Here is a 267329-nt window from a genome sequence, read left to right as displayed (position 1 = left end):
AAAGAATGGCCAAGAGAACGGAGTTTCATCCAGGATCAAGGAACATAACGCAGACCATTGATTGATCCTCGAAAATTCTGCTACCACCTCTTCATATCAAGCTTGGTCTCATGAAGCAGTTTGTCAAAGCTTTGATAAAGATAGTGACTGTTTTCAATACTTAGGAAGAAGTTTCCCGCGATAAGTGATGCGAAATTGAAAGAGGGTATCATTGATGGTCCTCAAATTCGAACTCTTTTTCGAGACGAAAATTTCATTACACAGATGAATGACACTGAAAAAGCAGCGTGGCAAAGTTTCAGGAATGTATCTCAGAACTTTTTAGGAAATGAGAGGAGTGAGGATTACCAGATTTTGGTTGAAGAGTTGTTGAAAAATTTTAAAAAGTTATGTTGCTTGATGAATCTCAAATTGCACTTCCTACATTCTCATCTTAACTACTTTCCTGAAAACCTTGAAGACTACAGTGAAGAACAAGGAGAACGATTCCATCAAGATATACGTGAAATGGAATTTCGATACCAAGGAAGATGGGATATCAACATGATGGCAGATTACTGTTGGACAAAAGAGAGAAACGAATCAGAATGGGAAGAAGAGAAAGAGAAACCCACTGCATAGGTCATTCGAAGAGAAAAGAGTTCGCTACAAAAGAAAAACAGTATAAGAAGAACATCAAAGTAAACCTGATTCCGTACAATTTGTTCTGAAGTAATTCATATCCATGACATTTTTTTCTGGATTTTTACTATTCACGATTTTCTTTTTTTTTAATTTGTGATTTTGCCAAATTTTTTTAGTAATGGAGCTCAACAGACTTCAGATTCGGAATCAGCGCATTAAAATACAAAAGAAACACACTTGATCCAGGTCAGAGAAATTTTTTCGAATTTTCTCGCACTCGTTAACGTGATTTTTCGCAATTTTTAGCTATTTTTTGCGATTTACTCGAAATTTTGAGGGTATTTGGGCTAAACGGACTTCAGATTCGGATTCAGCGCGTCAAAATACAAAAAAAAACACACTTGATCCAGGTCAGAAAAAATTTTTCCGAATTTTCTCGCACTCGTTAACGTGATTTTTCGTCATTTTTAGCTACTTTTTGCGATTTACTCGAAATTTTGAGGGTGTTTGGGCTAAACGGACTTCAGATTCGGATTCAGCGCGTCAAAATACAAAAGAAACACACTTGATCCAGGTCAGAAAAAAATTTTTCCGAATTTTCTCGCACTCGTTAACGTGATTTTTCGCCATTTTTAGCTACTTTTTGCGATTTACTCAAAATTTTGAGGGTGTTTGGGCTAAACGGATTTCAGATTCGGATTCAGCGCGTCAAAATACAAAAGAAACACACTTGATCCAGGTCAGAAAAAATTTTTCCGAATTTTCTCGCACTCGTTAACGTGATTTTTCGCCATTTTTAGCTATTTTTTGCGATTTACTCGAAATTTTGAGGGTGTTTGGGCTAAACGGACTTCAGATTCGGATTCAGCGCGTCAAAATACAAAAAAAACACACTTGATCAAGGTCAGAAAAAATTTTTCCGAATTTTCTCGCACTCGTTAACGTGATTTTTCGCCATTTTTAGCTACTTTTTGCGATTTACTCGAAATTTTGAGGGTGTTTGGGCTAAACGGACTTCAGATTCGGATTCAGCGCGTCAAAATACAAAAAAAAACACACTTGATCCAGGTCAGAAAAAATTTTTCCGAATTTTTTCGCATTTGTTAACGTGATTTTTCGCCATTTTTAGCTACTTTTTGCGATTTACTCAAAATTTTGAGGGTGTTTGGGCTAAACAGACTTCAGATTCGGATTCAGCGCGTCAAAATACAAAAGAAACACACTTGATCCAGGTCAGAAAAAATTTTTCCGAATTTTCTCGCACTCGTTAACGTGATTTTTCGCCATTTTTAGCTATTTTTTGCGATTTACTCGAAATTTTGAGGGTGTTTGGGCTAAACGGACTTCAGATTCGGATTCAGCGCGTCAAAACTACATAAAGATAGGTGGGTCTGGTCAAAGAACAGCCCACTTTTTTTATTTTGTGTGTTTGTGTAATTAATCTACCAATGTGTACTCTTCCGAAATTATTCGATTTCAAGTGGTTCTAGTAGGTTTCCAAAGACTGCACTATTAATTTAAATGTTAAAAATTGATCCAAACAGAGTTTCGAAGAGATATTGTTTAATTATTGTTCAGTAAGGTAAACAAAGTTTAATTGTGTATCTCACATATTAATAATAGTACTTTTTATAAGAATAGAGTTTCTGAGATTGTGTACTGTTTAGTTGTATTTTTCCTTGAAATATTTAGCAACAAAACAGAGATATGTCATACACACAAAAAGTTTGATAATACGTTCATGTTCACGTTTCTGGACAAGTACGAAATAAACGCGCTTATATTATTTCGGACCATAATATGAAGATTCAGTTTATATATAAGTTAGGAAATATATTCATTTCTTTTTATGTATTAGTCGCAATTTCGAAATTTGGAAGCCTTCGTCCCACTGTGCGACGTCGACTTGAAAAACGGCTCTGGCAGGTGCCACTCGTGCCGGAAAGCCGAACCGTGACCGCTTTTACCGTCCCCGGCAAAGGGCTGATGCAATTTAAGGTGATGCCGTTCGGATGCATTCAGCGTCGGCCACGTTCCAACGGTGCTCAACACCATATTAGGCCCCGAATTGGAATCGCACGTGTTTATGTACCTCGATGATGTAGTTATCAGCAGTGAAACGTTCGAGGAACATTTGCGTATTCTACGAGAGGTTTTCCGCCGGCTCCGCGAGGCAAACCCCCGCATTAACTCGAAAAATGCAGATTTTGTGCCAACCAAATTAAATATTTCGGCCACATAGTCGATCGCGACCGGAATTCGGACCGATCCCGAAAAAGTTAGCTCCGTCGCTAACTGGCCTGAGTAGTTATAGTAAGGGCGTTTCACCCCGGGGGCAATGAGAGGGGTTGAGGGAGGGGGGGTATCGGATTTCGTGGGGGGGAGGGTGAGGGGAAGGGGGAGGGGGCGGAATATCGTGTTACACAAGGGTATCGGATTTCGCGGGGGGTGAGGGGAGGGGGAGGGGGCGTGGTAATCGGGTTACACAAGGATATCGGATTACGCCGGGAGACTCACCGGGATGACTCATATCCGGGATGACTCACCGGGAGTACTCACCGGGATGACTCATATCCGGATGACTCACCGGGATGACTCACCGGGATGACTCACCCGCGCCGCGGGTCCGCGTTTTGCGGTCGCGCCGCGGGGTCGCGCGGGGGGTCCGCGTGGGGGTCCGCGGGGTCCGCGTGGGGGGTCCGCGTGGGGTGCGCGTCGCGCCGCAGGGTACGTTTGCAACGACGCCGCTAGGCGGCGCACAATGGGTAAGACTAACTCGATAGCGCCCTGCGTAGGAGCGTGTTTTGTCGATAACGCGTCGAACCTGTCGGAACATGTTCGTCGTAAACAACATTTTTCTAGGAAAAGGGGGTGTTATCGCGTAGACTAAACAATCTATCTACGCAGTACGTAAAACAATCTACGCAGTACGCGAGACAAAGGAAGAAATGACGTCATTGGGACGATGATCGACCCGATAACGCGTCGAACCTGTCGGAACATGTTCGTCGTAAACAACATTTTTCTAGGAAAAGGGGGTGTTATCGCGTAGACTAAACAATCTATTTACGCAGTACGCGAGACAAAGGAAAAGATCTTTCAAAAATCAGTCGGAGCGAGAGAGAGGGCAAAGGGTATATAACGAGGAATGAAGCGCGTCGAGCCGCAGTAGTATGATTTGAGAGCGATACATCGGTCGAAAAGTATTGCAGTTTATTTTATGATCGAACATTATCACGTGTACGTTGCTCTGTAAGAGAGACTCTGTGGAGCAATATAATAAAAGAACTGGTGCGAAAGTGATCAAACATGGATCAATTCAAGCAAACCGAACGTGATCTATTGGAGCTGTCCGACCAAGTAGCTACCTTGGGTGAATTTTTCACATGGGCGCTGCAATGCGCGGAATTCGTCGAGCAGCTCGAGACACGCAGCACTGCCAAACGTCCGCGGCTCTCGATCGGGCGGAGGCAAAAGTTAGTTGCCAGAATCGCGCGACTCGAGGGTGCGAAGACGCGATTGGAAAGACAATTTATCCGTAGCGGTGGCGATTATGCGAACACCGGTAACAGTGGCGACACGCGCGCGGCAGAACTCGTATGGCGAGAAATCGATGTCGCGTTCGAATCGCGGATAATGACCGGCGCGGTAATTAATACAGACCATATAGATCCGCGACAGTTTTTGGAAGACGCCTGCAGCGTAGTGTGCAAGCGAGTGCGAGACGTTATAAAAACACATAACTGTGACAAAGTGAACACCGCGTTCAACGGGGAGTTTGTGGCAGGTGATAAACGTGCCAATAAGAGTATAACTACAAATAACAAAGAACTCTGTCGTACATCGCACTTGCGCGAGTGGTACGAGCGGCAAGTTATCGAGCCCACATTAGCGTCCCTCGAGGAGTTCCAGGAACGCGACAGTGGGTGGGCGTTGACGCGAATCCTCAATTTGACGGTGAACGTCAACAGGTACAATCCTTTGCGCACGGGGTGTCACCTGAAATTGCCTCAAAACATTAAATTGAAGAACGTGGTAATCAATGTGCGATCAATGGACAATGCGTGTTTTGCGTGGTCAGTGGTCGCCGCCTTACATCCAGCTGAAAGACATTTAGAACGGGAATCTTCATACCCGCATTATTCAACGGTACTGAATTTACGAGACATTGTGTTCCCAATGACGTTGAGTCAGATTAAACAGTTTGAACGACTCAACGACGTGTCGATCAACGTGTATATCATCGAGGGACAGAAGACATCGAACGTTCTTCCAATACGGCTTACCGACCGCACGAGTGACAAACACGTGAATCTGCTGTACGTGCAGGATCCACAGGACAACAATGTCGGGCATTTCGCGTGGATTAAACATCTATCCCGCCTCGTGAGCTCACAATTGAGCAAGCACCATGGCTAGAAGTACATTTGTGATCGGTAAGTGTCTATACTTCTTTTAATAATAATAATATAGAATATTTTATATTTTGTGTATAAAAAAATTTATAATATTTGTGTTTCTTTTTTGCAGATGTCTACATTATTTTTTCTCTGGCGACAAGTTGCAGTCTCACACTGTGGACTGCCGAGAGGTAAACGACTGCGCTATCAGACTGCCGAGCGAGGACAACAAGTGGCTGAGCTTCAAGAACCACAGCAGGAAAGTACGACTTCCCTTCGTGGTGTATGCCGATCTGGAGTGCGTGCTGAAGAAAACAACCGGAGACGGAACACACGTCATACGCCTATCAACATCATCGGGTATGTAGTATAGGATACTACGTACAGTGCTCGTACGACGACTCGTTATCGGTATATCGATTTCGTCGCGATAATGACTGCGTCGCGTGGTTCGCCGAGGAACTCAAAGGATTGGCGCATCGCGTAAAAAACATCTTGTCAGACAATGTGTGCATGGTAGAGCTAACGCGAGACGAACGGGAGACATTTCACAGCGCGGCGCAATGTCACATTTGCGAAAAACCGTTCGCGCCGGATGATAATCGTGTACGCGATCATTGCCACCTGACCGGGCGTTATAGAGGTCCAGCACATTCGACGTGCAATCTGAATTATAAGGATTCTCACTTTATTCCAGTCATTTTTCACAATCTATCGGGCTATGACGCACACTTTATTATCAAGGAGATAGCTGCCGCGTTCGAAGGCTCGATCGATGTACTGCCTATAACAAAGGAAAAGTACATCTCATTCACGAAGCACGTGAAAAACACAGCCGAAAGATCAGATTCGCGGAGCGATATAAAATTAAGATTCATCGACTCATACAAATTTCTGAGCGCGAGTCTCGCAAAATTGGCATCCTTCCTCGATAAAGATAAATTAAAAATTATACGTTCCAAATTTTCCGCGTTATCCAACGACAATTTTGAATTATTGACGCGAAAAGGTGTCTTTCCATACGAATACGTGGACAGCGTCGAAAAGCTGGAGGATACGTGTTTACCGCCGCGCGATTCATTTTACAGTTCCTTGACCGGTGAAACCGTATCCGAGAGCGGTGGGACGGACGATACGGCGCGGAGGCAATGATCGCGCGACCGAATTTCCACAGCAGGAGCGTGTTTTCGGAAAATCTGGTAGCCGTCAAAACTGCGCAAACTCGAGGTGAAATTCGACAAACCGATCTACGACGGCATGTGCATCCTCGACCTGTCGAAGGTGTGCCTATACGAATTTCACCACGAGTACATGTCTCCCCTGTACCGCGACTTGTGTAGAATCATGTATACCGACACGGACAGTGAATTTATCATATCGAGTGCGACGACGCGTATGAGAACATGAAACGTGATATAGTCAGGTTCGACACGAGTGATTACGCGGTAGATAACGCTTATGGTATGCCTCTCGTGAATAAAAAAGTGCCGGGCCTGATGAAGGACGAAAACAACGGCGCGATCATGACCGAATTCGTTGGACTTAGGGCGAAAATGTACGCCTTGCGAGTCGATGGCAAAAAAGACTGTAAAAAAGCTAAAGGTGTCAAAAGCAACGTCATCGCGCGCACCATCACGTTCGACAACTACACGCGGTGTCTGAACGATGAGATCGAAATGACTCGACCGCAGTCGTGCATAAGATCGAAAATGCACGAAGTGTACACTATCAGCGAGACGAAAATCGCTCTGAGTCCGTACGTCAATAAGCGATATATCGTGCCGGATTCGACCGATACGTTGCCGTGGGGACATTACCGAATATAACGTAATGTATGTACGTATGTAATGTATGTAATATATAATGTATGCAATGTATGCAATGTATGTAGTATATGCACGTATGTAATGTATGCAATATATGTAATATAATGTATGCAATGTATGTACATATGTATGTATGTATGTATGTATGTATGTATGTATGTATGTATGTATGTACGTATGTATGTATGTATGTACGTATGTATGTATGTACGTATGTACGTATGTACGTATGTACGTATGTACGTATGTACGTATGTACGTATGTACGTATGTACGTATGTACGTATGTACGTATGTACGTATGTACGTATGTACGTATGTACGTATGTACGTATGTACGTATGTACGTATGTACGTATGTACGTATGTACGTATGTACGTATGTACGTATGTACGTATGTACGTATGTACACTCGCGGACAGAAAGGTTGTCCGACTTATACACCCGTATTCATACTATGAATACGGCTCAAAGTCGGACAACCTTTCGGACAACCTTTCTGTCCGCGAGCATACGTATGTACGTATGTACGTATGTACGTATGTACGTATGTACGTATGTACGTATGTACGTATGTACGTATGTACGTATGTACGTATGTACGTATGTACGTATGTACGTATGTATGTATGTATGTATGTATGTATGTATGTATGTATGTATGTATGTATGTATGTATGTATGTATGTATGTACAATGTAGGTACAATAGATGAAGGAATATTAATAAAGATATTCTACATATGCGTATTTAATATTTTTTATTATATACTTTATATGTAATACATATTTCAAACACTTTACATGTATCATTTTTATATTAAGAATAAAATACAGTTTGCACGAATTAAATGACATTGTCCTTGTGTATCCACGAGTTGTGCGATCCATCGAATTCCAGCCATTTCACGTAAACCTCGTCGCCCCTTCTGCGCAGTACTTTCTCCACAAGATACACGTCAGGATAAGTCGCGCGATGCAACTCGTGCTCGTAGAACGCTCCAGCGACGGATTTTCCACGATAGTCCTCGACTAGATAGGTTACGGGATTGGTATGCTGCACTCTAACAATCTTAAACACCTCGGTGGTCCAATTCGGCGTGTAACCCTTCTCGAAAATTGTCTTGTATTTGCTGACGCGTACCGAGTCGCCCGTTTTGAACTTTGCCGGGCCCGCGATCTTTATCGCGCTGTACACCGTAGCCAAGAGTCTTTCGGCGATCGCGGGGGTAACGTCGACGGGTCGCATGCCGGTCGTTCGATGCTTGCGCGCGTTGTAATCCGACACGAGTCGCGGCAAGGCGTCGACCCACTTGTAATTTCCATTGAGCGTAAACATCTTCCACATGTTGTTTTTTAACGTGCGATTGAATCGCTCGACGACCGATGCCTTCATCACCGAATACGTGGAATAATGATTGATGTCGTGTTTTCTCATGAGACGTTGCACGTCGGTGTTGTAAAATTCCTTCCCCATGTCGGTTTGTAGGTTACTAGGGCACCTCCCGCTATCTCGAATTATCTCAGCGATAGCGTCGGCTGTCTCGCTGCCGCCTTTACCCTTGAGCGGCACGGCCCACGCGTACTTGCTCAACACATCGATGACGGTGAGTATGTAGTGGTAGCCTACGTTGAAACGCGAGTACGGACGCATCTCGACGATATCAGCCTGCCGCAGGTCGTCGTACCCTCGCACTATGACATGTCTGCGGGGAAAATTTCTTCTCGCCGGTGCGTGCAATTCGTCCACCAACCGTCGCTTTTCGATATTTTTATCAACATCGGTCGATTTTAACTGTCTCATGTTTCGTTAGCGTTTCGTTGGCTGTTCGTCATCGTCCTTTAGCTGTACGTAGCCGTTTCTGTTTATGTTTCTGCGTCGTTCGTCGCTGTTTCTGAACCGCTCAGAAACGATTTCGAGCCGTTCTTGAACCGTTCGACGGCCGTCCGACAACCGTTCTCGAACCGTTCGTTGTCGTTCGTCGTCGTCGTTACTTAACCGTTTCTTGTCACTCATCGTCGTCGTCGTCGTCGACGTTCTTTAGCCGTTTGTAGCCCTTCCTGTCACCGCGTAGTTCGCAGCTGTTTCTAAACCGCTCGTAATCGTTTCTGAGCTGTTTTTGAACCGTTCGACAACCGTCCGACAACCGTTCTTGAACCGTTCGACAGCCGTCCGACAACCGTTCTCGAATCGTTCGTTGCTGTTCGTCGCCGTCGTTAATTAACCGTTGCCTCTCTTCACTTGTCGCCGTTCGATAGTCGTTTCTGCTGAACCGTTTCTTGTCACTCATCGTCGTTCGCGAGTCGTTCACGAGTCGTTTCTTAACCATTCGCGAGTCGTTTCTAATTGTAACGCTCGCACGTCCTTCTCGAACGCGGTAAGCTTCTCGTCTGACTCTTTCCGTTGATCTCGCAAACTTTTAACGCACTGATCCACGATAGTTTGTTAACCGCGTCACCGTCAGTCTCAGGTTGCGCTACGCGACGAATCTTTCGCGACCTTGCGTCAAAGTCCGTGGCGGTGCGACACAGAGCGTTGTCGCGCACGAAATTTCTCACTAATCCGCTCCACCGATGGTACGAAATGGCATTCGTCGCGTCTTCGCTCTGCTCGAACAATCCAAATTTGTTGATCGGCATTTCAACGCCGATTGAACGGATCGCTGTCGCGCCGTTTAATTTATAATAAGCCCAGCCTCGCGAAGTTCCTCGATGATCGACATGATCTCGTTGCCGTAGGCATTGTTGCCAGCTTGACGCGAAGCGTCGAGCAATCGCAAACGATCCACCAGCTCGTTGGGGTCGTCCCAGTGCACGTAGTCGATCTTATTGTCGGTTAGCGTCATCGCGCGAGGCGCGAATAATCCCTTTCCGGATTTTTTCTTCTTGGATTCGGTCGATATCAATGGTGAGATTACCCATAGATACTTGTATCCCCTGTTGCCCATTACTCGCTCGCGAGGATCGTGCTTGTATTTATGAGCACTCGTCGTCGAAACGAGAGCGATATCGTGAATTTGGACGATGCAGCGGGCCCCGGTACTCATTGGGTAGCGTACGCCAAGAGGGGAGATCGAGTCGTATATTTCGACAGTTTCGGCAATCTTCGACCACCGAAAGAACTGGTGCGATATTTCGGACCGAGCGTGACGAAGATTGAGTACAATCGCACGTCTTATCAGCGATACGATCAGAGCATCTGTGGACAATTGTGCTTGCAATTTCACCGGACGATCGTCGATCGTCCGGCGCTAACTTAAAACCTGACGACGCGCCGTGCGGAGACTCAGTGTTCGTCGACAGCTTCCGTCGACATGTCTATAACGTTCACGTTGACCGGAAAAAGCAGCATCCTCGCGGAGCACTATTTTCCCGCCGTGGATCTGAGCGACGACGGTGACTACGAGCTCGGTCTAACGTGTTTCGAGACTTATCACACGATTCCGAACGTGAATTCTTTGAATAATAAATTTTATTTCGACGAGGATGACACGGAAATTACGATTCCCGAGGGATCGTACAAGATACGGGCGATACACGAGTTTTTGAAACGTGAAATTTCACGGAAACGTCCGCGACGCGTTGTTCGTTCCAACGACGATCGTACGACGTTCGCCGCGGATATCGCGCGAGAGGAGACCGTTCGCGCGAACGGCTACGAAGACAAGGTCGCGGAGTACCTGATAGTGCTCCGCGCAAATTACAATACGATAAAGAGCGAGATCAAGTGCGCTTTCAGAGTGAACTTTAACAAACCGAACAACGTCGGATCGCTGCTGGGATTCTCGTCGACGCGTATATTGCAGCCGGGACAGTGGTACGAATCGGACGCGCCGATTAATATTATCAACGTAAACATTATCCGCGTGGAGTGTAACGTGACCGCGGGTGCGTACAGCAACGGCAAACGCGTTCATACGATACACGAATTTTCACCGAGCGTACCACCGGGATATAAGATATCGGAAACGCCGGCGCAGATCATTTACCTGCCGATCATCGCGCGGAGCGTTACTGATCTAACGATACGCGTCGCTGATCAAGACGGACGATTGCTCGATTTTCGCAGAGAAGAGATCACCGTCAGATTGCACGTACGACGGCGAGAGCGATAACGCACCAGTGTATGCGTGAGTGTGCGCGACATATGAGATGCTAGTGTTGAACGACTTGGAGCACGCGACAGATAACAACAATAATATCTTTACGGCTGCGCCGATCGACGATATCGTCAAGTCGACATTCGGTGGCGTTAAACAAGAGACGAGAAAGAAGCTCAACGCGTCGAACGTTAAATTTTTACAATCTCTGGGATTCGCGGTGCGAAACATCTGAACGATGACTGAAATTCTCAACATCGGAGGCGAGCCGGTCTTTGACGATCGCATCGTCAAGATCGAGACTCACACGTACAACCCGTACGCCAACACAACGTTCGACTATAGCGACGAGATACGAATACCCATACAACAGCAGGATCTGTATACGTTTCCGTGCGAAAGTTTTCTCTACGTCGAAGGAACATTGACGGTGACCAGAGTAGCCGACCAAGTCGGTAACGTGGTACTGGGGACTAATTGCGTCGCGTTCATGTTCGAAGAGATTCGATACGAGCTCGACGGCGTGGAGATTGATCGCTGCAGAAATGTAGGAATAACCAGCACGCTCAAGAACTACGTTACGGTATCGTCCGACAGAAGCGTGATCCTGAGAAACGCTGGCTGGGATCCACAGAATAACCCGAACGGACACTTCAATTTCTGCGTACCGCTCAATACGTTACTGGGATTTTGCGAGGATTACAAACGCGTGGTGGTCAACGCTCGTCACGAATTGGTCATGATACGATCGCGCAACGACAACAATTCCCTGGTGGGAAGTCTCGCGTTGGAGCCCACCATCAAAATACTCAAGATACAATGGCGAATGCCTCACGTGGTATTGAACGAGATCAAAAAGCTGTCGATGCTGCGCGCCTTGGAAGACGGACGATATCTAAGTATGGGTTTCCGTTCGTGAGGTCTGTACGAGTATCCCCTGTTGCAGAACACGACCAAGCACTCGTGGGCCATTAAGACCGCGACTTAGCTCGAGAAACCGCGATACGTCGTCTTCGCTCTGCAGACGGGTCGGAAGAACGTCATGTCCGCCGACACAAGCCGATTCGACGACTGCAACTTGACCAACGTAAAACTCTACCTAAACTCGGAAGTTTATCCGTACGATATGTACGCGCGTTTCTGCAAGAGCTACTACGGATACGAATATCTCGAGCCGAGTCTCACCGTTTTGACTTTTCTACGTAACGGCCCGTTTGTGATCATCGATTGCTCTCGCCAAAACGAATCCGTCAAAAACGCCATCGTGGATGTCAGAATAGAATTCGATTGCATGGAGAACGTACCGCCGAATACCTCCGCGTACTGTCTCATCATACACGACCGCGTGATTGAGTACAACCCGTTGACAAACGTGGTGCGCAGAATAGTCTGAGTGTTCGCGGCAACGTCGACGTGAATATCTTCTATCTCTCTCTCTCTTTCCATCACTCCCCGATACAATTATTTAGAGAGGGGCAATGGAGGGAGGGGAAAGTATAAATCAGAGTGTCGCGAGACGGCTTGCAGAGTTGCGCGTCATTCCTCTCGATTGACGCATCGACGAGAGAGAGATAAAGAAATCTCGTCATGTCCGTACCAACGTTTGTGGACCTGCTAGGATTTCTCGTCGGGATGAAATTTGTCGTGAAGGAGGTGGCGGTGCTGAGAAAAGGCTGCGTTCTGTCGCATCACATCTTTAAGTACCCCATGCCGTGGAATCTCCTCACAAAATCCGACAAATCGTGCGCTACCTGGTTGATTGCGAATCACCATGGATTACGATGGGAAGACGGAAACGTGCCGTACAGCACGGTGAAACGTCTGATTACCACGGCCGTGCTTGGTGTAGAAGAAGAAAACGATGAAGAAAATGATGATGACGACGAGATGCCGACTCTCGTGTACGTCAAGGGATGTCAGAAACGAGAATGGCTGGTGGATCTGCTGGAGAATTATGCGAGAAAAAAAACCTAATCGTCGAGACTCTGGATGCGCATTACGAAGATATCGAATCTTTGAATAAACTAGATGACACCAATACTGTGCGATGCGGAAAACATGTCAAGAATTGCGAATTACAAAATGTAATGAAACTATTTAACTGGTGGTCGCGCGCGACGCCAACGTCCATTTCCAATGAAATACATCGTTAACATATAACGATGGTCGCCAGAATTAAAAATAAATTATATATAACTTTTTATAATGTTTTATTTGTTACTCCCCCTCCCCTCCCCCATCATCACCGTTAGAGTAGGCTTTACTTCCCCCTCTCCTAAAAATAATCCGCTGCGCAGTTCTATAAACATTAATTCCCCCTCCCCCATTCCCCCACCACATTATTACTTTTGGAATTGCCGCGTATACTCGATTAATTTTACATGATCAGTCTTGTCGCGATCGCTTGTACTGACGGTCACAACTTCTCAGAGCCGAGAGGAAAAATGTTCTCCTTTGAAGGATGCAGCAGCAGCAGCAGCAACAGCAACAATGGTGTAAAACGCGTGAATGCCGTGAATTATTACGTGCCGATTCACGACGTTGAAACTCAGTCGTGTGAGAACAGATGTAATAGGTAAGTTTCGTTTAAGAAAAAAATAGAGCCTCCCTCAGTTTTTATATCTTTGCAAATTGTAATACTTACGAAAAAGAAAAACTAATTTCCTTTCTTTTATACAGCATTTCGTTGGAGCGTCGCGCGGTACGTATACTCGGCAGACGATACGCGTTGACAGCTACGGGATACAAATTCCTCGAAATTGGCATCAACGTGGGCCCACCGAGTTACGTGGAGATCGCCGTTGGAGATTATCGCGGAAAGGAACTGCTGTTATCTCTCGAAACGTGGAAGGCACTCTACGAGCAACGGCGAAACATTCAGAATTTCTTTCGCAATGACTACAAAGATATCCGTAGTTTTATAAACGTTGAACCGCTAACGGTGAGAGTTTGTACGTCGGTCAATAACGTCAAACTCATACGTCTCGAATCTGTAAACGTATGCTTGATAATGACCGAATCGACGTTGCGTCGTATGTTTGATCTCGATCGGTGAATCGATGCAAGATTCGATCGATTGGTCAGAATACTTGCGACAGTCGATGCAAAGTTTGCGCAGTTCTCCGATATCGCGTCCACTGTGACGGATCCCAAGGAAGTGTCGAATGTAATATACGCTAGCGATGCGTTCAATACAAATCAGCTCATCGATTGTGAGCTCGCAGCTTTAGTTTTTTAGTACGTAAGATATATTATGTAAAAAAAGAGTTAAATAAACAGGCTTTTTTACAACTAAACGAACGATGTAATTTCTTTGCGCGCATGTCCATCCCTACCTAATTTTATCATCGCTTCTATGCGGTCGATTATCGTCCCGATGACGTCATTTCTTCCTTTGTCTCGCGTACTGCGTAGATTGTTTTACGTACTGCGTAGATAGATTGTTTAGTCTACGCGATAATACCCCCTTTTCCTAGAAAAATGTTGTTTACGACTAGGGCTGCCATCTGTAATTTCACTAACCTAGGACTGAAAGGTTTAAAACACCGGACTTTTTCGACTAAAACCCGGACACCTATAATTTATAACGTGAAATTATTGCAATTGTTGATAAAGCGAATAAAAGTAAAAGAATCTTTTATTTTGAATTACAAAACATACAAATAACATACCATACATACAAAATAACGAATATATTGTAAAATAATCTAAAATTTAAATGACTTAGATCATCACAGAAAAGAAAATTAAAAATAATATTTTTACAATAAATAAAACTAAAAACAATTATGTTATTTATAAATGTATATATAAATTTTTCTCATATTTTTCACCCTTTCCAATTGCAATTAAAACTTCTTTTTTTGTTAGAAGAAACTTATAAAATTCAGAGCAACTAAATTGTTTAAAATTGTATTTTAACTTTATTAATGAAGAAACAGTATTTAATTCCAAAGCGTTACGTTCCTTAGTCCACTGAGACGTTATTAAAGAGAAAATTCTTTCAATGGAAGCGTTGTGAGCAGGAATGCTAAAAAAATACTGCGTGATTTTTATTAATTCAGTATAAATATTAGCATTAGGCGTTTTGAAAAATTTTAGCCATAATTCATTCATATTCAATTTTTTATCTTGTTCAGTTAGATCTTGACAGAATGTCTTTAAATTTATCCATTCATCAAACAGTTTGGAATCATCTATTGTAATATTTTTTTCATTTAAAAATGAAATGCAGGATTGAATACTGCTCCATGGAATATGTTCAGTTATCGTTGCTAAATCCATCCATTCAAATACAGTAAACTCATTTAAGGGTTCAATCCAGCTTTGGATATATTCTTTTATTTCTTTATAAAAAGATATAGAATTGTTTAGAAAATCTTTTTTTATATGTTTATCTGAGAACTTTTTCAAAATACTTTGAACTTTGAGCGGTATGAAATTATTTGTTATTCTGTCTTCCAAATTTTTAGTGATAGATAGCAGTATCTTTTTTGTTTCGATAATAGAATTATCATCTTTTTCTAATTTTTCGATTTTTGTATGGAATATATTCATAGTCGAGTGAATGAGGAACATGAAGGATTCTGATAGTTCATTGTCGAAGAATTTTTTTATCAGAACTGGTGGTTTCTCTACAGAGTCAAAGTAATCTTTTAAGGGCTCATAAAGTTGAAGAATTCGTTCAATCGCCGGAAACAAACTTAACCACCGAGTTTTTGAATGATACAATAACTGTCTATGTTGTATATCAGCCTCAGCACAGAATTCTTTCAAAGTTTCAGTCCGTACTGTGTAAATTGAAAAATAGTTATAAATCTTCATTATAATAGATTCCACATCCAGAGGTAAGATGTCACATCCATGTTGAACAGCATTGTTGATAATATGCGCTGAACAACCTACACCCATAATATTACTTTGCAATTGTGATTTTAATTTGGTGAAAACATTATTTGTTCCTGATCGTTGTCTTCCGCCGAAATTTGTGTTGCAGTTATCTCCGGAAAATGCAATACACTTAGATAAAATATTGAATTTTTTAAGTTGTTTTATAATCAAGCCAGTAATTGTATCAGATGTTTCATTTACGGCATTTTCTATTTCCAACAGCTTTGAGGTGATTCCATTTGCTCGATAATCGAAGTACTGAATAACAACCGGAATTAATTTGATGCTTCCGTGATTACTAGCATCAGTAGATACGCTTACAAATTCAACGTTTTGCAAGTCGTTCAGAAGTTCAGTGGTTGACAAAGGAGCCAGCACGTTGTTCACTATTGCAGTTGCCTTAGTGCGATTGCACGATATCTTCTTTGCCGTATTTGAGTCCGAAAACAATTCCTTGTTCAAGGAATTTGTACAGTCTAATGAATTGAAAGACATATGGTGACTAACTGTGTGAAATGCTATAGCACCTTCTGCTGCTCTAATACTGTCATCGGTTTCAAGCTTAGTAATATATGTTTCCATGACAGATCTTGAAGTTCCTGCTTGACTTTGGAGTCTCGTTTTATGTTTTAATGTGGCAATATGCTCATTTATATCAGCGACTCCCTTATTAGCAATTGAAATTTTTGAATTGCATATTGTACATAAAACTTCCCAATCAACTTTCTGTTTTTTGAACATCGGAAACTTTTGTTGTAATTCAGTATTGAATGTACATTTACGTTTTGGCATATTGATAAAAATATAATGTTTGCCCTAAAAATGTAAGTTAGAAAAGATTATCCACGAAACAAAAAACAGAATAACAAAAATTTATTGCTGTAGTACCCAAAAAAGCAAATTTCCTCGCTCGGCTCGCTCCACTGCCACCCTTCAACCGCTACAGCTACAGGCTAATGTATACAATACAATTATCAACAGACACAGAGCGTATTCAGCAGAACAAACCGCTTAGTAACAATCGAACGTGATTGGCTCTTAAGCTTAAGTCTTACTTTCAGAACTAACGAATCAACGTAAAGTGTTGATGCTGATACAAGATATACCACTGCGCATAATGGCGATTTTAGGGACAATCTCTGATTGGTCTGATTAGGCACATATAGTGTAAAGAAACAGTTTCGAAATGTGACGAGCGCCGTAACGCACCGCCTTATGTCACGCGCTCGAAAAACCCGGACTAATTTGAAAAATCCCCCCGGACGTCCCCGGACGCTCGCAAAACTAGGACAAATCCGGGGAAAACCGGACGGATGGCAGCCCTATAATTTACGACGAACATGTTCCGACAGGTTCGACTCGTTATCGGGTCGATCATCGTCCCGATGACGTCATTTCTTTCTTTGTCTCGCGTACTGCGTAGATTGTTTTACGTACTGCGTAGATAGATTGTTTAGTCTACGCGATAACACCCCAGACTAGAGTCAAGCTCAACAGGGTCTTCTTTCCCCGCTAATTTTTCCAAGCCCGTTCCCTTGGCAGTGGTTTCGCTAGATAGTAGATAGGGACAGTGGGAATCTCGTTAATCCATTCATGCGCGTCACTAATTAGATGACGAGGCATTTGGCTACCTTAAGAGAGTCATTTATCCCCCCCTTTTCCTAGAAAAATGTTGTTTACGACGAACATGTTCCGACATGTTCGACGCGTTATCGACAAAATACGCTCCTACGCAGTGCGCTATCGAGTTAGTCTTACCCATTGTGCGCCGCCTAGCGGCGTCGTTGCGAACGTACCCCGCGGCGCGACGCGCACCCCCCCGCGGCGCGACGCGCACCCCACGCGGACCCCCCACGCGGACCCCGCGGAGCGACCGCGACCGCGAACGCGGACCCCGCGGCGCGGGTGAGTCATCCCGGTGAGTCATTCCGGCGTAATCCGATACCCCGCCCCCTCCCCCTCACCCCCGCGTTATCTCCTTGTAACCCGATATCTTTGTGTAACCCGATACCCCGCCCCCTCCCCCTTCCCCTCCCCCTCACCCCCCGCGAAATCCGATACCCTTGTGTAACCCGATACCCCGCCCCCTCCCCCTCCCCCCCGCAAAATCCGATATCCACCCTCCCTCACACCCCTCATTGCCCACGGGGTGAAACGCCCTTACTATAACTACTGGCCTGCCCCGCAAAACGTCCGTCAGGTCCGGCAATTTCTAGGAGTCGCGTCCTGGTATCGACGGTTCATAAAAGACTTTGCCACCCTAGCCACGCCGCTCACCGCACTGACTCGTAAGCAAGCCCGGTGGACATGGGGGGATGCCGAGCAAACCGCGTTTGACACGCTAAAGACCGTACTAACGACCGCGTCAGTTCTCGCCTGTCCGGATTTTACGCGGCAATTTCATCTGCAGACGGACGCCAGCACCACAGGCCTGGGGGCCGTGCTAACACAATATTTCCCCGGGTGAGCGCGTGATCGCGTACGCAAGCCGAACGCTAAATAACGCCGAGCGGAATTATAGCGCAACCGAATTGGAGTGTCTGGCAGTCATATGGGGAATCAGACGAATGCGCGGATACCTCGAAGGGTACCGATTTACGGTGATCACGGATCACCAATCGTTGAAATGGCTCCAGAAATTAGAATCCCCGTCCGGTAGGTTAGGTCGATGGTCTTTTGAATTACAGCAATACGACTTCGAGGTCAAATATCGAAAGGGAACGCTTAACAAGGTGGCCGACGCGCTGTCCTGACAACCGGAGATCATCGGCGTCGCCAAGCCGAAATGTGCCTGGTATACACGCATGTGGCACGCGACTGACACCACGCCCCACGAAGCACCCGATTTCCGAATCAACCACGGCCGGCTGTGGAAGCACGTACTACATCATACAGCACAGATGGTTCCAGTAACATTGCAGTAACGTTACAATATTGTATATTGCAATGCAATATTGCAGAGACATTACAAAGATATTGCAATTGCAATATTTCACCGAAATATCAGGACTATATTGCAAAAATATTATAAAAATAATTGAAAATATATAATATTGTAACTTACTCTGTGTACGTATGTGCATATGTCGTAGTTTTTTTTCACGAAATCAGCCTTTTTGCAATAAGGCTAGCCTGTTTGCAAAACGGCGGTACACGCCTGAGGCGGAGCCTCTCCCCCGCATAAAAAAAGTAATCTAACTCCAAGCCTATTTCTAAAAACTTGAAATTAAAAATCAGGCTGATTGAGAAACGATCTATCTTTCGCAAAAAGGCCACCGTTTTGCAAACAGGCTAGCCTTATTGCAAAAGGCTGATTTCGCAAAGAAGCTGCGACACATACACATACACAGAGAAAAAGCTTTCTTTAGATTTGTTTCTTTAAATTTGATTTTTAATTGTTTCTTAACTTTGATTTAATTTATTAAATAAAATCTTCAACTTGTGTCCGAATAGCGCACCTTTAGGCGTTCTCATTATTAACGTTACTATATTTTTAATTTTAAAATATATTTAGATAATATTATATTATAATTATATTATAATTAAAATATATTTAATATTATATTATATTGTGTATTGATATACGAATCTTACATTAATATCCATTGTATATCAATTGCTGTTGCGTTGCTTTTAATCTTTACCAGTTAATATATTATTACAAGATTTTTTAACACTATAAAGATGTGTTATACACAAATATAAGCAAGAAGGAAGCGTTAGAATCAGAGGATCACTACTAGCCTGTTCGATCATCGAAGTCAAGCAACAAGGTGCGGGTTATTACTACTTGGATGGGTGATCAGCTGAGAGAGCGGATTTTTTCGGGACACCGCGCGGCTGTACACATGGCTTTGGGAACGTGTAATGTTTTGACCAACTTCCGATTTCCCGCAATCGTTCCCAACAAATTTTTTTTCTCTGTGCGTGCTTTCAGCAAGTAGCGCAGCAAAAGGAAATTTCTCCAACTTTAAAAATATATTGTGCTTAAAATATTTTTTTCTTGGTTTTAGAAGAATTCTTTTGAGGCCGTATATAAGAGCAACATCCTTTAACAATAAGTATGAGATTATACGACCGTGTAAGATATACAATCAAGCAAAGGGAAAAACGCCGTAATCGGTCAGAACTGAATCTTGCTTGTCCGAATAATATATTAATTCTTGAGTGACTCTTTACGTATGTACAATCCTTTGCCCTGGCAGACCACGCGCCGTTACTTTCACATAACGCAGTCTCAACCAAAGCCAGAACGATACAATCACATAATTAAATTGATATCAATTTAATTATATTAAACTACACACAAGAAATTCGGAATAAACAAATATGCGAAAATTACGGGATATATATATAGGATAGGATACTGAGAATATCAAGGAAATGTTGCGAAAAATAACATCCCAGCCAGGATTCGAACCTGGACTTCCCTCATTTCGTGACGGACGTCTCACCAATTCGACCACTGAGGTATGTGGTGATATTTATCGCAACATTAGTTAATAAGAAAGAACGTCTTTTACCGGCGACGTAAATAAGCAATAAGTATGAGATTATACGACCGTGTAAGATATATAATGAAGCAAAGGAAAAAACGCCGTAATCGGTCAGGACTGGGTCTTGCTTGTCCGAATAATACCTATATTAATTCTTGAGTGACTCTTTACGTACAATCGGTACAATCCTTTGCCCTGGCAGTGAATTTTAATATAATTAAATTGATATCAATTTAATTGTGTGATTGTATCGTTCTGGTTCTGGTTGAGACTGCGTTATGTCCGAAAGTAACGGCGCGTGGTCTGCCAGGGCAAAGGATTGTACCGATTGTACGTAAAGAGTCACTCAAGAATTAATATATTATTCGGACAAACAAGATCCAGTCCTGACCGATTACGGCGTTTTTCCCTTTGCTTGATTAAACATCCTTTAAGTTTCACAGATTTCCGCTGAAGATGAGATTATAATATTCTTTTGGGTGATATATTACACAAACTTGCTATAATACTATATTATAATGTTGCTGCAATATTGTACTGCAATATTTCTGAAAGCGGACATTTTATCGTTGCTGCAAACTTGCAGCATTCTTGCAGCAACATTTTACAACGTTTATGCAATGTTGCAATCTTGCGATGAAACATTGCTACAATGTTCCTGCAATCTTGCTTTGCTGTATAAGCGAGTTGGGCACGTGTGGCAATTGAATAACGAAAATTTCTTTCTAGTGCACTACCGAGCAACACTGGCGCTTATGCTACTATCTGGTAGAAATATTCTGCAGTTTTTGCATATGCCTCCAAAGTTTCTACGCGGTTAAGTTTTCGATCGTCAGTGAAGTTTTTAAAATTGTTCTAAAATTTGTCACGTCTAAAATTTCACGTCGTGAAAAATCCTGTTCACTCGTCGTTAGTCATACAAGAGTTTTTAGCCGAAAAACAAATTTCGGTACTAGGTACCCCCTTACGGTCCGGATTTAGCGCCCTGCGACTTTGTTTTTATTTTCTCGGATGAAGTCTCCGATAAAATGTCAGCGTTTTGATGACATTCAGGACATCGAAAGGCGCACAATGTTTTAACGAGATTGGTTGTCGTCATGTTGCGGGGTAGGCGGCGGGGCAGGGGAGAGCCTATAGGTGTGTTTCATTCCGTGAAATAAACGAGTTTTAGCAAATGAATATGTGGAATCCAATTAGCTGTTTTTTAAGGTTTTAAATCGTTGTTTGTACCATTGAAATCCAAATACGTTATTATCCATGTTGAAATGTGGCAATATGCTGTTTTATTTTTACAATTTTTTGATAACTATGTAGACAAATTATTTATTATTCAGTCTTCGTAAAAGTCCTTCCTAAATATGTAAAGAATTATTTGCACCTATTTTCATTAAATTTTTATTGCTTCTTCATAGAGGAAGCTTTGTTTGCGTAAACTTCGCATATGAACCTTTGATTGCGTATAAAGTTGGGTCTAATCAACCAAATTGGGTTGCGAGTTGTAGTCACTAATGCTAGACAGTGGATTCACGCTCTAGAGATCCGGGTTCGATCCCAGGCAGGTATCACAAATCCTGCGGGGGTTTTTCTCGGGGACCTGGGGCGGGGATCTGGTGGAAGGCGGCGGTGGCTACCGGGTGCACGTGTCCCCGGAATTTTCGGGGCACGTCACCAAGTCGAACCTCCCTCCCAATGGGGAACTCGCCCTCCAAGACCACCGCTTTTCCAGGTGGATGTGTGGAGGAAGAGGGGGTATCGGCGATACCGTGTGGGGTTGCTAGATCCTCCATCGGGCGCCTCCCCAGGTGGCGGATCGGGGAATGCCTCCCAGATATGGGTGGTACCGAGGAAATGAAATACTCGGGGCGGACCAAAAATCTAGCACTGATGAAAGGCAGCAGTTTCATCAGAATCAGGCTGTAGCGCGTGAGCGGTAGAGTACTAAACACCGGAAGGCGTTTAGCAATAGTGAGCGAACCCGGCTTCTGCACTGCGGTATAGAAAAGGAACGGAACCCTTACTACACTATTTTCTTCCAAAACATCTTAATGGCTGACAAAAACAATAAAAATTCGGCCCTCAGTCCGGGGCACCTCTTAAGTGAGGAGAGGGTGCTAAGAATCTCCCCGTCGTCTACCACTAAGAATAATGAAAGTAAATGCAAGATCAAAATATATAACACAAAAATACAAATTGCCACCTGAAACGTACGCAGCTTATACATGGCAGGAAAACTGGCAAATGTCGAAGCAGAAATGTCCAGATTGAACATCAATATATTAGGACTCAGCGAAGTTAGATGGCCTGGATCCGGTATGCAGAAAACAAGCAACGGTGTCATATACTACTCTGGAGGCTCAGATACCAACCATAGATATGGAACGGCCATCCTTGTAAATAATGTAGTTGCTAAATTAGTTGCAGAGTTTATACCTTTAAATGACCGAGTTATGATGCTGAAACTGCAAACCTCGCACCGAGCACTGAATGTCATACAAGTGTATGCGCCAACAAATGACGGATGCAGAGATGGAAGAATTCTACTCCAAAATAGAGGAAGCTATGCGGCTCACAAAGAGAGGTGAGCTAACCATAGTCATTGGTGACTTTAATGCAAAAGTCGGATCTGGTGCAGAAGAGGATACCGTAGGACAGTATGGCCTGGGTGAAAGAAATACTAGGGGAGATAGACTCGTCCAGTTTTGCGTCGAAAATAATCTCCTTATCGCTAATACGTTCTTCAAACAACATCCTAGAAGATTATACTTCCATCCTGGAAGTCTCCTGCTGATGCCAGGGGAAAAATCATAAGAAATCAAATTGATTTTATCCTAATAGGAACGGAGCTGAGGAAATATGTGCAAACAGTAAAAACATATCCTGGTGCAGATATTAACAGTGACCACAACCCAGTCGTCATGGACTTTCGGATGCGACGCCTTACAAAAGTCAGGAAGGCGAGAACACCGCAAAAAATAGATATCAGACAGTTGCAGAAACCAGACATGCGGACATACGTGAGTTCCAGACTCGAGGATGAACTGAAGGAAATTCAGAGACCGGAACAAACCACAGTGGAAATAGAAAGAACCTGGGATAAGATAAAGACCACCATAACGGAGATACAGGTTCAGGACATCGGATTCCCCGAGGTAGGAAGGAAAAAGGAGTGGATGACCACGGAAATTTTAGAACTCATGACCGAAAGAAAGGTACAAAAGCCAAATCCTCTGCTATACAAAGAAATCAATAGAAAGATCCGGAGAAAATGCCGAGAGGCAAAGGAACAGTGGATGTCTGAGAAGTGCAAGGAAATCGAAGTACTTCAAGAAAAACATGACGCGTTCAATGTGCACAAAAAAGTAAAGGAAATGACAAATCGTGCCCAAAAGCATCAAGTTCTAACCCTACGGGATGCTAACAACGAAATAATCACGGGAGTGGAAGCAAAACTGCAAGTATGGAAGAGATACGTGGAGGAGCTCTTTGATGACGATAGACCAAATATGCCGCCGCAAGTAGACAAAAACATAAATGAGAGCGGTCCAGAAATTACCAAGGACGAGGCTGTCCACGCAATAAAAGCTCAGAAGAACGGAAAAGCCACTGGCCCAGACAACGTATATGCTGAAGTCATCAAACTGATAGCCGACCGAAAAGGTAAGGGACTGGATCTACTGTCGCACTTTTCAATGCGATTTATAGATCAGGTAATATCCCTGCCGACTGGTTGAAATCGACATTTATTACTCTGCCAAAAAAAACTCAGGCCTCACGCTGTGATGACTATCGCATGATTAGTCTCATGTCTCATGTTCTAAAAATATTCCTTAGAATAATTCACACCCGGATCTTCAGGAAATGCGAATACCATACTGGATGAAACCCAATTCGGATTCAGGAATGGTCTTGGCACCCGCGAAGCGTTGTTCTCTTTGAACGTACTAACACAAAGATGCAGGGACATGAACATCAATGTATTTGTATGCTTCACTGACTATAGAAAAGCATTCGACTGCGTCAAACATCATAAGATGATAGAGATCCTCAGAGCGACTGGGATCGACAGTGAAGAAATACGTTTAATCTCAAACCTCTACTGGCAACAAACCGCAGAAGTTAGACTGGAATCAGCAACGTCGGAAACAACTCTCATCAAGAAAGGAGTGCGGCTCGCCGCAAAGGATCATTTGGACACAATCAATTAGACACCGTTTATTTGGACACGGTTCATTAGGACACCGTTCATTTGGACACGATCATTCGGACACGATCAATTGGACACGGTTCATTTGGACATGGTTCAATTGGACACGGTTTGTCTGAACACCGTGTGCTTGGACACGGTTTATTTGGACACGAATCATCTGAACATCGTAAAAAATACGACTTGTGCAGTTGGACACCGTAAAAAATGCGGCCTGTGCAGTTGGACACCAAAATGCGCGATCTGTGCAGATGGACACGAAAATGCGCGACTTGTGCAGTTGGACACCAAAATGCGCGACCTGGACACGAAAATGATAGACATGTTAATCATAAATTATGTTAATATTGTTGCATCCTTACTCGTCAATATATCCTATATAATATATCAAAGTACATGCGTGGGCGGGGGGGCCTCGTTCCCCCTGCATTCCCCATGCACGCGCATTTCGGTGTCCAACTGCACAGGCCGCGCATTTTCGTGTCCATCTGCACAGGTCGCGCATTTTGGTGTCCAACTGCACAGGCCGCGCATTCTGGTGTCCAACTGCACAGGTCGCGTATTTCGGTGTCCAACTGCACAGGCCGCGCATTCTGGTGTCCAACTGCACAGGTCGCGCATTTCGGTGTCCAACTGCACAGGCCGTATTTTTTACGGTGTCCAGATAATCCGTGTCCAAATAAACCGTGTCCAAATACACGGTGTCCAAACAAACCGTGTCCAAACAAACCGTGTCCAATTGAACCGTGTCCAAATGAACCGTGTCCAAATGAACCGTGTCCAAATGAACCGTGTCTAAATGAACGGTGTCCGAATGCCCTGTGTCCAAATGAACGGTGTCCAAATGAACCGTGTCCAAATGAACCGTGTCCAAATAAACGGTGTCCAATTGATCGTGTCCAAATGACCGTATTTAAATGAACGGTGTCCAAATGAACCGTGTCCAAATGAACCGTGTCCAAATGAACCGTGTCCAAATGAACCGTGTCCAAATGAACCGTGTCCAAATGAACGGTGTCCAAATGAACCGTGACCAAATAAACGGTGTCCGATTGATCGTGTTCAAATGACCGTGTCCAAATGTACCGTGTCCAAGTGCATCTCTCTCAAAAGATTATATAGTCACTGGCAAAACTGGCAAAAAATTGAGTAAGAGCTGAATAAAAAATTATATTAAATATTCAATATCAAAGGAAAAAGTAACAAGCGTAAGAAACCAATAAAAGTTAACAATAAAAATGCACTTACATGTTCACAAAACGACAGCGTACAACTCAGTTCTTTACACTTCAGACTTATGATCTAAAATGCTTGCTTTTCGGAATTATGACACAAGCAAATGATATTCAAATGCGTGAATTTGGTTGTTGATTTTGTTGTGCCGTAACCGGGATAGTATATCATTGTAGCGGTTAATGTGACGCACGTGTTCGTTCAGATTATGATTTGCGACTGCCCGCCCGATCTTACAATTTGTCGGAGTCGACATTCCGTTGCTAGTCTAGGACTCTCGAAATAGCGTTAACCTCTCGCTGTCAGTGCCTTGCGCTGGCCTTTGCATCAGCGCTTTCGGTCATCCCGGAGTTGAAATGGAAATTTTTAAGCGTACGGCGCAACTGAGCAGAAATAACGCAACACCTACCTACAGCGCGACGCCTATACCACATATCATCTCGTCTTGCCAAAAATCTAATAATGGTATCATAATAAAAATACACATGGATGTATTTGGCATTTGACGCTCTTAAATTTGCGTTGGAAAAATTGTTATATTTGGCAAAAATAATAGGTGGGGGTGGGGTTAAATTAAAAAATGTGACAAATTTGAAAAATCTGATTACGCCATTGTAAAGAGCACAAAAAGCCATAAACATTTCGTACAAATTTTTTGTCGTTACGCTTTATATTTTCGAAGATATTCGCAAAAAACTATAAAATCCGTTATTTTCGAGGGGTTGTTTTAACCCCTAAACGTCGAGATACGCAGCAAAAAAAAATACGTGTCTAATATTTTTTGATGCTCAACAACATATCCAAAGCGCATCCAAATTGGGTAGGGACACTTCCGACCGTTCCCTTTAAGTTGACCATTTTTTAATTCATAAAAAGGTTAAATTTGAAATGGAAAAAGTGTGCAAATTAGAAACTTGCACATTGTTATTTCGCTCATAAAGCTTCCTCTATGAGGAAGCCAAACTAATAAATACTAATAATTATGCATCAAATAAAATACAAGCTTCCTCATAAGAGCAACTTTGTGAGCGAAATAAAATAGGAGCAATGGTAGCGATCTGTAATGACGAGGAAGCAATGTGCAAGTTTCTAATTTCTTAATATGCTTTCAAAAGTTACATTACAGGTGTCGTAACATTTTTGCTATGTCGCCCGATAAGAAAGAGATAAGAGTATAACTTCAATAATATAATTAAGGTGCCATTTCACATTGACGCTCGACGCTCATTTTCAGCGCGCAAAAATCTTCAGAAATAATGTTTTTTATTTATATATAGGGGAGACCGGGGCGAAGTCGGCCCTATTTCTTCGGTGCCGATTTTTAACAACAAAATAAATCATTTTAGTGAAATATAGTATACCATTGTAAAGAGTGAGCCCTTAGCTACAAAATTTATATAGGCATTTTTGGTCTACGTCGCTTTGTTCAACCGGTATAGAGTAAAAACGACAAATGTGCAAAAATCGAAAAGTCAAAATTCCTGGGGCGGAGTCGTGTCTTCATTCTCGGACTGGATTTTAAATAAAGAAACCTAAGTCGTCTACAGACGATTCCGAGTCTCGACATCGAACTCGCGAAACTCATGTTCGACCGTTAGACGCCGTGCCGTCGTAAGCGGTGAGATCCCGACGACGGGCAGAGGCGCCGTACGGCAAACCGGGCTCGTGCGACGACCGGACCGCGAGGACCGGCCGCCTAGTAGTGTGTCACATTGTTTTGAGCCTTTCGACTCACGAGACTCCTAGAGATATCATTGCCACCTTTGACTAGAGAGGATACGGCCTTAGAGGCGTTCAGGCATAATCCCACGGATGGTAGCTTCGCACCACCGGCCGCTCGACCGAGTGCGTGAACCAAATGTCCGAACCTGCGGTTCCTCTCGTACTGAGCAGGATTACTATCGCAATGACTGGTCATCAGTAGGGTAAAACTAACCTGTCTCACGACGGTCTAATGCGTGCGTCTGCGTGTGTGTGCACGTGCATGCATGCATGCACACACACACACACATTCTGACTCCGCCGTTTTGAATTTTCATATTATTCATCATATCAGATTTGTTTTCAGTGACCCCAAAACCTACTATCACGTGCACAAGTTACGTGTCTTCCAAGTTTAATCAGCACTTCGATATTAATGAATTTTTATCTCGAAAAGGATGCGTTATATCGAAAAATTGCAAGAGGGCACTTATACTTCAAATTTGACGCAGAATATGACCATATTTTTTTCAATTACAAATTTTAAGTTATAACTTTTTATTATGTGACTCTCTGCATTCTGGCGCCATACTAAGGCCGCCATTTTGAATTTTTTCAAATGCGCACTCGGTATTCGAAAGCTTATATGTTTACATAAATTTTGCACCCTGGAAAAAATTTTTAAACCCTCTCAAATTTTGGACACGGCGCTGTTCCGGTTGACATGGAATGTCCCATATATATATATATATATATAAAACATTAACATAATTATTTTTTTAAAACCACGTTTAACTGCAATAATTAAATTGTTTATATTAAGCCAATTAATAATTTTTAAAATAAGTAATTTACCTGAGACTAATCATTCATTATTGAAAAGAATAATAATTATTTTTCATTAATTAATAATTTTCAATAAGTAGTAATTTATTTTTGACAAACTATTATTTATTTTAATAATATTTAAAAAATTTATTTGTACTAATTACTAATTTAAAAAAAATTAATTTATTTTTATCTAAATACTAAACTAATTTTCACTTAACTAGAAATTTTTCTTCGACAAATTACCAATTTTTTAGGTAACGTGTAATTCACTTTTACTTAAATATTATCAATTTTTACGTAATTAGTATTTTTTGTGACTAATTTGCTGATTTAATAAAAATTGAATTTGTTGTTATTTCTAATTTTGTGAATAATTAAAAAATAAAAAATGAAAAATTTTTATTGATCCCTACAAAATGCGTGATATTAGTACAAAATTACCTTTTTCAAAAAAGGTAAAAAAAGGCGCCAAGTACACGCGCAATGTTGTAAATCCAAAAATCCAACCTAAGTGGTAGTCAGGGAGTAAGATATAAGGAGACCGATCTCCATACTTGGCTACCCGCAAAAACCTGGCCTGATTTTGGGCGAAAGTTGAGTGTTAAATGTTACCACTCGCAGCGCTTGTGTTCCATTATTGGTGGGTCACGTGACGATCCGTTTCAATATTCAAGTGTCAACTTTGGCGACGACAGTACGTGCCGACACGTCACGGTAAAAATTTTTTTATATAAAACAATATTTAAATATATCTCTATATATATAAAAATGAATGTATGTATGTTTGTCCGCTATGCAAATCTACAGTTTTCAACCGAATCTTAAAGAATTATATATGAAACAGGGGTAGAATTTTCCGGGGAGTGCTATAGAGTGTATAGTTTTTCGTTACCGATCTTTTCGGGAACCGGTATCCGAAATTTTTCCAATTTTTCGGGAAATAATTGACCGAATCTTAAAGAATTGTATATGAAACAGGGGTAGAATTTCCCGGGGAGTGCTATAGAGTGTATAGGTTTTCGTTACCGATCTTTTCGGGAACCGGTATCCGAAATTTTTCCAATTTTTCGGGAAATAATTGACCGAATCTTAAAGAATTGTATATAAAACAGGGGTAGAATTTTACGGGGAGGGAGAAAGGGAGAGAGGGAGTGAAGGAGGGAGGGAGGGAGGGAGGGAGGGAGAGAGAAAGAGAGAGAGAGAGAGAGAGAGAGAGAGAGAGAGAGAGAGAGAGAGAGAGAGAGAGAGAGAGAGAGAGAGAGAGAGAGAGAGAGAGAGAGAGAGAGAGAGAGAGAGACTATTTGCGTGTCTTATTACATATGTCCTCCGGGGCGAAGCCCGGGTAACCAGCTAGTATAATTATATAATATTATATAAAATATTATATAAAATATGTCCATATAAGTTTTTTTTTCTCTTGTATAATCTCTGTTTGTATGTACAAGAAAAATAATAAGAAAAAGAATTAGAAAATAATTAAAAGAATAATTTTTGCATTGTCCATTTTTTGCCTATATATAATCATATATAATCATATATAAATGTAATAATGTATATAAATAAAATATGATTATACAATATATGAACAAATTTTTCACATTTGCAGACTTTATTTTTTTGAAAAAAATGCAAAAATTATCCTTTTAATTATTTTCGAATTTTTTTTCTTATTATTTGTCTTGTACATACGAACAGAGATTATACAAAAGAAAAAGAAACATAGTATGGACATATATGTATAGACATATTTTATATAATATATTATATAATATTATATGATTATATATATTTAGATATGTTTTTATATAAAAATTTTTTTAGTGCGTCGAAACGTTTACGTTTCATTCCTCGTTCTCTGCCATCAGCCATAAGACCGATCAGATTTACGTAATATTCGTATAATTCGTATAATTTATTGAAAGTGAAAAGTATTGAAATGTCTTGTTTTGTGCCGGGGTGCAAAACTGGCTATCGTTCGCAAAGAACAAAAAATTGGGAATGAAAAACCTAAGCCTATCAAGAATTAGCCTACCTAGAATTATTACATGATTATTATTATACCACAGCACAGTATTTCGTAGTTTCGATTAATAATGTTATTTACAAATCTATTTTTGTTCTATTGAACATAGCCATAATAATTCATTAAAATTCACTATTATAACTCACTTTCTCAATTATAACTCACTTTTTAACTCACTTTTCTTATACACTGAGAAAAAAAAGCTGTTGCTTCAATTAAAGTGCTATCACGGGGTGCCAAACACATAAGTAGTTTATTCAATTGTATTATTATTAGATCCAATATCTGGATTTATTAAATCAATAATTAAATTATTTTTTTTATAATTGGATCTAATAATAATAATTAAGTTATTGGTTTAATAATCCGGATATTTGGGTCTAATAATAATACAATTGAATTAATTACTTATGTTTTTGGCACCCCGTGATAGCACATATAATTGATTTTTTTCTCAGTGTACTTCAATGTAGTAAAATTCCAACCTTACGCATCGCGTAATTTTGTTCAGCCGCCTGTCACCAGCAGCGAGGGTACCGTTTTTGGAACACCAGCGCCACCAACTTTCGCCCAAAAATTGACCACTTTCATAGTACGGAGATCGGTCTCCTTATATCTTACTCCCTGGTGGTAGTATAGCTTTAATTTCTCCCAAAATTATTATATCACAAAATTGTGTTATCTAACTCAACCCAAGTGATATGTATTTCAAACAATGTGCAGGTTTCTACTTGCACACTTAAAAACTATGAGGAAGCAATGTACAAGTTTCTACTTGCACATTTAAAAACTATGAGGAAGCAATGTGCAAGTTTCTACTTGCACACTTAAAAACTATGAGGAAGCAATGTGCAAGTTTCTACTTGCACACTTTTTTTTATGGATAGAGTATCATTAAAGATAGATTGGTGTTGAATTTGGCAATGATCGGTGAAGGGGTTACCAATTTTTGCCTAAAAAGTGTACAAGTCATACATGTAATCTTATATATAAGGTATCATTAAAGGGAGGTTGTTTTGAATTTGGCGAAGATTAGTGAAAGGGTTACCGATTTCTGCCTAAAAAATGTATAGGGTAGACCGAGGCAAATCGGATTACTAATTAGCACGATAAAATAGCTCGTTTAAAATAAAACACTAACGAAAATTGTCTTAAAACTTATATTAATCCGATTCGCCTCAATCTACCCTATGTTATTTGATGGATAGAGTATCATTAAAGGAAGATTGTTATTTAATTTAGCGAGGATCGGTGAAGGGATTACCGATTTCTGCTTAAAAAGTGTATAAGATGTACATGTAATTTTATATAGAGTATTATTAAAAGAAGATTGTTTTGAATTTTGCGAGGTGAAAGGGTTACCGATTTCTGCTTAAAAAATTTGTAACGATTTCTGCTTAAAAAATGTGTAAGTTATTTGATGGATAAAGTATCATTTAAGAAAGGTATTGAATTTGGCAAGGATCGGTGAAGGAGTTACCGATTTTTGCTTAAAAAGTTACATGTATTAGTTATACATGTAATTTTTCATAGAGTATCATTAAAAAAAGGTTGGTATTGAATTTGGCGATAATCGGTAAAAAGGTTCTTTCTTTATATTGAATTTTTCAAAATTTTAAATGCCTTTAACTCAAGAACTGATCAACCAAATCTTAAAGAATTATATATGAAATAAGAGTAAAAAAGACTGAAGAATATAATAAAATTAAAAATAGTCCAATATTTCAAAATTTACAAAAGTTAGAGCAACCACGGGCATTTCTAAAAAAATTCAAAATTTTATAAAGAAAGAACCTTTTTACCGATTATCGCCAAATTCAATACCAACCTTCTTTTAATGATACTCTATATAAAATTACATGTACAACTTATACATGTAACTTTTTGAGCAGAAATCGGTAACTCCTTCACTGATTATCGCCAAATTCAATACCTTTCTTAAATAATATTCTATCTATCGAATAACTTACACATTTTTTAAGCAAAAATCGATAACCCTTTCACCGACCCTCGCAAAATTCAAAACAACTTTATTTTAATGATGCTCTATATAAAATTACATGTACATCTTATACACTTTTTAAGCAGAAATCGATAATCCCTTCACCGATCCTCAAAAAATTCAAAGTTTTATAAAGAAAGAACCCTTTTACCGATCATTAGATATACTGATAATATAATCAACCAAATCTTAAAGTATTATATATGAAATAGGGGTAGAAAAGACTGAAGAATATAATAAAATTAGAAATAGCCCAATATTTAAAAAAGAACTCCTTTACCGATCATCGCCAAATTCAATACCAACCTTCCTTAAATGATACTCTATCGATTAAAAAAAAATTCAGCCCGATATCTCAATATTTGCGGAAATTAGAGCAACCACGGACATTTCTAAAAAAAATTCAAAATTTTATAAAGAAAGAACTCCTTTACCGATCATCGCCAAATTCAATACCAACCTTCCTTAAATGATACTCTATCGATTAAAAAAAAATTAAGTCCGATATTTCAATATTTGCGGAAGTTAGAGCAACCACGGACATTTCTAAAAAAATTTAAAATTTTTTTAAAAAAGAAGCCCTTTACCGATCATCGCCAAATTCAATACCAATCTTCCTTGAATAATACTCTATCGATTAAAAAAAAAAACAGCCCGATATCTCAATATTTGCGAAAGTTAGAGCAACAACGGACATTTCTAAAAAATCCGCCACATACACACATACATACGGACACCTTTTTTTAATGCAATGTTTCGACATTTTAGAACACTCTGAACATATTAGCATCAAAAACTCAAAAAACAATCTTTTCTTTAGTTTCTTCTACCCCTATTTCATATATAATTCATTTAAATTTAGTTGATTAGACCCTACTTTATACGCAATCAAAGGTTCATATATGAAATTCACGAAAACAAAGCTTCCTCTATGAGGAAGCAAAAAAAGTGTCTTTAAATTGCGCCAATTGCAAAAAGAATATATATATTGCTTTAAAAAATAATAGTTGTGCAACTACTTTTAAAAAATAAAAATCAAGTGGTACGTATCTTTGTATTCCCATTCAAGGGTCTTCTCATTCCAACCCAAGCTTTAATTCTTTTTAACAAAATTATAATGTTACAAAGAATCATTATAATCACAAAGAATTAAAGAGATAACAGTACAAAATAAAAATATTTAATTAAATTAAGTATATAAATTTTTACTCCCGACTGCTGCCAACCGAAGGTTGGTGAAGACGAGGGAATATGCGTTTCACCGAGGCCGAATCTTTGTTACCTTAGTTCTCGATAACTACAACATACTTTGATATGTGCTTCCGTATATAAGTTTCTTATTGCTCAAGCAAGGTTTATAGCGTATAATTATCATTAATCATTGTGTTAATAAAAAAGCGAAAAAACGATATATTACATTTATATGTTCTCTTATTGGCTATCGACTGAGTTACAGAGGAAATTGATTAACCAATGACATTCATCCGCATGGGGAATTTTAGTGACTTCTAGTTGCCTCTATGGGCTCCGGAAGAACGTACAGCTTTTCTATTCATCGCTGTACGCTCATTCGATATCGCGCGTCGTGCACGACGTGATCGCGCGCGCTGGTCTGCTCTATTGCTCACATGTCATATTTGGCCGGTAGTTAGAGATTAAGTTTGTTTATACAGGTTTAATCTTTACAAAATTAAATAAAAATATAATAAATAGTGTAATAAACAGTAATACACTGCCTAATACAAGTTTGTTTATCGAATCATTTCCTTGGAAATACCATGTGGTATCAAGTATCTTTATATGTGTGTATACATACAGGGTGTCAAGTAACAAGCGGATCACTGCTCGTGGGCAGCTAGAGCGGGTAAAACTGAATCGAAAAGTCTTTTACTGTCTTGTAAGTATTTCAATAATTAATGAGAAAATAATTAATAAAGATAAGTGAATCAGGATGCGTTCGTGCGATTCGACGAGAAGGAGCAGCCCAATGTTATGACGGCTGGTCTAGTGGGTAGAGCGCCAGATTCGTAATCCGGAGAATTGGGTTCGAATCCCAAATCCCTTGGCCACTGAGAATTTCTCAGTAAAAATGCCGCACCCCCCATCTAACGGATAGAGGTAACCTCTAGATGGGAAAACTGGGCTCCGTCTTTTGGAAAGAGACGTTAAGCAGTTGATCCACTCATAGCCGTCGACCGCTATGAGCAGGTCTCCAAGGTAAAGAGCCTCTAGTCGATAGACTAATGTAGGTAAGGGAAGTCGGCAAATTGGATCCGTAACTTCGGAATAAGGATTGGCTCTGAGGAGCGGGGCGTGTCGGGCTTGGTCGGGAAGCGGGTTTGGCTGACGTGCCGGGCCTGGGCGAGGTGAACCGATCGGCGTTCTCGCGCCGGTCCCGGGGATCCGAGCTCGGTCCCGTGCCTTGGCCTCCCGCAGCCTATGAGGTACCTCAGGAAAAAGTCACCAACCCGTTCGATAAGCGTGATGACTTCTAGTTAGCGTAGGGCTGACAACCCACCTAATGAAACAAACCTGTCATGAACGCATTACTATAGTAATGCAGGCCAAGGCTTTCCCCGAGCTGTAGTGCCACTGGATTATTATTATTACTTTTATAAAATAAAACCCATGTGGTACATATCTTTGTGTTCCCATTCAAGGGTCTTCCTATTCCAACCCAAGTGGTAGTAACTTTAATTCTCCTTAACAAAATTATAATATTACAAAAAATCATTTTAATCACAAAGAATTAAAGAGGTAACAGAAAACAAGAGGTAAAATAAAATAAATTTTTCTTGTAAAAAAACTTGGCGCTGCTAGACCTCGAATAAAGTACTAAAATTTATGATTGAATAAAAAAACAATAAACATAATTTAGAGAAGAATGGGACGGGAGTAAAAAAACTTGGCGCTGCTTTTTTACTCCCGTCCCATTCTTCTCTAAATTATGTTTATTGTTTTTTTATTCAATCAAAAATTTTAGTACTTTATTAAATTTCGAGGTCTAGCAGCGCCAAGTTTTTTTACAAGAAAAATTGGTAATTATACAGTTTAGAGGCCTCACCTCAAATATCGATGAAATTATGCTCAATCGACGCGTTTTTGCACGAAACGAAAGAATCTGGCAGAAAAAAGTGTCGCTCTGCCCTGCGACGCGAGATATTAAACGTTAAAGTTGACAGGCGGAGCCCCTTCCCCCGCATAATAAAACTAAACAAACTCCCAGCGTGATACCTAACTGCTTGAATTAAGACGCAGCATAATCAATTGTTTTTTAAAAGGAAGCTGAAATATATGTCACTTGGGTTGAGTTAGGTAACACAATTTTGTGATATAATAATTTTGGGAGAAATTAAAGCTATACTACCACTTAGGTTGGATTTTTGGATTTACAACATTGCGCGTGTACTTGGCGCCTTTTTTTTTACCTTTTTTGAATTATTTGTTTATGTTCGAGCTAATGTCCTATACGGCGATTACCATCGCGACATCTGGTGTCCTGCGGCTCGGATGGGGTGGCGCCTCTGGAGTCTTGGCGCCACGTTCTCTAGGGAGTTTTTCTCTCCATTACTTTTTGCCGAACTATGTTCCCTACATATTCGCTGTTTGTTCTGCACACGCGTTCAGTTCTCGCTGTAACGTACTGAAATATACTTATCGTACATTTACTCAGTTTCTTTCCTTCTTCGATAGCCCTCACCGCGTATTCGACTATCCTCGCATCTCGTAACAGGTTATGGGCCCAGGCATACAGCCGTCGAAAGATTATAGTAAAGATCGCGAGTGATATACAGGGAAGAAAGCATGGCATCTTCGTCCGTGAGAATCGAATTGCTCAACAAAGAGAATTTCGACACATGGAAGATCCAAATAGAGGCACTCCTTATAAAGAACGACGCATGGAATTACGTTAGTGGAGATGCCGTAAAGCCTGAACTCATCGAAGGAGACGAACGATCTGTAGCGGAAGTAAAGAAATGGGAAACAGCAGATCAAAAGGCGAAATCCGACATAATTCTCTCGATAAGCCCGACTGAACTTAAACAGGTGAAAGGCTGTAATACGGCAAGGGAAGTATGAAATAAGCTTTCGTCGATTTATCAATCGAAAGGCCCCGCTAGAAAGGCCACTCTGCTGAAACAATTAACGCTGCAGCGAATGGAAGACGACGAAGACGTGCGCGAATATTTACGTAAATTCTTCGATACGGTGGACAAACTCAGTGACATGGAAGTGGACATAAATCCAGACTTATTAACAGTGATGCTCTTGTACAGCCGTGCTTTGAAAACTTTTGGTGCGCGATAGAGTCACGCAACGAATTGCCGACGCCGGAAGTGCTTCGCGTAAAAATCGTGGAAGAACATGATGCGAGAAAGAACGCGCGCGTCACGGGCCAAGGTGCCATGATCGCCAAGCGTTTCGAAAGACGTAAGAATCCAAAGGAGAAGAAAGGCAACGACACTTCTCAGAAGAAACCAGCTTTCAAGTACAAATGCCATCGCTATGGAAAGGTCGGACATAAAGCAGCCGAGTGTCATTCACGCACGGAAGATAGTCAAGCGTCCCCGAAGAGCCCCGAAAAGGTGAAGATGGCCGACGCCAACGACGTGTGCGTGTTCGCGTGTGCGCAGACGATGAATCCGGTTGAACAGGAAATGTTCCGAGCAAGGGTTGTAACGCATGCCGAGAGGTGATGTTTGGACAGTGGATGCACCGCTCATTTGTGCAGTGACTCGAATAAATTCGTGCATCTCGAGAATGTTACAGCTGACAGATTAAACCTCGCCAACAATACGTTAACTACGATTACCGCAAAAGGAACCGTACATCTCAACACGGAAGTTGAGGGAAAGTCTAAACAATTACGTCTGGAAGATGCTCTACACGTGCCCGACTGGCGGACAAATCTATTGTCGGTAAGCAAGATTACCGACAGAGGCTTCGAGGTAATTTTCGATGGTAAATCAGCGCATGTGATCGACCGAGACGGTCTTACGAAGCTTGAAGCGACTCGCGTTAACGGATTATACTATCTTAATGAGAACGGACACGAATGCAAGTCTGCCGCCGTAACCAAACTCGACAGAGGACCGACTAAAGAATCCATGGAGATCTGGCACCGTAGAATGGGTCATTTTAACTTTAAAGATCTTTCAACGTGTGACCGCAATGGAACCGTACACGGAATGAATATTAAAAATCCCGACCGTGATTTTAGGTGCGAGATTTGTATTCGCGGAAAAATGACAAGGTCTTCGTTCCCCAAGAAATCGGAAAGACAGACAGAACTTTTGGAATTAATCCACTCAGACGTGTGCGGACCTATGAGAGTCGAATCAATCGGGAAATCGCGATACTTCGTAACTTTTATCGACGATCATTCACGATGGTGCGTAGTGCGAATGATTAAGAGCAAAAACGAGGTGTTCAATGAGTTTAAACATTTTAAAGCTCTCGTCGAAAATCAGACTGGACGCAGAATAAAGTATCTCCAAACGGACAACGACAAAGAGTACGTCAATCGAGAATTCAACGATTTTCTAAAGAAGAGTGGGATTAAGCGAAGGTTGACAGTAACGCATACTCCGGAGCAGAATGGGATCGCCGAGAGGAAGAAACGGACTCTCGTGGAAATGGGTAGATGCCTTCTGATCCAATCTAATCTGCCTCCGTTGTTCTGGGGTGAGGCTATTAATACGGCAAGCTACATACGCAACCGGTGTCCGACCAGTGGCCTTGGCGGTAAAACCGTACGAAAAATGGATAGGAAGGCACCTAACGTCGAACATTTTCAAGAATTTGGTTGTCCAGTTTACTCGTTGGATAGAGAGCCGAATAAAGAAAAGTTCCAGTCACGATCCAAGAAAGGAATTTTCGTAGGATACGCCGAGAATTCCAAGGCCTACAGAGTACGGATTCCAAACGAGCGCAGAATAGATATATCAAGAGACGTGAAATTTATTGCCATACCGGAAGCGTCGTGCCAAGTACGAAAAGATTCTGAACCGAAAGAAGATGAAGTTACTGAGGATCGAAACGAAGTTGAATTCCCGATACTCGACGAACATGAAGATCAGGACGACGAACGTGAAGATCACATTGATCATCACATCACCGAAGATCAAGACGACGATCGAGTTGACGGACCGCATACCACACCGAAAAGAGGACGAGGAAGACCTCGAAAAATAATGACCGGACTCAGGGGAAGACCGAGAAAATTGTTTCAAGTTGCTGACAACATTGAAGAAGCTGAATTCGCTTGTTTCGCTGAAGTACCTATCAACGAATCCCTAAACGGACCTGATGCAGAAGAATGGATTCGCGCTATAGTGGCGGAGATGAAATCCATTATTAGTAACGATACATGGGAGGTGGTGGATCGCCCGGAAGGACGCGAGATTATCGGCAGTCGAATTGTTCTACGAAACAAGCTTAATCAAGATGGGACTTTGGAACGGAGAAAGGCACGTATTGTTCCGCGCGGTTATTCCCAACGTCCCGGTGTGGACTTTAACGAAACTTTTGCATCTGTGGCACGCCTCAGCTCTATACGCACAATAACGGCTCTGGCGACGCAGTACAACATGAAGATCCATCAGTTAGATGTCACAACCGCGTATTTAAACGGCGAACTCGAGGAACAAATCTACATGGTCCCCGAGTTTTCGGAACAGATTCTAGAAGAGATCGCCACCGAGAAGAAGGGGAAGATCGCCGAAAAAGCTGCAAGCATGCTACGAGAATTGAAGAGCGATGATAAAGTTTGTCTGTTACGAAAAGCCCTTTACGGACTCCGTCAAGCAGGTCGCCGCTGGCACGTGAAACTTAGTCGTGAGCTCAAGAAATCTGGACTCGAGCAATCTACGGCCGATCCGTGCGTTTTCTTCAAAGGAAAAGGCAAAAACTTGCTTGTTGTCGTGGTTTATGTCGACGACATTATTGTGGCATTACGCGATTTGTCAAAGATTACCAAATTAACTACACATCTCTCTAGTTGTTTTCAGATCAAGGATCTCGGCGAATTAAATTATTGTCTCGGCATCAAGTTTTCCAGGAACAAAGATGGTATGATAATGAGCCAGAAGGAGTACATCAACGATATTCTAAATCGATTTGGGATGAAGGATTCGAAACCTGTGAAGCTCATAATATACTTTTTTAAAACTACTAATTTTTCAAAAAATAAGAAATATTTTTTTCCGAATAAGTAATTTTTTTTAAAAACGACAGTATTTTAATATAATTGCCAATTTTTTAAATTATGAGCAATATAATTTTAATTATTTATTAATTTCTCAGACAAAGTATTATATTTCTAATTAATTGATAATTATTTTAAATTTAGAGCTTAGGGTTTTATTAATTACCAATTTTTTGTAAATTAAAATTAAAAACATTCAAACTTTTTATTTTTGATTAATTGAAAATAACCGCCGATATCATTTCTAAAAACAGAATTTTTGCCGATCACTGGTTACAGGAATCAAGCTTTCCTACGATCTTTGTGAATTCTTTATAGGCACAACGATCTGTCCATGGAAATAAGTCTTATTTTTAAAAGAAAAATAGAGGAGACAATGGATGATTATACGAATCAATTTAAAAAACTGCAACTATACAGCAGACTAAGATAACTACATTTTTCAAGCCATGTTAACTAAAATTAGTTAACATTATATATTTAATACATAAATTCATTATATACATTACATATTCTATTATTTTAAACAAAAATAATAGTCTTGCCTTAGATTTTTTGTTTAATTTAATTTTTCTTGGCACATATCCTATGTACTACCATACATTTAACTACTCCATATCCGCGGATTCCGTATTCGCGGCAGTTGTCAGGTACGTAACCCCCGCGAATAAGGAGTGTCAACTGTATTTATTTGAGCAAAAGTTTATAGTAGAAACAAACTATAACCCACTGATTTCGATTTTTAAAAAGCCACTGAATAAATGTCCTTCTAGACTGCAAAAAATGCGTATAAGTTTACAAAATTTTGATTTATAATTAAAATATGTACCTGGGAAGAAGTTAGTAGTAGCCGATCATCTGAGCAGATCGCATTTAAAAACGACCGATTCTTCGGAAGAAGAAAAAATTGAGGCATATGTATTCTTTGTAGAGCAAAGCTTTAATAAAACAGATGTAAGATTGCACGAGTTAAAAGAGGAAACGAGTAGAGATAAAGAAGTACAAGAAGTTGCAAAATATATTAAAAATAATTGGCCGGAAAATGAATATAAGCTGACAAAAATAGTAAAGCCGTATTTTTCGTCTAAAGAAGAACTCGCTGAAAGTAGTGGTTTAATATAAAAAAATACTTGTATAATAGTGCCGAAAGCTATGAGAAAATTTATGCTATCAAAGATACATTATGCTCACTTTAGGAAAGAAAAATGTAAAGCGATAGCTGCATGGATAGAAAGTCGTTATTTTTGCCAGAGATGTTCAAACAAATAGAGGAGGATAAGAAATTGTGATTTTTGTAAAAGCTATTAATGAAATAATAGTAAAGAACCAAAGATAGAGAAAGAAATTCCGAAAGAACCATGGGAGGTTCCGGTTACAGATATCTTCTATTTGTTGGAAAAGAAATTTATACGAGGCATGTCCGGAAAGTAAAGATACATTTCATGTAGGTCGATAGGAATATTTGTTATGCGTATTATGACTAAACTGGCGTTGACCTTGATCCTTTCGCTTTCTTCTCGCGTTTTTTAGGTAATGCTAAACAAAGTATTGTTCGAGTAACACGTCTTTGAAATAGCAGCGCCGATCTAGAATCCCGCCAAATGCGAGGTGCGTTGAGTGGGACTCAATTGACCACGTCCGTCAATTGACTAATTTAAAATAAAAATATCTGATTGACTGGTCCAGTGGAAAAACTCCAGGCACCGGGGGTTGTGTGTGACTGTGAGTGGCTATGGTCAATCGCAACGTGATCAAACGGGACGCTCCCAGCGTTCCGTAAAACGTTTTCCTAACGCAAAAGGTGAGCGCTCAGAGGAAGTGCATAAATTGTTGCTCATAAACAGCGACAATTTGTCTGTGAACTTCCGCTGAGCGTTCACCTTTTGTGTTGGGAAAACGTATGATGGAACGCACCTCGCATTTGGCGGGATTCTAGCTGCTATTTCAAAGACGTGTTACTCGAACAATACTTTGTTTAGCACTGCGAAACAAACGCGAGAAGAAAGTAGAAGGAACAAGGTCAACGCCAGTTTAGTCATAATACGCATAACAAATATCCCTATTGACCTACATGAGATGTATCTTTACTTTTCGGACATGCCTCGTACTAGTAGTGGATACGTACAGTAAGTTTGTAGAGATAAGTGATATGGAGGATCTGACTATATACAGAAACTACGATTGAATCCTTGAAAGGCATGTTTGGCAAGTTTGGAATACCAAAAATTTTGTACTCTGACGCAGGACCTCAATACACAAGTAGTAAATTTGCAGATATCGTAAAAGTGTGGGGTATCAAAAGACACGGTTGTGTTTCGCGCCAAGTACGCGAATCGAAACACTGTATATTTACGCGAATGGACGAATTTTTTAAGATTAAGAAATAAGAAATAAGAAATAAGAAATAAGAAATAAGAAATAAGAAATAAGAAATAAGAAATAAGAAATAAGAAATAAGAAATAAGAAATAAGAAATAAGAAATAAGAAATAAGAAATAAGAAATAAGAAATAAGAAATAAGAAATAAGAAATAAGAAATAAGAAATAAGAAATAAGAAATAAGAAATAAGAAATAAGAAATAAGAAATAAGAAATAAGAAATAAGAAATAAGAAATAAGAAATAAGAAATAAGAAATAAGAAATAAGAAATAAGAAATAAGAAATAAGAAATAAGAAATAAGAAATAAGAAATAAGAAATAAGAAATAAGAAATAAGAAATAAGAAATAAGAAATAAGAAATAAGAAATAAGAAATAAGAAATAAGAAATAAGAAATAAGAAATAAGAAATAAGAAATAAGAAATAAGAAATAAGAAATAAGAAATAAGAAATAAGAAATAAGAAATAAGAAATAAGAAATAAGAAATAAGAAATAAGAAATAAGAAATAAGAAATAAGAAATAAGAAATAAGAAATAAGAAATAAGAAATAAGAAATAAGAAATAAGAAATAAGAAATAAGAAATAAGAAATAAGAAATAAGAAATAAGAAATAAGAAATAAGAAATAAGAAATAAGAAATAAGAAATAAGAAATAAGAAATAAGAAATAAGAAATAAGAAATAAGAAATAAGAAATAAGAAATAAGAAATAAGAAATAAGAAATCCGGTTCATATTGACTTTAATATATCAGGTTACTCCCCTTATACTCCCCCAAGCACTCTTCACACTCTTACTGACCTCCAGTTACGTCATTTACCTGACCATCTCCCACCTCCTTCCACTTACCTAAATAAGAAATCCAGTTCATATTTTCGATAAATTGGTTTTATATTGCGTACACCCTCACATCCCCAAGCACCCTTCATACTCTTACTGACCTTCACTCACGCCATTCACCTAACCACCTCCCCCCTTCCACCCACCTAAATAAGAAATCCGGTTCAATTTTCGATAAATTAATTTTAATATTTGCGTACATCCTCACACACCCCCAAGCACCCTTCACACTCTTACTGACCTCTAGTTACGCCATTCACCTGGCCACCCCCATCCCCTTTCACTCACCTAAATAAGAAATCTGGTTCATATTTTTGATAAATTTATTTTAATATTCGCGTACATCCTCACACATCCCTAAACACCCTTCACACCCCACTCGGCATGTTATGTTGCTGAAATATTGAAATATTCGGAAATGGTGCAGAAATATTTCGTTAACATTTCATTTGTAACTATGCATCTGAAATATTTCAGAAATGTACCTGCATCATGTTTTTCATAATATTGCATTAACAATATTTCTGAAATCTTTTAGAAAGTTGTTTACAATATTTGTAAGTTTCTGTAATATTGCAACAAAAAAATGTAGCAGATCCAATATTTCAGAAATATTTCTGAAACATTATAAAAGTAATATTACGTTTGCATTACACGAATAATATTTCTGTAACATATCAAACGCAACATTGCATTTAAAATATTTCTGTAAAATTTCTGAAAGATTGCGTAATGAAAAATTGAATTGCAGGTAGTGAATTTCTACAATATTGCAGATGTAATGGTTTAGAAACATTTCTGATACATGATAAAACTATTATTACGTTTACATTGCACGCGTTATATTTTTGAATGTTTCACATACAACATTGCATTTGTAATATTTCCGAAAAGTTGCTGACAGACTTTAAAACTTATAAAAAATTAAATTTATTATTATATAATTATTGCATTTTATTGCATTTTTTCTTTTATTAAGAATTTTCTGATATTTCCAATTTTGTCATATGGCATTTTTAATATAAAATATGAAATATCTCGTAAAGTATTCACTTTTCGATGACTTTACCTGTACCAGAAAGTGAACTTTTCTTCGCCAGTGAATAAAGAATAACAAAGAAAATAATATTCGAAGCTGACTGGTAAAAAATATTTATTCGTATATCTGTATTGTTAATATTGTTATACGATAGCTTTGTCACCAAAATAAGCAAATATAAGAAAGAAAGAAGCGTCAGAGTCAGAGAATCACCACTACCCTGTTCGATCATCGATGTCAAGCAACAAGACGCCGGTATACTACTTGGATGGGTGACCGGCTGAGAGAGCGGATTTCTTCGGACAAACGCGCGGCGGCTATACGCATATAGGTTAATATATTTTTTTATTCCGGTAACAAAATATTTCATTTTTCACATATCAACAAATAGTTTTTGCGTCAGTAACAAAATTTTGTTTGCTAATACAAAACATTTTTCTCAGTGCAAAATGTATTTGAAATATCTCTGAAGTGTTTCTGCAATATTGTGTAGATATGTTTCAGAAATATTTCAGTAATATTATTGAAACCTTTCAGCAAGGTTGCATTTGAAATGATTGCGGACATTGAAACATTGCAGAAATGTTGGAGAAACGGTCGTGAAATATTTCTGAAATATTGATGAAAGGTGTAATATTTCAAATGGAATTTTGCAGAAATGTTTCTGAAATATTACATGCCGAGTGGGATTCTTACTGACCTCCACTTACACCATTCACCTGATTATCCCCACTCCCCTTCCAACCATCTAAAATACCTTAATATATCACGACACGTTTCAATATAACCTAATTTAATACACCCTTACTCACACCCTTACCCACACACATCACGACCCATTCCCACTCCCACCTCTACCCTCACATAAAAAACACCTTAATACAGAATCTTTCTATTCCGACCGAAGTGTACGCTTTAACAAAATTGAAAATTGTTATAATATAAAATTACGTTACCTTATTCAATTCAATCCAAGCAATGTATATTTTTCAAAAGATTCTTAACAAAACTATAATATTACAAAGTTCCGTTAATTTACTCGACCCAAGTAATATGTATTTTTTAAAACAAACAAATCTATGAAATCTTTACATTGTATCAATTAGGTAAAGAATGTATGATAACAATTTTAAAACATTCAAAATTTTTAAATCTAACAAGGGAATGTAAGGTATTTAAATACAAAGTTTATATACAGAGTGTAAAGCTAAAAGTTACAAACTATTATTTCTAATAGTCTAATATTATTTCTAATACTAAGCAAAATGTGAAATTTTTGTTTCGTAGAAATAATAGCCTGTAACACCTTTAGCTTTTACCATGTATATACTGTTTATAAGATTCGTAATACTACAAAATGCGTGATATCAGTACAAAGTTACCTTTTTCAAAAAAGGTAAAAAAAGGCGCCAAGTACACGCGCAATGTATGTTGTAAATCCAAAAATCCAACCTAAGTAGTAGTAGCTTTATTTCTTTTTAACAAAATTATTATATCATAAAATTGACGTTACCTAACTCAACCCAAGTGATATGTATTTTAAAAAATATATATATAAAATCTTTAAAAATTGCGCCAATTACATAGGGGAGACCGGGGCGAAGTCGTCACTATTTTTTCGGTGCCGATTTTTAACAACAAAACAAATAATTTTAGTAAAATGTGGTATACCGTTGTAAAGAGTGAACCCTTGGCTACAAAATTTATAAGAACATTTTTGGTCTACGTCGCTTTGTTCAACTGGTAGATAAAGTGAAAACGACAAAGGTGCAAAAATTGAAATGTCAAAATTGCCGGAGCGGAGTCGTCACTCCATTCTCGGACTGAATTTTAAATGAAAATTCATAATTCCGATCATGAAAAATGATAGGATACATTTTATTAATTATTTTTTAATAGAAAAATGGAAACATTAATTAAAAACACGATGGCGGAAAATAATTACAAGAAAAGTGCACATACTTATGTGCCCTACGCTCACACGAAATGCACTGTTTCTCGTTAGCTCTATTCTGTCATCTATGAGCACACGCAGCACATATTATCCAAGTCCTCGCCGGAATCCGACCACTGCTGCTTCTTTGACTTTGATTTTCATCCGAAACCTCCACGATATGGCTTGGTGACGACTTCGCCCCGGACACAGATTTTAAGTTTGATCGCTCATGAAATATTAGAAATCAACGAAAATAAAAAAATTTCACTAGATTCGTGTTCAGCATGCATACTCTTCAGAATCACTTATCTCGAGATTCGGAGAGAAAATAATATTTAAAATTTTTAAAATTTTCGACGCGCAAAAAATTTTACTTTTGACCTCCGAAAACACGTTTGCCTTAATGAAAATCACAACATGGCATATAATCTCACTAAACTCCGTTGGTCACATAAGCACCATAAGTAGTGTTTACAATATTAATGGCGAGTTCACGCAACATACAGATTTCGAGATAATTGTAGTGACGACTCCGCCCCGGTGACAACTCCGCCCCGGTGACAACTCCGCCCCGGTCTCCCCTATGTATTACCTCGAAAAATAACTTATGCACTTTTAAAAAATTACACCCAAGTGGTACGTATCTTTGTATTCCCATGTAAAAATCTTCAACCCAAGTGATATGTAAAAATGAATACAAAATTAACCCTTTAGGGGCCACACTTCGATCCCGTTGGAGTAAAATGTTATAATTTATAAGATAGTCTTAAAAGACGTCCCTGATGAAAGTTTTTTAGTTTTTTTAGTTTTTTAGTTTTTTTAAGTTTTTTTTTGAATGTACATAATTATGTACACAGGCCCCTAAAGGGTTAAACATTTATTTAAGGTAGTCCTTTCATGAGAATAAGTATTAGATAGGCACCTAAATTTGATATATGTTAAATATACAGTAATAAGGGGCATGTGTACGAAAAATCAGGTGAGGTTAACGAAAATTTACAAGAAATAAGTCATTCTAAATGTGCGTTCGCGGAGCGTGCTATTGTCATTCTATCCTTGTTTACATCTAATGAACGAGAAAGATAGAATGATGCAAATCGCCACGGCCGAGGTTTTCAACGAATAATACATGTACTTAGCGATTAGATGAATACATTATTAATGTCTTAAAATATTCCCTGAAGTTTCCGGATTTCGTACGTACCTTGAAAATAAGGGCTTAACGTATGTTTTGCTCTGATATATGAGGTTAAATAAGTAGTGGATCCAATCGCATATTGCTTTACTCGTGGCTGCGTTCGGAAACGTCACCCGAGCGCACACGAGCACACTCCCCTCTCCTTCTATCTCAGCAAGTTAGAAGGAGAAGGGAGCACACCTGTGCGCACCCGAGTGACGCTTCTGAACGCAGCCCGTACCGTCATGCCTGACCTAACCTAAATCGAGTCCAACCGCACTACTATTGTGATATTTTTTTAATTAGTAAATAATTAAATACGATTAAATCGTGCGTGTAAAATTATATTTTATATTATTATAATTATTGGGATGTTGCAATGTTTGTTTTCAATTACTTCATGACGGACTGTTACTTGACTATAATAGGTGCGTAGGTGAAAGGACTACCTTAAAAGAAATAAAAATTAAAAATACAAAATTTAAAATATTTTGAAAGTTTTAGTTAAAAAAACTTGGTGCTGCTAGATTTTTAAATATCTGAAAGTAATAAATAATTCTTAAAAAAAAGGTAAAGAAAGGCGCCAAGTACACGTATAGTAGTGTATATGTTGTTACCTCGAAAAAAAAGAAAGTGGTAGTATTATACCTCGAAAAAACCTAAGTAACAAGTGGTAGACGTACTCTTTGTATCTCGAAAAATCTCGAAAAAATCTAAGCAGTAGTATCTTTATTTCCAAAAAATTATAACCCAAGTGATACACATCACAAAATTATGTTACCTTATCAAAGAAGAGTCGCGCTTCAAGTGATCTATTACAATTACAAAAAAAAAATGATATCTCTTTAAATTACAGCGCCAATTACAGAGAGAACATTATATATTGCCTCAAAAAATAATTGTTGCACTACTTTGAAAAATCTTTACATGGTGTCAATTAGAAAAAGAATGTATGATAACAATTTTATAAGATTAAAAAATTTTATTTAAATTTAACAAGGGAATACAAGATATTTAAATACAAAGTTTACATGTGTATTTTTTAGTGGTCACAAAGAATTACAGAGGAACAGTACAAAAAAAAATATTTTATTAAAATATTTAATCCAACGAGGGAATACAAGGTATTTAAATACAAAGTTTATATATGTATTTTTCAATAGAATAAAAGATTTAATCACAAAGAATTACAGAGATAGTACAAAATAAAAATATTTTATTAAAATACATAAATTTTTCTTGTAAAAAAACTTGGCGCTGCTAGACCTCGAAATTTTAAATAAATAAATAAACTTATCCTATACTTAATTATAAGCCGCATTATTCGCCGTCGTCACGCACACCCATATCACTCGCTCGCACATACACACCACGCTGATAATCATTTTGTTACTCCCGTCGCATTCTTCTATGAATTATTTTTATTTATTGTTATCCTTATTTATTTAAAATTTCGAGGTCTAGCAGCGCCAAGTTTTTTTACAAGAAAAATTTATGTATTTTAATAAAATATTTTTATTTTGTACTATCTTTGTAATTCTTTGTGATTAAATCTTTTATTCTATTGAAAAATACATATATAAACTTTGTATTTAAATACCTTGTATTCCCTCGTTGGATTAAATATTTTAATAAAATATTTTTATTTTGTACTGTTCCTCTGTAATTCTTTGTGACCACTAAAAAATACACATGTAAACTTTGTATTTAAATATCTTGTATTCCCTTGTTAAATTTAAATAAAATTTTTTAATCTTATAAAATTGTTATCATACATTCTTTTTCTAATTGACACCATGTAAAGATTTTTCAAAGTAGTGCAACAATTATTTTTTGAGGCAATATATATGTTCTCTCTGTAATTGGCGCTGTAATTTAAAGAGATATCATTTTTTTTTTGTAATTGTAATAGATCACTTGAAGCGCGACTCTTCTTTGATAAGGTAACATAATTTTGTGATGTGTATCACTTGGGTTATAATTTTTTGGAAATAAAGATACTACTGCTTAGATTTTTTCGAGATTTTTCGAGATACAAAGAGTACGTCTACCACTTGTTACTTAGGTTTTTTCGAGGTATAATACTACCACTTTCTTTTTTTTCGAGGTAACAACATATACACTACTATACGTGTACTTGGCGCCTTTCTTTACCTTTTTTTTTAAGAAAGGTAATTTTGTACGGATATCACGCCTTTTTGTAGTATTACGCATTTTATAAACAGTATGTACAGGGTAAAGCTATTTGGAGGTATTATACTACCACTTTGTTTTTTTCGAGGTAACAACATAATACATATACACTACTATGCGTGTACTTGGCGCCTTTTTTTACCTTTTTTTTAAAAAAGGTAATTTTGTACGGATATCACGCCTTTTTGTAGTGTTACGCATCTTAATCTTATAAACAATATATCTTATAATCTTATAAACAGTATGTACACTCGTGGACAGAAAGGTTGTCCGACTTATACACCCGTATTCATACTATGAATACGGCTCAAAGTCGGACAACCTTTCGGACAACCTTTCTGTCCGCGACTATACAAGGTGTGAAGCTAAAGGTGTTACGGACTATTATTTCTAAAGAAAACAACAATTTAATATTTTGCTTAGTTTTTTAAAAATAATAATCTGTAACCTTTTTAGTTGTACACCTTGTTAATGCTATACATATGTATACCACAGAAAAAAATTACTACTTAAAAATAAAAATGTAATGTGTCTGAAGTTGTTAATAATAGTTAAAACGTTTGACACACACACACACACACACACACCACACACACACACACACACACACACACACACACACACACACACACACACACACACACACACACACACACACACACACACACACACACACACGCGCGCGCGCGCGCGCGCCTTAGGGTAGCAGAAGAGAGAACAAGAGAAAAGTATCTTCGCGAACAATGGAGCTAGTCTCATGACGATGAGTTAAGTATGTACAAGAGCGAGATCGCAATGACCGATATGCAAGTGGATTAACCTAGTCGCGAAACGTTCACCCGTTATACTGTTGAAGAACCGACCGCATAACATTCCGTCTTTTTCTAATCTCGCTGTGAATCGATTTTCCAGCTAACGTATATCTTATGTCTTCGCAAAGCGTAACTTTTAAATCCTTTAGGGAGATCAATCACTTCAAGACGACACATTTTTTTTAGAGCGATTGAAGAGAAAGACAGAGAGCTTGTAAATGTCGCGAATAACGTCTTGGACGAGTATAGTAGCGTATACGTCAAGTCGGGAGGCAAATAGAAGTTAAGCAATGGAGAAAAAAAAGACAGACCAAGATATGCGAGTTAATTCAGTTATGATATATTTTTATATATTTTACAGAAGACGTATAAAAGATGTAAGAGGACTTGCGGTAAAAATTCATGCAAGTCTTAATAACTTCAAGGATTAAACTGACGAATATACAAAAGCTACTAAATGTACTCAAAGCTACTTAATGATTAATACAATGCTAAATGAAGTGTTGTACAAAATTTGAATAGAGTCAAAGATTGCGCTCAGCTACATATTATATACACGAAAATTATTATATACACGAAAATGAATTACGAATGATTATTACGTAACGATGTTCATTGCGCTATATTTTCGCTTTGTTAAAAAATTATAATAAATTATAATAAATTGAGTTAATCGCAGCGCGCGACAAAGTTATGTACGTGAGCACTGTGAGCGATTTAATGATTGTAACCTTACTTGTATACATTTCCTAGAAAAATATTTCTATATTATGTTTAACAACAATATTAAATATTAACATTTCATAACTGCCAAACGTTTCCAGTTGAGCGCAATTGCACGAGTTACGAATCATTTATAGACTCTTTTTCTCAGTTAACAAGTTTCTACTGCATTGAAATCTTGCATAGAAAAAAATGTATTAGCATATCGCGCAAGAATCATCGATATCTAAGTAAACAATTAATCAAATATATACAGTATATATGCGTACATCTGGATTAATCCGAAAGCTTAGTCTCCATCTTTTGAAACATAAAATAATTTTATGCCACAACAGTGAAGTGCGGAATATTAAATAAAATGCGCCATTTAACAATAACTTCTAAGGTAACAAGTTTAATCTACGGTGACCTAAATTTAAACGTGAAAAGAAATTAAATTATTTCAATGAGTTCTCGAATCGTCCCCAATCAGAAATAGACATGAGTCACGTAGAAACGAATTTCCTAATTCGTCTGAGTTATTCGATACAATGTTCTAGTTTAAATGTGACACTACTTTGTAAAATGTTAAGTTTTATTGTTTTCTCTACTCTACGATCAATATAACAATCTTTATAAATTTCTTTCTAAATAAAAATATTCTGCACAATCGGAAAACTATTTTACAACATGAGTAAAGAACGAAGTCAAAAAGCGAAATAATCAATTTTGACGCGATTAAAGGGGATCATCAATGGCGATTGTATTAAACTCTAGTCCATACTGACTAAGAATCGCGGATTATGCGTGAAAATTGTAGAGTTTCTTGACAACTCTTATGTACAGATGGATTCAAGTGTTTCTGGCTTCATTCATCTGGTCCCATGCCTACTTGTTCAGCATGTCCGTTCATTACCAGTTCTTCAGTAAGGGAAATTAGCTTTAAAAAATCAATTAATTTCAATTAATTTGCGCATCTGCAAAGAGATTCTCGAAGATTGGATAATAATAACTACTTACCTCATAATTTTGTATCATAAAATAAATATTTGCATAAATATTAGTTTGAATGCGACCTTCAATCTGAGTTTGGGCAGCAACTCCCTTTGAGGAACAATTTTGTACCACATTGTAAGCTTCTGTCGACCATTTACCTGCAAAAGAGTAACATCAAAGTATAATTACATATCCAAAGATAAATAATTTTAAGTGTAGAGATGTATATATCTAAAATGTACTTACACGTAGGAGTTGATAATAATCTCGTTGATTGAAATGTGGCTTAGATCAGTCAACTCGCGAAACTGTAATATAATAATAAATCGATTAGAATTTTCGGAAACATTACTTCATACGATTCTTTCACACGATGACGGTTAATGTTAATTTTCGATTACCTTATTATTACGTTTCGCGTGTTCTATACTTGTCGTCATGACGAAACATCTGACCGAGACATTGCGCTTCTTGGCTATCTCAATATATCTCTTTCTCGAAGCTGGATCAGGATTGGTATTGTCTATAACTATACTTTTTCCTTGATTCAAGTATTGTTGGACTGCAGCAATGCACTTCTGCCAGCTGCCTAAAGTGTCTCTGACGAAACATCTGACCGAGACATTGCGCTTCTTGGCTATCTCAATATATCTCTTTCTCGAAGCTGGATCAGGATTGGTATTGTCTATAACTATACTTTTTCCTTGATTCAAGTATTGTTGGACTGCAGCAATGCACTTCTGCCAGCTGCCTAAAGTGTCTCTGTTGACGTATCCGTATTCCTTCAGATAAATCTTTGCAAAATGCGATTTTCCGGAGTCTGGACTGCCGACCATAAGTACCACCTGTTAATGGATATCTATAAGCACGAGGAAAGAGCGGGCCTCTGTTCACATTTGACGTTTACGATGATATTCGTGTTATGCACGATGCTTCTGTCGAAACCGAGGAATCACATGCCGGAAAAATTTTACTTAGGTATTTATCATTAAAAGAATACTTTGTATAATTCTCTTTTATGTTATTTCTCATTAGATCATGGTACGAGAGGAACAAACATTTTTCCAGCGAGTAGATGGGAACCTTTTGATCCAACGAAAAGTTATGACAAGTATATACAGTGTCGGATAAAAATAGGAAGAAAGATAAAATCTGATAAACTTAGATTCAACGAATTGTCCAATTTTGTTTAAAGTAATTTAGTAGAGCTACATAATCGAGTAAATGAATTAAATATTATCACATAACTGAATGAATTTGAATCTGAATCCTTTAAACGAAATTGGACAATTCGTTGAATCTAAGTTTATCAGATTTTATCTTTCTTCCTATTTTTATCCGACACTGTATACTTATCATAACTTTTCGTTGGATCAAAAGGTTCCCATCTACTCGCTGGAAAAATGTGTTTGTTCCTCTCGTACCATGATCTAGTGAGAAATAACATAAAAGAGAATTATACAAAGTATTCTTTTAATGATAAATACCTAAGTAAAATTTTTCCGGCATGTGATTCCTAAGTTTCGACAGAAGCATCGTGCATAACACGAATATCATCGTGAACGTCAAATCTGAACAGAGGTTCGCTTTTTCCTCGTGCCTAATCGCAATATTACATACATTAAAATAACATGCCAACATTGTGATATTGCTTCATAAGTTTTATCACTTAGTATATTTACCTTAGTTACAATAAAATCGTAAAACGTATAATGGGGCGGTAATATAAGAAAGATCCTCCTTGACATACATTAACTGATCTACCATTACTGTTTTAAGCTCGCTGAATTCACGCTTCAGAACTTCTAAACATCTCTGAAGAAGCTGATAGATAGAATTACCTGTATGTGAAAATTTAATTTATGCAGTAGATCATTATATATCACGCCAATGTTACTCCAAAAGTGACACTGGAGTATTTTAATAACTTAAAAATTCTCTAAATCACTGAGACATTCACCTTTCTTCATTATAACACTCCGACGATAGCCAGATCCATCCCAATAACTGAATGTGATCTCAATTTCTTCTTCCTTCAACGCGTTCTGCTTTCTAGCCCATTCTTGCCTCAATTCTTCCTTAAGTTTATTTTCCTCCTCCTTCCTTTCCCTATCTGGCAAGAAACTTGTATCTACATCTGGATTTTTCTTAATCTTCTTAATCGCGAGGCCATCAGATTGCTCATTTTCTGACTGCGGGGATTTTTCGGCATTGTCTTCATCCAGATTAAAAGACAAAGCTTGAATCTGTCTCTTCTGTTTGTTCTTTTCTTTTCCTGCTCTTTTTCACGTTCCTTGTATCAAAGCATGATATGTATGACTAAATGACATTCAGAGCACTGGGTGAAAATCACATAACATTCAGAGCACTGGGCAGAAATCACATGTGTATATATATATATATATATAATCACGGCAAACCGCATATATAACATCGTGTTATTTTTATTACATTTAGGAAAATTATTTCATATTAACTCAATAGGCGTTAGACTTGCATACATAGGGAGCTTTCCAGCAAGTGACACAAGCCGACACAAACGTCGTTCTATCTTTCTTTTTTGGCAATGAGTAACAAAGACAAACCGGTAATCTAACCTATACTACGTTTACGCGAGCGTTACTTAATTCTGTATAGTAACTTACGAAAACGATACGATAACTTACGATAATTCCTTCGCGTAAACGGGATCTCTTCGGCATCAGCTCCATGCCGTTAATATATCTAGGTTAACCTGTGTAAACACTCGCGTAATCGCGTAAACGTAGTATAGTAAGTAACAGTAATATATATAGAATAATAGATATATAATTACATATAAAACAATTACCTTGAATTAATCGTCGCGTCGCGTAAAGAGTCACGGTCGGTCTCGCTCCGACACTACCGTGTCTCTCGATAGGTTAACTGAACTGTCAGTGACAGCGCACTGAACGCACTATCTGCACTGCGCGCAGTACACACTTACACACACGTATTAACTGAACTGACTGTGACAGCGCGCTGGCGAAAGCGCCGCCAGTGTCGAAAAAGTGAAAGTGACATTACTCTGTTATATGTATGTTATAATCGCAGCGTTAGGAGGAGGAGGAGGAGGAGTATCTTAAATAAAATTTTTCACATTTGGACTTTGCGTCCCAATATCTCCGCTCGTAGGGCACGTAGCGGAAAATATTATAGGAGAAACCCCCCCCCCCCAAGTCGACCCCAAGCTATCGATCAAGCCTACTTAGAACTTGATCCGTTCACTCGTTATCGAGATCTCAACATCTCGAGTACTCGCAACCCGTCGCGTCGCGTAAAAGAGTCACGGTTGGTCTCGCTCCGCGTGTACTTGGCGCGAGACACTACCGTGTCTCTTGATTAATTTAGAATATTATATTAATAGATATGTATAAAAGCTCTATGCATAAAAAATTCAAACTAAACTCAGGCAATAAGAGCCAATCGTGATGTTTTAACGTTCAAATTTATTATCGCAAATACAGTCAATAAAATACGGTCAAATTACGTACGTTTCAACTCTTCTTATCTTCAGCGTAATATCTTAACATTAAGCTACATTATAAATATACGAAACCTGATTAAAACTCAAACATCAAGTCAAAATGATATCGTTATTTTCACAACCAAAGTTAAAACATCACGCTTGGCTCTTATTGCCTGAGTTTAGTTTGAATTTATTATATTAATAATTACAATGTAAATATAGAAATACTTTAACACATTACTTTAAAGTATTTTTTTCATTTATAGAAATTGTTTTATTAATATACAATTTTGTTAACAACGTTAAGTTTTTTTAACTAAAACTTTCAAAATATTTTGAATTTTGTATTTTTAATTCTTATTTCTTTCAAATAAATGTTTAATTTTGTATTCATTTTTACATATCACTTGATTTGAGTAAAGTAACACAATTTGATGATATTATTCTCTTAAGGAAAATTAAAGCTACCCATACAGCACAATCCATTGCACCAACATTGCAGCAATGTTGCAATATTGTACATTGCAGTGCAATATTGTACATTGCAGTGCAATGTTGCAGAAACATTGTATAGACATAAATTTGCAATATAGTTCGAGCAATGTTATAGTAACATTTCAAAAATGTTGTAAAAATAATGTGTCCTATTTGTGTGTGTATGTGTATTACTTAGAGTAAGCATACATGAAGTTATAAATTTTATTTAGTCATTATAACAGGGATTAATTTTATAATTTTCAACCTTATACGCATAAGATTGAAAATTGTGCATTGTAGGCCCTGTTCGTTTTAGCTGAACTTGCACAGTCATCTTTTCTCTTTTTCTATCCAACGTGAAAAGAAGAAGAAGAAAGATGAACCGTGCAAGAAGTTCAGCTAAAGCGAACAGTAGGCCTTGTGATTCGTACGTGCAGCGAGGTTGACGTAATGACGCATGCGCAGAAAGGTTTTGTGGGTAAGATACTTCACTTTTCTCGCAATTATTTTCGAGGTTAGCCGTGGCTGCGTTCCAAATGTTCCAACATTTATTAAGTCCCTTACACAATGCTAGGCGATAGCGATAGCGATAGCGACATAATTGCCGACAAAGCTACAACATTGATACACGGCTTCCGATGGGTTGAAAATTTTGTCGCTATCGCTACCGCTATCGCCTAGCATTATGTAAGGGCAGAGAGAAGCCATGGGCGCGATTTAGCTGTTACTTTATTTTGAAGCGCCTCTGTCATCAAAATGTTTCTAAATCATTGCATCTGCAATATTTCTTGTGCAATATTGTAGAAATTCACTGCCTGCAATTCAATTTTTCATTACCTACGCAATCTTTCAAAAAATTTTCAGAAATATACCCTAAGAGCACAGTTGACGGAAAGTCGACGGCAGGTCGACTTTTATACGTCGACTTCCAGTCGACTTCTAAAAATGACGGAAAGTCGACTAAAAGTCGACTTCTAAATAGTTGATTTGTAAAAGTCGACGGAAAGTCGACTTCTAAATAGTCGACTTATAGAAGTCAACGGAAAGTCGACTTCTAAATAGTCGACTTATAAAAAGGCAGAAAACAGTCTAGCAGTCATTTTTATTTTATATTAAGCGGCGCGTCATGAATCATCAATATGGCGGCGAATCTCGAGGAGAAGCAGAGCTTACGCGAGTGCGAAGAATACGTGCCTCGAGACAGGATACGAAAAGACGTCGTAAAGCGCCGCGCTATCGACCACCGCCACGAAACGTCGTCGTCGTCGTCATTCACAGTCCTCGTCATTGTCTTCCCGTTGACTTCCTCCGATACTTCCGATAGTTTCTCCAGCAGGGGATCGATTGTGTATCTTGAAATGATGAAGTAAAAATTACAAAAGTGAGAAAATTTATTAGCGTATCTACGATTTTATTTATCAAAATCTAGTAAAATCTGCTCACTTTTGTAATTTTCACCTCGTTTCAAGATACACAATCGACCTCCAGACGTACGCGGCGGTTTATTTTATCGACGTTAAAAGTTGGCGAGAAGTCGACTTTTCGTCATGACGGGAAGTCGACTTTTAATCGGCGGTTTTTGAGACATTCGCCGACTTCAAGTCGACTTGAAGTCGACTTTTGTCCTTAAAAAAGTCGACTTCTCTGCCAAGTCAGTTTCGGTAGAAGTCGACTTCAAGTCGACTTAAAGTCGACTTTTTGCGTAATAATAGTTTTATCATGTATCAGAAATGTTTCTAAACCATTACATCTGCAATATTTCTTCTGCAATATTGTAGAAATTCACTGCCTGCAATTCAATTTTTCATTACCTACGCAATATTTCAGAAATTTTTCAGAAATATTTTAAATGCAATATTGCGTTTGATATGTTACAGAAATATTATTCATGCAATGTAAACGTAATATTACTTTTATAATGTTTTAGAAATATTCCTGAAATAAGGCATTTGCTAAATTTTTTGCAATATTACAGAAACTTACAAATATTGTAAATATCTTTCTGAAAGATTTCAGAAATATTGTTAATGCAATATTGTAAAAAACATGATGCAGGTACATTTCTGAAATATTTCAGATGTACAGTAGGGTGATTCAAAAAAACCTTCTTTTTTTATTTTTTGCGATACACCCCAAAATATCAAAGCTTACCTAAAAAAAGAATTTTCCTCAAAAGGGGAGCAAAATCGAACAAGTTTTAGAAGTCGCTACCAGCGATTTTCAATATTTTCGATTAAAAAATCGGTTTTTTTTTCAAATATTCAAAATTGCATAACTTTTCGAGTTTTAATGATAGAGGCATGAAATTTTCAGGGAATCTTCGTCAATTTATGTAGTTTATGAATATTGAGTTAAAAATTTATTTTCGGAAACAATTTTTTTACGTTTCTTTTGTTTATAATAAAAAAATAATTGTCTATAACTAATAGGCGCCAGCGATCTGGGACTTGGTTTTGATTTTAAATTACATCTAGGTAATCCAAAAACACATTTCAATAATCAAATGCTTGAACATCGGTGAATTTGTTGCTAAAAATTTGTTTTAACAACAAATTCAAAAAACCACGTTACCCGTAATGTAGAAATAACGCATGTCATAATCTTTATTTAGGTGTCTGTATTGCATTCCAACTTTTGTTGTCAAATTTAAGTTGATAGAATAATAAATTATCCAAATGCTACATATTCAATAATTGTTTTTTTACTGCGACTCATATTTGTAAAATGGATAGATTAATAACAATGTTACTTTTTTTGTAATTTGTCATAATAATTTTATTTTCAAAGAACAATAAGTACATCTTACAGTTTCGATCAAAAAACTTATAGCACATTAATTGTTTCATGTTACACGGTTATAAGTTTTTCACATTTTAGGGAACGGGCCCTTACGCTTTAATTTTTCTCAATAGCATTAATAATTGTTTTTTTGTTTAAGTTTGGGATATTTTTTCGATGCTTTACGACTCCAAGTAAAGCAATAATACTTGGAGTCGTAAAGCATCGAAAAAATATCCCAAACTTAAACAAAAAAACAATTAATTATTAATGCTATTGAGAAAAATTAAAGCGTAAGGGCCCGTTCCCTAAAATGTGAAAAACTTATAACCGTGTAACATGAAACAATTAATGTGCTATAAGTTTTTTGATCGAAACTGTAAGATGTACTTATTGTTCTTTGAAAATAAAATTATTATGACAAATTACAAAAAAAGTAACATTGTTATTGATCTATCCATTTTACAAATATGAGTCGCAGTAAAAAAACAATTATTGAATATGTAGCATTTGGATAATTTATTATTCTATCAATTTAAATTTGACAACAAAAGTTGGAATGCAATACAGACACCTAAATAAAGATTATGACATGCGTTATTTCTACATTACGGGTAACGTGGTTTTTTGAATTTGTTGTTAAAACAAATTTTTAGCAACAAATTCACCGATGTTCAAGCATTTGATTATTGAAATGTGTTTTTGGATTACCTAGATGTAATTTAAAATCAAAACCAAGTCCCAGATCGCTGGCGCCTATTAGTTATAGACAATTATTTTTTTATTATAAACAAAAGAAACGTAAAAAAATTGTTTCCGAAAATAAATTTTTTAACTCAATATTCATAAACTACATAAATTGACGAAGATTCCCTGAAAATTTCATGCCTCTATCATTAAAACTCGAAAAGTTATGCAATTTTGAATATTTGAAAAAAAAACTGATTTTTTAATCGAAAATATTGAAAATCGCTGGTAGCGACCTCTAAAACTTGTTCGATTTTGCTCCCCTTTTGAGGAAAATTCTTTTTTTAGGTAAGCTTTGATATTTTGGGGTGTATCGCGAAAAATAAAAAAAGAAGGTTTTTTTGAATTACCCTAATGTACAGTTACATATAAAATGTTAATGAAATATTTCTGAACCATTTCCGAACATTTCAATATTTCAGCAACATAACATATGCCGTGTGAGTATATATATATACAAAATGAAATAGATCGGCATTAGAAACAACATGTAGGAAAAATATTGTGCAAACGGAATTAAAATTTAAAGTCTAGAAAACAAGATTTTCTCTAATAAAATTTTATTAATGCAGAGGAACATGCAGGTTGATAGGATGAGCACTATTGCGTGTAGCGAGAGACGGCGCAGCAATCGGACGAGGACAGATATGTCGTAGAGATATCTCGTTAGACAAAGACAGATACAGACCGTAACATAGAAAACGGGATTAGAAATGTCAGAATTATCGATATTTTTAATTCCGCTTAGACGAGGGCGCTTTCTCGTCGGAGTTCGCCCTTTGCTATAGGATCCCCTTAAATAATTAATGTGAACCTAGCGCTCTTCTCGTCTAACGGGCAACCCAATTAACAAAATCCAGCTTTTAAAGTGTAGCTAAGTGTTCCTAAGATATTGAGGGGTTCCATATTATCGGCAAGGTTCTATATTATCACTTTCTCTTCTATATTAATTATAGAGGAAAGTGCTGTACCTTGGGTACAGCTGTACGTTGGAACACTCTATCATAATCGAATGGTGTTCACATCTGGCGACAGCCAACTTATGGTGCCAATTGTTATTTGATAATCTTTTAATCTTTTTAAATCTGTAGTTTTGTATTGTTGCGATTATTTACACGTAAGTTATGTCGACTTTTATGACGTATTTTGTGACTTTTAAAGTAAATTTACTGAAATTTCTACTGTAATTTTTGTAATTTTTTATAATAAGGATATTATTATCAGCCAAGGATAGTAAGAATGTGTTAAATATGTAGAATAATGTAGTAAATTATTTCTAACCTCATTTCTAACCTATAAGCTGTCAACTAATTTTTTATTAGAAATTGGTTTCTATGGATTGGTACCTTGGAACATGAAGGTTGATGTACTTTGAAACGCTATTTCAAAAGTATATTAGCTGATTGTTATCTTTATATAACTTTTAGTTATTTGTTTAACTACAATTTTTTTCATTTTTACTGACAGTTAGAGTAATTGGAAGCTATTATTTGTTTTATAGCTTGCCACGTAGTAATTAAACATGGAATAAAAAGGCTAAAAGATGCCGAAACTGATATCTGCTGTAAATGCAGTTTTAGGAACTGAAACGACGAAATTATCTCACTGAGAAAAGCAACAAAAATATATAACGTAAAATTTTATTGTCCGTTAAAAGATGCTTAAATAATTTATTAGAATTAAACGTGATATTATTTTTTTTAATTTTTTTATTTCTATTTTTACCTTTTTGTTTTATTTTATTAATAAATATTTTATCAGAGAGAAAACTAAAAGCAATTAAGAAAAACACGCAAGGTTACTTATATCAAATTCATGAAATAAGAGAACGGCTGTTTTTATTTATGACGATAATGATTTATCTCGTTAGATTTAATTATTTTTTCAGTTTAATAATTTATTAAACTGTAATTAAATTGGTAATTCTATAGAATAAGGCCTTTTCCGAATTTTGATATTTTCTTGCGGTTTTCTTGGTAAAAACCTTTGTTGTGACTCCGACAGTGATAATCAATCGGGGGAGCCCGAAAAATATGCACCCTACCTATTTTTTTATTCCATCTATTTTGGTAATTGTATAGATGGGGGGGACCACCTTGGATGACCTTGATATTTTAGTATGTTGTCAAGGTCACCCTCCTGACCTTCAGAAGGTTTTAGCCCGCGCTCGTTATTCGTTAAAAAGTTATTAACAAAAAAAGTTTGGAAAATATAGCAGCTATTTTGAGTATTGAAAGGTATAAATGACTAATAAATATGTCGAAATAGTTCACGCATACACTTTCCATGCGAACCTAGGTTCACCCCCACCCCCTGCTTTCGGGGGAGGTGCGGTAGCCCCTTCCTCGCTTACGTGTGTACTGTTTATACACATGTACTATACACATGTATTATATATACACATATATTATACACATGTGTATAAACAGTACACAAATAGGCGGGGGAGGGCCTTCTCACTGATTTTAGGATACGCCTTCGGCATATAGATTAGTGACGCGCTTTAAAAGTATTTAAGTGTTTAAAGCGCGTCAACTAACCTATGTAGGTTAGTGACGCGTTTTAAAAGTATTTAAGTGTTTAAAGCGCGTCAACTAACCTATGTAGGTTAGTGACGCGCTTTAAAAGTATTTAACTGTTTAAAGCGCGTCACTAACCTACGTAGGTTGAGTACTAATAGACACTATGTAGGTTAGTTGACGCGCTTTAAACACTTAAATACTTTTAAAGCACGTCACTAATCTATACGCCGAAGGCGTGTCCTATAATCAGTGAGAAGGCCCTCCCCCGCCTATTTGTGTACTGTTTATACACATGTGTATATATAATACATGTGTATAGTACATGTGTATAAACAGTACACACGTAAGCGAGGGAGGGGCTACCGCACCTCCCCCGAAAGCAGGGGGGTGGGGGTGAACCTAGGTTCGCGTGGAAAGTGTATGCGTGAACTATTTCGACATATTTATTAGTCATTTATACCTTTCAATATTCAAAATAGCTGCTATATTTTCCAAACTTTTTTTGTTAATAACTTTTTAACGAATAACGAGCGCGGGCTGAAACCTTCTGAAGGTCACTCAGGAGGGTGACCTTGACAACATACTAAAATATCAAGGTCATCCAAGGTGGTCCCCCCATCTATACAATTACCAAAATAGGAAAAAAATAAAGTAAAAATAGGTAAAAAATAGGTATGATGCATATTTTTCGAGCTCCCCCGATTGATTATCACTGTCGGAGTCACAACAAAGGTTTTTACCAAGAAAACCGCAAGAAAATATCAAAATTCGGAAAAGGCCTTATTCTATAGAATTACCATTAAATTTAATAAAATATTATATTTCTTTGAAAAAATTTACTTTTTAAAAAAATTAAAATTTTTTAGTGTTCCAAGGTACAAATGAGAGTGTTCCAAGGTACATTAGGCTACTGTACCTTGAAACAAAATTTTCAATTGTAAAAAAATTGCTGTATTCTCTTACCAGATGGTAATAAAAATTTGGGTTCTTTTTGTATACTAAAATATATATTGTTTAATAATATATTTTTTCAAATTTTTTAAATTAAAACTAGCTCAGAAAAATAAAAAACTTAAAAGTGTTTCGAGGTACAGCACCTTTCCTTACATATATATGTATAAAAAGGATGACAATCGGATAAATTGCTAAAACTAACAAAAAGCAGCTGTTGTAATGAGTTTTTGTAATGAGTAAATAGAGTGAAAGAAAGAACTGGTTTTTAATTTGTAAAGATAATTTTCTTGAAAATAAAATCTTATACAAAAAAATTTTATTTTATATTTTTGATTAATTTTTATACGCGAAATTATTTTTTCTTGATTATGTTACAAGTTCCAACATAACTTCTAGGGAACAATTACATATTAATGTTTGTATTATAATTTTTATTCTAATACTATATATGATATACAGAGTGTTCGAGTTAACCTGTCCACGCCTAATCTCGAAAACTATCAAAGTTAGACGAAAAGTCGAAAAAGCCTTTTAAAGGGATTACTTTGAGATAATTTTCAGCGATAGAACTGTACCCTTCCGTACTGGATTTCAAGGATTGAAAATAGTCTACGAAGGGTATCGATGATCAAAAATTCACTGCGGTCATAATTTTCACGATAAACATATAAAAATAAAGGTCATTGGATTTGTCTTTTCAAGCCCTATCGATTGGTGTTATTTTTGTAGAGGGTTTCTATTTGAAAAATTTGACCCTTTTTACCTCCTTGAAACCCAGTACGGAAGGGTACAGTTCTATTGCGCTGAAAATCATCTAAACATAATCCCATTGAAGGACCTTTTTTGATTTTTCGTTTAACTTTGATAGTTTCCGAGATATCGGCGTGGACAGATTAAATCGAACACTCTGTATATTGAATTCTTAAAATATAACGCACTAACTATGTTAATCTTTTGATAACTATTTTTAGAACGAGGTTGTCCCGCAGCTGTGTTACGCATGTGGGACTCGTTAACGTCTGCTCCACGCGAACTTTGTGGCGTTAAAAATCCTGAGGATAAATGGAGTTATCTTTCGGATGATAATAATATGCGACTCAGGTTTGTATACGCTTTATATGAACAATGAGGCTTTCAGACAGGCGCTCTTAATATATTTTCGCATTATATTCACAGTTTTATATCAGCTGATAAAGCGGTAGGACAAAACGGTTTTCGAGCGGTGTGGACCGAAGTGAACACGAACACAGACTGCGAGAATAATCAGTTTCAATGCAAAAGTATAAAATACTGCATCAATGAGTCGCTGCGGTGCAATAACATTGATAATTGCGGGCCAGACGATTTGTCGGACGAGGAGAACTGTAAGTTTCGTTAACGTTAGAATGCAACGTGTATTAACAGGAGCAAGCATTTCGAAAAGCAATGTGATTCGGTGTTTTACTTTGCTTCTATTATGACTTATATTCTCTCTCTCTCTCTCTCTCTCTCTCTCTCTCTCTCTCTCTCTCTCTCTCTCTCTCTCTCTCTCTCTCTCTCTCTCTCTCCTCTCTCTCTCTCTCTCTCTCTCTCTCTCTCTCTCTCTCTCTCTCTCTCTCTCTTCTCTCTCTCTCTCCTCTCTCTCCTCTCTCCTCTCTCTCTCTTCTCTCTCTCTCTCTCTCTCTCTCTCTCTCTCCTCTCTCTCTCTCGTCTCTCTCTCTCTCTCTCTCTCTCTCTCTCTCTCTCTCTCTCTCTCTTCTCCTCTCCCTCACTCTCTCTCTCCTCACTCCCTATCTCCTCTCCCCTCCCCCCCCTCCTCTCTCTCTCTCTCTTCTCTCTCTCTACCTCTCCTCCTCTCTCTCTCTCTCTCTCTCTCTCTCTCTCTCTCTCTCTCTCTCTCTCTCTCTCTCTCTCTCTCTCTCTCTCTCTCTCTCTCTCTCTCTCTCTCTCTCTCTCTCTCTCTCTCTCTCTCTCTCTCTCTTTCTCCTCTCTCTCTCTCTCTCTCTCTCTCTCTCTCTCTCTCTCTCTCTCTCTCTCTCTCTCCCTCCCTCCCTCTCTCTCTCTCTATACGTGAACTATATTCTACTCTATTATTCAGTGTAATCTCCTATGGATTGTTCAATAGATATATTCTACAAAAATTTTCAGCTGTATTGTTTCTGTGTACCGTAATACCTTTTCAAAACAATCCTTTAACAATATCGATAATTTTTTATTCATCTCTACCACGATGCAGATTAACAGCATTAAAACTCGTTTACAATCAGCATGAATAACAAAGTACTTAATTTATATTAATCAAGTAAAATAACGTACGTTTTCAATTATTTAAATGTAATTATTGTTATACTTTTTTTTTCATCACATTTAGGAATAAATAATTTGATAGCTTAATATAAAATAAATATAAATTATGCAATATTAAAAAAAAATCATATCAATAATAAAATCTATTAAGAATATACAATATAGCGATGAGAGTATTTTTAAATATTATAGAATATATTTTGAATTATGTAAATTAATAGAACTATAAAATCTGTATTTTGTATATTACACGGATATATCCACATATGTGTAAAGACAGAATAATGTTGGAAATTACATCGATAAATGCAGCACGGAGTCATTTATTATTACGCTATTCATTTCACCAGGAAATATTACATACTCAGGAAAAAATACCTCTTATTTGTTCATATTAGTTCATATTAGTAGATATATAATTATATATGGTCATATAAGAAATGGAAATATAATCTTGAACAATATGTTATGTCCAACCCCAGGATTAGGATAAGAAAAACTGGATTAGGATAAGAAAAAAGTGAAGGAAAGGCTAACCAGAGGGGTAGGGGTAAGGAAGGACGCAAGCAGATACTTTACTCTGTTGCTCGTAGGTACTGAGGTAGGCACTGAGGCGCGTTGCGCGAGCCGAACGCACTTTCGATGGCTCAGGATGGGTCAACATCCGTAAGAACGTTAGGACACCTTCCGTGAGCAGTGCGATCGTCGGTCCTGTTTTGAGTCAGGGAATTTAATCTCTTTAACTCAGGATCGGACCTTGCGATTTCGAGAGCGCAATGAGTTGTTACGTCCTGTGGACTTCGTGATTTCCTTCTTTCATAAAAACCTTTCGTAAGATGTTTTTTTAACAGAATTATTTTTGGGATGACCGAATAATATTTGTCGATCGGAGGGCAGGTTACTAATAATAGTGAATCACCATTCTTCCTGACATCAAAATCAAACAAATAAGTATATTAATTGTGAAACCTGCGCCGCCGGTCAATTGTAACGTCGGGCCGTCATATGACTCCCAGAAAAAATTCGTGAAAAACACTTCACGTTAGACAATAACATATTAACGCGAGACAATAGAAATTTCGAAATCTAGCGTCTCGATCCGTGAGAAAAATGTGTTTTTCGATCGATAACTAACGAAAGTCATCATCGGAGTGTTGTGCCCGTAGCCGTGAAGGAGGGACTTTGTCGGAATGTAGGCGCCCAAAGGATTAGGATCCACGCACTAATAAACGACACTCCGTACTTTACAGTAAAAGAGGATGTATTTGCTCTCACTTTATTACAAGAGGTTTAAATAGTAACTTAAGTTAACACGCGTTAAGTAGGATGCGCGGTTACTCTCAGAAGCGATCTGTCTGATCCTGTCGCTATTGACATATATATCATTTCATTAAGGCGGAAGGAGTGCGGTGACCCCGATCGGAGCACGTACGCTGCTCCGTATCTGTTCCGCGCGACTCCGCCGCTGTCTCAGCATTCTGGGAACAGAACTGTGACTCGCTTTCTTCTCGTCACATTCCTTTTTAATAATTTAATAATTTAATTGTCTCATCTTATATTAATATTTTTCTTTTCTACTTTGATCACATATTGATTATTAAACTTGTTCTTATTCCCAAAAGCTGGTCGGGCTACGACAGGAGAAACAAGTTAATCACCAAAAGGTTGAGACATATTACTTGATAATCCATCCCTAAAAAATCATATATAAACCGCAACAGCGGGACACCGTATGCACTCCGAAATTATAGACAGTCTAGTCCGCGCAGAACGGCATTCATAATACAGTAGGGTAAATATGAGGATTCTAGGCGGGTGCTCTGGGGGGGGAGAGGGGCAGGGGGGGGTCCGCGGCGGGGGAGTAAGGGGGGTACCGCGTACGATCCGCGTAGAGGGGTCCGCGGGGGGTGAGGAGGGGTACCGCGTACGATCCGCGTAGAGTGGTCCGCGGGGGTGAGGGGGGTACCGCGTACGATCCGCGCAGAGGGGTCCGCGAGAAAGGAGGGGTACGGTCCGCGTTTTCGGGCGCCGCAGGGAGAGGAGGAACCGCGTTCGCGTTTTCGGGTGCCGCGGGGAGGAGGGGTCCGCGTGCAACGGCCGCGTCGGTCCGCGGTGAAGGCCTGAAGGGGGGTCCGCATGACGTCACAAGGCGCGTGCCCACTCGCGTTCTCTCTCCCTCGCGCGCGGTCTCTCTCGCTCCCGTCCCCCGTTCGCGTTATCTCTCCCTCGCGGATGTTCTCTCTCCCTCACTCGCGTTCTCTCTCCCGCCCGCATCTTCTCTCTCCCTCCCACTCGCGCGTTCTCGTTCTCTCTCGCTCGCAGTTGCATTCATACCAGATCTTCGTATTATTTCTCTCTCTCTCTCCCTCACACCGATGTTTACATTCTCTCAGGCTTACCCTTCCTATTCACCTTCTTACCTGTGTGTCATCCGTTCACGTCTTCTCTCACACTCGCCTATTTCTCTCGGGTGTCCTCTTCGCGTTCGCCTTCTCCATCATTTGCATCTCTATTCGCGTTCTCGCTCACGATCGCGTATCTTTTTTTCGCCAACGCGATATTTAATTTTTAATATTTTAATTATTTTATTACAATAACTACTTAATTTTAATGTTAAAAAAAGTTTTTTTTAATATTTTAATAACTTTAAAAAAATTTAATTTAACTTAATTATTATTATTTAAATTATTATAATAAAATATTGTACTTATTAAATAATATTAATACTAGTGAAGGAAGCGGGGAAAATGAATAATAAATAGTTATATATGGAATTACACATAAAAAATATTTATTCTTAAAATTGTGATAACAAACAAAACATTTTTGTTGAAATTAACCGGTGATGAGACATAGGATTTTATTTCAAAATCACCAGATTTCTTCTTCTTCCTCAAAATCCTCCATATCGAATAGTCGACGTAAAGCGAAGATATCTACGTCACCGGAATTTTTCATCATTCAGCTCCTGGTCTATAGTCCGGAATCAGCTGACCCAACGCTGGTGCTCAAAATTTAGAAACCCGCGAATCTGTATTTTATCACGATATATATAGCGCTAAAAACAGATTATACAAAAATTTAAAAAAAATGTTAAATTTGCCAAATTTCGAGCAAATAAAGGATGTTGAAAATAAATTTAATAACTTCAATAAAAATATACAATTATGTTAACGTTTCGAGCCTTACTTGGCCTTCTTTAGAACCATAAATAACGATGAATAACACATTATTTTCAACATCCTTTATTTGCTCGAAATTTTGCCGTTTTGATTATTTAGCTGTTTTGCTTAGTCGAGCGAGATCATATTGTTGTTTAAAAAATGTTAAATCTATGAAAATATTCATACATACCTGATCGTGAGGGATCCGAACCTTCACCTCATTCCTAATTCGTACCTCGTACACGGGTACGTTGTCCACCCATATCCACCCCACTCGGCATGTTACGTTGCTGAAATATTGAAATATTCGGAAAAGGTGCAGAAATATTTCGTTTACATTTCATTTGTAACTATGCATCTGAAATATTTCAGAAATGTACCTGCATCATGTTTTTTATAATATTGCATTAACAATATTTCTGAAATCTTTCAGAAAGTTGTTCACAATATTTGTAAGTTTCTGTAATATTGCAAAGAAATGTAGCAGATGCAATATTTCAGAAATATTTCTGAAACATTATAAAAGTAATGTGTTACGTTTGCATTGCACGCGTTATATTTTTTAATGTTTCACATACAACATTGGATTTGTAATATTTCCGAAAAGTTGCTGACAGACTTTAGAACTTATAAAAAATTAAATTTATTATTATATAATTATTGCATTTTATTGCTTTTTTCTCTTTATTAAGAATTTTCTGATATTCCAAATTTTGTCATATGGCATTTTTAATATAAAATATAAAATATTTAATAATATTTAATATAAAATATTATTCGACGCTGACTGGCAAAAAAGATTTATTCGTATATTTGTATTGTTAATATTGTTATGCGATAGCTATATGCTCACCAAAATAAGCAAGTATAAGCGTCAGAGTCAGAGAATAACCACTACCCTGTTCGATCATCGATGTCAAGCAACAAGGCGCCGGTAAGTATACCTAATTTCGAGCAAATAAAGGATGTTGAAAATAATGTGTTAATCATCGTAAGTATAGCCGCCGCGCGTTTGTCTGAAGAAATCCGCTCTCTCAGCCGGTCACCCATCCAAGTAACTTGGATGGGTGACCGGCTGAGAGAGCGGATTTCTTCGGACAAACGCGCGGCGGCTATACGCACATGGCTTAATATATTGTATTGTATTGTAGTATTTATTTCATATCCCCGTAGGGTTCGAAAGGCGTTTTTTAAAGGAACGTTCCCAAACCTATTAAAAAGTACATAATTCTCCTCCTCGCGTCCTGGCCATGTAGCGACCCTTCACATACTAGAACTCCCCACCCTCTCGAAACCCGCCCCCGCCCTCCTTCTCATCCTCCCCTCCCCCTCCCTCTTTCCCTCATCTTCCACGCCTCTCCCGTCTGTGTCTCTCCTCCTCCTCTTTGCTTTCTTTTCTCTCTCCTCCAAACTGCTCCCTCCTCCTGTCTTCACCTCCTTTCCGCGTCTGGTCCACCACAGGAGTCCGCCTTGTCGTCCCCGCTTCTCTTTCTGTAACACACCAGACTACCCTACCTCTCTCTCCCCCTTTTCTCCTCCTCCCTTACCCCTCCTCCTATTTCCCATCCTCCTCGTCCCACAAAATTTCCTTTCCCCTGCTCTCCCCTCTGCAGCCTATCCTGTTTAGCCCCTTCAACAGCTCCTCTGACCGCTCCATCCTTTTTCACGCCCCTCTTCCGCTTCCTTACAACGTCCCCGCATCCTCTCCTCCTGCTCACTCCTTTCCCCTTTCCTCGCTTCCTACCTCCTTGCCTTTGCCTTTACGCCGGGCGGCGGCCGAACACGTGCCTCCTTCTCCTTCCCCTCTCTATCTGTAACACAGTCACTTTTCAGCACTCACCGCCCGACCTTCCACTCTAGCCCTTCCAGCCTCTGCCGTGCTCACTCCATTCCTCCTTCTCTTCCTTCCCTTCTACTTACAGTCCCTCTTCCTTTCGCCTCTCTCCACTTTCCTTGCTACTTGCTTTCTGTCGCTCTCCGTAAACTCGTACGCACTCGTTCGCCTTGCTTATATAAAGGAATGCGTCGCGCGATATAAACCGCTTCTCACGCCACACTTGCTTACCTCTACCGGCCCGCTCTATTGATTCTCCTATCGACTCAGCGGATCCTCGCCTCTCCTCCTTATCGACTCGCTCGATCCTCGATCGAACTGAGCAGTCGATGCCTTGACTCTCCTCCTTACCGACACCCCTGCTCCCCGCTTTCTTCTCTCAGCCCGCCGTTCTCATCTTCCTCCTCGGCTGCTCCGGCACCTCCACGCCTGGTAAGTATACCTGGCCTCTTTTAGCACCGCACCATCGCCCTCTTCCCCTCTTCCCCTCCTCATCCCCCCAATCCTCGCCCTTCCTGTATCTGCTCCCCTCCTTGCTTCTTCGCCTTCTCTTCCCAAAAGCCCTCCGTCATCCTAACCTCCTCTTGCATCTTCTCTTCTCCTGCCAATTCCTGGCGCTCCTCCTCACTTTCACCCTCGCCTCCACTCACTCCGCTCCCTTTCGGCTACCTGCACACCCTCCTTTCTTCTTCCACCTTCTCCCTCGCCCTCAACACCCTTTTCCAACACTCAAATCTTCTCTTACTACTTTCCACCTGTTCCCCCGCCGAGGGCTACGGGGAAACTCCACATGGTTTAATATATTTTTTTTGTTCCGGTAACAAAATATTTCATTTTTCACATATCAACAAATAGTTTTTGCGTCAGTAACAAAATTTTGTTTGCTAATACAAAACATTTTTCTCAGTGTAAAATGTATTTGAAATATCTCTGAAGTGTTTCTGCAATATTTCGTAGATATATTTCAGAAATATTTCAGTAATAATACCGAAATATTGCCGAAATCTTTCAGTAAGGTTGCATTTGACATAATTGCGGACATTGAAACATTGCCGAAATGATGTAGAAGCGGTCGTGAAATATTTCTGAAATATTGATGAAAGGTGTAATATTTCAAATGGAATTTTGCAGAAATGTTTCTGAAATATTACTTGCCGAGTGGGACTGTAACAATAAAAGAATGGTTAATTTAAAAATCAAAAAGTAAGTGTTTGTTCCGCCAATAATGTTTAACCAAAAAGAATATATTTATCTCGACAACAATTGGCAAAAAATACTTAAAAGCTTCACAACGTTTTAACCCAGGATTCGGGTCCTTATCAAGTGATCTACGAAATATAGCATGGGGTCAATGTGGGACATTCTCTGTGTATTTTGAAATTTATTTCGCTCCTTAAAATTTTTGCGTTGACTAAAAAGGATTCAATTTCTGTTACACTTTTTAAATTCTAACTATTGACGATGTTATTTGACCCCATGTTATATTTCGTAGATTACTTGATAAGGACCCGAATCCTGGGTTGAAACGTTGTGAAGCTTTTATGTATTTTTTGCCAATTGTTGTCGAGATAAATATATTCTTTTTAATTTAAAAATATTTTTAATATACAATTATGTGTATTATACGTACTCCTGCGGCGGGATAAAGAATTTCGATGTAATCCTCAATTTGCTCTCTTTCCATTATTCTCGTATACTGCTTTACTTTTTATCGCGTTATTACCGGCTCAACTGACTGCAAAGGCTGAGCCAGAGTTCAATTTATAGGGAACGAAAAATGTAGAGAGAGGGTTGTACGTGATTTATCTGCGACATATTATATTGTAAAAAACTAGCTGTCATGAAAAATAATCTTCTACTTACCGTTGCATCTTGGAATCGCGGGTGATTACTCTGAACCGCTATCGAATAAAAATGTGAAGCGAGGATGTGCATGAATTATTTCAGGCATATTATATTATGTGAAAATAATACCTTTTTCAAAGACACATCGCAACGTGTCTCACGATGACTTCATCGAACACGTGCAAAACTGCTAATTTTGCAAATAGCACCGATGTATGGCTGCTGCAGTTATACAATTAACTGTTATTGAACAGCTATCAAACAGCTAAAACATCTTTAAAATAGCTATTGAACATCTATCAAACAACTCAAACATCTTTAAAACATCTTTAAAACATCTTCAAAACATCTTTAAAATAGCTTTTGAACATCTATCAAACAACTCAAACATCTTTAAAACAGGTATTGAACAACTATCAAACAACTAAAACATTTTTAAAACAGCTATTGAACAGCTTTCAAACAGCTATTGAACAACTATCAAACAGCTCAAACAGCTATATTATACTACAAACAATGTGGGAAAAGGAAATAAAACATTGTAACATTTATATATATATATATATATATATAGTTTATTTTTTTAGGCGGCAGTGTGGTCTAATGGTAGAGCGCCAGACTCGTAATCTGAGGAACCAGGTTCGAGTCCACTAGAGCCATGTAAACATGGAAAGTTTTTTCCGAAAGCTGCGCCCTCCGTGCAAGATAAGCTCTTGTGCGGAGCAAACTGGGCTCCGTCTTTCGGAAAGAAACGTTAAGCCGTTGGGCTAAAGGGTTACGTGAGAGGAGAAGGGTAGTATTGGATGAGAATTGAATAAAGGGTTGGAAACGTCCCTACAAAACGCCTTACAACCCTGAGGGGAGTCAATAAACGTATATATATAGTTTATTTCAAAAAATCACAATTTTTTCTGGCGTTGCGATCACCAGTTAAATATTTTTAATACATTTTGTAATGCGCAATTCTTAACATGTTTTCCGCATCGTATAGTATTAGTAACATCAAGAATATTTTAAGATTCGACATCTTCGTAATCTGCATCCAAAGTCTCAATGTCTAAGTTTTCTCTCGCATAATTCTCAAGCAGATCCACCAGCCATTCTCGTTTCTGGCATCCCTTGACGTATACAAGAGTCGACGTCTCGTTGCCCTCTCCAAGCATGGCTGATGTAATTAGGTGTTTCGCCATGCTGTACGGCACGTTACCGTCCTCCATCGTAGTCCATGATGATTTGCAATCAACCAGGAAGCGTGCATGACTTATCGGATTTTGTGAGGAGATTCCATGGCATGGGGCATGTAAAAATGTAATGCGCCAAAACGATCTCGTTTCTCAGAACCGCCACCTCCTTTACGACAAATTTCATCATGACGACGAATCCTTGCAGATCGATAAATGTTGGCACGATCATGACAAAACGACGGAGCAATCTGCATCTTATCGCGGTACATCTGTGCCTCTTACATTGCAATATCTGCTGATCAAGAGACACGGTAGTGTCTCGCGCCAAGTACACGCGGAGCGAGACCGACCGTGACTCTTTTACGCGACGCGACGATTTGCGAGTACTCGAGATGTTGAGATCTCGATAACGAGTGAACGGATCAAGTTCTAAGTAGGCTTGATCGATAGCTTGGGGTCGATTTGGTGGGGGGGGTACGTGTTTTTATTTTTCCGCTACGTGCCCTACGAGCGGAGATATTGTGACGGGCAGTATTTGATTACGCGATCATGCAAGATGAGACAATAGGCGGTAGTATTTGCCGGTACATTCTCTTTGCAGTCAAATTCTACTTGCACATTCACTGTGGCGCTCTTGACAGATTCGTTTTGTCGCGAGCAATCAATGACAACAAAAGGTCCTTTTGTCAGGAATGTAACCACGGTACAAAGCGTATCCAAGCAGTCGTATCCGTAATAAGCTTTACGAAAACGCGCATAGATATCAAAAAGGACGGCGTATCGATTTTTGCCAAAATCTAGATTCAAGTCATCGTACGGATAAAATTCAGAGTTTAGATAAAGTTGGTCAAGTTGCAGTCATCAAATACGCTAACATCTTGCGACATGATATTCTTGCGACCAGTCTGCAGGGCAAAGATAACGTACTGCGGCTTCTCTAGCTGAGTCGCAGTTTTGACGGCCCACGAATGCTTGGTCGTGCTCTGCAACATGGGGTACTCGTACAGATCCCACAAACCGAAACTGACACTAAAATATCGGCCGCATTCCAAGGCCCGTAGCATGGATAGTTTATTGACCTCGTTTAATGTGACGTGAGGCATTCGCCACTGTACTTTAAACAATTCAATTTCCGGCTCCGTCGCCGGATTTCCTACAATGCAATTGTTATCGCTACGCGCTCGTATCAAAATTAATTCGTGACGAGCGTTAACAACCACGCGTTTGTAATCCTCGCAAAAACCCAACAATGTGTTGAGCGGTACGCAAAAGTTGAAATATTCCTCCGGGTGAGAAGATGAAATGTCCCATCCAGCATTTTGCATAATCTTTGCTTTGTCTTTTGTCAACGATACATAGTTATTGATAGTACTGGTTATTCCAACGTTTCTGTTGCGATTAATCTCCACGCTGTTGAGCTCGTATCAAATTTCGTCAAATATGAACGCCACGCAATTATTCGCAAGCGTTGTCTCAGACTTGTCATTTTTTCTCTTTATCGTCAATCTTCCTTCAACGTAGAGAAAGCTTTCGCACGGCAACCTGTATAAATCCTGGTGTTGTATGGGTATTCTTATCTCATCGTTATGTCCAAACGTCGTATTGGCGTACGGATTGTACGTATGTGTCTCAATTTTGACGACACTGTCGTCAAAGATCGGTTCATCTCCAATGTTTAAGATATTAGCCATTTTGTACGACGAAACCCAATGATTTCAAAAATTCAACGTTCGACGCAGTGAGTTTTTTCTTCGGCGATCGTATTGTCTCTCTAATTTTGTTTCTCGTCTATTGCACCTGCTCAGCTTCGTTCAGTACGAGCATCTCACGTTACCGCTGTCGTCTTCGTACATGCAGTCTAACGGTGATCTCCTCTCCGCGAAAATCAATCAATTGACCGTCCTGATCCATGACGCGAAGCGTCAAGTCCGAAATGCTCCGTACGATGATCGGAAGGTAAATGATCTGTGTCGGCGTTTCCGATATCTTATATCCTGGAGGCACACTCGGTGAAAACTCGTGTATCGTGTGCACGTACTTGTCGTTGCTGTACGCACCCGCGATCACGTTGCACTCTATGCGAATAATGTTTACGTTGATGATATTTATCGGAACATCCGATTCGTGCCATTGTCGCGGCTCCAGCACGCGATTCGTTGAAAATCCCAGCAGCGATCCAATGTTGTTCGCTGATTTTACTCTATCTTCGTCACATTATCCTTTAGATACTGCGCCAATTCTCTCGGTGGTCGAAGATTGCCAAAACTGTCGAAATATATGGCACGATCTCCTCTCTTCGCCTACGCCACCCAGTGAGTACCCGGTCCCTCAGCATTATCCAAATTCACGATGCCACTCTCGTTTCGACGTATACCGACGTATTCGGTATCGTGTGATAGGTTTCAAAATCTGTCAGACCGAGCTCGTAATCGCCATCGCTCAAATCCACGGCGGGAAAGTAGCTTACCGCGAGGATGCTGCTCTTGCCGGTGAGCGTAAATGTCAGTGACATGTTTGAATGAATACTGAGATTAAACAGCGTAACGCCGGTCTTTAAATTGATTGTCAGCCGACTGTAGAAAACGCAGACACAGTTGTCCACAATTGCTCTGATCGTATCGCTGATATGGCGTGCGATTGTACTCTATTACATTGTTCTCTAGATACTGCGCCAATTCTCTCGGCGGTCGAAGATTGCCAAAACTGTCGAAATATATGGCACGATCTCCCCTCTTCGCGTACGCCACCCAGTGAGTACCCGGTCCCTCAGTATTATCCAAATTCACGATACCGCTCTTGTTTCGACGTACACCGCCGATCGGTAACGAGTCGCGCATAAAAATACCTCTAAAATATGGAATGCGCATACGTTTTGCCAATTGTTGCAGTTGTACGTTGGTAGTTACGCCCTTGGGGATTTTTAGCGTCTCTTCGACGTTTTTTTTTTTTCTCGAGACTCCCCGTCCGCGTTTGTACGGAGCGAGATAGAGTCCGTGACGTTGCATCTCTTCCAGCTGACGTCGCGCGGCTTTGTTATCGTTCACAGCCTTTGCGACTCCCGCCTCTCCGCCGACCAACGAACCGAGAACCCCTAATAACGGCAGGATCGGTAGGATATCGCCGCGTTTCGCTACCGGAAGTATTCGCTTGTTCTTCTTCTTTTTCTTCGTTTTCAAACCCATACCGAGTTTCGTTTTAGCCTTCATGGCCGCCCAGACGGCTGTAGCTGCAGCTCTCTCTCCGAGAGTCGAATCGTTCGCGGTGACACTTTTTCGCGCTTTCGCGGCGAGTATATTGTCTGCCACGTGTCGTTCTGCGAGATCGCTGCTACGCGAGTAGGCTATGTCGTGCTTGCGACACGCTGCGTCCAATGGATTAATACCCTGATCACCTCTTGCCAATCGTGTTTCTAAATGAGTTCCCGGACCGCAATATAATAACCAGGGATATGTACTAGGTGCGCAACTAAGTTTCCGGGTTTTTTTGATCAATAAAAAATGGAAAATTTCAAGAGAAATACAAAAAATGGTTTATTCAAAGTATCGTCCCTCGCTAGCTATACATTTTCGCCATCTCTCTGGCAATACATGAATACCGCGACAATAAAACGACGCGTCTTTGGACCGAAACCATTTATCCAACCAATTTTGCACTTCTTCGAAATTGGTCAAGTGTAGCCCAGCCAAGCCATGCGCCATCGACCGGAACAAGTGATAATCGGAAGGCGCCAGGTCTGGCGAATACGGCGGGTGCGGTAGCAGATCCCATTTCAGCGTTTTGATGGTGTCCTGGACGATGGAACTGCGATGGCACGGAGCGTTGTCGTGCTGCAATATCACTCGTTCGTGTCTCGTGTCCCATTCTGGCCGTTTTTCGAGCAATGTATGGTTTAAATTGATCAGTTGTTGTCGGTAGCGCCTATTGACAGTTTCGCCCGGTTTCAGCAGCTCATAGTACACGATTCCTTTCTGGTCCCACCAAACGCAGAGCATTGTCTTCTTTCCAAAACGATTTGGCCGTGCCGTCGATGTTGATTCTTCACCAGGTGAAAGCCACGATTTTTTGCGTTTGGGATTCTCTAAATATATCCACTTTTCATCGCCAGTAACAATTCGATGAAGAAAACTTTTTCTTTCATGCCGCAAAAGCAAAATTTCGGAAGTGGCTCTTCGATTTTCCATCTGTCTCTCAGTCAACTCATGCGGCACCCATTTTCCTTCCTTTTGAATTTTTCCCATGGCATGTAAACGTTTGGAAATACCTTGGTGAGTCATGTTTAATGCCTCCGCAAGTTGATCTTGTGTTTGCGTATCATCTTCATCCAATAACGCTTGCAGATCGGCGTCCTCAATTGTTTTTGGTCTTCCGGAGCGCTCCTTGTACTCAGTGTCGAAATCGCCACTTCTGAAACGTTTAAACCAATCTTCACAGGTAGTTTTTGATGGTGCATGTTCGCCGTAGGCCTCCTCAAGCAAACGACGTGCTTCAGCTGCATTTTTTTTTCAAGTTAAAGCAGAAAAGCAAAACTTCCCGCAAATGCTGTTTATTTGGCACAAAACTCGACATCTCCGTTGTTAGAAAAAATATTTTTGCGTTGCGATATGTGTTTATATAACGACTGGTTATTGTTAACAGATGTCCAAGCTATAACTTCAGACAACTTCAGACATGTAAGTCGAGTACATGTGTTATTGGTGCCATCTATGTGTGAAACCCGGAAACTTAGTTGCGCACCTAGTAATTCGATCGGAAGTGCGTTTATCGCACGGTTTAACAGACCTCGACCTATATTCGGTGACATTCGCCGCAGTTCTTTATCAACGGCGGCGGACCGTCGACATGCGTTTGATGACACGGCAAATTATAATGTATTAAACAGCGACGATATTGCTGAACCTCCGAATCTGCCTTGATATGTTCGGGAAGTTTATCCCACAAATAATCTATATAATTATAAAACTGTCGGAGTAGAATGACCTTTGGTATATACTTCAATTGCTCGGTGGTTAAATCGTAAATATCGCTGTTATCCGACATGAGCAAAAACATTTTAAAAACTTAGCATCGATCTCAGCTCTACGGTCCTCTATAAATAGGCCAGCTTTCTCGATACTGTTTTTCATTCGTTATGGAAAGGAGGTAAAATGCGGTTCGTACGACAATCGCGGACGATCAAAGTGACAAACTTTGATGATAGGATACAGTTAGTAAAAGAGGTACGCAAACATGGAGACATGCTACCGATTTCTATACGCGGTATCATCTTCGGTCTGTCGAATTGCGGCAAGACAAACGTCTTGATAAACTTGCTGGAAAGTCCGCACGGTGTACGTTTCGAGAACGTGTATGTACTCGAAATCGTTGCAACAACCGAAATATCGATATTTGGAGAATATACTAACCCCGATAGAAGAGATTGGCTACTTTACGTTCTCGAATAACAGTGACGTCATTCCACCGAGCGAGGCGCTCCCGAATTCTATTTTTATCTTTGATGACGTGGCGTGCGACAAGCAAGATACGATAAGAGAATACTTTGCAATGGGCCGACACGTGGACGTTGACTCCTTCTATCTTTGTCAGACGTATGCAAAGATACCGAAGCATCTTATAAGCGACAACGCGAATTTATTGATTATGTTTAAACAGGATAGTACCAATCTGAAACACGTATACAACGATCACGTAAACACCGATATGTCTTATGAGGATTTCTGTAAATTGTGTCATACTTGTTGGCAACAAAAGTATGGATTCGTGGTGATAGACAAAGACAGCGCGATTTCGAATGGTCGATACAGAAAAGGATTTAACGACTTTGCGATACCGTAACGTGGTTAGTTGTTGTCGATTGAACAACGTTATCGCAACATGGACTGCAGCGAGGAGATTAGAGAGCGCGAGAGGATAGCAAATCAAATTGCAAAGACGAGCGATTCGATTCGCAAAAAGTATTACGCCTTGAAAACCGGTAAAATGGCGGAAGATATCGCATTGAAGAGAAACTTTAACCCCATCATCGAGCCTTTAAGGCAGATTGCCGAAAACACCGTTGGCAAAGAATCTGATGTGTCAAAGATTGAGAATAAAACGGCATAGGAAGACGAAAAGCCAAAGCTCAAACGAAAACGACCAAACGCCTCATTTAACGACTCTGTAATGGGTTCAACTCCGGTTACGTTGAAACGATCGATAACTGTGCCATCTAATTTGAGCAAAATAACCAAAATTTTACAACCGCGTAAATCGAAACAATCGAAAGCTCCATTGGATGAACCACCGATAATCTCTGCGCCGTCCGCAAAAACCGTACAACCTACAATGCTCGAATCACTCGCAAACGAGGATCTTTTCAAAACCACGGATGACTCACTCGTGACGTCCGTTCGACAGCAGTTGCAAACATCTGAGGGTCGAGAAACGTTGCGAGATCACTTGGGTCCATTGAGCCAAAAGTACGTCGGGGCTGTTCTGAGCGGCGATCAAGAAAGCGGTATAGACACCGTGTACGACGTTTATTTCAGCAACAATGGAATGATGCTCGGTAATAAACGTTTTGACGTGGACAACGCGGACAACATAATTATCGACGGCATACGATACGTCGGCACACCCGGTCTTTACGAGTTGATCTTTAAGAAAATTCCCAATGACGAGATCTACACGGAGGACGATATGCAAAAGTACAAGAGCATGCTGTTGATGACGAATACTCATAAATGCAATCATGATGCGCACGCTCGATTAAATGGCAACAGGGGATACAAGTACAGATATATAATCGCACCGTTGATTTCGGGTAAAAAAGCTGGAAAAGGTATACCGCGTGCCATGACATTAAGCGACAACAAGATCGACCATATAATTGCATCGGCGATTTCGGGTAAAAAAGCTGAAAATGGTATACCGCGTGCCATGACATTAAACGACAACAAGATCGACTATGTTCATTGGGACGATCCCAACGAGCTTGTAGATCGTCTCCGATTGCTCGAAGCTTCGCGCCTAGCGGGTCACAACGGTCACGACAACGAGATCCTGTCGAACTTCGCGAGGTTGGACTTATTATAAATTAAACCGCGCGTCAACAAGTCATTCAATCAACATCGAAATGCCGATCAACAAGTTTGGTATATCGCTCGGAAGAGGCGGTGCGGAACCGTATTATCAATGGAGCGGATTATTCAGAAATTACGTGCGCGATAACGCTCTTTGCGTGGTCGCCACCGACTTTGACGCAAAATCGCGCAAGATTCGACGGGTAGCGCTGCCTTTAGATGATGGCGATGCTGCTAACAAGCGCTACGTGCAGCTGAGCGTGCAAATTTTGAAAGATCGACAGGATGAAATCGAGAGAAAGATGGTCATATTCCAGAATAACGTGCAAATTACCCTAAACGAACTTCAAAAGATGATTCAAGATGTAATTGCGAATCATCGCGAATAGATAAGAACGTACATCTGATCTCTGCGTCAGTGGCGCGTCATCGTCATGGCTAGTAAGAAGTAAACAGCTGAGAAACGGCGGCTGGTGGAGGAACTACACGCTCCTACGAGAAGAAATTTTCCGCGAAGACGCGTCATAGTGCGCGGATACGATGACCTGTGGCAGGCGGATGTGGTCGAGATGCGTCCATACACGCGATTCAACAGAGGCTACCAATTCATACTCACCGTTATCGACGTGCTGAGTAAGCACGCATGGACCGTACCGCTCAAGGCCAAGAGCGGAACCGAGGTTACTACGGCGATTGCAAAAATAATTCGAGACGGTGGAAGATGTTCGAAAAATCTGCAGACTGACAAAGGGAAAGAATTTTATAACGCAAACGTGCAGAAACTCTTTAAAAAACATAATATCAATCACTATTCGACCTATTCCGTAATGAAGGCATCGGTCGTCGAACGATTTAATAGCACGCTTAAGAACGACATGTCGAAAATGTTTAAGCGCAATGGAAATTACAAATGGATCGACCCTCTGCCGGGTCTCGTATCGGATTACAACGCGCGAAAGCATCGAACTATCGGCATGCGACCCATCAGTGTTACTCCCGCGATCGCCGACAAGCTCCTAACAACGGTGTACAGTCACGTAAAGATCGCTGCTCCCGCGCGATTTAAAGTGAGCGACTCGGTACGCGTGAGTAAATTCAAGACAATCTTCGAGAAAGGATACACGCCAGATTGGACCACGGAGGTGTTTAGAATCGTCAAAGTGCAGAAAACTAATCCCGTGACGTATCTATTGGAAGATTCCTGCGGAAAACCCGTCGCCGATGGATTCTACGAATACGTGTTGCATCGCGTTGCTAAGGTAAACGTCCCAATAGCGGACCATTTAAGACGCCTGGAAAATTGAAATTGAATTTTTATATATATTAACAAATCTTATTTATAAGCGGATACGACGAAACGAAAGCTTGGATTATCTAGTTTCTGGAAACCATCCAATAATTAGTTCCATCAGTAATAGTTGATTTGATTTTTTCGGAAAATGCGAGAAAAGGAAATGTCCCAGTACCCGGCCATCAGTTTTTGGTTATGTCCCGATATCCGGCCACTCGATGTCCCTATTACCAACCAGTCGCAGATAAAAGCAGAGATAACTTTTTTTATTTCGCAATTTGAGAGGTTACGTTCAAGACTTTTCCAATGTAAACAATCTGCTGACTACATAATAGCAATAACGAACTCGTTCGACGAAGCCAAATTTGTAAAATGTTAGATATCATACTTACTGCGAATAATCGCCTCAGTTTAGCGTAATTTTAAACACACTTTAAGCACACTAGTAAACAATGCCGCACGTCAATGCTGATCGTTCGTGTTAATTTCCATCAAGGTTATGGCCGCTGAGTTCGTTGCGTCCAGCAATTGGGACATCACCCGATCGCCTGGTTGTACCAGTATCCAGCCACTTGGTTCGCTATTGATACACCATACGGTTGAAACGCCCGAGTATCCGACCATGCAAATTAACAATTTATCGGCAATTCTAACTAAATTTCGACCCTAGATTTGCATTCTCTACATCTTCCTTAATATAAAAAGCTATAACTTGTTCAATATATATAAAAAATGAAGGCGACATAGTTACAATTGAACTTCGTCAATTCTTAACAAACTGGCTTACAGATGCGCTTCGTTTCCCGGTGCAGCGCGTGCACTCTCAAGAAACTCGAAAAAATTACTACAAAGAGCGCAAGGATTATTTTAACCGTTGTCCTATACATAGATTATAAATCGTAGAACTCAATTAAGTGGTTATTTATTTATTTTTATCGAAAAATCTCTTAATTAGGTGGAATATTCCCCTTAGTGGTTGGGAACTGGGACATGGTTGGCTATTGGGACGTTTACCTTAATCCCGACGTGTATCTCGTTGAAAAAGTTTTGCGCAAGAGGGGGGATGAGGTTTATGTAAAGTGGTTAGAATTTGATAATCCATACAATTCATGGATATACAAGGATAATATATTGTAAAAATTTATTACAATATAAAAACATATTATACATACAAATGAGTCATTTATTTTCAAAATATCCAAATGCATTTACAATATATATATAGATATAGATATAGATATAGATATATATAGAAATTGAAAGTGACCTTCATGTGACCTTCAAATGACTATCCAAGGTCACATCAATGGCACCATCTTATGTCCCCCTTCGAACCAAACAACTTTTGTCTGAAACGTTTTTCCGTATTTTTCATATTTTTCAAGATATTTGCCTGCCTCTTTTAAAATGGGCCACCCTGTATATATATATACAGTACAAAATTACCTTTTTCAAAAAAGGTAAAAAAAGGGCGCCAAGTACACGCGTGGTTGTTACCTCGAAAAAAAAAACCAAGTGGTAGTATCATTAATTTTAAATTCAAAAATAAATATAATCTATTCTAATCTAGGTGGTAGTAGCTTTAATTTTTCTTAACAAAATTATTAAATTACAAAATTGTTACTTTATTCAATCCAAGTGATATCTACCTCGAAAAAACCTAAATAACAAGTGGTATCTATTTTAAAAAAATATGTGAAATTTTTTAATACTCTGCCAATTACAAAGAGAGAATATATACCTCGAAAAAAGAACCAAGTGGCAGTATCATTAATTTTAAATTCAAAAATAAATAAAATTTATTCTAACCTAGGTGGTAGCAGCTTTAATTTTTCTTAACAAAATTATTAAATTACAAAATTGTTACTTTATTCAATCCAAGTGATATCTACCTCGAAAAAACTTAAATAACAAGTAATATATATTTAAAAAAAAAATATGTGAAATCTTTTAATACTGCGCCAATTACAAAGAGAGAATATATATATATATATATACACATATATACCTTAACAAAATTATTATTATATCACAAAATTGCGTTACCAAACTCAATCCAAGTGATACGTACCAACCTAAGTGGTAGTAGCCTTATTTCTCCTTAACAAAATTATATCACAAAATTGCGTTACCTAACTCAACCTAAGTAATGTTATTTCAAAAAAATATATGAAATCTTTAAATTACGCCAACTACAAAGAGAATATATATATTGCTTTGAAAAATAATTGTAGTGCAACTACTCTTAAAAAATAAAACAAAATTGTGTTACCTAACTCAACCCAAGTGGTATGTATCTTTGTATTCCTGAGGGTCTTTCTATCAACCCAAGTGGTAGTAGTTTTAATTCTTCTTGATAAAATTATAATATTACAAAGAATCATTTTAATCACAAAGAATTAAAAAGGTAACATTATAAAATAAAAATATTTAATTAAAATAAAATAAATAAATTTTTCTTGTAAAAAACTTGGCGCTGCTTTTTTAAGGTCAATCCAGACAAACTTGCATAGGTGCATAAACATATGCATAAAGAGATGAATTGGTCTATTTCCTTTTGCACATATATATGAACCAATCAATTTCTTACGCTTATGTTTATACGCGATGCAAATTTGTCTGGATAGACCTTAAAAAAGCAGCGCCAAGTTTTTTACAAGAAAAATTTATTTATTTTATTTTAATTAAATATTTTTATTTTATAATGTTACCTCTTTAATTCTTTGTGATTAAAATGATTCTTTGTAATATTATAATTTTATCAAGAAGAATTAAAACTACTACCACTTGGGTCGATAGAAAGACCCTCAGGAATACAAACCCTTACAAAAAAGTAGTACTAGCAATCAGTACTCAGTACTGAGTGATCAGTACTCGTAGTATTGAGAGTATTAGTATGTTAATACTCATGAATACTGCAGAATGGTCAGTACTGTGTCTGTCAGTGCTTACAGTACTGGCAGTACTACAAGCAATAATACTCATTAGTACTTCAAAGTATTGAAGTGGTCAGTACTTTATCAGATTAATATTCGGAGTACTATCATGATAGTACTGCCAGTACTGTAAGAACTAATAGGCACAGTACTGACCATTCTGCAATATTCACGAGTATTAACATACTAATACTGTCAATACTACGAGTACTGATCACTCAGTACTGAGTACTGATTGCTAGTACTACTTTTTCGTAACGTATCTTGGAAATATTAAATTAATAAAATACTAAATTAACACACTAAACTATCAATATGACGTTATTTTGATATCATCTTGACTTTTTGTTCTACTTGGATAGTACTGCGCAAGTAGGGGAGAGTGGGCTCCCTTGAGCCAAGGGGGCCAATGTGACAGTGCGAGTTTTCTGTATTAACGTTGCTCGGGGGGGGTATTAGTCGCCCCGGATTCGCGAATGGTCTAAAGCGTGTAGCGATAACTCGAAGGACCAGAGGGACCGTTCCCTCACGAGATGTAACGACATGCAAAACGAAAGCGAAAGCGCGAGCGAAAAATGCAAAGCCAAGCGACTCACCGTTCGTTGCCCGTTGCCCTCTCGGATGGTGTTCTCTCGTCTCTCTCTCTATTCCTCTCTCCTTCGTCCTTCCCTCGGGTAAGCCCTCCGTTGTAAGCGAGAAGGCGAGCCGGCAAGCAAGCAGGCAAGGCACGATAGGCAAGCAAGCAGTGCAGGAAGGTAGGCAAGGCCCGAGATAGACAGGCGAGCGGTGCAGCGGACAGAACAGGCAAGCAAAGCACGGGCTCGAAGGGAGTCGACTCCGCGTGCTCCAAAATGTGAGTTGACGAGTTCGCGTTCGAACAGCGAATGTGTGTGCTCCGGTACTCCATCGTCTCACGCACCTGCAAATTGCGGCGCGAGCGAGTACCAACTTCTCCAGCAATTGGGCGGGCCACCCGCGGGCGGGCAGCACGAGTCGGGTGAATCGCGCGAGTGTTGCCTATTTATCGCGATCCGCCAACGTCTCGCGCGAGTCACGAATTACGATTTTGGTGTTACCGACGGTAACGTTTCGACCAATGTACGCTAATAATACATGCAACTTATTAACTAGTATATACAACTAACACTAAGGATGCTGATATTGACTATATGCAAGCGAGCGCCAACCAAACGTTCTGCAAAATAGTGACGGTGGGTATGAAAACTTTCGTTTTCAAAATATATAACTTCTATCAAAAAATTATGCCGAAATAAGCATATACTATATACTTTAGTTAAAGGCAGATATGTAATTGGAGCCTTGCAAAGTAAATTTTTACTTGTCATAACTTTTTGATATGTATAATATGGATTTCTAGGAATTCTACAGTAAAAAAAAAATTCATAAGACGAAAAATTCACAAGTCGGGATCTAGGTTCAATACCAACGTGCACACAAAAACGTTTAATTGTTCTGTATCTGAAATATTTACGATAAATAATATCAATGTTCAGTGGGGTCCAATGTGACGCAGGTTGATGGGGTCCTCTGTGCCACGCTTACAGAACTACCTAACCTACCTACGTGACAGCGCGAGTTTCCGTAGTGTGTTTCGATCGCGGAATAGTAAATGTTAGTGCCTAAATTTTCCTATAAAATGAAATAATTTCCATCGATAATCATATCCACACTTTTATTTTCTGTTTTTTTTTCACCCTTTAGTTACAGATCACATGTAATTGAGTCGCTGTGAGGCAATATTCGTTGATCTCTGCTAGGTTACGACAAAAAGTGAGGTTATAGGACTTTGTTTTCAGTTTTCAATTTCTTAGGTCATCTGATGAAACAAATATGACACGATTATTGATAAATTGGTTCTCTAGCACAGTCTTGGTTTTTCCTTTTTGTAGAGAGAAGAGTTAATAGACTACGTGTCACAGGGTACCCTACCTTTCACATTACATGTCACAGTGTACCCTACGCTATGGCTCAATCGACCCCACGCGTGGGGTCCATTGTGACAAACGCAGCTTTTAGAAATATCATTATTTTTGCAAAATATTTCTGAAAATTTACTTCTTAAATCATTTACAAACAAAGTTTATTATATTAAACATCGAATAGTCACATTTATATTATAATGAAGTTATTAAAAACAATTTTTAATGTGATTTGAAAAAACGTGGTTCAAGGGTGCCCACTCTCCCCTACTGCGCTTGTACCACACGTTAGTATCCCACGAGTATTCGATAAGTACTAAAAGAGTACTGGAGGGAGTACTGGTGGGAGTACTGGAGGGAGTACTGGGGGGAGTACTGGGGAGAAAGTAAGTGGAGGGAGTACACTAGAGGAAGTACTGAAGGGAGTACTGAATGAGTATTGGATGAGTACTGGGAAGGAGTACTGACGAAGTCAGTATGGTCGAATTTAGTAGTACTTTGAGTACTTATGTCTCCAGTACTTTCACCAATACTTTTTCCAGTATTAAAACCAGTACTACTTTTTCATAAGGGAAGATACATACCACTTGGGTTGAGTTAGGTAACACAATTTTGTTTTATTTTTTAAGAGTAGTTGCACTACAATTATTTTTCAAAGCAATATACATATTCTCTTTGTAGTTGGCGTAATTTAAAGATTTCATATATTTTTTTGAAATAACATCACTTAGGTTGAGTTAGGTAACGCAATTTTGTGATATAATTTTGTTAAGGAGAAATAAGGCTACTACCACTTAGGTTAGTACGTATCACTTGGATTGAGTTTGGTAACGCAATTTTGTGATATAATAATAATTTTGTTAAGGTATATATGTGTATATAAATATATATATATTCTCTCTTTGTAATTGGCGCAGTACCTATTAAAAGATTTCACATATTTTTTTTTAAATAGATATTACTTGTTATTTAGGTTTTTTCGAGGTAGATATCACTTGGATTGAATAAAGTAACAATTTTGTAATTTAATAATTTTGTTAAGAAAAATTAAAGCTGCTACCACCTAGGTTAGAATAGATTTATTTATTTTTGAATTTAAAATTAATGATACTACCACTTGGTTCTTTTTTCGAGGTATATATTCTCTCTTTGTAATTGGCACAGTATTAAAAGATTTCACATATTTTTTTTTAAATAGATACCACTTGTTATTTAGGTTTTTTCGAGGTAGATATCACTTGGATTGAATAAAGTAACAATTTTGTAATTTAATAATTTTGTTAAGAAAAATTAAAGCTACTACCACCTAGATTAGAATAGATTTTATTTATTTTTGAATTTAAAATTAATGACACTACCACTTGGTTTTTTTTCGAGGTAACAACCACGCGTGTACTTGGCGCCCTTTTTTTTACCTTTTTTGAAAAAGGTAATTTTGTACTGATATCATGCATTTTGTAGTGTTACGCATCCTCTTCTAAAAAGGGCATGTCATCCATACTCGAATCTATCGAAATATTGTTGTCGCTTTTCCGCAATGCGGATTGGTTCTCTTCTTGTGCTCTCTTCATGTATACATATACGTCATATTAATCTTCAGCAAACGAATAAACGCGTTGGATTTGAAGGGGATAATAAGACTTGCTTCTCGAGATTATGCATGCACGTAAGGTGATCAAAGTAGAGTGATAGTGGATGCAAACAATATTCTGTTCAATCCTTGCAAGTCTGTCCTTATCGAATAAAATTCAAGTAAAAGTCCATTTTACAAACGTCCTAATTGTTAAGTTTCAATCAATCAATTAGCTGATAAAATCTACAAGTCTGTATTGGACTCGTTCCTCCTGCGTTTTTTCTTTCCCTAAAAAGTAGAAGATCGTGAGAAAATTGAAATCTAAAAGGTCTTTCGACGCCTTTTCTCGCAGTAAAAGTAAATAAATTCGTTCATATCCTCATATAATTCTCATAACGCTTTATTTTAAGAAGAAAGATTCATGAGTTTCTTATACAGATTGTCGTCAGCTAACTACCATTGTGGTAGACGAGGCAGAAGACAGTAACATAATTATTTTTAAGCAGTAATAACCCGTCAGTATTAAAAATTGAAATCTAAAAGGTCTTTCGACGCCTTTTCTCGCAGTAAAAGTAAATAAATTCGTTCATATCCTCATATAATTCTCATAACGCTTTATTTTAAGAAGAAAGATTCATGAGTTTCTTATACAGATTGTCGTCAGCTAACTACCATTGGGGTAGACGAGACAGAAGACAGTAACATAATTATTTTTAAGCCGTATTTTTAAGCAGTAATAACCCGTCAGTATTATATATTCGTACCTCTGACCATACACATATGAACACACACATACAAAGTGAATATGTAATTTATTTTTATCCGCAGTATCCAGGATTGTCCATTTTGTCGTGTACAGCGCTTTGTAAAAGACCACTTTTGTCGGAGGAGTTGTTAGATTTATCTTCTTGCTTTCCTCTCCTTTGATCTGAACAATTTTATATACCAACTTCTTTCCGTAATATGGCACGCTTATCCTGTTGCCCACGGTGAATATCTTGTGCTCGTTAAAATATTTCAGGATATTGTCCAATTCCACGCTTACGTCAGACACCGAGCGCTTTCCCTGTTGAGTAATTACAATTTCCTTAGCGATATGAACGTCGGATATCAAGGAACATATTTTGACCAATCCTGATAGATTATTTAGCTCAATCGAGAGTTAAACTAAAAACAAGAAGTCGATAAATTAGCTCACCGTGCCTCGTTAAAGAAACACTTGTCAAACTTTTGTCGTTAGTCGGCCAGGCCGTTTTGACTACCACCTCGTTCTTCGTCGCGACTACGGTTGACGATCCAATCGCAATCTCGCACAGTTGCAAAGTGAACTGCGATGCAAACACTATGTCATTAGCGTCCCTCTCGGAAATGCGTTTGGGTAATTCTGCGAGACGCACAATACCATCAAGTTGAAGACAGATCCGGGTAAAAATTGTGTTAATTGATTACGAGGGTCAATTGTTGCATACCTTGCGTTTGGAAGACTTCTATCGTGCTGTATAAAACTCTGTTGTCCGCAACGACGGGATTGACGGTGCCAAGATCGGCGACAACGGGACGATCGGCGACGTCGAGACGATTGGCGACAATGGGACGGTCGGAGACGATGGGACGGTCGGCGACAGGTCCGGCAGCGACGGGACCAGCAGCGACGGAAATGGCGACAACGGGACTGGCAGCAACGAGATCGGTGGTTAATTTATCTTTTAAAGAAAATTGTAGCGCAAAATCATCGTCTAATTCCATCTAAAATATATATATTAAAAAGACAGTACTTACATTTTTCTGAATTCTTTAAACGAAATGGGACAATTCGTTGAATCTAAGTTTATCAGATTTTATCTTTCTTCCTATTTTTATCCGACACTGTATACTTGTCGTAACTTTTCGTTGGATCAAAAGGTTCCCATCTACTCGCTGGAAAAATGTGTTTGTTCCTCTCGTACCATGATCTAATGAGAAATGTGATTCTTCGGTTTCGACAGAAGCATCGTGCATAACACGAATATCATCGTGAACGTCAAATGTGAACAGAGGTTCGCTTTTTCCTCGTGCCTAATCGCAATATTACATACATTAAAATAACATGCCAACATTGTGATATTGCTTCATAAGTTTTATCATTTAGTATCTTTACCTTAGTTACAATAAAATCGTAAAACGTATAATGGTGCGGTAATATAAGAAAGATCCTCCTTGACATACATTAACTGATCTGCCATTACTGTTTTAAGCTCGCTGAATTCACGCCTCAGAACTTCTAAACATCTCTGAAGAAGCTGATAGATAGAATTACCTGTATGTGAAAATTTAATTTATGCAGTAGAACATTATATATCACGCCAATGTTACTCCAAAAGTGACACTGGAGTATTTTAATAACTTAAAAATTCTCTAAATCACTAAGACATTCACCTTTCTTCATTATAACACTCCGACGATGGCCAGATCCATCCTAATATGAATGTAATCTCAATTTCTTCTTCCTTAAATGCGTTCTGCTTTCTACCCCATTCTTGCCTCAATTCTTCCTTAAGTTTATTTTCCTCCTCCTCCCTTTCCCTATTTGGCAAGAAACTTGTATTTACATCTGGATTTTTCTTAATCTTCTTAATCGCGGAGCCATCAGATTGCACATTTTCTGACTGCGGGGATTTTTCGGCATTGTCTTCGTCAGAAGACATCTCAGCTTAATCTTCGTCTTCGTCCAGATTAAAAGACAAAGCTTGAATCTGTCTTTTCTGTTTGTTCTTTTCTGTCTGCTTCGCCGCTAGCGTTCTTTCCTTTTCCTGCTCTTTTTCACGTTCCTTCTATCAAAGCATAAAACACTGTGCAAAAATCACATAACATTCAGAGCACTGCACAGTGGGGCCGATTCCCGAAAAGCTGGCCAAAAGTCGAAAAATGAAGTTTTAATTTATGGGATTTGAAGTACATAGATGTATAGAGTAATGTTCAAAGAATATGTAACGGCCTTTATAAGGGCTAATTAAGTATACATGACAGGTATAAGCCAGTACAAAAAGGACCTTCGCACGAGTAACAGCTCGAGCGTCCGAGCTCATGTTCAAGCGTCATATTAAAAAATTCGTAGGAAATCGTAAAGTTGATCTTTTTTAATTCTACAAAATGGATGTTTTAAATGGAAAAATGTAGTTTATTATCGTATTTGTCAAAAATTATAACAAATAAATATAAATTAACAATAACGCAATGTTTGAAGTGTAAAATAATGAAAATTTGTGTGCAATCGTTTCAGAAAAATAGAGAAAAGTTAAAAGTCCCACGGATTCCCGCAGTGAAACAAATTTTAAATTAAAGTTTATATTATTATGTAACAAAATTTGTAAAAATTAGCTGCTACTAGCGGCTACTTTGTTTTTAATGTACATTTGTATTTAAAACCTTCCAAATTCGCATAAACTTATTAACGCCTATGCTTAAACCACTAACAACATAGTAAAACTAATAATTGAAAATAGAACATGACCTTTAACTATGTAAATTGGAATACAATAATTGTTTAAACAATAATTGTTTAAACAAATTACTGCAAAATAAATTTTTTAAATCTGACAGCGGCAATAGATTCAACGGGAAAAATAATAGAATGTTAAAAAAAGTGTGTGCGTGTGTGTGTGTGTGTGTGCGTGTGTGTGTGTGTGTGTGTGTGTGTGTGTGTGCGCGCGCGCGCGCGCGCGTTCGTTTGCCACAAAAGAAATTAAAATCCTTATATCCGGAAACAGTTGAATTGCTTACTTCACCATTACTTTATGCGTCCAGTGCTGATTCTATCTCTTCTTTTTCGATATCATCAAATTCTTCAGGTTTAGATACAGATAATTCAACTGATGATGAAAACTAATTTGTATGTAAATTTTATGTAAATATTAGGTACTTGTATGTAACTATTTGTATGGAAATATTAGATTAATATTTTTGTAAACACAAATTAATTTTTTACATTCGGCTTTGTATTGTACTTCTTAATATATTTGTCACAAGTTTTTTCATAAAATAAATAAAAATTATGGATTTTAGAAATTTTGTATTTGTCATTTTACATCTGCCATTCATTTTGTTTCCAGATTCGTTATTTGCGACCCCGAAAACCTATAAATTCCACGTTTCACATAAATTAAATAAAAATAACGGTTTATAGATATGCTTTTTAGTATTTCGTATCCGCCATTTTTTTTTATTTTGACTTGAAATTCGTTATCAGCGACCCCAAAAACCCCTATATACCAAGTTTCAAGTAAATATCTTAATTTTTCGACTTTTAGCCAGCTTTTCGGGAATCGGCCCCACTGTGCACTGGGCACAAATCACACATATATATACATATATATTTACGCCAAACCGCATATATAACATCGTGTTATTTTTACATTTAGGAAAATTATTTCATATTAACTCAATAGGCGTTAAACTTGCATACATAGGGAGCTTTCCAGCAAGTGACACAACGTTCTATCTTTCTTTTTTGGCAATGAGTAACAAAGACAAAACGATACCTGTGTCGACTTGTGTCGCTTGCTGGAAAGCTCCCATAAGTGAATCTCGCGTTTTATGTAAAATTTGTAAGAAATCGGTAATCTAACCTATACTACGTTTACGCGAGCGTTACTTAATTCTGTAGTAACTTACGAACGATACGATAATTCCTCCGCATAAACGGGAGATTTTATAGTAACTACAATACGATGATATCGTTCGTATAAGTTACTACAGAAGTAATACTCACGTAAACGTAAACTATTATAATTCCTGTCACATGCACTTAGTCGCGTAAAAGAGTCACGGTGCGGTCTCGCTTTGCGTCGTATAATAATAGGATAATTACATGTAAATAAAACAATTACCTTGAATCAGAAAAAATATTAATCGTCGCGTCGCGTAGAGAGCCACGGTCGGTATCGCTCCGCGCGTACTTGACGCGAGACACTATACCGTGTTATTTATAGGTTAACTGACTGTGACAGCGCACTGAACTGAACGCACTGTCTGCACTGCGCGCAGTACACACACGTATGCATATGTGTACATATCGATACATATCGAAACTGGCGATACTAGCACCGCCATCCGCCAGTGTCGAAAAAGTGAAAGTTACATTTCTCTGATATATATGTTATATATTGAGAGCGTCGAGAGACGTAGGAGAAGAAGAAGTATCTTAATATAAAATTTTCACATTTGGACTTTGCGTCGCGATATCTCCGCTCGTAGGGCACGTAGCGGAAAATATTATAAGAGATACCCCCCTCAAATCGACCCCAAGCTATCGATCAACCCTACTTAGAACTTGATCCGTTCACTCGTTATCGAGATCTCAACATCTCGAGCACTCGCAACCCGTCGCGTCGCGTAAAAGAGTCACGATCGGTCTTGCTCCGCGTGTACTTGGCGCGAGACACTACCGTGTCTCTTGAGATATATATATATATATATATATATATATATATATTTACAATGGTATTTTATAATGCCCCCATGGCAGCGTCTCGGTGGAATCGGGTATAATGTATCGCTTATCGTCGTACGGACTTACAGCGATTTTTGTTTCGGACACGGTGTACACCTCGTGTAGTTTGGACCTTAAGCAAGCCTGCTGTCGCGTCATTTCAATTTCGTCTCGCAGACACCGCGTGTAATCGTCGAACGTTATCGACCTGGCTACGACGTTACTCTTAACACCTTCGACCTTTTTCGTATCTTTCTTACCGTCGACTCGCAAGGCGTACATCTTTCCTCTAAGCCCGACGAATTCGGTCATTATTGCACCGTTATTTTCGTCTTTCATCAAGCCCGGAACTTTTTTATTGGCGAGTGGGAATAGTGGGATACCGTACGCATTATCGACCGCGTAATCGTTAGTGTCAAAGCTATTAATGTCGCGCTTCATGGTATCGTATACGTCGTCGCACTCGATGTGATAAATAAGACTGTCCGTATCGGTATACGTAACTTTACACTTGTCGTGACACAACGGTAACATGTACTCGTGATGAAATTCATACAAACATGTCTTGGATATATCGAGGATGCACATACCCACGTAGATTGGTTTGTTGAACTTCACCTCGAGTTTTCGCATTTCTATTGCTACTAGATGCTCCGAAAAGACGCTTCGATTGTGAAAATTTGGTTTCGCGATTATTGCCTCCGCACCGTATCGTCCGTATCTACCCTCCCAATGAGTCACGAGTCGCACGTCAACGTGATTGCGCACGTTCTCCATGGTTTTTCCAAACACAGCGTTGTTCATCAATTTGTATGAAGTTTTTTCGAAATCATTCTTGGCCAATGTTCTAAATTTCGTGTTAAGTTCTATATAATCGCGAAGCCATGGAGATTGCGCGAATTTTAATACACGGTGAATCTTTGGGTAATTATGCATATTAATACCGCACTCGCCAATGACCTTGACCTTGACATATGTTGTCAAGGTCACCCTTCTGAGTGACCTTCAGAAGGTTTTAGCCGGCGGTCGTTATTCGTTAAAAAGTTATAAACAAAAAAAGGTTTAGAAAATATAGCAGCTATTTTGAGTATTGGAAGGCATAAATGACTAATATATATGTCGAAATAGTTCACGCATACACTTTCCACGCGAAACGAGGTGCCACATGGGTTCGTGGCGTGCTTTACAAGCTCGTTTATATATATGTTACAGTTAAAACCCGAAATCCGTCAAAACCCGAATTTACTGGTAAATTCTAGTTTTAACTAAGCCAGCTCGACAATTCGCGTTCTAACTGAAATAATTTAGTCAAAACTAGAATTGACCGAGTGCTTTAGTATATTCGCGTTCTAACTGAAAAAATTTAGTTAAAACTAGAATTAACCGACTGCTTTAGTAAATTCGCGGTCTAACGTGTTTCTCTTACAGTCAAAACGCGAAATCCCTCAATCGGCAATGCTATACATATATGTGTTACGCCCAAACACCGAAATCGCTCAGTGAGCGAAAAAAACATCCACAACGCGTTGTGGACGGTGCTGATCATCCAAAGACCGAAATGAAATATTTTTTCAGTGTGTGGTCGTTTTTATTATCCACAACGCGATGTGTGCATTTGAGAAACGTCTACGACGCGTTCTGCATAACTTGCATGTACTTTAAGTTATAAAGCGAGGTCCACGCTGCTACCGGCGGAGGTGAGTGCGGGAGGGGAGGCCTAAGGCCCCCCCTTGCACCCCCCGCGTGTGTGTGTGTGTGTGTGACGCGCTTTGAAAGTATTTAAGTGTTTAAAGCGCATCACTAACCATTTAAACACTTAAATACTTTTAAAGCGCGTCACTCACACACACACACACACACACACACACACACACACACACACACACACACACACACACACACACACACACACACACACACGGGGGGTGCAAGGGGGGGCCTTAGGCCTCCCCTCCCGCACTCACCTCCGCCGGTAGCAGCGTGGACCTCGCTTTATAACTTAAAGTACATGCAAGTTATGCAGAACGCGTTGTAGACGTTTCTCAAATGCACACATCGCGTTGTGGATAATAAAAACGACCACACACCGAAAAAATATTTCATTTCGGTCTTTGGATGATCAGCACCGTCCACAACGCGTTGTGGATGTTTTTTTCGCTCACTGAGCGATTTCGGTGTTTGGGCGTAACACATATATGTATAGCATTGTCGATTGAGGGATTTCGCGTTTTGACTGTAAGAGAAACACGTTAGACCGCGAATTTACTAAAGCAGTCGGTTAATTCTAGTTTTAACTAAATTTTTTCAGTTAGAACGCGAATATACTAAAGCACTCGGTCAATTCTAGTTTTGACTAAATTATTTCAGTTAGAACGCGAATTGCCGAGCTGGCTTAGTTAAAACTAGAATTTACCAGTAAATTCGGGTTTTGACGGATTTCGGGTTTTAACTGTAACATATACATAATGAATTAGACAGTGCTCGTAATTAATTAGTGTTTATTGTGTGTATTAATTTTACAGCGGATACATTCTACGCATAATACGAAAGAAAGCATCAATTCTTTCGTTGAAAGTGTATTTTTTTTTAAAACAAATTCCGCCAAGTAGTGAATGTAATGTTCTTCCACAATGCCAAATCGAGGTATTGCTCCGTGGGAAAGACGTCCGTGGGAAAACCAAGTGCCAGCTAAAGCACTTTTCCCAAACGTACAAACAACTCGTCGCTTTTTCTTCTTGCAGTGTTCGACATAATACGTGTTTCGACATTTGAAATTTAACGATTCATCATCAAAATCGAGTTTTATAATATTATTACATTTTGGACACGTAATGCGATCGCGAATAACTCCTTTTTCGCACAAAAACCTAATCAAGGGTGCGTAGTCGTATTTTAAATGTAGAAAATCACGTAGAAACATGATTGCCTTTCAGCGTCTACACCAAAACTAAATATGGCGGAAGATTGTATTTCTTGAAAAGACTGTGTTTATGTTCTGTGTTTACACTTTTCACGCGAGACGAGTTGTCACGGGTTCGTGGCGTGCTTTACGAACTCGTTTATATATATACATAGTGAAACATTATATATTCTCTATTAATGTCCTGAATACATATATTTTATGTCATCTAGTAATACATAAAATGGGTCTCCTCCAATTCTTTTTATTGTATATCGCCCCCCTGCGGTCACATGGATTCGTGGCGTGCTTTACGAGCTCGTTTAAGTAGAGGTGGTATTAAACAAAATAAGTTAGTCGATCATCTATGTGAAAAGAATTGGAGGAGACCCATTTTATGTATTACTAGATGACATAAAATATGTGTATTCAGGAAATTAATAGAGAATATATAATGTTTCATTATGTATATATACATATAAACGAGCTTGTAAAGCACGCCACGAACCCATGTGGCACCTCGTTTCGCGTGGAAAGTGTATGCGTAAACTATTTCGACATATATATTAGTCATTTATGCCTTTCAATACTCAAAATAGCTGCTATATTTTCCAAACTTTTTTTGTTAATAACTTTTTAACGAATAACGACCGCCGGCTAAAACCTTCTGAAGGTCACTCAGGAGGGTGACCTTGACAACATATGTCAAGGTCAAGGCCATTGGCGAGTGCGGTATTAATATGCATAATTACCGTATAATGTTGCGAGGAGCTTGTCCTGTCGCTTACCGGGTGGTTTATCTCGCGTTGGACAGAACGGTAGGTCAGTGTGCGCGTCGTGAAGATATTGTGGATACTCCAAGTCGACTTCGAGAATGTAGCCTATTGAAGAATCCAACGCGACATCCATAACATTAAAATCGGTTACGTCTTTGATCCAATGAAAATCTGCGTAAGGCAATGGTTGACACATTGCCCAGCCGTACAAGTTGTTCACATCGAAATACATCAGGTACGACGACGGTTTTGATGGATCGTACGACTGGATGCTTGTTATTGGCTCGCGCGTATCTGTTTGAACACTGACTCAAACCGCCGCGTATACCACGTTCGATAAACATGACCATGTCAATGTCGGTAAGCAGTTCGAAATTGACACGCGTACACTGAGAAAAAAAGCTGTTGCTTCAATTTAAGTGCTATCACGGGGTGCCAAAAACATAAGTAGTTTATTCAATTGTATTATTATTAGACCCAATATCTGGATTATTAAACCAATAATTTAATTATTGGTTTAATAATAATTCAAATATTGAGTCTAATAATAATACAATTGTATAAACTACTTATGTTTTTGGCACCCCGTGATAGCACTTAAATTGAAGCAACAGCTTTTTTCTCAGTGTATGCTTCAACATAGCGTCCCACGTAAAACCCGGTAGAGTGTAATAATACGCGGGATCGAGTCCATAACTCGCGACGCAGCTATCGCGAAAATTTTTAAAGATATCAGCCAACAGCAAGACATCGGTTTTGAGATATAAATCGCTGTAGTCATCGAGCGTTCGAATGGAGAACCGCTACCAGACGTTGACGGCGTGCGCGTAATCGCTCTCGGATACGGTGTCACCTGTCAATGAACTGTAAAACGAGTCGCGCGGTGGTAGACACGAGTCCTCCAACTTTTCGACGCAGTCAATGTACTCGTACGGAAATATACCTTTTCGTGTCAGCAAATCAAAATTTTCTGCAGATAATTTACAAAATTCGCGTTGCAATGTTCGCAGTTTATCCTTGCTGAGAAAAGATGCCAATTTGTCGAGACTAGCGGTGAGAAACTTGTATGAATCGATAAATCGCAATTTGATGCAAGTTTTCTTATCTTTATCTTCGGTGCTTTTAACGATTTTCGTAAACGAAATGTATTTTTCTTTTGTGATTGGAAGCAGTTCTACATGTCTTTCGTACGCTGTAGCTATTTCCGTGATAATAAAATGCGCGTCGTAGCCCGATAAATTGTGGAAAACTATGGGAATGCAATGCGAATCTTTGTAATTTAAGTTGCAATTTGAATGCGCGGGACCTCTGTATCGACCGGTCAGATGACAATGATCGCGTACTCGCACGTCGTCTGGTTCGAACGGTTTTTCGCACACGTGACAATGCGTTGCGCTGTTAAACTTTTCCCACTCGTCTCGCGTGAAATCTGCCATGGGTACATTAGCGTACAAGATAGTCTTTACGTCATGTGCTAAATGTCTTAGCTCCTCGGCGAACCACGCGACGCAATCCTTATCGCGACGAAACTGATACATTGATAATGAGTTGTCGTACGAGCAACGCGCGTAGTATCCTATACTAAATACGCGAAGATATTGATACGTGTACGTGGACGTTTTCGGATCCGCTTCCATCTTCTCCAGGGTACATTCCAGGTCAGCGTATACGATAAACGGAACTCGTTCCTTCCTGTTATAATTCTTAAAGGTCAACCACTTGTCGTTATCACTCGGTAACTTGATCGCGCAGTAGTTCATCTCCCAACAGTCGACGGTGTGGGCTTCTAATTTCTCGCTCGTGTAGAATAGTGCAAACATCTGTAAATAATAAAATTTTTTATATATCTTTCACGTAAGAGTTATTTTTATTTTTATTAGGATGTATACTCACCGATCACAAAAGTATTTTTTGTTCCTATTCTTGTTCACTTGCGAGCTCACGAGGCGGGATAGGTTCTTGATCCACGCGAAATGTCCCATGTTGTCGTCATGCATGTACAGTAGATTTACATGTCTGTCCATCTTTCGGTCGGTGAGCCGTATTGGCAGGATTGCAAGTTCCTTGTGTTTCTCGATGCTGTACACGTTGATTGATATATCGTTGAGATTTTCAAACTTTTTAATTTGATTCAACGTCATTAGAAACTCAATGTCTTGGAGATTTAGCACCGACGTGTAATGAGGGTACGACGATTCCCGATGTGTGTGTTCTTCAGCTGGATGCAGAGCAGCCACCACTGACCATGCGAAACATGCATTGTCCATTAATTGCACGTTGATCACCGCTTTCTTCATTTTAATTTTTCGCGGTATTTCTACAAAACACCCCGCGTGCAATGGATTATATTTGTTTACGTTAACAGTCAAATTAAGTATGTGTGACAACGCCCACCCACTATCACGTTCCTGGAATTCCTCCAGCGATGTTAAGATGGGCTCGATAACGCGCAACACGTACCATTCTTGCAAATCGGACGTACGAAAGAGTTCACAGTTTCTCGTAGCGATATTTTTATTCGCGCGTTTGTCACCCGCAACAAATTCACCATTAAACATAGTGTTTATCTTTACATTGTCATGTCGTTGCATGACATTCCGCACACGATCGCGTACAATGTCTCTCGCATCTTTGAGAAATTGACGAGGTTCGATGTGTTTGGAATTTATTACCACACCAGTTAGTATACGACTTTCAAAAGCCGTATCTATCTCGCGCCATCTGAGTCCTGCCTCACTCGCACCGTATCCGGCACCCACATGCACGAAACGTTGACGTACCGAGTCTTTCAGACCTTCGAGTCGTGCGATGCAAGCGACCAACGACTGTTTGAGACCGATCGATAATCGTGGTCGTTTAATTCGGCTTTGTTCTTCCAACGATTCGATAAACTCGTTGCATCGTTGCTCCCACGCGGTAAATTCTTCCCTCGAATTTAATAGGGTGGATTGCTCCAACAACTCTTGCTCACTTTGCTCCATGTTATTACACGGCCCTCTTTCTAACACAATTTGTTGTACTCATGACTTCCAATTCTCAACTACTGAGCGTATTCCCCAGATTATTTATTTTATATTCTACTAATGATGCATCATTTGATTTCATATCTAATTTCACCATTATCTCATCCCTCATGATGGATTTTGCAGTTTTGCACACGTTCGATGAAGTCATCGCGAGACACGTCGCGACATGTTCTTAAAAACGATATCGCGCCATTAACTTATGCTAAACTATGCTAAAAAAGTGGACTCCGTTGCCATGCATAATCGCAGCAGTTGTACATTGATGCTAGCCGGAAAAAATGCAACAATTGCAGTTTTGCACGCACCATTAACTTATGCAAAATTGCAAAATTTGCAGTTTTGCACGTGTGCGATGAAACCATCGCGAGACACGTTGCGACATGTTCTTGAAAACGATATCACGCCATTAACTTATGCTAAAATATGCTAAAAAAGTGGACTCCGTTGCCATGCATAATCGCAGCAGTTGTACATTGACGCTAGCCGGAAAAAATGCAACAATTGCAGTTTTACACGTGTTTGATAAAATCATCGCGAGACGAGTCGCGATGTGTCCTTGAAAAAGATATCATTTTTGGTGTCATTGACTTATGCTGATTTAATCCGTATACCTGGAGCAGCCATACATGAAGAAGATATCATTTTTTGTGTCATTGACTTATGCTGATTTAATCCGTATACCTGCAGCAGCCATACATCGGCGCTATTTGCAAAATTTGCAGTTTTACACGCATCGATAAATGTAATGCGGCAAATATCTTGCGTGAGGTTTATGATCAAAATTCGATTATTGATTGCGAATTATTAGCCTACGCTTTAGATAGTATTGTGTATAATGCGCTACATGACAAATAAATGGGGGAAATGTGTATAAAACGGCCCCGCCGAGTAAAACGGCCTCCCCCTAGTTTCTCAGAAATACGCAGTGCTGCCGTCTGGCGACTCAGTAGGTTAGGTTGCTCACATGTCACAGACGTGCCTCGTGCATTTTGGCATCAATAACAAACTTCGTACGGACGCAAAACGCAATTTTGCGCAATTTTCCTACTTCCGTTACGTCTGATCTAAGGTAAGTCCAAGCTTTATTAAGTGTTCTTCTCTTTCCCATGCGATGTTCCTAGTCGCTTATATTTTTTTAAATATCTGTAGTGATCCTGTAAGCCGAATATTTTCAAAAATTTTTTATTTAAGGTTAAGTAAACATTTTGTTTAGACTTTGTTGATACAGTTGCAATTGTGGGTAAAACGGTCAAGCTGTAGTAAAAATAAAGAGAACGACGTCGAATGTCTTTTTTGTGGAGAAAATTTCATAAATTCAGTAAGTGGAGAGAAATGGGTTCAGTGCATCTTCTGTAGAAAATGGTTGCATGAGGAGTGCGCCAACACAGAAACAGAAAATGTTATCTGTGATTTTTGCAAGTAAAAAGTAAATATTTACCTATCAATTACGTCTAAATTTATTTTAAAGTAGGGTAGACCGGGGCACGTTGTCACACGGGGCACGTTGTCACATCGGCTTTATTTAAAAAACTAATAACCAGAGGGCAGCACCCGTCATTCCCAAAACGTGTTAGTGTATGCCCATCTTTGGTGTGTTTACAGTGTTGAGATTGCTCCAGCCGTGTTAACGTAAAATCAACTTGAAAGTTTTTTGCGACCGTAAGTAAAATTTTATTGTCTAATATTCAACGTACTGGACATGAAGCTTATGTTTTTTCAGAATAGACCTTTATATTATCTTCAAGTATGTACTTTTACCTACCGCGTGCAATACCTAACCTTATGAATATCTCAAACGTGTCGGCCATGAGGCTGTTTGGAGTAAAAAAATGCCCTCGGGGCACGTTGTCACGAATTTTAATGTCATAGGCGCAATTGGGATATGGTGCGTTCCTACAAACGGAAAACTGCGAGAGCCGCAGTAGTCGATCTAGAAGTAATTCGTCTTGCTGTTAACGATCAATAAGTTGCGCATTCGAGTGGAATTCTTGTATTTAAATTAAGACGAAAACTTCGTGCTTTTTGTACTTTTTTGAAATAAAATAAATGTTTCTGTGAAGGATTTTACTTTTTTACATTGCAGCGCACTATAATATATTGATATTTACGTTGAATACAGTTTGGATAACATTTTGTATGCAATTACATTTGATGTGACAACGTGCCCCGGTCACGGGGCACGTTGTCACAAGCGACCTATCGTTATTTATTGTTATGTAACAACTGTAGAGTAACAATCACACAAAATTCGATACTGTCCAATTGAAGCTGAAGGTTCACTCGAAATTTTGGCATATCACAGTACTCTCAAATATTTAATGTAAAAAATACAAAAAATATTGAAAAAAATGTGTGACAACGTGTCCCCGGTCAAATGTGTGCCCCGGTCTACCCTAAGCCTACCTTTTTGTAGTTTAGATCACAATATATAAAATAAGTATATCACAAAGACATAAAATAGAAATAAAATTATATACCGGGGCCGTTTTACCCATAGGGTGTGGGTAAAACGGCCAAAATGCATGTCTGCAGTTTTTTGTTTGCTACTAATTTTGAAAATTTAGGGGATGCTTATATTCAACTTTTTCAATTAACAAAGATGTCAATGAAAACTTCTGACGGTATTTTGAATCCAAATATGGTTTCCTTTAGAAGTAAAATCAATTTATTCCTTAAGGGGGCCGTTTTATACACACTTCCCCTGTATATAATATGGTAAAAAATTTAAATTATTTTTTCTCTTCGTTCACCGTTCCTCCTATTCCATGTCATTAGAACTATGCTGCGATATTGTCCTCAGGTTTATTTAAATAAATTAAAATTAATAAAAATTATCCGAAAAATAAAATACCACAATAAGAGAGAGAACGCGAACGAGAAGACGCGCGCAAGGAAAAGATAACGCAAACGGGGGACGGGAGCGAGAGAGAACGCGAGGGGAACGGGAGCGAGAGAGAGGCCGCGAACACGCCGTGTGACGTCACGCGGACCCCCCTTCACCGCGGACCGACGCGGCCGTTGCACGCGGACCCCCCTCCCCCGCGGTGCCCGAAAACGCGAACGCGGTTCCCCTCTCCCCGCGGCGCCCGAAAACGCGGACCGTCAACGCGGTTTTCCCCTTCTCCGCGGACCCCTCTACGCGGATCGTACTCCCCTCTTCCCGCGGGCCCCTCTACACGGATTCCCCTTCCTCCGCGGACCCCTTCTACGCGGATCGTATGCGATACCCCCCACTCTCCCCGCGGACCCCTCTACGCGGATCCCCCCTCTCCCCGCGGGCCCCTTGCCATCGGGCATGGAGTACCCCGCGCCGCGGACCCTCCCTGCCCCCTTCTCCCTCGGAGCTCCCGGCCTAGAATCCTCATATTTACCCTACTTAATACTATCGCTTTCGGTCTCGACCCGTGCCGTTGCCTTTATTTTTATTATAACTAAATTCTGTGCACGTTTAGTCTCAACACGAAATCACCATGCCGATGGAAACCACCACCGAGCCGCAGAGCGACGAGATCTTGAAACTCCGTCAAGAAGAGAACAATATAACTATCTCAGGCGTGAATCCTTCAGTAATTCGGATCGCTGTTAGATCCCGGAGAGGAGGAGAGCGAGCGCAGCGCAATTGGCACACACAAAATAATACGAACAATAAAGATAATATATTTCATAAAGATAAGGTGTATGACAAGTCGTTTCTCGGATATCAATAATACCGTAACGACTCCCGTAATAATCACAATCTCGTAACGCATTCCGCAACAAATAACACCGCAACGAATAATGTCTGATACTACAATTAATAACGCGAATGATATCTCGCCATTACACGACGATACCTCGCTCATAAATACCAACATGACTAGGCGAAGAATATCTCCCGAATACCGCGACGATATCCCGTCAATAGTCCCGTAATAACTACGCGAATGATATCTCGCAATCACGCGACGATACCTTGCGAAGTTCTCAATACCGAACGCGAAAGATGCCTCGCACATTACGCAAACGACATCTCGCCAATAAAGACACGATTACGCGAAACGCATTTCGCCATTTCACGACAATCCTACGTCCGAACACAACCGAGTTCCACAATAATTACTTTACTACACGGCGATTTGATTCCGCTTCGTGGGACGGTAATACACAAGAAACGATTCTACGATTATCCGATCCCGCATCAAGGGACGGTAAACACAAAACGTGGCTCTAAATTATACACAAAAAGAACGATTACGCGGTGACTGTCGGCCGCGTGCGAGTCTCCGAGATGGGCGATCACGTTTGACTCTCGGCCGGGCCCTCCATCAGTATTTCTTTCGGTAATTAATTAACGGTACTCATGCTTGACGCGGCACTGCGCGACTCCCGGAAGGGCCTCGGCCTCGAGAAAGATCTTACTTGCTTACAACGGTGCTCGAGCAGTGGCCTTACAAAAGATCCTCGGATCCTCGGCAGCCAGTGTTCCTCAGGATGACGTCTCAGGACGAAAGCTCGCACGATAGTGTCGCTCCTCTTGCCTGGCGGGACCACGCTGGGCCCGCGCGCCCGCGCGCCTGCGCGCCGTGCTTGCAAGCCCTCTTTGCCGATCGGCCCTACGCGAGCGCTGGGTCCGATCCGAGCGCCTTCCGTTCCTGTCGGCGCCCCTCGCGTCTGCTCCGCCTGCCGGCGGTATCTTTAAAAGCTGCTGTAAGTCCGGCTGTTCAGGTCGCGACTTGACCGAAATCGACTGCCCGGCTGAACGGGCCGTGGCCACGTCGATCGGTATATAAAATACCCCGTGAAGGCGGTAGGGTCGTTTCACACTTTTGGCGTGGACCTCGTCGGGGCGTCCCCCTGCTCGGGTGCTCCATTTCTGGGCCCTCCTTTGGCGCAATCGGGCTGGCGCAATCGGCGCTCGCCCTGCGAGACGCTCCAAGCGGTATCGGCAATGGGCCCGAGCGTGACTTGCCCGTCGGCCAACTCCTCCGCAGGACGCCTCCGGATGTTCCTTCTGTAAATCCCGCGGGGCGACCTAAGTCGCCTATTAACTTGAAACTTAGGATCGGATTTGAATGCGACAATGTTCATAAAACGGAAGAGAAAGGAGATGAATTGAACTGAAGAAATGAACCGGAGGGAAGAGAATTTGATCTAAGAGATAAACCGGGGCGAAGAGGTGAACTGTCTGAAGAGCTGAACTATCTGAAGAGAGCGAGCCTCGTGATGTCGCGATTTATATAGGAAAGTTCAAGGGATGGAAGGGGTGAATTTTGTTGTGGGATGTGTCTGGTTTCCGTTTAGAGGATTTTAGTTAATGGGATGTTTCCACCTGGGATGTAAGTTTGAGTTTTCGCCCATCTATTGACGAGCTGGGTATAGTTATCTATTTTTTCGGCTGTCCATTGGCGAGTTTTGTTGTAAAGCCCCCACCGTCTTATTTTGGGGGCTCAAACTATCGGTTCTTCCAGTGACTCATCTATTTTTTTTATTATCCCCGGTTTCTCTTTTATTAGGGCTTTGGGTCCTTGGTTTATCTCGCGACCCTGTTTTTGTGTTAACAGACAACGCATAGTCCTATATTTTTATTTCCGTTACGTGCTTATAACGGTTACAGAATTTACAGAAACGCACGTCCCAGACTCCGTTTTTATCTGTCGAGACAGTTTGTTCAATATAATAATATTTTTTGTTAAGCTTTTCTTGAATTGGCCTCCTTGGCGCGTCGTGTCGCCAGGTTTATAGTCATAGATCAGACAAAGTTGATAAAAACGTAGTCGTATATGTCTTGTTTGTTTAGATTTCGTCATCTGGAAGTTTCCTCTTGATTTCTCGATCTCGTTTAGTCACGTAAGCAAACATGAAGAAAAAAATAGGAAGTAGCGATAGGAAAATTTGAAACGTCGAGATCATAGCTTACTTACCGATGGATAACCGTTAGTGCTCGGTTACTTATTTTAATCTTAAAGACTGTTCTAGATTTTTAAGAAATTTCCGCGAAAAAGAGAAATCGTGGAATCCACGGGACATAACAAATATTATATGGCCATATATGACCATATATGATTATATACCCGGGAAAAAATACCTCTTATTTGTTCATATTAGTAGATATATAATTATATATGGTCATATAAGAAATGGAAATATAATCTTGAACAATATTATATGGCTGTATATGAAAATATATGATTATATATTCCATAAAACCTCTTTAAGTATAACCTTATATAGCCATTGTTTCGTGCTCGACCGGATTTAGATTTAGAGGAGCACGATTAATGCCGGAACCACTCAGAAAGAGTGCGAAACGAGGGGAGGGCCGCGGATGAGAGAACGACTAGTTGCACAGAGAGCTCTTAAATTTCACGGACACTGTCGTGGCTCGAATCGCTCTTGAGGCGTCAGGAGTCTGCCGCAAACGCGCGCGAGACGGAGATCTTGCCGAGCATCGACTTGATGCCCTGACGACGGAAATCTTGCGGTAGAGGAAATCTTGTTCGCGAAGCAGACTCTGGTCGCGTACGCGACACGATGACAGAGATTCCGTGCGAGCTCCTTGGATTAATCACTCGTGGAGAATACCGTCTCTCTCGACACTCACGCACTTGGATGATTGGGCGGCGATGCCGCGCACGAATCGATTGAGAATCTTTGCGTTAAGCCGAGAGAACTTGCTTCTGATACGTGCAAAACGAGTCTGATCGTTCTCTGTCGCCGGGAGGGTACTCGAGGGACGGAAACGAAGGCGAGATCCGGAACGCGGCGCTCTCTGATTGATCCGACGATTGACGGAGTTGCGCTGTGGGCACAATTTTCGCGAACAAAGACACTGCGCGTGTCAGGAGTTGCGCCGTGCTCCGACTCTCGACAATGCCGGCCTGCGCGCACCTGTACGTGGGGCGGCATCGACGCGTGATCGACCACGCGGGACGGCGTGATCGACAACCCCGTGCGGATCGAATCCGTGCCACGAGACTGACAGCAGGCACGTAGCAGTCAGCCTCGCGACCCGATTACAGAGAGAATATGTTCGATCCTTAACAGCCATATATATATGGTTTTATATGCTTGTATATTATCATGTCTGATCATGTAAAAGTATATTTACAGTATATAAGGTTAAAGATAATCATATATGAACATACTCGGATCTATCCATAAGTTTGTATAACTGTTATAAATGTTCTTCTAGTATATTATTTTATTTGACAATCAAATTAATATGAGATATTATTTCTAGTTTCAGTTTACACAATTGCGTTTTAAGTCCGACAAAGTCCATATCGGCACGCAGTTTAAAAAATTAAAAAATGTATTTAATAATAATTGATATGGTGAAATATTATTAAGCACCAAAATCCGCTTCGACCGAAAACGGCACTTTTCTTGCTTGTGTTATTTTAAGTTTTCTTTTTTCTCTAATTTTGCATAAGATAGGTATTTAAATTTTTTAATTGACATTAATTTTTATTAAATATTTTCGTAAACAGTGAAATTACTTGTAATAATTCGTTAAAAAAACGTATATAATATATATTATAGTTCTTATAAATAAATATATTAATCGTATTATTTTGCAAACATTTCTTATAATTTAAACTGTGATAAGATTGTAAATAATTGGAATGTATTGTGACTATAAGTAGATTTATTGATACTTGAATTCGTAAAGAGAAAAAGATTGTACTCCGGAAGCGATACGACAACGTGGCTTAACCAAAGAGAACTTATCCGGGAAAGAAAGATTATATGGAGGAGTAAAAACCACAGTGGTATAAGTCAAATTTTTAAAAATATTTTCTTGTGTGCATAGATGCAATTTATATATTGTACAGATTGCATCTATGCATACGAGAAAATATTTCTAAAAATTTGACTTACACCACTGTGGTTTTCACCCCTCCATATATAATTATATATAAATATATATGATTATATATAATGCAATTATATATGAATTTTGTCTCTATATCAGTGCTCGGAATTAGATGCTCTTTTCGGGCCGATTCTCGAGGCGACGCCTCCTATCCCCCCACTACCGCTCGCGGCTCGCCGGCCGAGCTGCCGATCACGCGCGTGACGCTGTGTCTCAGGAGCGTCCCTATGTAGAAATACGTTGGGATCGTACCTTCCGCCAAATCATCTCTAAAATTTATATACACAATATAGTTATAATATATTAGATATGTTAAAGTAATATACATTTTTGTGACAGTAATATGTAATAATTACAATTTGGCGATAGCTTTCCACATCACCCGTGAGATACTATTGTTGATGCGTTTTTTTTTAAGTGGTTTCCCCAGTAGGCCTATTCCACTAAAAGATAATGAGGATAATGAAATATGTGGCTTGGCAGGAAAGCAAAACTTTATATATTATATAAAAGATATTATATAAAGTGAAAAATAATCAGAAGACATTAAAACAACCAATTTGTAAGAAATTTTATTTTGATCTTCTGGGTCGTTTGCACGATTCTACTAGGGATGGTATATCCACACAGATTTTAGAAGAACTAGCTCGCATCAGCGACGACAATGATGCATCGCTCAAAGAGGAACGTTTTTCTGTTTTTATGAATTTCATTTTGGAGAAAGAGCATTCGCATAAATATGTGGACCCAAACATGGAGAAAATTTTAAGACCGAAAATTCTAAGACGTGGATAACACGATGCATCTAAAATTTTGAAGAATTCGACCCCTTTTTCTAATCGTGCCTTTAGAGAAAGATCACATCGCAAATCGCAAAGTTCTGCCTGAAATTCTAGGCTTTGTTCCTCGATTTGCACAGTGAGAGGATTCTCAAAAAGTAATAAATCTTTTCTTAGCGTCTCGAAATCACTGAAACGCGAATGAAATTGATTTATTAGCTCTAATAAATCATTCGCGTTTCAGTGATTTCGAGACGCTAAGAAAAGATTTATTACTTTTTGAGAATCCTCTCACTGTGCAAATCGAGGAACAAAGCCTAGAATTTCAGGCAGAACTTTGCGATTTGCGATGTAATCTTTCTCTAAAGGCACGATTAGAAAAAGGGGTCGAATTCTTCAAAATTTTAGATGCATCGTGTTATCCACGTCTTAGAATTTTCGGTCTTAAAATTTTCTCCATGTTTGGGTCCACATATTTATGCGAATGCTCTTTCTCCAAAATGAAATTCATAAAAACAGAAAAACGTTCCTCTTTGAGCGATGCATCATTGTCGTCGCTGATGCGAGCTAGTTCTTCTAAAATCTGTGTGGATATACCATCCCTAGTAGAATCGTGCAAACGACCCAGAAGATCAAAATAAAATTTCTTACAAATTGGTTGTTTTAATGTCTTCTGATTATTTTTCACTTTATATAATATCTTTTATATAATATATAAAGTTTTGCTTTCCTGCCAAGCCACATATTTCATTATCCTCATTATCTTTTAGTGGAATAGGCCTACTGGGGAAACCACTTAAAAAAAAACGCATCAACAATAGTATCTCACGGGTGATGTGGAAAGCTATCGCCAAATTGTAATTATTACATATTACTGTCACAAAAATGTATATTACTTTAACATATCTAATATATTATAACTATATTGTGTATATAAATTTTAGAGATGATTTGGCGGAAGGTACGATCCCAACGTATTTCTACATAGGGACGCTCCTGAGACACAGCGTCACGCGCGCGATCGGCAGCTCGGCCGGCGAGCCGCGAGCGGTAGTGGGGGGATAGGAGGCGTCGCCTCGAGAATCGGCCCGAAAAGAGCATCTAATTCCGAGCACTGCTCTATATGATCATATGTAATTATATATAGTCATATATAATCGCATATATGAACATAGAGATTATATATATGTAAATATATATGTATATATGTAAACATAGAGATTATATATATGTAAATATATATATATAATCATATATGACTATATATAGTCAATATGTATTGAAAAAAAACTGTTAACTTCAATAAGAATAAAGCATTGATAAATTAAGTGTATATTTTTTCAAAAGCTATAGAATCAAAAGTGAAGTGATTTATCCCATTTAGAATAAGCGGCTTTTCTATGCTTGAAAGCTCACTAGCCTAGTTTTCATGTACTCACCGGAGCGCCTTAATCTCAACAAACTGAAAATAATATAATCATATATGAACTTATATAGTCATCATATAAGATTATATATGATCAGATCACAATATTGCATCTCAAAGTATCCGATAGATGGTATTCGATGGGAATTGTTTTTCGTATTTAAAATTTGACGACACACTTAAAAAATAACACTTGAAAATAAAAATTGTCTGAAACTTATTTAAATGTATATGTCCTTATATATAATCTTATACAATCATATATGACCATATAAGCTCTTATCAGGACAAAATTCATATATGAGCATATAAGATCGCTTCTTATATGAGCATATAAGACATTAAGAGATATTTTTTTCTGGGTATTTAAAAAAAAATAACATTATACGATTTATATTTTTTAAATTTATTTATAATGATATAACTCTATTTATAATCTATTGATATATCTATAGCGTATATATAAACAACAAAATGGTTTTTAATTACGATTTTCGCGCGTCTTCCGAATACGAAATACGCCGGTGATAAACGGTTTAACATTAACGTATAGCGTTTCGAGGCTAATAAGAGAACATTGTAATTTTTTCTAGGTAAGTAGTAGTAAATGTAGATATATGTACGAGGTGAGAGAATGATAGGATTGCGTGGGTGAATGATTGTATGGTGTCGCAGGTGCAGCATCAGCCCCATTGTCACCAGCACTGACTGGGGTATCTACTGCCATGCTTCTTCTCTCTCTGTGCTTTGTATTCGTGGCCATCTGAGCCCCCTTCATGAAGCTTCCAGACGATCCGGCATGTTATGATCTCCCCTTATCACGTGAGTTCACTCACAGTATTGCACAGTCATATATCATATTAAAAAGCTAATTGGAATAAATATTACATGTATAATGCCACTATCATATATAGGGTGTACAAAAAGTATTGAAATTCCTTAATTTTACGAAAAGTACACATTTTCGAAAAAAATGTTTTATACAAAAGTTGTAGGGTTTTAAGTGACGTATTACCTAGCAATATCAGTATAACCTTGAATAGCGTTATCAAGGTTACGTAAAGATCACCTTGAAATTTTTAAATAAAAACCCCCATTTTTTATTGCATACTTATGTAGTTTTTCAACCTCGAGAGCTTTTTAAAACACTGTAATAAAATATTTTTTTATTAAGTACTTTTCGAATTATGGAACTTGAAAGCCAGCATTAGCATTACCCAAAATGTATCAACTAGAAATCACACGGATTTACACCTCCTTTGTGTGCGTGCGTGCGTGCGTGCGTGCGTGCGTGCGCGCGCGTGTGTGTGTGTGTGGTGTGTGTGTGTGTGTGTGTGTGTGTGTGTGTGTGTGTGTGTGTGTGTGTGTGTGTGTGTGTGTGTGTGTGTGTGTGTGTGAGCAGAGATAAGGATTTCACAGTTCGTCACACTAGCCCAAACCCTTATTGCTATGTGTGCGTGTGCCAGCAGAGATAAGGACTATACATACACGCACACGCACACGCTCACGCACACGCACACGCACACGCACACGCACACGCACACGCACACGCACACGCAAACGCACACGCACACGCACACGCACACGCACACGCACACACACGCACACGCACACGCCCACGCACACGCACGCGCACGCACACACGCACGCGCACGCACACACACACACACACACACACACACACACAAAAGAGACGTAAATCTGACCGTGTAATCTCTACTTGGTATACCTTGGACCTTGGGTAATGCTAATGCTGGAAGTACTATAACTTTCAAGCTCCATAACTCGAAAAGTATTTAATAAAAAAATATTTTGTTATAGTCTTTTGAAAGGCTCTCAAGGTAAACTACATAATATGCAATAAAAAATGGAGGTTTTTATTTAAAAACTTCAGGTGATCTTTATGTGATCTTGATAACACTATTCAAGGTTATACTAATATTACTATGTAATGCATCACTTAAAACCCTACAACTCTTGCATAAAACATTTTTTTTTAAATGCGGTTTTCGTACAATTAAAGGGTTTGAACACTTTTTGTACATCTTGTATAATTGTCACCGTTCGCCATTTTAAACAAGAAAGAACGTGTGACAATGATACATTCTTTGGATTATTATTTAGAGTTTCTTCACATTTTAGATGTTAAAGTTGAGTTAATCTTCAATAAATCCTTTCTATTCATATAATAGTTTTAAAATATCACTAAGAAATAAGACTGGAGAACACCAATTGATTTTTGAGTGACTCGTGAGACTAACACAGCTTAAGCATTGACGCAAAAGTTGTAATACATTATTTTCATTAGAATATAAATAATTATATTCGACACGAGCTGAAGAGCATGTTAAGAAGGAATGCAGTTCAATATATATGTCGTAGGCAAATGGTTATTTTAGGAAAATAGCTTCTGACTAGGCAAATGCTATCTGCCTGGCCAAATAGCTTTCACCATTTATTCTTGCTATTTTCCTAGTCAAATGCTATTTTCCTAGGCAGATGCTATTTGACTGAACCGCTGTTAGGCAAATGGTATTCCGCGAAGCATGCATTGGTGCACTTCAGTGACGCGCTTTAAACAGTTAAATACTTTTAAAGCGCGTCACTAATCTATACGCCGAAGGCGTGTTCTAAAATCAGTGAGAAGTTGTCGCGGGGCATGTTCATGGTCGCTACATCTCGTCGGTAATATGACAGGAATCATAACCTAATTCCTGTCAACTTTAACGATTAATATCTCGCTTCGCGGGGCAGAGCGACACTTTTTTCTGCCAGATTCTTTCGTTTCGTGCAAAAACGCGTCGAATAAGCCTAATTTCATCGATTTCTGTGCTGGGGTAGCTAAACTGAAGAATTACCCACCAATGCATGCTTCGCGGAATACCATTTGCCTAACAGCGGTTTAGTCAAATAGCATCTGCCTAGGAAAATAGCATTTGACTAGGAAAATAGCAAGAATAAATGGTGAAAGCTATTTGGCCAGGCAGATAGCATTTGCCTAGTCAGAAGCTATTTTCCTAAAATAACCATTTGCCTACGACATATATATATATATATATATACGCCTCTACTGATTATCTAAGTGCATGCAATTCTCTACTTCTATTTCTGAATTTTATACGACGTATCTTTTTTGAATTATACTACCTATCTCTTTCTTATGGTCTTTATATCTTTTGATCTACAGGGAGTATCAGACTATCAGCCCCACCTGATTTTTTTTGTAAACGCCGAGGATAAGAAGTTGGAGAGAAATGTTAAACCTCAAATTTTATCGGAAGAATCGAATGAGGATATTTCCATTTTCTGGAACTGACCGGATGTAGTGGCAACTGGGATCAACTTTGAACTCTTAACTGAGAACATATGTCGTGTAGGGTAGAGCTTGTTGGATAGAGCTTGAAAAAAGAACCGTTGAGGAGAAATGACTGGAAAATTGAAAGGTGTTGGGTGGTGTTGAAATAATAATACAAAGTTTCGTATCCGAAAAAAAGAAACAGCTTTTATTAGACCCTACATGTGTTCGAATTATGTGGATGCAACAGGATTGCTGTCCAGCTCATTACGCTTTTGTGGCTTGGAGTACTATGGATCGGCGTTTTCGTGAAAGATGGATTAGTGAAGGAGGTCCTGTAGATTGGCCGGTCCGATCTCCTGATTTGACATCCATGGATTATTTTTTATAGGGACGGATAAAAAACATTGTTTACCAACAACGTCCAACGACAAGAGAGGACATGAAAGAGAGTATTCAGGAAGCATGCCATCGTTAAGTGATGTGGAAGTCCTTCGAGCTACAGAACTACAGATACCATCAGAAACTGAATCCGTTTTTGTTTGAATCAAGATGGAAGACAACTTGAACACTTGCAGGGTCTAATAAAAGATAGGGGAGATGTGGGTAAAACGGCCTTAAGCAATAAATTGATCTTACTTCCAAAGGAAACCATATTCGGATTCAAAATACCGTCAGGAGTGTTTAGTAACATTAGTGTTAATTGAAAGAATTAAATATAAGCAGCCTTTACAATTTCAAAGTCAGTAACAGACGAAAAATTGTAGGTTTGCATTTTGGCCGTTTTACCCACATTCCAAGGGTAAAACGGCCATTGCGCCATTTTTTATCCTTGTGGTATGTAAAACTACAGAAAGATAGGCCTACTTTAAAATTGATTTAGGCTTATAGTTAGTAGGCAAATAGTCAATTTGTATTTGCATGAGTCACAAATAAATTTTCCTGTCTCAGTGTTGGCACAGTCCTCATGGCACCATTTCCAGCTTTTTACATATTTTTTCCCTTCCAGTCATTCCTCCACGATTTTCTAACTTTTATCCTCATTTGTTAAACTTGAAATTACAAATAAAGTGAAAGAGTATACGAGATATCGTGCATTGGTGTAAAAAGACCCTGACCGTCTTACCCACAAGTGAGATTGGCCGTTTTATCCAAAAGTGCAACCGCATGAACAAAGTATAAACAAAATCTTGAGTGAACTTAAATCAAACATTTCTGAAATGTTTCGGCTTTCAGGTTCACTAGATAAAAAATGTATAAATGATTAGAAACATTGCATGGAAAAAAGAAAAATACCAAATGAAACTTGGACTCACCTTAGATTAAAACATATAAAAATAGAAAATTACTTATTTTGTCCTCACAGAAGGCGTCATTTACTCTACCATGCACTAGCGACCTTTACAACATTTAGTCTCCCGATTATAGCGTTGTGTATTTAGTAAAAACTAGGGGAAGGCCGTTTTATCCGTTTTACACACATCTCCCCTGTTTTCTTTTTCAAATACGAAACTTTGTGACACTTTGTGTTATTATTTCAATTTTCCTCATCATCACCTTTTAATTTTCCAGTCGTTTTTCGTCAACGTTCAAAGATACTGAGATTATGTTAAAAAAAAAGATATTTTTTTCAAGCTCTGTCCAGTGATACCCTTGCACGACAAATGTTTCCATTTGAGATTTCAAAGTTAACCCCAGTTGCCACTACTTCCGGTCAGTTCCGGAAAACGAAAATACTCTCTTCGATTCTTTGGATAGGATTTGGGGCTTAAAATTTCTCTCTAACTTCCTGTCATCTCGCGTTTATGCAAAAATCGGATGGAACGGGTGATCTAATACACCCTGTATATAAAACATAAATTAAGCAACAACTATAATTCAAAGATATACATTATCTGTTCATAATTTTATTATAACTTGATAAGTTGTTTGAACACATAAATATAGTATAAATATAAATATGAACATAAATAGCAATTATCTGAAAAAAGGATATTTTCCAAATTATTTTATCATATTTAGGAAGATATTGATAAAAAATAACTAAATAAATGTAATAAGATAAATAAATTTAAAAAAATTAATGAAAAATTATTTTGTGCAATTATATGTATAGATCTTTGAAATCAGGGATTAATTTTAAAATGTATATATTAGTTTTATTTATCTATTTTAACTTCTTAATTTTTGAAAAAGGATAAGATTATATAAAAAATGTCCTATGTAAAAGTTAATATACTATTACATAATTATATACTGCTCGACTTTTTTGTGTTCCATTTTCGTGACGCGTCATCCAAACATACAGTTATACAAATGATTATAGAATCACACGTGCTAATGTTATCAAATTGAAATTTTAACTGAAGGTAGAGTATGAATGTAGCTCTCGGTCTACTGTAGTCTCGTTTTTACAGTGTTACCAGTTGTTGAGAAAAAAATTCAGTCTCATTACTTTTTAGACAGACCACGTGTATTTAATAAATAAAATAAAGTAATTTTTAGTTGATTAATTTTGTTAAAATTTAGAATTTTCTTCATTTTTGCAGCCGGTGCTATTATTTTGCACATAATTATATATTTAGATTTAAAAAAATGCTTATAAATACGTTTTCTTTATTTTTTAGTCGAAAATTACGTATTTAAATAAATTTCTGCCAAATAACTGAACTTCTTTCTAATTTATATTTACTCGTACATATTTTTCACAATTATATTATTCTAAAAGCATCAATAATTGTTAAATTAATATGTTTCTTATCGTATTAATATACAGCGAAATTTCTATAGATCCATGCTTGGTTTTTAATAAAAAATTATATATTTTTACAATATAAACTAATGATGGTAACAAAATGTTTAAGAACAATAAAAAATTAGATTCTACTAGAAAACCACAAAATAATTATTTTATTAAATTAAATAAGTTTTTTTACAAAACAAAATATAAAATTTCTATAGTTCCACTGATATATTTTGCAAATAATTACTTATCCCAAATCATGCCAATAATAACAAGAAAAAATGTTGCCATGAGCAGCGACGGTGGATCTTTGATGATATGGGCAGCTTTTAATTATAATTCTAAGACACCGATTTGCAAAATTACAACTAAAATGAATGCGAAGACATATACAGAAATAAATAATCAACGGCAATGCGAGTCAGGCGCGGTAGGTACTTGGTGCGCAAATATAGAAATTAATAAGTAACGAATTACAGTGTATATAATACACACATACATATATATATATATATATATGGGGCATTCTTTCTCAAAACAGCCACCCCTCTGCGCATTTTATTTTTGAAGATAAAATGCTTTGCGAGGTCTTAAAATTTCCGTCGAAAACTCAATTTTTGGATGCCGTATGGCGATTTTCATTTACATTCAAGGGTGGGGCAGTATGACCAAAATATCGCTCAAACCACCCTAAAAAATAGGAAAGTATGCAAATAACATCTAAAATCTTAGCAGTTTCTATCAAATTCGATGCAACTTTGAAACAAAATGGTTTATGACATCCAATTAAATAGTTTTCAGACGTTACCCCCCATTATAATCAAAATCAACCCTTCAAAACCACCCCTGAATCATCATTTCGACAAATTGACAATTATTCTAAAACAGAGTAAAAAAAATTGAAATAGAGTTCACGGGCCGTGAAATTCTTTCGGAATATATTTCAATCAAATTCACCCCCATAAGGATCATAACCAATCAATAAAAGTCATCCTTAACTATTATGCTGGAAAATTTGTAATTATCAACCCTCGGCTTCAGCTTTACCCGATGTACACCACGTGGAGGTAGCCGATTGGATTTTGTACATCATGCGGCCCTGAGAAGGGCCGTTTGGATTTTGTAGATCATGTGGCCCTGAAAAGGGCCGATTGGATTTTGTAAATCATGTGGCCCTCAAAAGGGCCGTTTGCATTTGGCTCTGCGTGTGTGGTGTGTGTGTGTGTGTGTGTGTGTGTGTGTGTGTGTGTGTGTGTGTGTGTACACATGTTCGCAAGTTTCAGTGTTGTATATCTTCTTTAACTTTTTCCATGTGGCCACCATTCGATTCCATGTTCAGCATTAGAATATCTCTTGATGATGACTTGTTTATTTGGTTTGTCTGAAAGAACGACAACCCCATGGTTCTTATTTATTTCTGGAACAGCTGGAGCATTTTCAAACCTCTTATTAATTTTCCTTCTCATTTTCTCATGATCATTCTTGCTAAAGTAAAAAATGTTTATTGTTTGAAAATGATCTTTTGCCCAAGCGAAAAGAGATTCTGATGTTAACATTTCACATCCTGGTTTTGCAAGGAGACTTGTTCTATAAGATTCCCTTTTAAAAGTTGCACCAATGCCATCATAAGCACTTTTTCCATGAGCAGTTGCACTGTAATGCCATTCTGCTTCTATGCCAAAGTCTTCTTTATGATGGATTAGATTAGCAACCTGGTATCTATTTTTAAAATGTTGTTTGGCACCGTCTGTTATGTAAATAATTTTATTTACATCCTTTACTATCTTCTTAATTTCTGGGATTAATAACCCTTGTACAGTGTATACAGCTGCGGTATCATGTTTCAGGCTCGGTGACAAAAACACATTACTCTTGTGCATTAATTGGTCGTTTTCCTTCCAATAATATATAACATTGAACACCGTGCATTGATTATTATTGAAATGGAATGCTTGGGAAGCGTCTTGGCAAACATAGGAATAATTTTCGGAAAAGTCAAACATCACAATTACTTCATCCTTGCGAAGATTCAGCTTCTTTTCTGCAATAAAATTCGACTGTTCTTTTGCAATAAATGAATGACTTTTGAGAATTTGTAATTTAGTGCATAGCATGTTCATATAATCGTCGGTTTTCAATGTTTGCGTCAACAGGGTTGATCGATCAGTTCCAGCCCATACAGAACATTGTACCTCTAAAATCTGCGACGCTAGTAAGATTGAACTTAGCTTTTCGGAAAATTCGGCAGTGCCTGGACATTTTTTACAATTATCAAGCCAGCAATCGGGACTAGGCTGTTGACAAATTATTTTACTCAAACAATCTTTATAATTGTTAATAGGCATTTCTGTGTCCTTCGTAAGTACTTCTACGTCAATAGCATCTAGCATCAGTTTCACGTTCTGGTGAATGATACAGACACATACAGAGTGTGTACCAGCAGCACCAGCAAGGATACAATTTTTCGGCTTTAATTTAGCAAATGCACTAAAACTAATTTCATATTCTGCATACGAATCCTTAAACAGAGCGTATAGTTCTTTCAAACTTAATAATAGGAGTCGTTTCTGAACTAGCGTTCGCTTTCCATCTTTCTTCACAGATACGACATCCTTCATCCCGGGCATCAATCTACTATTAAGGTCACTGGTATAGAACTCAATTACCTTATCAACAGTGATTTGGGGTAAACTTTTTCCGCATTTTTTGGTTGTCTCACCTAATACACCGCGAATTGATTTTAATTCTTTTGATTTTGCTGCGGAATGTCTAGTCGTGTTAAATTCTTTTGCTATCTTCCTGATGCTCCAGGATGATGGAGCAGTAGTCAAGATTCGCAACCGAAGAGGATCATTCAAATCGAGACTATTGAATTTCTCTTTCAGACCATTCAGCATTTCTTCTAGCTCTTGTTCTCTATTTGATATCAGACTGTCGTCATCATCGTCAGAAGTGTATGAGGTATCAACAACCATTTCTATTGAACTGTCACCAAAGCCTAATGAAGAGGTACAATTATTGGATTCATCTATATACAGGTAATCTTTCACCATCTTTGTCTGAAACCTTTTATAACAATTGGAGCAAATCATAGAGGTTGGAGGCAAATTAGGAAATTGCTGTAAAATTCGACCAGACATTTTTCTTAGAGATTTGCCTATATGACCTTTTTCACCAGGCTTCGTGAAAAGATTTACGCATCTATCCTTATGCTGAGCACCGGACATTTTTCAAAAGTGTTTAAAAGCAAAAAAATTAGGAATTTTTTGCAGGAATCTAAAATTAACAACAAAAAATACTATTGTTTAGATAGAATCGATAATCCTGGTAAAATAATAAAACTTCAAGAATGAAAATAATATAACTTCCAAAACAGTAGTAACAAAACTTCTAAAATACAAAATACTAAAACTTCTTAAATGTAAGTGGCAGTACCTACTTCGAAATCCAAATAGTAGAATATTCCAATTCGAATGGAAAGCAATATCCGATTTGCAATAATTGAACTTTGGAAATACGAATAGTTTTCAGTTAGGTGATAGAGTAAACTGCAAGAGTCTGCTCACCGCGCAAACCAAGCAGTTAGGTTTGTCGCCGCCAGATGCCGTCGCAAAGCTCGTAGCTCTACGCGACGGCATCTGGCGGCGACAAACCTAACTGCTTGGTTTGCGCGGTGAGCAGACTCTTGCAGTTTACTCTATCACCTAACTGAAAACTATTCGTATTTCCAAAGTTCAATTATTGCAAATCGGATATTGCTTTCCATTCGAATTGGAATATTCTACTATTTGGATTTCGAAGTAAGTACTGCCACTTACATTTAAGAAGTTTTAGTATTTTGTATTTTAGAAGTTTCGTTACTACTGTTTTGGAAGTTATATTATTTTCATTCTTGAAGTTTTATTATTTTACCAGGATTATCGATTCTATCTAAACAATAGTATTTTTTGTTGTTAATTTTAGATTCCTGCAAAAAATTCCTAATTTTTTTGCTTTTAAACACTTTTGAAAAATGTCCGGTGCTCAGCATAAGGATAGATGCGTAAATCTTTTCACGAAGCCTGGTGAAAAAGGTCATATAGGCAAATCTCTAAGAAAAATGTCTGGTCGAATTTTACAGCAATTTCCTAATTTGCCTCCAACCTCTATGATTTGCTCCAATTGTTATAAAAGGTTTCAGACAAAGATGGTGAAAGATTACCTGTATATAGATGAATCCAATAATTGTACCTCTTCATTAGGCTTTGGTGACAGTTCAATAGAAATGGTTGTTGATACCTCATACACTTCTGACGATGATGACGACAGTCTGATATCAAATAGAGAACAAGAGCTAGAAGAAATGCTGAATGGTCTGAAAGAGAAATTCAATAGTCTCGATTTGAATGATCCTCTTCGGTTGCGAATCTTGACTACTGCTCCATCATCCTGGAGCATCAGGAAGATAGCAAAAGAATTTAACACGACTAGACATTCCGCAGCAAAATCAAAAGAATTAAAATCAATTCGCGGTGTATTAGGTGAGACAACCAAAAAATGCGGAAAAAGTTTACCCCAAATCACTGTTGATAAGGTAATTGAGTTCTATACCAGTGACCTTAATAGTAGATTGATGCCCGGGATGAAGGATGTCGTATCTGTGAAGAAAGATGGAAAGCGAACGCTAGTTCAGAAACGACTCCTATTATTAAGTTTGAAAGAACTATACGCTCTGTTTAAGGATTCGTATGCAGAATATGAAATTAGTTTTAGTGCATTTGCTAAATTAAAGCCGAAAAATTGTATCCTTGCTGGTGCTGCTGGTACACACTCTGTATGTGTCTGTATCATTCACCAGAACGTGAAACTGATGCTAGATGCTATTGACGTAGAAGTACTTACGAAGGACACAGAAATGCCTATTAACAATTATAAAGATTGTTTGAGTAAAATAATTTGTCAACAGCCTAGTCCCGATTGCTGGCTTGATAATTGTAAAAAATGTCCAGGCACTGCCGAATTTTCCGAAAAGCTAAGTTCAATCTTACTAGCGTCGCAGATTTTAGAGGTACAATGTTCTGTATGGGCTGGAACTGATCGATCAACCCTGTTGACGCAAACATTGAAAACCGACGATTATATGAACATGCTATGCACTAAATTACAAATTCTCAAAAGTCATTCATTTATTGCAAAAGAACAGTCGAATTTTATTGCAGAAAAGAAGCTGAATCTTCGCAAGGATGAAGTAATTGTGATGTTTGACTTTTCCGAAAATTATTCCTATGTTTGCCAAGACGCTTCCCAAGCATTCCATTTCAATAATAATCAATGCACGGTGTTCAATGTTATATATTATTGGAAGGAAAACGACCAATTAATGCACAAGAGTAATGTGTTTTTGTCACCGAGCCTGAAACATGATACCGCAGCTGTATACACTGTACAAGGGTTATTAATCCCAGAAATTAAGAAGATAGTAAAGGATGTAAATAAAATTATTTACATAACAGACGGTGCCAAACAACATTTTAAAAATAGATACCAGGTTGCTAATCTAATCCATCATAAAGAAGACTTTGGCATAGAAGCAGAATGGCATTACAGTGCAACTGCTCATGGAAAAAGTGCTTATGATGGCATTGGTGCAACTTTTAAAAGGGAATCTTATAGAACAAGTCTCCTTGCAAAACCAGGATGTGAAATGTTAACATCAGAATCTCTTTTCGCTTGGGCAAAAGATCATTTTCAAACAATAAACATTTTTACTTTAGCAAGAATGATCATGAGAAAATGAGAAGGAAAATTAATAAGAGGTTTGAAAATGCTCCAGCTGTTCCAGAAATAAATAAGAACCATGGGGTTGTCGTTCTTTCAGACAAACCAAATAAACAAGTCATCATCAAGAGATATTCTAATGCTGAACATGGAATCGAATGGTGGCCACATGGAAAAAGTTAAAGAAGATATACAACACTGAAACTTGCGAACATGTGTACACACACACACACACACACACACACACACACACACACACACACACACACACACCACACACGCAGAGCCAAATGCAAACGGCCCTTTTGAGGGCCACATGATTTACAAAATCCAATCGGCCCTTTTCAGGGCCACATGATCTACAAAATCCAAACGGCCCTTCTCAGGGCCGCATGATGTACAAAATCCAATCGGCTACCTCCACGTGGTGTACATCGGGTAAAGCTGAAGCCGAGGGTTGATAATTACAAATTTTCCAGCATAATAGTTAAGGATGACTTTTATTGATTGGTTATGATCCTTATGGGGGTGAATTTGATTGAAATATATTCCGAAAGAATTTCACGGCCCGTGAACTCTATTTCAATTTTTTTTACTCTGTTTTAGAATAATTGTCAATTTGTCGAAACGATGATTCAGGGGTGGTTTTGAAGGGTTGATTTTGATTATAATGGGGGGTAACGTCTGAAAACTATTTAATTGGATGTCATAAACCATTTTGTTTCAAAGTTGCATCGAATTTGATAGAAACTGCTAAGATTTTAGATGTTATTTGCATACTTTCCTATTTTTTAGGGTGGTTTGAGCGATATTTTGGTCATACTGCCCCACCCTTGAATGTAAATGAAAATCGCCATACGGCATCCAAAAATTGAGTTTTCGACGGAAATTTTAAGACCTCGCAAAGCATTTTATCTTCAAAAATGAAATGCGCAGAGGGGTGGCTGTTTTGAGAAAGAATGCCCCATTATATATATATATATATATATATATGTATATATATATATATGCTGGAATATATTCCAACTTAATAAACCGCGCACTGATTTTTTGCCGGACTTGAAACACAGCTATCATTGGAACATTAAAAACCCTTTCCTGCCCCAGAATTAAATCGACGCGATTTAATTATCTAAAAACTGTAAAGAAATTATGGTAATTATGCTTAAAAGGGGGGTCATCCTCTCCGATGACCTTGACCTTGACATATGTTGTCAAGGTCACCCTCTTGAGTGACCTTCAGAAGGTTTTAGCCGGCGGTCATTGTTTATTAAAAAGTTATAAATAAAAAAAGTTTGAAAAATATAGCAGCTATTTTGAGTATTGGAAGGCATAAATGACTAATATATATGTCGAAATAGTTCACGCATACACTTTTCACGCGAGACGAGTTGTCACATGGGTTCGTGGCGCGCTTTACAAGCTCGTTTATTGTATATCGCCACAAATATTCACACAGATGATCGACTAACTTTATCTTCTTTAATACCACCTCTACTTAAACGAGCTTGTAAAGCGCGCCACGAACCCATGTGACACCTCGTTTCGCGTGGAAAGTGCGGCAGTCCCTGTTTGTTTACGTTTGAAATTCTTCATATATTTCCATGCGGCCGGACTCAAATAGTTTCGGAGATACAAGCTGAGAAAGGATAAAAGACTTCAATTTATCAACAATTTACTGCTTTAAATGTTGTGTTTTGGTAAAGCAGCGACTTTTTCGCGAAATAAAGTATTCTCTGCTTTAACAAAAAGACTTCAATTTATCAACAATTTACTGCTTTAAATGTTGTGTTTTGGTAAAGCAGCGACTTTCTCGCGAAATAAAGTATTCTCTGCTTTAAAAAAAAAACGTAATATTAGTCGCTTATGCCTCTCAGTACTTAAAATAATTGCTATATTTTTCAAACTTTTTTTGTTAATAACTTTTTAATAAAAAACGACCGCCGGCTAAAAACTTCTGAAGGTCACTCAGGAGGGTGACCTTGACAACATATGTCAAGGTCAAGGTCATCGGAGAGGATGTCCCTTTTATGCATAATTATTGCGAAAAATATTATTTCAATCATTATTTACATAAAAATTAATAATATTTAAGTAAAAGTGAATTATATGTAGATTACTTAAAGAATTGGTAATTTGTCAGAGAAAAATTTCTAGTTTGTGAAAGTTAGTATTTAGGTGAAAATGAATTAATTTCTTTTGTAAACTGGTAATTAGTAGAGGACGAGCGTGGCCTAGTAGACGGCGCACTGGTCTATTGAGCCGAAGTCCCGGGTTCGAGCCCCGGTAGAGCTAGAAAAATTATATTTGCTCGTTCTCCTCTCGGAAGGCAATGGCAAACGACCGAGAGTATTCTTGCCATGAACATTAAAAAAAAAAAAAACGTTCGGAATCAGCGTTAAACTGTAGGTCCCATATAACAATGTGTATAATCTACGTGCGCAACACATGTATATGAAGAGAAGTCACCACGCTCGGACACGAGTAATAGGACTGAGGATGAATTAGTAGAATAATATTCTTTATTATTAAAATAATTAATAGTTTATCAAAAATGAATTACTATTTATTTGAAAATTAATAATTAGTGGAAAATAATTATTAATTTTTTCAATAATAAATAAATAGTCTCAGGTAAATTACTTGTATTTTAAAAATTATTAATTAATTGAATATAAAATAAATAATTTAATTATTGCAGTTAAATGTGGTTTAAAAAAGGTAATTATAAAGAAGAGGGCTTCCTCACCAATTTGGCTGAAATTTCACAATTTTGTGTATTTTGGTACGTAAAACATGAATCTATAAGTTAAAATTGTCGCTCTCAATTAGAAAAAAAGTTATTAAGTACTAAAATTGATAGTTGCGTGGTTAGAATGACTGTCATACCGAAATGATGTAGACGCACATGATCATGCATAGTGACGTAAAAGTGCATGAAATTACGGTAATAATACAGTATAACGGCAACCTGTCCTATAATAGTCTGGCGCCTTATTTTAATTATGCGCTATTATTTGACTTGTATTTATTATACTTTGTATTTATATAGACTTTTCAATATATTAATTATTTTCTGCTTTTTAACTATATGGTTAAGAAAGATAATAGAAATAGAGTTAATGCTTTTTTTAAAGCAGAAAATAATTGGTATATTGAAAAGTCTATATAAATACAAAGTCAAATAATTGAACACACATAAAGGCGCCAGACTATTATGTGAGAAATTGCTGTTATACTGCACTATTACTGTAATTCCATGTACTTTTATGTTGGTATAACAGACATCCTAACCACGCAACAGTCAATTTAAGTAACGTTTTTCCTAAAATTGAAAGCGACAGTTTTAACTTACAGATTTATATTTTACGCACCAAAATATACAAAATTGTGAAGTTTCAGCCAAATCGGTAAGAAAGCCCCTTTCCTTCATAATTACCTTAAAAAATAATTATGTTAATGTTATATATAATATTCCCAAACGATAATTTAATTACAATTATATTGCATAATCTTAAATCTTACCTTGTTAAAAACTTCATTACCAAAGAGTTTGCCATACTCCAAAGTAAAGTCTCACACAGTGTAACAGAATTCAAAAAGTTAGTATCTAAATAGAGAGAATCGTGTATGCGCTCAATCACGAGAAAATCCATTAGCCGCCAGTCTTCAAATATCTGCAGAAAAAATCCTCTGATGACTGACAACGAATATAAAAATTCGAGGTAGTTTGCATTAAAAATATAAACTGGTTTGTCCACCACTTCCAAAAACTTTGCTATTATAATTTTTATTACGATATATTTAGATTAAATATTAATTAATCCTTTTAGAGTCTAATCTTTTTTGTGTGTGAGAAGAACATATTTAATTTAATTATTTTTTAAAATGTTAGAGATTACTGAATACAAATATAAAATTTACCAAAATTTATTTTATTGTTATTGCTTTCGTGAATAATTAATATTTCCAGACACCAAGATATAAAATCAACGTCTATCATAATATAATGGACTCGATTCAATTAATATTTTAACTTGCCTACAATACGAATTGCGCTCCAGATCACTTTCTCGTTCTCTTCAACTTTTACAAGACAGCAATTTATAAGACATTTACAAGAGCATATGCATACGTGTGTGTTTTTGGATGCACCTTCTAATGTATAATATTATATGATATATTGATGATCACACACACACACACACACACACACACACACACACACACACACACACACACACACACACAACACGCGCGCGCGCGCGCACGCGCACGCACACGCACACGCACACGCACACGCACACGCACACGCACACGCACACGCGCACGCACACGCGCACGCGCACGCGCACGCGCGCACACACACACACACACACACACTATCTGTCACGTACTACGCGAGCGTTACTTCTGTAATAACTTATACGATAATTCCTCCATGTAAACGGGGGTTCTGTAGTAACTTATGATAATTCATCCAGCGTAAACGAGTGAATTATCGTAAGTTACTACAGAAGTAACGCTCGCGTAAACATACAGTTTGACAACTTTTACAAGACAGCATATACGTACGTGTACGATTTTGTGGATACACCTTCCTTCTTAAAGATCTCCTCGGCATCAGCTCTCTACGGTCAATACTTATATATTTCACTATCTGTCACGACGCGGCGACGGCCACGACTATCACACACTATCCATTTCTAGGTTATAACTGACTTACGTTTACGCGAGCGTTACTTCTGTAATAACTTACGATAATTCACTCGTTTACGCGGAGTGTATTATCGTAAGTTACTACAAAATCCCGGTAACGCGAAGGAATTATCGTAAGTTACTACAGAAGTAACGCTGGCGTAAACGTAGTAATAGTATGGCAGCGCGTTGAACCGGCTGAATGAACGCACTATCTGCACTGAGCGCAGAACGTACACGTACGTACAATATTGTCACGCACTGCGACAGTGCACGAGTGCACTGCAGTGCATGCGGTCTGCACGGGCATCACTCTTATGTCAAAAATAGGAAAGGTACAGACGCCATTTTTGTCCGACGACGACGTTTCTTAATTGTAAAATTTAACATTTCAGACTTTGCGTCACAATATCTCAGCTCGTAGGGCACGTAGCAAAAAAATAAAAACACTTTTATTATATAAATCCACCCCAAGCTATCGATCAAGCCTACTTAGAACTTAATCCGTTCACTCATTATTGAGATCTCAACATCTCGAGTACTCGCAACTCGTCACGTCGCGTAAAGAGTCACGTACTACGTTTACGCGAGCGTTACTTCTGTAGTAACTTACGATAATTCGCTCGTTTACGCGGAGTAAATTATCGTAAGCTACTACAAAATTCCGTTTACGCGAAGGAAAATCCCGTTTACGCAAAGAAATTATCGTAAGTTACTACAGAAGTAAAGCTCGCGTAAACGTATAGTAACGGTCGGTCTCGTTCCGCACGTACTTGGCGCGAGACACTACCGTGTCTCTTGATTAATGCCGAGTTCACACAACATACAGATTTCGAGATAATTGCAATGACGACTTCGCCCCGGTCTCCCCTATATTTGTAAAAAATAAAAGGTTGTATATATACATATATCTAACATTAATATAATTTTTTTTTAATCACGTTTAACTACAATAATTAAGTTATTTATATTAAACCAATTAATAATTTTCAAAATAAGTATATTTACCTGAGACTAATTATTCCTTATTAAAAAAATTAGTACTTATTTTCCACTAATTATTAATTTTCAAATAAGTAGTAATAAACTATCTTTATTGCTTATCCCCGCAGGGTTTGCAAGGCGTTTTTGTAAGGAACGTTACCCAAACCTTCACACTACTACCCTTTCTCCTCTCACTTTAACCCTTTGGACTAACGGCTTAACGTCTCTTTCCGAAAGACGGAACCCAGTTTGCCCCGCACAAGAGACCTATCTTGCACGGAGGGCGCAGCTTTCGGAAAAAACTTTCCATGGCTCTAGTGGACTCGAACCTGGTTCCTCAGATTACGAGTCTGGCGCTCTACCACTAGACCACACTGCCGCCCCCCATAAATAAGTAGTAATTTATTCTTTACAAACTATTAGTTATTTTAATAATAAAAAATTTATTTTTATATACAAAAAATTCATTTTCGCCGAAATACTAATTTTTACGTAACTAGAAATTTTTATCTAACAAATTACCTTTTTTTTAGTAATGCGTAGGGTAGACCGGGGCACGTTGTCACACATTTTTTTCAATATTTTTTGTATTTTTTACATTCAATATTTGAGAGTACTGTGATATGCCAAAATTTCGAGTGAACCCTCAGCTTCAATTGGACAGTATCGAATTTTGTGTGATTGTTACTCTACAGTTGTTACATAACAATAAATAACGACAGGTCGCTTGTGACAACGTGTCCCGTGACCGGGGCACGTTGTCACATCAAATGTAATTGCATGCAAAATGTTATCCAAACTGTATTCAACGTAAATATCAATATATTATAGTGCGCTGCAATGTAAAAAAGTAAAATCCTTCACAAAAACATTTATTTTATTTCAAAAAAGTACAAAAAGCACGAAGTTTTCGTCTTAATCTAAATACAAGAATTCCACTCGAATGCGCAACTTATTGATCGTTAACAGCAAGACGAATTACTTCTAGATCGACTACTGCGGCTCTCGCAGTTTTCTGTTTGTAGGAGCGCACCATATCCCAATTGCACCTATGACATTAAAATTCGTGACAACGTGCCCCGAGGGCATTTTTTAAAGCCAAACAGCCTCATGGCCGACACGTTTGAGATATTCATAAGGTTAGGTATTGCACGCGGTAGGTAAAAGTACATACTTTAAGATAATATAAAGGTCTATTCTGAAAAAACATAAGCTTCATGTCCAGTACGTTGAATGTTAGACAATAAAATTTTACTTACGGTCGCAAAAAACTTTCAAGTTGATTTTACGTCAACACGGCTGGAGCAATCTCAACACTGTAAACACACCAAAGATGGGCATACACTAACACGTTTTGGGAATGACGGGTGCTGCCCTCTGGTTATTAGTTTTTTAAATAAAGCCGATGTGACAACGTGCCCCGTGTGACAACGTGCCCCGGTCTACCCTAATTCACTTTTACCTAACTATTACATATTAATTTTTCCGTAATTAGTAATTTTTTGTAATTAATTACTAATTTACTAATTGAATAAAACTGTAGGTGAATATGTATGTAGTATTACGGCACTCTCTCCGATTTCTTTTCAAATTTTATGTATTTAGGTAGTGAAAAATATTCTCAAAAGGAAAATTGTTATTCCGTTATTAAAATCCGTTATTAGAATCCGTTATTAGAATCCGTTATTAGAATTGTTATTAGAATCAATAATAAATAAAACTAAAATTAATATTTTTGTTATTTTATAACTACATATTATTTATAAGAAAATGTGTTAAAAGTTTGCTGAAACATACTGTAAAAGTACGCTAAAATTATTAAAATTCTGTTCCAAGTATTTTCTTCAATTAACTTTCATTAGTATTAACTTTCATTAATTTTACTGATGCGACCCACTAATTTGCAATTAAATTAAATTCTAATTTATACTTTTTTATGAAGAATCGTATTCTACATAACTTTTGAAAGTTTGAAGACTATTAATATAATAAATAATCAAAAATTGCCCTTGCGCTGGGACGGAACTGGACGAATATACGAACATCGTGATGCTCCCTGCGTTCGCCGCGGTGGAGCTTTCATAGCGTCAGCTAAACGTTTGAACACCCCGCAGACTGGCTGATTGTGTTTCTCTTAAATTTTATATAGTAGATTATTATTTTAAAAAAAGTTCAGCTTTGCGGATATAGGCTGTGCATGAAGAATAGTCCTTGAAACAGTATTGCGCGGTATGGTGCATGCAACTCGCCGCGCTTGCCGCGCTGCATCTTTAAACGCGTCAGTTAGACGTTTGAACACTCTGACGACTGGCTGACTGTGTTTTTCTTACATTTTATGCAATAAACTATCATTTAAAATAAATTTTAGCTTTACTGATATAAGTCAACTGATTACATTTTTTTAACACGTTTACATGCGTAGCTGACGCATACCGCACACGAGATGAGGTGGCTGACTACATTTTTCTTACGTTTTATGCAGTAAACTAATATTTCAAAAAGTTTCAGCTTTGCTGATATAAGTCAAGTATACCATTATTTTTTACATATTTCAGACTTTATTGTCGGGTCCTGTACACGTGGTGCGACAGTTGACGGCCATTTTGCTATATTTTAGCACAAATACTATAAAAAAAAAATAAACTAGCCATGCTAAAGTTGGACAAAAATTAGTGTCGCTGCCTCCCGGACTATACGATCATCATTGATATTAAAAATTTTACTTTGCTCCCTTTCATCTCCCAGCTCATTCAGTGAGGTGGAAACTTTAGATTCTGATGTTTGTGTTACGGACAGCATCTCTAAATCAGAAGTCATATATTAGGCAATAAAATTGTCGATCTATTGGTCCTCCTTGAACCCTCCAATTTTTATCTGAAACATTTTTCCAATAAATCAATACTTTCTGAGTAGCCCAGTAGCTAGGTAAGTTTACCCTGCAAAAGGTCGGGTAGTTTTGATTTTTGGATATGTTTTATACTTTGGGGTCCTAATGAAAAATCCAAGTTTTCGACCTTGGCACACTTCCGCTCGCGCCGCCATCTTGAGAAAATGGAGCACAAAACCGGTTTTTTCGGAATATCTCCTCACCAGTAGGTATTTGGGCAAAAATAGTTATTATCAATTTTGTAGAAGATATAATTCCCTACAACTTTTGTCTGAAACATTTTTTCGTATATCTAATAGATAGCAAGCTACAGCACTGTAAAGTGGAGCAAATTATTAAAAAAAAAAAAAATTAGTTCGGTAGAAAAATTATCACATGCCTCGGTGATCGAATTGGTGAGACGCCCGCACGGTATGAGGGAGGTCCAGGTTCGAATCCTGGCTGAGGTGATATTTTTCGCAATAAATTCTTTACAGTAATATTTGGGGGGAGGAGATGTTAGATACGATGCGTATCAGCATCAAAAATTAAATCGATTATCGATTTAAAAATATGTAAATGTTCCTACAAGCATGCTGTGTTTCAAGACCGACAATTCAGTTGGCGCGCAGTATTTGTTGGAAATAGTATCGACTAAAAATTCACACAAAAAATTATTTCGTTACTTAGATCCAAAAGCTCTAGACGGCATTCTCACATTATATCGATTTTAAATCTTAGAGTCCTATTACTATTGTTAATAATAATAATAATTAATTTATATTATTAGAAATTAATAAACAATAATTATAATAAAATATGCTTAAAAAGGAATCTTTTGTGAAATTTTTAATAATTTGTTCCACTTTACAGTGCTGTAGCTCGCTATCTATTACATATACGAAAAAATGTTTCAGACAAAAGTTGTAGGGAATTATATCTTCTATAAAATTGATAATAACTATTTTTGCCTAAATACCTACTGGTAAGGAGATATTCCGAAAAAACCGGTTTTGTGCTCCATTTTTTCAAGATGGCGGCGCGAGCGGAAGTGCGCCAAGGTCGAAAACGTGGATTTTTCATTAGGACCCCAAAATATAAAACATATCCAAAAATCAGAACTACCCGACCTTTTGTAGGGCAAGACCTATTTTTTTTCCCCTGCTACTGGGCTAGAGATAATTATAGCGGAGATGATTAGCACACGAAATAAATCACCCTGTTTATTTCATACATAATTATATATTCAAACATAAGAGTACGAGGTTAAGTATGACTGTGTTCCGATATTCACTGTCTGTACTAAAAATCTATGGTTAATGTTATACATACATTTTAGATTTTCAGTACTGAATATTAATATTGGAACGCAGTTTATACCAAGTTTAACTTTTTCTTACTTATGTATCTAATAAATAAAGCTTTCGCTCAGAAGAGTGTGATAGAAATCAAACTGCTTGGTGCTGCTCTGCGTGAACTTCCACTAATAGAAAGCAACGTAACACTGCAACATAATACAAAAAAAGTAATTTTATTATTTACATCTAATTATATATTTTTAACATAAAAGTAAGTTAAGTATGAATCTGTGTTCCGATATTCACTATCTTTACTGAAAATCTGTTAATGTTACACGTATACTTTGGATTTTCAGTATTGGCGATTAATATTGGAAAGCATGATTTATATCAGATTTAACTTTTTCTTACTTACGTATCTAATAAATAAATCTTTTGCTCTTCTATCAAACTACTTGGTACTGCTCTGGACTGCATGAACATCCACTGATGGAAAGCAATACTGTAACATATAGCATAAGAACAATAATTATTATAAAATCACATAAATGGTTAAATAATACGTAATTAATGGTTAAACTGCTTTTTAGGAGATTTGGGATAGGCATATTCCTGTCACGTATCTCCAACTAAGGGCTCCAGTTGGATTAAACTGTTAAAAATTTTGAGGTTAAGTTAGCATCAAGATTTAAGTATGAAGCCGTTAATAAATAATCCCATTAGAGACTCGTTCAATAAGGTTACAAAGCCAAATATATGTATTTTAAGATGGTCATTGAAATGATTTTTATGATATTAACGTGGTTTTTGCAGATATTATAATGCCACGTAATCTCTATTTTTAGATTTAACGACAAATTGCCAAATATATATGTACAATGTACGTATTAGTGGTAATTATACAAAAATAATTTTAGAAATATTTACGTGAATAATATTTATTAAATAAAGAAAAATTACCTGAAATTAAAACGATTGTACTTGTGCGGTGATCGTACTACGTGATTGCGTGGTCCCACGGAGCTATTCGAGAGACAGCGAGAGAAGACCGGGAATGGTGGGGGTCGGTGCTGCGAGCAAGCGCATAGCCGCACACACTAGTGTTCTTTCCTCCACTTTTTTTTTTTTACGCGGGTGAAATCTTCTAAAGACGCCCCCACCCCCGGGGTGGGGCGGGGGGAGTGCCGGATTCTACGGGCGCGTATCGCGATTACGGGGAATACTCCACAGAGGCCGAAGCCCCCCTGAGCCTGCCCCCAGCGCGACGTCGCCCATATATAGCCTACCGGTTAAAACACCCGCGAGTGACCCTGACACTGTGCCATGTAGGGGGGCCCCGGGAAACATAAGATGATCACCTCCGTGAGCCCCCCGCACCTCACCTATGGCGAGCTAATCCTAATTTGTAATTTGTGTCGGATGAGTGCCACCACGCTCATCCGCCACCCCTCCCTCCGGGGTTGCTTTCGCAGCGGGCGAGGGCTTCCCTCCACTTACGCACACAGAAACGTTCTGTTTATCCGTGTGACAAACTCGTAATTTGAAATATTCAATATTGATTATATAAGAAATATAAATTCCAAAATTTATCAATTTTTTTTATTATTAATTTACTTACTGGCTCTTAATTAAAAATTAATTGTACATATAATTATCTTTTATTATTACAAAACAAATAACAAGTTATAAAATTAAATATCACTTATAAAATTTTTCTTAATCACTTTTATTCCCCGAAAATACAGTCTCTTTTGATTCCACCACATTTTCCATCATTTTTTATTCAGATTTTTCTTTCTTTAGTTCAAAATTTTTTAATTGGTATATATTATCTGTGCAATACGTATGATTGTGTGATACCTTAATAACGTCTTAATGACGTCAATAAGATGTCATTGAAATGTCATTTGACATTATTTTGCTACTTAAAGTATTATATTTCAACAATATATTGCAGCAATATTACTGTAATATTTTAATATTATTTAAAAACGTGTAATACATCAGTAATATTTCTGTAATATTTTATTGTAATACGTAATATTTCGACTATATTGCAATATTACTGCAATATTTCTGTAATATTACGTGCTATGTGGGATACTTCGAACATTTCTATAATATAAAATAAAAAATTAAGCGACCCAACTGACCAATTCTCATTTATTAAAACTCACGACGTTTCAACCATAATCTGGTCCTTCTCAAGTGAGATATTATAATTTAATACGCAACATTAAACATCATGCGTCGCCAGACGTTGTATCCTAACTACATCGTGCGAACGCCAAGCTAAAAACGAAAAGTATGTCAGATATAATGGCGGGTAAAATGTCGAAAATAAACCGTGAAAACTTACCTACATGTTTAGTGCGTCAAAGAAATGAAAATATAAAATTGTAAAAATTGTAAACATGTAAAAAAAAATGAACAACTTCTCCACTATATCCGTACCGTGCCATGGTCAAAATCACAATGAATGTTAAACATAATGACAAATAAATACATTAAGACGCGTTCCAAAAGTACCGCAGGACAAACCGAAATCAGAAACTAAATAAATTGAGACGTGTTCTAAACGTTGATGGTTAATCGCGAGAACGAGACTTGAATATAACTTTTTATTTCACGTAAAACTGTAAGAACTTTTGGCATGCAATTTTTCGCTTCTGACGTCATCAAACAAGGATAAAAGCGGTGAGTAGGCAGGAATCTTAATATGTTATAAATCATTGTTTTAGAAATAAATTCACACAAAATTTCCAAGTATAAATCGCAAAATAATGCCAAATAATGCTACACAGATCACTTCTTTTGGTTGAGAAATTTGTTTATAAGTCCAACCTTAGCGATATAAGTATATAAACAAATATCAAATCCTCCTATCTAAAAAAAGGCATGTTAAATTGATACTCGCATCTCTCGAAGTCTTCTCGATAAAGTCTCGAAGTTTATTGTTGACTCTTTTCCGCGATGCTGATTGGTTCTCTCGCTGCGCTAACTTCGTGAGCGGCTGTCGTAGCATAATTTTGACAGTTGTGTATATCTGTTGCTAACCTGTTGTCTAGTATACATAAATTTTAGCGGATTATTAGTGTGTTATATCATCATTCTATCAGTTTTAGCTTTTTTAAAGTAAAATTTAGTTTTTCTGGTTGTATTTTAATATTTTGAAATTTCAAAATGTGTAAATTACGCCAAATGCTAGTAGAATACTGGTAATATGCCAGCAAACATGAATATGCAGCAGATTCCTGTCCACTGTCCCATCCTCATTACAAAGTTTATTTTCTAGCAGCACGATTTACTGCCACAATAATCGCAGAAACGCAGCAGAAATCGTGCAAAACGTACCGTCACGATCTGCTGTCATATCATGATGTCAGATTCTATTAGATTTTTATTTCATTTCTACGCATATATCTGACACGGCAGATCATGCTTTACTACTGCCAAAATTATGCCAGTAGAGCATGTGACACACAGTTTGTAAACCCTGCTCTTAACAGACGTGGCTATCTGTAACGGCGATGACAATAATAGAACCAATATGGCCTACATGTTATAGCGTTCCGATATATTATACATACACCACGTGGCACGAGACGGTTATATGCTAATTTACCATGATAAAAATATTAAGGCTTCTGGTACTGTTATGTGCCGTAACTTGATATTTCACGTATTTACAAATTCCGTTTATAAATTCTTACAAGATAATTTTTTTTCTTCTTATTTGTCTAAATCCGTACCCTTACCTTATGACTTTAATCTAAAATTCTTGTTTTTTTGTATCTGATCACGTACTGCTATAAACGACTAAGGCACGATTACGATAACTGTGGCCCCTTGATTTGACGATAGTTTCCGGTAGTATTTTTTACGCTGAACAAAAAATTATACAAGTCTTATAGAGCTAAGTTGCTCTAGTTTTCGAGATATACAGTGTTAAAGTTAAAAATAAATAATATAAATTTTTAAATAATACTTCAATTGTGCGTATATACAGTACACATGTAGGCGGGAAAGAAGTTACCGCCCCTCCCCCGCAGGCAGAGATGGGTGGGGGTGGACCTCGATTCGCATGGGAAAACCCGAACCGTACAATAATAGCCCTTGTTTTGCCCTATAAGCAAACCAGAGTGGGGTGGGGTAAACCTCGCTCTAATGTCTTGCATTGTTTACATTTTTTGAATTATTAATTGTAATCCACCTGCGGCGAAGCCCCTCCTCCGCATAAAAAAAAACTAATCTAACTCCAGGCCTATTTCTAAAAACTTGAAATTAACATTTGGAAATAGAAACAAATATTAATCACAGAATTTTTTTACTATTTTTTCTGTGTTTCTCGCCAAAAATGCCTTCGAAAACCACACATTTCAAGAGACCAAAGTTATCGTTATCATCCCTTTATTTTTAACTTTAACACTGTATATCTCGAAAAGTAGAGCAGTTAGCCCTATAAGACTTGCACAATTTTTTGTTCAGCATAAAAAATACTACCAGAAACCATCGTCAAATCAAGGGGCTACAGTTATCGTAATCGTCCCACGACTAATCCTATGCTAACAGACCTTTGCGTCATATAACAAACTTTCACTTGATCTTTTAATAAGCCGCTCCAATCACTACTTCCGATATTAGAACGCGTTGCGTTATTGGTTAAAACATGTCAATTAAAAATCCTATTAAAAAAGATCTCTCTTAAACTTTAGTTTAGTTCTCAGTCAGTCGTCAAGCAATGCAGTCTCAGTCGTCAGCTAGTTCTTGGACAGAGATCTTAGCAATCACACCTTCGACTCATCACTTGCTTGTGCCGAATAAAGTCTTTAGTAGACAATCGCCTACTTTCATTTATTCAACGTTGCGTCTCGCTCGTAACAGTACTCGCCATTTCTAATCTAGTTTGATGACGTCAGAAACGTTGAAAATTGACACGTTGAGAATTCTTTCGTGCAATTTTCAAATAAAAAGATATTTGCATAAAATAACACTTCAAATCACTTCAGCTGGGTTATCATAATAAAATTTTTAAAACTAGAACTTATAGGCCAAAAAACCCATTTTGGTTGTAATCTCGACGCATACAAAAATGCGAATAAGTTAGTAAATTGGTTATAACAATAAATGAATAATTATTTTACATCTTGTTTTTATTAGTACTTATTGTTAGAGTAAAATGAATAAATTAAATATATTTTTAATTTAAAAGAAGTTTTATTATTAGGTACCTATTTATCTTATAGTGTGCCGAGTGCATTGTTTATTAAATACTGGACACTCTCGACTTTTATGCGTGTTTCCACAACGATGACACTGAAAGAAATAATTATTGTAGTCTTTATTATCTTGTTTTTTGTTACCTTTTACATGTGTTGCCTGGGTTTTCCATTGAATTGCATCTACTGTAGATTCTTTCATGTCTGAGACTTGAATTTTTGCTAGTTCTCCTGTTTTGCAAAGATTAATTACCTTATCGTAGGTTAAGTCTTCTTCTGATAAAAGTATCTCACGCATTGAGTCATCTAAGATACCGATTACTATCAGTAATAAATTCTTCCAAGAAATTCCTGAATTGACATTTCTTTGCCTGATTTATGACTTCTGTTAAGAATTCGTCGAATGGTTGGTTCGGTTTCGTTATCCTATTGAATAGAAGCCTTTCGCATGTACGATTTTTTTGGGGCATAAAATATTCATTGAATTTTCGTATTATGAGTTTTAGATCTTTACTTTGTTCTTTATTCACAGTAAATGTGTTGAAAATTTCTACTGCGTCTAGACCAATGACTGTCATAAAAGGTAGCGACTTGCTCTTCTTGACTTTTTTTGTGCAGATTTACCGCTGTTGCATATCACTCGAATGACCGTATCCTTTTTTCCCAATTTGTTGCTTTGTTTCCTTCTAATTTCAACGGACTTAGCGGCTTGAGGTTAGCAATGTGTTGATCCGATGAGGTTTCCGACATTTTTTCTCTTCTAGAGTGTCTGTATGTCTTCTTCACTCCAAATCTTGTTTAATGTGTTGATGCGGGTTTCGGCACCATGTAAGCTTGAACGTATTTGAGATTAAATGGTCTTTATTTTAGCTCTCTTTATGTAGATTACAGGATGTGTACATGAACGTAAACATGTCTAGATTGCGTAACTGAAATGATAATGGCGTTTTTAGCTGCCCTCTATCAGTAGCTGCCTACATGAAGTGATCTTATTTATCTACGGTTTATAATCATAAAATTAATTAACAGAGTTTTCTGGTTGTCACATTCTATGTTCCACGCCAAGAATTTTAAATTGGTTATAAAAATCTTACTCAACAACTGCTACCCATTGGAGTTTATATCCAAAATCTTCCATGAACGTATCAAATTTCTCTTTAGCAAATTACATTCCAAGACAGATAGGGGAGACCGGGGCCTAACCGTCGCCGGGGTTGAACCGTCAAATCAAATATCTCGGAACCTGTATATTGTGCGAACTCGCTATTAACATTGTAAACGCTGCTTATGGTACCCATGTGACCAACGAAGTTTCGGCAGGTCACCTGCCGTGTTATGATTTTTACTAGGGCAAACGTGTTTTCGAAAGGTGAAAGTTACATTTTCTGCGCGTGGAAATTTTGTAATATCTGCAATAATATTTGCTCTCCAAATCTCAAGGTACGTGATTATAAAGAGTAATGCATGCTGAACACGAATCCAGTGTAGTTTTTTCATTATCGTTGATGTCTAATATTTCGTGGGCGATCAAACCTGAAACTTGTGTTTGGTGTTAATCCGTCAGTAAGCAGTCCGGGTGCATTTTCAAGGCATTCTCGGGCATTTCCAGGCTCACTGCATATGGAATATGGATGAGACGGGAATTACAACCGTTCAGACACCGAATAGAGTCATCGGACGTCGAGGAGTGAAACAAGTCGGGCGAGTGACTTCTGCGGAAAGAGGAACCCTCGTAACTATTTTTTAATAATGTTTCGCATAAAAATTTTGAATAAATGTTTATATTTTTCTCTTAAAATACAATTATTAAGATGTATCCTATCATTTTTCAGGATTAGATGTACGTATATGTATTGAAAATGCAGTGTGACGGTTAAACCCCGGCATTTTTGAGATTTCAATTTTTCCACCGTTGTCGTTTTTGCTCTATACCGGTTAAACAAAGCGACGTAGATAAAAATTTCCTATATCAATTTTGTAGCTAAAGGTTCACTCTTTACAGTGGTATACCACATTTAACTAAAATTATTTATTTTTTTGTTAAAAATCGGCACCGAAAAAAAACTGACGGTTAGGCCCCGGTCTCCCCTACATCTAATGACATGCAGAATGATAAAGTGGTACCTTTCTTCACAATACCTTATTTATATTCCATCTATCACTGAACAATGTAAAAATATTGTTACAAATCTTAATGTCAAATTATCGTACTACATTTTAAATAAAATGCGTAGTTACATCAAAGTGCACAAATGTGCCCTTTCGAAATCTGCACATAATAATGTCGTTTATAAAATAAATTGTAACAACTGTGATGCACCTTATGTGGGTCAGACTTGCAGGCAATTGCAAACCAGAATAAAAGAACATCAGAACTACATCAGAAGGAACACGACAAGTTATTCGGTTGTTACAGAGCATAGATTATTTGCCGGAAAGCAAGCATTCCGTGTCATATTTGAATGTAATCGAGAAGCTCTCGAAAATTTAAACCTCGCTCCATTATTTGAATGTATACACCCTTTATTTATACAGCTTGATTGTTTTTCTTTTAACCTTACAGTAAACATTTACCCTTACGAACCACCTCTCAATGACCTTCTCCTTCACATTATAGAGGTTATCCTTCTGAGTAACCTTCAGAAGGTTTTACCTGTCGCTCGTTGTTTATTAAAAAGTTATGAACAAAAAAGTTTAAGACATTTAATAGTTTGTGTCAGTGCTAAGGAAAGTAATTTGCTGGTATGTATAGACTACAGTACACTCATGTAGGCGGAGGAGGGGCTATTGCCTCTCCCCCCGCAAGCAGGGGTGAGTAGGGGTAGACCTCAATTCGTGTAGAGTTAAAAACCCAAACCGTATAATGATAGACTTCGTTTCGCCCTATAAGTAGGAATGGGGGTGGATTTTGCTTTGCGTGAAAAGTACAATGTTGTCTAGAGAACCATCCACGCGAAGCGAGGTTTACCCCACCCCACCCCATCTCTGCTTTCAGGGTGAAACGAGGTCTATCATTGTACGTTTCGGGTTTTCAACTTTCCAGGCAAAACAAGATCCATCTCACCACCCCCGCCTACATGTGTACTGTCTATACACATATGTCAGCAAATTACTTCTTTTAGTACTGACCATAGACGTATACAGGGTGTCCAAAAACTCGCGGATACGGAGTACGGGACACGATTCTTTATGCTAAAAGAAACAACTTTTTCCTTGAGCAAAATTGTGTCTGACAAGTAGTTTTTGTACCAGACTCAGTGAGAAACGAAAAGTCGACCCGACATCAAATCAACATCGATATGCGGGTTCGAAACGGGATCGAAATTGACATCGATATCGATCTCTTTTTGTCTCTCATGTCGATCTCCTGTCGACTCGATCTGCGTAATTGACATGTAATCGACGTGTAATCGACGTGTAATCGACGCGTAATCGACGTGTAATCGACGTGTAATCGCCGCATAATCGACGTGTAATCGATATCTATTGGGCTAGATAAATAATAATAAATTTAATATATATAAATTATATATATATATATATATATATAATTTATTATATCATTTATCTGGCCCGATAGAAATCTACTTGGTATATACATTTATATAATAAAATAAAATCAATGTTAATTATTTTAGAACAATAAAAATAATATCTTTTTATTAGTCTTACACCTAACATCACAATTGATTTGATTACTAATGAACTAACAATAAGTGTAAGTGACGTATGGTATGATGGGATCAAACTGCCCCCCCCCCCCCATATGTAGGTAAGATAATCTGTTATACATATATTACATTTAGTCTATTAATCACTACTACTAAAGCTTACTAAAAAAAAAAAAATAGAAATTCAAATTGGTAATTGTGTCAAGAATTCCGAATATAAAAAAAACTAAGTAAAAAAATTATTATACAAAGCAGCAACAAATCTATTTGTTGCTCGTGTAAAACATCTCGTGTAAATACTGCACGTAAATATCGAAAAAATCGGAAATAAAAACGACCCATTTCACATCTGCGCTGGGTGCCTTAAATAACTAATGGACATCACAATTAGTTTGATCACTAATAGACAAGCTATATCATAACTCTATATATATATCACAACCGGCAAAAAATATCATATGTAACAAGTAACACTGGAAAAAATTTATCGTTTTGTTTCCTTAAGAGTCGTTTCTTTTGCAAAAGTGCTCTTCCTCTTCCCAGTGTCGAACCCTTTCTCTTGCTTCCGCCAGGGGGCATTTCGCAATCAGGACATCACAGAGTCTTTGGCATCTGAGAGATCACTTTCAGGAAGTCGCATTTGTATCACATCTAAAAATATATAATATATAAAATATAATTATATTTTCCGCTAATAAATACCAACACAGCTTACAGACTATATCCATTTAGTCCTTAATAACACAATTTAGAAAGGCAATGATCAAATCGAGTTGATATATTTACATCAAAGAATACGCACGAACTTAATATTTCAAGACGTGAATTATTCAATATATATATATTAAATTCCCATATAGTTACACCTATATTGTATATAAACAGTGGATGAAAATTGTAGAGATACTTTACTTTTCCATGCTAATAAAAAATGTCACTATTCAAATATTCAATAATCTTCAAGAGCCTTCAAATGCATACCTTGAACTACCTCCCAAAGATGCAGATTTTAAAAGCCTTTTTTTCCACTTCTGTCAGTACCCTTAAAATTGTAGGAACAGGCCAGCGTATTAACAATAAGTATCAACTTTGTCATAACTTGAGCAGCTGCTTTCCATTCAATTTTATTCAAGGAAAATGAAGCCAAGTACTGAACCTAAAAATAAAACAATTAATCACATCTACAGTTCGCTGACATAGGGATATAAAATAGTACAAGTAGAATTAAGCATGTATAGAACAAATATAACAAAATCAGAAAGTCATCATTTTCGGATGTTTGGCTAGAGGGACTCCATATTACACATGAAAAATCAATACAAAACATCCTTAAACTTACCATTGACAAATTGGAGTCGTCCTCCAAAAATCTCTCCATAGCTTTCAGATCATCCTCTGTGTAAACAGGAAGAGCCGGGAGATCTGATGGACGAATAATTCTCTTCTCAGCTGGAAGAAGAGACCGGTTGTGTCGCGTCTGATTCATAATTATGACATCAACTTTACTGCTCAGTTCTTCCACTCGCACAAGTGTAGTTTTGCATAGAGATTTTATTTTTCTAATGCTGTTATTGATATCTGAAATTAAATAATATAATTAATGTAAAAATACAAACAGGCCAACAACTGATCATAACGTAATTACCAAAGGAAAGACTCTCAGCATCATTAGCATCTTGTGACATTTTTCGGTGACAACTAAACAGCTGACGACGAAAGATTTCAGGATTCCTAGGACTTATCTCATGCAACGATAGAGACTTCAAAGGTGTAGAACAACTCAAGCGAACTACTTCTGTGTTCCTTGACCTTGAGCTCTTGGAAGAACTTTGTCGTTCAGAAGAGATTCCAAAGCTGGACTCAACTTCAGACTCATCAGTTAAATTTTCCTTCTCATCCCCCATACTATTGACATTGTCCTGATATGTGGCATTCTGTTGCAAAGGGCTTTTGACACATACATTCAGCTGAGGAACAGTCTTCTGCTTCTTAAGAGCATTTTTCAGACTTCCTTGTTTTAGCTTCTGAAGAAGTTCTTGCCGCTCAGTTTGCTGACTTTTGATTTTCTCTATTACAGATAGAGCAGTTCCCGTGTTTTTGTGTGCCACAGTCACAATAATTTTTTTGTTCTTGTCATTTCTTCTAAAGAACAAGATACATAGCAGCAGGAATTTGATAGAATACATGCAGTACTTACAAGGGGACCTTCAGGCTAACGGATTTTTGTTTTTTTTGTACTTACTGTACTTGTGGGTTATCACCCGGACATCAATTTCCCAAAGTATTAAGGCGCGCTTTTCAGAAAAACTCGAGAAAATCGACTTTGAAGAATTCCAAGCGCGCTATGCGTATAAAATAAAAATATATTATAATAGTATAAAATATATTATATACAGTCGTTTTACACGTCAATATTGCACGAACCAGGATGATATTCATCGTAAAAGCAAGGGAAACAGTAAGTTTCACGGCATCTAGCACACCGTACGAACGCAGATATTTTACAGGGGCAAGGTTTTTTTAAAATTTCTATTGGAAAACATACTTCATTGACGTTCATAAAAATGTCTCTGTCATCACAAAGGTTTGAAGCGAATCACGCGTATCGAATCATGTTCTTAAAGATTGGAGAGAACAGCTGGTGATGTACAATAGATTGAATTTTAATGCAATCTTCTCGGGAATTAATTTCGCGTTTTTGTTCGATCAAGTAGGCGCAATTTTGAAGACGCTTTATGAAATTTTTTACCTGTCTATAAAAATATACATCACAAGGTTGGACCAAAGGGGTACATTTTGGGGGAATAAATTTAACAATGCATGTTGGCAGACGCTTATCGTCTAAAAAAATTTCATCGTACATCTCCGGCTTGGTTTGTCTTCCCCAGGAATCGACGAGTAAGAGAAACCTTTCCTCTCCCACGTATGGCTTTACAGTTTTAATTAAAAAATTTTTGTATAAATTCGTTGTCAGCTTTCCCGACTTCGACGATGTGACGACGACGTTACGATATTTTTGGACATACTCGTCCACCAATTTCTGAACTCTGGGTCCAAATAAACCTGTTGGTTCTTGTAGGCACACGAAAACTAGGAGTAACGATTTCCCAGATAGAGTGACACTGTACTGTGCTGTGTAGGAGTGAGTCATCTTATTCATGTTCTGCCTTTGAACAAGAACTACCTTTGATCCTTGGTTGGCAAGTGTTCTGTTAAAGGTGGACTGATATTAGCACCCTGAAAAATATTTTTTTAAATTTACCATATTAATTATACGAAAGTGTATTTGATATATGTATAATAAATCCTGGACATATAAATATTTAGCAAATATTTAAAATCTCTTTATTATAAATATTTTATAAATATTTTTTGGCTACATGAGTCATAAAAAATATAAAATTTTTGTAAATACCTGTTTGGTCAGTATTGATGACAAAATTGGGATTGAATTTTGGTATCAAGTCACGAGCCTGTATGCGAAAATTTTCCGCAGCAGCTAAAATTTCCTCTATTGTCGCACTTTCTCTTTCGGACACATATTTCGTTATCTTTCGTTGGCGAACTCGATGTTTTCGTTTGAATCGCTCAACCCACGAATTGGAAGCTTTGAAATCCAAATTTTTAAATTGACTTGCAGCAGATAAAGCCCACTGCTGCAAGTTTCTTGTCGTTACTTGCTGATGAATTTGCCGAGCTTCTGTAAAGCGATCATATGTCCACGAGTCGATCATCGCATATTTGTCGAATATGGTTCCACCATTTTTAATATGTTTTTCCCATTTCGCCAAATCCTCCATACGTTTTAATCGGGAACATCCTTTTTTTGTAGATTCTTCAGACTCCAACTCGGATGAGATTTAGCAATATTTAATACTTTTATTTTGTAATCCAATGGAATATTTTAATAGTCCTGGATTTTCGACTTTTTGTTCTCTGGCTCGTAATCTTCAGGAGAATCGTACCCTTCAACTTCTTCGAAAGCGTTGTCGTAATTGATTTCATCAAACGTAATCAATTCTTCGTCCGTTACAAACTTCTTCTCGGCTAGACTTTGTAACGTATACTGGTAAATGTCTTCTGCTAGTAGCATCGATTCTTCAGTAATTACCGAAGAAGATTTTTCTGCGGTGAGACCATCTTGTGCAAGAAGCTGCTCGTAATACATAACGGCATTTTTTAAACATAACTTTTCAACATTTTTGCACAGGTATTCTTCAACAGCTTCTTCATGTACAGTCGAGGTGCCAGGCACATCAACAGATTCCACGTCCGACATGATAATTATTTTCGACAGCTTTTTTGTTAGACTCGTGTGACTGCCGCCCGAGTCGAAGGCGAGGGCGGCAAAAGTTGCAAACTTCACAACTTTTGCCGCCTTTGCTTTCGACTTCACAACGTTTGCCGCCCTCGCCTTCGACTCGGGCGGCAGTCACACGAGTCTAACAAAAAAGCTGTCGAAAATAATATAATTATCATGTCGGACGTGGAATCTGTTGATGTGCCTGGCACCTCGACTGTACATGAAGAGGCTGTTGAAGAATACCTGTGCAAAAATGTTGAAAAGTTATGTTTAAAAAATGCCGTTATGTATTACGAGCAGCTTCTTGCACAAGATGGTCTCACCGCAGAAAAATCTTCTTCGGTAATTACTGAAGAATCGATGCTACTAGCAGAAGACATTTACCAGTATACGTTACAAAGTCTAGCCGAGAAGAAGTTTGTAACGGACGAAGAATTGATTACGTTTGATGAAATCAATTACGACAACGCTTTCGAAGAAGTTGAAGGGTACGATTCTTCTGAAGATTACGAGCCAGAGAACAAAAAGTCGAAAATCCAGGACTATTAAAATATTCCATTGGATTACAAAATAAAAGTATTAAATATTGCTAAATCTCATCCGAGTTGGAGTCTGAAGAATCTACAAAAAAAAGGATGTTCCCGATTAAAACGTATGGAGGATTTGGCGAAATGGGAAAAACATATTAAAAATGGTGGAACCATATTCGACAAATATGCGATGATCGACTCGTGGACATATGATCGCTTTACAGAAGCTCGGCAAATTCATCAGCAAGTAACGACAAGAAACTTGCAGCAGTGGGCTTTATCTGCTGCAAGTCAATTTAAAAATTTGGATTTCAAAGCTTCCAATTCGTGGGTTGAGCGATTCAAACGAAAACATCGAGTTCGCCAACGAAAGATAACGAAATATGTGTCCGAAAGAGAAAGTGCGACAATAGAGGAAATTTTAGCTGCTGCGGAAAATTTTCGCATACAGGCTCGTGACTTGATACCAAAATTCAATCCCAATTTTGTCATCAATACTGACCAAACAGGTATTTACAAAAATTTTATATTTTTTATGACTCATGTAGCCAAAAAATATTTATAAAATATTTATAATAAAGAGATTTTAAATATTTGCTAAATATTTATATGTCCAAGATTTATTATACATATATCAAATACACTTTCGTATAATTAATATAGTAAATTTAAAAAAATATTTTTCAGGGTGCCAATATCAGTCCACCTTTAACAGAACACTTGCCAACCAAGGATCAAAGGTAGTTCTTGTTCAAAGGCAGAACATGAATAAGATGACTCACTCCTACACAGCACAGTACAGTGTCACTCTATCTGGGAAATTGTTACCCCTAGTTTTCGTGTGCCTACAAGAACCAACAGGTTTATTTGGACCCAGAGTTCAGAAATTGGTGGACGAGTATGTCCAAAAATATCGTAACGTCGTCGTCACATCGTCGAAGTCGGGAAAGCTGACAACGAATTTATACAAAAATTTTTTAATTAAAACTGTAAAGCCATACGTGGGAGAGGAAAGGTTTCTCTTACTCGTCGATTCCTGGGGAAGACAAACCAAGCCGGAGATGTACGATGAAATTTTTTTAGACGATAAGCGTCTGCCAACATGCATTGTTAAATTTATTCCCCCAAAATGTACCCCTTTGGTCCAACCTTGTGATGTATATTTTTATAGACAGGTAAAAAATTTCATAAAGCGTCTTCAAAATTGCGCCTACTTGATCGAACAAAAACGCGAAATTAATTCCCGAGAAGATTGCTTTAAAATTCAATCTATTGTACATCACCAGCTGTTCTCTCCAATCTTTAAGAACATGATTCGATACGCGTGGTTCGCTTCAAACCTTTGTGATGACAGAGACATTTTTATGAACGTCAATGAAGTATGTTTTCCAATAGAAATTTTAAAAAAACCTTGCCCCTGTAAAATATCTGCGTTCGTACGGTGTGCTAGATGCCGTGAAACTTACTGTTTCCCTTGCTTTTACGATGAATATCATCCTGGTTCGTGCAATATTGACGTGTAAAACGACTGTATATAATATATTTTATACTATTATAATATATTTTTATTTTATACGCATAGCGCGCTTGGAATTCTTCAAAGTCGATTTTCTCGAGTTTTTCTGAAAAGCGCGCCTTAATACTTTGGGAAATTGATGTCCGGGTGATAACCCACAAGTACAGTAAGTACAAAAAAAAACAAAAATCCGTTAGCCTGAAGGTCCCCTTGTTAGAATAGCGGCATTGTGTGCAACAAAGGCACACACAGAAATGCATCACCATCTGACATTACCCAACATTTTGACTCAACCTCTGTCAGAGAAAAACTTCTTCTAACATGTTCCTTTTCAGACACACGGACAATGCCTAGAATGGATGAGTCCAGAGGATATGTGTAGAAGTTCTCAACATTAAGGAACATATTTCCAATCATAAAAATGCCATCTTCATTCTGAACAATGTTCCTCAATACAACATTGTCTCCACCAACAGTCCAAAAGCACGAATATTTCCTTAAGAGGGGAGAAAACCATGGTTCAGTAAATTAAACGAAGAACATTACAGAAAAAATTACTCAACATCAGTAAACAAAAATCAGCTCTCAATACCGTCCTCATGCAGTGTGCTGCTATGTCGTTTATCAATACTTAGGTTATGTTCCGAAACGTCCTCTCAGAGGAAAATTTTGCTCAATGTCGGAACCATATATGTAATACTCCTATATTGCTAGTGGCGTATCCTCACAATAGGCGGTAGCGACGCCGAGAAAGTGAGATAGACATACAATATATATAGGTGATCATGTACTACGAACGTTATACGCATGCGCTGGCGTAACCGGTTTGGTGGGGTTGACTTGACGTTACAAATCTTTCTTCTCTTTCTGTCTTTACTGAAAGAAAGAAGAAGAAAAATGCTTCGAAGCATTTGTAGTAGCAAATCCACCGCAGACTTAAAAAGCTGTATTTAATAATAAGATTTAAAAATTATCTGTTAAAAGAAGAAACAATATGATACAGTTATAATATTTATTTTTATTGTCTCTCTTATGCTATAAAACAAAAATGTAAATTATATAAAATAATTTGCTATAAAACAAAAATAAAAAATATAAAAGTGACATAAAAAGAAAACGAAAAGAAGATTTTTATATAATATAAGTACATCTGTATATAATACTAAAACTAGTAATAACATAATAATACTAAAACTATATACTTTTACATAATACTAAAATTATAAACATTTGTAAACATAATACATAAAAACTATTGATGACTAAATAAAATAAGTTTTGTATATTTTTGACGAATAAAATTATTTTTGATCAGGGTTGGCATGTTTTAAACAATTTGTTTAAAACTGTCTGATTAAAACTGATTTAAAACAGTGGACACTGTTTTAAACATTTTTGTTTTAAACAGTTTTAAACTACTGTTTAGAACTGTTTAAAACACTGCAATTAAAAACATGTGATTATTTAGAAAAAATTGCAAAAAAAACAATAACTAAACTTTTATTTAGTTTTTTATCTATATTATTTATGTAGCATATAAATATAAAGATATATATACTAAAATAAAAATTAAAAATGATAAGATGGGTATTATTCTATTATTTTAGCAGAATATTTATTTTTAGATATTAAATAACAGTCATCACAATAAAGACTACTTAACTTAGTAGATATTGAATTACTTTACATTTTAGCAGTTTAAAATAATAGTACATAGCAGGTACATTTTAGCATTTTAAAGTAATAGTGTATAGCAGGTAGCAGGTCAGTAGTTCGTAGTTGTAGTTATTGATATTTAATATATTCAATTAATCTTTATTTCACTCCCCTTCCGGGGTTGGAAAGGCATTTTTTTTAGTAAAAACGTTCCCAAAAACCTTTACAATTTCTGCTATACAAATAAAATCATATACATTATACATTCAATCATTAATCATATACATTTTATATCTATAATATAATTTTTCTTATTTCTTCTTTCCCCGACCTGGTCATTGAGCGACCTCACAACTCATTTCCCTTCCCTTCGTATTCCATCCGGCACCCTTCTGGTCATCTCTTTCAGTTTCCTTTAATTCCGCACCCCTCTGACTTCCTCCTTTCTGTCACTGCTCTTCCCTTTTCTTTCCGGCTCTCTCCCTCCTCTTGTTCGACGCCTTCCTTCTTTCTTATTCTACGTTCACTCTGCAAATATCTTACAATCTTACCTCCTTCTCCCCTTCCTCTCCCTTAATGCTTCTCTCTTTATCTCCCTTCATCTCTCCTTTCCATACTAAATTTCTCCTATTCTTTTTTCTTCCTATCTGCTTCGTCCTCGTCCGTATCCATAAGGAGATTCTCCTCCATCCTTTTCGCTCTTTCTTCCTCCGCGGTCCTCTTTGGCCTCCCGCTTTCCTCTCCTCTCTTTTCTCCTTTCTTTCTCCTCTCTTTCTCTTACCCTCGTTTCCACCGACTTGTCCTCGTCCATTTTCACCCTCAATCCGCTCTCTTCCTTTCTCTTTGCATCCAATACCTTCCGCTTATCCTCTTCAACAAAAATCATCAGTATTATTCTCTAATCTTTCTGACTAACTTGCCGCTGTATTAGCCTGCCTTCTTCTTCTCTCCAGCTCTGCCATCCATTTCTCTCCCTCTCCTTTTACTATTCAGTATCCTTATGATCTTCTCGCCAATTCCTTCTGGCTTCTCCTCCTCTCCTCTTGTGCACCGCTCTAACACATGCTCCCATGTCTCTGGTTCTGCACCACATATTCTACAGCTTCTTTTCTCTATTGGTTCCCAATATCTTCCACCTCTCATCTCATTACCTAGCCTAAATCTCGCTATCCTGATCATGGACTTCTCTTTCCCTTTTTTCTCTAGGTATTCTGGCCTTCTGATTTCTGCTATCTCCCTGTACCACCTGTTATATCTAAACTCTCTTACTCTTTCATCTCTCTCTTGACTCTGAATGTCTTTGTCTCTTCTTGTTATCTCCTCTATACTGCTCCAGCCATTTCCTCTTTTTCTTTCTATCTCCTCAGTTGCGTATCCTCTTTTTTCATAGAAGCTCCTTCTCTCTTCTTCCCAATTTGCCTTTTCCTTCCTGACATTTCCTTTTATTTCTTTCCAGCATTCTCTTGCAATCTCATTTCCCTCTCCCCTTTCCAGTTTTTCCTCGTATTTCATCGCCCTTTTACCAGCACTTACTCTCATTCTGTCCCTCTTGGTTTCCTCCCTTATCATGTATCCGGGTGTGCTCCAGTCTAGGCCCAATGTCCACCTTATATACCTTTCGTGCATTCTTTTTATTTTCTCTCTCTCTTTCCATTCCCACACTTCTGCTCCATATAAAGCTATGCTTGCTACCAGCGAATCGTATAACTTAATTCTTCTTATCCAGTCTCTTCCAAATAACCTTTTTCCTATTCCCCAAACCTGTCTCATTGCTATGGTAGCTTTCCTTACTCTTTCGTTTATATGCGCCTCCTGTCTTCCGTTCTTTTGGAATGTGTAGTCTAGATAGCAGAATTCCTTTACCTCCTCTATTTCTTCTCCCTTCCATTTCCATTCCATTTTCTTCATGTTACCTCCTTCCTTCCTAAATCTCATTACCTTTGTTTTCCCTACATTCACTCTCAGCTTTTTTCTGTCGAAATATTTCTCCAGTCTTTTCATCATCCTCTTCATCTCCTCTTCGTCCTCTGCTATAGCTACTACATCGTCTGCGTATGCTAACGTCCAAAATTTTATTCTCCCTACTACCACGCCTCCATCTTGCCCCCTCCTCATTGTTTTCTCTAAGTCTGCCAGCAGCAGTATAAAGAGCATAGCGCTCGGCGGGCATCCCTGTCTGACTCCTTTGACCGTCCAGAAGCATGATCCCTTTTCTCCTTTCACTCTTACCACGCTTCTTGTCTCTTCGTACAGATCTTCTATCCTAGTTCTCAGCTGTTCACTAATCCCTTCTCTTTTCAGTACCTCCCAAATTTTTTCTCTGTTCACGGAGTCGAATGCTGTTTTCAAATCAATAAATGCTGCCACTAGCTTTCCTCTTTTTTTGCTAACAGCCTTTCCAATTACATAATTCAGTGCGTATATATTCTCCATTGTACCCCTTCCTTTCCTGAACCCTGCCTGTGTTTATGGTAATATTCTTCTTTCTTCCGCCTCCTTCTCCAATCTTTTCGGCAAAATTGCCGCGTATATTTTGTAATTTGTGTTCATTAATGTCACCCCTCTGTAATCTTGTGCTTCTTTTCCTTCTCCTTTCTTTACTATTGGTACTATTATACCTTCTTTCCAGTCTTCTGCTATTTTTTCTGTCCTCCACGCTGTATCACATACCTCCCATATTTTTTCCTTCAATCTCTCTCCTCCATATATCCATACCTCATTTGGCAATCCATCCGTACCTGCTGCTTTCTTTTCTTTCATTTCTTTAATTACTTCTTCCACTTCCTCTCTTCTTATTCCTTCCTGCTCCTCTTTGCTACTCATTCTTTCTTCTCCCTTCCTGTCTTTTTCACGCGGTTTCACAGTTACTCCTTCCAATAGCTCCATGAAGTGTTTATTCCATTGCTCCTCCGTTATTTCTTCGCAAACCTCTTTTCTACCCTTCCTTTCTCTGTTTATAAATCTCCATACTTCCTTCTCGCTAGTTGCTTCTCTCGCCTCTTTTATAACTCTCTCCCTTTCTATCTCTTTCTTCTCTTTTATTTTCTCCTCATATTCTTTTTTCTTTAGAATGTACCTCTTTTTATCTACTTCTCCCTTCCTCCATTTAACTAGTTTCTCTCGTGCTTCTCTCCTTAGTCTTACACATTCACTATCCCACCATCTGCTTTTTTTCTTCGATATCTGGTCTTCTCTTATTTCTTTCCAAACAGCAGCCTGTTTTATCTCTCTATACACAGAGAGGTTAGATTGACATGTAGACTGTGCGTGTGTCTTGCGTTTTGCGAACTGCGGCCTATGTAGACCGGGCTTAACGGCGCGCCTTATTTCTCACAGCCTCCGCCGTTAGCGTTTTCAATTTTTTAAATTTTGGCAACGTTATTTATATATTTACAGTTTAATGTTACGCTAGCGAAAAATTTAAATGCCTGATAGGGTTTTTCTTTGGCAGAACTGGTGCGCACTCAGTGCACATTAAAGCCGTCGTACACAAATCAACGTAAAGTGTATGTTTAATATAAACGGGTTAAGTCACGAAAGCCTCTATACTTTATTGTACTATTTGGTAAAATATGTATTGGGTATTTTATCAATCAAAATATTTGCATTTTACTTTAAATATTAAAGATTAAATCAGTGTACAACGGCTTTAATGTGCACTGAGTGCGCACTAGTTCTGCCAATGAAAAACGCTATGACATTATTATTACTTATGGATGCTCCGCACATATTTTAAATCTTCTTGCATAGATCAAAGCTATCAAGTGTTTTTTTTTGCTTGTTTAAAACATGTTTTTTTATACCTTAGTTTAAAACACATTAAAACATTGTTTTAAACAAAAAAAACAATGTTTTTTGTTTAAAATAAAAAAACATGTTTTTTGCCAACCCTGTTTTTGACAGACATATTTTTGGCTTCGTGAAACAGTCTTACGTTTATGTATAATGATATTATATGTTTACACAATTGTGTTCTATGATTGTCAAGTACATCTTGAGATAATATATGATTTTGCATAGCATCACTAGAAAATGGAGATAATAATCTACGATATATAGTAATTGTTAAAAATTGTTTAATTTTATTTTTTCGCAATTCATTTGTATATTGCCGGATAGTTGTTTCTGACATTTTACAAATCCTGTATACATTATCAGATGGTTTTAAATATGGCCCTCTATTTTTTAGTTCTGATAACAAAGGCATTTTATCACCCAATAATTGATTTTTACAAAAATCACAAGTTATAATTTTATATAATTTATTACAAATATATCCTGCTATATATTGTACTATATTATCTATGTATGGTGTGAGCTGCCAAAATGTGTTTATATAATCATGCTCGAAAATGAGTGTTTCCTCATCAGAATTTTCTATTTCTTCATTTGCTATGGGACACTTAAACATTTTTGAATTTGATGATACATGTAAAATTTCTAAACTATCAGAAAGACAATTGCCGTTATCAAACTCTTTCAATTCATGCCTGATTAATAGACGTTTGTATGCACTTTTCAGTTGCAAAGCATTAGGATTATTATTAAAACTACCACGACTTCGTATAGCACTAAAAAACGTCTCAAGAAAATCTTGAGACAATTTATATGTTAATAAATACGTCATTCCTAAAAATTTTAAACAATCAAATAAAGGAAAAATATTTCTTAAACATATAATTAGTCCAAGAAATCCAGTTTTTCTGTTAGTTTTTAATATGGGAGTACCTGTTTCATCCTGTAATGTATTAATATAGTTTTCAAAATTCTTAGCATGTATTTGTAATTGTGTATAATTTTCAGAAGTTAATGGTTTGTTAAAATTGATTGTTCAAATGTACCTCCATCTTTCCTCTACAAAAAATATGTATTATTAGTATTTTAACATATACTCTACCATTAAATGATCTCCAGCATCATCAGAAATTAAACTTGATTCTTTTAAATGAGACATTAAATCCTGTAATTTATCAATTCGCATTACAAGCCTTCTATTTTGGTCTTGTAAAGATTTTATTTGTTTGCGTTTCTTTTCGTCCTCTGTTTTAATAAATTTAATTACTCTCTTCGCTTTTCTCAGTGTACTAACATCAAAACTATTGATTTCTGATATATATCTAGGTTCTGCAAAAAAGCGTTTTTTTGGAGGAGAATAGCAGTCCTCTTCAGAATCTATAAAATATTTATTATTACAAAAGCATTATTACAAAAACATTCGTATTATTTTGCAATAAGAATATGTATTTTTATTTGTTTTTATATAATTTACATTTAACTTACTTGAATAAGAAACCTTTGATGTTGACGGAACATCACGATCACAATTTATATCATCAGATATATTTAAAGATGTTTCAATTGATTTTGGTATATTAGTACTATCTTTTAGCACATTTGATAATAATATTGGTGGATGATTTAAAGATATTTCTGGTAAAGTTGTTACATTTGTTGTTGAGACATCAGTAATATCTAAGTTGGGTATAATACCAAGAGGTAGTTTCCATTTTTCTTGTACAATTAAATTCCGAGGTACTTTAAAATGAAGTGAGCAAAGAAACAAATGGGATACATCATCTGTCTCCTGCAATCTGCAAATTTCAACCCATTTTTTACATATTTCTGGATTTTTCGGAAATCTGAAAATTTAATTTTTATTAATTTGTAAGCGATTGTATACTTGATTATTTTTTATTATTTGTCAATTAATTTACTTGTGTAAAGAAATCTTTTCGGTCTTTGACGCAAATCTTCCACATAGGTAACAAGATCGCATTTTTATTTATTTTCTTTCACTCGTGGGTGCGACTGTTTCGTGTGAGACTGAGAGGTTAGAAAATTATAATGGGCCTGTTCTTTATCGCTGCACTGCTGCATCAGTGCAGTGCAATAAGTACAACTCTCATTCATGAAACGCGCGCATGCGCATTTGGGTCGTAGTACACGAACTGTGGAAGTGAGAGGTTGATATATGTCTGCACCGTGATGTTTGCGTCAGCGTTTCAGCTTGACTAGCAATATAGGAGTATTACATATATGGTCGGAACGTAACTCTAATCTATGAGATAGTCCATAAATGTAACATTACTGAAAATACTTACTGGACGCTGATTGTCATCCATGGTTCCCGGAAAACCTGTCACTTTGCGTCAGTGCTGAACATTCGAGATAATATTCTTCCCACGTTATTACTTATATAAGGACCACTTGCTTGACCATTTATTGCTTGATGTCGAAAGTATCGATACTTTCGAACACTGTGATGTGAGATTCCGCGTGGCTGCAATGGTAGCGTGTCGCCGCACACGTTCGTACACGTAACGCGACGTAAATCTCACAATGCGAGCGTCGAACGACACGAGCGTAAAAACGACACAAGCATACAACACGAGCGTAAACGACATGAGCGTAAAAACGACTTGACGGACCGCTTTCTACAACGACCGGCAACGGACTCGCAGGACCGTGCACCGCGTGCACGCACGAGCCTATCTTCTTCTTCTTCTTCCGTTTAATGGCACTTAAGTTCCGATCGGATAATAACGGCCATTATTCCATTCTGTGATATGTCGGCTCAGCACTTCTTCCTCTATGAAAAACGGCCAGGACGAACCACTAGTCGTAAAAGCCGCAAGCGGCGTCGTAAAAAAACGTTATAGGCCTCGAAAGGCGCCGATACAATGCACGAGCCTATATTTGAGCGCGTAGGAATACATCGCCCTAGACGCCGGCGCTAGCTACAGATCGGCGACCAATGATCGACAAGAAGCCGCGATACGCGTATTTCGATGTCGATCGATATAGAATCGATGACTGTCTGCATATTCTCATATTAGTGACAATCTCTTAATTCTAGACAATATTTTTAGGGTTTTGAACACAGGTAACTTAGAAAGAAGCAACTCTTGATGTCAAAACAATTTGATCGAAATGGACTGATTTTCGATGTCAATTTTGATGTTAATGAGTTTTCGGTTAATCGACGTTGAATTGACGTCGATTCAACATCAGCCTTCTCACTGGGGAGTGGTTAAAAGTTAACGAATGAGCGCTCTCGTTTATGTGGCGCTCAGGGCCGGCGCGGCGCACGCTCCTCAGTCGCTCGTATCTAATCCTTGACCTTTTTCTGTATTATGTTGCTTAAAATCTATTTCGCTTATTCGTTAACTTTAACTTATTACTGTGCTACAAAAACTACTACAGACGCAATTTTGCTAAAGGAAAAAGTTATTTCTTTTAGCATAAAGAATCGCGTCCTGTGCTCCGTATCCGCGAGTTTTAGGACACCCTTTATAATAGACTGAGCATTCCCATTAGAGATCTTCCGGCAAGATTTGAAGGACAGAAGATATATATGCTCGCAGAGACGATTTCCTTTTCTAACATTTAGGTTAGGGCACAATTATACGTCTATGGTACTATGGTCACAAACTGTTATATTTGTTCATAACTTTTTAATAAACAACGAGCGACGGCTAAAACCTTCTGAAGATTACTCAGGAGAGTGCTCTCTACAACCCAAGGAGAACAAAAAGTTATGATAACGTCAAAATGACGTCAAAAAGACGTCAAAATGGTGGAACTCACAATGACGTCAAACCGAGAAAAAAATGTCTATAATTTGACATCATTTTAATGTCATTTTGATGTCATTTTGACTAGTACACCGCTGATTTGTATTCAGTATTGGGAAAAGCAGTTTCACAAATTTAGAGGTGAAAGAACAATACAGAAACAAATTACAATTACTTTTATTATAGTGCTTTTGTAGTAGACACACATTATTTTTATCCACAAGAAGAAATATTATATAAACTATATCAATAATAATTAAATTAAGAACTATACTATATATATATATATATATATATAATATAGGAAAAATTATATATATATGTGACATTCCACGTCAAGTGGCCCCTCCCTCTGTCCAAAAATTGAAGCGACTTTAAATATTGAGTTTGGGCTTAAAATGTTCGTATAAGCGAGGGCTTTCAAAATTTGAGTGGCCTTTTTGACAAACTCCATAACCCCATGACCCCATAAGCAAAATAACCCAAAAACCTGATGAAGTGATCTTACAATATGATTTATACGACTTGTCTCATCTCAATAATCGCTTTAATTAAGCTGTTTGGCCCTAAAACCCTCATAAACTATTAACCCCCTGACCCCTTGATCTTATACCCCTCAAAACCCCATAACCATATAGCCCCATAAGCTTCTAAACCCCTATAATCGAAACCATCGCACTTTGATTATCTTTCTATACCTCCGTAATCCTGTAATACCATAACCCCTTGACCCTAAAACACCAAAACCCCATAACCCCATAACCCCATTCTAGAATATGCCCAATTACATTTGAATACGCATCATGTCTTACCTGCACAATGTCACGACTTATTCCAAAAACTGCATTACCATGTCGTCAGTATCCAAAAATTCCATAAAAATCATAACTTAATGAGTCTGACCTTGTAATCCATTCAAAATTAGTGTTTTCTCAAAATTTGTACTGGTTTTAGCGTTACCCACCCTGACCACGTGGAGGTACCAGTCATCGCAGTACAAATTTCCTACATATATATATATTATCTTGCACACCAATTTGAAAAACATGGTTTTGAGAAAAACGCGTTTAAAGTTTCAAGTTCTCGGAGCGCGCGCTTTACCTGCGTAACGCTCAGGTATAAAATCGCCTATTTGAAGTTCGAATTTTGCTCTAGAACTTTGGGAACATATTCTAGAGATATTATACTAATGATTTATGCAATAAAAATTTTTTCGATTTTTTTGACCGGTTACATAAGGCTCCCCCCTTAATGGAGTCATTTTTTTCCTACTTCTAGGCACAGCCAAACCACGTCGAATACTTGCAACACAACTGACTGCGAAAACGCGGGTAATCCGTTCTCTTCTAATTTCTACTCTTCTGGAACTCTCTTGTTCTTTACTCTAAAGCTATGCTAGCTAGCGCCTCGAGTGACTCTCGATCTCGATGTTATTCGAAGTTATCTGATTCTGCATATATATCAGATATCTATGCCTCATTAAAAGCAGATATGTTATATATAACCCAAATAGCAAGAAAAAAAAAAGAATTCTTTTTAAATTCTTGATTTATAAAATTAATTATTTTTTTGTATTATTTCTCTGTTCTAAAATAACTCTTAAGAGTTCAAAAGTGTCATTGTTATGTAAAAATTGCACACGAAATAATGCAAGCCGTAGAATAGGCACAAAATACGTCACACTGCTTCGAAAAGTAAACTGCAACGAAAAGTACACGAACACATTCGGTTTGCTCGCGGTCGCGCATTCAAACAATCGACAATCGTCGTCTCCTCTCTTTCTCTCTCTCTCTCTCTCTCTCTCTCTCTCTCTCTCTCTCTCTCTCTCTCTCTCTCTCTCTCTCTCTCTCTCTCTCCTCTCTCTCTCTCTCTCTCTCTCTCTCTCTCCTCTCTCTCTCTCTCTCTCTCTCCTCTCTCTCTCTCTCTCTCTCTCTCTCTCTCTCTCTCTCTCTCTTCCCCTTTCCCTCTCCCTCTCCCCCTTTCCCCCTCTCTCCCTCTCCCTCTCCCTCTCCCTCCCTCTCTCCCTCAAGGCTCTGTGCTTGGCCCACTTTTATTTTCTTTATATTATTAACATAGGTGGAATCTTGTCTTTTGCTTATCACATGCTATTTGCTGATGACATACAGATATATCTCTACTGTTCTCCGGCTGATATTCTCCACAGTCTCGAGCTGATTTCAAGAGATGCGTCGGGAGATCCGGGAAGAGTTTTCTTTTCTGTATAAGCGTTCGAGTTCCCTGGAAACCTCTAGCAGGGAGATAGGGTTTGGAACGCGAAGAGCACCGCAGTTGCGGCGTTATTTCGTTAAGATTTGGTTGATTAATTCTAGAGTTATAGAAATTTCGGTAAATTTGGCACATACACACATACACATATACACACACACACACATACATACATACAGACATTTTTTTAAATTACAATTTTTCGACGTTTTAGAACATTCTGAACACATTCAGAAAAACAAATAAAAAAAATTTTTTTTACGAAAACAAAGCTTCCTCTATGAGGAAGCAAAACTCTCTTTCTACTAGGAAGGATTAAACTAGTATTGTCTTTAATTATGCCTCACATTGACTACTGTTGTTTTATTTATCATGGGTTAAGCAGACAGTTGAATACTATATTACAGAGACTTGTTAACTGTTGCATTCGTTTTATCTTTGATTTTAAGCGTGATGAACATATTACTCCGTTTAGACGCCAACTGGGGTGGCTTTCAGTTGAAAACAGAAGGTTATACTTTCTCGGCTGCCAAATGTTTCGTATTCTTTACATGCGTTCTCCTTCTTATCTGCGCGAGCTTTTCACTTTACATGATCCGATGTTGAGGAGATCGGACCACCTTCCTATCACATCACAAACCTTTCATATTCCTTCCTATAGAACAACCACCTACAGAAACTTTTCATCTTTCTTCGGTCTATTTCTGGCAATCTCTTCCTGGCAACATCACTTCTGCGTCTTTATTTACTTCCTTCAAGGATCTTCTTGGTGCGTTTTTGCTTGCACTTGAATTAGGATGACATTGGTTTTTTATGTGAGGTTTTTAGTGTTTTTAGTGTTCTTTCTTATTACTGGTTTTTTATTTGCATAGGCCTGTAATTACTTTCTATAGTGCCTACCCACTCGGTATGTAATATTTCAGAAACATTTCTGCAAAATTCCATTTGAAATATTACACCTTTCATTAATATTTCAGAAATATTTCACGACCGTTTCTACATCATTTCGGCAATGTTTCAATGTCCGCAATTATTTCAAAGCAACCTTGCTGAAAGATTTCGGCAATATTTCGGTAATATACTGAAATATTTCTCAAATATATCTACGAAATATTGCAGAAACACTTCAGAGATATTTCAAATACATTTTACACTGAGAAAAATGTTTTGTATTAGCAAACAAAATTTTCTTACTGACGCAAAAACTATTTGTTGATATGTGAAAAATGAAATATTTTATTAACGGAACAAAAAAAATATATTAAGCCGTATATGTGCGTATAGCCGCCGCGCGTTTGTCCGAAGAAATCCGCTCTCTCAGCCGGTCACCCATCCAAGTAGTATACCGGCGCCTTGTCGCTTGACATCGATGATCGAACAGGGTAGTGGTGATCCTCTGACTCTGACGCTTCTTTCTTCATTATACTTGCTTATTTTGGTGAGCATAAAGCTATCGCATAACAATATTAACAATACAGATATACGAATAAATCTTTTTTGCCAGTCAGCGTCAAATATTATTTTATATTAAATATTATTAAATATTTTATATTTTATATTAAAAATGCCATATGACAAAATTTGGAATATCAGAAAATTCTTAATAAAAGAGAAAAAATCCAATAATTATATAATAATAAATTTAATTTTTTATAAGTTTTAAAGTCTGTCAGCAACTTTTCGGAAATATTACAAATGCAATGTTGTATGTGAAACATTCAAAAATATAACGCGTGCAATGTAAACGTAATAATAGTTTTATCATGTATCAGAAATGTTTCTAAACCATTCTGCAATATTTCTTCTGCAATATTGTAGAAATTCACAGCCTGCAATTCAATTTTTCATTATCTACGCAATCTTTCAGAAATTTTTCAGAAATATTTTAAATGCAATGTTGCGTTTGATATGTTACAGAAATATTATTCGTGCAATGCAAACGTACTATTACTTTTATAATGTTTCAGAAATATTTCTGAAATATTGCATCTGCTACATTTTTTTGCAATATTACAGAAACTTACAAATATTGTAAACAACTTTCTGAAAGATTTCAGAAATATTGTTAATGCAATATTATAAAAAACATGATGCAGATACATTTCTAAAATATTTCAGATGCATAGTTACAAATAAAATGTTAACGAAATATTTCTGCACCATTTCCGAATATTTCAATATTTCAGCAACATAACATGCCGAGTGGGTATATTATACTTATTTAATTCTGTCCGTAATCTGTTTATACCGTACTTGTTATTAGTTTTTAAGTTGCGTTAGTTCTTAGTTTCATATATACTATTTAGCTCCTAATACTGCTGTTTATTTTGTTTTATCGCAATTCTTATTTGTTACTATTACAGTATATTTTATTTGCAATTATGTATCTTTGCCCTTTAGCCATGCTTGGGCATAATAAATATATCATATCATCTCTCTCTCTCTCTCTCTCTCTCTCTCTCTCTCTCTCTCTCTCTCTCTCTCTCTCTCTCTCTCTCTCTCTCTCTCTCTCTCTCTCTCTCTCTCTCTCTCTCTCTCTCTCTCTCTCTCTCTCTCTCTCTCTCTCCTCTCTCTCTCTCTCTCTCTCTCTCTCTCTCTCTCTCTCTCTCTCTCTCTCTCTCTCTCTCTCTCTCTCTCTCTCTCTCTCTCTCTCTCTCTCTCTCTCTCTCTCTCTCTCTCGCTCTCTCTCTCGCGCGCGCGCGCGCACGTCTGTATTATCGTTCTCTGTTTGTATGAGCATATCTCTGCCGTTGGCTGACTTGGGCCGTTTTTGTTGCAGGTATAAGCATGTTTTCGCTGCTTGTCATGTTCTACATTCAATCTATTCTAAATTTGCCAGCTTTATGCCTTTATTTCGGTGCTAAATCTGTCTGGATTCCAACCTCACTTTCTGGGCTGTATCTGTGGGTGACAGGGATCTTTGATGCGCATGCGCCTATATCTTCTCTGTTCTTCCCATAGAGATATAAGAATAGAGTGCGCGAGTCGTATGCTAGCACGTAAGAGACTGCGATATAGGAATAGAAAAAGAACGCTGCATGTGGGCCCCTTCTGTCTTTGTCTATGCGCGCATGCGCCTTTGCGGTGCTCATTGTCTATAACGCATATAGAGATATAACCTATAATAACGCATTTATGTTCTAACCCCTTGAACCACTTTGAAAATATATCCTTAAAGAATAATTCCCAAAATTACAAAATTATTACAGCAAAGTACATAGTATTACTATAAAATATTACTTTTTTTGAATATGGAATTGAATATGGAATTGTATATATGGAATTGTATATATGTATATAAACATACTCAATATATATAATAATAAAACAAAATTTATTACATATTGTTATTCATACAATGTTAATCAATTATATATGAAATAGTTAAATAAATCAGTCTTTTATTATTTAACACAAAAATTAAGTTTTTTTAACACAAAAATTAAATCAGTCTTATTATTTAACACAAAAATTTTAGTACTAACAATATAATATGCACATTATTAAATATTTATAAAAATATAAAGTTTTGCTATTGTCCACTGAAAAAAGAATCCACAGGCATCTTTTCTCCACATATCTCAGTCTCTTTATCACAATCTTTATTTAATTCTAAATTTTTCTCCTTTAATATATTATTTTCAGGTTTATTAATACGTTGCTAACTAATACTCTCTCTATTACTGGCTCTTTTGCAACATTCTCTGTTGACAAATAATATTGATTTAAATTTATTTCAGGAACAGCTTCTGCTCGTAGTCGTTTTTGCTTCTGAATTCATCAGAATAATAAAATAATTTATCATCAAAGTGGTCGCTGCATATATATGTAGTTTTGAAGTTTGGAGTTGTTGATAAATTTATAGCATCCATCCATTTTTTTCTTAATAATTCATTTTTGGGAAACCTGTTTATATGGAAGATTATAATTTATTAAATATATATTTGAAATAACTTATTGAATAAGTATGAAATTATACGACCGTGTACGATATACAATCAAACAAGGGAAAACGCCGTAATCGGTCAGGACTGGATCTTGGTTGTCCGAATAATATATATTAATTTTAGAGTGACTTTTTACGTACAATTCTTTGGCCCTTGGCAAACCACGCGCCGTTACTTCCGGACATAACGCAGTCTCAACCAAAGCCAGAACAATACAGTCACACGATTAAATTGATATCAATTTAATCATATTAAAACATACACAAGAAATTCGGATTAAACGATATGATATATCTATATATATATATACATATACATATAGGATAGGGTACTGAGAATATAAAGGAAAATGTTGCGAAAAAATAACACCCCAGCCAGGATTCGAACCTGGACCTCCCTCATTCCGTGACGGGCGTCTCACTAATTCGACCACTGAGGCAGGTTTCCTTTATATTCTCAGTACACTATCCTATATGTATATGTGTATATATATATAGATATATCATATCGTTTAATCCGAATTTCTTGTGTATGTTTTAATATGATTAAATTGATATCAATTTAATCGTGTGACTGTATCGTTCTGGCTTTGGTTGAGACTGCGTTATGTCCGGAAGTAACGGCGCGTGGTCTGCTAAGGGCCAAAGAATTGTACGTAAAAAGTCACTCTAAAATTAATATATATTATTCGGACAACCAAGATCCAGTCCTGACCGATTACGGCGTTTTCCCTTGTTTAATTGTATATCTTACACGGTCGTATAATTTCATACTTATTGTTTATATACGTCGCCGAAAAAGACGTTCTTCCTTATAACTAATGTTGCGAAGAAATATCACCACATGCCTCAGTGGTCGAATTGGTGAGACGCCCGTCACGGAATGAGGGAGGTCCAGGTTCGAATCCTGGCTGGGGTGTTATTTTTTCGCAACATTTTCCTTTATATTCTCAATACCCTATCCTATATGATATGTATATATATATAGATATATCATATCGTTTAATCCGAATTTCTTGTGTAGGGTTATGTGGGGTGATGTGCAACACTTTCACTCGTTGCTCGGAAAACATATCCAAAAATCAAATTCTTGAATATATCATGGCTGTATAATGTAGAGGAAGGAAAATACTAAAATTCTGCGTGATTAGATTTTCAAAATTTTAAATTTTTCCTAAAAATTTTTCGAGTTTTCAAAAACGTCTGTTTTAGCATTTTCAAATTTTCTTGGGGTGATGTGCAACACAGGTAAAATTAAGGTAAAAAATGCATGAATATCGACATCAATCGACTTAAATGTTAAATTTGGGCTTCTTAAATACAAATTAATCTAAATCTGGTGAACAAAAAATTTCACTGTGTTGTAATCGACCTAAAAAAAAAATCATTTTTTATTTGATTTCTTATTTATTTATCGCTTAAAAATTAATATAATGAAAGGAAAAACGCAAAAAACTTTATTTTTTATCATCTGAATCGCAGTTGTCACAAGTAAAATAGTTGCGACCTTGCATGTCGACACTTTTCACATCATGTTGCACATCACCCCAAACACGCTATTTTGCGCGGACTGGCGTGACACCAACACAATGTAAGAAAATCACAAAATCGCTTTGGATTATCAAAAGTACTTGAAAAACTAACAATATAAAAATATTTACCTATAAGATGACTAAAACCAATTCACGAAATCACTATGAATGTGAAAAGCAAAAATTACATTCAGCTCGAGAAATTTAACTCGCTTTTCGTACAGCAAACCAGGGTGCGTGCTATCTCGCGAGTTATTTATCTAAAACAAGGTACTGTCAACACAAACAGATGGCAGTATGCGGTTCTGTCAAATGTCGACATGCAGACCAGGAATCGGAAACGTTGCACATCGCCCCATGTTGCACATCACCCCACACAACCCTATGTTTTAATATGATTAAATTGATATTAATTTAATCGTGTGACTGTATCGTTCTGGCTTTGGTTGAGACTGCGTTATGTCCGGAAGTAACGGCGCGTGGTCTGCCAAGGGCCAAAGAATTGTACGTAAAAAGTCACTCTAAAATTAATATATATTATTCGGACAACCAAGATCCAGTCCTGACCGATTACGGCGTTTTCCCTTGTTTGATTGTATAACTTATTGAATATATATAATTAATTAAATTTTTAGATTAGAAATATTAATATGTACTTACATGTGAAAACTACAATTGGAATTAGGAGATGCTTCTATTTTGCATATCAAGTATTTTTTTGTCATCTTAGAAAACGTAATGTACTAATGTTACTTAAATAAGAATAAAGTTAGCTACAAAATGACATACAGAATATTAAGAATACCGAGATACACAATCTTCCATTACCTGCACATCCGCGCATAGACAAAAACAGAAGGGGCCCACATGCAGCGTTCTCTTTCTATTCCTCTATCGCTTTTTCAGCTTGCTTGCGCACTCTATTCTTATATCTCTATGGTTCTTCCTTGCACTCGGCTGTTATTGGATTGGACGCAATCTTGTGTCATCTGATCAAACCACATTCTACGGCATCTCTTGTGATCTATATGTACTACTTTTATATGCTTACTGTTTGATCGGTGTGCCGAGTGACTCTAGTACTTTTAAGTGATAAAGCGATTGTAGACAACACATGCAGCGTACGTGCGCTAATGCCCGTTCTAGACTGGAGGATGATTCTACTTGTGGCTCTAGTGTAGACGAGTAAAAATCTATAGTTTATGTATAGTTTATGTTACGTACACAATAGAAAGGAGGATGAGCCGAGAGTATAGGATCATCCTCCAGTCTAGAACGGGCATAAGTGTTCTAAATCGATTGCCGGTAAATTTAGTTCATGTGCTGAGTGCCATAGATCATTTTATCCGGGTTGTGTCAAGGCTTACGTTAGCACAAGAGCTGCCAGTGCTTGTTGCAAATTTCAGTTTTTAAATATGCCGGTTAGACCGAAAGAAGAACGCAGCGCGTTTTCTTTAGATCAAGGCGATATCGCATCTAACATTGTTGGCGCCTCACTCTCTGGTGCACGTACGCATGACACTATGCATGACTCTACCAATGATCTTTTGCGTGGATTGATTGAGCAGATAAAAAAGACAGATACGAAGCTTTCTGCTTTCATTAGTCATAGACTAGCTTCAGATAGTCAGCAACGGACTAATAAAGAACTTAGTGATAAAGTCAGTTACTTAAATCGTCTTGTTGATACCGCGGTTGCTCAAAATGGTCAGCGCATTGCTAAATTGGAGCAAGACAATACAAATCTTATTCGCGAAATCTACGACTTGAAGTCTGCTCAGTCGATTCACGGAGCTCATGGCGGAAATGAATAGATTATATCAGGTTTACAATCGACGTTATCTGTTGCTCCGTCTGAGTTTGCTAAGAATGTACTAAAGGCATTGGACGTTCCTGACTTGTCATGCCATATTCTCGGCGTCAGAGCGGTTAAGAGGGCACTGTCAGCGACTGTTCAGGCCCGTCCCACAGTAGCTGCATTTTAGAGCTCGTTCATTGTCACCTTGGCCTCGGGCACCGTTCGCGATAAGGTAATATTGAAAAAGCGCGCTAAGGGTGCACTTAAGCAGAAGGATGTGTGTGGTGGCGGTTCGGATCGTAATGTGAATTTATGTGTATGAGCTGTTATCTAAGGGCACTTACGACTTATTGCAGCAAGCTAAGCGTATTGCTAAGGAGAAGTCGTATAAGTTTGTCTGGGTAAAGAACGGCCAAATATGCGTCAGACGTTCTGATGATGAACCTGTTATCCATATTAACTCTTATACTAATCTTGCTGAGCTTGTCTGACAGGTCCGACTTGTTTGTCCTTTGTCATCCGTCGGTCAGCATAATTCTTCTTCGTTCCGTATTGCTCAGTTCAACGCCAATTCTCTTCGTGGACATATTGAGTTTATCAGGCTACATTTTAATACTGGCTTTTATCACATTATTTCTCCCAAAACGTGGCTCCATGCGGATGTCTCAGACGATCTTGTGGCCTTGGATAATCATTTTTTGATTCGTCATGATCGAGTAGAACGGATGGGCGGAGGAGTTGCCTGTTATGTTCATAATGCCTTCAAAGTTAAGGTCATTGCAACCTCTAGTGGTGTCTGCGCCAATGCCCCTGAATATCTTGTTATAGAAATTCGTTTGCGTAATGACGAATCGTTATTATTTGCGTCTGTTTATAGGAGATCCAAGGGACTGCTCTTACATGGGTTTGTCGAATCACTGGTCGAATAGCTAAATTTTCTCATCTCTATAAACATATCATCATCGGTGGTGATTTAAACTGCAATCTTTTAACTAACAACTTAGATGCGAACTATTTGCGTGATCTTATGCATAGTTCATCTTTGCATATTGTCAACTCCGATGCTACTTATCATACAGCTATCTCTGACTCCTGGCTGGATGTCTTTGTCGTGGATGATGTTGAGTTCTATCATTCACTAAATCTCCGAGTCCTTTTATTGCTGGACACGATCTTATTAAATTGTTGATGTCACTTGGCTTAAATCTGGTTTCGGAGCGCTCCATTTTGCGGCGTAACTACTGAGGATAGTTCTGATTTCTCAGAATATCTTGGATCGCTGGTGCTGTATACATATTGAAATTGATGATTTATATGATGATACTGGTGTGGACATATTCTGTGAGGTGCTGTCTGGTACTCTGCTAAGGGCACTGGACGCCTTTGCCCCTGCCCGTGTATTTGTGATTAGGAGGCCTCCTGCGCGGCGGCTTACGGTTGAATTGAGGACTCGGCTCCGTAATCAGTTTTATAAACAGGCTAAACGCTCTAACAGTCTTTTAGGCTATGCTACTTATAGACTCTTCCGCAATCAGCTAGGAGCGAATTTTAATATAACTCTCTTATCAATATCACTGATTCAGCTAAACTATGGAGAGAACTGGCTCGTCTGGGTCTTGCGAAGTCGACTCTTACTTCTCCTTTACACTTTTTCACGTCTGACCAGCTTAACTCATACTTTGCTTCTGTTTCTAATGCTCAACCTCCATGCTTACATGCTGACTTTGTTTTGGCCACTGCTTCGGTCACTCGTTCTTCTCAGCGTTCTGAATTTATTTTCTCCTCCATTTTGCCTCGCACGGTTTTCAAACTTATTACTGTGGGACCTCTTAACTCTTAAGGTGGGTTTTTATGGGCAGTGAAATGCTGCAGCAGCGAGCAGCAGTTTAGTAATTTCTTAGAAAATTCCTAGGAAATTATTAAACTTTCCTAGAAATTATTAAACTTTTCTAGAAATTACTTACAAGGGAACGGTCGGAAGTGTCCCTACCCGATTTGGATGCGCTTTGGATATGTTGTTGAGCATCAAAAAATATTAGACACGTATTTTTTTTTGCTGCGTATCTCGACGTTTAGGGGTTGAAACAACCCCTCAAAAATAACAAATTTTATAGTTTTTTGCGAATATCTTCGAAAATATAAGGCGTAACGACAAAAAATTTGTACAAAATGTTTATGGCTTTTTGTGCTCTTTACAATGGCGTAATCAGATTTTTCAAATTTGTCACATTTTTTAATTTAACCCCACCCCCACCTATTATTTTTGCCAAATACAACAATTTTTCCAACGCAAATTTAAGAGCGTCAAATGCCAAATACATCCATGTATATTTTTATTATGATACCATTATTAGATTTTTGGCAAGACGAGATGATATGTGGTATAGGCGTCGCGCTGTAGGTAGGTGTTGCGTTATTTCTGTTCAGTTGCGCCGTACGCTTAAAAATTTGCATTTCAACTCCGGGATGACCAAAAGCGCTGATGCAAAGGCCAGCGCAAGGCGCTGACAGCGAGAGGTTAACGCTATTTCGAGAGTCCTGGACTAGCAACGGAATGTCGACTCCGACATTATAAATACCGCCGAATTGTAAGATCGGGCGGGCAGTCGCAAATCATAATCTGAACGAACAGGTGCGTCACATTAACCGCTACAATAATATACTATCCCGGTTACGGCACAACAAAATTAACAACCAAATTCACGCATTTGAATATCATTTGCTTGTGTCATAATTCCGAAAAGCAAGTATTTCAGATTATAAGTCTGAAGTGTAAAGAACTGTGTTGTACGCTGTCATTTTGTGAACATGTAAGTGCATTTTTATTGTTAACTTTTATTGGTTTCTTACGCTTGTTACTTTTTCCTTTGATATTGAATATTTAATATAATTTTTTATTCAGCTCTTACTCAATTCTTTGCCAGTTTTGCCAGTGACTATATAATTTTTTGGGAAAGGTGTACTTGGACACGGTACATTTGGACACAGTCATTTGGACACGGTACATTTGGACACCGTTCATTTGGACACGATCAATTGAACACCGTTTATTTGGACACGGTTCATTTGGACACCGTTTATTTGGACACGGTCATTTGGACACCGTTCATTTGGACACGGTCATTTGGACACGATCAATTGTACACCGTTTATTTGGACAACGTTCATTTGGACACGGTGCATTCGGACACCGTTCATTTAGACACGGTGCATTTGGACACCGTTCATTTGGACACGATCATTCGGACACGATTAATTAGACACGGTTCATTTGGACACGGTTTAATTGGACACGGTTTGTTTGGACACCGTTTATTTGGACACGGTTTATTTGGGCACGGATCATCTGGACACCGTAAAAAATACGGCCTGTGCAGTTGGACATCAAAATGCGCGATCTGTGCAAATAGACACAAAAATGCGCGACTTGTGCAGTTGGACACCAAAATGCGCGACCTGTGCAGATGGACACAAAAATAATAGACAAGTTAATCGTAAATTATGTTAATATTGTTGCATTCTTACTCGTCAATATATCCTATATAATATATCAATGCGTGGGCGGGGGGGTCTTCGCCCCCCCTGCACCCCCCATGGTCGGTATGAATGGACCTAGGAGTGTGGGCGGGGGATTTGCCCTCCCCATGCACCCCCCATGCACGTGGCGGTGTGGGTGACGTTAAAGCGTAGGCAGGGGGGCCTTGCCCCCCCGCACCCCCCTAGGACACACGCCTTCGGCGTGCCCGGGTAGAAAATGTACCTCGCTTTAAGCGTGAGCGCGGGGGGGCTTCGCCCTCCCCCCTGCACCCGCCATGCACGCGCATTTCTGTGTCCAACTGCACAGGCCGCGCATTTTTGTGTCCATCTGCACAGGTCGCGCATTTTGGTGTCCAACTGCACAGGCCGCATATTTTACGGTGTCCAACTGCACAGGTCGCGTATTTCGGTGTCCAACTGCACAGGCCGCATATTTTACGGTGTCCAACTGTACAGGCCGTATTTTTTACACTGTCCAGATGATCCGTGTCCAAATAAACCGTGTCCAAATAAACGGTGTCCAAACGAACCGTGTCCAATTGAACCGTGTCCAAATGAACCGTATCTAATTGATCGTGTCCGAATGATCGTGTCCAAATGAACGGTGTCCAAATGCACCGTGTCTAAATGAACGGTGTCCGAATGCACCGTGTCCAAATGAACGGTGTCCAAATACACCGTGTCCAAATGAACGTTGTCCAAATAAACGGTGTCCAATGCACCGTGTCCAAATGAACGGTGTCCAAATGCACCGTGTCCAAATGAACCGTGTCCAAATAAACGGTGTTCAATTGATCGTGTTCAAATGAACGGTGTCCAAATGTACCGTGTCCAAATGACCGTGTCCAAATGACCGTGTCCAAATGTACCGTGTCCAAGTGCATCTCTCCCAAAAAATTATATAGTCACTGGCAAAACTGGCAAAGAATTGAGTAAGAGCTGAATAAAAAATTATATTAAATATTCAATATCAAAGAAAAAAGTAATAAGCGTAAGAAACCAATAAAAGTTAACAATAAAAATGCACTTACATGTTCACAAAACGACAGCGTACAACACAGTTCTTTACACTTCAAACTTATGATCTGAAATGCTTGCTTTTCGGAATTATGACACAAGCAAATGATATTCAAATGCGTGAATTTGGTTGTTGATTTTGTTGTGCCGTAACCGGGATAGTATATTATTGTAGCGGTTAATGTGACGCACGTGTTCGTTCAGATTATGATTTGCGACTGCCCGCCCGATCTTACAATTCGGCGGTATTTATAATGTCGGAGTCGACATTCCGTTGCTAGTCCAGGACTCTCGAAATAGCGTTAACCTCTCGCTGTCAGCGCCTTGCGCTGGCCTTTGTATCAGCGCTTTCGGTCATCCCGGAGTTAAAATGCAAATTTTTAAGCGTACGGCGCAACTGAACAGAAATAACGCAACACCTACCTAAAGCGCGACGCCTATATTACATGTGGCGGTCAGCTGTCCGCCACGAACGCGCACGGAAGCGCGCGGCGCGGGCAGCAGCACAATATCGATCGGCGGGAAAGTTCGACGCGCGCTCGCTACGCGGCGCATCGCCGGTACCCTTACTCGTAAGGAAGATTCAACATCGACCTCTATATAAAGGGCAGCTCAGCGGGACTTCTCCAGCTTCAAGCTCACCTGTCAGGGCGTGCTCACCAGGGCCCTTGACATAACTCTTTTGAGACGGAGTGTGCTCTTCAGGGCCTCCGTTCGATACGAAGCGTGCTCATTCCGGGCCTTCGTTTATACCTGCTTCGCAGGGCATTAACTTCCTATGGTAAGAGTCAACAGACACTTTGCCACAGAAAGGTTTCTTGGGTCGTATACGACCCAGCTCTCCGGACCACACCGAGACCAAGGCGCTGCCTTCTCCAACTACCGGACCACACCGGGACCAAGGCGCTGCCTTCTCCAACCACCGGACCACACCGAGACCAAGGCGCTGCCTTCTCCAACTCCAATTCCGACTCCGATTCCTGTGGCCGAGACGAAGGGTCTGTTCCTGATCTCCAAGGTGGATACTTTCCTCCCGTGAAAGCTACACCTCGATCACCGGCCAACCCGAGTTCCACGCATCCAGCTCCAACCGGAGCACTCTGTGGTAACGCACATACTGGCCTCGTCTTCAAGGACTTCAAGACTCCTCCACGATCTCGGCCTCCTCGAATCTCGGGACGGATAATAATACGCAACATACCACATTATACACCACACAGTATAATCTACACAATCACACACGTCCACGTATTCGTACACATCAAAGACTTGTAAATAGAGCATGAATAAATAAAGCGAGATTTTACCTAACTGAACAATTCGTTATTGTGGGAACGACGCACCTTCGCCTTATCCTACCCCACACCACATATCATCTCGTCTTGCCAAAAATCTAATAATGGTATCATAATAAAAATACACATGGATGTATTTGGCATTTGACGCTCTTAAATTTGCGTTGGAAAAATTGTTATATTTGGCAAAAATAATAGGTGGGGGTGGGGTTAAATTAAAAAATGTGACAAATTTGAAAAATTTGATTACGCCATTGTAAAGAGCACAAAAAGCCATAAACATTTCGTACAAATTTTTTGTCGTTACGCCTTATATTTTGGAAGATATTCGCAAGAAACTATAAAATCTGTTATTTTCGAGGGGTTGTTTCAACCCCCAAACGTCGAGATACGCAGCAAAAAAAAATACGTGTCTAATATTTTTTGATGCTCAACAACATATCCAAAGCGCATCCAAATCGGGTAGGGACACTTCCGACCGTTCCCTTGTTAGTAATTTTTAAGAAACTACTAAACTGCTGCTCGCTGCTGCAGGATTTCACTGCCCATGAAAACCTACCTTTACACGTCAGGTTCGGATAGCATTCCGCTTTATATTTTGCGTATTGCATGGCCCATTATTTCACCATGGCTCACTTCATTATTTAATCGATCATTAGATACTTCTTCGTTCCCGTCTGAGTGGAAGCGTGCATTTGTCCGCCCGCTCTTAAAAATTCGTACGTCACTATCTCCGTCTGACACGAGACCGATAGCAAATTTGCCGGAACTGTCTAAACTATTTGAGAGGATCGTTGCCTCACAAATAGTTGATTACTTAAATAAACACGATATTCTGAATCCTAAAAAGTCTGCGTATCGCCCGAATTATAATACTCAGTCAGCACTTTTGTGCGTGTTTGCAACGATATCAAACAGGGGATCGACAACGGACTTATTACTATTATGATCTTCTTTGATTTCAGCAAGGCGTTTGATACGGTTCCTCATTTGCGACTACTTACTAAACTCAAAGAGATTGGCTTTTCCGATGCTGTTCTCAATTGGATTTTTTCATATTTAACTGGCCGTTCTCAAGCTGTAGTTGACAATGCTGGAAATCTGTATAATTGGCTATCCACTTCATCTGGGGTCCCTCAGGGCTCTGTGCTCGGACCACTGTTATTCTCCTTGTATATTAATGACATATGTAGAATCTTGTCTTATGTGTTTTATATGATATTTGCTGACGATATTCAGATCTACCTCTTGTGTCGACCTGCTAACATTCTCGATGCTTTGGAGTTAATTTCGAGTGATGCGAATGCCATTTTCGACTATGCTAACATAAATGGCCTCAAGCTCAACCCTGCTAAATCTAAAGTTATTATATTCGGCAGTCAATCATATTGTTGCGCTGCGCTCCGCTATCTCAGAGACACTCGCGTTCGCGCCGCGCACTCCCGGACTCGCGTGAAAAGAGAGACAACACTTTATTAGGAAAGGAACTTAAGGGTTTATTAGGAACTCTGTACAAGCGTTTCAGGTGGAGAACACGTCCGAACGATCCGAGTCTCCCCGTAGATCTGACAGTCGTTGTTGTTAATACATAGATCAATACATCCCGTCGTTAGGAAACGCGCTTCGGCTTGAAGCTACTCGTGAGCGAAGTTCAGGCTTCTCGTGAGCGAAGTTCAGCGCGCAACCGGTGTCTCAGCACGGGCGCAACAATATGTTAACAACATTGAACTTGACTGCCTACCTCCTATTATTGTGAATCATACGCCCCTGCCTTTTGTGAGTAAGGTAAAAAATTTAGGTGTTATTTTTACGTCTAATCTTTCCTGGATGAAACACATTTCACTTGTCTCACAGAGAGTCTATTACGCGTTGCATAATCTTAAATTTAATAAAAATTTTCTTTCCACTAAATTAAGAATTAAACTAGTTGTTACTTTAATTATGCCTCATATTGACTATTGTTGTCTGGTCTATCATGGTCTCTGTAATAAGTTAAATACCAAACTACAAAGACTCGTTAACTGCTGTATTCGTTTTATTTTCAATCTCAGGCGTGATGAGCATATTACACCGTACAGACGTCAACTAAGATGGCTCTCTGTTGAGAACAGACGATTATATTTTCTTGGTTGCCAAATGTATCGCATTCTTTACATGCGTTCTCCATCTTACCTGCAGGAGCTTTTTACTCTTTCAGACTCATCACTTAGGAGATCTGACCGCCTTGGCTCCTCATCGCAAGTTTTTCATATTCCGTCACATAGAACTGTTACTTACAGGAACTCTTTCCACCTTTCAGCAATATATTTCTGGCATTCTCTTCCAAGCAGTGTCACATCAGCTTCGTCTCTTGTATCCTTTAAGGGTCTTCCTCATTCGTATTTACTTTCATCCGAATCCGACTAATGTGTCTTCCTACTTTTAATTTATGTTATGTTAAATCGAATTTGCGGTTAATTTTAAGTTGCGTTAGCTTTTAAGTTCTTTTGTTACTCGCCTTAGTGTGACTCATGCTAGAGAGCACATGCACTTATTTTCTTTGTAACTGCTTAGTTATACTGTATTGAGTTATGCTATGTATACTATTAATTTTATGTTATGTTGTATGTTTATTATTAATTTTATATTATGTTATATTGTACTGCGTTGTGCTACATATCCTATTGATTTTATGTTGCATTGGCTCTCGAGTATATTACTTGCTTTATTGTTGCTCATACTAGAGAGAGAGCACATATATTTTATCTTTTTTGTAACTGCTGTATTGTATTTTGCTCTTTAGCCTATGCTTGGGCATATAAAATCTATATATCAATATCTCTCTCCCTCTCCCTCTCCCTCTCCCTCTCCCTCTCCCTCTCCCTCTCCCTCTCCCTCTCCCTCTCCCTCTCCCTCTCCCTCTCCCTCTCCCTCTCCCTCTCCCTCTCCCTCTCCCTCTCCCTCTCCCTCTCCCTCTCCCTCTCCCTCTCCCTCTCCCTCTCCCTCTCCCTCTCCCTCTCCCTCTCCCTCTCCCTCTCCCTCTCCCTCTCCCTCTCCCTCTCCCTCTCCCTCTCCCTCTCCCTCTCCCTCTCCCTCTCCCTCTCCCTCTCCCTCTCCCTCTCCCTCTCCCTCTCCCTCTCCCTCTCCCTCTCCCTCTCCCTCTCCCTCTCCCTCTCCCTCTCCCTCTCCTCTCTCTCTCTCTCTCTCTCTCTCTCTCTCTCTCTCTCTCTCTCTCTCTCTCTCTGCGTGAGTTGGCGATTATCTACTCGTCACTTGCTCGCTTTAGAATACACGCACGTCGCATCTCACGCATAAAAATAAGAAAATGGATAGTTAATAACGTTAATATTAAAATGATTGAATATGATGTAGTTATTTAAATCTAAAAAGCAAAACATTAAAAAATTTCCTTAAACCCTGAATCAATCCCTGACATTCATAATTACCCCAGACATATTCGAAAAATCCTCCCGGACGTCTCCGGACACCTTACAAAAGAGAACAGAGTGTCTGGGGAAAAGAAGACGGATGGTAAGCCTAACATCAGCACACTTTGAAAATACTCTGAGGTCTACCCCTTTCCCTTGACAGTTGATAAACAGCCGTAAAATGCATCTGTGCATAAGCCTGCATGACTAGGCTTTATCAACGGCTGTTTATCAACTGTCAAGGGAAAGGGATACCTACTCAGATAGCAAAACGTCTGTCATATTTACGAATTATGTCCGTAAACTCGTGACCAGAGTTTGCGCAAATAACATGTATGTAAAGCTGCGTCTGCAAATGCTCAGCAATGGTATTGACCTATACAGCACATGCAGATACTGAGAACGTTCGAAGGATATCGCAGCAGTATATTGCGTATATTCTCAAAACATTCGAGATATGTACTACAATTTACTGCGGACATACTGAGACGATTTCTATGTCCGCCTTTTTCCACTTCGTAGTAGATACTCATACAGTACAAAATATTTTCAAAAAATATTTCTATAAAAATATTGCAAGAAACATTTTAAATTGGTTTTAAGAATATTTTAAAATGGTTTAAAAATCTTTTGTGATAACATAACATTTTTAAGAATCTTTTAAAAATATTTTTAAAAATGTTTTTCTTTATCACTAAGACAATATTTTCTTAAATATTTGAAATATATTTTTGAAATATTAATATAAATCATATTTAATGTTTTATAATCTTGTTCCAAAATATTTTAAATTTATTATTGGTTTTATAATTTTTTTTCAAATATTTTTGAAATATTATAAAATATTCTTAATTAAGAAAGATACATGGTAACGCATCTTTCCGTGCTAATTTGCAACGACGCCGCTAAACGGCGTATAATGGTAAGACTAACTCGTAAGTAAATTTCAGTTGAAGGCTAATATCCGGCAGGTCTCCGGCGAAGCAAAATCATGACATTCGCAAGATATGTATATTTTTCAAATATCAAGATGTATATTTTTCAGATATTAAAAAAATCTTTCAAACATAAAAAAATTGTTGCTGATTGGGTTAAACATATTTTATTTTATGAAGTAATATTTCTAAAAGATTTTACAAATATTATTGAATGTTAATTTATTTAATCGACTACAATTGGCTAAAATCGTCAAGACGATTCGATCGGATCGTTTTGATCCGATTAATCGTCGAGACATTAATAATCTTTGATACTTATATACATATAAGCATCTCATCTTAAATAATTAACAGAATAATAAATTTCTTTCGCCAGTACATAGAATAACAATTAAAGTAATTTAAATCGACCTGACTGGCAATATATATAACGTCTTTTTCGATATGAACATTGAAAAACTGTGAGCCAACTTGGTTTATCGGATTCACACAGAACTTTTTTCGGATCAATCATCGAGACATTATTAATTTCGACCATGGGTTTTGGTCAGTTGATGTAACATCAACAGTTACATCGCACTATTGGTTCAATCGTTACGTGTCCAAACGGAAACCACCCGGCTTTTTGCCAATTTAAATCTATCGTAGAAACTTGCCTTTCCTACTGTAAATGCGTCTTTATGTGCCAGTATTATCAATGAGTTATAGTGTAATTTTTAGCACGACATAAGCGTTTTTCATGGTAAAAAGTAATTTTTCTGATCTCTCGAAAATTTCTACTCTTTCATCGAGCTTTACTCTTGTGAACCTATATGTAAGTGATTTTGATGGGAAATTTGATGCTCTATACGAATCCGATAATAGTTTTTGCATATTTTCAAAATTTTCATGTTTTTGGAGTGACAAAAGTGAAAAACGAAGTTCGGGGCAAAGTCGACATCACGCCGTTTCATCGGCTCCCAATAACAAACGATGCTTGTTATGCAGCCATATGGCTCATGAAAAATGTGTGCGCACGTCCGATCGCGAATTTACTTGCAAATTGTTTTTCAGACATGAGTTTAGATGAAAATAATTGAAAGTTCAACAATTTTTGTTCTCATTATTTCCAATGATTGTTTTATTTAATTCCGAATTTTTGTACTTTTTAAATACGCGATAAACAATGTACTTTCAATTTCAGACAATAAAAAATAAGTTCCAGATCAAATTGTGTCGATCAGGCAAAGTCTCGAGTTTGCCCCGGCATTTTTCAATTTGAAAATTTGTCTTCCCATCACTTTTCCTTTCCTGGAGGCAAAACTAAGCGACGTAGAACAAAACTTTCTTAAGCAATTTTGTACCTGAAGAAACACTCTTTAAGGGGATGCTGGAGACAGGTCTGTTTTACCGCGATATTTTCAGACACACTAATCTTTTGATTGATTTCACCGAATTAAAAATTTTTTGTCCAGAATTAAAGTATGGACGATAACGAAGACAGCAGACACCATTTGCGTATAAAAAACGAAAAGACATTAGAAAATTACAGTTTTATTTTCGATTCTGCGGTCGACTCATGACAACATTTGCTGCACATAAAAGTTTTAGACTGTGTACGTATACAAAAACCTTGCAGCTGTCTCAGAAATACAATAAAGAAGAATCCTGCGCTTGCAGAAATGAGCCGCGAGCTTTAGTATAAGAGAAAAGTTTATTTGAAAATTTCATATGCACATGTTACGCGTCTCTCCGAATTCAGCCAAAAACATACGGATCAGTATAACGGGTAGCCCTAGAGCAGGTGCTCTGTATGTATGTGTAAGAATCGGTGAGCACTTCTTTATCGACGCTGATCGAGTTCGCCTGCGGCTCCAGCATCCCCTTAAATGCGTACCATTGAGTTTGCTTGAAAATTTTAATTAATTGTTAAAAATTGCCTTTGAAAAAATCGTGTCGAGTTTGCTCCGGTCTACCCTATATATACTTAATATGTTAGATTAAATTAATAAAATCATGTTTGTTGTACGTGAGATATAAGAGTAGGGAATATATGGGATTTCGAGGCCGGGTGCTCCGAGGGGGGGAGCGGGGCAAGAGGAAACTCGATGGCGAAGGGGGCAGGGGAAGGGGGGGTTATCAGGGCGGCCAGCGCGTCGGGACATGTTCTATAAACAATTATCATATCGATGTTCGACCGATAGTATTTATTAACATTGAATAAACATTTATAAACATTTATAAACATTTATAAATACTTTAGATGCGAGCGCCTATGACAGGTTTTCTGAACTTGGGAGCTCCGAGGGGGGAGCGGGGCGGGGGGGGGAACTCGAGGGCGAGGGAGGCAGGGGAAGGGGGTTTATCAGAGCGGCCAGCGCGTCGGAACATGTTCTATAAACAATTATCATATCGATGTTCGGCCGATAGTATTTATAAACATTAAATAAACATTTATAAACATTAAATAAACATTTATAAACATTAAATAAACATTTATAAACATTAAATAAACATTTATAAACATTGAATAAACATTTATAAATACTTCAGATGCGAGCGCCTATGACAGGTTTTTTTTCTAGGAAAAGTCATCACGTGGGGAGATTTAACCGTCGCGGTGTTTTCTTCATGTTTTTTTTCTAGGAAGAGACGGTGTTGATGACGATTTAACCGTCGCGGAGTCCTCTTCATGTTTCTTTCTAGGAAGAGACGGTGTCGATGACGATTTAACCGTCGCGGAGTCCTCTTCATGTTTTTATCTAGGAAGAGACGGTGTCGATGACGATTTAACCGTCACGGAGTCCTCTTCATGTTTTTTTTTCTAGGAAGAAACGATGTCGATGACGATTTAACCGTCGCGGCGCGGAATATCCCGGCTGCGCGCGGGGTGGCGCGGCATATTGTAAAAGCGAGCGCTGATGTCCGGCTGCTAGAATGTATAAACAAAATATGTCTGACGGTAATTATACAAATGCATAGACATCCATCGTCGCCAGGATGATTGATCAGTCTTCGGCTAGCTTTCGCGACGCGAACGTTCATACTCGGGGGTGAAGGTTTTTTGTATTAAGTGGGCGGTATAAAGGAAAAAAAGTTTTTTCGTAACAGTGAGCATAAAAAAATGGAGATAGACAATAATTTCGATATGGATGTAGATTCATCCGACAAGGATCGTCCATTGTTACCGGACAGCACTTATAACAGCGATGAAGACGATAGCCGTAAAGAAGTTATCAATAAAATAGTGTCGCATCCCGAAATTTTAGCGCTAAATGGACGTACGAAGTGTTGCGCCATTTATTTCTATTATAAAGACGGCTCATATATCGTGTGTGCTTCGTGTATGATCGCTTACGCAGACACTGAATTTGAGCACATATATGCTGTTCGAAAGCATATAACCGAGTTGTACAACGTAATAAATGGTCGATTTTGCAAAAATTGTAGTACTCCATTATACCAAATATTGCCGTGCAATATGTGCCCGATTTGCACGAAGTGAAAAAGAACATTAGCTTTCGCGACGTGAACGTTTTTTTCATAACAGTGAGCAAGAAGAAATGGAGCTAGACAATAATCGCCCGTTGTCACCGGACAGTGACTATAAAAATGATGAAAGCGACGACTTTAAGGAAGTTACCCGTAAGACAGTGCCTCGTTCGGAAATCGTTGCGATGAATTTACGTATGAAACAGTGCGTAATATACTTTTATTATTCAACGGGTGGTGCACTTGCACTATGTGCTTCGTGCATGATCACTTTGTCAGACACTAATATCGGGCACATGTACGCTGTCCGAAAACACTTCATTGAGTTATACCGTGCGATGCATTTCCACGCCTGCTCAAATTGTCGAAAATCATTGTACATGACATTTCCGTGCAACATGTGCCCAATTTGCACGAAGTGAAAAAAACATTATCGCGAGTGGGACATTATATAACATGCGCAACATGGAATGGATAAGTGACGAAAACTCTATAGAGTTTCCAGACTCTGAGGATGAGCATATAATGGAAGATGTCACCGATGCTTTGCGTGAAGAAGATCAAGGAGTAAAATTGACGGATGTGCAACGAATATCGCCGGTGCAGTTTCTTCGCGATCGCGAACTCGGTATACGCGGAACCAGTGAGCGCATCGTTAGACAAAGAGTCTATTAACACTGATTTTCCTTATAACTGGAGATCTAATGTAGAATGTTATGGATATACGGGTAAATAGAGCGGAGGCTAGATCTTTTACTTGCGATTGTTTAATCGATAGTCCGAAGTGATATACAGTATACGGATATAATATAGTTCTCGGTAACTCGCGGACTGTGTTGCTCGCTACTTTCCTCGTCAAACGCTCACTCGCTTCTGTGTCTCGCCTCGCGCAGCGCACAGTCGCACGCACGCGACCCGCGTGTCACGCCGATACTGCGTGATCAATGCCGCACGCGCAACAACAAACCGCCGAATTTGACATCCCACACTCGGCCATCCTGGAATTAAGGTCGCCCCGACTGCTCGCCGCTCTCGCCGTCCTCCGACTTATCATAGTCGTCCTCCGTCACATCGTAGTCGTCGTCCCGTATCCAAGGCTTTATATAATCGGCAGCGGACGCCTTTGCATGGGACCTTCGCTTTCGCCAACTTTGCGCAGAAGATAGCGGTGGTTAAGCAAGACTTTTATGATCTCATACGGTCCGAGATACTTATCCGCCAACTTGAGATGAGGGCCTTGCTGCGTGCGCTTGATCGCAACGAGGTCTCCCTCACGATAACTTAGAGGCTCCTTCCTCTTCCTGTCGTAAGTCTTTCTGTTTTTTTGCTGAACCTTTTCGATATTTCTCTTGGCCTCTGTTCGTAACTCTATTCGATCATCATCGAAAGACGTGACGATCTCGTTTTCAAGTAGCTCTCTGATATCGGGGCTATCCCTGATGCGTGGATTGACGCCCAGCAAAACCCGGAAAGGTGTCATCCCGATACTCCTATGAATTGTCGCGTTCAGGCACATTTGCACAACGCTTAGATATTTGTACCATTCGCTCGGCTTTGGGGCTGACAGCTTCGTTAGCAAAGATATAAGCGCGCGATTTACACGCTCGACCTGACCGTTTGCTCGTGGTATTCCTGCAGTCGTCAGCTGGTGCTCTATATTCTCCGATTGGCAGTATTCCTCAAAATCTCTTGACGTAAATGCAGCTCCTCTATCCGATACAATTCTTCTCGGATTACCAAACGTGTACGACTGTCTTCGTAGTCAGTCAACCGCTTCTGCTGCACTCGTCGATCTAGTGGCGTATAGCCAGACAAACTTCGAGAACGCGTCCACTATAGCAAAGATATGCACGTAACTCTTTTTGGTTGATTGCAAGGGACCTAAATAGTCAACATGAAAAGTGTCTAAAGGAGCATCTCCCTTATTAATCGGACTCAGATAGCATTCGGCTTTCCCATGTTTCCGTTCTGCCAGAATACACGGAATGCAATTTCGCAAGACACTCTTAACTTTAGTGCACAGGTTAGGGATCCAGTAGTCTTTCCTCACCAAAGCCTCCGTTTTAGCGATCCCGAAATGTCCTTGCTCGTGCACTCTCCTTATCATCTGCAGCTGCATGGCCTTGGGAACAACCAATCTTATATCGTCGTCATCCTCCTTGTATAGTACTCCGCCTCGAATCAAGTAGCCCTCCGACTGACCCTGTTCAATCGCCTTGAACGCCTCTCTCAAGTCGCTATCCGCGCTTTGTGCTCTCCTCAATCGCGCAAGTAGACCTCTCTCGCACTCGCTCACCATCAAACACGTCGGCAATGGATTTTGACTGAGAGCATCGACATGCGACATGCTCTTGCCTGGTCTATGTTCTATTACATATTGGAATTCCTCCAACGATAACGCCCACCTAGCCACTCGCACGCAAAGGTCTTTCTTCGACATTGAGCAAATGCTCGACAATCGGTTACAATTTTAAATTTTATTCCTAACAGGTACGTACGAAACTGCTTAAGCGCTCTAACAATTGTCAGAACCTCTAGTTCGTACCTTGGATATTTTTCTTCCGCCGGGGTAGTTTTGCCGCTTGCATAATACACCGGGTGTAATGTTTGATCTTCTTTGTTTCTTTGAAGAAGTATCGCTCCGAAACCGTGCATGGATGCGTTGGTATGCAATTCGGTCTCCGCGCCTATTCGAAATAAATTCAATACTGGCCTCTCGCTCAATATAACTTTCAACTACTCGAAAGCATTTCTTTCGATAGCACCGAATTAAAACCTCGCATCCATCCTCAGCAAGTTCGACAGCGGACGCGCAATCGCGCTATATCTCGGGACAAATTTACGGAAGTAGCCGCTCAAGCCTAGAAAGGACTGTACCTGTCGCATGTTCTCGGGCTCTGGAAAACATACAACCGCTTTAGTTTTTTGTTCCGACGGTCGTATCGTACCGTCCTCAACGACGTGTCCAAGAAATTCCACCGCGCGACGCAAAAAACAACACTTTTTCCAATTTATAATTAGACCAGCTCGACTCGCGGTATCTAAAACAATCTTTAGGTTTTTCTATCCCTCGTCTTCGTTAGCCGAAAGCACAATCAAATCGTCCATATATACTAATACAATTTTCCGTTTCACTAAATCTCGAAAGACCGCGTTAATGAATCTTTTAAAGACAAAAGGGGAGTTACATAGGCCAAAAGGAACACTCAAAAATTCATATTGTCTGTCTGGTACAATAAAAGACGTATATTTTATACTTGCTTCATCCATTCGCACATGAAAAAATCCATTTTTCAGATCGATCGTGCTAAAAACTCTCGTTCTCTGCAAACGATCCAACTGATTTTCGATAGGGTACCGATCTTTCATAATTTTTTTGTTAAGCATCCTATAATCTACACAAAGTCTATAAGAGTCATTCTTCTTTTTTACTAAAACAACAGGGCTCGCGAAATCAGATGCGGATTCTCGAATTATACCTTCCTCCTTCCACTCATCGATTTGAGCATTTACAATATCTCTCTTATATTGCGAAAGGCGCCTTGCCTTTTGATAAACTGGTTCGTCATTCGTTAAAATAATAGTCATCTTAATATCTATTTCGTGTGTCTTAGCCGGCTTGTATTTATTTACCAAGTCCGTTACAATACGCTCATGCTCGGGCATCGACAGCATGTCAACATCCATTGTATCCGAGTCATGTACGATGTCGATCGCAAATATTTCGGGTCGCGACTCATCGTTGGCCGTTAGCTTGCAAGCAGGTTTGATGGAGATTACACCTCTTTTGAAATTTATCTCTACCGTGTCTATAAAATCTGCACCTATAAGTAAATCGTACGGTATGACGGCGTCTGGCGCGACTCGAATAAGTATCGGATACGTGTGTTCGTCAATTTAAATATCTACACGAAATTCGCCTAAGGTTCTCGCGCTAAATCCTCCTATTCCGCAAAATTCTGCATTCGATATCTGCATCCTCGGCGATCCTATCATCGCATACTCGCTTGTCGCATTATCGATATATCGCTCCCGGTATCTATCAATGCCGTAATAACTCGACCGCCTATCGTTAGCGTCTGCGTGTTTCTCTTATGGAGTGTTCGCGAAACCGACGCGACAACGGATTTTCCCGCGCTATTATTCTTTTTTGGACATTTAGTTGATATGTGACCGCGCGCACCACATTCAAAACACTTAGCTCCTAAAGCCTTCGTCGGGCAATTTGCGCCGATGTGTTCGCGTTCGCCGCAATTAAAACAACGCTTATCGTTAGTGTCCGTTACGCTTTTCTTTTTGTTTTTGGTCATACCCTTGTCGCTACCGCGTCGATTCGAATTTGTCGCACCGCGATCGCGCAACATTATTTTCTCGAACGCTTTTAACAAACCGTCTACAGATGAAAATCCTTGTAAGTGCGCCTGGTCGCGCATCGTGACATCCGGTATACCCTCGATGGCGTATTCCAGCAGTTCGTCCCTCTCGATTGGCACTCGGTTGCCTATGATGGTCTTGTGGTGGAGGTACTCCTGGAACGTCTCCTCCTTCTTCCACACACGATTTTCGAACTGTCTCCGCAGATGTAGCTTGCTCTCGTGATGTCGAAACATGATCCCCAACTCTTCGAGGAGCCTCTCAAAGGTCATCTCTATGTATTCCGGCTTCGAATGGAACCACTCGGACGCTCTCGTTTTCAGCCGCATTCCAATTAGGAGTTTCGTGCAATCGTTATCTAGTCAATACGTCGCCTTCAAAAACCTGAGTTTTTTCTCCCACGTTTCGAAATTATTGGACGTGTTGTCAAAATCACTCAGCAAATCGGATATCGTCGTTAAACTTGCTCTCGGGTGCACGCGAGACATCTCTCCGTCGTCGAGACTCATCGCCGTCCTCGTCGTCGTCGCCGCCTCGCCAGCGAGATTCTCTCTCCTCGTCAGCTGTTCTCGCAACAGCATAACCTCGCGTCGCGCGAGATCAAGTTTGCGCTCAGCAAGCTCTTTCTCTCGCTTGCAGAGCTCGACCTCTCGCCGCAACACACTCTCTCGCGCCTCATCCTCGATATCCTTGGCATCCTCGCCGCCCTTGCCGCCACCAGACCCGTTGCTCTCCGCCCAGGAGCCCGATGGGTCAGCCTCATGTAGCCGCGAGACGAGTTCCGCCTTTGAACCCGTCGTGGACAGTCCGCGTGTCTTCAGCCTCTCCTTCAACTCCGCAACCGTCAAGTTACTCTGATCGCGTGTCACTTCTGGAACGATCGAACCTTCCCGAACCACACGTTCGCTCTATCCCGGACGAGCCCCCAAAAGCTGTAGGATGTTATGGATATACGGATAAATAGAGCGGAGGCTAGATCTTTTAACATACGATTGTTTAATCGATAGTCAGAAGTGACATAGAGTATACGGATATAAATAGTTCTCGGTAACTCGCGGACTGTGTCGCTCGCTACTTTCCTCGTCAAACGCTCACTCGCTTCTGTGTCTTGCCTCGCGCAGCGCACACTCGCACGCACGCGACCCGCGTGTCACGCCGATACTGCGTGATCAATGCCGCACGCGCAACAACAAACCGCCGAATTTGACATCCCACTCTAACGTAAGACAGAAAGTGTATCGACGGCTGCGGGACGAGTGCGTTAGCGAGAAAGAATCACGTGCAGCTCGCTGTGCTAACGTTGTGCCATATTATATTAAATCTATTGTTGACTATATCTATTGGGCGACTGAAATTATTGAAAAGCTCAAGTATGAGTGTGAAGTTCTGTACATTAAGATTCATACAGGTATTGGGAAGTACGTCGAATTGGCGGTGATGAACAACTCGGTACATCTGTCAATGTACCCTAACCCTATCAATGATCCTAGCCATATATTGATGATTGAAAGAACTGGTGAATGTGAACTTGATGATTTTATTAATAATTGGCACTTTGATGTTCCCTTATTCAGTCTTCATCATTTTATGGTTACGCACTATGTCGTTCAATATTGCGAACGATATTGTTCAGCGTGTGATCGAGTCACGTGCAAGTGCTCTTCCGAAAAATGTGACGTGATTTAAAAATAGTGTGTGAAAAAGACAGTATATAAAAAAATAAAACATCCCGAGAAAACGGAACGCGACCTGTTGGAACGATCCAGCCAAATCGCTACCTTGACCAAATATTTTGCATGGGCACAGCGATGCGAGGAATTTACCCACTCGGCATGTAATATTTCAGAAACATTCCTGCAAAATTTCATTTGAAATATTACACCAGTAGGTAAGCTAGGCGGGTTCTACCCCCGGGCGGTGCTCGAGGGGTGGTGAGGGGCGGGGGGTACCGCAGAGCGGGGGGGGTACCGCGGGGTGGAGGGTACCGCGTTCGCGTTTTTTTGCCGCGCCGCGGGAAGGGAGAGGGGTGTACCGCGTTTTCCGGCGCCGCGGGAGGGGGAAGGGGGTACCGCGTTTTCGGTCGCCGCGAGGGAGGGGTCCGCGTGCAACGGCCGCGTCGGTCCGCGTGACGTCACACGGCACGCTCCCGCTCGCGTTATCTCCTCCTCGTGGATGTTCTCTCGCGCCCCCGTCCCCCGTTCGCGCGCGTTTTCTCGTTCGCGCGCGGTCTCTCTCCCTCGCGCGCGGTCTCTCTCCCTCGCGCGCGGTCCCTCCCGCTCTCACGCCCCCGTTCGCGCGCGTCTTCTCGTTAGCGTACAGCGTACATGGAATAGGAGGAACGATAAATGAAAAGGAAAAATAATTTAAAATCATATCATTAACTTTTCACGCTATTACGTGCAAGCTTAATTAAATAAATTTATATTGTACTTAGAAAATTTGCTTACCACCGCTGGATTTGAACCAGAAACCCCTGGCTCTTGAGTCAGTCACCTTCCGCACTGTGTGACACAACATTGATTGATGAAGACGTTTCGTATTGTCTACATATGTTACACTTATTGTTAGCAGACATAACTTAAGACGGTCTTGAAATAAGATCCGACTATGAATACCAGCCATAGTCTCTTAATTTTAGGCAAAATTTTTAGTGTTTTGTACACAGGTAACTTAGAAAAAAGCAACTCATGAAAGAAGCAACTCATGAAAGAAGCTGTAAGCATATATCACTCTGTCTTCGTCGCACATCGAATATCAAACGATGGTCCAATGTCGGCTAAACGTTGTTCAACAAACAGCTGGTATTGCGTCGTCAATCGATTAATAATATATATACACTAAAATAGTTAAAAATACTGCAGGCTATGTCTTTCACAAAGGACATGTGCACATAGGACACAGATTACATGGCATAATTAGATATAAAGGATCTTCACATGACGAACAGAATAGACCGTCCATGAGTATATAAGCACAAGTGTCGTGTTTACGAACAGCGTACAGCATTGAGAATAATCCGCTTATTCTCACCATGCATGATGCACAAAACTTCACATGTCCGGAAGTATAATAAAAGTATGTGCAACACATCTTTTTCAAAGGATTCAACGTATTCACTTCTGCTTGGTTCAAAACTCTGAAAATTTCTTCCGGAATATCCTCAGGTCTTTCACTGTCATAACATGAATCGTCTGAAAGAATTGCATCATCATCCATTTCTTCCTCTTCATTCACTTCAACTTCTTCATTCACTTCCATTTCTTCTTCATTTACTTCAATTTCCATTTCTTCTTCAAACAATTCTTCGAGATCCATTTTACAAACACTCTGTTGCACTCACGACTTCCAATTCTCTTCTTCTTCTGTTTATGGCCTGCGAGCTATACAGCTCTCAAGATGGCCAGGACAAACCAATTTTCGTATAAGCCGCAAAGAGCGTCAAAAAAGAACGTTGTAGGCCTCGAAAGGCGCCAATACACGATACTACTGTTAAAATCACAGTGCAGACAGTAACAGTCGCAACACTTGAAAAAAAAATTTCGTCAAGACAAACACGTCCGAACACGACTAAGCATGCCAACCGACTCTTACTTCCAGTCCTCGACTACTGAGCGTACCATCAAATTCATCCTTCTACATCTCACTAATGTCACATCGTTTGTATTGTTTTGTTTTGTTTTGTTTATCATATCTAATTTCATCGTGATCTCAGCATCCGTACATTTGCGCCTTCCAAAAAATCTACTATGTGCAGTTTTGCACGTGTCTCGCGATGAAGTCACCGCGAGGCATGTATGTTCTTGAAAACGATATCGCGTCATTGACTTTCGATGATTTAATCTGTATAACTGCTATTGAACCGCGATCAAACATCTTTAAAACATCTTTTAAACAGCTATCAAACAACTTTAAAACATCTTTAAAAACAACTATCAAACAACTAAAATATTTTTAAAAACAACTAAAACATCTTTAAAAACATCTTTAAAACAACTGAAACATCTTTAAAAACATCTTTAAAAACATCTTTAAAACAACTAAAACACCTTTAAAAACAACTAAAACATCTTTAAAAACAACTAAAACATCTATATTATACTACAAACTATGTGGGAAAAGGAAATAAAACATTGTAACATTTTTATATACGTATATAGTTTATTTAAAAAAAAATCATAATTATTTCTGGTGTTGCGAACACCAGTTAAATATTTTTAATACATTTTGTAATGCGCAATTCTTAACATGTTTTTCACATCGTATAGTATTAGTAACATCTAGATTATTTAAAGATTCGATATCTTCGTAATCGGCATCCAAAGTCTCAATGTTTAAATTTTTTCTCGCTTTATTCTCAAGTAGATCCACCAGCCATTCTCGTTTCTGGCATCCCTCGACGTACACAAGAGTCGACGTCTCGTCGCCCTCTCCAAGCACGGCCGATGTAATTAGATGTTTCGCCATGCTGTACGGCACGTTTCCATCCTCCCATCGTAGTCCATGGTGATTTGCAATCAACCAGGAAGCGCATGACTTGTCGGATTTCATGAGGAGACTCCACGGAATGGGATATGTAAAAATGTAATGCTCCAAAACGGTCCCGTTTCTCAGAACCGCCACCTCCTTTACGACAAATTTCATCCCGACGGCGAATCCTTGCAGATCGACAAACGTCGGTACGATCATGACGAAACGACGGAGCAATCTGTATCTTATCGCGGTACATCAGTGCCTCTTATATCGCAATACCCGCTGATATTGCAATTTACATGATTTTGCGCACTATGTTCGACAACGGACAGTATTCGATTACGCGATCATGCAAGATGAGACAATAGGCGGTAGTATTTGCCGGTACATTCTCTTTACAGTCAAATTCTATTCGCACATCCACGGAGGCGCTCTTAACAGCTTCGTTTTGTCGCGAGCAATCAATGACAACAAAAGATCCGTTTGTCAGGAATGTGACCACGGTGCAAAGCGTATAGAAGCAGTCGCATCCGTAATAAGCTTTACGAAAACGCGCATACATATCGAAAAGGACGGCGTATCGATTTTTGCCAAAATCCAGATTCAAGTCGTCGAACGGATAAAATTCAGAGTTTAGATAAAGTTTCACGTTGGTCAAGTTACAGCCATCGAATACGCTAACATCTTGCGACATGATATTCTTGCGCCCGGTCTGCAGCGCAAAGATAACGTACCGCGGCTTCTCCAGCTGAGTCGCCGTTTTAACTGCCCACGAATGCTTGGTTGTGCTCTGCAACATGGGATACTCGTACAGATCCCACGAACGGAAACTGACATTAAGATATCGCCCGCTTTCCAAGGCCCGGAGCATGGATAGCTTATTGATCTCGTTTAATGTGACGTGAGGCATTCGCCACTGTACTTTAAACAATTCAATTTCCGGCTCCGTCGCCGGATTTCCTACAATGCAATTGTTATCGCTGCGCGCTCGTATCAAAATTAATTCGTGACGAGCGTTAACAACCACGCGTTTGTAATTCTTGCAAAAGCCTAACAATGTGTTGAGCGGTACGCAAAAGTTGAAATATCCCTCCGGGTGAGAAGATGAAATGTCCCATCCAGCATTTTGCATAATTTTTGCTTTGTCGTTTGTAAACGATACATAGTTCTTGATGGTACTGGTTATTCCAACGTTTCTATTGCGATCAATCTCCACGTCATTGAGCTCGTATCGAATTTCATCAAACATGAACGCCACGCAATTATTCGCAAGCGTTGTCTCAGACTCGTCATTTTTTCTCTTTATCGTCAATCTTCCTTCAACGTAGAGAAAGCTCTCGCACGGCAACGTGTATAAATCCTGCTGTTGTATGGGTATTCTTATCTCATCGTTATGTCCAAACGTTGTGTTGGCGTACGGATTGTACGTGTGTGTTTCAATCTTGACGACGCTGTCGTCAAAGAACGGTTCACCTCCAATGTTTAAGATATTAGCCATTTCGTACGACGAAACCCAATGATTTCAAAAATTCCACGTTCGACGCAGTGAGTTTCTTCTTTGGCGATCGGATTGTCTCTCTAATTTTGTTTCTCGTCTGTTGCACTTCCTCAGCTTCGTTCAGTACGAGCATTTCACGTTATCGCTGTTGTTTTCGTACATGCAGTCTAACGGTGATCTCCTCTCCACGAAAATCAATCAATCGACCGTCCTGATCCACGATGCGTCAAGTCCGAAATGCTCCGTACGATGATTGGAAGGTAAATGACCTGTGCCGGCGTTTCCGATATCTTATATCCTAGAGGCACACTCGGTGAAAACTCGTGTATCGTGTGCACATACTTGTCGTTGCTGTACGCACCCGCGGTCACGTTACATTCTATGCGAATGATGTTTAGGTTGATGATATTTATCGGAACATCCGATTCGTCCCATTGTCGCGACTCCAGCACGCGATTCGCTGAAAATCCCAGCAGCGATCCAATGTTGTTCGGTTTGGTGAAATTTATCCGATAAGCGCACTTGATCTCGCTCTTCATCGTATTGTTATTAGCCCGAATAATAATCAATGGGTGCGGTTCATCTTCGTTTGTCGAGACATTATTGGATTGGTCCCATAAAAGAGCGCGTTTCAGATACATGTCTATATCACGCAGTTCGTACGATCCTTCGGGAATGGTAATCTCCTTGTCGTCGTCGTCATAGTAGAATTTATTGTTCGACGAATTTACATTCGGTATCGTGTGATAGGTTTCAAAATCTGTCAGACCGAGCTCGTAATCGCCATCGCTCAAATCCACGGCGGGAAAGTAGCTTACCGCGAGGATGCTGCTCTTGCCGGTGAGCGTAAATGTCAGTGACATGTTTGAATGAATACTGAGATTAAACAGCGTAACGCCGGTCATTAAATTGATTGTCAACCGACTGTAGAAAACGCAGACACAGATGTCCGCAATTGCTCTGATCGTATCGCAGATAAGGCGTGCGATTGTACTCTATTACATTGTTCTTTAGATACTGCGCCAATTCTTTCGGTGGTCGAAGATTGCCAAAACTGTCGAAATATATGGCACGATCTCCCCTCTTCGCGTACGCCACCCAGTGAGTACCCGGTCCCTCAGTATTATCCAAATTCACGATACCGCTTTTGTTTCGACGTATACCGCCGATCGGTAACGAGTCGCGCATGAAAATACCTCTAAAATATGGAATGCGCATACGTTTTGCCAGTTGTTGCAGTTGTACGTTGGTAGTTACACCCTTGGGGATTTTTAGCGTCTCTTCGACGTTTTTTTTTTCTCGAGACTCCCCGTCCGCGTTTGTACGGAGCGAGATAAAGTCCGTGACCTTCCATAGCGCGATTGTAACGTTGCATCTCTTCCAGCTGACGCCGCGCAGCTTTGTTATCGTTCACGGCCTTTGCGACTCCCGCCGCTCCGCCGACCAACGAGCCGAGAACCCCTAATAACGGCAGGATCGGCAGGATACCACCGCGTTTTGCTACCAAAAGTATTCGCTTGTTCTTCTTCTTTTTCTTCGTTTTCAAACCCATACCGAGTTTCGTTTTAGCCTTCATGGCCGCCCAGACGGCTGTAGCTGCAGCTCTCTCTCCGAGAGTCGAATCGTTCGCGGTGACACGTTTTCGCGCTTTCGCGGCGAGTATATTTTCTGCCACGTGTCGTTCTGCGAGATCGTTGCTACGCGAGTAGGCTATGTAGTGCTCGCGACACGCTGCGTCCAATGGATTTACCCCGATCACCTCTTGCCAATCGTGTTTCCAAATGAGTTCCCGGACCGCAAAATTGATAGCCGGGAATGTGTAATTCGATCGAAAGCGCGTTTATCGCGCGATTCAACTGACCTCGACCTATCTTCGGTGGCATTCGCCGCAGTTTTTTATCAACGGCGGCGCACCGTCGATGTGCGTTTGCTGACTCGGCAAATTATAATGTATTAAACAGCGTCGATATTGCTGAACCTCCAAATTTGCCTTGATATATTCGGGAAGCTTATCCCACAAATAATCTATGTAATTATAAAACTGTCGTAGTAGAATGACCTTTGGTATATACTTCAACTGCTCGGCGGTTAAATCGTAAATATCGCTGTTATCCGACACGAGCAAAAACATTTTAAAGACTGAGCTTCGCAGCTCTACGCGCCTCTATAAATAGGCCTGCTTTCTCGATATTGTTTTTCATTCGTTGTGGAGGGGAGGTAAAATGCGGTTCGTACGACAATCGCGGACAATCAAAGTGACAAACTTTGACGATATGATACAGTTAACGAAAGAGATACGCAAACATGGAGACATGCTACCGATTTCTATACGCGGTATCATCTGTGGTCCGTCGAATTGCGGCAAGACAAACGTTTTGATAAGCTTGCTGGAAAGTCCGCACGGTGTACGTTTCGAGAACGTGTATGTGTACTCGAAATCGTTGCAACAACCGAAATATCGATATTTGGAGAATATACTAACACCGATAGAAGAGATTGGCTACTTTACGTTCTCGAATAACAGTGACGTCATTCCACCGAGCGAGGCGCTCCCGAATTCTATTTTTATCTTTGATGACGTGGCGTGCGTCAAGCAGGATACGATAAGAGAATACTTTGCAATGGGCCGGCACGCGGACGTTGACTCCTTCTATCTTTGTCAGACGTATGCAAAGATACCGAAGCATCTTATACGCGACAACGCGAATTTATTGATTCTGTTTAAACAGGATGGTACCAATCTGAAACACGTATACAACGATCACGTAAACACAGATATGTCTTACGATGATTTCAGTAAATTGTGTCATACATGTTGGCAACAAAAGTATGGATTCATGGTGATAGACAAGGACAGCGCGATTTTGAATGGTCAATACAGAAAAGGATTTAACGACTTTGCGATACCGAAACATGGTTAGTTGTTGTCGACGCGTCGATTGAACAACGTTATCGCAACATGGACAGTAGCGAGAAGATTAGAGAGCGCGAGAGGATAGCAAATCAAATTGCGAAAACGAGCGATTCGATTCGCAAAAAGTATCACGCCTTGAAAACTGGTAAAATGGAGGAAGATATCGCGTTGGAGAGACACTTTAAACACATCATCAAGCCTCTAAGGCAGATTGCCGAAAACACCGTTGGCAAAGAATCTGATGTGTCAAAGATTGAGAATGAAACGGTGTGGGAAGACGAAGAGCCAAAGCTCAAACGAAAACAACCAAACGCCTCGTTTAACGACTTTGTAATGGCTTCAACTCCGGTTACATTGAAACGATCGATAAATGTGCCATCTAATTTGAGCGAAATAACCAAAATTTTACAACCGCGTAAATAGAAACGATCGAAAGGTCCATTGAATGCACCACCGATAACCTCTGCGCCTTCCGTACAACCCACAAAGCTCGAATCACTCGCAAACGAGGATGTTTTCGAAATCACGGATGACTCACTCGTGACGTCCGTTCGACAGCAGTTGCAAACATCTGAGAGTCGAAAAACGTTGCGAGATCACTTGGGTCTATTGAGCCAAAAGTACGTCGGGGCAGTTCTGAGCGGCGATCAAGAAAGCGGTATAGACACCGTGTACGGCGTTTATTTCAGCAACGATGGAATGATGCTCGGTAATAAACGTTTTAACGTGGACAACGCGGACAACATAATTATCGACGGCATACGATACGCTGGCACATGCGGTCTTTACGAGTTGATCTTCAAGAAATTTCCCAATGACGAGATCTACACGGAGGACGACAAGCAAAAATACAAGAGCATTCTGTTGGCAACGAGTGCTCATAAACGCAATCATGATGCTCACACTCGATTAAATGGCAACAGGGGATACAAGTACACACAAATTATCGCACCGTTGATTTCGGGTAAAAAAGCTGGAAAAGGTATACCGCGTGCCATGACATTAAACGGCAACAAGATCGACCATATAATTGCATTGTCGATTTCGGGTAAAAAAGCTGGAAAAGGTATACCGCGTGCCATGACATTAAACGACAACAAGATCGACTATGTTCATTGGGACGGTCCCAACGAGCTTGTAGATCGTCTCCGATTGCTCGAAGCTTCGCGCCTAGCGGGTCACACCGGTCACGATAACGAGATCCTGTCGATTATCGAGGAACTTCGCGAGGCTGGACTTATTATAAATTAAACCGCGCGACAGCGATCCGTTCAATCAACATCGAAATGCCGATCAACAAGTTTGGTATATCGCTCGGAAGAGGCGGTGCGGAACCGTACTATCAATGGAGCGGATTAATCAGAAATTACGTGCGCGATAACGCTCTTTGCGTGGTCGCCACCGACTTTGACGAGAAATCGCGCAAGATTCGACGGATAGCGCCGCCTGTAGATGATGGCGATGCCGCCAATAAACGTTACGTGCAGCAGAGCGTGAAAATTTTGAAAGATCGGCAGGATGAAATCGAGAGAAAGATGGTCGCATTCCAGAATAACGTGCAAATTACCCTAAACGAACTTCAAAAGATGATTCAAGATGTAATTGCGAATCATCGCGAATAGATAAGAACGTACATCTGATCTCTGCGTCAGTTGCGCGTCATCGTTATGACTAGTAAGAAGCAATCAACTGAGAAACGGAGGCTGGTGGAAGAACTACATGCTCCTGCGAGAAGAAATTTTTCGCGAAGACGCGTCATAGTGCGCGGATACGATGACCTGTGGCAGGCTGATGTGGTCGAGATGCGTCCATACACGCGATTCAACAGAGGCTACCACTACATACTCACCGTTATCGATGTGCTGAGCAAGCACGCATGGGCCGTACCGCTCAAAGCCAAGAGCAGAACCGAGGTTACTACGGCGATTGCGAAAATAGTTCGAGACGGCGGAAGATGCCCGAAAAATCTGCAGACTGACAAGGGCAAAGAATTTTACAACGCAAACGTGCAGAAACTCTTGAAGAAACATAATATCAATCACTATTCGACCTATTCCGTAATGAAGGCATCGGTCGTCGAACGATTCAATCGCACGCTTAAGAACGACATGTGGAAAATGTTTACGCGCAATGGAAATTACAAATGGATCGACTCGCTGCCGGGTCTCGTATCGGATTACAACGCGCAAAAGCATCGAACTATCGGCATGCGACCCATCGATGTTACCCCAGCGATCGCCGACAAGCTCCTAACAACGGTGTACAGTCACGTAAAGATCGCTGCTCCCGCGCGATTCAAAGTGGGCGACTCGGTACGCGTGAGTAAATTCAAGACAATCTTCGAGAAAGGATACACGCCAAATTGGACCACGGAGGTGTTTAGAATCGTCAAAGTGCAGAAAACTAATCCCGTGACGTATCTGTTGGAAGATTCCTGCGGAAAACCCGTCGCTGGCGGCTTCTACGAATACGAGTTACATCGCGTTGCTAATCCCGACGTGTATCTCGTTGAAAAAGTTTTGCGCAAAAGGGGGGATGAGGTTTATGTAAAGTGGTTGGGATTTGATAATTCACACAATTCGTGGATACACAAGAATAATGTATTGTAAAAATTTATTACAATATAAAAACATATTATACATACAAATGAGTCATTTATTTTCATAAATATCTAAATGTAATTACAATATATATTTTTGGTATTTTATAATGCCCTCATGGCAGCGTCTCGGTAGAACCGGGTATAATGTATCGCTTATCATCGTACGGACTTAGAGCTATTTTCATTTCGGACACGGTGTATACCTCGTGTTGTTTGGACCTTATGCAAGCCTGCTGTCGCGTCATTTCAATTTCGTCGCGCAGACACCGCGTGTACCGCGTCGAACGTTATCGACCTGGCTACGACGTTACTCTTAACACCTTTAGCCTTTTTCGTATCTTTCTTACCGTCCACTCGCAAGGCGTACATTTTTGCTCTAAGCCCGACAAATTCGGTCATTATCGCACCGTTGTTTTCGTCTTTCATTAAGCCCGGAACATTTTTATTGGCGAGTGGGATACCGTACGCATTATCGACCGCGTAATCGCTAGTGTCAAATTTATTAATGTCGCGTTTCATGGTGTCATACACATCGTCGCACTCGATGTGATAAATGAGACTGTCCGTATCGGTGTACGTAACTTTACACTTGTCGCGATACAACGGTAACATGTACTCGTGATGAAATTCGTACAAACATGTCTTGGATATATCGAGGATGCACATACCCACATAGATTGGTTTGTCGAACTTCACCTCGAGTTTTCGCATTTCTATTGCTACTAAATTCTTCGAAAAGACGCTTCGGCTATGAAAATTTGGTTTCGCGATCATTGCTTCCGCGCCGTATCTACCATCCCAATGAGTCACGATACGCACGTCAACGTGATTGCGCACATTCTTCATGGTTTTGCCAAACACAGCGTTGTTCATCAATTTGTATAAATTTTTCTCGAAATCATTCTTGGCCAATGTTCTAAATTTCGTATTGAGTTCTATATAATCGCGAAGCCATGGAGATTGCGCGAATTTCAATATGCGGTGAATCTTTGATATACGGAGATCGTGACGAGTAGGGGAGACCGGGGCTAAACAGTCTGGTTTTTTTCGGTGCCAATTTTTAACAACAAAATAAATAATTTTAGTTAAATGTGGTATACCACTGTAAAGAGTGAACCTTTAGCTACAAAATTTATTAAGAAAATTTTTATCTACGTCGCTTTGTTTAACCGGTATAGAGCAAAAACGACAACGGTGGAAAAATTGAAATCTCAAAAATGCCGGGGCTAATCGGTCCCCCCCCCGGGGCTAATCGGTCACACTGCATTTTCAATACATATACGTACATCTAATCCTGAAAAATGATAGGATACATTTTAATAATTGTTTTTTAAAAGAAAAATATAAAAATTTATTTAAAATTTTTATGCGAAACATTATTAAAAAATAATTGTTTTACCTATTTTATAAAACAATTTAGGCACGTGAATACAGAGGTTAACCAAATCGTAAACTCCCCAACGGCACGTCACATTGTCAACGCGGGCAACCACGGGGAACACGCGTGACGGCGTTCCGGTGCCATAGGATCAGCGCGGACCCTCGAGCAACCTAACCAAGCCGCGTTTCTCGCAGGGGAGCGATAAATAGCGACAGGGGGGTTAGAAAAGCTCGCGGTGGAGCGCGACCATTTTACCGACTCGACGGCGTCCTCGCGCCGATTCCTCGACGCGCCGACGACGACGACGACGACGGCCACGACCACCACGACGACGACGGCCACGACCACCACGACGACGACGACGACGACGATGACCACCACCGACACCACCACCACTACAACGGAGGCGACAATGACGCCGAGACGATGCGGCGAACGCTGGACGATGCGGTCGCACGCGCGACTGTCACTGACTTAACGAGCAACAACGACAATTTACCGCGGCCGGGAGTCGGGACGATTTACCGCGCGCGCGGCATGTCAACTCTCGCGCGGAAATCGCAGGATCTCAGAGCCGTGCCTTGCCTCGCCGTACCTTGCCGACGTGCCGTGAGCGCGAGCGATCTCGAAAACAACGGTCCGCCATCTTTTCGGTCGGCCAAAACACCCGTTTTGCGACGATACGTGCGAGGGAAACCTAACCTGAAATCGCCGTGAGCTGAAGTCGTGCGCCCGGCGCGCCACAGTGACGAGATTAGCCCGATTAGCCCCGGGTGCTTGTAGACTGATTAGCCCCAAACACAAGTTTCAGGTTTGATCGCCCATGAAATATTAGACATCAACGATAATGAAAAAACTACACTGGATTCGTGTTCAGCATGCATTACTCTTTATAATCACGTACCTCGAGATTTGGAGAGCAAATATTATTGCAGATATTACAAAATTTCTACGCGCAGAAAATTTCATTTTCACCTACCGAAAACACGTTTGCCCTAGTAAAAATCATAACACGGCAGGTAACCTGCCGAAACTCCGTTGGTCACATGGGTACCATAATCAGCGTTTACAATGTTAATAGCGAGTTCGCACAATATACAGGTTCCGAGATATTTGATTTGGCGGATTTACCCCGTTAGCGGTCTAGCCCCGGTCTCCCCTACACTGCTGCAGGTTGCGATAATGTATTACATAACGTTTCTTATCGTATAATGTTGCGAGGAGCTTGTCCTACCGCTTACCGGGTGGTTTATCGCGCGTCGGACAGAACGGTAGGTCAGTGTGCGCGTCGTGAAGATGTTGCGGATACACCAAGTCGACTTCGAGAATGTAGCCTATCGTGGAATCCAACGCGACATCCATAACATTAAAATTGGTTACGTCGTTGACCCATTGAAAATCTGCGTAAGGTAATGGTTGACACATTGCCCAGCCGTATAAGTTGTTTACGTCGAAATACATCAGGTACGACGACGGTTTCGATGAATCGTACGACTGCATGTACTTGTTGTTGGCCAGCGCGTATCTGTTTGAACATTGACTCAAACCGCCGCGTATGCCGCGTTCGATAAACATGACCATGTCAATGTCGGTGAGCAATTCGAAATTGATACGCGTATGCTTCAACATAGCGTCCCACGTGAAACTCGGTAGAGTATAATAATACGCCGGATCGAGTCCATAACTCGCGACGCAACTATCGCGAAAATTTTCAAAGATATCGGCCAACAGCAAGACATCGGTTTTGAGATATAAATCGCTGTAGTCACCGAGCGTTCGAATGGAGAACCGCTGCCACACGTTGACGGCGTGAGCGTAATCACTCTCGGATACGGTGTCACCCGTCAATGAACTGTAAAACGAGTCGCGCGGTGGTAAACACAAGTCCTCCAACTTTTCGACGCAGTCAATGTACTCATACGGAAATACGCCTTTTCGTGTCAGCAAATCAAAATTTTCTGCGGATAATTCACAAAATTCGCGTTGCAATATTCGCAGTTTATCCTTGCTGAGATAAGATGCCAATTTGTCGAGACTAGCGGTGAGAAACTTGTATGAATCAATAAATCGTAATTTGACGCAAGTTTTCTTATCTTTATCTTCGATGCTTTTAACGTTTTTCGTAAACGAAATGTATTTCTCTTTTGTGATTGGGAGTAAGTCTACATGTCCTTCGTACGCTGTTGCTATTTCCGTTATAATAAAATGCGCGTCGTAGCCCGATAAATTATGAAAAACTATGGGAATGCAATCCAAATCTTTGTAGTTCAGATTACAGTTTGAGTGCGCGGGACCTCTGTACTGACCGGTCAGATGACAATGATCGCGTACTCGCACGTCGTCTGGCTCGAACGGTTTTTTGCACACGTGACAGTGCGTTGCGCTGTTAAACCTTTCCCACTCGTCTCGCGTAAAATCCGCCATGGGTACATTAGTGGACAAGATTGACTTTACGTCGTGAGCTAAACGTCTTAGCTCCTCGGCGAACCACGCGACGCAATCCTTATCGCGACGAAACCGATACATTGATAACGAGTCGTCGTACGAGCAACGCACGTAGTACCCTATGCTAAACACGCGATGATGTTGATACGTGTACCTGGACGTTTCCGGATCCGCTTCCATCTTCTCCAGGGTACATTCCAGGTCGGCGTATACGATAAACGGAACTCGTTCCTTCCTCTTGTGATTCTTAAAGGCCAACCACTTGTCGTTATCGCTCGGTAACTTAATCGCGCAGTCGTTCATCTCCCGACAGTCGACGGTGTGGGCTTCCAATTTCTCGCTGGAGCTGAAGTAGTGCAAACATCTGTAAATAATGAAATTTTTTTATATATCTTTTACGTAAAATTATTTTTATTATTTATTAGGATGTATACTCACCGATCGCAAAAGTATTTTTTGTTCTTTTTCTTGCTTAATTGCGAGCTCACGAGGCGGGATAGGTTCTTGATCCACGCAAAATGTCCAACATTGTCGTACAGCAGATTTACATGTTTGTCCATCTTTCGGTCGGTGAGGCGATTGGTAGGATTGCAAGTTCCTTGTTTTTTTTTTCGATGCCGTACACGTTGATGGAGATGTCGTTGTAATTTTCAAAATTTTTAATTTGATCCAACGTCATTGGAAACTTAATGTTTGTAAGATTTAGCACCGACGTGTAATGAGGACGAATCCCGTTCTGCATGTCTCTCGGCTGGATGCAGACCAGCCACCACTGACCATGCGAAACATGCATTGCCCATTGATCGCACGTTTATCACCGCTCTCTTCAATTTAATTTCTCGCGGTATTTCCACAAAACACCCCGCGTGCAATGGATTGTACTTGTTTACGTTAACTGTCAAATTAAGTATACGCGACAACGCCCATCCGCTATCACGTTCCTGGAATTCCTCCAGCGATGCTAGGGTAGGCTCGATGACGTGTCGCTTGTACCACTCGTGCAGATCGGACATACGAAAGAGTTCACAGTTTCTCGTAGCGGTACTTTTATTCGCGCGTTTGTCGCCCGCAACAAATTCACCATTAAACATTGTGTTTATCTTTACATTGTCATGTCGTTGCATGACGTTCCGCACATGAATGAGTACAATGTCTCTCGCATCTTTGAGAAATTAACGAGGGTCGATGTATTTAGAATATATTACCACACCAGTCAGTATACGACTTTCAAAAGCCGTATCTATCTCGCGCCATCTGAGTCCTGTCTCACTCGCACTGTGTCCTGCACCCACATGCACGAAACGTTGTCGTACCGAGTCTTTCAGACCTTCGAGTCGTGCGATACAGGCGACCAACGACTGTTTGAGATTGATCGATGACTGTTTAAGATCGATCGATAATCGTGGCCGTTTAATTCGGCTTTGTTCTTCCAACGATTCGATAAACTCGTCGCATTGTTGCTCCCACGCGGTAAAGTCTTCCCTCGAATTTAAAAGGGTGGACTGGTCCAACAACTCTTGCTCCATGTTATTACACGGTCCTCTTTCTGACACAATTTGTTGTACTCACGACTTCCAATTCTTGACTACTGAGCGTATTGCCCAGATTCGTCAATTTATATTCTACTAATGATGCATCGTTTGTTTTTTTATCATATCTAATTTCATCGTGATCTCAGCATCCGTACATTTGCTCCTTCCGAAAAATCTACGATTTGCAGTTTTACACGTGTGCGATAAAATCATCGCGAGACACGTATGTTCTTGAAAACGATATCGCGCCATTGACTTTCGGTGATTTGATCTGTATAACTGCAGCAGCCATACATCGGCGCTATTTGCAAAATTTGCCGTTTTGCACGTGTTCGATGAAATCATCGCGAGACACGTCGCGACATGTTCTTGAAAACAATAACGCGCCATTGACTTATGCGAAATTGCAAAATTTGCAGTTTTGCACGTGTTCGATGAAATCATTGCGAGACACGTTGCGACATGTTCTTGAAAACAATAACGCGCTATTGACTTATGCGAAATTGCAAAATTTGCAGTTTTGCACGTGTTCGATAAAATCGTCGCGAGACACGTATGTCCTTGAAAGAAATCATATTTGATGCTATTGCCCGATAAGGTGATCTCATCATGAATGTTCTTGACAAAGATATCACATTTAACATATATGCGGATTGTGGTGGCTGTCACCATGCAGCAGCCGTACATTGGCGCTATTTGCAAGATTCGCATTTTTGTATGTATAAATGGTCTGCGAGGATTCTAGCGCGCAGTCGAGAGTTACTCGCGCAGTTGAGAGTTACTTGCGCAGTTTAGAGATGATATATCTGTAAAAAGAGAGTATGGGAACGGACGGACGCTATTGCTCGTCGATGGTGCGTTTGCTTCGTGGCAGAGAAGTTGGATTTCGAAACGTGCTCACTTGCACTAACAAGTGGTGTCCTAAACATTCTGTATTGCATATCATTAAAACTGCAGACAATTGCGAGTCGCTGAGCTCATACCTTAAAACATGTTGTTGTATGGTTCGTGGCAGTGTTCGTGATGTTTTTAATGAAGGATCAATACATGGGATTATCTTCAGATCAAACTTGTCACATCTGCCTATTGGAAACGTCCACTGTTTACAGTGTGGAGGGGAGTGCAAAATAAAAAGAGGTCCGCGAATGTTTGTATCCCCATTCGCTCTGGGGATTCTACCGATACCACTTCGATAATGTATGAGGGTATAATGAACTACTACGTTCCGATTCAGGATGAAACGTGCGAGAAACAGCACAATGAGTAAGTACCGCTAATTTTCGTATATACTTGTGCAAAAAAAACTTTTATAAACATAATTGTATTTTTTCAGTTTTGATAAACCCCGCTACACGCCTCGTATTTTGGGAAGGAGATTTGCCTTGACATCGGCAGCGTATAAATTTTTGGATGTTGGAATCAACGCGGGACCTATGTCCTCTGTGGATATACTTATTGGTGATAACCGAGGCAATCGGATAATTCTGCCTCATGCAACGTGGGTGACGTTCGTTAAAAAACGTGCAGATATTCAGCGACTCGTGCAGTCACCGGCGCCATCATCGCTAGCGTTTCGAGATCTAGAACTCGTTAAAATACGTGACGCAGATATTGTAAAATTGACATCGTGCGACACCAGCTTGTACATGAAACCGTCAACCGTACTCTTCCTGTTCGAACTAGAACATTGCGTCGAGAATGTGTATTTTCAACTATGCCAAAATGTTCATGGCGTAAGTGAAAAATTTAAACAATTTGTAACTATTTTACGGCAAAAATGTATCACCGATAAATGTAATGCAGTTAGAATCTTGCGTGAAGTTTATGATGAAAACTCGATTATTGATTGCGAATTATTAGCCTACGCTTTAGATACTATTGTGTATAATGCGCTACATGATAAATAAATGCATATAATATGGTTAAAAATTTAAATTATTTTTCCTTTTCATTTACCGTTCCTCCTATTCCATGTACGCTGTACGCTAACGAGAAGACGCGCGCGAACGGGGGCGTGAGAGCGGGAGGGACCGCGCGCGAGGGAGAGAGACCGCGCGCGAACGAGAAGACGCGCACGAACGGGGGACGGGGGCTCGAGAGAACATCCACGATGTGGAGATAACGCGAGCGGGAGCATGCCGTGTGACGTCACGCGGACCGACGCGGCCGTTGCACGCGGAGCCCTCCCCGCGGCGCGGCGCGGCGAAAACGCGAACGCGGTCGCCCCTCCCCCGCGGCACCCGAAAACGCGAACGCGGGTCCCCTCGCCCCGCGGCGCCCGAAAACGCGGTACTCCCTCCCCCTCCCCGCGGCACCTGAAAACGCGGTAACCCCCTCTTTCTCCCCGCGGCGCCCGAAAACGCGGTACTCCCTCCCCCTCCCCCGTGGCGTCCGAAAACGCGGTAGCCCCCTCCCCGCCCAGCGGCGCCGGAAAACGCGAACGCGGTACCCCCCCCCCCCCCCCGCGGTACCACCCCCACCCCTCACACCCCCTCGAGCACCTACCGGGGGTAGAACCCGCCTAGCTTACCTACTTACACCTTTCATCAATATTTCAGAAATATTTCACGACCGTTTCTACATTATTTCGGCAATGTTTCAATGTCCGCAATTCAAATGCAACCTTGCTGAAAGATTTCGGCAATATTTCGGTAATAACTGAAATATTTCTTAAATATATATACGAAATATTGCAGAAACACTTCAGAGATATTTCAAATTCATTTTACACTGAGAAAAATGTTTTGTATTAGCAAACAAAATTTCGTTACTGACGCAAAAACTATTTGTTGATATGTGAAAAATGAAATATTTTGTTACCGGAACAAAAAAAATATATTAAGCTATGTGCGTATAGCCTCCGCGCGTTTGTCCGAAGAAATCCGCTCTCTCAGCCGGTCACCCATCCAAGTAGTATACCGACGCCTTGTTGCTTGACATCGATGATCGAACAGGGTAGTGGTGATCCTCTGACTCTGACGCTTCTTTCTTTCTTATACTTGCTTATTTTGGCGAGCATAAAGCTATGGCATAACAATATTAACAATACAGATATACGAATAAATCTTTTTTGCCAGTCAGCGTCGAATATTATTTTATATTAAATATTTTATATTTTATATTAAAAATGTCATATGACAAAATTTGGAATATCAGAAAATTCTTAATAAAAGAAAAAAAATGCAATAATTATATAATAATAAATTTAATTTTTTATAAGTTCTAAAGTCTGTCAGCAACTTTTCGGAAATATTACAAATGCAATGTTGTATGTGAAACATTCAAAAATATAACGCGTGCAATGTAAACGTAATAATAGTTTTATCATGTATCAGAAATGTTTCTAAACCATTACATCTGCAATATTTCTTCTGCAATATTGTAGAAATTCACTGCCAGCAATTCAATTTTTCATTACCTACGCAATCTTTCAGAAATTTTTCAGAAATATTTTAAATGCAATGTTGCGTTCGATATGTTACAGAAATATTATTCGTGCAATGCAAACATAATATTACTTTTATAATGTTTCAGAAATATTTCTGAAATATTGCATCTGCTACACATTTTTGCAATGTTACAGAAACTTCCAAATATTGTAAACAACTTTCTGAAAGATTTCAGAAATATTGTTAATCCAATATTATAAAAAACATGATGCAGGTACATTTCTGAAATATTTCAGATGCATAGTTACAAATGAAATGTTAACGAAATATTTCTGCACCATTTCCGAATATTTCAATATTTCAGCAACATAACGTGCCGAGTGGGTACGCAAGCTTTCAGAAATTTTTTAGAAATATTTTAAATGCAATGTTGCGTTTGATACGTTACAGAAATATTATTCGTGCAATGCAAACGTAATATTACTTTTATAATGTTTCAGATTGTAATTTAGATTACAGTTGGAATGTGCGGGACCTCTATAACGACCAGTGGCAATGATCGCGTACTCGCACGTCGTCCGGCGCGAACGGTTTTTCGCAAATGTGACAGTGCGTCGCACTGTAAAATATCTCCCGCTCGTTTCGCGTTAATTCTGTCATGCGAACATTACCGGATAAGATAGTCTTTACGTCGTGTGCTAAACGTCTTAGTTCCTCGGCGAACCACGCGACGCAATCCTTATCGCGACGAAACCGATACGCGGATAACGAGTCGTCGTACGAGCACCGCACGTAGTATCCTATACTAAATACCCGATGATGTTGAAACCTGAACGTGGACATTTTCGGATCCGCATCCGTCTTCTCGAGGGTACATTCCAGGTCGGCGTACACGACGAACGGAACTCGTTCCTTCCTGCTGTGATTCTTGAAGCTAAGCCACTTGTCGTCCTCGCTCGGTAGTCGGATGGCACAGTTGTTTATCTCTTGGCAGTCTACTCCGTGGGCTACCAATTTCTCGCTCGAAATAAAATAATGTAAACAGCTGCAAAAAAACACAATTTTTTGTAAATTTTTATATTAAAAAAAGTATTCTATAATTTTATTAAAAGGAGTATAGGTACTCACCGATGGTGAGTATTTCCAAAAGTATTTCCGACCATGGTGCATGCTCAATTGCGAGCTAACGAGGCGGGATAGGTTCTTTATCCACGCGAAATGACCCACGTTGACGTCTCGCGAATCCTGCACGTACAGCAAATTGACATGCTTTTCTCTCTTCCGGTAGGTGAGTCGTATCGGCAGAATGTTTGACGTCTTATGTCCCTCGATGGTATACACATTGATGGATATATCGTTGAATCGTTCGAACTTTTTAATTTGACTCAACGTCATTGGAAACTCAATGCCTTGTAAATTCAGTACTGTTGTAAAATGAGAGTACGAGAATTCCCGATATGTATGATCCTTGACAGGATACAGCGCGGCGACCACTGACCACGCGAAGCACGCATTGTCCATAGATTGCACGTTTATCACCGCTCTTTTCAATTTAATTTCTTGCAGTAAACCGATGTAACATCCCGGGCGCATAGGATTGTATTTGTTCACGTTCACTGTCAAATTGAGTATGCGCGACAACGCCCACCCGCTGTCGCGTTCCTGAAATTCCTCCAGAGATGATAAAGTAAACTCGATAACGTGTCGCTTGTATCACTCGCGCAGATCGGACGTACGAAAGAGTTCGCAGTTTCTCGTGTTGATACTATTGTTCGTTTGTCACCTGTCACAAACTCGCCGTTGAACACAGTGTTTATCTTTACACTTTCGTGTCTTTGCATGACGTTCCGCACACGATCGAGCACGATGACTCTCGCATCTTCGAAAAATTGACGCGGTTCGATGTGATTGGTATTTATCACCGCACCGGTCAATACACGGCTTTCGAACGCGGTATCGATCTCTCGCCAAACGAGTCTTTCCGCGTTATCGTCACTACTACTACTGCCCGCCGCGTACTCACCACCGATATGTATGAACCGTCTCTGTAATAGAGTCTTCGAGTTGCGCGATTATCGCCACTAAAGATTGTCTGTGTTCAATTGAGATCCGCGGACGCTTGGCACGACAGCGTTCTTCGAGCTGGTCAATACCCACTCGGCATGTTATGTTGCTGAAATATTGAAATATTCGGAAATGGTGCAGAAATATTTCGTTAACATTTCATTTGTAACTATGCATCTGAAATATTTCAGAAATGTACAATACCTGCATCATGTTTTTTTATAATATTGGATTAACAATATTTCTGAAATCTTTCAGAAAGTTGTTTACAATATTTGTAAGTTTATGTAATATTGCAAAAAAATGTAGCAGATGCAATATTTCAGGAATATTTCTGAAACATTATAAAAGTAATATTACGTTTGCATTGCACGAATAATATTTCTGTAACATATCAAACGCAACATTGCATTTAAAATATTTCTGAAAAATTTCTGAAAGATTGCGTAGGTAATGAAAAATTGAATTGCATGCAGTAAATTTCTACAATATTGCAGAAAAAATATTGCAGATGTAATGGTTTAGAAACATTTCTGATACATGATAAAACTATTATTACGTTTACATTGCACGTGTTATATTTTTAAATGTTTCACATACAACATTGCGTTTGTAATATTTCCGAAAAGTTGCTGACAGACTTTAGAACTTATAAAAAATTAAATTTATTATTATATAATTATTGCATTTTAATGCATTTTTTCTCTTTTATTAAGAATTTTCTGATATTCCAAATTTTGTCATATGACATTTTTAATATAAAATATAAAATATTTAATAATATTTAATATAAAATAATATTCAACGCTGACTGGCAAAAAAGATTTATTCGTATATCTGTATTGTTAATATTGTTATGCGATAGCTTTATGCTCGCCAAAATAAGCAAGTATAAGAAAGAAAGAAGCGTCAGAGTCAGAGGATCACCACTACCCTGTTCAATCTTCGATGTCAAGCAACAAGGAGCCGGTATACTACTTGGATGGGTGACCGGCTGAGAGAGCGGATTTCTTCGGACAAACGCGCGGAGGCTATACGCACATAGCTTAATATATTGTTTTTTGTTCCGGTAACAAAATATTTCATTTTTCACATATCAACAAATAGTTTTTGCGCCAGTAACAAAATTTTGTTTGCTAATACAAAACATTTTTCTCAGTGTAAAATGAATTTGAAATATCTCTGAAGTGTTTCTGCAATATTTCGTAGATATATTTAAGAAATATTTCAGTTATTACCGAAATATTGCCGAAATCTTTCAGCAAGGTTGCATTTGAATTGCGGACATTGAAACATTGCCGAAATAATGTAGAAACGGTCGTGAAATATTTCTGAAATATTGATAAAAGGTGTAATATTTTAAATGGAATTTTGCAGAAATGTTTCTGAAATATTACATGCCGAGTGGGTAAATTCCTCGCATCGCTGTGCCCATGCAAAATATTCGGTCAAGGTAGCGATTTGGCTGGATCGTTCCAACAGGACGTGTTCCGTTTCCTCGATGGATGTTCCATTTTTTTATATACTGTCTTTCTCACACACTATTTTTAAATCACGTCACATTTTTCGGAAGAGCACTTGCACGTGACTCGATCACACGCTGAACAATATTGTTCGCAATATTGAACGACATAGTGCGTAACCATAAAATAATGAAGACTGAATAAGGGAACATCAAAGTGCCAATTATTATTAATAAAATCATCAAGTTCACGTTCACCAGTTCTTTCAATCATCAATATATGGCTAGGATCATTGATAGGGTTAGGGTACATTGACAGATGTACCGAGTTGTTCATCACCGCCAATTCGACGTACTTCCCAATACCTGTATGAATCTTAATGTACAGAACTTCGCACTCATACTTGAGCTTTTCAATAATTTCAGTCGCCCAATAGCTATAGTCAACAATAGGTTTAATATAATATGGCACAACGTTAGCACAGCGAGCTGCACGTGATTCTTTCTCGCTAACGCACTCGTCCCGCAGCCGTCGATACACTTTCTGTCTTACGTTAGATCTCCAGTTATAAGGAAAATCAGTGTTAATAATGACTCTTTGTCTAACGATGCGCTCACTGGTTCCGCGTATACCGAGTTCGCGATCGCGAAGAAACTGCACCGGCGATATTCGTCGCACATCCGTCAATTTTACTCCTTGATCTTGTTCACGCAAAGCATCGGTGACATTTTCCATTATATGCTCATCTTCAGAGTCTGGAAACTCTATAGAGTTTTCGTCACTTATCCATTCCATGTTGCGCATATTATATAATGTCTCACTCGCGATAACGTTTTTTTCACTTCGTGCAAATTGGGCACATGTTGCACGGAAATGTCATGTACAATGATTTTCGTCAATTTGAGCAGGCGCGGAAATGCATCGCACGGTGTAACTGAATGAAGTGTTTTCGGACAGCGTACATGTGCCCGATATTAGTGTCTGACAAAGTGATCATGCACGAAGCACATGGTGGAAGTGCACCACCCGTTGAATAATAAAAGTATATTACGCACTATTTTATACGTAAATTCATTGCAACGATTTCCGAACGAGGCACTGTCTTGCGGGTAACTTCTTTAAAGTCATCGCTTTCATCACTTTTATAGTCACTGTCCGGTGACAACGGGCGATTATTATCTAGCTCCATTTCTTCTTGCTCACTGTTATGAAAAAAACGTTTACGTCGCGAAAGCTAATGTTTTTTTTCACTTCGTGCAAATCGGGCACATATTGCACGGCAATATTTGGTATAATGGAGTACTACAATTTTTGCAAAATCGACCATTTATTACGTTGTACAACTCGGTTATATGCTTTCGAACAGCATATATGTGCTCAAATTCAATGTCTGCGTAAGCGATCATACACGAAGCACACACGATATATGAACCGTCTTTATAATAGAAATAAATGGCGCAACACTTCGTACGTCCATTTAGCGCTAAAATTTCGGGACGCGACACTATTTTATTGATAACTTCTTTACGGCTATCGTCTTCATCGCTGTTATAAGTGCTGTCCGGTGACAACGGACGATCCTCGTCGGATGAATCTACATCCATATCGAAATTATTGTCTATCTCCATTTTTTTATGCTCACTGTTACGAGAAAACTTTTTTTTCTTTATACCGCCCACTTGATACAAAAAACCTTCACCCCCGAGTATGAACGTTCGCGTCGCGAAAGCTAGCCGAAGACTGATCAATCATCCTGGCGACGATGGATGTCTATGCATTTGTATAATTACCGTTAGACATATTTTGTTTATACATTCTAGCAGCCGGATCATCGGCGCTCGCTTTTACAATATGCCGCGCCACCCCGCGCGCAGCCGGGATATTCCGCGCCGCGACGGTTAAATCGTCATCGACACCGTCTCTTCCTAGAAAAAAAACATGAAGAGGACTCCGTGACGGTTAAATCGTCATCGACACCGTCTCTTCCTAGATAAAAACATGAAGAGGACTCCGCGACGGTTAAATCGTCATCGACACCGTCTCTTCCTAGAAAAAAACATGAAGAGGACTCCGCGACGGTTAAATCGTCATCGACACCGTCTCTTCCTAGAAAAAAACATGATGGAAACACCGCGACGGTTAAATCGTCAACGACGACAAATTTTATCACGTTTACATTTGTCGATTAAATTACAGCAGCCGAACGTCGACGTTCGCCCTTGTATAAACTTCTACAAGGTTCTCGAAGGATGAGATCATTGCAGAAGCAAGTGTCTCGCAATCTAAGCCTATTTTGTTTATATTTTCCGATAAAATTCAAGCAGCCGGACATCGGCGCTCGCTTTGGTAATATGACAACTCCTCCCCCGCGGACCCCTTGCCGTAAAACGCGGACCCCCCCCTCTCCCCACGTGATGACTTTTCCTATAAAGAAAACCTGTCATAGGCGCTCGCATCTGAAGTATTTATAAATGTTTATTCAATGTTTATAAATGTTTATTCAATGTTTATAAATGTTTATTTAATGTTTATAAATACTATCGGCCGAACATCGATATGATAATTGTTTATGGAACATGTCCCGACGCGCTGGCCGCTCTAATAAACCCCCTTCCTCTGCCCCCCTCGCCCTCGAGTTCCCCCCCCCCCCCTTCGCCCCGCTCCCCCCTCGGAGGTCCCGAGTTCAGAAAACCTGTCGTAGGCGCTCGCATCTAAAGTATTTATAAATGTTTATAAATGTTTATAAATGTTTATTCAATGTTTATAAATGTATATTCAATGTTAATAAATACTATCGGTCGAACATCGATATGATAATTGTTTATAGAACATGTCCCGACGCGCTGGCCGCCCTGATAACCCCCCCTTCCCCTGCCCCCTTTGCCCTTGAGTTCCCCCTGCCTCTGCCTCCCTCCTCGGAGCACCCGGTCTCCAAATCTCATATATTCTCTACTTATAAGGATCACTTTAGGTGATCCGCAGTGAACTGATTCAAGGTTTAAGCATTTTGCAGCATCTCCCAGGTTTGCCTCTTATATTGAACGCGTGAGGATTTTTAATTACGAGAAATATGCCGCGTGTCAACAGCGCGTGTTACTAGCGTGATGGCAGATTGAGTCAAATTGAGTTTCTATAAGATGAGCCATTTTAATTGACGCAGGCAAATATCTTAAAAAATATTCAAGATACGGATGTTTCGGACAAAAGTCAGAGAAAAGTGAATACTTTACGATATTTCATATTTTATATTAAAAGTATTGTAACAAAATTTTAAATATCTTAGGAAATTCTTAACGAAAGAGAGCTTTGCTATAGTGTTTTGGAAACATCTCGACGAGATTTACAACTTTTATTTCAAGGAAAAAATCAAGTTTAATTTAAAAAATTAGTCGCCTTTAAAATTTCTTGAAAATGACGACATCTGCAGCATGACTCACGTCGGAATTATGTGTCCTCCTATAGACCATACAACATTTGTCTGAAATATTTTTCCGTGTCTTCCATATTTTTCGAGATATTTACCTGCGTTGATTAAAATATTCACTCTATATTCTGAGTAGTATGAGAATTTACAAAAAGTAATATACTTTTGTGAGATATTACAAGTATGTCCTGAGAATTTATGAGAAATAATATACTACTAAAGACGTTATAGAAATGTTCGAAGTATATTATATACGGTACGTATATTTACAGTACGAGTACAGAACATTCGAATGATATCATGTGCTATATGGGCAATTTGCTTCAAACAATGATTTATTTAATATTCGTTACATTTTTCCAGCAACAGTTTATGCCCGGAGGTTCTAACTGGTGTTTATTGGTATTGCATTGGTGTTCAGTTTACATATTATTAATGGAAATAATTTACATATTGTTGCTGCAAACAGTTTGCAGCAACAATTTACATATCTTTGCTGTAAAAGCATCATATGTATGAATCCTAGACAATATACGATTCATGTTTACGCAATGTTCGTGGCAACAACACATAAATTGTTTTCAGTAACACGTTTGCATGATTTTGCACACTCATGTTTTGCTATCAAGGTAACTTCGAAGTATTTTCGAAGTGTGCCGAAGTGATCGAAGTGTTATTTTATGCAAATATCTTTTTATTTAGAAATGGCACGCAAGAATTCTCAACGTGTCAATTCTCAACGTTTCTTGCTTCTGATAGTACAGGCGAGATACAGGAAAAAGGGGTAGTAAATATGTTTTTTTACACAGCCAACCCCGATGACTTTGACCTTGACATATGTTGTCAAGGACATGACCTTGAGTAACTTTTTCTTATAACTTAATCGTCATTTATTGCTTATTTAAAAGTTATGAACAAAAAAAATTTGAAAAATATACGAATTTATGTCATTACTAAGGGAGGTAATTTGCTGATATGTGTGCTGATGTGTGTATAGACAGTACACATGTAAGTGGGAGAGGGGCGGTGCCATGTTTAATACGTTGCTGAATGATTGTAATTAATGTATTTGCAGTATGATCTTTTACTGGGATAATAATTGTGCAACTATGTTACAAACAAGGTCTATCATTGTACAGTTCGGGTTTCCAACTTTCCACGCAAACCGAGGTCCACCCCCACCCCCTGCTTGCGGAGGAGGGGCGGTAGTTTTATTAAATATGCACCACCCTCTTTCTCCAAGAAAATCCACCATAAGCCTGCCCTCCCTATTCATTTTTTTGTCCTTTGACCGTCTCATTCCTCGATTCCCTCATTTCCGTCCTCTTCGCCTACCTCCCCCCTTCCTCCCCTGTCCTCGCGTTAAAATCCCCCCTATCAGTGTTCTAACTCCTGCTTCTCTGTCCTCCACCCACTCCTCCAAACCCCTCAGCGCCTTCTCAATGCCCTCCCCTGCATAAACTCCCACTATCCTCCATCTCTCCTCCCCTTGCCTCACTCTACCCATCATAATCCCATCTCCACCCCCACAATCCTTTCTCCCTTCTCCACACACACACACACACACACACACACACACACACACACACACACACACACACACACACACACACACACACACACACGCACACACACACACGCGCGCGCACACACACACGCACACACGCACATACACACACACGCACATACACACACACGCACGCACGCACACACGCACGCACACACGCACGCACACACGCACGCACGCACACACGCACGCACACACGCACGCACGCACGCACGCACACACACACACACACACACACACACACACACACTCATTCCTCATTCCTCATTCCACATCTCATTCCTTCAACCCTGACCAAAACTCCTTATTTTTGTTTTCTAGCCCTGCCACGTTCCAAAAGGCAACACTCCACTCCTTCCCTCCCTCCCTCTCCTCTCCCTCTCTCTCTCTCTCTCTCTCTCTCTCTCTCTCTCTCTCTCTCTCTCTCTCTCTCTCTCTCTATTCTCCACTACTTCTACTCTGCTCCCCCCTCTCTCCTTCCATCTCTTTCCTTCTTTTCTTTCCTCTCCCATCCCTTAAAACCTCCTCTTTCTCATCCCATTTCCAGCATTGCTCATTTATCCATAGCTTTCCGTATCCGATCCTCACCCTTCTTCCCCTTCTTTCCTCCCTTCTCGCGATTTCCTCTAACCTCCATCTCATTTTTCTCTTTTTCCACGTCCAGTCTTCCATAATCCTCTCCTTCCTATCTTTTAATTCTCTCTTTCTCTTCATAATTTCCCCCCTTTGTTCCTCATCCCTTATTCTTACCAGAACCATCTCCCTATCCTCTTCTCTGTCCCCCCAACTCTTTTAACCTCCTCTACGTTTCCTCTCACCTTTAAAACGCTTAGCACCTCCTCCACCGCTTCCCTCCTCTTCCCTTCTTTTACCTCCAAACCTTTTATTATTACATTCTTTCTCCTCTCTTTACGCTCCTTCTTTTCTAATATCCTTTCCAACTCTCTTATCTTATCCCCCATCTCCCCCCTCTCCCTTCTTCCCTGCCTTATCCCCTTTCCTTCCCCCCTTTCTATTTCTTTCCAACTCTTCTACCTTTCTTTCTAAACCACTAATGCAGTTCATTATCTTCTTTCTCTCCTCCTTCCATTTTCCCTCTCGCTCCCTAAACTCTCTTCTCAGCTCCTCCATTTCCTCTCTCAATCCTTCCCCTGCTCTCTAAATCCCTCCTTCATCTCCTCTATCAACTGTCTAAAATCCTCCTTCCACCCTTTCACCTCTCTCAATTCTTTCATAACCTCCTCCACTTTCTCCCTTTACTCACTCTTCTCCTTCTTTCCTCCGCCTGACGATTTGGGGGTCTTTTTACTACCCCTAGCTAAAGCTTCCTCCTCCTCCCCTCTCCCTTGCTCCCCGGCATTTTCCCTCTTTCTTTTTAACACGTCCTCTACCTTCCCGCTGCTCCCGCTTCTTACTCCCTGCGTCCTCTTCTCCCCTTCATTATACCCCATTCTCCCAATCATTCTATTTCTTCTGCCTACCGCTTTCTACCTTTCCGACCTCTTCCCTTCTAGTAACTCTATAGCCCTTGCCTGCCTCTGTCTCAGCCCCGCGCACACTCTATACTTCGCGTACTCCTCGACCACCTCCCGCTCAACACCGTTCCCTCTTTACGCTTCACGTACTCCTTGCTCGTCCCGCTCTCAAGCACGCTTCCAGCACCCTTTTCTCCCTCTCCCCCTTTATTTCACGGTCTTCCTCCACTTTCACACGTACTCTCGCTCCTCGACTCTCTCCTTCTGACATACACACCTCCACTAGCCTTCTCCTACGCTCTCACACACTGCCGAAAAACACACGTCTAACCGCCACATGACACACTCTATCGCACCGGAAGCGGAAGTCCTGCTAAGACTATTAATGCTATCAGTAAGAACGCAGTACTAACATAGTAGCAACAACAGGTAACATTGTCCATAAAAAGTAAAGTGAAAAATTACTTTACAAAATTGGCGACGCAAAGATTCTCCCCAGCGCGTCTGGTGGCCGCAAGTTGAACTAACGTAAATCAGACAGATTTAAATTGTCATGTGAAAGCCAAAATTCGTAAACAATGAATACTAGCTTTTTGGAGCAAAATCTTATTTTTCCCACATCATGTTATTTTAAGATATGAATAAAGAGAAATTAAGAATAGTTTTTTTAGTAAAGAGAGTTATAATGGAAAGTTGTAAATAAGGATGGTACAAACCAAACTTTCAAAGGAACAGCTTAACTAGTAGTGAGCAATAACATTAAAAGATATTTTGTTTTGGGGATGTTTTATTGTACAAAACTTACCAATTTTAAATCACATAACTAAATATTGTTATAATCTTTAAGTCAGTGGTAACCCTAAGCAGTACAAAATTTCTTAAATATTATAATTACACATTTATTAAATTTTCTAACACAACTATTTGCACAATTTAATTTGATTTTATTTAATTCCATTGCCATTTTAATTTTATTTCTTTTCATTAAAAGTAAATAAACTTATAGTATAAAATCATAACAATTACACAGGCCGACATTTTTAAAAACCTGAGACTAGACTATACTTTCCCAAAGGTTTTCGGCCCGCTGAATCCGAATCCGCCAGCGGAATTGCTCCATCACATCAGGTTTTCGAGATATCCTAATCTGAAAGTGCAAAAAACACAGTTTTTCGCTATATTCGGGGTTATATTAAACCGCGAATTAATTTTTATCCACAAAACTCGTTACGGCATCTGAAAGTACAACTCTTCGCCTTCAAAATGCTTTTTGAATTTTTCAGATATCTTATTTCTTCTCGGAGATATCGTCCGTTGAAATTTTTTAGTTTGGCGTTTTCGTTACAACCTCCCTAACTTTGAAAAAAGTCTAAGATTTTCGAATTTGCCTTTTTTTTGGTCAATTAGGCAGACCACAGTTATGTTTTCTTATGTTTTTGGAGTAGTTGAATTTAAAATTGCAGTCTGCTTACCCCATCGAGTCATAGCTATGGGGGGGGGACTCGATGGGGTAAGCAGACTGCAATTTCAAATTCAGCTACTCCAAAAACATAAGAATACATAACTGTAGTCTGCCTAATTGACAAAAAAAAGGCGAATTCGAAAATCTTAGACTTTTTTCAAAGTTAGGGAGGTTGTAACAAAAACGCCAAACTAAAAAATTTCAACGGACGATATCTCCGAGAAGAAATAAGATATCTGAAAAATTCAAAAAGCATTTTGAAGGCGAAGAGTAGTACTTTCAGATGCCGTAACGAGTTTTGTGGAGAAAAATTAATTCGCGGTTTAATATAACCCCGAATATAGCAAAAAACTGTGTTTTTTGCACTTTCAGATTAGGATATCTCGAAAACCTGATGTGATGGAGCAATTCCGCTGGCGGATTCGGATTCAGCGGACCGAAAACCTTTGGGAAAGTATAGTCTGGTCTCAGGTTTTGGAGTTTCGCAAAATTTTGTCGGCCCGTGTTATTCACATAATTATGGCAAACATCTAATCAAATTTATTTATTATTATGATAAGTGGTGCAATATTATTGTATTGTATTGTATGTATTTATTGCTTATCCCCGCAGAGTTTGCAAGGCGTTTTTATAAGGAACGTACCCAAACCTTTACAACCATTTTACACCAATTTTACACCTCCTCTTAACCTAGCTTAGTCTAACTTAAACCTACTTAACCTAATGGTGTCTTTGTGAGCTTCTGCCTCTGCATCCGCCCACACCCACACCCGCCGCGCACACACACACCTCTCCGCAAAAGAAACTTCCGTTTCCTCTTGCTTTCCATTTTCCCTTTACGCCACTTCCACCCCCCTCTCTTCGGCATACCACTCATTCATTCATTCATTCTCTCTCATTCCCTCCTCACTCATACCTCCCTCCTCCCCTCCTCCTAACCTTTCCACATACCCCTTCTTGTTCCTCTCCTTCTCGATCTTCTTCATCCACTCTTCCCCCTCTCCCCCTCTCCCAGCACCCAACTCCTCGCCTTCTGCCAACTCCCCTCCCCTTCATCCCAGTCCCTACAACGCTATCACGCATGCTCCCACTCCTCCTCTTCTCCCTCACACAATCTGCATATCCTTTTCTCCTCCTCCTCCCAATATCTGCCCTCCCTCATTTCGTTCCCCAACCTAAACCTCGCTATCCTGCTCCATCTACTTTCCCCCCACCCTTTTTTTAGGTACTCCGGTATCCCCTCTTCTTTTACCTCATTGTACCATTTGTTGTACCTCGACTCCCTTATTCTCTCCCATCTTTCCGCCCTTTGCACCTCTCTTTCCCACCTTACCATCTCCTCCAGCCGTATTTTTTCCTCCCCTCCCCGCTCCCCCTCTCCCTCTACCCACAAGCCTCTATCGCTCAAAAACTTCCTCCTCCCTTCTCCCCAACTCGAAATTTCCCCTCTCTTCTCCGTTCTTTCCTTCATCTCCTCCCAACACCTTCTTGCCAGCTCGCTTCCTCCTCCCTCCTCCAGCCTCCTTTCGAACCCCCGCGCCCTCCTGCCCGCCCTACCTCTTAATTCGTTTCTCTGCATTTCCTTTCTCACCAAGTACCCCGGCGTCCTCCTATCTACTCCCAACACCCATCTCAAATATCTTTCCTCCAGCCTCTCCATCCCCTCTCTCTCTTCCCAACCCCATATTTCCACCCCATACCCCATTACCGTCCACACCAGCTTGTCAAATAGCCAAAGCCTTCTCCCCCAATCTTTCCCAAACCTCCTCTTCCCTATCCCCCACACTTGCCCCATTACCGCCGCCGCCTTCTTAACCTTTTCTTTCACGTGCGCCTCTTGCCCTCCATTCCTTTGTAGCGTATACCCAAGGTATTGGAACTCCTTCACCTCCTCCACTTTTCTTCCTTTCCACCACCAATCTCTTTTCACCATCATTCCTCCTTCTCTTCTAAATCTCATAATCTTGGTTTTCTCCGGGTTAAGTTCCAACCTCTTCCTATCCAAATACCTCTCCAGCCTCTCCATCATACTTCTCATTTCATCCTCTCCCTTCGCCAGTAGCACCATGTCATCCGCAAACTCAAAGTCATACACCCTTTCTTCTCCCAGCCTGATCCTTCCCCACTTGACTCTCTTCATCTCCTCCTCCAAGTCAGCCAACAGAATAATGAAGAGTAGCGGGCTCAGCGAACACCCCTGCCTTACCCCTCTTGCTGTCCAAAAACTCTCACCCAGCTCCTTTCCCACTCTAACCCTACTTCTCGTCTCTCTCAACACTTCCTCCAATCTCTCAACCAGACCCTCCCTAACCCCCCTTTCCCTCAGCGCCTCAATCAACACCTCCCTATCCACCGAGTCAAAAGCCGCCTTTAAATCCACAAACAACGCCACCACCTTTCCCCCCTTCCTACCCAGTTGTTTATTTACTAGGTAGTTAAGCACATAGATGTTGTCCACTGTCCCCATCCCCTTCCTGAATCCCATTTGATTCGGCGAGATGATCCCCTTGTGCTCCACCTCCTCCCTCAGGCTTTCTGGTAACACCGCCACGTACACCTTGTATAAGGTGGATAGCAGTGTAACCCCCCTATAGTCTTCTACCCTCTCCCCTTCCCCCCTCTTCCTCGTCCTATTTCCAGCATTGTTCATCTATCCATAACCTTCCATATCCTATTCTCACCCTTCTTCCTCTTCTCTTCTCCTTTCTCGCGATTTCCTCTAACCTCCATCTCATTTTTCTCTCCTTCCACGTCCAGTCTTCCAAAATTCTCTCTTTCCTTCCCTTCAGCTCTCTCTTTCTCTTCATAATTTCTTCTCTCTGCTCCTCACTCTTCATCCTTACAAGTACCATCTCTCTGTCCTTCTCTCTATCCCCCCCCCATTCTCTTGACCTCCTCTATATTTCCTCTCACCCCTACGACGTTTAACACCTTCTCCACCGCCTCTCTCCTCTTTCCTTCTTTAACCTCTAACGCTCTAATTATCACATTTTTTCTCCTCTCTTCACGCTCCTTCCTTTCTATCCTCCTCTCCAACTCTCTTACTTTGTCTCCCACCTCCCCTCCTTCTGCCTCCCCCAATACCCTACCCCCCTTTCCTCCCCCTTTTTTATTTTTTTCCAGCTCCTCTACCTTCCTTTCCAACCCTTTTATGCAACTCACCAAGTTCTCCTTCTCTTCATTCCATTTCTCCTCTCGCTCCCTACATTCTCTTCTCAACTCCTCCACCTCCTCCCTCATCAACCTCCCCTGTTCTCTGAGCCCCTCCTTCATCTCTTCCATCATCTGTCTCCAGTCCCTCCACCTTTTCACCTCCCTCAATTCATTCATCACCTCCTTCACTTCTTCCCTCCACCTCCTCATATTCTCCCTCCACTCGCTTTTCTCCTTTTCTCCCCAGCCCAGAGTCTTGGGAGGCTTCTTACTATCTTTCTTCTCCCCCCCTCTCTCTTGCATTTCTACAATTACCTCCCTCAACTCTTTCTCACCTATCTCTGATTCTGATTTAGGAGACCTTGTCGTTTTGTTGCTTCTTTTAAAAATTTCTTCCCCCCCCCCGCTATTATCTAATTCCTCTCTCTTCCTTTTCCATAGCTCGTCTAAATTTCCCAAGCTCCCACTTCTACCTGTTTCCTTTACTTTATCTATAATCCCTTTTTTTCCCTCCATCCCGCTTTCTTTCTCTCCGCTCATCTCTACCTGCTATTGGCCGACTCCCTTCTTATCATCTATATCCCTGGCCCGTCTCTTTCCCCGCCCTGCGCGCCGTCTATACTTCACGCACTCCTCGCCCGCGGCCGCTCTCCGCTCGACGCTCTCCCCTCTTAGCGCTTCGCGTGCTCCCTGCCCGGCCCGCTCTCACGCACGCTTTCCGAACCCTTTCCCTCCTCTATCCTTCTCAATCACACCTTCCCTCCACTTCCACGCACACTCTCGCTCCTCTACTCTCTCCCTCTCACTCTCACACCTCCACCAACACTCTCCTACGCTCTCACTCACTGCCGAAAAGAACTCGCCTAACCGCTACGTGTCACCGTCTATCGCACCGGAAACGGAAGTCCTAGTGGTGCAATATTAATAGAAATGTAAATGAATCATTAAAAAAATCAAGAATTTATTGACATGAGTTGAAGTACAGCTAACAGCTACGACCAGTCTGTCTGTTTTACGCCAGTTTCACATTTTGCCACCAGGAGCGCTCGCGAAATCTTTGCGTCTCCAATAACTGGGAAATTACATTGATAAGCGATCACTTTTTGATAGCAGGTGAGCGCGGGAAGGGCAATTGAACGTACACGTCGCAATTACAATAGCACACGTTTATTAGCACCTCGTGCTCAGTACGTGATACGAAGCACGACTGACTCTGATACAGTGACGAGAAACCCGTGATAAGTTTTATGTAGCGCTTCTAGTGAGTTAGCCCCCTGGTGGGCACGGCGTGGCGCTCCTAGTATCCAACCATGGATCGCTAGTGGAAACCGGGTATGCGGATTACCAACACTTCCCCTCAAGACGTGGTTGGAAGGAACGTTCAGAATGATCCTAAGCCCATGAGATCAAGACATCGCCAGTGCTTAGGCCTCGGAAGTCCTTTGGTCATCACGTTTGCCATCATGTTGTCAGTAGATACGTAATCAACCTGAAACATATTCTCACGAATCGCGTCACGGATAAAGTGGTGCTTCAAATCGATATGTTTGCTTCTGGCGTGAAAGGTGGGATTCTCAGCCAGTTTGAGAGCATCTATGTTGTCATTGAAGAGCTTGATCGACGCGAGTTCTTCAAATCCCAACTGAGTGAGGAATTCCCGTAGGTACATGGCCTCCTTCGCAGCTTCAGTCATCCCCATGTACTCGGCTTCGGTTGAGGACAGGGCAACTGTCCTCTGTTTCTTCGAGTCCCAAGACACGACTCCGCCGCTCAAGGTAAAGGTATAGCCAGAGTATGAGCGCCGATCTATTGGGCAACCAGCCCAATCGGCGTCCACGTAGCCCGTTAACGGTTCCTCGGAAGGTTTGTAGATTAGCCCGACGTCAGCAGTCCCTTTGAGGTAACGGAGGACGCGCTTTGCAGCAGTCCAATGACACTGCCCGTAGTCGTTGTTGAATTGACTCAATGAGCTTACGGCGTAGGCTATGTCCGGTCTGGTAGAGACAGCTAGGTACATCAGAGCTCCCACAAGTTCGCGGTAAGGAACCCTTTTCTCGTCGTCACTAAAAACTTCCGTTAGTCTTGATAATTTCGTATTAACGTCCATAGGAGTGCTTATCGGCTTGCAATCGCTCATGCCGAATCGCTCAAGAATGTCGATAATGTATCCTTTTTGATGTAAGCCAATCTTGTCTCTATGTCGCGTGAACTCGATACCAAGACAATATTTCGGTTCTCCAAGGTCTCTGATCTCAAATTCACCGGCGAGGTAATTTTTCATCTTCTCAATTATTCCTGGGTCTCGAGATGCCAGTATAATATCATCAACGTAGACGGCCATCAGAAGTAGATCTTCCCCTTTTCCAACACGGTAGACACACGGATCCGACTCGGAAGGGATGGCGCCGAACTTGCGTAATGCATCGTCCAGCTTTTCATGCCAATTTCTACCGGCCTGCCGCAGACCGTACAACGATTTCTTCAACAGGCAAACGCAGTCCCCTTTACTCAAATCTTCCAGCATAGTAGCAGCCTTAGATCTGATGTTCTCACTGTAACAATCGGACAGAACGATAATCTTTAGAGAATTAATCAGTCCTTGTGGCGGTTCCATGAGAACTTCTTCTTCGATCGAACCATTTAAATAGGCGGTAGCTACATCGAGCTGCCTCAAAGTCATTCCGTAATTAGAGGCAAGAGCTACCAGGAGTCGAATCGAACTGAGACGAGCCACTGGAGCAAATGTTTGATTGAAGTGGATCCCGGGACGCTGGGCGAATCCTTGAGCTACTATCCGCGCTTTTCCATTCTCCAACGTTCCATCAGGATTATATTTATTACGAAGTACCATGCGGCTACCAATAACTTCCCGGTCGTCTGGACGCTTGACAATTTCCCAAGTATCATTCTTCAGAATTGATGCAACTTCATCTGCCATGGCGCGATACCATTCATCGGCGTCTGGACCTGAAATGGCTTTCTTAACAGAGACTTTGGCAAGATAAACATATTCAACATCCGCAACATTCATCTCTTCACGTGGTACAGAGAATAACTTTCTAGGCCTGCCCCTCATTCCGGTACGCAATATTCTAGGCCTGCCTGGCCCTCTCCTCGGCGTTGCCTCCGCGTCCGCGTTGTCATCTGGAGCTTCATCTTCCTGGGGTGCCTCTCGATTGTTTTCTATCGGCTTTATTTCGATTTCGGCTTCTTCGTCGGTGATACCGATATTGTCCAGATTCTCATGTCCTTCAACTATGGCATCTTCCGGAGTGAAATCTTCATAGATGAAGTCTGGTAAGTCCTCGCGATTCCGCAAGAATCTCGCGTCTCTGGTAATCTCGATTTTGTTTTCCTCGGGTAACCATACGCAATATCCCTTTGAGTTTGTGGCATATCCAAGAAAGATCCCCTTTCTAGCTCGATCCTCGAACTTCCCCTTGCCAGGAATCCTGTCGAGACGATACACATTACAACCGAATTCTTTAAAGTAACTTACATCGGGAGCGCTTCCGGTACAGAATTCGAATGGGGTTCGAACCTTAAGAGTTTTAGTAGAACATCGATTTCTGATGTAATTGGCTGTGGACACAGCCTCAGCCCAAAACGATGGAGGAAGGCCAGATTGTATGAGCAGGCAGCGAGCCATATCCAGAAGTGTTCGGTTCTTCCTTTTGACTGTACCGTTTTGCTCAGGATTATATGCAATCGAGAGTCTTCGCTGAATTCCGGACTTCTTTAAGAAATCATCGAACTCTTTGCTGAGATATTCTCTCCCATTATCGGATTGCAATAGTTTAATCCTTCTTCCCGTCTGGTTCTCGACCAACGCCTTAAATTCCTTGAATGCGTTGTAAACGTCGCTCTTCTTGTGGAGAAATCGCACCTCACGCCATCACGAACAATCTCCAGGAGTTCTTTCGTACGATTTTCCGAAATCGTTGGGAATGGCGCCCTGGTCATCTTCCCTCGAAGACAGATTTTGCATTCCAGATTTTCTTCGCATTTTCCGAAGTTAAGTCCTCGCATTGTCGCGTTTCGTTCAGCTTTTATTAGATCCGGTATGTTTAAGTGACCTAATCGATGATGCCATGTCTTTAGAATTCTCGTAGCATTCGCGCCTTCTGATATTCTGTTGCACTCGGCCCGTTCGCGACTCGATAAGAAGTACAAGTTCCCGATTCTATTCGCGCGCAGTTTCACGTTACCATCGCGATCGACCACAACGGCGTGATCCTTTTTAAAAGTAATTTCGAGATTTTTGTCCGTTATCTTGGCTACCGACAGTAGATTCTCGCGGAGATCGGGCACGTGAAGTACGTTACTCAGACTCACGTTTCTTTTGTTTCCATCGAAATCGGCCGTAAGTGAGACCGTTCCCACTGCATTTATTTTCGTCGAGGCGTGATTGGCTAGTTTTAATTCACCGCGTAACGAATCATCAACTCTCGCGAATTCATGTAAATGTCCACACAGATGTGACGTTGCCCCGCTGTCGAGACACCACTTCGCGCCGCGTATAACCTCTTCCGTGCCGAATGCTTCCTGCGTAGATGCTTCTTCCACAGCACATAAAAGCATCTTTTTGTTTCTTATTTTTGCAGTCGATGGCTTTGTGTCCCTTTTCTTTACATCGGTGGCATCTATACTTGAAATCTTCTTTGTTTCCTGATTTCGCTTTTCTCGCTTTGTCCTTACTCGAGTGTCCTCCTCTCTTTACCATCAAAGCGTTTTGAACTGTACCGCGCGTGTCATTCTTTCGAGCGTCGCTCTCTTCTATGATCTTGATTTGAAGAACTTCCGGTGACGGTAATTCGTCGCGTGACTCGATGGCACATCGAAAGTTCTCGAACGAGGGCGGCAAACTGTATAACAGCATAATGGCGAGTAATTCCGGATTGATATCGATGTTCATCTCTGCCAATTTATCGACGGTGTCATGAAATTTTCGGACATGTTCCCGCACGTCGTCACCTTCTTCCATACGTTGAAGTGTGAGCTGCTTTAACAGCGTGGCCTTCCGAGCCGGCCTCTTCGACTGATACGTGCTTTCTAGCTTAATCCATATTTCGCGAGACGTCGCACATCCATTGATAAGCTTTAACTCGGATGGCTTTATTGCTAATATTATGTCTGACTTTGCCTTGTCGTCGTTCTTTGTCCATGCTTTAACCGCCTCTTCCGATAACACGTTGCCGGCTTCCAACGTTGGTTTAACGCACTCGCCGTTTACGTATTCCCATGCGTCATTCTTCATAAGTACGGCTTGCATCTGAAGTTTCCATGTGTCGTAATTGTCTCTATGGAGAGTCTCGATTCGTGCGAAACTTGATGCACTCATTTTTGCGACACACACGGGATTATGGCGTTCTCGATATACACGTGGCACTTTTCAACTTTGCAACGTTTCGCGTTTTTCCAATGTTTATTCCGTTCCGTTTCAATCTGGGCCCATAACCTGATAGCAGGTGAGCGCGGGAAGGGCAATTGAACGTACACGTCGCAATTACAATAGCACACGTTTATTAGCACCTCGTGCTCAGTACGTGATACGAGGCACGACTGACTCTGATACAGTGACGAGAAACCCGTGATAAGTTTTATGTAGCGCCTCTAGTGAGTTAGCCCCCTGGTGGGCACGGCGTGGCGCTCCTAGTATCCAACCATGGATCGCTAGTGGAAACCGGGTATGCGGATTACCAACACTTTTCGTATTACTTTGAATCATTATGGGTCCTTACTTGACCCAAGGAAGAAAGAACTGACGTGCAATGCGGAGTACGGTTGAATTGCGCGAACATACATGAACAAAAAAGATCAAGTCAAACCAGGTATTATCTATCTGATCGCCTCACAATTTTGATATATTATATATTTGTGTAACAATTTATTTACTATAACATACATGTTTTTATTTGCTAAAATAATGTTAATAAAAAATATTTATTTATTTAAAAAAATTTTTTTAAATAAATAATTTTTTTAAATTGTTACAACAATGCATAAAAATGATTATAGCACTGATGAAAATTAAAACAATATAGTAATCAAATGCGTATACATTGCATAATTCATTTCTTTAATTATTATTAACCAGATATCAGTTTTTTGTAAATATCTCAAAATTATAAATTTTAAGAAAAAAAATGACGAAGTACGTTTTGTAGATTTCGATCAGATCTACAACTTTGATCTCTTGAGTTTTTTTTATATTCCTCATAGTTTTTGAGAAAAACTTATTTGTTTACATTTTTACGTGTATTTTGTTTAAAAAAACAGAACGACAAAGGCGATTTTGGTGCATTTTGGATATGTTATTCAGTATATTTTTCTGAAAATTTTAAGCCTAAAAACGCGCGTAGTGCAATTTTTTCCGGGTCAAATCGTATCTCGCCTGTACTCCGTTATGAAAAAGTAGTACTGGTTTTAATACTGGAAAAAGTATTGGTGAAAGTACTGGAGACATAAGTACTCAAAGTACTACTAAATTTGATCATACTGACTTCGTCAGTACTCCTTCCCAGTACTCATCCAATTCTCATTCAGTACTCCCTTCAGTACTTCCTCTAGTACTCCCTCCAGTACTCCCTCCAGTACTTTCTCCAGTATTCCCCCCAGTACTCCCTCCAGTACTCCCCCCAGTACTCCCTCCAGTACTCCCCCCAGTACTCCCTCCAGTACTCCCACCAGTACTCCCTCCAGTACTCTTTTAGTACTTATCGAATAATCGTGGGATACTAACGTGTGGTACAGGCGCAGTAGGGGAGAGTGGGCACCCTTGAACCACGTTTTTTCAAATTACATTAAAAATGTGAATTTAAAAATTTTAATAACTTCATTATAATATAAATAAGACTATTCGATGTTTAATATAATAAACTTTGTTTGTAAATGATTTAAGAAGTAAATTTTCAGAAATATTTTGCAAAAATAATGATATTTCGAAATGCTGCGTTTGTCACAGTGGACCCCACGCGTGGGGTCGATTGAGCCATAGCGTAGGGTATACTGTGACATGTAATGTGAAAGGTAGGGTACCCTGTGACACGTAGAAGAGATCTGTTTAAATCCTGTTTATTACAAATCTTTGGTCAATTGAAAAACCAAGACTGTGCTAGAGAACCAATTTATCAATAATCGTGTCATATTTGTTTCATCAGATGATCTAAGAAATTGAAAACTGAAAACAAAGTCCTATAACCTCACTTTTTGTCGTAACCTAGCAGAGATCAACGAATATTGCCTCACAGCGACTCGATTACATGTGATCTGTAACCAAAGGGTGAAAAAAAGAGAAAATGAAAGTGTGGATATGATTATCGATGGAAATTATTTCATTTTATAGGAAAATTTAGGCACTAACATTTACTATTCCGCGATCGAAACACACTACGGAAACTCGCGCTGTCACGTAGGTAGGTTAGATAGTTCTGTAAGCGTGACACAGAGGACCCCATCAACCTGCGTCACATTGGACCCCACTGAACATCGATATTATTTATCGTAAATGTTTCAGATACAGAACAATTAAACGTTTTTGTGCGCACGTTGGTATTGAACCTAGATCCTGACGAACGTCTTATGAATTTTTTTTTTAACTGTAGATCCCTAGAAATCCATACATATCAAAAAGTTATGACAAGTAAAAATTTACTTTGCAAGGCTCCAATTACATATCTGCCTTTAACTAAAGTATATATGCTTATTTCGGCATAATTTTTTGATGGAAGTTATATGTTTTGAAAACGAAAGTTTTCATACCCACCGTCACTATTTTGCAGAACGTTAATACAGAAAACTCGCACTGTCACATTGGACCCCGTGGCTCAAGGGAGCCCACTCTCCCCTACTTATGCAGTACTATCCAAGTAGAACAAAAAGTCAAGATGATATCAAAATAACGTCATATTGATAGTTTAGTGTGTTAATTTAGTATTTTATTAATTTAGTATTTCCAAGATACGTTACGAAAAAGTAGTACTAGCAATCAGTACTCAGTACTGAGTGATCAGTACTTGTAGTATTGACAGTATTAGTATGTTAATACTCATGAATATTGCAGAATGGTCAGTACTGTGCCTATTAGTTTCTTACAGTACTGGCAGTACTATCATGATAGTACTCTGAATATTAATCTAATAAAGTACTGACCACTTCAATACTTTGAAGTACTAATGAGTATTATTGCTTATAGTACTGCCATAATGTAAGCACTGACAGACACAGTACTGACCATTCTGCAGTATTCATGAGTATTAACATACTAATACTCTCAATACTACGAGTACTGATCACTCAGTACTGAGTACTGATTGCTAGTACTACTTTTTCGTAAGGGCTATGACGTCATCAAACAAGAATATAGAAGCCGCGAATACCCAAGAGTCTTAATACTTTAAAGTAATTAAAGTTTATATCGTATTAAAGTATATATCGAACAAAGATACTCAAATCAAAGGGATGAAGCAACACGGTTGAATTTATTGCAATTATACATTCTCCTTAAATACAATATTGATTGGCATATCCCAGACAGCACACGATATCCTATGGATGTCCATTTTATGTCCGGAATGCCCATGGACGTTATACAGATATCCATAGGATATCGGTGCTGGGTATATTTCACACAAATCGTTTTAAAAAAACGGGGTGAAAAGTTTTTATTGGTTTATTTTGTACATTATTTTATTTTATTTTATTAGTATGACAAATTCGCTAAACTTAATCTTAATCCTCTTTAGCATTTAATTGGTCTACTGTTTGTAGAGCATCGAGCGGCGATTTTGTTTTTCAAACTTTCATTCTTTTTATACAAAAGATATAGCAAATAAGTGTACATTATCAAAATATAAGGTAAGGGACCTAAACTTAACATTTATTCTTTGATATGTAAAATGATGATACTACATATATACACAGAGATTCGATTTATGAAGGGTTTATACTAAAATGCAAGCGAGTCATCTATATTAGTAAAACCGCAAATTATTTATATCTTTGATAAGATTTAACTTCTCGATTTATAAGAAAAACTCTATTTTTAATCAACAACATTTGGCAATGTCGTGACAATTCGACCCAAATTCCATGGTCGAAACGTGACGATTAATCCGACCAAAACCAATGGTCGAATTGTCACGACATTGCCAAATGTTGTTGATTAAAAATAAAGTTTTTCTTGTTAATCACTTATTGGCGGAACAAACATATACTTTTCTCGATTTATGTTAATTAGATATTTTTATTTATTAAGGAGATCCTATAGCGAAGGCCGAACTTCCTGAATAATGTCAACATTTCTAATCCTGTTTTCTATGTTATTGGCCTATATCCGTCCTTGTCTAACTATTGATATCTGTCCTTGTCCGATGGCTACGCCATTCTCGCTACACGCAATACTGCTCATCCTATCAACCTGCATGTGCCTCTGTTTAATAAAACTTTATTAAAGAAAATCTTTGAATCTTAGTTCTATTTGCACGATATTGTTTCTACATGTTGTCCCTAGTGCAATTGGGTATCATTTTGTATATATAAACTGCAGTATTTTTGTTTAAACAAATATTGTCGTCAGGTGACAGCTGTATGTGCTCAAATTTTTAATTTTTTTTTGTTTCTGATCGGTTTGTTTGAAATCCTGTGTTCTGCCCTAGATTTTTGTGCGTACTTTAATTTTATAAAAGAATTTTGCAATTCTGTAAAGCCAATTCAAAGATTTCTTAAAAAAATAAATGTCGGTAATTACTGCCACTATAGGATCCCCTTAAATACTATATATTATTAAAGTTTTGGACCGTTTTTAAAAAAAATATCCTGTAGAATTATTTGTATATGCGGATGCATATCATAATGCGAATTGCAGGTGTCGCGGCAATACCGGCAGACAGCTACACAATGCCGATAGCCTATGCGGTCGGCAGTATCTTGGTGATCCTGATGTTCTGTCTGATCTGTCACCATAGACTGCGCCGACGATCGCATAACATGCCGATCAACGAGTTATCGCCGCAGCGAGTGGTTGATGATCGGGGCCATTGCTACCATCATCATGACCTGCTATATCATCAGCACCAAAATCACGCATCAAGGCACAGCTTTAATCAATATCAACTAGAACAGCCAAGTCCATCAAGCGAAAGTGACGAGGGTGAGGCAGAAGAACTCGAGCCAGACTGCGACCAAGAGACCAGCAGCCCTGATAGTGTGTGATACTAATTACAGCGTCCTATGTGCAAATTATTATTATCATTGTTAAACGCTGCAAAAAAGAAGTCGAGAAAAAGTGGAGAAAATTAGTGTGACATTTATCGTTATGTACGCGTTTCATGACAGTGCATTGTAAGTTTTCTATGGTACACGACGTATGTAGTACGTGTGTGTATGCGCGTGCGTATGGTACATACATATAAATATTTAGTAAGCAAAAGACTAGCAATATGCTAGTAGTTCGCCAACAAATTCAAACAGAATATTGTGATAGATTGTAGTATCAACAGCGTTAATTAATCTTATGTTGTGCCAGCAAAGTCTATTGACATAATCTGATAGTAAATTTCCAGCAGAAACCGAGCAGAATCTGTCACTTCATAATTCATTTAAATGAAGTGTACTAATTGTAAGTGCTGCAGTCAATTTTATTATATTCTGTTGAAGGATTCTGTTATGTTCATACTGATTTGTTTTGCCAACAAAGTTTGTAGCAGACATCGTGTATTTGTTTTTATTAAATTTAGTTACCTGGGTGTATATGTTAAAGATATTCCACTTAACTTGAACATTTTAAATATCTTACTTGTTTTTAATAATACTAAAAAATGTCAAATATATATATATATATATGTATTATTTGTTTATATTGTTTTGAAGGGGCAAATATTATGACAGGCAAAAAAATTGTTTTCAAGGTCATATTTTTCGAGATTTCAAGGTTATCCATATTTTCTTAAATAGGACAGCATTATCGTGTTGTAATAGCTAAAATAAAGATCAATCCAGTGATGATCTATAACAGTATGATTCGACTTTTATGTGACTTTGAGTATGACAAATCCAGAAATGTATAAGAACAGAGACATAGGCAATGAAATAATTATTTTAGAAAGATTGGTAAAGAAAATTTATTTTAAAAAATGCTCAACATGATGCCTTTGATACATTTTTGTAGATGATAAGTGATTGATTCCTTGATTTCTCTTACAATTTCCTGATTAATATTAGCATATGCAGTTCTAATACATTCTCTTATTTTTAAAATAATATATAATATAATATATGTAGAAATATTATTATAAATGACTGCTTTGATAGTCCTTCTCAGAACACAAAAATCATGCGGTAGCGTAAAATCAAATAAAGGAGAAGACTATGAAATATATACATTATTTAATACAGGCTATAAATGCATTATGAGCTGGATATCCATTGATACTACATCTGATTTCTTTAAACTATGGAAATTTTTGACAGGAACATTGTGACAGGCTTGGCGTCTTTCTATGACGGCAGCCGTAGCAGAGCGGTACTTGTGAGTAGCTGCTATTGTTTTACATGCTTGAATAATTATTCGTTGTAAAGAATTAATGTCAGGACCTGTTTCAGGAACAATTTCATAAAATTTTATAATAAAAATGTTTAGATGTCAATATGTCTTAAACAAAGCGTTTACGGGCATACCTCCAGAGGAACATTTTTTCTTGTTTTGAGGTCCTAAGTTCATATTTTAAGTCAAGACATTTAACCCTGAAACACTGTATATGAAATAGGGGTAAAAAAAACTAAAGAATATACAAAATTAGAAAAATTGCTAATAATAAAGGGGTTACCGATTTCTGTCTAAAAAAAATCTACGTAATTGCTCTAATTTCCGCAAATTTTGAGATATCGAGCTTATTTTTTTATGGATAGAGTAGGGGAGACCGGGGCTCCCTTATCATTAAAGGTGGTATTGACTTTGGCAAGGATCGGTGAAGGGGTTACCGATTTTTGCCTAATAAGTGTATAAGTTATACATAATCTTATATAGAGTATCATTAAAGGAAGGTTGTTTTGAATTTGACGAGGTTCGATGAAGGAGTTACCGATTTCTACCTAAAAAATATATAAGTTATTTGATGGATAGAGTATCATTTAAGTAAGGTTGTTATTGAATTTGGCGAGGATCGGTGAAGGGGTTACCGATTTCTACCTAAAAAATGTATAATTTAAGTTATTTGATGAATAGAGTATCATTTAAGTAAAGTTTGTTATTGAATTTGGCGAGGATCGGTGAAGGAGTTACCGATTTTTACTTAAAAAGTGTATAAGTTGTACGTATAATCTTATATAGAGTATCATCAAAGGGGGGAAGGTTGGTATTGAATTTGGCGATGATCGGTAAAAAGGTTCTTTCTTTATAAAATTTTGAATTTTTTGAGAAATGTTTGTAAGTGATCTAACTTCTCCCAATTTTGAGGGATATCGGGCTATTTATAATTCTATTATATTCCTCAGTCTTTTCTACCTCTAAAAAAGATAAAGATATGTACTTTATTTACCCCGAGGGGGCCTTAAAGGGCGTTTTGAAGGGACGTATCGACTGCAACCTGTCTTTGGGCGTTTTTTTTTAAAGGGACGTGCCAACCCTATTCAATTCATCCATTCCCATTACCATTTCCTTTGGACCAACGGTTTAACGTCTCTTCCGAAAGACGGAGCCCAGTTTTTCCATCTAGGGATACCTCTTTCCGCTAGATGGGGGGGCAGCGTTTTTGTTGAGAAATTCTCAGTGGCCTAGCGGGATTCATGTATATCTATTCATGTATTCATTGTATATCTCCGGATTACGAATCCCCTTCTTTTCTACCTCTATTTCATATATAATAATAAATTTTTTAAGATTTGGTTGATTAGACCCAGCTTTATACGTGATCAAAGGTCCATATGCAAAGTTCATGTATGGACCATGTAGCCTGAACTCCCAAAGTCAACATTAATTTGACATTGCGTCGATTGTAAAACCCTTGTGCTACAAAGCTGACCCTCTATCAATTCATAACAAGTAAAACGTGTGCAAGTAGAAACTTGCACATTGCTCCTCATAGTTTTAAAGTGTGCAAGTGGAAACTTGTCTTCGCTCACAAAGCTCCTCTATGAGGAAGCTTGTATTTTATTCAATGTATAATTATTAGTATTTATTTGTTTTGGCTTCCTCATAGAGGAAGCTTTGTGAGCGAACTTGACTGTGAGTGAGTAAACAGCGAAGTTAGAAAATACTCAAGACAAAGTAAAATATATTGATTAAAAATTCCATATAAAAAATGTGTATTATCGAAAAAAAAGACATTAAGAGAAAAAGAACCCCTTTACCGATTATCACCAAATTCAATACCAACCTTCCTTGAACGAGACTCTATCGATTAAAAAAAAGAACAGCCCGATATCTTAATATTTGCGGAAGTTAAAGCAACCACGGACATTTCTAAAAAAATTTAAAATTTAAAAAAAAAAAAAACCCCTGAAAATTTTTTTAGAAAAATTAAAAAAAATTTTTTTTAAAAAGAACCCCTTTATCGATCATCGCCAAATTCAATATCAACCCTCCTTGAACGATACTCTATCAATTAAAAAAAAATTAAGCCCAATATCTCAATATTTGCGCAAGTTAGAACAACCACAGACATTTTTAAAAAAAGTAAAAATTTTTTTTAAAAAGAACCCCTTTACCGATCATCGCCAAATTCAATACCAACCTTCCTTGAATGATACTCTATCGATTAAAAAAAAAAAACAGCCCGATATCTCAATATTTGCGGAAGTTAGAGCAATCACGGACATTTCTAAAAAAATTCAAAATTTTTTTAAAAAAGAACCCCTTTACCGATCATCGCCAAATTCAATACCAACCTTCCTTGAATGATACTCTATCGATTAAAAAAAAAAACAGCCCGATATCTCAATATTTGCGGAAATTAGAGCAACCACGGACATTTCTAAAAAAATTCAAAATTTTTTTAAAAAAGAACCCCTTTACCGATTATCGCCAAATTCAATACCAACCTTCCTTGAATGATACTCTATCGATTAAAAAAAAAAAAACAGCCCGATATCTCAATATTTGCGGAAGTTAGAGTAACCACGGACATTAAATCTACACATACACACACACAGACATTTTTTTTTAGGCGATATTTCGACGTTTTACAACGATCTGAACATATTGGCAGAAAAAACTCAAAAACCAATCTCTTCGTTGGTTTCTTCTACCCCTATTTCATATATAATTTTTTTAAATTTGGTTGACTTAAACCCAACTTAAATGCAATCGAAGGTTCATATACGAAATTCACGAAAACAAAGCTTCCTCTATGAGGAAGCAAAAAGGTTAAATTTAAAATTAAAAAAGTGTGCAAATTAGAAACTTGCACATTGCTTCCTCATCATTACAGATCGCTACCATTGCTCCTACATATTTTATTTCGCTCATAAAGCTTTCTCTAGACTTCCTGAGGAAGCCAAACTAATAAATACTAATAAATTATGCATGAAATAAAATACAAGCTTCCTCACAAGAGGAGCTTTCTGAGCGAAATAAAATAGGAGCAATGGTAGCGGTCTGTAATGATGAGGAAGCAATGTGCAAGTTTCTAATTTGCGCACTTTTATACATATTTAATTGTCCATGGCTTGGAAAAATAGCTTTATTTATAAATGAACGTCGTAAAAAAGTTTGGTTTTGTTTCTTTGTATTTGATACAATGCCAATTTAAAATTAAATGAAAAAATGCGATTCTGAAAGTCGGTGTCGTGAAGATCCTGATATAAAGACATGTGGAATAGATAGCATTTATAATAATTATAACATTAGACTATTGCCATAATCGAACTAATCATAATGAAACTTTTTTTTAAACTTTCTTTCTAAACCGATTGTAATAAATCAAATCAGAAGCTTATTAATATTTACAAGTTATAATAAGGAGGAATGTTTACAATTATTTGATATTGAGACTACGAGAAACGTATTTACTAATATCAGTCAAGTTTAAAATAATTATCATATTATTTTCCTAGAAACATAAGAGAGGACCAAAGAATCGCTCATTTATTGTCTATAAAAATATCGAAATTAATAGGTTTGTGAAGTTGGCATCCCAAGATGCAAATTTTTACAAAATGACTTAAATGTTTACAAAATTGATATAGCTGATATAGCATTAATTGTTCACAATTTGTCCACATCTGTTCATAAATAATCGTTTTTTGTCCACTTTGCAAAAAAAACTGAAAATAAAAAAAGTTGAACAAATTTCATCGTGAACATTCCTAAATATGTTTTTTAAAATTACATATTATATAGATTCTGATTATCTACTATTTGTCCATATTTGTTCATAAATAATAATTTTTTATTTAGCTTGCAAAAAAACGCGCATATGTGTATATAGAGTATCCTTGATTTAGCGTAACAATGGTTAAAGATGTTCTGAAGGCACTGTCCTAACTAAAAGTATACAGGAAATATTAAAAACACCGATATATTAATTCCCCAGGGATCCAAAGACAAAAAAATGTAGGTACATAAATAGTTACGGCAAATCTAATAGAATGTAAAAAACGTAGATTTAGTGACTGTAAATAACTGTTACTACTTTTTTTTTTCAAAAAAAATTTTTGTAAATTGTTTCAAATTTTGCTATATTTTTGTTTGTTGATGATCTACTTGTGTGTAAAATATTATTATATTGGTAGCATTTTTTAATGTTTACACTTTTTCTTTGTAAAACTCGGATATTCAAAAATTAATAACTTTTTATTTAAATTGTCGATCTGAATCGATTTGAAATTTGGGCCCGAACTTTGAAAGAGAATACAGAATATGATATTAAATTTTCATCAACTTCGTAGCATTTTGACAAGCTCTATATAACATCCTTAATGGCAGATTCCTATATAGTCCTTTTAAGATAAAAATTCTAACACTAAATTATAATAATTTTTAAATGAGAAATGTTTAAAGTTTACCAATCAAATTGTTTAAAAGCGCTTGGATACATATATCATACGATAGTGAAAATGTAAGAGACGTCATTCATTTATGATATGTTTTATGTAACATCTTTGATAGTTCGGTATGTATTGTGTTTCAAAGTCAATACTTTCAACAAAATTATGATTTGTATCTTATTATTATTTTTATTCAAACATTCCACGCTTTAATTAATTAATAATCAGCCTATAAATGTTTACGGATAAAGTTAAGACGCAATTACAACAAAAAAGTATGCAAAATTATATGAGAATAAGATTTACATAAGAGGACATCTTTACTACAGTGCTGTATATCGTGCCTGTTGAACACGACGCAAATTTCAAGCATTTTGAGTCAATTTCAAACACTTTTTTTATTTAAAAACTTTTACACTTTTGACATTTTGATATTAAGATTTTTACCTCGAAATGATCTCAAGAGTGTTAACTATTGTATTGTTAGTGTTAACTATTGTCACCCAAAGTCTAGGATATTCTGTATGTATGTATGTATATATGTGTATGTACAGGGTGTTTCAAAATTCGCGAATCAAAATACCATAACAAGGAAGTCGACAAAATAAGAGTATAATTGCATATTATACCTTACCGCTTTTCTTGATCTTGTATATTCCTTGACATAGTATATTATCAAGGATGTAGTTTTTACTAACTTGCAAAAGTTTTAGGGGATTGCTCGTTGTATATTGAAAAAATGATGAACAAATAAAATGAACCATACGTATGTTGAATACCATAATTTATGCTTTATCGAGTATAAATTCTTTGTTATGTGCACATATATGTATATACAGGGTGAGTTATTTTAATTTACCCACCCCAAAACTTTTATTTTTGATTGTAGAAAAAAATGCTTCAGATAACAATTGTTTGGTTTGAAGGGGGCACATGATTCTTACATGAGTCATATCGTAGATGTCATCGTTTTCAAGAATTTAAAAGCCGACTAATTTCTTAAATAGATCTTGATTTTTTTCCTTGAGATAAAAGTTATAGATCTTGTCAAGACATTTTCAAAACACTACAATCAAGCTCTGTTTCGTTAAAAATTTAATAAAATATTTTAAATTTTGTCATGATATTTTAAATTTTATATTAAAAATATAAAATATGAAATATTTCGTAAAGTACTTCACTTTTCGATTACTTTACCTTGTACTTTTGTACATAAAATAATGAAAAAAAGCGAACAATAAAATTAATTTTTACATTTGCAATTTTGCATAATTGAATGCGCTTACAAAATACAGTCAAATTTTTTAAAATACTTTTTTTTGTTCCTTTTTAACAATTAATTTTTTTCATTATTTTAAAGTATAAAAGTATCAAGGTAAAGTCATCGAAAAGTGGATTAATACTTTATGAGATATTTCATATTTTATATTAAAAATATCATGACAAAATTTAAAATATCTCAGGAAATCCTTAATAAAAGAGAGTTGTGTTTTAGTGTTTTATAGTGTTTTAAAAACGTCTCGACGAGATCTACAACTTTTATCGCAAGGAAAAAAATAAAGTTCTATTTAAGAAATTAGTCGCCTATAAAATTTCTTGAAAACGACTTCTACGATATGACTCACGTAAGAATCATGTGTCCCTCTTCAAACCAAACAATTTTTGTCTGAAGCATTTTTTCTACAATCAAGAATAAAAAAATTTTTGAGGTGGGTAAATTAAAATGTGTGTGTGTGTTTGTGTGTGTGGGGGTGTGTGACACCCTGTATATATATATATATAGTGTCTTAAGTTTTTCCGGACAAACTTTAGTAGTATGTTCTAGCAGAAATAAGAAAAAAATGTTATGTATAAACGTAGGTTCTAAAATACTTTATCCAAAAAAATTATCCATTTTGTAATATGCAACTATATGTCTTTTTTTAAAAGCAATAATGCGTTTTCTTTAAACCCATACAGCACAAAATATTTTTAAAATATTTTTTAATAAGATTAAAATAATTCACAACAATATTTTTAGAATGTTTCTATGTCCGCCAGATCATATCAGAAAAATGTTTTCAAAAATATTTTTAAAAGATTGCAAATAAATATATTCAATAATATTTGTAAAATCTTTTAGAAATATTGCTTCCAAAAATAAAATATGTTTAACCCAATTAGCAATAATTGTTTCACGTTTGAAAGATTTTTTCAATATTTGAAAAATATACATCATTACATTTTACTTTGAAAAATATTATTTTGTATATCTATATTCTATTTCATCACACAACAGTGTTGGGTGAGCTTTGCGTTGTATTGCTGGCAAAGATATGTCTTACGAATGAACGAATGTCATGATTTTGCTTCGCCGGAGGCCTACTTATATTAGCCTCCAACAGAAATTTACTTACGAGTTAGTCTTACCGTTATGCGTCGTCTAGCGGCGTCGTTGCAAACTAGCATGAAAAGATGCGCTACCATGCATCTTTCTTAATTAAGACTATTTCATAAGATTTTACAAATATTTGAAAAAAGATTATAAATAAGCCAATAATAAATTTTAAAATATTTTTTAAATATTTTGAACCGAGATTATAAAAAAATAAATATGTAGATTTGAATTAATATTTCAAAAATATATTTCAAATATTTAAGAAAACATTGTCTGGGTGATAAAAAAGAACATTTTTATCATAAAAATATTTTTAAAAAATTCTTAAAATATTTTTAAAAATGTTACCACAAAAGATTTTTAAACCTTTTTAAAACATTCCTAAAACCATTTTAAAATGTTTCTTGCAATATTTTTATAGAAATATTCAGAAATATTTTTTGAAAACATTTTGTGCTGTATGAGAACTAATTGATTTATTTTATTATATTCTGTACATATTCTTATTATATTCTGTACATAAAAGTGTTAAGGTGCAGTTACCAGAAAATGAATAGTTTACGAGATATTTTATATTTTAAAATGTGCCAGAATAAAACATAAAATATCTCGTAAACTATTAATTTTTTTACAATTCTTCTTTAATACTTTTATATATAGATATAATAAATAAAAGAATCATATTATGTAAAAAAAATCATACAATTCATTTAAAAAAATGGCGATAATCTTTATATGACCTTAAAAAATAAATTTCTTCAAAAATTGATTTTACCATTATTTGTCCCCCTCGAAACTCTACAACTTTATATGGAACATTTTTCCCGAAAACGTTTTATTTTCAAGATAATCGACTGTATTACTTAAAATGGAACACCCTGTGTATATTGTATGTGTGTAGGTAAAATCAATTTTTGAAGAAATTGATTTTTTAAGGTCATATAAAAGTCATCGCCATTTTTTATGCATAGATGTGTGCTTGTGCGCGCGCGCGCGCGTGTGTGTGTGTGTGTGTGTGTGTGTGTGTGTGTGTGTGTGTGTGTGTGTGGGGGGGGGGGATATTTCATGCCAAATCGAGCTAGGTCTGACCCTGGACCTCTCGGATTTAGTCCGCGATTTTTTATGTTATTGTTCCAACTCTAAAATGCACTGACTTTTTAAAGATTTTTTTTTTAAATCTGATTTATTTATTATTTTTTAAATCGACATATCGTTGGCCACAAAAAATCTGAAAAAATTTTCTAAAATCTTATATTAGATATCAAAATTTTTAAGCTTTGACCCAGAGTGGGCCGGCGTTTGCTTCTATATTTTTTTCGAGTTTTTTTTTAACTTTTTCGAAAAAAACATTGAAAAAATTAGAAGCCTAAGTCTGTCCACTGTAAACTGTTGCTTGAACATTTTTATGTACAACATAGGATTTTTAAGAATTTTTTCAAAGGAGTAGGAGGGACCGGGGCAAACTTGACACTAGGCTTTTTGACAATTTTTTATCGTAGAAACTTGCCGTACTGTAAATACGTCTTTATGTGCCAGTGTTGTCAACGGAATTTGGTGACATTCAGAGTTATGGTGTAATTTCTAGTGCGATATAAGCGTTTTTGATGGTAAAAAATAATTTTTCTAATGTCTCAAAAATTTCTACTCTTTCATCGAACTTTACTCTTGCGAATCTACCGGTAAGTGATTTTGATGGGGAAATTCGATACTTTATACGAATCCGATAATCCGTTTTTCACATTTTCAAAATTTTTATGGTAAATATGCATAAAAGGTTACACCTCACCAATTTTATCGCCAAATATGTTGTAGGGGAGGTCTTTTTGGGTAAATCTACGCAAGAAAAAAGTGTGGGACCGGTATTAGTTTAGATAGATAAGATACAAATGTTAAGATACAAATTAAAGTTTGACATTAAAATTTGTATATGCTGTAATAATATGTTATTTTTTTCATTACTTAGGGAAGTAATTTGCGTGGAAAGTTAAAACCCGTTTTTTTCTTTTTTCTGAAAATTCCACGCAAACCGAGGTCCACTCCTACCCGCCCCTGCCTACGGGGAAGGGGCGGTGGCCCCTCCCCCGCATACATATGTACTAATACAGCATAAAGTGTCTAGACATTGGACACATGCTGTAATTTAATCTTCAAATTAAAAATTACCATACACACACACACACACACACACACACACACACACACACACACACACACACGGGGAGTGCAAGGGGGGTCTTCGGCCCTCCCTCCTGCACCTCCTCCGGTAGGCAGGACCTCGCTTTATAACTTACAAAGTACATGCCACGAAGTAAGAGGCAAGGAGGTCGAACTTCATAGCACGCGAGTAGAAAAAGTGGCCCCGATTCGTGGCACCTAATTGAGAGGGAGTCCGCTGAAAGGGAATGGATTCTTATCGATGGGCGCCATTTTTAACCCATAGTGCACGTAACATATACTGTAGGACCTTTGACTATATACATATATCCCAGTCAGAAAGGCGACGTCGATTTAACGTTAATTTGACGTCGAAGAGGTTGACAGCTGGTTAAATCGAATTGATCAACGTCTTTGACGTCGAATCACTGACTAAGTTTACACGTCCACCATTAATCGGATTTAATAACATACCTGTAGTTATAAAATATATTCCAGCGTTTTCACGTTTCCTTACAACCGGCTTTATAAGTCTACGTCTCTTCGTCAACGGATGTAGAGTAACAACAACTGGTGTTATAAAACCGGATTTAACTAACGTTTACACGATATCTTACGCCGGTAGTTATATGTATGTATCTCTTTATTGCTTGTCCCCGCAGGGTTTGCAAGGCGTTTTTAAGGAACGGTCCCAAACCTTTACATCCACCTCCTCGCTTATCCACATACATAAAATTTTTACACAATACTGGCGTTTTCCAGGGACGTACCCAACCCTTTACAAAAAACCATCCCCTTATACCCGACCTGGCCGCGTGCGACCCTTTACATCCTGGTACCCCCCACCCTTTCGGACCCTGCCTCTCTTTTTTCTCCTTTTGGCCGCTTCCTCCGTTGGCCTTCCGTTGGGACCCTCTTCCGTGCTCCCACTCCTCAGCTCTCCGCCTCCTCACCGCTCCCGCCTCTCATCCTGGCATCCCCCACCCTTTCGGACCGGACCTTGCCTCTCCTTTTCCTCCTCTTAGTCGATTCCTCCGTTGAGCTTTCGTTGGGACCCTCTTTCCGTGCTCCGACTCCTCCGCTCTCCGCCTCCTCACCGCTCCCGCCTCTGTAACACAGGGATAACCTCCTCCCTCTCCCCTTCCCTCCTCCCTCCCTCACCCTCTCTGCTATCCCCCCCTCTTCCTTTTCCGTCGCCTCGACGTCCCGCCGCAGTGCCACCCCCTATGGCATCTGACACCCGTCTCGGTCCTCCGCCGTTCCCCCCAATACTGTCCTGACGTCCTTCGCTGAACACCGCTAACTCGGGCCCCAGCTCATGCCACACGTAACTCCTATTCTCCGTCTTATCCCCCCACCCTGTCCACCCTTATCACTTCTTCAGGCACTGGTTCCTACCCCCGGTTTTCCCCTCGATCACCTTCCCATCCATCGTTCTTCCACCGCCGAATCCTGTCCCTCCTTCCTCTTTCCTCGCCCCCCCTCCCCCTCTCTTCCCACCACCTCCTTCTGTAGCCACCTCCGTCTTCTTGCCGTGCGGCGGCCGATCTCTCAGCTCACGCGCGCTCGGCACCTCCTCTCCTTACTTGTTCTCTCCTCCTTCGCTTTCTCACCCCCTCTCTCTCTCTCTCTCTCTCTCTCTCTCTCTCTCTCTCTCTCTCTCTTCCACGCAGCCGGCCTCCCCTCCTCTCCACCGCCCTCGACCCTCAACTCGCCTCGATCGTTCGATCGATCGATCCGTCGCGCCGCCTCACATCTCCCTTCCTCACCAGTCGCGCCACCATTGCAGACCCTCCGTCTCGCGTCATATCGATCGATCGCCCGATCGATACTCCATGTTATCACTCGGCGCTCGACTCCCTCGTCTTGTAACCTGGGCTGCCGACTATAAATCCTCCTCTCTGCTACCCTTCCGTCTCTTCGCCTTCATCTTCTTCTCCTGCCCCGCGGCGGCCGATCCACCCTTCTCAGCTCGCACCGCTTGACGCTCCGCTCGATCCTTCGCCTCTCCGTTCACCCGCTCAATGCTCCGCTCGGTCTTTCAATCTGTCTCCGCCGTCCATCGATATATCGCCACACTCTCATGCCGTCTCGATCTATCAATTCTTCGCTCCCGCTCTCTCACATATCCGCACTCTCTGCACTCAACTCCACAACTCACTCTGTACCCCTCCTACCCTCCTCCTCGCCGCGTCCTCCTTCCAATTTCCCGCCGTCATTCTAACCTCACTCTTAACTCTCCTCTTCTCCCTCGATTTCCGGCCGTTTCACCTCGATTCTACCCTCACCTCCAATGCCACAGCTTCCTCTCAACCTCCTTCATACCCTCCTTCAATCCTGCACCTCCACCCTTTCTCTCAGCTCCGTTTTCGACCCTATTTCTACCACCTCGAACTTTCCACCTGTTCCCCCGCCGAGGGCTAACGGGGGGACCTCCGGTAGTTATAACTGCAGATGTTAATTATGGTAATTATGCAGTATATGGGACCACCCTCCGATGATCTTGACCTTAACATATGTTGTCAAGGTCACCCTTTTGAGTGACCTTCAGAAGATTTTAGCCCTCGGTCATTGTTTGTTAAAAAGTTATTAACGAAGAAGTGTGAGCGCGCGCGCGCGCGCGCGCGCGTGTGTGTGTGTGTGTGTGTGTGTGTGTGTATGGTAATTTTTAATTTGAAGATTAAATTACAGCATATGTCCAATGATAGATAGATAGATAAACTGTTTATTTCTTGCCTTTCGGCATTGAAAAGGAATATTACAATAAAATTTTACAATAATGACATATCGCTATCACAGTCCGCATTTAACAAAAAACAAAAAACAAAAAGACGCCGCGAATGCACAGAATTACATAAAGATTATACATACTTTAATGCCTATTGTTACGCCTTTTCTACCCTAATATGGTTTTTACTCTAAAACGCTCTTTGGTCTTTAGTTATATTTTCTGTTCTTATTTTAATAATCTTTTTCATCCAGGTAATTCCTTCTCCCTTCCCCGTCAGTAATTACACCATGCTCATGTTACTTCTTATCTGTTCCCTACATCTCTTTGATAGATGCTCTATTGTTTCAACTTCCTTTTGGCATATTCTACAAAGTCTTTCCTCGTGATCTCGCCAAAAATTACTACTCTTCGTTCCCGCATCTAAACCTTGCTATAATTTTCTGTTGGTCCTTCTTTCCTGGTTTTCTTAAATACTCTGGTATCTCTATCGAATAAATATAAAGTTCTTTATATCTTTTCCCAAATCTAGACTCTTGTATTCTATTAAATTGTATCTGTTTCTGAATTTCTATATCTCTTTAGATTAACCTAACTGTGACATCTCTTTCTCCTTCTCTTATTCTTTTTATTTCTTCCCCGGACATACCGTTCCTACGAAAGTACATTCCTCTGTCTATCTCCCATCTGGTCTTATTTAGACTGATCTTTTCTATTTCAATCATACATTCTTTAAGTATTCTGTTAGATATGTTTTCCCTGATCTTTTCCTCAAAATTTAACGCTCTTTTCCCTAACTCTATTCGCAGTACCTTCGTTTTTGTTTCTTCCCTAACTATATATCCCGGTGTATTCCAATCTAAACCTAACGAACATTTTATATATTTATCCTGACATCTTTCTACTGCCGCATATTCATCCACCCTCATATTTCCGCTCCGTACATTAAAATGCTCTTTACTAGGTGATTAAACATCCATATCCTTCTTCTGAAATCTCCCGCGAATTTTCTTTGTCCTATTCCCCATACCTGTTTCATAGCACTTATGGCCTTTTTAACCGTTTCTCTTATGTGTCTATCTGGTCTATTATTCCTTTGTAACGTGTAACCTAAATATTTAAACTGATCTACTTCTTCTATTTCCCTACTGTGGTTTCTGCGAATGTGGATGTGCGCGCGCACACCATGGATATGCGTACGAAGGTGTGAGTGAGCCGACGGGCCCAATCTAGCGAGCGTCGATAGAGCGCGAGCAGTTGCGTTACGGCACATGCGATCGGCAGGTCTCGGCCGGATATTGTAAATCTGCGTGTAATAAAGTATTGTCCCGGGTTAATACCGGTGTGCGTTGCTTACTGTAATTCCCAAACACCACACCTACCATTCCAGAGCCAATTTTCCTTTTTTCTCCTTCCTCCTGTCTTCCTAAATATCATAATTTTTTACTTTTTCACACTTAAGATTAAGTCCCTTCTTTCTAAAAATTTCGCAAAGCTCCTTAGCATTTCTTTCATTTTGTTCGCATCTTTCGCAACTAGTACTATGTCGTCTACATATGCCAAACTCCATAACTTCTCTCTTCCTATCACCCCGCTTGTCCTCCTCAGCACGTCTTCTATATCTGCAATATATAAAGCAAATAGTGTAGGGCTTAGTGGGCATCCTTGTCTTACCCCCTAATTCCGTCCAGAATTCCTCTGTCTGTTTCCCGTCTATTAATACTGTGTTGGTTGTTTCTTCATTTCTATTCTTCTAAGTGATGGCTTATTCCCTTTCTCCGCATTATTATCCATAATTTCTTTCTATTTATTCTGTCGAATGCTGCTTTCAAATCCGCGAAGAATGCATACACTTTGCCTCCTTTCTTTTGTATTTCTTTACCTATTACATAGTTTAAAATATAGATGTTGTCCATTGTACCTCGTCCTCTTCTAAATACTGCCTGCGTTTCCGGTAAAGCCTTTCTTTCTTCTACTTCCTTCCTTAGTCTTTCTTCCAATATCATTGCGTAGATTTTATATGCTGTATTTAATAATGTGACTCCTCGGTAATTTGAAGCCTCATTTTTATCCCCTTTCTTATGTATAGGGACAATTACTCCTTTCCTCCAACTTCTCAGAAAACCTACTCCTTTCCATACTCTTTGAATGATTTCTAACAGTTTAAGTTTCACTTTCCCTGTGCAGTATAGCCATGCCTCATTTTTTATTTCGTCTTCCCCTGCCGCTTTTTTCTTTTTTTATCTTCTTATCTGGTTCTCCATCTCCTCTATTGTAATATTTTCTTCCGTGTTGCTCATCTTTCCTACTTCGTCTTCCTCTGTAGTTCCTCTGACCTCTGATCCCTGAAGAAGTGCCATAAAATGCTGTTTCATTCTTCATTCGTTATCTTTTTTGAAATACCTACTCTTCTTTTCCTTTCCATATTAATATATTTCCATGCTTCCATTTCTGTTTTCATATTCTTAATTTTTTCCTCCTCATCCTTTCTAAATTTCTCCTCTCTCTCCTTACAAAACCTTTGATATTGCCATCTTCTAGTTCTATGTTCCTCTAGAAGTCTTTCGTCCTTTTTTGCTTTTCTGAGTATTTTTCTTAATTCTTTTTTTCTGTCTCGGCACTCTTTATTCCACCATTTTTTGTCCCCTATTTATCTTTTCTTTCTTCTTATCTCTTTCTCTTGTGTTGCCCTCTTTATCGTATCTTTCAATTCTGTCCATGAATCCTGCAATCCTGACTCTACAAATTCAGTGTTTTTTAATATCTGTCTGAATTTTTTTATTTTCTTCCGTCCACATTTGCTTGCGTGTGCAGTTCCAAGAGCTATCCCCCGTCAATTGGAGCTCATTTTCAAGTAGGAGATATACACAGATTGGCAAATAATCTGATTCTGATCTTTCTTCGATAATCCTGTTGGTCTTTCCTCTTGTCTCTATATTTACTATTGCATAATCTATCACTGACGATCCTCTCGCGCCGATGTAGGTTAACTTACCCTCGTCGTCTCCTTCTGTGTTCTCGTTTAATATATCCCATCCACTTTTTTCTATCGTTTCAAGAAACTTCCTTCCCTCTGCATTTATTAGTTTGTCCTTTGATTTTCTCCTTATCTCATCTCTATCATCCCCCCGGACCATCGTTCCCTTTTCTCCTATTCTGGCATTAAAATCTCCTCCTATCACGAGGTTTCCTTCATTTTCTTCGGGAATTAATTCTTTTATTTTCTCCATGATTTCTGATATTCCGTTTCCATTGTATACCGTCACTATATTCCAAGTTTTTCTGCCTAATCTCACTCTTCTTACCTGTATGCCCTCCATATTCTTCTTTTCGCCTCCCTCTTGTTCTTCCGTGATGCCTTTCCTTATTCCTGTGATAATTCCTCTTATAGCTCTTCCTTTACTTTTTTCTCTCCTGGCGTAGTCGCACGTCCAGTTGAATTCTTCCGGCAAATGTTCTTTTATTCTATTCCATCGCTTTTCTTCAATCCATGTTTCCATCATTCCAATTATATCGAATTTCTTTATGTAATCCCGAAATTGTGCATCATTATTATCTATGCCTGCGGCGTTCCAAAAACTTATCTTTATCTTCTTATTATTTCTCTTATTTCTCAGCTTGTCTCGTCTTCTTCCTTCTTCTCTCGCGCTGATCTTCTTCCCTCTTGCAGCTCTTCTTCCCACGAGCTCCGCTCTCGCGGAGCTCGCAGGAGCAGCCGCGTCAAGTCCTTTGCACTCTGCCCGCCCATTTATGGGCCCGCAGAGCTCTGCCTGCTCCAAAATTTTTGCTCCTTTAGGCCTTCTCTCTCTTTCCTTACGAATTTCGTCTTATTTACTTGTAACTTTCTGTAGCCGATTTTTACCTTCGCTCCTCCTGTCTTCTCCGTCTCTGCTATCAGACGAGTTTCTCTCTGTATCTGCCTTTCTTTCCAGGTTAGATCGTTGTCAATGATTATGTTTTTTCCTTTTAAGTTGTTCTTCTTGATCATAACTATCCTTTTCTGTTCCTTATCCTTCAGCGTTGCTGTAACCATATTTGTTCCTCTTCTTGTCCAGAAAGCTTCTATTACTGTTACATCAGCGAGAAGCTCCTTCTTTATCATTTCCTCCACCGCCTTTTCCAGTGAGTCTCTCTCTGTGCAACCTCCCATCCTTTTATCACGATATTGTTCCTCTTTTCCTTTCTCTCTCTTATTTCTTCCCGCATTTCTAATTTCTTTATTTTCTCCTGTAGGATTCCATCTTCTCCCGTGACTATATTCTCAATCTTGTTCTCCACCGCCTTTATCTTTTCTTCCCACCTTTTCTTCTCAGCCGTCTTCCTTTCTTTTCCACTGTTCTTTCAGATCTTTTATCTCTTCCCTTAACTCCTCTCGCGTTCTTCTGAGTTCTTCTTTTATCTCTCTCATAACTTCCGTTAGCACCTTCATTTCTTCTCCCATTTTCTTGTCTTCCTCTGTACAGACTTCTGTATCTTCCTTCTTGACTGGAGATCTGTATACTTTCCTCGCTTTTTCAAATTTTCCTAATAATTCTCTCTCCGCTTCTGCTCTTTCCTCTTCTTCTCTCTTCCTTTTGCTTATTGATGTCTCTGACCCGACGCTTCCAGCTCTCTCTCTCAAAAATTTCACAATTGTTTCTTTTCCCTTCTCCTTCTGTTTCTTCTTCGCCGACTGAGCCGCTTTTTTTTCTTCCTGTCCGTTTCCTGTATTCATTTATCACTTTCTGAATTATCGGCTCTTTTACTTTCCGTTACTTTATAGTATTCCTACCTTATTGGCCAATTATCTAGCCTCAGGTATCGCTTGACTCGCCTCCTGGCTTCCCTCTCTCCTTTCTACCTGTTTCCGCCGTCACCTTCTGACCACGTTGCAATCTAACCTGGAATTTTATTGGAAATTTCCTTTCCTCTTTTCTCCTTCCTTTCTCTTCCGATTCTGCTGCCTTTATTTCCTATCGTTCTGCAGTACTTTCTCTCCAATTCCTGATCTTTTTGTGGGGGCCCAGCTGTTATTTCCTGATTTTCACTTGATTCACTCGCGAGGGAAGAATTCTTGACTTTCCTCCACGCACACGTGATCCCCCCGCATATATGTCCAATGTCCAAACACTTTATGCTGTATTAGGCAGTAAGTGTCAACAACAGTAGGAAAGGTAATCAAGGACAACTTATGCTTAGTGAAGAATGTAATATGAAAGCATATAATCTATATACGGTGTCAGAAAATTACATTTTATTCATTACATTTTTTTGTTAATAACTTTTTAACAAACAATGACCAAGGGCTAAAACCTTCTGAAGGTCACTCACAAGGGAACCTCGCGAACTGGAAAATTCTGATTTTAATGAAACTTTCCACATATGTAGGGGGAGTAAAAAGATGAATTTAGATATTTTTTGTAGCTGCCTAAAAACGGTTTTAAGGGGTGAAACCACTGCTCATATGTAGAGCGGTTTTTTGCTTTTCTCGATATATCTAGAAAAATATTTGAGATATCAAAAAATGTTTCTTATAAAAGTTTTACAGTAAAATCTCCTCTATTCGACAACATTAATAATATTTTTTAAAAATAATTTTTTAAACAAAATTTTGATTAAAAATTAAAAAAATTTTTTTTTTTGAAATTTTATTAATGTGGTTGAATAAAGATGTTTTTACCATAAAACTTTTATTTGAAACATTTTTTGATATCTTAAATACTTTCCGAAATATATCGAGAAAAACAAAAAGCCGCTCTACATATGAAGGGTGATTTCACCCTTTAGAACCATTTTTTGGCAGCAACAAAAAATTTCTAAATTCATCTTTTTACCCCCCCCCCCTCCTACATGTGTGCAAAGTTTTATAATAAGAACATTTATGTGTATTTAACCGCAACGAATAATTTTTTCAAAAATTTATTTATTTTTGCATCTCTTATTTAAAAAAATATCTGTTGCGTGCGTTATTTAATAAAATTGTAAAATGAAGATACTTTTATCCTGAATGTACAAATTATTTTATATAATAAAATAATTATTATAATATTATATGTATATATAGACAATGCATATATTGTTATGTATCTATTCAAAGTCTTTATTATAAGCTTAGTACACGAGGCGTCTTGTCTTGTTAACCATCTTGGCTACTCTCTTCTCACCTACCACACGTATTTCTACGCGCCCCCTATTCCCTAGTTCGCACGACAATAAGCCCGGAAATCCCTAACTAGACTATTATTACACAACATCCCCCTTTCTTTAAATAGAACGTTTATTTAGTCGTGCTTCTCTCTTTATAACTACTAAATCTGGGGTCAGAGTGGAAGAATTCGGGAGGTTTCCGGTTACGAGTTCCGCGACGCGGTGTTGCTTTCTGGTGAAGATTGGCATCTGATGTTGTCTTCATTGACTCTGGAATTGCTTCCGCTGCTTCCTCTGAATCTTCCTTGATGACTAGAGGCTTTTCCTCTTTATCTTCTTCAACCTCGCTGTCGTCGTTTTGTTCCTTACTCTCACAGGGTGACAGTTTAATCAAATGTGAGCGTGTACGACGGAAATCACCCTTGGCACAGTTCACTATAAACGAACGCGGCTCTGGGCATACTTCTTTTATGACTCCCCACATTCTAATGTCTTTAATCCAAACTTCATCCCCTACTCTGAGATGAACTGACTCTGTCGCATAGTGTTTTCCATCATGGTTGACTTTCTGCCGCTTGATTCGGGCACTTTCCCGTTGTAACAGCAACTCGCGGTCGATCAAAGTAGGTTTTAAGTTGTCCGAATGAATTGGCAATAGTGAACAAATCTTCCGTCTCATCAACAGTTCACTAGGGGTAAATCCGCATTCCAAAGGTGTCGACCAATACTCCATCAAAAATAACCACATGTTTCCCGTTTTTGCAAGACCAAGTTTTACTGTCTTTACCATAATCTCTATAAAGCCGTTGCTTTTCGGATAATGAGGAGACGAGGTGACGTGATTGAAAGCAAATGTTCTTGAACTCAATAAATTCTCGAGTCTTCAAAGGGTCAAACTGCGGTCCATTATCGCTGCGAAGCACCGATGGAATTCCATGCCTGGCAAAACAATCAGTCAAACATTGCACCACAGTTCTGGCAGTCATCGTTCGCACCTTATAAAGTTCCGGGTACCAAGAATAATAATCAGCTATTAAGAGGTACCAACAATCTTTAAACTTAAAAAAATCCATGGCAACAACTTCCCACGGCCGGTCAGGAAACTTTGAAGACAACAACGGTTCAGGACGATTCTGTCTATGCTCGGCGCAAATACGGCATTGTTCGATTTTTTGCTTAATGTCACTCGAAATGCCTGGCCACCACAAGCTAGATTTCGCGCGTTCGCGGCACTTGACAATACCTTGGTGGCCCAAATGAAGCGCTTCCAAAGCCTCCTTTTTTAGATTAACCGGCACTAGCACTCGAGGTCCGAACATAATTAATCCCTCATTAATGGATAGATTATCTTGATACTGAAAATACAGTTTGAGATTTGCCTCCAATTTTTCCTTATTACTCCATCCCGAGACGATAAGAGATTTCAGTTTCCGACATACTGTGTCGATCTGTTGACCTTGTAATAATTTAGCCACAATCAGATCCGATAAGCCGCAGTGTTGTACAGCCATACTCACATGAGCTTCAACTTCTTCTTCTAAGTCCGAAGCTTGAACGAAGTTGATTTTCACTGGCGCGTGACTCAAATAATCAGCCGCTACTATCTCCTTTCCTGGAGAGTGGAACACCTCAAAATCATAATGCATCAGTCTCATTCTAAAGCGTTGCAGACGAGGACTTAATTCATCGAATGGTTCCGTTGTAATTCGTTTTCCTCCTGGAGCAAAGGAATTAAAGGTTTATGATCAGTTTTTAAACTAAAATGTACGCCGTAAATAAATTCATGAAATCTTTCGCAAGCCCATGTTAACGCTACGGCCTCCTTCTCAATTTGCGCATAACGTTTTTCCGAATCACTCAGGGTTCTAGAAGCGAATGCCACTGGTCTCCAGGCTCCACTTGTTTCTTGAATACGTAGGACTGCGACTAGCCCATAAAAAGATGAATCTGCTGTTAATACAATTGGACGTGATAAGTCAAAAATAGCAAGGCAGGGTGCTGACGTTAACTTTTGGATAATCTCCGAAAAAGCCTGCCTATGACGTCTTTGCCACTGGAACTCAAAGTCACTTTTAAGCAGTTCATACATAGGTGCGAGTAAGTCACAAAGTTTCGGCACGAATTTGCCTAAATACTGTACCATTCCTATAAATGACCTTACCTCGGACACACACTTTGGAGGTTCTAGCCTTGTAATAGCGTCGATTTTGCTTGGATCTATAGAAATACCGCTAGCACTAATTACGTGTCCCAAAAATTTAGTCTCTTGAACACCGAAAACACATTTTGCTTTGTTCAGAGTCGCGTTATTTTCGTCAAGTCTTTTAAGTACTTGACGGAGACGAGCATCATGTTCGGCACGAGCTCTGCCCCAAACTATGACGTCATCGAGATGATTAGCCACTTCTTCCAAGCCCTCCAAGATTCTTGAACCGGCATAGGATGATTCTCCCGAGCCACAGCGCGATTTAAGAAGGTTAGGTCCACGCACACACGAATATCGTCGATATCGCGTTTCTTGACAATGACTATTCCGCTGCACCATTCTGTCGGCACATTCACGGGCTTAATCACGCCTAATTTAAGCATTTCATCGAGTTTCTGCTTCAATTTAGACATCAAAGGTAAGGGTACGCGACGAGGCTGATTCAAACAATAAGGCTTAGCGTCCGGCTTTAACTTAATATTATAAGGCGTAGCTAAAAGCCCTAGCCCGGTAAACAATGATGGAAACTCTATGAAGGGGTCGATCGCGGCAGCAACTTGTCTGCACCGCGCAATTAACCTTAAAGAGACGCATTTCCTTCGGCCCAACAAGCACTGATCTATATCGCGAGCGACATAGATGTGACGGCTGACCTCAGTTTGACGAAATTTTAACCGCACTTTAAACATTCCGTCCGTTTCTAAAAGTTTTCCTGACGGCCCGATTAACTTTTTGTCCGCTGGTACGAGTTTATAACCTTGCTGACGTAAATATTTATCCCAAACTAGCGATCTTTAATAACAGTCACGTCAGCGCCACTATCGAGTCTAAACTTTACCGGTATATTACCGACGCGGATGATTTCTTCCCATTGCGCACTCTCGTCGTTTTCCTTCACCGTTCCGACGAAGTAATAGTCCGAGTCATCGGTTACTGCATTAACTTTAGCGTTTGGCAGTGAAGAATTTCCGGTCTTCGGTCCTTTTTTGCAAACTTTAGACCAATGACTGATCTGACTACACTTATTGCACTCTGACTCGCGCGCGGGACAGGAATCTCGCTTGTGCTGCTTGTTTCCGCCACAGAAATAACACTTCCAAGATTTGCCGCCAGCCTTACTTTTCTCTGAGGATTGTTTCTTCCCTTTTGATTGTACACGGTTAATGGAGGTGGCGTTTGCAGTCATGTCCTGATGTAATTCACGGTTCTGCCGTAAGACCGTTTCGTAGCTCCTAGCCATTTCCAGAGCTTTCTTGTAGTTCAGGTTATCTTGTAACTGCATTTTTTCCGAGAGTCTTATATCGCAAACTCCAACCACAAGCTTATCACGTATCATTTCTTTACGCGTATCACCGTAATTACAGTATTTAGCCAGCTTATGTAAATCCGTTATGAAATCATCTATGGATTCACCTTCTTTTTGCATACGGCGATTAAACAATGCACGCTGATAGATGGTATTCGTACGCCCGTTAAAGTAATCCGTAAACTTGCGAACCACCGAGGGATAAACGGTTTTATCGTCTTCCGAATCCCACGTGAATGAATTGTAGATTTCTTCCGCCCTTGAACCCATAGCGTATAGCAAACAGTCGACCTTGACTTTATCCGTTGTAACATTAGCCACTGTGCAATATCTATCGAACATAGACTTGTATGTGTCCCAATAAGCGGAATTGTCGAACGGAAACCGTTCCGGCAAGGGAATATGTGTAGAGCTAGCCATTTTAGATGCACTTTACAGACTGAATCGACTTTTCCTCTCACACTTATTCGGTAGAGCTTCAGTTTACCGCTGCCACCATGTTATGTATCTATTCAAAGTCTTTATTATAAGCTTAGTACACGAGGCGTCTTGTCTTGTCGACCATCTTGGCTACTCTCTTCTCACCTACCACACGTATCTCTACGCGCCCCCTATTCCCTAGTTCGCACGACAATAAGCCCGGAAATCCCTAACTAGACTATTATTACACAATACATATAATATAAATTATACTATAGACGTCTCGTTCAAAGATGATTACTTGTAGTAGCGTCAGCTATGCTCAAAATTCACAACTTCAGAGTACTAAAATTTGAATGTGGCGCTCTCCGCGCCTCCTGTGAGCGCTGTCTGCTTCTCTTCTTCATAATGTTTTGTTGTGATCAAGGGTTCGCACGTGAGAGGAAAATTGCTTAATAATATTATTATTAAAGCAAAATTAGAAGGAAAAGAAGGCGTTCTCGATCACGTTTTAAAAGACCGCAAAAGAGTTAGTGAAGGAACTGAGAAGAAATCACAAAAATCCAATCTTAGTTAGATAACCTCACTAATGTCCGCGGCCAGCTAGTAAAGGTTAGGGAGGTTAAATCTCAATTATTCCACACGAATATTGAGAGTCGGCGTCCATACGACAATGACACAGGGTATTTTTTGTGAATTGGCTCAATAAGAACCGACTTTTCACAATACACAATAAGTGTTACCCAATTAACTCCTCCCTAGCTGCCTCCGTTCAAAGTAATAAGGAGGTTAAATCTCAATTATTCCACATGAATATTGAGAGTCGGCGTCCATACGACAATGACACAGAGTATTTTTTGTGAATTGGCTCAATAAGAACCGACGTTTCACAATGCACACAATAAGTGTTACCCCATTAACTCCTCTCTAGCTGTCTCCGGTTTAAGGTAATAAAAGTGCTTATTCCATACGAGTAACGCACTCATAATAAAGGAATACAAAAGTGTTTATTCCATATAAGTAATGCACTCCTAATAAAGGAGGGGTCACGGAACGAAAAGTTCAACACAAACTCTGCAAGCGTCAAAGTTTTTCCATACGAAAAACAATGATGATAACGTCTCAAGGTTGGTATGTATTTTTTCTTTGCTTTTAGAGCAAAATGATTCCAATAAGGAAAATAAGCATAAGGAAGTGCAGGTCCTGGTGAATTATGTCACTGAGGCCACTGAAGTCAGTGGGGCTCAAACGGTAACCTCAAAAAATGAGGAAAAAACAGAAGTGACAAATAACTGTCACCAATGATGAAATCCTACAGATGTTGGGAAAAGATCTCAACGCTGCACCCAAAAAATTCTGTAAAGTTTCATACTGAAATACAAAATCGATGGAAAACCTTACTTAAATAATATCCACATAGGGTAATGTTATATGCTAATCATCGAAAGATTAACCTAGAGATTGTTGCAGTATTAACAAAAATATCCAAGAAAAGAGATGAACACTTCATGGAAACGCAATAATGCGTCGGATCAACTACTATCGCTCTTGGAGGAGCAGTATCGCTATTATTACAGGACTCGGAAGGAGTTGACCAAATCAAATATCTGGGTGATTCAGGAAAGCTGTTGTCTGATGTCTTCATCAACAGTCAACAGCCAAAAAATCGTTTATCACACCGAGCAATTAAAATAATTGATCGAAAAAGTCTGCCAAAACGATCGAAAAAGTCTGCGAAGGCTTAAAAGCTCAGGATAAATCAGGGAAAAAACCTTTATACCGATCGCAAATTCAGGGAAACTGGAACAGCCCGTTTGTCAACTTAGGCAGATGGACACGCTTCACAAGAAGCAACCATTTCGCTTCAAGCCAAGGACACAGTATCAATCTTCGAGTCGAGACAACAGCCAATTATATATATTATATATATATAAATTTAAAAAAAAATAGACATGGTAGGATTGGCAGGCAGGCTTTGCCATTCGCTGACAAATGGAGAAAAATAATCCAGATAATTATATATTAAAGCCTATTAGCGAATATGAGTTTCCGAATAACGAATATGAATCTAGTAAAATCTCTCGTCAATATCACTCTTCTGAACAGAGGAGTATCTCCAAACGAGAATAAAAAAGTTCAATCCATTTATTCTTTCTTTTGGTGTCAAAACCTGATAGTAATAAAATGTCTAAACAAAGTTATCGACCCACCCCATTTTAAAATGGAGAATCTCGGTCGGCAAAGAATCTAGTAACTCCCAGTTTATGGCTTCTTTGATGTCAAAAACGACTATTTTCTAGTTCCCATGAAAATAGTGGAAAATACCTGAGATTTATTTTTAAGTTTCAAATTTACTGAAACCAATCATGAATACCTTAAGAAGTCGAGGTTTCTTGGTCAACAATATATCTAGATAGTATTTTTTTTGCATTAGCAGAAGTTTCAAACTCTAAAAAAGGGAACGTAATAGAGTCATAACAGTTTTTAGAAGAACTGGGATTTATTTTAAATAAAGAAAGAAGTTGCTTAACCCCGTCTCAAAGGTCCAAGTTTTTCGGCTTTATCTTTAATCCAGTTACATACACCATTGAATTATCACATTAAAAAAACTTAATTTGAAAGTTTACAGTTGGAGAATCATGTAAGATTCGAGACTTTGCGGTACTATTTGGAATATTTAATTCATGTTGTCCGGCAGTAGCATATGGGTTTGTTGCACTGTAAGAGCTTAGATTCCTTGCATTAATGCGATTGACGGAGATTACGAAGGGAATATGATTATAAAGTCTAAAGGAGTGGAAATCTAAATTGCTGGGAGGTTAAAAGTCAAATTAACTATTTAGAACTTTTGAGTGCCTTTTTTGGCGCTAAAAAAGTTTTGCGACTTCCATGATGACTCTAAGAGACAATACAACAGCAATAGCATATGTGATTAAAGCAAGGGGGGTTTAATTCCTAGTTACTTACAGAATTGGCACGAGAAATTTGGGAATGGTGTGAAATTAAAAGAATCTGGATATGTGCTGCATATTCAAAACAGAATGTCTATGCTGATGCAGCTTCTCGAATCGCAAATATAGACACGTGAGAGCTGTGTAATGAGGCGTCCGAAAGATGTTGAAAAGTTTGAATTTTTCACTATTGATTCTTTCGCAACATAATCAAATATGAAAGTTGAAAAATCTTTTGTTCGAGGTGTTTAAATCCAGGTATATTTAGAGTAGACGCTGTTATTGTTCAAAATGCATATATATATTTTTCTCCTCTCCTTTTTTGCTCTTGTATTGCCGGCTTAAAAGAAATTCATTGCTGATGAAACTGACGGAATAATAGTCGGGCCGAACTGGCCCACTCAACCTTGGTCTCTTTTATTCAATTCATTGCCCAGGGGATCACTAATCGTGTTTAATCCAAATAAAAAATTGTTAATATCTTCTTGCAGAGAAATTACACACCCATTAGCAAAAACACTCTCCCTGGTGACAGGACGACTGTCAGGGAAGCATTTTTGAAGAAAGGGCTTACCGCTGAAGCAACCGAGATCATGGTCGACTTTATAGTAGGATCTATGATGAAGCAATACGAATGTCCGTTGAAACAAAATGATGGAGTTTTTTTTACACATACAAAAAAAAACGACAGGTTCAGTACAGACACGAACAAATTGATAGAGTTTCGTACACAGCGATTTCATAATGCACTAAATATGCGACATTGAACTCTGATAGAGCAGCTATAGCTCTCATTACATCAGGAAATATATCTGATGACAAATTAATATCACGTTTCATACGTGGCAAAAATAAATAAATAAATAAATTAATTAATTAATTAATTAATTAAAAAAAAAGAAAGTTCTACTCGACCAAAATCGCTACCATGGAATACTGACCCGGTTGTTCACTACATCGAGACCTTGTCTGCTACAGAAGAACTAAAGATAAAAAATCTTGCTGTAAAAACGACAATGTTACTAATGCTCGCTACTGTATGAAGATTACAAACGCTAATTAACATCGATAATATAAAAACGACTAAATCAGGAATCGAAATAAAGATACCTGAAATTATTAAAACATCAAGACCTGGAACATGTCAACCTAATTCATTATTACCATTTTTAGGTATAAAAGAAGTTTGTATAGCTAAAACACTCTTAGAATATATTGAATGTACAAAGGAGTTAAGAGGTATGCATAAAAGTTTATTTATTTCAACGGTGAAACCACACAAACCAGTTGGTGTTCAAACTTTAAAACATTGGATTAAATTTCTGTTGAAAAAGGGATTAACACAGAAGATTTCATTGTATACAGCACTAAGCATGTAGCTGTATCTAAGGCCAATACAAGTTGCAAATGAAACATTTGCCGCGTCTATCTTGGAAGGTAAATCTCCAGACCCTTATATCAAAGTTGTCTATCTTGATGTTTTGAGTGAGTTCTATTGATATATACAATAGAAAGATATATATAATATATATATATATATATATATATATATATATGTATGTATGTGGTAATTATATACAGAAAGAGGGCAACCTCACCGATTTCAATGACCTTAACATATGTTGTCAAGGACGTGATCCTGAGTAACTTTTCCTTATAACTTAATCGGCGGTCATTGCTTATTTAAAAGCTATAAACAAAAAAAGTTTGAGAAATTTACAAATTTATTTCAGTGCTAAGGGAAGTAATTTATTGATATGTGTGTGTAGACAGTACATATGTAGGCGGGAAAGGAAAGGTAGCCCCTCCCCCGCAAGCAGGGGTGGGTGGGGGTGGACTTCGGTTCGCGTGGAAAGTTGAAAACCTGAATCGTACAATGATAGATTTTTGATTAGATTAAAGCGAGATTCACCCCACCCCACCCCGGCCTGCTTATAAGGCAAAACAACTGTGTACTGTTTATGCACACATATCAGCAAATTACTTCCTTTAACACTGACACAAACTTGTTCTCAAACTTTTTTGTTCATAACTTTTAAATAAGTAATGGCCGACAATTAAGTTATAAGGAAAAGTTACTCAGGATTACGTCCTTGACAACATATGTCAAGGTCATTGAAATTGGTGAAGTTGCCTTCTTTCTGTATAATTACATCTGTGGAGACAGATGTAGGCAACAAATTCTGTTTGCAGAAAGGCAGTAGATGAGAAACAGACTTTGTCATTGCAAATATTGTTAGCAGAATTCCAACAGATATTCACCAACATCTGTCGGCAGACTATATGACAAATTGGCGATAAACAGCAAGCAAGTGGTGACGACAGATTGTCGGCAGACACTAAGCAGCTTTGTTATCGTAAACATTATTAGCAAACTGTCCGCAGAAATGCAACAGTATCTGCTAATCATAATACACATCAGATTGGCGGTCAATAGCGAGCAGGTGTATCGAATACATTGAAGACAGATTGACGCCAAAAACGCGGCAGATCTGTCGAATATGTTGAGGAGTCTTTATTACCAGCGATTAGTTCGCGACGACGCCGCTAGGCGGCGCATGGTGAAAAGTGTTTCTCGCATTTAAAATACATTCAGCCACAAATATAAGGAGACTCCCTGCGGAGCGAAAACAAGCAAAATCCAGTATTCCTGGAGGGATACCTTCTCCTATTAGCGTAACCTCATGGCACTTACAGATGCCTACAACTCCTGGCGCTAACAAGGAGATGATCATATTTAAATTTCAACCAAATCAAAGAGGGCGAAGGATTGATCATCCCCTTGTAAGACGCCTCTCAACACGACTATAATAATCACGACTGTGAATACGGAATACGGACCAGAGGTTCGACAGATCTGTTGTTAATTTGCAGACAGATCTGCTAGATATTTGGCACCAATCTGTCGTCATTTCTGCAGACAGATCTACTGAATATTTGGCGCAAATCTGTTGTCGGTGTACGGTTGACAAACCTGCTTTCAATCTGTCGTCTGCTAGTGACAGATCTGCTCTGGTGTTGCACCCAATTTAACGTCAGGATCTGATTGCAACTTTTGCTTGCAATTTGGGCGCACTCGAGGACACAGTAGGCCCTGGATTTGACAGCCTGACTTGGCAGGGATTTGTTGCCCGGTTGTCGACAATTTGCAAGCAAATGGTTAGCTGGATATATATATATATATATATATATATATGTTTTAAATAAGAGTTGTAGGGTTCTAAGTGGCGCATTAATTAATAATATTAGTGTGACTATAATAAATAACTTTGTTAAGACCACGTAAAAATTACTTTGAAATTTTTAATAGCCGGCGGTACTGTATCTTTCAAGCCTTATAACTCGAAAAATTCTTAACAGAAATAAACTTTATTATAGTGTTTTGGAAAGCTCTTAAAATAAATTATGAGAATATATAATCAAAAATAGGAGTTTTTATTTAGAAATTTCAAAGTAATTTTTACGTGGCTTTAACAAAGCTATTTATAGTCATACTAATATATATTACTATTTAATGCGCCACTCAGAACCCTACAACTCTTATTTGAAATTTTTTATATATGGGGCATTCCATGCCAAATCGACCTGGATTTGACCCTCGACCTCTCGGATTTGGTCCGCGATTTTTTATGTTATTGTTCCAACTCTAAAATGCACTCAGATCTTTTTTTGATTTTTTTTATAAAGATTTATTTATAGTTTTTTAAACCGACATATCGTTGGCCACAATTTAAAAATCTGAAAAAATTTTCAAAAATCCTATATCAGATATCAAAACTTTTAAGCCTTGACCCAAGGTGGGCGGCGCTTGTTTCTATTTTTTTTCGAGCTTTTTTCGAAAAAAAAAACATTGAACAAATTAGAAGCATAAGTCAGTCTACTGTAGGCTGTTGCTTGAACATTTATATGTATAATGTTAGAGATACGTGATGGAAACGAGAGAGAGATCGAATCGCCAATAAGAGTCGCGTAAAGGGCGTTAATACGCGTTTACATAAACAGCTCGCGAATTGTTAGAAACGCGCCGTACGCGCGTGCGGGCAATGCTTAGAAGCGGCAGAACCGGAGCGGCTCGCTTTCTCGAGTCCGGAACGTTACCGGAGACGTTCAATCGCGTTCAGTTATAGAATAGAATAAACTGATACCAAAGATACATAGAGTACCTTTTTGCCTCCGCGCTATCCTGAGTGCTCCAATTCGTAACATATAACATAGGATTTTTGAGAATTTTTTCAGATTTTTTCGAAGCGATTTTTTTTATTTTGGAAAATTGCTTCGAAAATGGAGTATACAAAAAGTAGACCCAAATGGGAAACTCATCGCAGCTCGACGAAATTTAGCAGGAACATTCATATTGGCTTCAGAATGATGCCGGAGAAAGAATTTTTGTTGACACTTGTCTGGAATGGAAGTGGTGAAACGCGCAAAAAGAATCGTGAGAAAGACGATAAGATTGTGAACAGCACTAGCGTGAAAAGATAAAAAAATTAACTTTTATGCTATTTGGCAACAATAATAAAGTGGAGGGCATTTGCCATATATACAGGGTGTTCCATTTTAAATGCTCCAGACAACTATCTCGAAAAATATGAAAAATATGGAAAAACGTTTTAGACAAAAGTTGTAGGATATCAAGCGGTACAAATAATCATAAAACCAATTTTCGAAAAAATTGATTTTTTTAGGTCATCTAAAGGTTATCGTCATTTTTTTAATATTTTTAATATTTTATGATTTTTTATACAATATGATTTTTCTAATTATTCTACATATAAAAGTATTAAAGTACAGTTATAAAAAAATGAATAGTTTACGAGATATTTCATATTTTATTCTGGCACATTTTGACATAAAGTATAAAATATCTCGTAAACTATGCATTATTTGGTAACTGTAGCTTAATACTTTTATGTACACTGAGAGACCCAATTAGTTGATAAAACCAAAATTTTTTTGTTGGCGAGTTTTGTTTCGTTGAATTAAATTATTTGATTTCTGCAAATGATTAGGTTGTTTAGAGAAACCAACTTCTTTTGTTGGAAAGTATTTTGTTCCCTTAACAAATATTATTTAAATTTGTGTTGTCCGAAACAAAAATTATTGTTGTAGTTGCGATTCGTAGTTAATTCGTAGCCCAATTATTTTTCTCCGTACAACACAATTTACTTTGTTCGTTCAAACAAATAGTCCCCGTATTAGGTTGTAGCCGAATTGGATCTTTTGTTCTTTGAACAAAATATTTGGTTCCACATACATATTTTTGCAACAAAATTATTTTATTCTTCCAACAAAAGTATTTTGCAGAATTTTTTATGTATAATACAATTTCAGGAAATAATGCAATAAGAATGCACGAATGTGTGCACGATTATTATGCATATAATCTCAAGTCTAAATTGTTAATTGGTAACATTATTGGTCGCCTGGCCGTAACATAGTAGACGTAAAGATCATGCGCACGTATTTCATTGTTGCTCACAACCCCCAACCTGGGGAATCTTCTCCAAATATAGAGGGTTAAGCAAGATACTCTCGGTGGATTGCCATTCCTGCTTCCAAGATATGGCGATCGAAAAACCGACAATTTTCGGTCGGATTTGAACTCAGATCTTCGGCTTACTATAGCAGGGCACAACTCTTTGCGCCACGACCGCCACATGTAACATTTGTTTACTTATATAGAAACAAATAACTTGTTGTGTCAACCAAAATTTGGTTATTCCAACCAAATGGGTTTCTCAGTGTACAGAATAATAAGATGAAACAATTGGTGTAAAGAAAACACATCGTTGCTTTGCAAAAAAATTATGTAATTTCCAATATGCAACTACATGTCTTTTTTTAAATGGTTTTACCATTATTTATTCTCCTTGATATCCTACAACTTTTGTCTAAAACGTTTTTCCATATCTTCCATATTTTTCGAGATAGTTGCCTGGAGCATTTAAAAAATGGGACACCCTATATAGATATATGGCGAATGCCCTCCACTTTATTATTGTTGCCGAATAGCATAAAAGTTAATTTTTTTATCTTTTCACGCTAGTGCTGTTCACAATCTTATCGTCTTTCTCACGATTCTTTTTGCGTGTTTCACCACTTCCATTCCAGACGAGTGTCAACAAAAATTCTTTCTCCGGCATCATTCTGAAGCCGATATGAATGTTCCTGCCAAATTTCGTCGAGCTGCGATGAGTTTCCCATTTGGGTCCATTTTTTATATAGGGGAGACTGAGGCAAACACGATTTTTTTAAAGGCAATTTTCAACAATTAATTAAAATTTTCAAGCGAATTCAATGGTACACATTTAAAGAGTTTTTCTTTAGTTACGAAATTGCTTAAGGAAGTTTTGCTGTACGTCGCTTAGTTTTGTCCCCAGTAAAGGAAAAGTGACGCGAAGACAAATTTTCAAATTGAAAAATGCCGGGGCTAACTCGACTTTGCCTAATCGACACAATTTGATCTGGAATTTATTTTTTTATTGTCTGAAAATAAAAATACATTGTTTATCGTGTATTTAAAAAGTACAAAAATTTGGAATAAAGTAAAACAATCATTGGAAATAACGAGAAAAAAATTGTGGAACTTTCACAATTATCTTCATCTAAACTCATGTCTGAGAAACAATTAATGTCGGTAAACTCGCGATCGGACGTACGCACACATTTGTCATGGAGCCATACGGCTGCATGGCAAGCATCGTTTGTTATTGGGAGTCGACGAAACAGCATGGTGTCGACTTTGCTTCGGACGTCGTTTCTCACTTTTGTCACTCCAAAAACATAAAAATGGTAAATATACATAAAAGGTTACACCTCATCAATTTTATCGCCACTTAAATATGTTGTAGGGGAGGTTTTCTGAATAATTCTACGCAAGAAAAAAGTGGGGGACGGTATTAGTTTAGAAGATACAACAAATTGAAGTTTGACATTAAAGTTTGCACACACACACACACACACACGCGCGCGCGCGCGCGGAGGGGGTGCAAGGGGGGCTTTCGGGCCCCTCCCGCACCCCCTCCGCCGATAGGCAGGGTGGACCTCGCTTTACAACTTAGCATGTACCACGAAGTAAGAGAGAAGGAGGTCGAACTCCTTGAAATAATAGTGGTCCCGATTCGTGGCACCTAATTGAGAGGGAGTCTGCTGAAGGGAATGGATCTTTATCGATGGACGCCAATTTTTAACCCATAGTGCACGTAACATATACTCTGTAAGACCTTTGACTATATATATATCCCAGTCGGAAAGGCGACGTCGATTTAACGTTAATTTGACGTTGAAGAGGTTGACAGCTGGTTAAATCGAATTGATCGACGTCTTCGACGTCGAATCACTGTTGATCGACAAACTTTTTGACTGATTATAGTTGACCCGACGTCAAATCAATGTCGATCTGACATCAACAAATAAATTTATATAATAAAATAATTATTATAATATTATATGTATATATAGACAATGCACATATAATATAAATATTATTATAGTCAATTTGAAACGGATATAAAAATTCCTCTTATGTCGTCACTCAAAGTGATTCGAGTCATTTATATATATATAAATATAATGTTAATCTACTATAATGTCAATTTCTTTATCATATATAATTTCAAACTCACCTTTTATTTTTTTCTAAATCTGAGAACTAGAAAGAGATAAAAGATAAATTAAACCGAAATTAAAGTGTTAATCTCTGATATACATTTTGGTATATGAAAATGCGACATAAAAGTTATATTAATTTAATACTATTATAGATAAAAATATGTGAATAACTATAACGTTTACAAACTTCCACTAATCGGTTTAATAAGAAACTCGCATAATTCTTTTACTACACTAACATAAAATGTTTAAGTTAAAAAATGTTAATTTTTAAACATATTATAATATGTTGCATTTTCATATACCAAAATGTATATCAGAGATTAACACTTTAATTTCGGTTTAATTTATCTTTTATCTCTTTCTAGTTCTTAGATTTAGAAAAAAATAAAAGGTAAATTTAAAATTCTATATGATAAAGAAATAGACATTATAGTAGAACATTATATTTATATATATAAATGACTCGAATCACTTTGAGTGACGACATAAGAGGAATTTTTATATCCGTTTCAAATTGACTATAATAATATTCGACGATCAAACGAGCCCGCCGAAGGCGGGCAAAGTTCGATCTGAATTATATGAAGACGTCTCGTTCGAAGATGATTACTTGTAGTAGCGTCAGCTATGCTCAAAATTCACAACTTCAGAGTACTAAAATTTTAATGTTGCGCTCTCCGCGCCTCCTGTGGGCGCTGTCTGCTTCTCTTCTTCATAATGTTTTAGATAATTTCTTTTTATTTATAACGCAGAACATACGAAGATGATTATGGGTACTAATGGAAAATACTTTAGGGTGGGAGGTAATCATCTTCGAACGAGACGTCTTCATATAATTCAGATCGAACTTCGCCCGCCTTCGGCGGGCTCGTTTGATCGTCGAATTATACTATAGACGTCTCGTTCTCGATGATTACTTGTAGTTCTTTAGAGTTATTATTTCTGCGTTATTATATATATATATGTTACGGGAAATATGAAAAATTGGGAATTATACATAATGGCCGGCCAATATGCATAATTCCCAATTTGTTCGGTCAAAATTATCCAAAAGCCCATGTATTTTAAAAGCACACTATGTGTCTAGTTTAATAATAGTGGAGCCCCCCGCAGGAGGGCGGAACCTACTGTTTCCACGCATACACTTTCCACGCGAAACGAGGTGCCACATGGGTTTACAACTTTCCACGCGTGAAAAGGGGGGCTCCACTATTATTAAACTAGACACATAGCGTGCCTTCAAAGTACATGCGTGAGCTTTCCACGCATGGAAAGTTGTAAACCCATGTAGCACCTCGCATCGCTATCGCCTATTGTGCAAGGGGCTTAAGATTGTCGGGAAAATCAACTCAAATAAGGTGATTTATCAAAATGACCATTTAGCATTGGGAAATATGCATAATGACCGGAAAATTTGATTAATTTGAACATTTTTGCTTTTACTATTCAAATGTGCTGAAAGAAGCGGAAATTATGTATATTTCCCGGCCATTATGTATAATTCCCGAATTAATCAAATTTCCCGTAACATATATATATATATATATATATATATATGGTGTTTGAAACAAAAGTATCCAGCCGAAAGGATGGAATAGGCTGGGTCAAACTAAAAAGAAAAGTCATGTACCATTTTGCAAAATTGGCAAATAGTTGGGAATGGGACGTCTCTTCTCGCCGCGCGCTTCTACTAGAGTAGATTGGCCGTTCTTTTTCAATTGATTTCTTAGTAAGTATTGCAAATTTTGCAAAATGGTACATGTATATATATATATATTCTGTCCTTTCCCTGCATTTCTACTCGAAAAAATTATAATTTAATCTAAACCTATTTTTAATTTGAAATTAATATTAGGTTTGGGTTAGGTTAGAATGCAAAAAGAGAAGCTCCACCACTCTCTTGCTTGCTTAAGCATTCATTTTTTTAATTCAGTTGAATTTTTATTTTGTCAATGTTATGATCATTGTGAACGAATAGATGCTTCTTTTAAAATTATGGTAATTATGTATCCGATATCTGAATAATCGTACTTAATTTATTACAATTTAACTGTCTCTTATCTTTCTTTTATTTTTTAATATAAAATAAAAAATCCATGTGGAGAGAAATGTAGACTGTCTCTCGTCCTATACGTATATTAAAAAGAATGATTACATTTGATTGTTGATAACTTTAATAAATTTTAAGTGACTTTAAAATTTCTGGAATATTGCTCAGAGTCATGTCCTTGATATGTATGTCAGGGTCATCGGTGAGATTGTCCTTAATATGGAGTTTTATCAAACTAAATCATGAAAGTTGCTATTTTTTATTCAGAGCAATAATTTTTGAGATATAACTGATATAAGGATTTAAAATTAACTAATCACAGACTATTATTAAACGATTGTTTATTAATAAGTTGTATATATGTTAGTATTAGTGGTCCGTGCTCTTCATGTGTTGACTGATATTAAGCAAATGATTGTATGCGTGTGCGTGTGTGTGTGTGTGTGTGTGTGTGTGTGTGTGTGTGTGTGTGTGTTTAATATTGCATGTTGTGTGTAATATTGATCATGAATTAATGCTGTCGATAAATGAACGTAATGAGTAAAATAAAAAAACTGCACTAATTGTGTGGAAATTGGGTCCTGGCAAAATCACTATTTTTACATATGTATAATATTGTAGTTTATAATCTGATAAATAAAAAATGTTCTGTATATAAAGCTTAATAATGGATAGTTTTTGAGCTATGATTGACTACTTTATATCTTTTATGCATTACTCCTACTTTACCCTTACGGAAAGAAACTACAGCGGATTACAGAAAATTGTATTACAGGAACTACATAAAAGTATTACACGAAATTACAGACTGAAGTATTGTAATATACTGTAATATTTTCCCACTATACGCTCGGATTATAGGAAAATATTACAGGAAAATAGCCTGTAATATCTTGCCAAGATTACAGGATAATAATAGCCTGTAATATCACTGTGGGATTACAGGAAAATAATCTGTAGTGCATATAATTATAATACATAAAAAATATATATATTATATATTGATATTTTTTCTATGTATTATATAATTATACACTACAGATTGTTTTCCTATATATATACGTATACAGTTAATTTATCTCGTTTTATAAAAATGTCTAATTATATAATTATCCAATTGATTGATTTTAACTAAAATAAATGTACAAAGAGTGAGAACAAGTGTCCATAGGCAAATGGCCCTATTTTTTTCGCATTCGATTTTGGTCGCGGGGTGGGTGCCGGGCAGGGGGGTCTCGTCGGGCTGGTTGCGGATGTGTCGGTCTCGGAGTGTACCTATTTACCGTTCCAGAGATATCCAGAGCATTTTCGATCGAATCGAGGAGGCAGAATGGAGTCGTTCCTCGGCGCACAGCATCGCAGCCTATGCACTTGGTGGGTGCCATCGAAAAGTGGTGGCACAGGACAGCGTACAATGAAGATGAACAAAAAAATGACACAGAAGAACCCAAGGAACGAACAAATGGAACTGACGAGCGAGAAGTGGTAAATGGGTGCACTCTGAGACTGACGTGTCTGTGGTCAGCTTGGCGGGACCTTTTGTTTGGTGCCTACTTTGTGACCGGAATCAAGTGCAAAAAAAATGGGGCCGATCTTGTTCTCACTCAATTCAATAGTGTACTTTATTCACCCCAAGGGGTCTTAAAGGGCGTTTTGTTGGGACGTACCCAACCCTGTACAAAAACATTGGCGTTTTGAAGGGACGTACCCAACCCTGTACATAGCTCGCGCTTCCTAACCCGTCCTGGCCATAGCGACCTCACATCTCATTTCCCTTCCCTTCGTCTTCCTTCCGTCACCCTTCTGTCCATCTCCTTCAGCTTCCCTCAATTCCGCACCCATATGACTCCCTCCTTTCTGCCGCTGCTCTTCCTTTTTCTTTCCGGCTCTCTCCCTCCTCGTGTTCGATGCCTTCCTTCTTTCTTATTCTACCTTCACTCTGAAAAATAACTGTATTAATCCTACTATCTTATTTCCTTCTCCTCCTTTCCTCCCTCTCCCTTAATGCTTCTCTCTCTATCACCCTTCCTCTCTCCCTTCTATCATGTATTCCTCTTACTCTCCCTTCTTCCTATCGTCTTCGTCTTCATCCGTATCCATTAACAGACTCTCCTCCATCCTTCTCGTTATCTCGTCCTCCGCGGTCCTCCTTGGTCTCCTGCCTTCCTCCTTTCTCCTTTCTTTTCTCCTTTCTTTCTTCTCTCTTTCTCTCCGACTTACCCCTACTCTCTTCACTGTCATCCCTCTTCCTTTTCCATTCTCCTCCCTCCTCCATCTTGTCTCATTTTCTCTATCGCTTTCATCCATTCCTCTCCCTCTCCTTTTTCTCCCAGTAATCTCCCCACCACATCCTGCCACCCCTCTCCGTCCCACTTCTCCCATCTCGTACACTCTTCCCATATGTGTTCCCATGTTTCCTCTTCCCTCCCACACATCCTACACCTTCTGTTCTCCTCCCTTTCCCAATATAGACCTTCCCTAACTTCATTACCAAGTCTAAACCTTGCAATCCTACTCCACCTTGCTTCCTCCCAGTCCTTCTTCAAGTATTCCGGGATCCCGTCCTTCCTTATAGTCTTATACCATCGGTTGTATCTCGAGCCTATCTTTTCTATCCTTTCTTGTTTTTGTTTCAATTTCTCTTTATTCTCCAAAGTTTCATCTTCCAATTCCTCCTCTTCTTCAGCTCCTACCCTAATCTCTTCCAGGTAACACTTTCTCTCCTGCTCCCACCTTCCTATTATCTTCTCCTTCTTCCATCTCTCTTTCATTTCTTCCAGGAATTTCCTCGCTATTCCCCCTCCTTTGCCTCTTCTTCCAGTTTTCTTTCAAATTTCCATGCTCTCTTACTTGCTCTGCCTCTCATCTTCTCTCTCTCCACTTCATCTCTCACCATATACCCTGGTGTCCTCCAATTTAATCCAAATACCCATCTGAGGTATCTCTCCTGTATACCTTCTACCTCCATCCTTTCTTTCCATTCCCATATTTCCGCTCCGTATCC

The 267329-nt window shown here is 38.8% G+C and overlaps 10 protein-coding genes and 2 long non-coding RNA genes across 19 annotated transcripts; 4 read left to right on the top strand and 8 right to left on the bottom strand.

Annotated features, from left to right (window-relative positions):
* The first annotated feature begins 3447 nt into the window (after positions 1-3447).
* Positions 3448-6217, top strand: LOC139780030 (uncharacterized). Its single transcript, XM_071718560.1, has 2 exons — positions 3448-5060; positions 5155-6217. Exon 1 carries the CDS (start codon positions 3934-3936, stop codon positions 5041-5043), a length of 1110 nt encoding a protein of 369 aa, XP_071574661.1. The 5' UTR covers positions 3448-3933; the 3' UTR covers positions 5044-5060; positions 5155-6217.
* A 16630-nt stretch (positions 6218-22847) lies between these two features.
* Positions 22848-24541, top strand: LOC139780026 (uncharacterized). Its single transcript, XM_071718554.1, has 3 exons — positions 22848-22998; positions 23172-23993; positions 24192-24541. The coding sequence occupies exons 1-3, from the start codon at positions 22848-22850 to the stop codon at positions 24539-24541; spliced, it is 1323 nt and encodes a 440-aa protein (XP_071574655.1).
* An 18009-nt stretch (positions 24542-42550) lies between these two features.
* LOC139780034 (uncharacterized) lies at positions 42551-242989 on the top strand. 5 transcript variants are annotated; one of them, XM_071718562.1, is made up of 4 exons: positions 42551-44127; positions 63552-63681; positions 63757-63944; positions 228275-242989. In XM_071718562.1, exons 2-4 carry the CDS (start codon positions 63581-63583, stop codon positions 228619-228621), a joined length of 636 nt encoding a protein of 211 aa, XP_071574663.1. In that variant the 5' UTR covers positions 42551-44127; positions 63552-63580; the 3' UTR covers positions 228622-242989. The 5 variants fall into 5 exon arrangements, 1 of the variants encoding a protein (XP_071574663.1); XR_011720086.1 differs by lacking the exons at positions 42551-44127; positions 228275-242989 and adding exons at positions 110595-110741; positions 113107-114302 and having other exon boundaries at positions 63098-63681; XR_011720085.1 differs by lacking the exon at positions 42551-44127 and adding an exon at positions 110595-110741 and having other exon boundaries at positions 63099-63681.
* LOC139780028 (bifunctional polynucleotide phosphatase/kinase-like) lies at positions 50510-52487 on the bottom strand. The gene is made up of 4 exons (XM_071718557.1): positions 52014-52487; positions 51859-51920; positions 51637-51770; positions 50510-51556 (listed from the first exon to the last, which is right to left on the bottom strand). The coding sequence occupies exons 1-3, from the start codon at positions 52446-52448 to the stop codon at positions 51767-51769; spliced, it is 501 nt and encodes a 166-aa protein (XP_071574658.1). The 5' UTR covers positions 52449-52487; the 3' UTR covers positions 50510-51556; positions 51637-51766.
* Positions 53133-54315, bottom strand: LOC139780032 (uncharacterized). Its single transcript, XR_011720084.1, has 3 exons — positions 53573-54315; positions 53295-53453; positions 53133-53212 (listed from the first exon to the last, which is right to left on the bottom strand). It is a non-coding gene; the product is annotated as an uncharacterized lncRNA (long non-coding RNA).
* Positions 77848-80003, top strand: LOC139780036 (uncharacterized). Its single transcript, XM_071718565.1, has one exon. It carries the CDS (start codon positions 79053-79055, stop codon positions 79962-79964), a length of 912 nt encoding a protein of 303 aa, XP_071574666.1. The 5' UTR covers positions 77848-79052; the 3' UTR covers positions 79965-80003.
* On the bottom strand, positions 88076-93114 carry LOC139780029 (uncharacterized). Of its 4 annotated transcripts, none has more exons than XR_011720082.1 (5): positions 90107-93098; positions 89471-89987; positions 89161-89394; positions 88890-89075; positions 88076-88757 (listed from the first exon to the last, which is right to left on the bottom strand). XR_011720082.1 is itself a non-coding variant. In XM_071718559.1 (5 exons), the coding sequence occupies exons 3-5, from the start codon at positions 89435-89437 to the stop codon at positions 88738-88740; spliced, it is 483 nt and encodes a 160-aa protein (XP_071574660.1). In that variant the 5' UTR covers positions 89438-89746; positions 89829-89987; positions 90107-93114; the 3' UTR covers positions 88076-88737. The 4 variants fall into 4 exon arrangements, 2 of the variants coding, with proteins under 2 accessions (XP_071574660.1, XP_071574659.1); XR_011720083.1 differs by having other exon boundaries at positions 89161-89363; XM_071718559.1 differs by having other exon boundaries at positions 89161-89746; positions 89829-89987; positions 90107-93114.
* On the bottom strand, positions 98723-100368 carry LOC139780035 (uncharacterized). The gene has a single exon (XM_071718563.1). The coding sequence runs from the start codon at positions 99812-99814 to the stop codon at positions 98723-98725; it is 1092 nt and encodes a 363-aa protein (XP_071574664.1). The 5' UTR covers positions 99815-100368.
* On the bottom strand, positions 131460-133142 carry LOC139780037 (uncharacterized). The gene is made up of 3 exons (XR_011720089.1): positions 132521-133142; positions 131976-132062; positions 131460-131766 (listed from the first exon to the last, which is right to left on the bottom strand). It is a non-coding gene; the product is annotated as an uncharacterized lncRNA (long non-coding RNA).
* LOC139780031 (uncharacterized) lies at positions 139916-142670 on the bottom strand. The gene has a single exon (XM_071718561.1). It carries the CDS (start codon positions 142634-142636, stop codon positions 142019-142021), a length of 618 nt encoding a protein of 205 aa, XP_071574662.1. The 5' UTR covers positions 142637-142670; the 3' UTR covers positions 139916-142018.
* Positions 152535-154505, bottom strand: LOC139780027 (uncharacterized). Its single transcript, XM_071718556.1, has 3 exons — positions 154170-154505; positions 153736-154094; positions 152535-153627 (listed from the first exon to the last, which is right to left on the bottom strand). Exons 1-3 carry the CDS (start codon positions 154229-154231, stop codon positions 153329-153331), a joined length of 720 nt encoding a protein of 239 aa, XP_071574657.1. The 5' UTR covers positions 154232-154505; the 3' UTR covers positions 152535-153328.
* Positions 242990-250768: 7779 nt separating the features above from the next.
* LOC139780025 (uncharacterized) lies at positions 250769-251710 on the bottom strand. Its single transcript, XM_071718553.1, has one exon. The coding sequence runs from the start codon at positions 251708-251710 to the stop codon at positions 250769-250771; it is 942 nt and encodes a 313-aa protein (XP_071574654.1).
* Positions 251711-267329: the final 15619 nt, after the last annotated feature.

Source organism: Temnothorax nylanderi, unplaced genomic scaffold, assembly GCF_030848795.1.
Source record: "Temnothorax nylanderi isolate EJ_2023f unplaced genomic scaffold, tnyl_v1.0 TNYL_tig0258_pilon, whole genome shotgun sequence".
Lineage (NCBI taxonomy): Eukaryota > Metazoa > Arthropoda > Insecta > Hymenoptera > Formicidae > Temnothorax > Temnothorax nylanderi.
This window is presented reverse-complemented; position numbering and strand designations above follow the sequence as displayed.

Coding starts and splice junctions, on each gene's coding strand:
- LOC139780036 (XM_071718565.1), top strand. CDS start 79,053: ATGGGTTCAACTCCGGTTACGTTGAAACGATCGATAACTGTGCCATCT.
- LOC139780029 (XM_071718558.1), bottom strand. CDS start 89,437: ATGGAATTAGACGATGATTTTGCGCTACAATTTTCTTTAAAAGATAAA. Junction 89,076..89,160: donor AGAAGTCTTCCAAACGCAAG/GTATGCAACAAT, acceptor TGCGTCTCGCAG/AATTACCCAAACGCATTTCC. Junction 88,758..88,889: donor TGTTTCTTTAACGAGGCACG/GTGAGCTAATTT, acceptor ATTACTCAACAG/GGAAAGCGCTCGGTGTCTGA.
- LOC139780031 (XM_071718561.1), bottom strand. CDS start 142,636: ATGTATTCTATCAAATTCCTGCTGCTATGTATCTTGTTCTTTAGAAGA.
- LOC139780028 (XM_071718557.1), bottom strand. CDS start 52,448: ATGGTCGGCAGTCCAGACTCCGGAAAATCGCATTTTGCAAAGATTTAT. Junction 51,921..52,013: donor ACGCGAAACGTAATAATAAG/GTAATCGAAAAT, acceptor ATTATATTACAG/TTTCGCGAGTTGACTGATCT.
- LOC139780026 (XM_071718554.1), top strand. CDS start 22,848: ATGACGGATGCAGAGATGGAAGAATTCTACTCCAAAATAGAGGAAGCT. Junction 22,999..23,171: donor CGTAGGACAGTATGGCCTGG/GTGAAAGAAATA, acceptor TTATCCTAATAG/GAACGGAGCTGAGGAAATAT. Junction 23,994..24,191: donor ACTGATAGCCGACCGAAAAG/GTAAGGGACTGG, acceptor CCGGATCTTCAG/GAAATGCGAATACCATACTG.
- LOC139780027 (XM_071718556.1), bottom strand. CDS start 154,231: ATGCGATCTTGTTACCTATGTGGAAGATTTGCGTCAAAGACCGAAAAG. Junction 154,095..154,169: donor GAAAAGATTTCTTTACACAA/GTAAATTAATTG, acceptor TTAAATTTTCAG/ATTTCCGAAAAATCCAGAAA. Junction 153,628..153,735: donor ATCAAAGGTTTCTTATTCAA/GTAAGTTAAATG, acceptor AATATTTTATAG/ATTCTGAAGAGGACTGCTAT.
- LOC139780030 (XM_071718560.1), top strand. CDS start 3,934: ATGGATCAATTCAAGCAAACCGAACGTGATCTATTGGAGCTGTCCGAC.
- LOC139780035 (XM_071718563.1), bottom strand. CDS start 99,814: ATGGAGCAAAGTGAGCAAGAGTTGTTGGAGCAATCCACCCTATTAAAT.
- LOC139780025 (XM_071718553.1), bottom strand. CDS start 251,710: ATGGCTAGCTCTACACATATTCCCTTGCCGGAACGGTTTCCGTTCGAC.
- LOC139780034 (XM_071718562.1), top strand. CDS start 63,581: ATGTGGGACTCGTTAACGTCTGCTCCACGCGAACTTTGTGGCGTTAAA. Junction 63,682..63,756: donor GATAATAATATGCGACTCAG/GTTTGTATACGC, acceptor TTATATTCACAG/TTTTATATCAGCTGATAAAG. Junction 63,945..228,274: donor TTTGTCGGACGAGGAGAACT/GTAAGTTTCGTT, acceptor TGCGAATTGCAG/GTGTCGCGGCAATACCGGCA.